Consider the following 284,414-nt stretch of genomic DNA (forward strand, 5'->3'; position numbering starts at 1 on the left):
TCAAAGCTAAAAAAATACAACTTCTTTGTGAGACTTGAGCTAATGGAGCATAACTGATTTTACAATTGTATTCAGTTTTTTAAAGGGGTGGTTCGTTGCGAACTTTAGTTAGTGTTTAATGTTGCTGCTTGAGCATAAACAGTATCTGCAAAGTTACAGTGCTGAAAGTTCAATGCAAATGGAGATATTGTCTTTAAAAGTTATGACAGTTTAATGCCTACAATTATGACTGGTTGGGACTACAACGAGCTTCTTCCCGGGTTGGTGACATCACCAACCCTCCAATTAACATAAACCCCGCCCCCGGGAAGCCAGTTAGCTAAATTCTATTTCATATTTCTTCAACAAATGCCTACAAACACCAACAAACTTCTATGTAATCACACCAGCGAACTTCTGTGGGTGTTTGTTGGTGTTGTTCATGCTATAAATTAAACAATACCTTTACAAAAATGCTACTACTAACATACTACTAAAATAACATTTACAAGTGACAACATATCTAAAGACTTTGACACAAATACAAATAGACATACTTACCATTCAGAAACGTCCTTTAAAAGCCGTGCTTGCAGAGGTTCTGCTTGACCCTCTTCATTACTGCTATCTGGGTCTGATTCGGGCTCAAATTTATACGGCAATATTGACGCCATTATTTACATTTCCACCGAAGCACATGCAACTATTGCCCCTAATGGTAAGGGGCGTGGCGTTTCCAGACAAAGTGCACTATGTGCTTCAGTGAATCACAATATTCTGGACCATTGCATATTTCAGAGGGAGTGGTATCATAGTACCAGGAAGTCAACCAGCCGTTCAAATGACAATGGAGACAGTGGTGTAGAATAAAGGTAAGCCGCTTTATAGTAAATGAAGTTGTGCTTGTAAAAAAATGAGGCACTAACACTGTTTTTCATATTTGATACTGTAAAGCTGCTTGATTTTAAGCAATCTATTGAATAAAGTGCTATATGAAGACGTGACGTGACTGGAGTGCTAATTTGCAGAGCTCGTGCTAACATACCTATGTTGTTATGATCAGACGCTTTTCTTATGCACTCTATAATAAATGCTTGCTGTTTTCTAATTTTTGTTGTGTTTATTTTATTACTGAGAAGAAGTGCACGGCACATATTTACATATTCATCTAACCGTCGCTCTCAGCAGTGTGGGCGGCGTCAGACTTTCGTTTACAGTATATCGCTGGTCACACATTTCGAACTTCGTTTTACCTAATGTTGACTCTAATGTTGAAAATACCTCTCTGCCTAATTCACAAACATTGTTCTCTATAATCTTGAATGGTGAATTTAAAAGTTTTAAAAATGAAAACTTAACACTTAAATCGAACATCTGAAAAGTTGCAATCTTAAAAGGCTTGAAGGTTACAGCGCTACAGCTATAAATGTATAAAGGAACCATCTCAGCAGGTACTGTAGGCCAGAAAGCGTTGGATATGTCCTCAAGAATAATGAAATATGCATTAGAGAAAATCATTTTCAAAATCAAAGAGTAACAAAAAAGGAGCTTGATAAGATATCAGCATGGGAAGAGGACACAAATGCCACTTTCACACAAAAGCCTGGCATGTGCCATCAGCACTAAAGTTCAAAATGACTTCAACTGTACCAAAATGAAGACATGGAGGCTGCAACACAAGCAAGGGGTTCACAGCGAGGGGTTCGCAATTACTGCAACTGGCCTGTATGAAATAAGCAACAAACTTGAATGTACTTTAAGAGAGGACCATAACTGTTTTCTTCCTGCAGTTTTCCAATGCTTTGATTGCTGATATGAAAACATTCATCTAAACTCCTTGCACTGACCCATACATTATTAGTTTGTCTACCATCACTCTGAATTTAATCAGACATTCAACACAGATCTCACCTGAAGTTGCCACTTATTGAATGTGACAATAGAGGAACATTAGCGGGCCTGCATAACACAGTCAAGCCATTGAGGACTGTGGTGACCTGCTCACTGTAAAGGAAGCAGTGTGGATAATTTCCAAGGCAAACGCTCTTCGACCTGTTCAGTGTTCTCATAGGCTGGACTGTAATGACTACAACAGGGGCCTAATTTTGTTGTCATCCCCAGGAAGTCAGAAGCCAAAAAAAAAAAAGCCAAAAAAAACAAAAAAAAAAACAACTAAGACCCTTGTCAGTGGTGAGGACACTTGGACTGCTATTATTAATAGTAGCGTTGCCATGACAGTGAACAGACCAGGCTCTTGTATAGTCGCCTTTTATTCCACAGCCCCCTCCTAAGCTTATGAAATATGCAGAATCCAAACAGAGGTGGGGTTGATGTGCTTCCACCTCTACTAACCACTACATGTCCATGGCTATTACTTATTTATAAGATGTACAGAATAAGTGCCAAAATGGGCCTTCATCTTTTCCACTCCTCTTCACACGATATAAGGCACTTCTGTAGCCCAATGTTTACATAAAACCCCTCTGCAAAAGATATAACACTGAGGAGAAAAGAGTTTAAATTAGTTAACAGAGTCCAGAGCGAGGGCACAATGACAGTGAAAAGTGTTTGGAGGAGTCTCAAGTTTCTACAGTAATTTAGTCTAGCTATTGGGAGTAAAGTGAATAATGATGATTTCCTTTCCCCACCTTAGCAACTCAAAATGTATCTAGGCTTCTGCATGTCTCACATTGGGTATGCACAAAGACAGGCTCTGTAGGAACTAATACTTAAGGTACTCTTACCCCAGTTTTACAGAAAAGGTTTAAGCCTAGTGCAAGACTAAAATGCATATTTGAGCTGTTTTAACTGAAAGCAACTTGCACTGGCATATCTTAAAATATGTCAGTGCCATTGTTTTGTCTCAAGATGCACACCAGTAATTTTTTTTTTTTTTTTTTTTTTCCTAAGGCACATTTATAAAAGCTGCTTAAATGTCCTAATTAAACTAAGGCCTAATCCTGGCTTAATCTAAGCCCTGTCTGTGAAACCAGGCCTTTAGAGTTAGTGGGTCTCATGTATGGTTTGGGCATGTTTTATGCAAATGACTAACCTTGTGCACGTGGCCGCTCATTTAGAATACTCCATATTCACTAACATAAGAATGAGATTAAGAACAAATTCATGCGTCTACGCACATGTTCTCCTGTGCGTACAAATACGAAATAATCCACAAAGTTATTAGTGAATGAGACCCAGTATTTGATAGCAAGTCAAGATATGTAATACTATAAATAAAAATAAAAAATCTTAATATAACAAAATGTAGGCACCAACATAGGCACTGTTTAAAATGGCAAACTTGATGCGAATTTGCAATCACATTCACAACATAACAGATTTAACGACTTATCTATTCTTCCGCATTGTGACGTACATTCAAATAAAATTGATAATTGAAAAAGAAAAAAGCAGGGTGGGAAGCTGGTTCTATGCATCAAATGGATACAGATCTGAATGCAAGATTCAGGTCGAATTCAAGAAAAGGGGTGGGGTTTAAGTGAACAAATTGTTTGGAGAAGTCTGGCATATAAAACCAGAAAGAAGTCTGTCATTTCACAGGAAGATCTTATGCCTTTTTGATTAAACATTACGAGTTAAAAATAAATAAATAAATAAATAAGTGAAATGCATGGATGAATTGTTAGCAATAAGATCAATATGATGCATTTAGAAAAGTGGTTCTCAACCAGGGGGCCGGGGCCCACTAGTGGGCCTCAACAAGTTTCCAAGAGGGGCACAATTGACTTAACGGTGCAGTAAGCGATTTTTGAAAAGTAAAAAAAAAAAATAATTTGTTTACTGTTAAAAAGTGGATCTGACTGAACACCAAAACACACTTGTAGCCAATCAGCAGTGAGAAGCGTGTCCACTCATGCTGGGTCAGTGCTCAGTGCACAAACTGCACAAGACAGACATTAGCAGAACGACTATAGAAAGAGAGAGATGGCAGAGAAAATAAAAAAAAAAGAAGAAAAGGCAAGGCAATATAACTTAAAAAAAAAAAAAAAAAAGAGGGTTACAATCAGGCAAGAGGTAAGATATGCTATCTTTTGCTTGAATATACTTGTGTGTCATCTTTGGTTATTTGTTCATTTGCATTATTATTATAAGCTTGGAACGTCTAAACTTCCTCCACCACCCCTTTCAAGCATCGGCTCCTAAAGTGTGTCCGAAAAGTGAGATAACATACTCCTAATCCATGCATATCATGTAAATGAATGTGGGGGTGGAGGCATCAAAATAGGGGTGTGATCCTTTTGGGTAGGGGCATGTTTGTTTTGTTGATTTCAAATATCAACAGCATTTACCAGAAATCGCTTACTGCATCTTTAAAATAATTAAAAAAACAAAACAAGCACTGAAATGAGCCAAAACAACTAAAATGCAAGATATTTCTTAGTATTAGATTATTTTTATAATGAATATACATCTTTCTAGTTATGCCAAGAAAATATCACTTCAAGTTCAAATATTGTTCAGAAATTCAGAAAATATTGTTCAGAAATTCAGAAACTTCCGAAAGAAACCTGAAAAGAAAGGCTGTGCATTGCAGTGATTTTATCTTGGGTGTTAAGCACATGAAGTAGCAACAGCAATAAGCAAAATTATAAAAGTCTGCAAACAATAAACACTAACATTTACTGTTAATAATTATTGAAATTATTCTTCCAGCAATTAATAAAATTTGCAGTTGCCAAGCAATTCAGGCAGGAACATATTAACTTGTGTGTTTGTCATTTTATTGAACAGCTCATACAATCCCAATACTGAATGCTGTTCCAGAATCAACAAAGATGATGAGTCAAGAACATGTTGCACTTGGTGAAATCAGGTTCTGCCATCCAATCAGAATTTAATGTTCATTTCAGGTCTCAGTATAGGTGTTCAAGTGCACCCCCTTTACAGCCACTTTGTGCCATTCTTCAGAGCCATATTCAGGCATTACAGTGGTTCACCACCTGGTAGTCAATGCAGCATTATGTCATCAACTTTTGAGAAGGACTGCAAGCTTTTAGTGTAGCATTTAGGACCAGGCAAAAAACTACTAAACCCATTGGGGGTTCACAATATTATCAGACAATATAAAAATTCTCACACTCCAAAAAGTCTGGGGTGTTGATGGCGCCTTGAAAAAATAAATGATCAAATACTCATACCCAAACTCATCTAAGCTAAATTGAGAGTAAGACCCAAGTACACCAAACAGGTTTGTGTCCACAAAACAAAATGTTATCTGTCTATAAAAAGAGTACATGGTAGCAAAATATCTGACTACTGTCTCCAAAGAGATGAAACTTTAACATAAGCTTTAAGAGCCATTCACACAAAGAATTAATATAAAGATAACTATAATGATAACTATATTAGCGTCCACAACAACAGAGGATAACAGTCTGTTTATTAACTGTTAGCTGCAGTTTTATTGTCTACAGTTTGAAATGCTCTAGCTCTTTAAAGTGGATTATGGTTAGTCGTCAATGGTTTTTATTGTTTATCAGCTTAAAAAAAAAAAAAAAAATCATTCAGAAAGTGATTCCAAAGTTATTGCTCCCATGAGTGATTATGATATTTGTTGTGTAGAATTCCTTATACTCATAGAATTGGAAAAAGTATTAAAACTTTATCTTTATTAAAGTCTAGTCTAGTATCATTATAGTTATCCTCCTTGGTGCAAATGTCTTTTTACTGTATTTGTGTTACTTTTACTGTGCCCTGCAATGGCATTAATAGCTGTATACACAACTGTACACTGAAATTGTTAACATTAAATGTGCAGTATGTAAGAATTCTGTCCGCTAGAGGTTGCTAGAGGCCTATTCAAAACAAAGGTGTAGCTTGATGATGCCAAGTTTGAGCGTGGAATTTTGGGACATGTGGTCTTCACCTCAATGGACGGTGCAAAAGAATTGGGATAGGACTCTGGAAGAAATCATGTTCATGGAGGCAAATATTAACATTACCATAGTATGAAGCAGAGCAGGACCGAGTGTTGTGGGAGCTGAACGAGGCCGCTGGAGCGATTGCGCTAAAACACGAGCAGCGGAACTTATATTATGCCACAGTCGCCGGTGCCGCTTCCGCTTATCTGGTCATGAGTATGAGGTAACGCAGCTCTGTTTATCATATTAGATACATTTGAGTGTGTTGAAAATGATGGTATAACGTTACTCTGTGCGTTCGCTCGGTGGCTGCTGTGAGACACTGTTGCACACTGCAGTAAGCTAGATCGATTTTAGAATATTATATTAAATGCTGGCTGGCTTGTTTTGATAAATGGCATGCAATTCATTTTAAAACGTATTGTATGATGGAAAAAGACTATTACTGTTACTAAAAATAAAGCTGCATCTAATTATGCTATATTAGCTACTTGACAAAATAGTGTTTTTCTCTGAGGCATGGTAAAGCATGGTACTCGCAAAAAAAATCAAGAAAATTAGATTTAAACAATAAGACTAAACGTGTTGAGCTATATAACAATTAGTTTTCTGTCTATAAATATATCAAAACAGTTTTTCCCTTGTCTATTAAAACGTGTAATATATTAAATCGTCTTTGGTGTTTCTATGGTTTCTACAAAATAAAACCAGAAACCAAGGATAATGCGGGTATGTTGTCATTGACAGGCGACTCCTCACATGTCCCGGTGTTACAGTTTAGTTGCAGCAGAGAGGATGCAGAATCGGACTTCAGCAATAATGGGTTTATTTAACAAGGAAACAGAACAACCAAACATGAAGCAAACATAAGAACAGACAAAGGTGTGTAGGGAAGTGAGTCCATTTAAAGGGAGTGTTGACGATGAAGTCCAGGTGCAGGGAATCTGTGATAAGCAGGAGGGTAATGAGGAAGTGAGTGCAGGTGTGAACCAGGGAGGATGATGGGAGATGGAGTACAGGAGTGACGTGAACTGTGACAGTAGCTCCCCCTCCTGGGGGTGGGTGCCCTGGAAACCTCCTGGCAGGTGAGGGTGGAGGTACAGACAGGTAAGGAGGTCTCCAAGGCACGTCCAGGGATTCTAGGTGCCATGGCGGTTCGGGAGCCTCGGGCAGCCATGGCGGTTCAGATTCTGATGCAATCAGATAAATAGACTCGACTAGGGAGAAAGAACAGGCAGGTTCAATATAACAAATTGTATCCTCGTCCAGGCCCTTCAGAAAACACGCGTTAAGTGGTGCATCTGGCCAGCCCAGCAAGCAAGAAAGCTCAGAAAATTCCTCCACGTACCTCTCCAGTGGGCGACTGTCCTGCCTAAGCCTCCACAGACGGTCCACCGCTGAGTTGGTGGTTTTGTGGACAGCTGAAGAGATCGGGATGAGAAAGATCCCCATCGTGTTGCTGATGTCCTCACTGTATAGGTCTGTTCTTCTGTTACAGTTTAGTTGCAGCAGAGAGAATGCAGAATCAGACTTCAGCAATAATGGGTTTATTTAACAAGGAAACGGAACAACCAAACATGAAGCAAACATAAGAACAGACAAAGGAGTGTAGGGAAGTGAGTCCATTTAAAGGGGGTGTTGACGATGAAGTTCAGGTGTAGGGAATCCGTGATAAGCAGGAGGGTAATGAGGAAGTGAGTGCAGGCGTGAATCAGGGATGATGATGGGAGATGGAGTCCGGGAGTGACGTGAACTGTGACACCCGAAGCCTTGGTTAAAATTGCAATTTTCTCACGATTTACAAATAGTTGGAAACATTTGGGATATTGTAAGTACTCAAGTAAACAAAATATATAACACTGGCCTAGTGGTTTTTGGATATTTTACTGCAAAATTCTTACATAAGCTTAAAAGCCAAAAGACAAAAGCTTAGCTACAGTAAACACAAAATATCCCCGCTATACATGTTATGTTGTGAGATGACAGGCATCAACTGTACAGAAAAATGCATCCAAAATATACATCTGGTGGTTTATTTTCTCATCGTGTAAATGCATGACCCTGTGAGACTGAATAATGAGCGTGAACTATCACAGCTCTGCCTTGAAACATCAAACATGGCCCAGTGCACTAAGCAGACACAGAAACGAAACAATCAATATAGGTCTTATAACCCGTTAGATAAAACATTGCAACCTGTGTGTGTCAAAGTCTCCAGAGTACTGCCCTTATTCTATTTCTAAGCAATGTGGGAGCTTGATTGTGGCCCATGTGGTACATGGTAATCACATTCCATTAATCAACATCTCTGTGGTAAACAAATCGAACAATGTTTTCCCAGTGAAGGAATCAACTAGAAAGGTTTCTGATTGACAATAGGTCACCACATAAAATCAGGGGCATAACCACTACTGAGTTTACAGCAATTTCCAGATTTGTTTCCCCCACTTTCTGAAAAATTATATTTTAAGGTGTACATTAGGGTGTCGCAATATACCAGTATTGATAATAATTGTGATATTTTAAAAAATATATATAATAATGTTGATATCATGTTAATACTACACATGATAATATTGTAAATAATACAGCGCCAGTAATCTGGTTGACACTCCAACATAGGTGGTGGTATTGCATCTCAACGCTGGTTGCCACCCATCATCAAAAATATAGATTTTTCGATACATAACAATATTGAAAATATCTGAAAAGCTTCCAATGCTCATTTTCCACAGAATAGATAGATGCCTATTTGCTCTCTTATCTCTCAGACAGTGCGTTGACACACAAACCCGCCTCCCCTCACTCACTAGTTTCATTTGCTCCAGATGAATATTGTTGGTGTTACAAGGCTTGAATTTTGGTGTAGGATTGCACGTTTTGCGTATAATTTTACTCATTCCTGCAAATTTTGTGCAAACATACAGCCGCTTCTTGGTCGTGTTTTTTTTTTTTGTTGTTGCTTATTTTGTTGCTTATTGCACATAAACAGTGAAATACACACAAAATTATGTCAAAATGCCTTAAAGTGACAGCAGCCTAATATACCTGCTGCCAAATTCTGAGATAATATTAAAAACCTCTATATGGCAGTTTTCCCCATGGTATCGGTCAAAATTGTGGCCAGTGAAAATGCTGAGTGGCTAGTAACTTTGGAAAACCACTAGCCACAGTGGCTAGAAAAAAAGTATGTTCTTTCGGAAGTAGGTTCAACAGCAAGTTCCTTTTGTGTGCTTATGTACCAATTATGGTTACAAACTCTGGTTACACTTTATTTTAAGGTGTCAGTATTACAGTGTAATTATACATTTAAGAACTGAGTAATAATAATTAACTGCATGTACTTACTATAGGTTTAGGGTTAGGATGAGGGTTTGGTTTAGGGTTAATTGCATGTAATTATGCATAATTTCTAGTTATTACTACAGTAACTACATGTAACGTGTAACAAAGACACTGTAAAATAAAGTGTTACCCAAACTCTCTCTCTGCCTCACTACACTCATATTTTGAGTGTGATTCATTGGTCAAACAACTGTTAAAAGCTGCATAACTAGTTTGTTCAATTTATGTAGTAGAAGCAGCATTTTGAAACAAATCATCTTGCCTCTGTTGCTGTTGCTTTGACATCGCGTCCTATTATCTTAAAGTTAGAATGAAATGGAAGTTGTGATTCTTACTTCCCTATTGTGATGGCTTCTCGAACAAGAAAATAATGTTGGACTGGACTTGACTTTGTCCATTGGGAATTGATTGGATCATTGTGGTCTGCTATTGCTGAGATCTCACGGGAGTGACAGGTTGTCCTGCCCTTGTGCTGGTAAACACATCATCACAGAAAAGAAGAGATGTCGTTATTAGAATGAAGGGATTCCCTCTGACATTTAAGTTATCTGTGATGTTATTTGTATTAAAATTTGTAACATCTCTGTACAATAATTACAATTAAATGAGATTCAAGATGGCGGTTGTGGCATTTGCATGAAACAATAGAGTGCGAGTCCACAGTGTGATACTCTCGGTTTTACTTAGCCAGATGAGAGGGCTGATATATGGCATTTTCATGGATGATGGTGAATATTAGAAAATATCTGTCTGTTAAATGCTGCGACTGACCAATCAGATTCAAGTATTCCAGTGAGTCGTGTAATAAAAAAATGGTTAAGCAATGATATTTGTATCAAAGACCCTTTAATCGGCTCAGAGATTCTGACAACTCCAAGTTAAATATTTTACTGCAATGTAGGTCAGCGCTTCCCTGCCACTCTCTTCGTATCTCTTTCAACATCAATCGAGTCTCTCCAACAGCCACTGATGAGTTCCAGCATTACGAGTGAGACACGCTGACAGAAGCCTTGCCAGGAAGACCTCAAACGGATAACCACTAGGCCGCAGTCCATGAGCCCCGCCACCGTCTCAATGCCAGGCCTCCCTTCCATGCCATACACAGAGCAGCTGCCCTCAAGACTGAAAGACAGGGAGGGGGCAACTCTCGTCCTCTTATCCACCATCTGTCTGCAGGAGGGCTTGGGTGGCGTCTGCCAGAGGAAGCACAGGCCACCTCGACATTTGAAAGAGCCAAGGAGCGGGCCCTTAAATCACTGTCGCAGCTTCTACCTCTGTGATTGATCAGCTTCATTTAGCAGGAGCAGCCAACACACAGGGAGGGCTTGTCCCAACGTACTTCTATCCGAATCTGGAACTCAGTACAAGGCAAACACAGAGACACTAACAGCTGCAGCAGCAATGGGGTTTCCCACTCAAACACTCATTATCACTCACTTAGATGACTTCTGGCTAAAGCAGACACAGCAACGGTTAGGATTATTGTTAAGTTTGGGCTTTTTAACAGCGGTTATGTAGGTTATTTATTTATTTTAATAAATGGGGAGAGTTGTGGATAGAGAGTCGAACTTGTAACCTGAAGGTTGCGGGTTCGAGTCTCAGTATCAGCAGGAAATGTAGGTGGGGGGAGTGAATGAACAGCACCCTCTTCCACTCTCATTACCCACAGCTGAGGTTTCAAGCAAGGCACCTAACCCCAATCAATTCCGGGCGCCACAGCAAAAAATGGCTGCCCACTGCTCCGGGTGTGTGTGCGTGTTCAATACTCACTGCTGTCTGTGCACTTGGATGGATGAAATGCAGAGCACAAAATCTGAGTATGGGACACTATACTTGGCTACATGTCACATCACTTTCACTTAATATACTTCATGCATTACATGGCTCTCTGGAAAAGTTGAGTCTAACTGATCAGTTGCAACATTCAGTTGTGTTTCATGATATGTGCTGTCCTCATCCATGGTAACATTGTATATCAATCCGCTCATTCGGGCAACTGAAACGTGATACGTTGATGACTCATGTCACCCCACAGACTTGCTCTCGTTTCATAAAACCACAACTGGCGCCATCTTGTTTCTCAGATATCCATTGTAATGAAAATAATGTCAGAGAACTAATTTTGCTGTAATGCTGCAGTGTTAGACTCAGACTCATTAGAAAAAAGTACCTGTGGGAACATTTTTGCAAAATGAAAATACGTAACGCCATGTATGTTTCGTGACAGTTTCAATGTGAAATGTCCACTGAGTGGCGCTAAAAGTGTGTTCAGTTTTTTTTATTTTTCCTTCGAAACAGATGAATGTAAATATGGTTAGTTTTATATTACGTTGGTTTTGTACGTATCACTGCAGTTCTGATTTGAAATGTCCGGTGAGTGGGGCTAAAAGCGTAATGCTCGATTACATTTTAACCCTTAAATGCATACCTCGGGTCTTTAGTGACCCGGGACGTCATTCACTACCCTCCTCCTCGTTTATTTTTTAAAGTTAGACATCAAACTTCTTGGTATTCCTCAATCAATTCATTATAAAGAAAATAACAAGAAAAAAATCATTAAATTATAAAAGAATGCCTATTTTTGTATTCATGTTTTTTAAAAATTGTATAGGGTCGCAAACGACCCGAGGTGTGTATGAGTGTACATATATTTTCTCTGTACAACAATAATTGAATCTTAGATGACAGAATAAGTGCAATTCACCTTTATTCCACAAGGTGGCAATGTCTGATACACAATGCTGAAGTGACGACTCATTTAGACAGAAAACGAAATAATAAGAGAAACATGAAATGGCTCAGCGATTTACTGCAGAGCAAGTACTGAACGCAATCAAATATGACTGTAACTGTCACTGGATGGATCTGGTGAAGCTGTTAGCGATCGAAATATTGATTTTGAAGATGTTGAAAATTATATAGTTCTGAGAATATGTTTGAGATCGCGAATGGGCTCATATTCGTGACCAGAGCTCAAACATAAAACTAGCCCATTATTTGCTGAATTTACTGGGAAATGAGCTCTGACGAGGACAGTGATGATGGCATAAAACATCTGCTCAAACAGAGCCCTTTCAAGCTCCAAAAGGTAACAAAATACGATTTATTTTATTCTTCTGTAATTGGTAACGTTACTCTAATATCAGAGGAGTTTTATATTATCACGACAGGTAGAGATCCTTCCATGTTAGATATAGATCTGGGTCAATAAGGACCCGAATATGTAAGAATGATTGGCGAAACAGTCATGCATTTAAGGGTTAAAATAACATACCATCTACACTACACAAGGAGATGTGAAAACAAGTCTTTATTAATTCATAATCTGACCCTGTAATCATAACTGTGTATGAAAACAATTAAAAGTGCTTGCTGTTTTACTGCCTCTAGTGTTAATTTCTGTTGGAAACTGCTGTGATATGTACATATTTTGTGTTTTGCAAAAATGTTCCCACAGGTACGTTTTTCACTGAGATAAGTTTGCAAAACTGTGGGTTTCAAAGTTTTGTAAGTTTACAGTTGTACAATAATATAATTTTGCGTTATTAAATACTAGATTAATAATCAGCTACAATCACTAGATTTAATAACAATCATTTTTACAGTACAAAAGTATTACAATATATTTCTTATTTATTTCTGCATGTAATTGCATCATTAATGTTTCACACATACACATTTATTTCTCGCCACAAGTGAGATCATGTCCACCAATCCACCATATTTTATGGCAAAATAAACCCTTACAGGACGATACAAGACCCTTACTTAAAGGTTAAGTTTAAATACTTTTACCACAGCATAATATGCACAGACAACAAGTCAGTCATTTACATATTAGCACAAAAAAACAGTAACACTTTACAATAAGGGTAACACTTTAGAATACTGATCCTTCATTAATGAATAACTACACAGGAACAAATGAATAATGCATTATTAACACTCTAGTAACTACTATTAACTAACAAGTAACTCTGATGAATGAATTAGTAAGTAATAGTGCTCAGTTGTAGGTGGTAGTTCACTATTAACTAATCAGTAACTACTGTTTTTTTCATACCTCCCAGAGAACTACTAAGAACTACTATATACAGGTTCATAATTAACATGAATAATGCATAATGTATAATTAATTCTAAAGTAAAGGCCTTGGTAACACACTAGTAATGACTGAAGTATTACTAAATACTTAATAAAGAATTACTAATTATTTGGATCAGTATTCTAAAGTGAAAAACATGATAACTCTCTAGTAACTACTGAAGTCATTGTAAACTTTTGATGTTTTTGTATGTTTTTGTACAGTAATTCCTTATGATATATTTGGTAACACTTAAGTAATTACTAGTGGGTTACCATGATCTTCACTTTAGAATACTGATCCAAATAATTAGTAGTTCCTTTAGAAGGATGTAGTAACACTTAAGTAATTACTAGTGGGTTACCATGATCTTCACTTTAGAATACTGATCCAAATAATTAGTAGTTCCTTTAGAAGGATGTAGTAACACTTAAGTAATTACTAGTGGGTTACCATGATCTTCACTTTAGAATACTGATCCAAATAATTAGTAGTTCCTTTAGAAGGATGTAGTAACACTTAAGTAATTACTAGTGGGTTACCATGATCTTCACTTTAGAATACTGATCCAAATAATTAGTAGTTCCTTTAGAAGGATGTAGTAACACTTAAGTAATTACTAGTGGGTTACCATGATCTTCACTTTAGAATACTGATCCAAATAATTAGTAGTTCCTTTAGAAGGATGTAGTAACACTTAAGTAATTACTAGTGGGTTACCATGATCTTCACTTTAGAATACTGATCCAAATAATTAGTAGTTCCTTTAGAAGGATGTAGTAACACTTAAGTAATTACTAGTGGGTTACCATGATCTTCACTTTAGAATACTGATCCAAATAATTAGTAGTTCCTTTAGAAGGATGTAGTAACACTTAAGTAATTACTAGTGGGTTACCATGATCTTCACTTTAGAATACTGATCCAAATAATTAGTAGTTCCTTTAGAAGGATGTAGTAACACTTGAGTAATTACTAGTGGGTTACCATGATCTTCACTTTAGAATACTGATCCAAATAATTAGTAGTTCCTTTAGAAGGATGTAGTAACACTTGAGTAATTACTAGTGGGTTACCATGATCTTCACTTTAGAATACTGATCCAAATAATTAGTAGTTCCTTTAGAAGGATGTAGTAACACTTAAGTAATTACTAGTGGGTTACCATGATCTTCACTTTAGAATACTGATCCAAATAATTAGTAGTTCCTTTAGAAGGATGTAGTAACACTTGAGTAATTACTAGTGGGTTACCATGATCTTCACTTTAGAATACTGATCCAAATAATTAGTAGTTCCTTTAGAAGGATGTAGTAACACTTGAGTAATTACTAGTGGGTTACCATGATCTTCACTTTAGAATACTGATCCAAATAATTAGTAGTTCCTTTAGAAGGATGTAGTAACACTTAAGTAATTACTAGTGGGTTACCATGATCTTCACTTTAGAATACTGATCCAAATAATTAGTAGTTCCTTTAGAAGGATGTAGTAACACTTAAGTAATTACTAGTGGGTTACCATGATCTTCACTTTAGAATACTGATCCAAATAATTAGTAGTTCCTTTAGAAGGATGTAGTAACACTTAAGTAATTACTAGTGGGTTACCATGATCTTCACTTTAGAATACTGATCCAAATAATTAGTAGTTCCTTTAGAAGGATGTAGTAACACTTAAGTAATTACTAGTGGGTTACCATGATCTTCACTTTAGAATACTGATCCAAATAATTAGTAGTTCCTTTAGAAGGATGTAGTAACACTTGAGTAATTACTAGTGGGTTACCATGATCTTCACTTTAGAATACTGATCCAAATAATTAGTAGTTCCTTTAGAAGGATGTAGTAACACTTGAGTAATTACTAGTGGGTTACTATGATCTTCACTTTAGAATACTGATCCAAAAAAGTAGTAGTTACTTTAGAGTTATATAGTAACTCTTGAGTTATTACTATCCAATACTTTACAAAAACCTCAAAAGTTTACAGTGACTTCAGTAGTTACTAGAGAGTTATCATGTTTTTCACTTTAGAATACTGATCCAAATAATTAGTAATTCCTTCTTAGGTATTTGGTAATACTTCACTCATTACTAGTGGTTTACCAAAGCCTTTACTATAGAATTAATTATACATTATGCATTATTCATGTTAATTATGAACCTGTATATAGTAGTTCTTAGTAGTTCTCTGGGAGGTATGAAAAAAACAGTAGTTACTGATTAGTTAATTGTGAACTACCACCTTCAGCTGAGCACTATTACTTACTAATTCATTCATCAGAGTTACTTGTTAGTTAATAGTAGTTACTAGAGTGTTAATAATGCATTATTCATTTGTTCCTGTGTAGTTATTCATTAATGAAGGATCAGTATTCTAAAGTGTTACCACAATAAGGTCCCATTATTTAACATTAGTTAATGCATTAAAGGATTAATTCACTTTAAAATTAAATTTACTTCAAGCTTTACTCACCCTCAAGCCATCCTAGGTGTATATGACTTTCTTTTGTCTGATGAACACATTCAGAGTTATATTAATAAATATTCCGAAGCATCCGTGATTTATAATGGCAGTGAACAGGAACCAACAAGTATGAAGCTCAAGAAAGTGCATCCATCTATTATAAACATACTCCACACGGCACTGGGGACGTTTTGAACTGCGAGAGGCGTTACACTTTCTTCGTAGGTTAAATACGGAAGGCAGTCTAGTGGAAGATAGATATATTACTTGGCTCGCATTCGCAATCTCAAACATATTCTCAAAACTATCAATTTCAAATTCTTCATAATCCATATTTTGATCACTGACCGCTTCTTCACCAGATCCACCATCAATTGACAGTAACACTAATATCTGATTGCGTTCAGTACTTGCTTTGCAGTATATCGCTGAGCCATTTCATGGTTTGCTAATGATACTTCCTATTCTTTTGTTTTCTGCCTGCAGTAACTATGAGTGAAACGTCACTTCATCATTGTGTATCAGACATTGCCACCTTGTGGAATAAAGGTGAATTGCACTTATTTAGTCATCAGAGATTCAATTATTGTTGTGCAGAAAAAAAATATACCAACACTGTTACACACCTCGGGTCGTTAGCGCCCTATACAATTTTTATAAAAAAATGAAGGGGAAAATTCTGGGCATTCTTTTATAATTGCATTTTTTCTTGTTATATTGTTTATAATGAATTGATTGAGGAATACTAAGAATGTTGATGTCTAACTTTTAAAAAAAATGAATAAGGAGGAGGGAAGTGAATGATATCCCAGGTCACTAAAGACCCGAGGTTTGCATTTAAGGGTTAACATCTTTTTCTTTCTTTTTTTTTTTTTTTTTTCGCTATTTCAAACTAGCTTAAAGTTTAATATTCTTCTTTAACCACTAAGAACAATGAACTTGTGCTAAATTCATAAAACAGAGCTCTCTTCAAATTCCTTTTGCTTTTTTGAACATCCCAGTCCCATTTCAACTCTCCTTACACTGGAAGAACAGACATAATGCAGCATTAAAACACATACAGTATATCACTTATTTCAACATTTATGACTGGCTTTTGGTCTCATTGAGTCATCGATGTGTAGAGATCACATTGGCACGCCCGATCAAGCAGGAATGAGCTCCCTAAAGAAAGTTCACGGCCGCGGGCCTCCATCCACATTTATTTTTTTTTTTTTTAGTTCTGTGTGTACAGGGAAACGTTTTGACTTCTATGTCCCCTCTTTTAACAAGCTCACGGTTATTCTTTGGGATTTACCCACAGCCATGCCTTCAGGTTTTCCGTTACCAAAAGGGGACACTAACCACATCCATAGTTTCTCATTGTAAGGCTGCTAAAGAGAAATCAGCTCTCAGGCTGCTCAGTTTCAACATGCCAAATACATGTCATTTGTGGCAATTCATCTCGTGATTTACGGTAACGTGAACAGGGTTCAATTCTGGTTTAGAGGAAAACTGGGATGAGTTAATTCCTAACAGATGAGTATAATCACAGCAAGTGAAGAAAAATAAAAGCCTTGATTAAAGAAAAAGTTATTAACATAGAAATGGCCACTGAAAACAAGACTAGCATTGCTATCTTCAATATAATTGTCATTAAATAGGGCAAGAGGGTGACTACTTATCAGCAGAGTCTTGTTCTGTCAAAAACAAAGGTGAAAATATGTAACGCAATAAATTTTACAAGAATAACTCATAAGCCTGTTTGTGCAAGTGCCTGATTAAACAGGTGGCCCAAACTTTTAATGTATCACAGCAGCATTGCTAATTATGACTGGCTTAAGTTGACAGTTCTTTTTCTAGCTGTCAGTGAAAAGTGTGTCAGTGCTTTTGAAATAGTTTTAGTCATCTCTCAGAATGTGACATGCCCATCAGGATTTGAGTTTTAGATGGTCTTCAAGTTGAATGAACGCAAACAAAGCGATGAGGAATTAGTTGATGCTAGGCAGCTCTCCAGCTAAGGTTTACGTTCTCCTTAATGCTGTCTTTAACAGATACGATTACACGAGTATGTCTCACGTGTTTGTCTAACTCCACATTTGGCTGAATGCATTTATCCATCTTGACAAGCACATAATGTGGGCACGGCTCGTTCATATGACGAATAAGCGAGAAGACAGAGAAAAGCAGAACTTCTGGAAGTTAAGACAACACTTTCAGCTGTTTTTCTTCTCTCTCTCTTACTGACAATGTACCCACCCCCCAAAGACACTGAAAGATTGTGGTAATCCTTTCAAAATTACATTAGCAACAGCCTTCATCTCTCCCCCTCTCTTTGAGTAGGTGGCATGAATATGAGCCAAATAACTGAAGACAGTGTGGTGCTGAGAACACATTGATGAAGACACAGCATTCTGAATGTAATTTAAATACGCTTCTACAAGAAATATACAGATATGGGATGCCCCTCAAGGGCTTGTAGAGAATGAGGTCCAGCTTCAATATTTAAAAAAAAAAAAAAAAAATGGTCCCACTTTATGTTAGGTGTCTTTAACTACTATGTAATAACATTTAAATTAATCAATTGATACAATGAATGGGTAACACTTTATTTTTTAGTGCCGTAGTTACACGTTTCTACATGTACTTACTATAATAATACAGTAAATTATGCATAATTACAAGTAACTAACCATAAACCTAAACCAACCCTAACTGTAACTCTATAGTATGTACATGTAGTTAATTAACAGTACTCAGTACTTATTTGAGTAATTACAATGTAACTACAGGACTGCAAACTAAAGTATAAACGAATGAATAAACTGTGCATACAGTATATGTTTTTACATTGTACTTCTATTTTAAAAAATGCATGCATATAATTACAGCTGTAACTAATTTCTATAATTACATCAATAATTATATTGTTGACCCTTCCCTTACACATTAAACTTAAACCTACACATACCCATACCCATACAACCAAACCTGTCCTTAACCTTATCTCAAGAGCAGCAAAAGTGTTTTGCAACAACATGAACACAATCACTACATTGCACTAATATATTTATTTATTTATTTATTAATTTATTTACATAGTTTTATGTACATAGTTATTTAAGTAAGTACATATTTGACAAAAAATTCAAATGGACCAGTCTCTGTTTTGTTCATATTAATGCGCTATACAGATCTTTAAAACATAACATAAAAGAAAAGTATAACAATATTGCATCTTAAAAGCCCGCTGAAGTGTCTTGGAACATGCAGCATTATTCAGTGTGTTTTCGTAATTTCAACTGAAACAGGAAGACAAGGTGGGAAAAATAATCAAAAAGCCCCGCCCCCTTTTTAACATAGCCAATAGCGTTTTGTTTATACCACAGCTCGGCCAGAGCCGTTAAACTCTGTAAAACTTCTAATCTCTAAAAGTTTCTCTTCCTAATGCCCTCTATATATCGCTTTAAAATACAGCATTCTGTGCAGAATTCAAATGGGTCCGATACCTTTTGCGGTGTAAGCCGACTCGCGGTCCGTGGATATGATCCACTCTGTGCTCTCGTGTCTCTGGACCAGAGCAGACTGTGCTCGCGCTTTGGCAGTTCACGTGACTCTAACGCGAAGACAGATTTTTCGTCAATGGAAAACATATTTACACTGTCTGAATTGTTCCCTGTTTTCTATATAGTGCACATTCACCATTCACCATGTAGAAAATAGTAAATGTGTGAACAAATGACCGATTTCAGCCACAGCTTCAGCGTCTGTTTATAGTGTAGGAGGGGGGCGGGACTTCAGATTCTAGAGTGCATGTGATTGGATAGAAGATCTGACAAGAAGTGCGATGTGATGTAATGAAAATCCGTGATCAATTTTAGCGGAAGTGAGAGAGACTGTAAGTATTGAATGCTTATATCTCCTAAATGCGAATTTTCTCATTGTTTTGGACACCAGCCTATTCATAACTTTAAGGCCAACATATTCATACTAAAAGCTAAAAAACTTACATTTTGATTTCAGGAGGACTTTAAAGAATAATTCAACAGACAAACAGTACTTATGGGTCAAGGTGAAAACTAATCTAAACTAAAATAGTGCATACACATCATTTCAGTATAGTTAAAAGTGTGACAATAATTTAATATTATATAGGTAAAGATAAATAAAGCTGAATAGAAATGTTCTTTTCAATGCAATTCAAAATGTATTAGTGTATATTTTTTTACAATAAATTTTATTTCAAAGCAGTTTAACAATTTGCTTTGACAATCCCATTTTTTAAACTTAGTTTCCACAGACCCCCTTGAATCCTCTTGTGCCCCCCTGGAGGTCTCCAGATCTCATATAGAGGTGCTAGTCATATAATTAGAATATCATGAAAAAGTTGATTTATTTCACTAATTCCATTCAAAAAGTGAAACTTATATATTATATTCATTCATTACACACAGACTGATATATTTCAAATGTTTATTTCTTTTAATTTTGATGATTATAACTGACAACTAAGGAAAATCCCAAATTCAGTATCTCCGAAAATTAGAATATTGTGAAAAGGTTCAATATTGAAGACACCTGGTGCCACACTGTAATCAGCTAATTAACTCAAAACACCTGCAAAGGCCTTTAAATGGTCTCTCAGTCTAGTTCTGTAGGCTACACAATCATGGGGAAGACTGCTGACTTGACAATTGTCCAAAAGACGACCATTGACACCTTGCACAAGGAGGGCAAGACACAAAAGGTCATTGCAAAAGAGGCTGGCTGTTCACAGAGCTCTGTGTCCAAGCACATTAATAGAGAGGCAAAGGGAAGGAAAAGATGTGGTAGAAAAAAGTGTACAAGCAATAGGGATAACCGCACCCTGGACAGGATTGTGAAACAAAACCCATTTAAAAATGTGGGGGAGATTCACAAAGAGTGGACTGCAGCTGGAGTCAGTGCTTCAAGAACCACTACGCACAGACGTATGCAAGACATGGGTTTCAGCTGTCGCATTCCTTGTGTCAAGCCACTCTTGCACAACAGACAGCGTCAGAAGCGTCTAAAGACAAAAAGTACTGGACTGATGCTGAGTGGTCCAAAGTTATGTTCTCTGATGAAAGTAAATTTTGCATTTCCTTTGGAAATCAGGGTCCCAGAGTCTGGAGGAGGAGAGGCACACAATCCACGTTGCTTGAGGTCCAGTGTAAAGTTTCCACAGTCAGTGATGGTTTGGTGTGCCATGACATCTGCTGGTGTTGGTCCACTGTGTTTTCTGAGGTCCAAGGTCAACGCAGCCATATACCAGGAAGCTTTAGAGCACTTCATGCTTCCTGCTGCTGACCAACTTTATGGAGATGCAGATTTCATTTTCCAACAGGACTTGGCACCTGCACACAGTGCCAAAGCTACCAGTACCTGGTTTAAGGACCATGGTATCCCTGTTCTTAATAGGCCAGCAAACTTGCCTGACCTTAACCCCATAGAAAATCTATGGGGTATTGTGAAGAGGAAGATGCGATACACCAGACCCAACAATGCAGAAGAGCTGAAGGCCACTATCAGAGCAACCTGGGCTCTCATAACACCTGAGCAGTGCCACAGACTGATCGACTCCATGCCACGCCACATTGCTGCAGTAATTCCTGCAAAAGGAGCCCCAACTAAGTATTGAGTGCTGTACATGCTCATACTTTTCATGTTCATACTTTTCAGTTGGCCAAGATTTCTGAAAATCCTTTCTTTGTATTGGTCTTAAGTAATATTCTAATTTTCTGAGATACTGAATTTGGGATTTTCCTTATTTGTCAGTTATAATCATCAAAATTAAACATTATATATATATATATTAATTGTAATTAATTGTAATATTTAGTGTACTTATATAGGTTTGTATAGCATAAGCATACCATCCATCTCAAACCTGAATCTATCACTGTCTTATTTTCCATCAAAAAGGCTCAAGAATCGATACAAGCAGTTTCAGAGACAGCACAACAATCTGCTGATAGCACAATTATTCATCCATCTCTTTTCTCGGTTTTTCCCAACAATTAAAAAGCTATGTGGAGCAAAGCGAAGGGCTCCCCGTGAGGCACAGTGGGAGGTGTGCTTAGTGCTGTGGCACGCGTGCATGGAAAGTTGGATACGGGTCTCAGCCGCCAACTGCGGCAGTTTGGGAGCGTTAACGAGATCTGACTGTCCTCTCAGTGGGCCTGCTCTATAACAAAGCTTTACAATAAATATTTCTTAATATTATCAATGTGAAAAACAGTTGTGTTGCTTAATATTTTTGTGAAGACACTCAACCAGTGTCTTTAAGACCATACACTGTTGAAGTTACACAATTTAAAAACTATAGGTTGTGAGGTTTATGAAACATTAACGTATGTAGAAAGGTTATGCAACATTTTTTGAATTTCAAAATCGTTCACAATTCTCAAAAGTGTTTTGTGACCTCCGAGAACATCCTCTTGAATTTCACATCCTCAGCTCTTCTCAAAACTTGGAGATGTTGGTGCTAGACATATATAACGCTTACCAGGGAAGACACTCACTGCAAAAAGGGAAAATACAATGAATTGCTGCTGTTGCCAATTGGACTGTCTAAAAATACTCATTCTAATCCATCTGACTCCCACTTGAAGCAAAAGTTCATGTCAAAATAAGCAACACACAAAGTATTACGTGGGATAGATAGCCTCTCCCCAGCAATGAGTCTGAAAATTACAGAGACAGAGAAGCAGCAAAGTGCTTATGTCTGGCCCTCTAAATGGAAGGACTGAGAGAGTGCACTGCTCAGCTGCGCAAAAAACGCTGCCAAGATGTACCGTGGACTTTTAGCAAGCCTTTTTACTTGCGCCGGAGAGAGAAAGAAAGAGAGAGAGTCAAAGAAAATGTGTGGCGCTGTAAGATGTAGCGACTTCATTTTCAAATGCTCTTTCCTCTCATCTCTATTTATAAACTGCCTGCTATAACATGCTGGACCGAAAACGATTTAAAAAAAAAAAAAAAAAAAAAAATAGTTCATTCATGTGTTCAAGAAAAGACATCTGTGGTATTGAATTCTGCAATTTCACGCCTTTTTGTCTATTGTTATCCAATCTGCTTTTCCAAGTGTCGACATTTACCATTTAAAGTAGGGGCCTACGTAAAATAAAATGACGGCAGTCAATCACTTTGTCTGCCAAGTGCTCTTTAAATCATTTTACAGAAACAGAAAATCTGTAAATCTATCACTTAGATGTTGAAATAATAACTTGTAGGATTTAGTTTAAACATATCATGAGCCAAGCCTAACAAAACATATTTTTCCTCCAAGTTGACAAAGATGATCTGTGCAGTGAGTTACATACAGACAAGAGAAGTTTTATCCTAAACAATAATTTAGCCTCAAGTTCGGTTGAGATTTACTTTACCCTGCAGTGACCCTAGTAATGAACATACCTGTGACGACAGCAGTTTTAAAATTAACCTCTTATTTTCATAAGTTTTCAATTCAAGAAGCAGATGTTACTGAAGCTTTATGTGTTTCACCACAAAGTAGACATGCGCTTTTCTGAAAAGTAACTGATATATATTTTAGTGAATCTGACCCCATAAAAACACAATGTAACCAAAGATTAGAGTTAGAAAATCATAGAATGTTCATAGACTATAAAATAACAAAATATACAAATTACATATACACTATCTTAAAAAAAAAAAGATTTTATTCAAGTGATGAATTAAATTGATCAAAAATGACAGTAAAAGAAATTTATGTTACAAAAGATTTCTATTTCAAATAAATGCTGTTCTTGTGCTTTTTTTTTTTTCATGAAATAATCCTGAAATAAAAATGTATCACACTTTCCACAAAAATATTAAGCAGCACAACTGTTTTCAACATTGCTAAGAAGAAGAAATTTTCTTGAGCTCCAAATCAGCATATTAGAATGATTTCTGAAGGATCACCTGACACTGAAGACTGGAGTAATGATGCTGAAAATTCAGCTTTACCATCACAGGAATAAAATACAAACAGGAATTGAATTGTATTTTGAATTGTAATAATATTTCACAATATTACTGTTTTACTGTATTTTTGATCAAATAAAAGCAGCCTTGATGAGCTTAAGAGACTACTTACTTTTGTTTATAAATGTACTGACTACAAATTTTAAAAAGGTAGTCTAATAGAATTTCAATTCATATTAATTATTAAAGGGTTAGTTCACCCAAAAATGAAAATTATGTCATTAATTACTCACCCTCATGTCGTTCTACACCCATAAGACCTTCGTTCATCTTTGGAACACAAATTAAGATATTTTTCATAAAATCCAATGGCTCAGTGAGGCCTGCATTGCCAGCAAGATAATTAACACTTTTCAATGTCCAGAAAGCTACTAAAGACATATTTAAAACAGTTCATGTGACTACAGTGGTTCAACCTTAATGTTATGAAGCAACGAGAATACTTTTTGTGCACCAAAAAACAAAATAACAACTTTATTCAACAATATCTAGTGAAGGGTGATTTCAAAACACTGTGTCATGAAGCTTCGAAGCTTTACAAATTGTTTGTTTCGAATCAGTGGTTCGGAGCGTGTATCTAACTGCCAAAATCACACCCCCTAGTGGTGAACTATTGAAATTTTGAAACACTTATGATGTAACAAAGCCTCGTTTACTGAAATCACGTGACTTTGGCAGTTTGATACTCGCTCCGAACCACTGATTAGAAACAAATGATTCGCAAAGCTTCATGAAGCAGTGTTTTGAAGTCGTTTTTTTTTTTTTTTTTTTTGTCGCATAAAAAGTATTCTCGTCACTTCATAACATTAAAGTTGAACCACTATAGTCACATGAACTGTTTTAAAAGTGTCTTTAGCTTTCTGGGCATTGAAAGTGTTAATTGTCTGCTGGCGATGCAGGCCTCACTGAGCCATCAGATTTTATGAAAAATATCTTAATTTGTGTTCCGAAGATGAACGAAGGTCTTACGGGTGTGGAACGACTTGAGGGTGAATAATTGATGATGGAATTTTCATTTTTGGGTGAACTAATCCTTTAATTCAATTTATTTAGTCAAGTAAATGTTATTACACACACACAGTACATACAGTAAAATGTTACTTTGTCCTTAATGGACTTAAAAACATGCAATAAGCTTTTTGTGTAGTTAAATCTGCATATTGTTTTGGGGCATACAAAACTGTATCAGCGTTCAACTACTGTGCATCTAAGTGTTTTTATCAAGTTTAGACACAGATGGATAATCAGTCTGAATCGTCATGCCAGATGTAAGGTCTGTGTTAAGTGAGGTGATATACAGGATTTGCTTTCAGTGTGACCAGAAGACAGTGAGAGAGTGTGTGGCCTCTAAATCCACTTCCCCACACACAGATAATTAGCTACCTTATCAGCATAGGACACCAGAAGCCCCCCACTGGAGTGACAGGTCAGGGAGTCCAAGCAGCTGGGGATTGGGGGAAGATAAGATTAGAAAACGAGCGAGGGAGAGAGAGAGAGATAGAGAAGGAGGGAAGAAGCCTTGTAAGCCCTGTAAGACTTAGGCAGCTTCTCTGGCCTATCAGGTCCACCAGGACCCCTCAGCCCTCATTAGCATAAATTCAAATGACAAATGTGGCCGGCGCTGGCAGAGACTAATTAATTCACAAAGGGGGGAAATCGTTGGCATTAGACATCAAATCCTCCACTGCCAGAGGACTGAACAAGTGTTAAAGCACTAGAGCAAGACTTTGCTTCTCCTTTTTTTGTTCCGTTTTTTTTTTTTTTTTTTTTTTTTTCCCATAATACATTTCAGTGTGGTTTTCCGAGAAGGAGAGAGAGAGGGAAGAAAATGACAGAGAAAGAGAGACGGTTAAAGCCAAAGTCTATATATCCAGTTAGGGATCTCGAGAGTTGACATGGCTGTTGGTATGTACATTGTGTGCTGTCATATAGCTGATCAACGTAGTGTGATGACTGAACTGTCCTCAAAACGCACATGACATCTGCACACAATCCTCACTTTCTTACCCCATCCGTCTGTGCGTTTATCTACGCCATACACAAACCCCGCTGCCCTCAGTGAAAGAATAAGGGCACCCCCTTGTGTTTGCCATGCTGAGTACATACATACAGCTCAAAATGAGTACATTTGTGATATATTTTCTGTTACAGTTAAAAGACAACAGTTCACAATATTTAAGTATTATGAAATGATGCCTGACATGCTTGGCAAGGTCAGATGTGTCAAAATGTTTACATAAAGTGATTGCTACCCTGGGGGCATTGGGAAAGATTTGGATTTTGTCTATTTTTTTTGTAGTCTAAAATAAATAAATAAATAAATAAATAAATAAAGTAACTAAAAATAAATGTAGTCAGTTAGATTCCAAATTACAAGACCAAAATAAATAAATAAATGTAGTTAGTAACACAATACATTGATTATGTTACTTTAAATTACTTTTTAGATTACTTCTAACATAACTAATTAACCACATTGATTTGAATAAGATAATCTTGTACCATACTGATATAAAAATACAAGAGAAAGAAAATATATTTCATTCTTTGTTATCAACAATAAGAAATGCATTAAACATTACATTAAGTCAGGGTTTCCCAGACTGGGGTTTGTGAGTTTAATAATAATAATAAAGCAACGAATTAAATCATAAAAATGTAAAATTAAAATAACAAAACACTTCTAAAAAAAGATTAAATATTTTACGTTTACCTGCATATCATGTGATCATTAACATAAACATCATGGAACTGTGAAATTAATTTTATCATTGACCTAACTTATTAACTTAAAATCTCAGGGGGTACTTCAAGTAAATATATTCAGTCAAAGAGGTTCAGCTGACAAGAAATTGGGGAATCTCAATAGATTTTAGTATTAAAAAGCCTTTATTAGAGGCTTAAAACAACAACAACGCACATTCTTATTGTATGACTGACTTTGGGTGGAACATATTTATATTAATGTATATTATACATTATATTAGCATTCATGTTTATTAATGCTTTATTGTTGTAATATATATATTTATTTATTTATTAAGCACTATTAAAACAACAATCCGTTAACCAAAGTTCTGTACATTTTAAGAATCACATATAAGGACAATCATCAAAAAAAAAAAAAAAAAAAAAAAAAACTAACAATAAAAACACAGATAACATAAGAAACACCAATAATATACAATAAATAAAACCCCACAGATATATACAACCATGATTACCCTGCCACATATATAAAGTCTCCTGGGGCTTAACGATTATTCATAAATATAATTTCGAAATGAAACTTTGTTTTTATGAAAGTTTCACGGTATCTACAAAATACTGCAGAATACATTGTCAAGTTATTCATCTACAAATGTTTTCTTTTATCCTCTTTGTTTTAGTGCTCATAATGAGCTTAACTGACAGCAACATCTGGATCTGATCAAATCCAGGTGTTCATGTGAAGACAGTGATTAGCTTGTGCTCCCTCTCTTTGTGCATTTGAGCGAGAGAGCAAGCAAGTGAGATGTACAGAAACTAAACCAGGTGCACTACTTATTTTAAATCTCTCATAAAAAATTCCCATAATTTCCTAAATGCTGCACAAGTGCTCTAAGTACTTTGAAGTCATTCCATGAAAAGAATTATAACGTACCCTTTCCGTGCCATTATATTGGTTTACCACAATAACATATCGTAATTCGGTAATAAATACTGCAGTGTATAACACGAACACTGAATGACAACCTGGGTGCTAAAGAATGGCAGTGACCCACTAATATGCCAGAACAACACCTGCAAAATATATTGTCCCGAGCGAGGAAGGACCACTGTGGTGGACAGTTAAGCTAATTTAAAATCCTTTGCCATAAATGACTTCTAAAGGAAGCTTTGAAACGGCACCACAACTATTACAGTCCAAAACCTTTTTATTTTCATATGAAACCATTACAGTTTCCACATCCAGTATATGTTACACCCTGTGTTTAACGGTCATAGAATAAGCTTTTGTCAGGCCCATCTTTTATTTTTACGATATTCCATAGTCTAATGGCCACATATATAGATCTTGCCATGAATTTTTTCTATATGTTTGCTTCCATGGCAATGATGTGCTCAGTAGTCTGGGCGACGAGCTGTTGTACGGTGTATTTTCAGTTGTTAAAGGTGCCCTAGAATTAAAAATTGAATATATATTGGCATAGTTAAATAACAAGAGTTCAGTACATGGAAATGACATACAGTGAGTCTTAAACACCACTGTTTCCTCCTCCTCATATAAATCTCATTTGTTTAAAAGACCTCCGAAGAACAGGCGAATCTCAACATAACACCGACTGTTACGTAACAGTCGGGATCATTAATATGTATGACCTCAATATTTGCATATGCCAGCTCATGTTCAACACTGTAAAAAATGACCGTGATTTTAACAGTAAAAGACTGTAAAAATGCTGCGGTGAAAAACTGTTGATTGGTTTACAGAAAGTTTCCGTACTATATACGGTGAATAACTGTAATAGATCTAATGGTACATTTAATGTAATTTTACGGTAAAATACCGTTAAATTCACAGTTTTTGGAAGTGAAAAATAACAATTAATTGTAAAATTTACAGTGAAAAACCGTATATTGACATTCCCACAATTCCCTGCGTGATACTTCACATTTTATATATTTTTGTTGAAATAACTCTGTTTCTTCTTAGTTTTTCTCATTTTTTTCTAATCAGTTATGTACATTAGGGTTTTATGTTACATCTAATGTTGTTAAATTAATGTTTATTGCATTTTTAAAATTTCATGCATGTTACCATGATGGTGTTTAGTGTGTGTGTGAATGACACTGTGCACCTTCTATATGTTACTGTTGTCCTTCTCAGCTTGTGGAAAAGCTGCTTGTGATGAACTTTGATTCATCATGTGACTCTCATCACCACTGTGTTTGGTGACTGTCAGTGTATATAAAGGTACAAAACAGATTTGTACTTCATTAGGTTGGTAAATTAACTTATATCAGTTAATGAAATACTTTTTTACCGTAAATTTAACAGTTTAAAATGTAAAATTCACATGTAACTCCGTAGTATGTTTACGGTTTGATGTCATTTTTACAGTATTGTTCTGGTAACCACAGCTGCCGGTATTTTTCCGTAGAAACAACGGGATTTTTTTTACAGTGAAGCATTAGACAAGGGCAGAACATCTGGATGTGCACAGCTGAATCATCAGACTAGGTAAGCAAGCAAGGACAACAGCGAAAAATGGCAGATGGAGCAATAATAACTGACATGATCCATGATAACATTTGTAAACTGTCTTTCTAAATGTTTCGTTAGCATGTTGCTAATGTACTGTTAAATGTGGTTAAAGTTACCATTGTTTCTTATTGTATTCACGGAGACAAGAGCCGTCGCTATTTTCATTTTTAAACACTTGCAGTCTGTATAATTCATAAACACAACTTCATTCTTTATAAATCTCTCCAACAGTGTGTATGTTAGCTTTAGCCACGGATCACAGCCTCAAATTCATTCAGAATCAAATGTAAACATCCAAATAAATACAATACTCACATAATCTGATGTATGCATGCAGCATGCATGACGAACACTTTGTAAAGATCCATTTTGAGGGTTATATTAGCTGTGTGAACTTTGTTTATGCACTGTTTAAGGCAAGCGCGAGCTCCGTGGGCGGGGACCGTAATCATTTAAAGGGGCCGCAACATGAATCGGCGCATTTCTAATTATGCCCCAAAATAGGCAGTTAAAAAAATGTATTAAAAAAAAATCTATGGGGTATTTTGAGCTGAAACTTCACAGACACATTCAGGGGACACCTTAGACTTATATTACATCTTGTAAAAAAACATTCGATGGCACCTTTAAAATGAAATTTCTGTCATTAAGTACTCACCTTCATGTCGTCCCAAACCCATTAGACCTTCGTTCGTCTTCGGAACACAAATTAAGATATTTTTGATGAAATCCAAGGGATTCTGAAGCACACTTAGGCGACAACATTATTGCACCTTTTGAGGTCCAGAAAGGCAGTAAAGACATTGTTAAAACCGTCGACGTGACTGCAGTGGTTCAACCTTCACACGCAGGTGTCGTGCTGCTCACGTGTACAGCGTCGGCCAATACTGAGCCAGCGTTCAGACGTAAACACGGAAGTGCTGAACTGCGTTCAGTACGTCAGCTGCGTATGACAACAGTTCAAATTGTTAAATAAAGTTATTTTTGTTTTGTTTTTGCACACAAAAGTATTCCCGTCACTTCATAACATTAAGGTTGAACCACTGTAGTCACATGGACTATTTTAACTATGTCTTTAATACCTTTCTGGACCTCAAAAGGTGCAATGATGCTGCTGCCAATATGTGCTTCAGAAACCCTTGGATTTCATCAAAAATATCTTAATTTGTGTTCCAAAGATGAACGAAGGTCTTACTTGTTTGGTACGACATGAGGGTGAGTACTTAATGACAGAAATTTCATTTTTGGGTGAACTAACCCTTTAAGGTCTATGTGCAAATGACTCTCCACACAATAAACATGATAAAACTTTTGAATAAATCAATGCAACAAATCCACTAAAAACTTCAGAAACTCTTTAAACCTTAACACGTGTTTGGCCTATTTAGCCAGATTAAACACTGTCTTTGGTAAAAGTAATAAATCTGTTGTCTCTGAAAGAGGCTGTAAATTTAAAGGTTGAGACCTGAAGGCCAGTTCTCAGAATACATGCACTCAACCTGGTCTTTTCATAGACAATAATGTCCTCAAAGTTACCTCTCTGCAGTGCAATATAACTAGTTTATTTGAAAAAATAATTTTCCAGAGATTGCAGACAATCTGTAGTTTGACCTGATATCAAGAGTTGACAACACAAACTAATATGGATGTTTACCATTGATTCACAGTGAACCAAATAAATAAAATGGTTGTGACAGGAAGCTTGCGCTGTTGTGAATTCGCTCAGGACTATTTGTCTGAATTTATTTATATATACGTTTTTAGTACCTTTATGTGAGAGTGGAAGTACCATTGCTGTCTATGTAGGCCTCGCTGAGCCATCGGATTTAATCAAAAATATCTTAATTTGTGTTCTGAAGATGAACGAAGGTCTTAAGGGTGTAGAACCACATGAGGATGAGTAATTAATGACAGCAATTTAATTTTTGGGTGAACTAACCCTTTAAGACCTCAATGTATCATCAGGAGCCGCAGGTATTAACTTTGTTAGGGTTCAATTTTTTTGGTGAACTATTACTACTATTAGACACAAAGCTAAATAGCTAAATAAACAGACTTTTCAAAACACTTTTCAAAGGTTATGTGCCCAATCAAACATTTTTCTAACAAATTCAGAACAATTTAAGGTCACCACTTGATGCTTAAATGTAAAAACCTGGGTCCTGAAGCAAAACCATGTGAGCTACAGAACTGTATCTATTGTTATGGCCCAAAATCTGCAAAAAAATTAAGGCTGGCCTTTTTTTCCTAATGCAATCTATCATAAAGAGAAATATATTTTCATTATTGATGATGCAAACAAAAGTGCAAATAAGAAAAAAAACAAAAAAAAAAAAAAAACACTTTGGTAAATCCTTTTTCAAAACTGTCAGTAACCCCATGTGCCTTCTCACCCCGATCCTTTGAGGCTTCTATTGTGGCGCGTTTCCCCGTCCTTTGTGTTGAAGATAAGCCCTTGGCTGTCTGAGTGGCAGGGCAGTGAAAGAGAGCAGGAAGAAATGGTTTCATGGCTGAAATGACGGCTTGAATTAGCGTGTCTGAAATGTGCATCATCTGCTAACACTTGGACATGGTGTTGCTGTGGCTCTGGGTAAAGCCTCGACCGCCGCCTGCACTCCCTTTACCCATGATCCTGTAGCTGGAAGCGCCAGGCTCTGTCACTTTGATGGACATCTGCCTGGGCCTTCCAGGTCTCTGTGAGCCAAAGACATGAGCCATTCTGACAGAATGTAGGGTGTCATGTGCCCATCTGGCAAAAATCTAAAACAAAGCGCCAGTCCTACTGTAACGTCTACCAGTGTAATTAATGAAACCGGACTACAGAGATTTATGGTAGTTGCACTGATATTCTGTTTTCTTCATTTATTTTTTTTAAATAATATTTCTAACAACAATGGGTGTCAATAATTTTAGTAACTCTTTGTGTACCCATCCATTCCTTTCTCCTTACCACTTATTCTCTTTAGGGTCGCTTATCCCAGCATCTTGGGCCACATGCATGGAAACACCATTGGAATCCAAATTTAAACATGAATTGGGGATGCACTGATATTACAACTTAAATAAAACTATAAAACACAGACAACGGGTGTCAGTAATTTTAGTAACTCTTTGTGTGTGTCAATATCCAATATCCATCCATTCATTTGGATGGATATCAAAAGCAGAATGCTTTATGTGAATTTAGGCAATAGTAGATTAATGTACAGTTTGAAAAATGAATATTCATATTGAGATTTAAAAAAATAAATAAATAAATAAATAAATAAATAAATAAAAAACAAAAACTAAAGTATTACCTTTGCAAGCGAAAAAAACCCAAAAAACAAACGTAATCAAAATGTAAAAATAGGGGAATTGAGCAGAAATAATTAAATATCAGTCAATATGCACCTTTTTATTTTCCTGAAAGAAATATACTTATAGCTCAAAAATCTGCCTATAAGGGGAATCATTTTATAAATAACTTCGAGAAAACATACACTACCCTTAAAAATGTTTTTGAAAAAAAGTCTCTTATGCTGAGTTATGAGTTTATGATCAAAAATAAAATTAAACAGTAATTGTTACAAATTAAAATGAAATAACTTAAAAAAAAAATTATATATATATATATATATATATATATATATATATATATATATATATATATATATATATATATATCCATGTGATGGCAAATCTGAATTACTTTTATCTTCAGTGTCACATGATCATTCAGAAATCATTCTATGGTACTTTTTTAAGATTTAATGAATAGAAAGTTCAAAAGAAAAGTATTTATTGGAAATAGAAATCTTTTGTAACATTTTAAATGTCATTAGTGCCACTTTTGATCAATTTCCATGTCCTTACTAAAATTGTTTGCTTGTGTTTTGTTCTTAGACCTAATTTTACTAAAAGGACAATGCCCATTTTAACTTTTTCAAATTGTTACCATTTATTTTTCATATTGTACTATCAATGTTTTCAAAAGTTCCTCATCTTCTGAGGACTAAGTGCAACGGCAGCGACCCACTCATCAGCCAGCAGACCACACATCTACACACTGGCCCCCCTCTTTATTGCTTCTACCATTTGAGTAATGGAAACTGCAGCCCACTGACAGAGGAAGTGAATCTGGGCCTGTGATCCACAAAAACTACCATCAGCTCCTTCCAAACACATATAAGAGCAGCAATGAAAACACTCCAGCCTGCAACCCTTCGATAAATGGGAGGAAATCCCGGACATGTCGAGCGTATTAGAGGAGTACTTGAGGTTTCTGTTAAATTTGGATCACTCCGAGCCGGAGAAATGCGATGCTATTTATTAGAGATGACCAAAGCCATATGGAAGCGATCATCGGCCTCATGCACAGAGGCAATTTGAAAGAAAAACGGCAGTGCTAATGAGGGTCGTCCTGATGGTTTTATGTTCTCAATCCCACTGTGCTTGATCTGTTACTGTATAAATGCAGACAATAATTACAATTGCTTGTATACAGCACAGTGCGTGAAGCACCCAAGAGCCTGCGTATGTGTTCGTCGCTACTCATATTTTAGACATAACAAATTGCAGGTGTAAGCTTATGTGAAAGCGCATTGTTCCTGTGTGGTTGGCCAGCTGCTAATACTTACCGCTTACAAGCTTTTTATCCCAGTACCATTCAACACTGTTGACTAGGGTGAGCGTAATGGCTGTATAAGCGCTCAAATATTAGTATTTAGCATGAAGACAAATCATGTCCTCACCTCTGCCTGCTTTGTCTTGTCTTCTAGGCACTTTTTAAACAAACTTTCACCAAGTAAGTATTGCAGTGATGATGTAACGACATTATACAACCTGTAATCCAACGGGTCTCGTCTTTAGACCTGTCAAATATTGCCGAAAATACCTGTGGCCGTGCTGTTAGCTGGAGATACGCCGTTATATTTACCATAGCCAATCAGAGCGAAGCAATAAAGCATCGTTATTTATTGGCATTGCCTCTCCTGTTCCACGCGTCTTACCGAAAGTGGATTTGAGGGGGTTTGTTTCCTGTTTATCTGCCGGCACCCTGCTGCTATCGGTCAGGTTCAGGAGACGCCTCCATGGTGAACTTGCCATCTTTTTTTCCCTGCCCATTATATCATGGTATTAATCATTAGTTCTTTGCCCCCTATCAGCTGGCTGCACAGGAATGGATGACACGTTGAATTACTCCAAAGACATGGTTCATGTTATGTAGCCGAGGTGCTGTTAAGGAGAGTATATGACACGCTTCAAATGAGGCGAGTCTATCCATTAAGAGCATATTTTTAGGGAAATTCTCAAAAATCTGAAATGTCGATTGAACGCTTGTTCTCACTTCCTGTGTGTTTCCTGCCGGAGTTCACAGTTCTGTTTTAATGAGAAGAATTGGAAGAACAAGGAGAAAAAAAAAAAAAAAAAAGAATAAAACTTTAAGGCATGTTTGTGATCAAGCCTAGGAAGATCTCACATTTGCATGCATGGTTTCTCTCCTGGGATCTCTGGTGGGCTTAATGTGGACAGGTCTTCCCTCTCATGCCCTGTCTCACCCCTGCTTCTCAGAGAGATGCCAGAGTAGTAACTCATTATTTCTACTTATGAAATTTGTCCGCTCAGGAGAAGGCAGAGCATCTGGCAGCAGAGGTTGAGCCACAGCCCCTGTGATTATGTCTAAAGAACATTTGGACCCTTGAACACCCTGACATCTTATGAACCCACCTATGTCTGACATATGGGCTACTTATAACATTTTCTTCTGTCCCATAGTTATTGTGTGTCACACAAACTATCAATATATATTTTTAAAAGAATCACAAAGTTCTGCTCTTAATCTCTGGTGGTTGTAATGTAGATGTCCAAAACAGATTCTCTATAAGAAGTTACTGACATTCACTGACTTTTTTTACTGTGACAAAAGTTAAATGTTGGCGGTAAAGAGAGACCAGGGGCAATTGTAACAGAAAATTAAAAGTAAAAGATAACTGCTCCTGTTGCTGACAGGTTCCTTAATATAATTTATCTCATATTGAGGTGGAGAGCAATTGTAACACTAATTGAAACTCTAATTATACTTGACTATTGAAGGACTGAACCATTATAATACATAATGAACATCATATTACTACAGTACAGTACATAAAGATTGGTCTTGACAGAACAGCTAATTAATATATTATAGGGGGAAAAAGGATTTTAGTAAAAATCCATTTCAAATAATAAAAGTAAAAGTTTAAGTGGGACCTATATTTTAAAGTAGGCATGAAATTAAATTATTTCGTAAATGCATGTTATCGATCTTACTGTGAACAATTCATCTGTGCACATTCCTTTTTTTTTTTTTTTTAATGTGATGTATTTCATACTACTCCAGTCATTTAGCTAGTCCCCTGAAACCTAACCAAGAAATCAATTGCCAACTCGCATTCTAGTGTTGTCAAAAGTACCGACCGCTATACCAAGTTGTGATCATTGTAGCCAATCACAGACATATCTGATGAGCGCGTGAACACAAAGGCCAATCAGAGGTGTTTACGAATCTGCTCAACCGCTGATCAAAGCATCATATTTTTAAAATTTCACTACCAACTTGGTATCGCGGTAGGTACTTTTGACAACACTATCACATTCAGATCTGCCATCCCGTTACCAATCGATGGAAAAAAAAAATTCTATCTATCTATCTATATACATACATATACATATATATACACACAGATATATTATATATATATATATATATATATATATATATATATATATATATATATATATATATATATATATATATATATATATATATATATATATATATATATATAGTACAGTCCAAAAGTTTGGAACCACTAAGATTTTTAATGTTTTTAAAAGAAGTTTCGTCTGCTCACCAAGGCTACATTTATTTAATTAAAAATACAGTAAAAAACAGTAATATTGTGAAATATTATTACAATTTAAAATAACTTTTCTATTTGAATATATTTCACAAAGTAATTTATTCCTGTGATGGCAAAGCTGAATTTTCAGCATCATTACTCCAGTCTTCAGTGTCACATGATCCTTCAGAAATCATTCTAATATGCTGATCTGCTGCTCAAGAAACATTTAATGTGTACAACTGTACAAAATATGTGTGTACAATATTTTTTTTTCAGGATTATTTGATGAATAGAAAGTTCAAAAGAAAAGAACAGTGTTTATCTAAAATCTAATCTTTTGTAACATTATAAATGTCTTTACTGCCACTTTTGATTGATTTAATGCATCCTTGCTGAATAAAAGTATTCATTTCTTTAATTTCTTTTCAAAAAAATAAAAATAAAAATTCTTACTGACCCCAAACTTTTGAACGGTAGTGTTTAATGCTACAGAAGCTTTGTATTTCAGATAAATGCTGTTCTTTTGAACTTTCTATTCATCAAGGAATCCTGAAAAAAAAAAAAGTACACAACTGTTTTCAACATTGAAAATAATCATAAATGTTTATTGAGCAGCAAATCAGCATATTAGAATGACTTCTGAAGGATCATGTGACACTGAAGACTGGAGTAACGATGCTGAAAATTCAGCTTTGCATCACAGGAATAAATTACTTTGTCAAATATATTTAAAAAGTACACAGTTATTTTAAATTGTAATAATATTTCGCAATATTACTGTTTTTTACTGTATTTTTAATTAAATAAATGTAGCCTTGGTGAGCAGACGAAACTTCTTTTAAAAACATTAAAAATCTTAGTGGTCTGTACTGTATATATATAACAATGATATATGGTGTTCCCATATTTGAGATGCACTGGGTTATGATTTGAGTATTATGGTCATGGCAGGTAAATTTGGAGATGTTTATGAAAGAATATGTAAACATAGTTCCCAGTCTCCCCTTCCCTCCGCCTGAAACTCACTGGTGCAGGCTGTGGAAACTCAAGGAAAATAAAATGCCAAATTGTTATTTAGACTCGACAGGGCATTGACCAGAGACATTTTTTAAAAAAACGAGATGTCCCAATTTCAGAAAGACACATTTCCTCATCCTGAGGGGGAAAAAAAAGAGCCATTTGGGTTGCTATGTAGCTAGACTGTACCAGACTCAAAGCAAATGTACTCTTCTTCTTTTTTTTCCCTTTTCTTTTATAAAATCTTCTAAAGAGAAAAAGGCAAATACGTACTTAAATTAGCAACTTCTTACATTCCCCTGTGTTTTTCAAATGTGAAGATTCATCCACAATAAAGCAAATATTTAATCAGACACCAAAAAGGAAGAAAAAAATAAAAAAGGTTTTGTGCTTCAGAAACAAGATGACGTGATGTCTGATGGCGACAGTAGAAATTGTATCTTGAAAGAAAAATCCCCCCTTATGGAAATCATGTCAGAAAAATCCACAAAATGAAATTGTGGGCAGCTTAAACAAACCATATTTCCTTTTTCCCTTTGTTCTTCACTCCAAGAGAGAATGACTGTTTAATCCTCAAGTCTCATTGTTCAGCTGTGTCTGGGTGGTTGAGGGAAATTACTTTTTCATGGTGATGGTATAGAGTGTGATTTGCCAGAGAATGTTTCAGAAATTATTGCCTCTGAATTGTAGGTTCATAATTAGGCTCGTCTCTTTTGTCATGCCATTTTACCTTCAGTTAACATCGTCTCCATCAACAAATACACTATAAATTTTAAGACAACACTGAGAGGGATCAGTTTTATCTGTTAAGCTGCCAAAACTTGGAAGGGCCTTGAGTCTCAGTTCACTGGGTGGTCAAATGTTAATAGTTTGGTTCAATGGCATTAATGCCCCTTGCCAATATAAATCAGATCACTAATATATTAAATGTAGACAACAAAAGCATAGAGACTAAGGACATTAAGACGCAATTTCCTGTAAATCTGCTTAAATGGATATCTCAACCAAAATTGTATCACCATTTACTCACCTTCAACTCGATTTGATCCTGTATTAGTTTTTTTTCTTCCATGGGACATAAAAGATATTTTGAGAATTTTTTTTAAAAAAATTTTTTGTCTATACAATGAAAGTCAATGGTCACTGGAGCTGCATGATTCTGGATAAATTGAGAGCCACATTATTTTTCTTTCTTTTTTTTTCAAATGGAGATCATGATTCTCCCATGATTCTGAAGAGACACCTAAACAAAATAACATGTAATTTACTAGAGGTTCTGACAAAATGTTAATTGCTGCAGTCAATTTAAAATGTTTAATTAATTTGAATGAATTATAAAAAAAAAAAAAAAAAAATCGGTTTGAATGAATGATTCAATGACTCACTCATAAATACATCACTTGTTTCATTACTGAATGAATCAGCATTTTTGAATGAATCTCTTGTGATTCAATGACAGATGACAAATAAATTTTTAAAGTCACTTGTCGCCACCTACTGTTGTAACGATATAATTGATACAATATTTATTTGAAGCGCTTCCGTAGACATCACTGTTTACATCCGAACTAGAAACTTTTATCCCAGTATCTGTAATAATTTGAATTATTGTAACACAGAAATAACAATACTGTATGATTGAAAAGAGTGTTTGTAAAGCTGTTTCAAACTTATGCATGATAAGGTGTGAATTTTGTCAAAGTTTTAACAGACATAGGCGAATCGTTGCCATTTAGGAATGAGATAACATTGGTGTTTGAATCGACATTGCGACCTTTTAACAATTAATCGTGCAGCTCTAATGGTCACCAAAACTGTGTGGCTACCAACATTTTTCAAAATATCTTCTTTTTGTGTTCCACAGAAGAAAGAAAGTCATACAGGTTTGAAAAGACATAAGGGTAAGTAAATGGTGGCAGAATTTTTTTTTTTTTTTACAACAACAGCATAAAGCAGGATCCCTCATACTCTTTTCATGACATGTTCACACTCCTAACTTCAGGAGCAAGGCTAAAGTGAATCCAGGCTAAAACCACTAGACTATGGAAGTTTCCTGTCACAAGCTGTCAGACTACTCAAATCTGCCTGACAGAAATCCTCCCGTCACCCAATACCTAACTTTCCAAATCTGCTGCTTAAACCCAAAGCTCTGTTATACCACATCAACAATCTCTGCTATGACTATTGCAGTTACCAGTGTGTATAGTGTTACTAGTGTCTGTCTACTGTCTAGCATGGTTTGCTCTATAGATTCTAGACTTGTTGCATCCTTTTTTTTTTTTATTTATTTTTTTTTTTTATATTGTCTGAGGTCTAAAAGGTCTGCTGCTGGAAGCTTTTCTCACATACCCATATGACATCTCAGTATCTCTAAACTAATTATGGGAACTGCAAGTTGGCCAGTTGAAAGTTTCCCATTTGACTGACCAAAAACAACATTTCAAAGTCTTCACTGTCTCAGCTTTCATCTCGACTTTGGAAAGAGAAATGGCATTGAGTGGTCTGTTATTCTCAATGCATTATTCTGGAAATCTCAGCAGACAGATTTGACATAATTAGTCAATCCAAATGCCGCCTTAAACCCCTTGCAGTTCTCCTTTGACATAGTGCCACATAGACTGTTGAGTAGCAGTCCAGTGCAAAATGCAATTTTTATATATTGACTATAACCCCCATTAGATGTGTTTATTATATGGACACAAAGTATGACCCTTCAATAGGTTACGTACCTAGCATATTACAAATTATATAAACAAACAATTCAGCACACTTCAGTGTATGCAAGATGTTTCTAGCTCCACATTCAAAAGTTTAGTGCTGTTAGATCAGAAATACTGTAAGTGTGCAACATCTAGTTCATGACATCCAAAAACCGTTTTTTACTACTGTCACCATTTCAAAAGTACTGAAAGACACCCGGAGCAAATACCACACCAGAGCGTGAAGTACAAAATCCAGAAAATCCAAGTCCTGGACTCTTTTAATCTCTCCACAACACCTAAAAAAAATACACCTGTGGATTAAGCATAAATAATTTGAATATTGTTCAAAGCAGATGATTTGTCTTGTGGTGTTTCAATAAATGAAGAGACAAAACTTCTCTGAGAAGGTTTTACCATGCTAACTGTTTGTAAGCTAAAGAATATCATGTAAAATGCTCTCAGAGAATTCACTTAATTGTCTCACCACCAATACTGTTAAACTAAATAGCATCAGATAATTTCTTCCTTATTGTGATACATCCAAGTGAAAAAGATTATTGAGATGGATGAAGGTAGATCTAAATGCAAACTTGAATAAAATTGTAAGAAAGGGGCAGGGGTTAAGCAGACTAAGGGTGTATCTCAATCAGCCCCCTAGTACAGTAGTCAGGGCTGTCTCAATCACAAAATCCTACCAGTGAAAAGTTTGCTCCCTAAAAAGTCCCACAATGCACTGTGAAAACCAGGGTGCATCGGTGCTCACTATCGCTGTGTCCGAAATCGAATACTTCCCTACTATATAGTATGTGAAAAACAGTATGCCAAAAGATTAGTATGTCCGAATATGCAGTATTCGAAAAACATGACCTACTACTTCCGGCCTGATTCTGAAGTGTGCATTCGATGGACACATTACTATCCCATGAGGCCACAGTAGAGGATTTATGAATGAAGGTGAAGTGACGCAACTGATGCTGGTAGGTCACATGGTAATGATAACAATACATTCATACTACACACATTCTTACTATATAGACAGCAATATAATCAACACTTTCAAGGACCAGAAAGGTACTAAAGACATCGTTCAAACTGTCGATGTGACTACAGTGGTTCAACTTTTATGAAGCTCTTCTGTGTCATTCTCATATGTTGTTTACGTCTAGCACTTCCAGGTCCACTCGCGTGTCCATGGCTGCCTGACAAATTTCGATGTTTCGCCATGAAACAGGAAGTTGTTGTAACTCAGGCATACAATGTCAGATCTGCCCCAAACTTCACATTTTATTAGAGTCCTGGCCTGAAGACATCTACATGGCAATATTCAGTTACAGTCATAGCAAAAATGTCATGTTTTAGACTGCGATTAACAAAGTCTGATGTTTCGCTATGAAAGAGGAAGCTGTTGTAACTCAGGCATACACTATCTGTCTCCCAAACTTCACATGAGTGATAAGAGTCCTGGCCTAAAGACATCTATATGCCAATATTAAGTAAGACATAGCGCCACCTGCTGGGAACAGGAAAAGGCATGTTTTACACTGTAATTCACTCCCTGAAACACATTTCAATATGCCACGAAGTACCAAACATACAGGAAACACGTTAAATCATGCAACACTTGGCTAAGTGCTAATGATTAATGCCACAAAACAGGAAGTTGTTGTAACTCAGGCATATACAATGTCTGATCTGCTCCAAACTTCACGTTTGACAATAGTCCTGGCCTGAAGAGTCATCTACATGACAATATTCAGTTACAGTCAAGGCACCACCCGTTGGCAGCAGGAAGTGTGGCACTTTGAAATGACTTTGCCATAATTGACCCTTCGCCGGGAGTTTGATTGACAAGCGATCTAACCAATCAGAATGCCGCATCCGCCATTTTGTCCGACAAAGCAGTCAGGAGTTAGAAGATTAACCTCGGTGGAGTTAAACTTGAAAAATTGTGTGTATTGACCAGTGCCCAAGGAAGTCGACCGGAAGTTGAAGTCGGCCGCGTGCCGCCATCTTGTAGCAGAACTTCACTTGCGTTAGCATCCCATTGACTCCCATTAATTTTGGCGTCACTTTGACAGTGAATAACTTTACATCTGAGGCGTTTAAAGACTCCATTTGTCCATTATTTATTTCCAAAGATACACGACAATGTATAAAGGGCTCCATTACCTTCTATGTTACATTATGGCCCCGTAGAAACAGTTTTTGTAAAAATAGGCTAACGATTGCGTCATAACCACTCGACTCTCTGTCGCACAGTAGAGAAATTACCGTACAGACAGGAGGAGAAGCTCGCAGGCAATCGGGGAGATTATCTTAATATGGCGTACTGGCGTTACATTTTAAAATACTATACAAAATAATTAATCAGAATACTTACTCCTGCTCACTCACGCCAAAGAACTCCCCACTCAAGCTCGCCGTCTCTGCAAGATTAACGATGGCAGTTTGCACGCACAGCTACTAGAAGATTTACATCTGTCAGACAGGTTGCGGACGTCATCAAGCTTAGTGTGAGTCTGCGCGTCAGAAACGGAAGTGCTAAAAATCGCTAAAAATGGGCTTCACTTGACTCAATTGAGTTCCAATGGGGTCGCTGTGTCCATTTATTTTACTGTCTATGGTATTGACGTCTTTCTGCATTTGAAACAACATTGATTCTCATGTTCATTCATGTTTATTTGACGCTATAAATGGACTAGTAGGAAGAGATGATCGAACGAGCCTCTTGAGCTGAGGCGCTACAGCAATCTGTCACGACCATGGTCACGACACATTAAAGAACCACAAAACGGTTTTTATTGTTTGAATTTCTTTCATAACTACATGGTATGAAAGCTGGGACTTTGTTTAATATCATAAGTAACCTGCTCTGTCTTGTCTGTTGACGTGTTGTCAGTGTCCTCTTTGCTCTGCGATGTATTTTTCACTGTGTGTGGCATGTCAACGCCACGGTTTGTCGGACAAAGCAACAGTAACTAAGGGGGGGCGGGTCTTTGCGTAGGATCAGTTCTCCTGTATTTACTTACTTACATGCATGTCGCCCACTGTTCACTGTTTTCCTAAGGCCAACAGATGGTGGTGAGCCTGGGTGCAAGGGACCTTTTATCGCTGCTTGCAGCTTTAATTTTGTTTTGTTTTTGCACACAAAAAGTATTCTCGTCGCTTCATAAAATTAAGGGTTGAAACACTGTAGTTACGTCGACTGTTTTAATGATGTCTTTAGTATCTTTCTGGACCTTGAAAATGTTGATTATATTGCTCTCTATGGACGAGTCATATACCTCTCGGATTTCATCAAAAATATCTTAATTTGTGTGCCGAAGATGAACGAAGGTCTTACGGGTGTGGAACGACATGAGGGCGAGTAATTAATGACAGAATTTTCATTTTTGTACACAAAAGAAAAAAAATTTGCTGTGGTAATCTTTAATCAAAATCTGAAAATTTGCTTCTGCTCTGTAATGACATCAGTTTGACGGCTTGGGTTGAATATCCTTAACCACTCCCCTCCAACTATAAGTCTGCTACAAGTAAGAGACGGAGAGGAGGTGTGCTAAAATAAAACCCCGCCCTCTATTGACAACACTGAAGTAAAGTTGGTTGCAACTTCTAGTTCACGCAGACCTAAAATATAATTAAAAAAAAAAAAAATTCAGAAAGATAATCAGTACTGTTGTTGTTCATAAATACCAGTACTGATGTCATACAATGAGGACGTTGTCATGTTGCCAGAAATAAAGTCATCAGCGTCCCAATGTGTAGTGAGCCAGTCCTTACTGTCCTTACCAGTGCTTGCATTTGTGTACACTATACAGGTGCTGGTCATATAATTAGAATATTGTGAAAAAGTTCATTTTTTTATTGTGAATTATTTTAAAAAATGAAACTTTCATTTATACTAGATTCCCTACATGTAAAGTAAAACATTTCAAAAGTTCTTTTTTTTTTTTTTTTTTAATTTGTTGATTAGAGCGTACAGCTAATGAAAGTCCAAAATCCAGTATCTCAAAATATTAGAATATTTACATTTGAGTTTCATTAAATGACCATCCCTACAGTATAAATTCCGGGTATCTCTTGTTCTTTGAAACCACACTAATGGGGAAGACTGCTGACTTGGCAGTGGTCCAGGAGACAATCATTGACACCCTCCACAAAGAGAGTAAGTCACAGAAGGTCATTACTGAATGTGGTGGCTGTTTACAGAGTGATGTATCAAAGCATATTGAATGCAAAGTTGACTAGAAGGAAGAAATTGGGTAGGCAAAGGTGCACAAGCAACAGGGATGACCACAAGCTTGAGAATACTGTCAAGTAAAGCCGATTCAGACACTTGGGAGAGCTTCACAATGAGTCAAATGAAGCCGGAGTCAGCGCATCAAGAGTCACCACACTCAGACATCTTCAGGAAAAGGACTACCAAGCCACTTCTGAAACAGAAACGACGTCAGAAGCATCTTACCTGGGCTAAGGAGAAAAAGAACTGGACAGTGAACAGTGGTCAAAAGTCCTCTTTTCAGATAAAAGTAAATTTTGCATTTCATGTTGAAATTATGGTCCCAGAGTCTGAAGGAAGACTGGAGAGGCACAGAATCCAAGCTGATTGGAGTCTAGTGGGAAGTTTCTGAAGTTAGTAATGATTTGGGGAGTTGTGACATCTGCTGGTGTTGGTCCATTGTGTTTTATCAAGTGCAAAGTCAATGCAGCCATCTTCCAGGAGATTTTGGAGCACTTTATGCTTCCATCTGCTGACAAGCTTTATGGAGATGCTGATTTCCTTTTCCAGCAGGACTTTAGCACCTGCCCACAGTGCAAAAATCACTTCCAAGTGGTTTGCTGACCATGATATTACTGTGCTTTATTGGCCAGCCAACATGCCTGACCCCTGAATCTATGGGATATTTTCAAGAGAAAGATGAGAAACAGTCGATCCAACAATATACAGATGATCTGAAGGCTCAATAGTGCCTCAGCAGTGCCACAGGCTGATCACTTCCATGCCACACTTCACTGATGCTGTAATTTGTGCTAGGAGCAAGTCATTTGCTGAAATATGTGCTGCCAACCAAGTATTGAGTGTACAAATGAACATACTTTAAAGAACTTGAACTTTTCTGTTTTGAAAATCCATTTTTGATTGATCTTAGGAAATATTCTAATATTTTGAGATACTGGATTTTGGACTTTCATGAGCTGTACGCTCTAATCATCAAATTTTAATAAAAAAAAAAACTTTTGAAACGTTTTACTTTACATGTAGGGAATCTAGAATATATGAAAGTTTCATTTTAAAAAATAATTTACAAAAAAAAAAAAACTTTTTCACGATATTCTAATTATATGACCAGCACCTGTATATTGATTCACGAGCCAGTGTTAGGGAGCTGATTGAGACGCACTCTAAATAATTGGTAAAGTGAAGTCCAGGATAGGTCACCAGAGAGAAGTCTGTTGTTTCCCCGGATTTAAAAACAAAACAAAACAACAACAACAAAAAATATTTGCATCGTTCACATTTCAACAGAATGCATTTAGAAAATAGATACATTTTCATGTCATGTCTTTAAATGACAAATAGGACAGCTCACGGTCTGTTAGACCTCAAGGACATGAGAAGGTCATGACAGATCTGAAAGACTAAAACACAAATGATTCAATGAGTATATGTATTACTTGAAGGAAGAGGTCATCACGTTGGTGCTGTTGCACTACCAAACATTAACCCACAAAACCTGCAGCAGCCAGGTCATATTAAGGCTCTGTTACCACCCTTTCGCTCTGATAATCTGCTGGTGATTGGCACTTCCCTATTCTCCCCTCACCTCGGCCCTTCCCACACGTGTCATCTTGGCTCGCCGGAGGGCAGATAGGGGCTGTCAATTAGCAGATAATGTAGGGAGCAGCTGAATGTCAAACAACGCTTCCCCGGCGGCGACTACGCATCAAATGTCCGTCTGGCTGCCTGCGGGATACAATGTCTTGTTACTGAAGTGGGGTTAGAGGGAAAAACAGCCAGCGGGAGGAGAGAAAAGTTGACGAAATCTGGCACGTTAGTTACAGGCTCTCTATCACTTTCACTAATGCAAGACGACATTATAGTTCAATTGTAGGTCCACGAAGTGACGTCTAGAACCACTTTGACATTTGTTTGGGTTTTCCTTCCCATGTTTACAGTTTCAGTTTGGCTATTTCAACTGCTAACTTTCTGGTCAATACTTTTTTCTTTTTTTTTCATGAATTTCTACATACAGTATAAACCATTCAAGAAGCCTATTGTGCTTTTCAGTTCAAAATAACTACTGTAAATAAAAATACTGCAAATCTTGACTAACTTCAATACAAACCATGTCAAATATCCACAGTATGAGAGAGGACAAAAATCAAGCCACAAGGACAAAATACTTGTAGGTCTTTTTTTCCTCCCATGTCCACCATGTAGGCTGACCAAAATCTAATCAAGTTTGTTTGTGAATAGAGCCTTTTCCCTTTTTCTCCTGGAACCTCAATCATTTCATTTGAGCCCTATCACCTTTAAAAATAACAGTAACCACCTCTTGTAGGTCAAGTCAGACAAATAGTCCCCTGGATATAATTAGCCATCTGTCAACAACCATCAGTTCACCCTGACTGAAAGCCGTGTCAAACAGTACTTTGGAATTTCAACCAGATTCATGACTGCCAAACGTATGCATTTCAAAAGACACACAGCCAGAACAAAACTTGGCCCAAAAAATATTTCAAGAGATTTGTAAGGAAATTAATGTCACATCCAATCCATCATTACTAGCCTAAGGGGATAAGGCTTGCGGTTAGTGATATGTGAGAAAATGTCAAGTTTTTAAAAAGAAGGACGTGCCAACTTATAAATTTGGAGAATTTTAAAATGGAGGGTTTGCTGCCAAACCCTCTGACTTCAGTTTGATGCTCAACTACTTCAGCGCTCTATCTCCAAAGTGACTAGAAATATGCAGGCATAACAGGGTCAATGTCTCCATCTTGTGGTCATATTACTTTAGCTCAAAGGGGCAACATTCTAATATTACAGTGAAATTCTCTCTCGACACATTGCACAACTAAAAATGACTTGAAATAATTTCAACCAACGCAGAAAGAGAAGAAAAACACAGAGACCCAAACTATACATAATTGAAAGTGAGTATATTGTTAAACAGGTGCCTGGGTATTACAACAGCTGTTGTCATGGCATTGCGAGGTATTAGTTTGTTTAATCTCCAAGAGGCACTAAATATAGGGTTGCATTTATAGCTCTGCTCATTTTGCCTGGAGTCAAGGGATTCCTGAGCAGAAACATAGTGCACATAAACTGTACAAGCTCACTTCAACTGTAGATTCATAATACATATATCCATGTCCATCACATTCACACAAACACATTCTACTCTCCTTTTTATGATACTAATTAAGTGAAAATGACATTTCAGCATTATGAAAATTACATCAAAATAGTCAAGCAGCATATTTGTAGTTTGGCAACATAAATGAGTGACTTGATGTCAGTCATTCTTATAGCCTCCCCACCGTCTCATTTCACACACTCACAGCTTCACATTTAAATACTAAAGAGGAGGCCCTTACATCAGATTAAACTAAGGCAGTGACTTACTGAGAGGGAAAGAAGCATTTGGCCTATACCACAAACTACCTACCGTCTGTCACCCACATTGACTTCTGTGCTTCAATATAAAAATTACTAATACAAATAAATCAAAATTGTGCAGTTTGCAAATAAGCACACAGCAAAGAGAACTACTTATATGGAGGCAGTGTTATGGAACTAAACCAAACAAAAATCACAGTTCAGGCATCTTTCTGTCAAGGCTAGTCATTTTCCCTGACTAATATGCTGCTGAAAGATTATGATTTTGTTTGCAAGTAATGCACTTTCAATCAAATACACAACACAATCCACTCTGAGCCTATTGAATAATAGAACGATGCTGTGTCCATGCAGTGCTACATCAATATCTCATGCAGAGACTTCCATAGAGTGTAAGTCAACAGTATGCTACTAATTCACATAAACTCCCATTTTAGCTAACAAATCGCTGTCTCTTAAATGATGATTCACCTAAAACAGATCAGATTACTGGTGATTGAAAGTGTAATTATGTCAGCTACAATGTGCCTTATTGGGATTTTGATCTGTAGACACCATTTGTAGACAAGTCTCATGATTAAACCAAATGTTTATATAATGAAATGATTTATTAAAGGTGCAGTGTGTAATTTCTGGAGGGTTAACTATTATTATAGATAACTAAAACCCATAAAAAAGAAACATTTCCATTACTAGAAATAAAATAAGCTTTAAAAAAAAACTTTTATTTTCTTTTAGTTTAACTTGATGTACTGAAAAAAAAATTAATATAGAAATAAGCTATATAGAAATGTTAAAACAGATTTTTTTTTTTTTTTTTTTTTTTTAAATATTAATAAAAACTATTATAGTATTTCATTCTCTACATAAAATAACACTGCCTCACAGCCAATTGTAAGAATTTCTGATTGCTGATTGAAACAAAATACTAACCCTTAACTTTAACCTTGGTATGTTTTAACTCTGACTGGTATTTGTCATGATATTATCTGAACTTATCATAATCATAAATCATTGTGGCGCAAATAGTTTTACTGTTAGTGTTTACTGCATATTGTTATTCTTCTAATTATTTACTTATAGCGACTAATGAATCAGAAGTCTTGCACTTTTACAAGAAATAACTTACTTTTATATTGTAGAATAGCATTGGTAGCACATCCTGATAGATAGCATTACGGTTTGTCGCAATTGGATCGATCTATGATTTTAGTGAACTCTGAAATGAATCCATGAAGTCTGACCTTTTCTTGGCAGGTGAATGCGTAATTGAGTTGACCAATGAACTTGTAGTAAATGTAAATGTAGTAAGATAGCGATAGTAAAAGACAAAATTCAGTATACGCCTTACTGATGATGCATACTATGTACAGTAGCAGATGAACTCAGAATATAAATGCGTTTTCCCAGAGAAAACCATTATTAAAAAAAAAAACACAGACCCATTTAGTGCTTTGCATTAATGTTCTGGGCTCATCTGCTCGCCTGTATATAGTATACATCATCAACAAGGTGAATACTGAATTTGATCTTTTAATATCACTCTTTTAGTACATTAAGGCACTTTACTGTAAGTATTTTTTATGTTAACCGTTTTAGAATGTCCTGCTGTTTTTAGAGATTGAAATTCTGCAGCAAGCGCTGTATATAGAAGTTGCCAAAACTTGCATTTCGTTAACATTTTTTTTTTTTTTTCAGACCTGTAATCTATGAATATTTGCCCTCCAGGTCTCTACACCAGTGACATGACTGAAAACTATGAATTGGGCTGCTGAAAATGACACGTATCCACAGTGATTGCACTTTGTTGTTTTTTTGTTTTTGTTTTTTTTTAGCTTTTTTTAGTAGTCTTATAAGATGTATATTATATATTAATCTGGGATATACGAAAAATACTTTAATGTTGAAAATTACACACAGCACCTCTAAACTATGGCAATATCTACTACTCTTTTTTTAATGCTTTGTTGGATATTATGTAGGATATTTCCCTCATTATTTTGAAACATAATCAACACAAATACTATTATCAAACTGTATATCATTAGCACACTGTATTGCTGTTTTCACTGTGCTCAATATTGAGGTCTGCAATGATGTATGTTGTTGCATAGCAGTCTGTATCATAACTACTAGCAGGCACTTCTTGAGTTGGAGGCTCGAAGTGCCAGGCTGGCAATAGACTTCACCACGCAGGTGGAGGCTCGGTGGCAGGCGCCGGCACTAGCCATGTAGTTGGAGGCTAACCGGTGTAGCCGTTTGCTCCCAAAAGTGTTATAATGGCCAGGCATAACCAGGTCAATCTCCTCTTTATCGACCATCTCTACCAGCCTTTCGCAGCTACGGATGTAGTCGCTGATCCTGCTGTAGGGAAGCCAATCAATCATGGAACCATCATAGACCACGTCTCCACTGAACAGCATCTTGTTCTCCTTGTCATGGAGACAAATGCTGCCTCTGGAATGGCCCGGCATGTGGAGAACAGTAAGTTGCCGGTCCCCAAGGTTGATAACGTCACCTGGGAACATAAGGAGGAGGAAGAAAGGAAATGTGGAATGCGGGAACTGGATATTGTCACTGCATTGCAGCACTGACACAGCAGAAGCTGTATCGACTTATGCACAAGTTATGAAACAGAGAGGCATTTGTAACATATGTTATGAACGCGTAATGATTAGGCCTAGTTTATTATTACTAAAGCTAAGATATCTTGGTCCAAAAATGTTGAGTTACACAAGCGTTAGAGCAAATATGTGTGTGGATATGAGTGGATATAGTAACACACAGTGACATATCTGCATAAAGTATGCTTCTAAACATCCTACAAAATAGGGTTAAAGGAACATGGTATGTTTATTATAAATAATTCAGGATTCACACAATTTTTTGTACTGAATTTTCATTACTTTTACAGTCAATTATTGGATATAAATTGTTATTTCTACTGCACTCACAAAGAGCATTTTCTTACTGATGAAATATTTTCAGCTGAGCATAACTATATAAAAAAGTCACTAATAAATAAATAAATGCATGCATACATTACAATGCAATACTGACTATAGACCTAAAAATTACACTTTTTAAAGGTTTTCCAGGACCATGGGAACCCTGACTCTAGCTATACAGTCTATGGGTCACCTCAACATCTGAAGATACACTGTGAAAGAATAATTTTTTCACTGACAAACATCTATTCATCTGCAGTACAACTCACTGCATAGTAGTCCATTCACTGAGAATAATGGGGAGGAGGTCATGTGTGGTTTGCTCAGGGCTTTACTCTGATTCTGCTGGGTTTCCGCCAATGGTCCACTATAATGGTGTATCTCCACCATCAGGGAAATTATAAAGCCACATTAGACAGTGAGCTTGGTTTTCACTAACCACTGACATATCTCTGGTGAGTCTATCTGATTTGCTTCGATCTTTCTCTAGCTCTTCAAATATATTAAGCATGGTTGCCCAGAATGAAGTCATGCAATGCAGCACATTTTTTTCTACTGTCTTTTTATGTATGTGTGTGTGTGTGTGTGTTATATATATATATATATATATATATATATATATATATATATATATATATATATATATATATATATATATATATATATATATATATATATATATTAGGGCTGCACAATTAATCGCATGCTATTCTCACGCGCATTTCGTCAGTAAAGCCGGTTCCCTGATTACCGCTAAATCGCCATCACCTGTTTTTAAACGGAGCGCCTTTTAATAGACGGAGCCGTAGTTCACGGACAAGCCACGCAATATCGCGTTCATTATCGCAGCCGATTCATCTGCGATATGAACGCGATATTGCGTGGCTTTTCAGTGACCTACGGCTCTGTCTATTAAATGCCGCTTCATTTGAAAGCAGGTGATGGCGATTTAGCGGTAATCGCGATTAATCGCATACAAAATAAAAGTTTGAGTTTGTCTAATATATGTGGGTGTACTGTGCATAATTATTATGTATATATAAATACAAACACATTCATGTATATATTTGAGAAATATGTACAAATATTTGTATTTATTTATATTTTATACAATTTTATAAATAAATAAAAATAATTTTGTACATTACATATTTCTCTTAAATATATACATGTGTGTGTATTTATATATACATATTAATTACACACTGTACTCACATATATCATGCAAAAAACTTTTATTTTGTATGTGATTAATCGCGATTAAACGTATTACATCCCTAATATATACACACACGATAGATAGATAGATAGATAGATAGATAGATAGATAGATAGATAGATAGATAGATAGATAGATAGATAGATAGATAGATAGATAGATAGATAGATAGATAGATAGATAGATAGATAGATAGATAGATAGATAGATAGATAGATAGATAGATAGATAGATAGATAGATAGATAGATAGATAGATAGATAGATAGATAGATAGATAGATAGATAGATAGATAGATAGATAGATAGATAGATTCCCACCTTCTTGTAATATATGGGTTGGCGTTACCGCCTTCACTCTGTACTGTCTTGCTCGCCATCCAGGCGCTGGATCCTCCACGATCTCGCGGTCAGATAACCATGTCACGGTCTCAAAGTTGTCACCGTTGGCCAGAGCATCCACCTCCGCCTTGTGCACGCCCACCTGTTGAAACTGATGCAGCCCACCCGAATGATCAAAATGCACATGCGTGCCGATGGCTAACAGCGGGTTCTTGCGCTTCGAATCGTCCCCTAGCAGCCCTTTGCTATGGATGTATTCAGGTAGACTCCGTAAACCCAGTCCGGTATCTATGACGACGTCCTGATGGGACCCGCGTATGAGCCAGATATTCGCCCTGTTCCCCGATTCATAAAAACGCTCCTGGATCCAAAACACCCCATTTTCCAGCGACTTATGCGCGTACCAGTCAGTCGCAGACATCCCCAATACATTCAAGAGGTTATTATTGCATACAAGGACAAATGTATGGCTGTTAACCTATAATTTTGGTTTTAAATCTAGCTGCTTCAGCCGCAGAAAAGACGCTGACACCCTGTTCCGCAAGCGCAGCACGTCACCGAGCGTATTCATATGACGCTCCGGAGTCGGAATACCATTGGTCAAAGCGGAAATAGGCGCCACCCAAGTAATACATAGTAATAATATAAAGCAAGTGCCTCATTTATGTTCGTCTAAATGCTGAACAAGGTAAGCAGCCAGTTGCCCCCTAAATAATTGTTCCTGCAATGCGACCGCACGCGCAGTGGTGTAGTTTTAAAGAAATAGTGCATGTTGTCATCATTTACTCACCCACAACTCGTTTTCTTTCTTGCGCAAAGGGGAGATTAACGAGCACCTCTCCAAACAATTAAAGTGGATCTTCATTTTAAACGCCATGCTCCAAAAACACACACCCAAAACATAATCCATTCGATAAAATTCCAACTTCTTTGGAGTTATATTATAGCTTTGAGTAATAAACAGACTAATTGTCCAAAGATAATCTTCCCTCAGTGCAGTTTACTATTAAAACATAAGTAGCAATGGCGTTCAATTAAAAATGGAGCGTTTTAGGCTCGTCAATGACGCCAAAAGCCATTGGTTTTCGCGTGTCATGTGACTTATCGCGACGCAAATTTGTTTGAAACGGCAGCGGGATTTCTAAGAACGACGTCAAAATTATTATTTTTTGCCCAACTAATATTTGATCAGATCCTCATACACCCAAACAATTTTAGGAATATTTGACTGACCAAAATGGCAGGAAAGGGCAGAGGTATCGCAGCATTCACCTTTAACATTGAGGCCCTGGGCCTCACCAGAGGGTCCATGCCTGAAACCCAGGGAGGGCCGACTCCACTCTTCCCAGTGAGTTATTCTGAACCTTTTTGTTTTCTTCTTAAATAGATATTGTTTTCCACTGACATTTAAAATGTGCTTCAGTAATATTAGATCATTACCCAGAACATCCTGACTTTTTTTTTTTTTTTTTTCAGTTTTAAAGACATGCATCACACCAACTATGACATAACAGTATCTTTTACAGAACATTGAATATAAACCAGGGCCTTTGAAAGCTGGAGAAGATGAAGACTACATGAGAGCTTTGAAACAAGAGATGAGAGGACGAATGAAAGACCTCCCTTTTAACATAAAACCCCACTCAGGAAAGGGAGGTGAGTGGTAGCCTTTATTTAATTTTAGTAACATATAATACCTAATGCTTCCTACTAGGTGTCTTATGATTTCTGAGATAATCATATTGTAAAAGTAGATGAGCACTGGGGCAATATTGTGTTTTAACACTGACCAAGACATTAAATCTATTTAACCCTAAGTTTAAGTGAAATACTATAACTGATTAGGGATATTTTAACCTTTAAAGTTATTATTGTATTTTAACTGTTTTGATTCAAGTAAGAAATGTCAGAACATTTTAGAGGTTAAATGAATTTTATCTACTATTTTAAAGTGTTTGCCAGTGTGCTCACCAGTATAATTCACAGATGTGGAGAGGTACAAGGAAAAATACACAAAGGAAATTAACAAAATTGAAGATGAAGATTGGAAACCAGGTATTACAGGAATCACTTATGAGTACAATTTAAATTGGTTGATTTCAGATAAATTATAGACTTGATTTGTAGATTGGAACCGTCTACCAAAGGAGCTGAAGCCACAGAAGAAGACAATTAAGAAGAAAAAAGGTAATTTCAAGAAATGCAGAATCTCTCTTTAAACAAACTACAATTTGTGAATGACCTGTAGACAACTTGAATATGTACAGATTATAAGAAATTCCCAAAGATCTCAAGTAAGGACAAGAAGGAAGTGCTGAGTAAACTGGATGTGAGTTCATGCTATATTCATTACATTAAACTGCTTCACTATTCTTATTTTTCATCTTGTTTCGCTGCAAACAGATATATTTGGATTGAGCTGTTGTTTCACTTGTGCTTGTTTCTCAGGAACTTGAGAAGAAGGGAGACGTAAAATCAGATGAGGATGAGGAGAAGGGAGAGAAGAAAGATGGTGAGGAAGGGGAGGAGGAAGAAGAAATTGAAGGAGACTATGATGATGAAGAGCTTGAAGAGGTAAAAGATTTTACTAATAACAATATTCCAGGTTAAATAAATTTTCATCAACAGCATCTGTAGCATGTTGTACATCACCACAGAAATTAATTTAAACTTCAGTATAACTTTGACACTTAAATATTGCTTGCTTAAGAATGAGACTGGTGTGATATTATCACTATAGACATCCTCACAGTTACGTCACTTGCAGCTGCGCGTGCATTGTGGCAGAAAAATAGCGGTAACAAGTGGAGGAAAATGTGCAAAATCCACAGAATAAGAGAAAAATGTTTTGTTGTGCAAAAAAATATATAGTCTTAATTTTTATAGAATACCGTCATTGAAGGCACCCTTTGAAGCTAAATGGAGAAGGTTATGCTGAAAGTCACAGCCTGGACTGATGAAATTAGAGATTAGTCTACCATTAAAGCATAAATTTGATGTAAACAGTAAGTGTACATAATATTCACATATCCAGTTCATAGGGGACATATAGCAGTTATAGCATGAAATATTTAAACCTATAGCATTTTATTACTTTTAAACAGGCTATAACATTTTTATTTCACAATTGACTTTTTTTCTTACATTTGCATGTTTATATCTCCCTGTTCAGACTTTATAATTCACAATTGTGAGTTTTTATCATAATTCTGAGGGGGAAAAAGTCAGAGTTGCGGGATAAACTTGCAATTCTGAGGAAAAAAGACAGAATAACGACTATATCATTTTTCCTTCAAAGAAATGTGATATAAACTCAGATTTGCCAGTCAGAATTGAAGATTTGAGATATAGATTAACTTTTTTTTATTCTTTTATTCTGTGGCTTCCATAGACTGCTACTGCAGAACTGTCATTTTCTGCCACCACAAAAAACATCATCTCTGTTCGCAAACACAAAATTGGTCTATTAAATTTGTCTGTGCAAAGAGATCTGGAAATGTTGTAAAACTTCTTTGTGCATGATTTTTTCTTTGTCTTGTTCATCAGTTTCTAAAAGTAAAAACAGTTCTAAAAACAGTCTGTACTAAATGTTCTTATTTGTTAATATTTGTGTCCTAAGCACCTTCCAGCAACAATTCAGGTGTTTTTTGTTTGTTCTGTGGTAAACAGCAGCATAATATAAATGCTGTTTATAGAGCTTATGGTTGCTTTTAACCAAAGTCCCTTTCAATATCTATAGTCTTTGTTTTAACCTAAAACATGTCATCAGTAAAGTGAAGACTCCAGTACCTGGCTGCTGGCATATATTTAACATGGTTTCAGTAACTAAGAAAACTATTTTGGTGCTACTGTTCTGACACATGTCTGAATTAAATAATCAATAGTGAATATGCTTACATGCTCTTGCCACTCAACTAAATTCCAGAATACTAAAAGCACTCAGTGATTGGACTTTCTTTCTTTTTTTTTTCTCCCCCACAGGAAAACGATTACATAGCAAATTACTTTGAAGATGGTGATGATTATGGGGGAGGAAGTGATGACAACATGGATGAAGCCACTTACTAGCAATAATAATAATAAAAAAATAGCACTCATTAAAAAAGTATCATAAAAGATAATTAAAGTGTATTAATATACACATACTATATAAAAACACAAATTTAGCTGATACACTTCATGTCTTCCAAGAGCACGGTGCTTTGTAGGAATAAAAATGAGATTCACTGAGTTATATAGATAAATGTCTAAACTGGTATAATTTAAGCTAAATGTTAATAAAATTAAAACGCTAAAAATAATTAGGAGATTCAGATACTAAAATATAATTCCTTTATTTTCAACCTGCATCTACAGTCTACAGGATGAAGGCACAAACTGTTCAAAAGTCAATCACTGAACTCCATGTTTCATAGAAATGTTCACATCTTTGCTACTTGAATGGAATTGAGCACATGCGCGAATATTTTACAAATCATCCCTGTGCTCTTGCTAGAAGAAAACCAGGAAGCCATTATGGTTCCATTTAAGTTGTTTTTCTTTACAAGCAAAGTTTAAAAATTAAAACCAGCAACTTCATTATCATCAGTTGCAATACTGAATCTGGATTCTACATTTTCTAAAATAAATTAATGTGTTTATTTCCCTGACAACCAGACAGTGGCAGCAAATGTCTTAATGTATCATCTGTTTGCCATCAAGGCAAACTATGAGCTTAATAGAGGTACAGAGCTATACACTGGCTCATGAGTGACAGAAAAAAAAACAACAAAACCAGCATCCAACTGTGCAAAATGCATCAAGGAAATGTGTGGATAGGATTGGAATCATTTCTTGATTATATGATCCTTTTTTTTGTTTTCTCGATTAAATGAGGTTTCGCTTATACCATCCATAAATGCCTCCAAACTAATTCCCCGGTGATCTAAGTGCCCCTTCACGTTTCCTTTTTGTGCTTCACAAAATGTTGCTGTTCAATAACAGGCTGTAGGTGCGAGTCTTGGTGATAGGCAGCATTGGCCCGTGGTAACCCAAGAGGCTCAGCGACGGCTGGCTGTGTTGGTCCAGGCCTGATAGAGTCTATGGTTGTGTGGTGGCTAACATCTGCTTTCATCAAAACTTCATAGTACAACAGGTAAAAAACAGGTGTAACAATGCCCACAACCAACATGATGGCCACTGCGGTCCACCATCTCATTCCCCAGTCAGCCCCATAATACGGGTCTTTCTTTTGGGCCGGTCTGCGCTCAGGGTCTCCCAACAGCGGCTGCTCCAGCGAGGACACCACCTCGCTCAGGCTGCTCCTGGAAGGGGCAGATGACTTGACGAGAAGTTGAATGTCCTTGTCCTTCTCCTGCAAGAAGCACTCCACGCTGTCCACAGATGAGGAAGAGGATGAAGAGTCCAAGGAAGCTCCAGAAATCGGTATTTCTGTGATTCTGCGAGTGCTGCAGGGTGAGCTGCTTTTGTGGGGAGTGGTGTTGTGAGTTTCTGTGAATGAGCTGAACTTTCTCACAGGAATCCTTATAGACCGCAGCGCAAAGAAGTCCTGCTCAGTTAGAAGATTGTTGGCCCGCTTTATGTCTGCAACCTGAGAACAAACAAGAAATTAATTCAGTACATTATAGACCTTATTTACCAGAGAAACAAGCGCGCCGCCATCTTTATAAAATTGTCTTTGAACTTCCGTTTTGCGGTAGCTCTGTTCATTTCTATGGCATCACTGTCAAAGAATAATTATTTGTTTAAGTGGATTTACTTGTTGTAGAGTTAATGAAAGTTATCATGAGCATTGTTATGTTTAAAGCAGATGTCTTAACAAATGTCAGTAGATCGGGAAGATTTTAAAATGAGCAGTTCATTCATAAATGTAATATCGCTGTGGAAATACAAACCGGAAGTCAAAAGACAACGAGCGCAACGCTGAAAAGGGGCGGGGCTACATAAAGGTCTATATTTGGGCAGCTATTAGGGGGCAAGACTGATTTACATTTTACATGTCAGAACATTTAAGAAACATGGAGTAATGTAAAAATACAGAGTGTCCCCAAAAAAGATTAGATACTAATTTTACACCATATACTAATGTGGCTCATCCAATCAGAATTTAGAGTTGGAAACATCCATCATGTAATATTAATTTTGTTTTAAGACTTTACACTTAAGTTTAGCATGCTTTCGGAACAATCATTTTCATTTTGGTCTATCTAGTTCTAGTTTTTTTTTTAATTTTTTTTTTTTATTATAATTATAAAATAGATATAACCATTTGATTATTAAAGTCATGATGAAATGGAAGTATTGTCAGTAGATCTTTCGTATTGTAATGGACATACAAGTTTAGCAGATTGTTGAAAGAAAAGAGAAGGGCCAGGACATCCATTGGTTGTTGATTAGCTAGTAAAATGTGGATGTCACACTTAAAAGTGGAGGAAAATTAATGCAAAACTTACAGAGGGAGGGTTTAAGAAAACTAAACAATTGGAGAAGTCAGGCATATGTAAAACGAGAGAAGTTATGACCTTTTGAAACATAAGGTGAAAAAAAAAAAAAAAGTAAAAATGAAATTGAGAAATGAGAATTGTTCACAATAAGACCTATGACATGCATTTAGACAATTTTATTTCATGCCAACTTAAAATAAAACTATTATTTATAAGATTGTCATAATAGTGATTTTACTGTAAACATACTGAAAGAAAAAAAGGAAGGGCACAACAACAAGAGAACCCTGACTTACCGTACAGAAATACTGCAGAGAAATACTGATAAGCGTATCTCCCTCTTTTATGTCCCTTATCAAGTATACAATATCGTCCTTGCGATCTGTAGATGTGCTGCTCCTGCGATGCCTCTCCCTTCCTCTGGAACGCAGCTCAAAAGTCTCTCCATCCTCCTCTGAGTATTCAGTCTCTGAGTTGTTCCCAAAAGCGGACGTGTAACCACCTGTGGGTGGCTGCACTGTGGTTGCAAACTGGAAACCATTGTACTGGTTCCTTCCAGTCATTTTTCACTGTGTAAAGAACAAAAGGCTGATGAGTGTTACTGTTGGACATAGGTGTGCGTTACAAAATGTACTGTTTGTTTGATGGCTCTGAGGTCACTGGATTCCTTTTACTGTGGCAGATTTAAAAAAAAAAAAAAAAAAAAACAGATAACGTTAGTTGAGGTGTAAAAAAAAAAAAAAAAATAGATGTGGGTGGATATCTAGTAGACTACTGTAAACGCACAAAATGTGCTATGCCTTCTACAACAGCTGCTGATAAGACAAAATTCAACCTTGGCCAATGTTGACACAAGCTATTTTGGGGATTTTCCTTGTCTTGAAAGTGCAAAAATATTAACTAGTGTCTCCTGTGAACTGTATTTCTTACGTGGCCTGGCACCCGCAGGTAACGTTAGCGCTAACTAGCAGCTACACATCTATTAGCATGTAACGTAAACATGACTTCACAAGACAAGAAAATTTTTATTCAATAGACAAACAAACAATGACACCTGACCAAACAGCGTTTAGTCACATGAAACAAACGCTAAATGGTTGTTTATCGAATAAAGCCACTTAATACAGTTTATACATGTAGTAGCTAAGTAACGTTAGCATAGTTTAGCCAATGCTACGCAAAACATCAACTACAATATCGCCATCTGGAAAATAATCTTTTAGAATACAGAACTCTATAGCAGTTTCTGTTAGCATATATCAATTTTTATTGTAATAATATGTAATATGTTGAAATCCTCATTGGTATACAGGGTCAATGGTCTCGTGCTACTGATGCTAACCAAACTTTACATCAACAAACGGTGATTTGCTATCTAGCTCGATTTCAGATAATAAAACAACAGCGCTAATTAAAGCTTCTGTTTATCGATTTGCTGAAGTTTACCTGTGAAACGAGTATGGTCCGCTTGACTTTTAGTGGTTAGGCCATTCTCCAGTTTCGTCTATGTGCCTCATTACTTCTGCTGCTGGATTACTGGAGACACAGACGCCACGTCAACACAGAGACAGCGTGAGCACGCACTGACATCATCGACATCTCTCCCTGTCTCGATTACATCATTAGCAGTAAAAAAAAAATCATTAGCAGTTCAGAATTCTTTATTATTATCATCCATCCATCTGTTTTCCATCTATATAACATTGGTGCTCATGTCCCCACTGTCGCCGTTGTTATGTCCTGGGCCTTTTACATGCATAACTCGCAGCCAGGTTTCAGTAAGGTAGTTTTTCCTGGTGCAGTTTCAGGTGGATGTCTGTAAAACGGGAATATAAGGTGTCCATAAAGTATGTATAATTAGTAACGGAATGAATAATACGTGTGTTCTGTTTCCACGTCATCTTGTGTGCAGTAGGCATGAGCCCCTCACTGCAGAACACCTCGAGATCTAGGGGGCGGAGTTGGGTAGGTTAAAGTGGGAGTTGGATCTAGATCCCCCTGGATCTTGTGTTCTGCAGTGAGGACCAAAATGTGAAAACGCTCTCCATCGTTTAGTGGACTTAGATATCCTAGGTACAACCAGAAGCCAGAGTTTTGTGATCTTAAAGAGCGTGAAGGATTGTAGGGCAATAGAAGATTGGTTAAGTACACAGGAGCTAAACCATTTACAGCCTTATAGGTCAGTAGCAATACTTTATAGTCGATACGGAACTTAATAGGTAACCAGCGTAGAGATGATAAAATTGGTGTTAGCCTATATGACCATATTTTCTTGACCTGGTAAGAAGTTTAGCAGTTGCATTTTGGACTAATTGTAGCTTGTTTATTGAGGATGCAGGACAACCTGCTAGTAATGCATTACAGTAACCTAATCTAGACGTCATGAATGCATGAACCAGAAACAGATAACATGTTCCATAGCTTAGTAATGTTTCTGAGGTGGAAGAAGGCTGTTTTTGTAATATATGAAATATGATTTTAGATTGACAAGTTACTGTCTAATATAACACCCAGGTCTTTAACTGTTGAGGATGGAGTAACAGTACATCCTTCTTAATGCAAATTGTAGTCTAAGAGATTCTGTGTACAGGTTTTTGGTCCAATAAGTAATACTTCATTCTTATCTGAAATTAATAGAAGAAAATTACTGGTCAATGTTTTACTTCTTTAACACACTCTGTCAGTTTGGATAATTTAGAGATTTCATCTGGTCATGATGAAATATATAACTGAATATCATCAGCATAGCAATGGAAAATGATTCCATGTTTTCTTATGATATTGCCAAGTGGCAGCATATATATTAAAAATAACAGAGGGCCTAACACAGATCCTTGCGGCACTCCATGATTTACTGACGTTATCTTAGGTTTTTCCCCGTTTAAAGGGTTAGTTCACCCAAAAATGAAAATTCTGTCATTTATTACTCACCCTCATGCCGTTCCACACCCGTAAGACCTTTGTTCATCTTCAGAACACAAATTAAGATATTTTAGTTGAAATCCGATAGCTCCGTGAGGCCTCCATAGGGAGCAATGGACACTTCATCTCTCAAGATCCTTAAAGGTACTAAAAACATATTTAAATCGGTTCATGTGAGTACAGTGGTTCAATATTAATATTATAAAGCGACAAGAATATTTTTGGAGCGCCAAAAAAAAAAAGCGGAGCATAAATGAATCAGTGTGTCGAATCATGATTCAGATCGCGTGTCAAACTGCCAACGGCTGAAATCACGTGACTTTGCCGCTCCGAACAGCAGATTCGACACAATGGGAAAGTGCCCAAGCAACATCGCTCAGCAAAACTGCCCAGCAACATTGCTCAAAAAGTTGCCCTGTGTATCATTACCTTGAGAGGGCTTCTTTGATCTGTTAGGGCTTTGTGAATATTTTATTGGGACAATTGCTTTACACAAAAAATGGGGAAAAAAGTGCTGTTATATATACTGTACACAGTTACCTTCATAAGGTTATTATCTTTGTAAGCAAATGAGTCACTTTCCTTTCTAAAGGTGTAAGCATTGTATTAAGTAATGCAGAAAGTAGTATGGATTTTATAAATATTTTATTTTGTGACTGACCATTACACCAACCGGGACTTTAATAACATCACATTCTAAATACATTAATATTGAGTTGGTCCCCCCTTTGCTATAACAGTTTCCACTCTTCTGGGAAGGCTTTCTACAAGATTTTCTCTGAGAATTTTTGCCCATTCATCAGAGCATTTGTGAGGTCATTCACTGATGTTGGACAAGAAGGCCTGGCTTTCAATCTCTGTTCCAATTCATCCCAAAGGTGTTCGATGGGGTTGAGGTCAGGGCTCAAACTCATCCAACCATGTCTTATGGACCTTGATTTGTGCATTGGGGCAGTCATGCTGGAATAGAAAATGGCCTTTCCCAAACTGTTCCCACAAAGTAGGAAGCATAGCACTGTCCAAAATGCTGAAGCATTAAGATTTCACCTCACTGGAAGTATATGGTGCCTAGACCAACCCCTGAAAAACAGCCCCATATATGATTATTCCTCCTTCACCAAACTTTACAAGTGGCACAATGCAGTCAGGCAGGTAACGTTCTCCTGGCATTCACCAAACCTAGACTCACTGCCAAACAGAGAAGCGTGATTCATCACTCTTCAGAACACGTTTCCACTGCTCCAGAGTCCAGTGGCTGAGTGCTTTACACCACTCCATCTGACATTTGGCATTGTATTTGGTGATGTGAGGCTTTACAGCTGCTCGACCATGGAAACCCATTCCATAATTCTCCCACCACACAGTTTTTGTAATGATATATTACTGCCAGTGGAAGTTTTGAACTCTTCAGCTATGGAATCAGCCGAGCATTGGTGACTTTTACGCACCATATGCTTCAGCACTCTGTGACCCCGCTCTGTGGCTGAGTTGCTGCTGTTCCCAAAACTTCCACTTTCCAATAATACCACTTACAGTTGACAGTGGAATATCTAGCAGGGATGAAATGTCACAAACTGACTTATTGCAAAGGTGGCATCCTTTTACAGTATACAATGCTTGAATTCACTGAGCTATTCACTGAGCCCCCCCCCCCTTTTTTATTTTTCTTTCTTTTCTTTTCAATGTTTGTCAATGCAGACTGCATGGCTAGATGCTTAATTTCATAAACCTGTGGCAATGGGTCTGATTGAAAAACCTGAATTTACAAATTAAGAGGTGTGTCCCAATACCTTTGTCCATAGTGTATGTTAGGATATCATTAGGATATTTTATTACATCTATTTAGTTAAATTATAAGGCTCTATCTGCATTCTGAGCAGTTTTTGGGTATTGAGCTTCAAAGTTTTTGCATTCCATACTCCTTTGTAGACAGAACCTTTTTGTTTTCTAAAAAATAAAAAAATGTACACAACTTAAAAAACAACAACATCACAATGTAAATAAGTTATAGACAGAATAAGAATATGCGAATAACTCAATTTTGACAAAAATGTCAGATATAACCTTATAATTCCAAGGTAGCCTAAATATTAGTGATGATTGATTAAAGTTTAGAATAATCAAGTTTTTTTTATGTTTTTAAAAATAAGTCTATTAAGCTCACAAAGGCTGAATTAATTTGATGAAAAAATACAGTAAAACATTAATAATAATGTGAAGTATTTTTACAATTAAATTGAAAATCATTCTATGAGGCTAAGAGTTCAGTCTGTCTTAAAATACACCAACCACTGTAAAAAAAAAAAAAAAAAGAAAAAAAAAAAATTATATATATTTATATATATATATATATATATATATATATATATATATATATATATATATATATATATATATATATATATATATATATATATATCATTTTTTTAAATTTGTTAAATCAACTTAAATGATTAATGTGGTTCAGATAACATAATATTGTGAGTTTCTGTTGATTAAACCAATTGTCTACATTGCCTTAAAATTAAAGTTAATACAATCAGGTAACCTACTTTTTTAAGTTAAACCAACAATTCTTTTTTACAGTTAGTAAATCAAGTCTGATTTATTAAAATGGCACGTGAAAGTCCTGTTTAATCATGGGTGCTTTGCATTTGAATCGTTTGTGGGAATCATCACAGAGCAGCAGTGTAGCGGTGCGCCACAGGTTGATTTTAGAATCGTCATTTGCCATCCTCCACAAATAGCCTCTCCGCCTGAGGAAGACAGATCGCTGGGTGGAGCTGTTCCCTATGTCTCTCAAACCCGGAGGTTAATGAGATTAGCACATCCCTGCTCAGACAAGACAAGGCTCTACCCAAGTCCACTAGTTCAGACGGGACAAGCGCTTAAACGGACTGCATGGCAGCGCATGTCGAGATTCACGCGCATACACACTCACCTCGCATGGACTGGAGAATCAACCCAGCGTCCTGTAAGAAAACCCACTCTTACCCAAACTGATTGAGCTGTTCAAGAACAACTTCTGTGCAGGAACAGTGGAAGCGCAGCGCGATTGTCACGATGTATTTATCATCCCATTGACGGACACAGCGCTGACCGGTTCAATTTACCCCGGACCTTTTGTCGTTTGCCTTGAAGTGTTAGCCTACAACAAAGTGTTAGGTAAGTAACATATATGTCACATTACATGTACGGCATTTGTTTTGTGGCACAATTTAGTGAAATTGCCCGGACACAAGCGCTTCAACGGTCAGTTTATTACAGCAAGCTGCGCGAGATATTTGATTTGTAAATTCGCTGTTTTTCCTCATTTTTTGAACCTGGTGTACGTTTAATAAGCTAACTCTTCATTTCAGTATGGCAGAAACATGAAATATCAAGAGTTTACACACTTTAAAATGTTAGTTTGCTTGTGTCACGTTTGGCTTTAACGGACTGCTGTTTAAACTCTAGCGTACAATCACTTGCATCCACAGGCAATTTTGACAGATTTTTGTTGGTAGTTTTGTTCTTCTTCTCGTAATAATAAACACATCAGATATAATCGTTTGCAAACATTTTAGCATTAAATCAATTCATCGTTTGTGGATGAGAGGCCATTCTCCTGCGCTTCCATGGTTACTGTGAGGGTCTTCAGCGCGCTTTGTGTCTCTTTCCTCCCGCTCCCATTGAGATAAAACAACAGTCGGCGGGGCTCCTCCCCACACAGGGGCTTTGAGATGGGACGCGCTCGCGAAGCCCCCTGTCATCCAAAACTCAAACGGTGATCTCACTCATCTTTACGCACATCAGTTTAGGTGATGTGAGGGTCCCTTCAGGGTAACACCCTCATATGGGTTAGTCATGATGTCTGCAGTGTTGGCTGATTACTTCTGAAATGTTATCTGGTACTGATTTCACATGATATGACTGTAATTGTAATCAGTAACATTATCTTTTTAATGACATTTTAGGAAATCTAATCTGTTAAATATGTGTGTATTATTTATTCGCATGCAGATTGAGCTTGTACTATTTTTTTGGCAAAATTAAATAATAATAACAACAATTAATTAAGATAACAATATGAACCAATAAAAAGAAGCTGTAATCTGATTATGCATATGTAAGTTCAACTAATAGAGGCATAACTTGTGCTGAGTATTAATACATGTAGGCTAATCTGGAAAATTAAGTACTTGTAATTAGATTATAATTATGTTTTAAAATACTCTTAGATTACAGTTACTTCTTTAATGATTACATGTTTACATATTAACAGAATGGCATTCATTACATATTGATTCTCCGTAATTCTTCTTTTTCATGTTTTAAATCGTCCTTTCTAAATAAAATCATATTTTTATTCTTTATTCTGCTGTATTTTTTTATACTAAATGTTTTCTAGTTTTGTGAAACTACACAACATTGCAACATTACACAACATTTTCTCAACATTGCAACATCACATTCTAATCAACTGATTAACACATTAATTATTATTTTAATTAGGCAGTCATTTAAAAATATATTGCTATGTCTTTGGAAGGCTTTTGTCTTTTTTGTAAATTTTTATTATTATAAAATTATTTATTTATATTTTTTAATGATTTATTTAATTATTAGCTTTTCATTAAACGCTCAACCAGTTCCATCACGAACACTAGTTTGGGAAACCCCGACACCATGTTTAATGCACTTCATGTTTTTGATAACAAATATTGGAATATATTTTCTTTCTCTTAGTATATCAGTGTCAATTCAATTCAAACTCAATAAACAAGTTTGGTCAAAAGTAATCTATAAAGTAATTAAAAAGCAGTTACCTAAAATGTGTAATGGATTACATTTCTAACTTTTTGTCATGCAATTTTATAAGTTATCCACTCAGCACTGCTTGTAAATTACAAAATGTCATGTACTTTCTTACCAGTCATGCAACATTAGGCCTATACGTATTGTAAACTGGACACATTCGACATGGATTTTATCCAGTCCTTCTACTGTTTTAGTGAATCAGCTGGCATCTTTGGTAGTCTGTTTTATACTGTTTCGTGTTTAATTCATTAGGGGCACCCTTTATCTACTGAATAGATGCACTGTGACTCAATGGATTGAATGATCTTCTTGCACCCCCTTATACAGCTTCAGTTGAGCATCATTCAGTGCGTGTGATTCACGGCTGGATGTAACATTTGCAGTGGTCGCCCCTGTTTTTGTACCTCCCCTTAAATAGGGCCTTACATGTTGAGAAAACAGAGAGGATGTAACATAAACACTAAATCCTCTGAGATGTGCGAAGCACTGCTCACAGATGGAGCGCACTGTGATTGATGTCACAAGGAAACAGACCACACAGGGTCCAGCGTGACAAGACAGGTGGAATTAAGACAAAAGAATAAACATTAAAGCTGGAGGGCTAAGCTACATCCCTTACAACACATGCCTATCTAATGCATCATGGGGAATTGCTAGAATTGTTCGAATTCTGTGCTGCGGTAGAGAAACATGTTTTAGTTTGAGTGTTTTTCCTTAAATAGACTTGTTGTCCTAATTCTTTTCCCAGTGGCTCTTTCCTACTGCACTCTCCCTTTGTACTTCACCAGCTGAGTCTGTTCATTGACAACAGTAGCTGCCTCTTCCATATGTCTAAAGGACAATTGTGTAGAGCAGATTTTTTTGAGACCATGTTTTATTGCAAACAGGTTGCCACTGGTCAATTTTTATCTAAATATAGTGTGCATTTGAGTCCCCAATAACATGGATTGATTCATGTAGTGTTGAATTACCGGGAACCCCTGTCATTACGCCCTTAAACGTACTCCAAAGGGACCATATGTGCTTTGTAAGCACATAATATTCCTAAAATTACAGTTAAAAAAACAAAAAAAAACCTCAAGACAGATTAGGTGTCAAATGCACTAGAGAACAATGAAAATACATTGAAAAAATAACTCTGAACCTGAAAGGAAAGAAGTAAATATATAAACATAACCAAAGTATTGCTAGAGCATTTGCTAGTGCAATTGACTTAAAAAATATATGTTTTCTAGATATGTATTATGCACAGTTGTGTAACAACATCTACTAATCAGGGGTGCGTTTCCCTAAAGCATTGTTAGCCAACTATCATTGCAAGTTCTGTGGTTACTTACATAGTTCAACGATTTGGTGTTTCCCGAAACCATAGTTCAAGCTAACATTCGCAAACTGCATCGCAAACTTGTGTGTTGGAACGACAGCTCTCGAGCTGTGGTTAGAAGCATAGTTTCTTGTTTTTATGTGGACTTAATGAATCATAATCTTGAGTAAAATAAGCAAGCTGATATTAAGTACAATGTATATCCTTTATTTTGAATATATACAAATGTCATTTACATATATTAGTTTGTCAAGAGATTTTAAGCACCGTTTTTGAAAAGTGCGCATGTGTACGTGCTCTAGTATGTCAGAACGAGCCTATGATTGTATCTTGAAATAAAGCAAAATAACTGAGGAAAATGAGAATTAGTCCTTAGATGCCATGTCCGTAATTTATAGCAAAAAAATCTAGCATTAATTCGATCTCAGACGGATTCATTTAAAGTAGTTTAAGTACTCCACCACCTGCGTGACTTCATTGACAAACGTGGCTGAACGACAGGTTTGTGACAATACGGTTTCGGAAGACAGTCGTGAGTAGCTAGCTGATTTCTTCAATGATGCATCGTACTATAGTAATGAAGCAGCAAGTTACGTCGTTGTATGGGAAATGCACCCTTAGGCTGTTATATGTTCATAAAAGCATTGCTTTCAGCAGCTAAATTGTTGATTCAGAGATTAATCTTGCAGTAAAATCACATCACGTCAGCAGAGACAAAACTACCTGAAGATGCTGCAGTATGTGTTGTATTTTTAAAGAGTCTTGTCAAAGTATGTGCTAAAAATGATGGTAGTGATGTATGAAGCAGTCAGTATACAAAATAGTTTTCTAAGAACTTGATACCTGACTAAGTAAAACTGTAACTGGACACTGAGTGAAGTGCTGATTTAAAAGTTAACTGTAATTTCACTCTCATTGAAGTAAAACTTTCTCATTTTAATGAAAGCCTTGGAATACCCCTGAAAATCATTAAAGTATTTCTCTATTGTGATAACAGTTGAAGGTTGAAAGTATTAACAGTTTTTGGTTTTATTAGTGTTTTTGTTTTTTCATATGTCAATTTAAGTGGATAAATCAGTATGCTTTCTTTTTGTGTCTATTTAACACCTGTCCTGATCATTTAATGTCAGTTTGAATGTCTATTTGGAAACCAACCATGGGTGAAATGGTAGCATTTTTTCAAGTTTACATCACTTTTAATCAGTTTTATAATTTCACACCTTCTTAGCAAAATTAGCAGGGTTCCCACCAGCCTGGGGCCTCTGCTAAAACAAAATCCCCACGCATGTCACCGAGCATGTGGAGAAACTCAATTCACTTCTGTAAATGCCACACAAAGACCCCAGACCCAAAGCAGTAAAAAACACAGTGGGAGTATGTCACTGGGTTTCGACGAGTGGGTTGGTAGTTCATACGCAGACAGGGCTAAATTCAAATTGAATTTTGATAAATGTGGACCGTTTGACTCATAACAATCCGTCACTGTCATTCCTGTAAAAGTTTTAATATAAAGAATCCTACATAGCCTAATGCTGTTCTCAGTGAGAAACCATTCATCTCCGATTCATGTCTTTTGTTTTGTGGCTCTTGTTTAAACCCCACCTAACCAAGCATTTTGTTTAGTATTATGCATAATTTGATCATTAAAAAACTGTTTATTTATTTCTTTTCTTTTCTTTATTAAAACGTATATGGTTATGTTATGTTTAAGTTTTGTATCAGGTTATGTTAAGATTATTTTCATTGTTTTGATTATTTCAATTAAATTCCATTTTGATATTATTATTACTTTTCTTCTTTCTTGTGACATCATAGTATTATCCAGATATTTTTATTTGTGATCATGACTTGAATTGCTTTAGTTCTAAGTGAAACATATAGGATTATGTCATTTCGCAGTGTGTGCAGTATGAATTACTGAGTTTATGTTACATTACATGATTCAGTTCATGTTATATAAAGAGGAGACATTGACATTTTTTGCGGTATGTTAATCTCGGTGCATCTTCAGCAGTGTGCTGACATATTGCACACAGTATTTCAGTATCTGTTTATTCTGGAGCTGAAAATGGAAGTATGGCAGGATATTCTGAAGCAATAGTCAAATCCAGCAGCAATCTTGAGGTCTCTTTATTTGTCATGGTCTGCCACAATTGTGCCATGGAGTTTGCTCAAGAGTTTGTCTTTGGTCAACATACCATTCACTTCTTTTTGGAATATAATATGTACTTGTACTGCTCTACATATGGCTTTTTCTGTCCCTTTTTTTTTCTTTGTGTCACAAACTTCTTTTTTTTAAACCCTGTCTTCTTAAAATATGAGTCTCTTTAAATTTTTTATTTTATTTTGTTTTGCTTTGTTTTGTTTTGTTTTGTTTTGTTTTGTTTTATTATTTTATTTTATTTTGTTATTTTATTTTATTTTGTTTTGTTTTGTTTTGTTTTGTTTTGTTTTGTTTTGTTTTGTTTTGTTTTGTTTTGTTTTGTTTTGTTTTGTTTTGTTTTGCTTTGTTTTGTTTTGTTTTATTATTCTATTTTTTTTTTTTATTATTTTATTTTATTATTTTGTTTTGTTTTGTTTTGTTTTATTATTCCATTGTGGTATAAGTAAGCTTGTTCTGAAATATTTTTTTCTCCAAAATATATTTTCCACGTTGCGTCACTAATATAATTCCTATTTGTAATCAACAGCGTAAAAAACCTAATTCGCTCTGTAACTCTTGCATACATTCTCTCTATTGAATGCGGTTCTATAGAACAACTTTAAGCATCAAAAGAGAAGCTTTATCCTTTTTTTTCTGTGGGGTATTGAACTTGAACTGTGACCTTCACTGTTGGTCCTTAAAACCCGTTTCATGGTGTGGAGTCACGCTGTGCCCTCTAACGCATGAACACTGTGTTCTCCCCGCAGGGCTCGATCGCTCGCTTCTTTTTAAATGTGATTTATTCAACACGGATACATGTGGCATTGATCCATACCACAAGCTATTCTGTAGACCTTTTCCAAGATTTCTGGCTTGATGAATGATCTCTAGATGAGTTCGGTCCAATTGTCCACATAGCAGATAGTGTTACATTTGTTACATAAATGGCTAAAATAAACAGAAATGATCTGACACATCCAAGGTTTAATGTTGATTGATTTGTGGTGGTCATATGAGACCCTTAAGAGGGTTGAGACCGTTCCAAAAAGTCTGATGGTGTAATCAGTCACAACTGGGCTTTAAAAAGTTGCCCATGCCTTCACTCTTTCTCTTTTTAAATGAAAACTAAATCTGTACTTCTCCCTACATACATTTTTAATGATGTTTGTGAAAAACGTGGTTGGTCTAAAGATAAATGAGCAGAATTGGCATTTAATAATTGTGTATAATAAAAGTGTAAATCTCTAGGGTATTGTTATGTAAAGTTGTGGTAATGATAATTTGTAGAGAATTCTTAACAGAAATACTTTTTTTTCCCCCCTGACTAAACTACTTCCTATTTCCTCTTGAGACATTCATTTATTGATACTTCATCAGGGACGCACTGACCTGTGGTTTGGGCAATAAGGACCCTCCTCCTGGCTGTTTATCTCCTTTAGTGTTTATCCTAATACCCAGGGGGCAACAAATCTATAGAGCCCTGTCTCTCTTCCTTGAGCTTCCCCTCTTAAGTTGTTATTGCTTGGTGAAAGAGCTTGCCTGACACAATGCAGGCTGGTCAGGGATCGTTTTCAGTTGCCGAAGTCTACTCATCCATACCCAGCCGATTTCACAGAATCCATCGTGCATAAATGTAGGGCATTTTGTACATAAAGCGGTTTGTTGATTCACAAGAGTGAAAGCAGTTTGAAGGCTGGACGTCTGTTATCTTCGGTGGGCCCTGAGGCGAGATGTCCTGCTGACCCTCACTCCCCCGTCTTCCCCCATGCCCCCTCCAGTTCCCTCACTCCAGACTCTCGCCTGCTTTCTCTCTCCCATTGCTTGCAAGTATTTACCCCATTGTGGTTCGTCATGGTGAAGGAATTTCTGAAGTGGAGGAATTGAGCAAACTGGGATTGTGTCTGTCTCCCTCCTCCCACCTGTTGATCAGGATCTATACTAGTGTGTACAGAGGATTTTTAGACTAGTGTCTTACTTCGTGTTCAGAGTATAAATAGATTAAAAAAGGTTTATTTAAAGGTGCCCAAGAATGCTTTTTCACAAGATGTAATATAAGTCTAAGGTGTCCCCTGAATCTGTCTGTGAAGTTTCAGCTCAAAATACCCCATAGATTTAAAAAAAAAAAAAAAAAAAAATTTAACTGCCTATTTTGGGGCATCATTAACTATGCACTGATTTTTTCAGCGCGCCGCCCCTTTAATTCGCGTGCTCCCTGCCACACGAGCTCTCGATTATATTACAGCACATTTATAAAGTTCACACAGCTAATATAACCCTCAAATGGATCTTTACAAGATGTTCGTCATGCATGCTGTATGCATGCTTCGAATTATATACTTCGAATTACACTGTTGGAGAGATTTATAAAGAATGAAGTTGTGTTTATGAATTATACAGACTGCAAGTGTTTAAAAATGAAAATAGCGACGGCTCTTGTCTCCGTGAATTCAGTAAGAAACGATGGTAACTTTAACCTCATTTAACAGTACATTAGCAACATGTTAACGAAACATTTAGAAATACAATTTACAAATATCACTAAAAATATCATGCTATCATGGATCATGTCAGTTATTATTGCTCCATCTGCCATTTTCGCTGTTGTTCTTGCTTACCTAGTCTGTTGATTCACCTCTGCAGATCCAGACGTTACTGGCTTCCCTTGTCTAATGCCTTTCATAATGTTGGGAACATGGGCTGGCATATGCAAATATTGGGGCGTACACCCCGACTGTTACGTAACAGTTGGTGTTATGTTGAGATCCGCGTGTTTTCCGGAAGTCTTTTAAACAAATGAGATTTACATAAGAAAGAGAAAGCAATGGAGTTTGAAACTCAATGTATGTCTTTTCCATGTACTGAACTCTTGTTATTCAACTATGCCGAGGTAAATTCAAATTTTGAATCTAGGGCACCTTTAAAAAAAAAAAAAAAGCTTGATTAATTGATTGATTGAGTTTTGACTTTTAACATGGTATGGTTAGTATCATTAGCCATCAAAATGTGAAACAACATTAATTTCTCTGCACATTCTAGTATTATTGCTATCTAAAGGCATTTTCATGTTTACCGTAGGTGGGTTACCATGTAACATGTTTCTAAAACTATTAACTGATAAATTAATGCATTTACACTCTATGATATTATTGCATCCTGTTAATGTACAAAAATACTGAGGTGCAAATATTATCTGCCAATATAAAGTATAGACAGCATCTATTTACTGTTTACTCCTAATGCAAAGAACTGATACTATTACATGGTGTAAATATGATCTATCACTATTTTCACCTTGTGTAAATAGCATATCGCTAAGAAAATGCTGCTATTGCCACTTAGTGTAAATAGAATATATTGATATTTTCACTTGGTTTAAATAGCATCTATCAGTAAGAAAATATGCTATTTTCACTTTGTGTAAATAGAAAATAGCATCTATCGGTAAGAAAATATGCTATTTGCACTTTGTGTAAATAGCATCTATCTGTAAGAAAATATGCTATATTCACTTTGTGTAAATCGCATCTAGTCCTTTTTTTTAAATTTCAGTTTATGAAAATGTTTTGATACAGTTTTCGTTTTAGCTTTTTTTAACTGTAACAGACGGAAAGCATATAATTCTTGTAGCAATAGTATCGCAAAACAGAATTGCAAAAGTAGTAACTGTTTTCAAACAGGTTTCCTGACCACTTCCTCATTTGCCATTCATCATAAAAACACAGAGCCCCGCCTCAAACCTACACGATTGTTTGAGCCAGTGTTGCTGTGCTGGATTGGTTGGGATGCTCAAACAAAGTATTTGCATTTACACTTTTTTGAGGGAGAAATGAACATAAAACTGCCTTATTTACACCTATCGTTGAATTTAAAGTAGTAAAATTTGACACTTTGGACAATAATGTGGGCACCCAAACTTTACTGCCGACTCTGTGGGTCCGCAGCCACTGATTCAGAGTCAGTGAGGGAGCTACACTTGATCAGGGATTTGCTCTGTCCTCAATCCAGCCATCTGTCCTGTGGCTGCCAAACTCAGCAGATTGAAGAGGCCGGGACAGAAATTTCCCACATCTCTCGCTCGTTAAATGAGGTATGGGAGGGAAAACTGAGGGAGAAAGAGAACTATCTGTCTGAATGGGGGCTTGATTCGGTCTACTGGAAGGCTGAAGTACCCGCGTTTTGAAAAAGAGTGGGAAAAGAAGAAAAAGTAGAGAAAACAATGTTGCAAAAAAAAAAAAAAAGAAAAAAAAAAAAAGAGTACAACACTGAGCCTCCTAAAATCTTCAGTGTGTGTGCGTCTGTCTGTGAATCGTGAGTGCCCTGCCTTTCTCAAGCACACACACCCCCGATTCAGTGTGTGACGCTGAAAAGAAAGGCAATTAGCATTTCAGCCAAGGTCCGACTGGCTACATACGATGAAGCAATAAGCTTTATAATTTGCTTTTCTTCTCTTCGCTGCCATTGAGAGGCTTTTCCTTGTTTAATCCCTTGAAAGTGCATTTCTCTTCACTCTCATCCATTGTTTGCTGCAGTAGCCCATCGGTCATGGAGTTCTGCGGCCTCGGGAACGTTCACCATGTGAAATTCAATGGGATCTTTTCTCTGGTCCTTTACCCATATATTGAGAGTGGAAAAAAGTCATTGTGTTTTTTGGAACAAGGACGCAGGATGCCGTTGGCTCAAGTTGAAAGGGTCAGACGACGGCCTGAGGACAATACCTTTGAGAGATTTTCTTTTTTTCCTCTTTTCTCTCCGGCCAGCATAGACTTGATTGACATATAGTTCCTCGACTAGAAGCTAATGTTGGGTTTAAAAGTAACATATGACAATACGGAAACAGAGCTTTTGATATTTCTTGTTATTCCAAGCGGATATTTTCTTATTCTCTGCTTTCATTCCTCAGAAGGAATGGCATCTCCTCGTACTCTACCCTCTCAGCACCCACTCACATGCACACTTTCGTGCACTAATTCTAGGTTCCCTGTATCTTTCAAAATAAACAGAAACATTTTGGGCACCGTTAAAAAAAGAGTGTCTCGCCAATGAAAAGCTGTGGTCTTAAGATACTCTCTTCAGATGTAATGATGTATGTTTTACTAGACTCAGTTATTAAATGTTTTTAGTTTCCCAACCTCGAGATGTTCAGGATATCGGCCTGTCTAAAAATACTTGAGGGGCTTCAACACAAGTGGCAATTATTGGGTTTTGAGCTCTCCATATATGGGAGCCCTGAAAGTTCCCAGAACTTTCTGAATGAGGTCGGTTTCTGAGGTAACAGAGCATGTTGTCTAATTTCTGCTGCTTCATGTGTGTGTTTTGCTGTTACTACATATCAGTGTGTAATACTGAAAACTCATGTGGTTTACTTCAGTTTATTATTCACATATGAGCCTATTCACCAAAACGGATGAGCTATGTTAAGAGTCTGGTTGTCATTGTGCTTTTTTTTCAGCTGATCAAATACGTAATTTGGTCAGTGTCAGATGGGTGAGGATCTGTATCCTTCATCAGTTTTTAAAGTATAATGAAGCAGTGACTGATCTTTTGGTGTTACCGCTACAGGAAAGTCAGTCTGCCAAGTTGCTGAGTCATAATTGATCAGCTTTGACCAGTATAACCCCAAATGACCCTGAGCCAGTCTTAAAGGGATAGTTCACCCAAAAATGAAAATTTGATGTTTATCTGCTTACCCCTAGGACATTCAAGATGTAGGTGACTTTGTTTCTTCAGTAGAACACAAATGATGATTTTTAACTCCAACCGTTGCCGTCTGTCAGTCGTATAATGCATGTCAATGGCAACACAATATATAAGAGTCAAAAAAACATGCACAGACAAATCCAAATTAAACCCTGTGGCTCGTGATGACACATTGATGTACTAAGACACGAAACGATCGGTTTGTGCAAGAAACCGAACAGTATTTATATAATTTTTTACCTCTAAAGAAACAAAGTCACCTACATCTTGGATGCCCTGGGGGTAAGCAGATAATATCAAATTTTCATTTTTGGGTGAACTATACCTTTAAGATAGACATACACTGTACATTGCAGTAACGTAACCTACAAATTAAAGGTGCCCTAGAATTTAAAATTTAATTTACCATGGCACAGTTGAATAACAAGAGTTCAGTACATGGAAATTACATACAGTGAGTCTCAAACACTACTGTTTCCTCCTCCTTATGTAAATCTCATTTGTTTAAAAGACCTCAGAAGAACAGGTGAATCTCAACATAACACTGTTACGTAACAGTTGGGATCATTAATATGTACGCCCCCAATATATGTATATACCAGCCCATGTTCAAGGCATTAGACAAGGGCAACCAGTATTAACGTCTGGATGTGCACAGCTGAATAATCAGACTAGGTAAGCAAGCAAGGACAATAGCGAAAAATGGCAGATGGAGCGATAATAACTGACATGATACATGATATCATGATATTTTTAGTGATATTTTTGTAAATTGTCTTTCTAAATGTTTCGTTAGCATGTTGCTAATGTACTGTTAAATGTGGTTAAAGTTACCATCATTTATTACTATATTCACGGAGACAAGAGACTATTTTCATTATTAAACACTTGCAGCCTGTATAATGCATAAACACATCTTCATTCTTTATAAATCTCTCCAACAGTGTGTAATGTTAGCTTTAGCCACAGAGCACTATCAAACTCATTCAGAATCAAATGTAAACATCCAAATAAATACTGTACTCACATGATCCGAAGCATGACGAACATTTTGTAAAGATCCATTTGAGGGTTATATTAGCTGTGTGAACTTTGTTTATGCACTGTTTTATAGTCGAGAGCTCGGGGGAGGGAGCGCGTGATTTAAAGGGGTCGTTTAATTAAATTAATTTAAAAAAAATATATGGGGTATTTTGAGCTGAAACTTCACAGACACATTCAGGGGACACCTTAGACTTATATTACATCTTGTGAAAAAACGTTCTAGGGATTTGGAACAATCAGGCAGCAACTCAGATATAATAAAAACACTCCTTGGAGTTGCTAAGCTAACAATGAAATTCTAAAATACAGGGGTTTTCAAAAGTTTTGATGCCAAGTACCACCGAATACAAGGATCTTCTTGCGAGGGAGCCTCTTTTTAAAATATAAAGGCTATATGTTTGTATATTTTATGTAAAATATTAAGTGTGATTGTTAAATCATCATGTTTTTTTCTCATCATAATAGTTTCTCATCATTGTCTACTCATATTTCTTCCTTGTTAATTGTACACTGTAAAGCGTCCTTGAGCTCTGGAAAGGTGCTATATAAATAAAACTTAATATTTTTCTTAAATTAAATATTTGGCTTTTATATTGTGAAGGAGGGCACAAGAGGATCCAATGGGGGAACTATTTGGGAAGAGAGAAAAACACTTGTTTATGCATGTACATTTTAGTACAGAACAGTGGTTCTCAACCTTTCTGAATTGCAGGCCCCACATGTCAATATTAATGCCCCATACATAAGCTATAATATTTCCACTGGTATGTTCTGCTGCAATTATGACAAAGCTGCTTGTTTTCAAACTTGTAACAGAAGGTGGGAGTGGGAGTGGGTTAATACATTACATTTAACCAATACAATTTTTTTTTTTTTTAATTCAAGAAGTTTCATATGTTCTTCATATGTTCACATGTAATTTATTAACATTAGAACTACCAAGGCAGTCATTTTGACCATTTTTATTTTTTGCAGTATAATAACTTTGTTGAAATAAAACCCATATAGCTATTATACCCTGACTTTTCCTAAATGTTTGTATATTTTGTTCTAATATTGTTATTTTATTAAAATTACAAAACACAAAAGAGTTCTCAGTATTTCTACCTAGAATGGCCATAATGGTCAAATTGACTGTAAGCATTACAGATGGCGTATGCCGCTTATTATTTCAGTGTTTGCTATCTTCGTTCGCTTGGTGCACGGTGCTCCATTTAATCCACATTGTTCGATTTTATTAAAATTGAGGATTTTGTTTGAGGAATTTGACACTTTTTTTTTTTTTAGGGTGATGCCATCATAAAATATGACAGACATATAAAGCGTCATTCTACAACCTCAATTGAAGCTTCGAATTGTAAATATGACAAAAATGACATTCGGTGCAGTCTAGTATGAACTACGGCCATTATTTAGTGAATTCCGGTAGTTCTAGTGTTAAAGCAATAGTTTTTGTAATGTAATATAACAATCAGTTTACACATTGATTTTATGAGCTAATTAAGTTTGATTATTTTAACACAACTTAATTTCATTCATTTTAAGTTATCCTCTATTATTGCCACCTCTGTGCAGAATACAGTACATGCATTGCTGGCTTAGAATAAAGGGGAAAAAAGGCATTATATTGAAATGTTGTTAAAATTTATTGCCTTTAAATGCTGCTTGCGTATATTATGCTAGACATTTAACATACCATTTGTAATGTTACCGGTGTTTATGATATTTTCAAAATTGTTCAAAAGCTGTGTGTTTATCTGTGGGTTTCTAATTTTGACTTTCTTAATTTATACTGTAGTGCACTAGGCTGGCAAAGTATCAAATGAAAGCCTTTACTAGTTGAGACTGTTGATGCAATGATCGTGACTTTAGCTTTTGTTGGCTAACTTGGCTTACAAGAGATACATGAGACATGTAATGGGTTTACTTTTACTAACATGTCATGTGCTGTGATAAATATGACTGCACATTACCAAAGCTTACCAAAGTCTCATCAGACAGGTTGTTATAGAAGTAGACAGACCATTAGATTAAGTCAAGCCTGCAATTTGGATTCAGCGCATGCTGTTATTATTTTGAGCTCCAAGCAAAAGTGGCCAAAGTATAGGAAACTTTAGAGTATTCCTTCTTGGAAATAGTAATTAGGAATGTTACGAGAAAGTTTGAAAACATTGCATGTAGTACACCACATTGACTTGGTCGCACTAGTCACATGGAGTCAAGGTGTGTGACCTCACTGAAGGCTCAATGTATTGCATAACACACGCACACACACCGCTCTCCTTGTTGCTTAGTACTGGCTGTGAAGTCTTGCTGATTGAATAATTGATGTTAAGATTATGGATCCTGCTGCCGGGCAGGGGTAACACTAGAGGCGGCTGCTGGGCCAGCAGCGTAGACCCGTAACCGTACACTTTATCACATCCTCAGCCAGGCGATCCAGTGTAATTGCTGAAGTCTCAGTTACAATAAGAGGCATGGCTGCCATGTGAACCCGTTGCATGAGGTGATGGGGTCAAACTCTCCTTGGGGTTCACTGATCTAAATATTAAATGGATAATTTCAATTAAAAGTGCCCCTATTATGGCTTTTGAAATGTTCCTATTTTTGTTTTGGAAGTCCCCAATAACAGTTTTACAAGCATGCAAGGTCAAAAAATACGTTCATTGTCTTATAATATGCATTTATTTTTACCCCATTTCTTCAATGACTCCCAAATGATTCGCTCAACGATTCATTTTTCCATTTTTGCAGTTGTACACCAACGTATTGCTCTATCTTTATCATAACTCCACGTAATAACAACGACAAACATTTGACACTTTTCTAGACAATTGCAAACGAACACATATTGCTGTTAGCTGGTTAGCCGGAGACCTACAAGCTGTGAGGAGTGTATACAACACACACACACACACACACAACTAAATACGTATTGTGCCTGCTATAGAGAACATAACAGCAACAATTATTAATCATACTTACGGGTTGTAATTCAGAGGAGAAAGAAGATGTCCAAATAAATATGTGTATATATATATGTGTGTGTTTGTGTGTGTGTGTGTGTGTGTGTGTGTGTGTGTGTGTGTGTGTGTGTGTGTGTGTGTGTGTGTGTGTGTGTGTGTGTGTGTGTGTGTGCTTCACAGAAGAAAGAAAATCATACAGTTTTGGAACAACATGATGGTGAGTAAATAATGACAGATTTTCATTTTGGGGGAAACTATCCCTTTAAAGAGACCAAGTATAATAAATAAATGAATCCCCCAGAGTTACACAGAGTGGGCAAATATCCCACATGCTAATCTGCTAATCTGACTGAATTAAGTAGCTTACTCAGCATCAACGATGAATTACAGATGCCATTGTAATCAAGTTTCCTGGCATGGGCAGGCATGCATTTTTATTGTAATGAGTAATTCCAGAATGCTATCGGTGAAAACCACCGAGAAGATATAAATCACCTCAAGCACTTTGTTTTTAAAAGTAGAGGAGGTGAAGTATGCTAAAGGATTTGGTTGACGGAACAGAGATAACCATGTCGAATGAGAGAGAGACTACCTGAGGCGCCGTATTGACTTAACAGCACACTTGCAGAGTGCAAAAAGTCATCTGTATCTCCCACTGCAGGGGAGCAGCTTTCTGTTGAATATTCACCCAAAATTCATGCCCTCTTCCATCCTTTTTTTTTTTTTTTTTTTTTTTTTGGCATTTGGACCATCTCTGATATGCACTGAATGGCAAAGGGCTTCTGCTGTGGGCCTCCTGTGCGCCTGAGGGAAAAAAAGAGTAGCTTGACTTCGAAAACCATCTTCATTTTGTCTTTGAAAATGAGACATCTCCACAATAGACTGTCCTGGGGTCAGCCTAAGAGCCAAACCACCAGTGTCTTGGCGGCTCAGTGGCCTCCTGGTCATTGATAAATCGTTTGATGTTCTTCAGGCCAGCATGTCCTGTGGTGATCTGGCAAAGGGTGTGTAGCGTCTCTCAGTGTCTGTCTTTATCAATGTCAGGAGATGTGGCCAAAGAGCCCGTGGTAACCTCTTGGTTGACTGATGGCCTGAACATCTCCTTGAATTGCTTGAACCTCCAGAGGAACAAATACGCAAAGATGCTTTATCAGTAAGTCAAGCCGTGTTAGTCAAGTCAAGTACGTTTATTTATCAGTGGCCAAAAATACAGCATGATATCATGGACTTTAAAGGCATTTGTTTGTTAACTTTTATATTGCCCATCCATCCATCCAATCTTAACATCCCATTTCAACTGAAAAAATGGTAAACTATTTCATATTTCAGTATGACAATTTGATCCATAAACAATATGTCCTTGATCCGTAAACACAACTGCTGTGGTGTAAAGTATTTGAGTAAATGTAATTAGTTACTGTACTTAAAGGGTTAGTTCACCCAAAAATGAAAATAATGTCATTTATTACTCACCTTCATGCCGTTCCACACCCGTAAAACCTTTGTTAATCTTCGGAACACAAATTAAGATATTTTAGTTGAAATCCGATGGCTCCGTGAGGCCTTCATAGGGAGCAATGACACTTCCTCTCTCAAGATCCATAAAGGTACTAAAAACATATTTAAATCGGTTCATGTGAGTACAGTGGTTTAATATTAATATCATAAAGCGACGAGAATATTTTTGGAGCCCCAAAAAAAACAAAGTAACGACTTATTTAATGATGGCCGATTTCAAAACACTGCTTCAGGAAGATTCGGAGCACAGATGAATCAGTGTGTCGAATCTGCTGTTCGGAGCGCCAAAGTCATGTGATTTCAGCCGTTGGCAGTTTGACACGCGATCTGAATCATGATTCGACACACTGATTCATTTGTGCTCCGATGCTTCATGAAGCAGTGTTTTGAAATCGGCCATCACTAAATAAGTCGTTATTTTGTTTTTTTGGCGCAAAAATATTCTCGTCGCTTTATAATATTAATATTGAACCACTGCACTCACATGAACCGATTTAAATAAGTTTTTAGTACTGGCTATGGAGGCCTCACGGAGCCATCGGATTTCAAATAAAATGAAATATAATCAAATCTTATCTAATATAATCAAATAAAATCTTAATTTGTGTTCCGAAGATTAACGAAGGTCTTACGGTTGTGGAACGGCATGAGGGTAAGTAATAAATGACAGAATTTTCATTTTTAGGTGAACTAACGCTTTAAGTATATTTGTGGCTACTTTGTAGTTTTGCTGAGTATCAAAAATATTAGCAACTTTTAATCTGTACTTGACTACATAAGTATATGTTGTCTTTACTCCAATACATTTGTAATGAGTACACTGCAAAAAATGCTGTTCTTACTTAGAATTTTTGTCTTGTTTCTAGTCAAAATATCTTAAAGTTCTTAAATCAAGAAGCATTTTCTTGACAAGAACAAATTATTTTCTTGTTTTCAGGAAAAATAAATCAAAATTAAGCACGTTTTTCCTTAAAACAAGCAAAATAATCTGCCAGTGGGGTAAGCATAATAATCTTAGTCCAAACTGAAAACAAGATTATATAGCTTATTCTTGGTTTGAAATAAGATTATTTTGCTTACCCCATTGGCAGATTATTTTGCTTGTTTTAAGGAAAAATTTACTTAATTGTGACTTATTTTTTCCTGAAAACAAGAAAATGCTTCTTGATTTAAGAACTTTAAGATATTTTGACTAGAAACAAGACAAAAACTCTAATTAAGAACAGCATTTTTTGCAATGTAATGCAATTACTTGTTACATTTTGCATGGCACCTAACTTTTAATGCAGCAGTTTATTTCTATCGCCATCTACAGGGCAAGCTCACCCCAGCTTGTCAACATGGCTACATTTTACACAACTGCATTAGCAGGTAGTTGCTGAATCCAGTGCTGCCAATTTAGTGTTTTTGTCGCTAGATTTAGTGACTTCCCCACCCATTTTGAGACCTTTTTTCAAATGTCTAGCAATAAATCTAGCAACTTCTTGGACAAACCTTATCTAGATTCCGTGACTCGCCCACTGATCTATATTTATATTAATATAGATCAGTGGACTCTCCAGTATGACGTCATCTAGCGACATTTAGCGACCATTTTTAGCTACTTTCAACTGAAAGCAATTGCCAACACTGGCTGAATTACAGGTGTTTCATATACAAGATCACGTCCAGTGCAAGTAGGCTTTGACTATTTAATTTTACTTCATGTTATTTTATCCGTTATCAGTTATATTGAAGAGTCCTTTCTGAAGGATATTGGTTTATGTATGCCCTTTTTGTGCACTTGAGCTTAACTGTTTAAGAGGCTGTTGTGTCCACCTTGATTTATTGCAATATTGTGGTGTTCAGTTTTATTTTGATTTTAGAAAATAAACATGCGATTGCTTTCCTCACAAATGAACTGTTTCTTGTTTTTCACTTAAGTGTTGAGTAGTGCGTCGTTGAGCCTATTCAATATGAGTAAAATACGACACTTAAGTACTGTTAAAATCAGATACCCTAAGACCTTTACTCAAGACGTATTGGAATTGTTGATTTGTAACTTGTCATTTTCGCTGTAAGGTATCTGTACTTTTACACAAGTATGGTTTTCAGGTACTCTTTACACCTTTACATTACTGGATAGAACCATATCATATGGTGATTGTAAGAGAATATTGTAAGAGAATTAGAGTTGAAATTGATCACAAAATTGCTCACAATGAGAGTATGGTTTTAACAGAATTTGAAGTATAATTTGCAGAATTGTTATTATTTACAGCTTGTAATATGGTTTATGAATTTATTTGTGCTATCCTAAACCTAATTATTATTAGCAGAAATTTGGTATTATGGTAGCATATTATAATGTAAACAAAAAAGTAAATAAATAAGAGAGAGGTGCTGGTGCAGTTGTGTGTATGTTGTGTATTGAGTCTGAACAAGTCAGGAAGTTCCCAGCTCTGGGGGAGAAGCAGGGCTGAATACCAGGCTTTCCCCTCTACTGTCCCGGCTTTGTACCCTCACCCCAGGCGTCAGCTCGCCAGCAGCCGCTAATCCAGTTTTGATAGCATTCACGGCCCCCCTTCCGTGCTGTCCCGCCTGCCTGCCTGCCCGCCTCTTGTCATCAAGGCACAACACACACACACATACACACTCACAGGCACTTGCCGATGATTTAGATGCGCACCCATGCATACATACGCCGTTGGTGGAATGAAATTGTACCAAAATGCCTATGGTTGCATTTCTGCCCCTCAAACTTTTATCCTTTCTAACTCAATAGAAAGAACCCCTCAGTAATCTGAAATGGCACCTTGATTGATGAAAGCCGTCTGCTCCCAGCAACCTTGTGGCTCAAGAATAACCGCATGATGTAGCAGAAGTGGAACATATGAAGAACTGAATTTAACCAATGTCCAACTTTCCTTGGTAATTGACTTTACTAAGAAAAAAAGGGAAAAACAAGATGACTTCATTCAAAGCTTGTGTATTTACCATGTAATTTAATGCAAATATAAAAAGTGTGTGTGCTTCAAAGCAACAGAAGACTAAATAGATGGCCAGACGTTGTTTTGAAACATTAATGTTTTATGTTTTATGTTTTGTTAGCCATGACAACTGTCTTAAAGGAAAAAAAAAGGAGACTGATATTGTCTGAAGCCTGCAGTAAAACGTAATAGTCTCTTTCTCTTCAAAAGAGATGACCACAATAAATGCCTGTCTAAATTGTGTCTAATTGTAGGTGACATTAACTGGAATCTGACCTTCAAGGTCAAGAACCTTAAAGGAAAATGGTCATATTCTCTTGATTTTCAAGGTCTTAAAGGGACAGTTCAACCAAAAAACTATTAAAGGGTTAGTTCACCCAAAAATGAAAATTATGTCATTAATGACTCGCCCTCATGTCATTCCAAACCCGTAAGACTTCGGAACACAGTTTAAGATATTTTAGATTTAGTCCGACAGCTTTCTGTCCCTCCATTGAAAGTGTAGGTACAGTGCACTGTCCATGTCCAGAAAGGTAATAAAAACATCATCAAAGTAGTCCATGTGACATCAGTGGGTTAGTTAGAAGTTTTTGAAGCATCTAAAATACATTTTGGTCCAAAAATAACAAAAAATACGACTTTATTCAGCATTGTCTTCTCTTCCGGGTCTGTGTATATCCACAGTGACGGTGCTTCTGTTACGGTATGCTGGTAGAGAGATGAGGCAGATACGGATTTCCACAATAAGGACACCACTTTAATAAACACAGGCAAGGAGACACCGAACATACGCTTAACACAAACAGAGAACGGACGAGGAGTGAAGGGAGTGAGTGCAATATATAGGGAGTGCTGACAATAGAGTCCAGGTGCAGGTGATGAGTAATGATGAGGAACTGACGAGGGAAGTGAGTGCAGGTGTGGAAACAGGAGGATCTTGGGATATGGAGTCCAGGGAAACAAGGGTTCTGTGACATTACCCCCCCCTCCCGGTAGGCGCGTCCTCGCGCCATAGATGAAACAACCGGGAGGGGGGCGGGCGCCCTGGAGACCTCAAGCTGGTGCAGGGGGAGGAGCAGACTGGAGTGGAGGTCTCCAGGGCAGGTTCAAAAGCCATGGCGGGTCAGGGGCTGAAGGCAGCCATGGCGGGTCAGGTGCAGCGGGCAGCCATGGCGGGTCAGGTGCAGCGGGCAGACATGCAGCGGGCATACATGGCGGGTCAGGTGCAGCGGGCAGCCATGGCGGGTCAGGAGCCGAAGCCTTCGAGGCGTTGAGCCCAGGCGTCGCTGAAGGACTGGCGGGTGATGGCGGAAGCGAAGGCGCAGCCGGAGCTCCAGAAGGCCGCAGTGGCAGCAGGAGGACAGCCAACAAAACGAACACCGGGGGGAGTGAGGAGGCCAACTGAATCCGAGGGACGGAGTGACGGAGCGGAGACGGAGGAGTGCAGTCCAGAGGGGAGGGCAGGCTGATGAATGACCAAGGTGTGAGTGGAGGCAGGATGGAGACTGGTGAAGCTGGAGGACTGATGGGCAACGGTGGAGCAGAAGGAGGTTGGAGCCGGGGTGAAGGTAATCGCCCAGAGGTCCGAGGTGGAGATCTGGGCGAGGGGGCTTGAGGTGAAGGTTCAGTGAAGACACACATGGGAGGCGAGAGAGGGAGGCAGGGAGGGAAAACAGTCTTTACAAAGTTCATAATAAAGAGCTCGGTGGTGGCAGGAGCGGCTGGCTCAGCGGCGGCGGCTGGAGCGACTGGCTCGGCGGCGGCGGCTGGAGCGGCAGGCTCGGCGGCGGCGGCTGGAGCTGAGGGCTCGGCGGCGGCGGCTGGAGCTGAGGGCTCGGCGGCGGCGGCTGGAGCTGAGGGCTCGGAGCTGAGGGCTCGGAGAGGGTTGGAGCGGCAGGCTCGGAGAGGGTTGGAGCGGCAGGCTCGGAGAGGGTTGGAGCGGCAGGCTCGGAGAGGGTTGGAGCGGCAGGCTCGGAGAGGGTTGGAGCCGAGGGCTCGGCGGCGGCTGGAGCTGCTTGCTCGGCGGAGACTGGAGCGGCTTGCTCGGCGGAGACTGGAGCGGCTTGCTCGGCGGAGACTGGAGCGGCTTGCTCGGCGGAGACTGGAGCGGCTTGCTCGGCGGAGACTGGAGCGGCTTGCTCGGCGGAGACTGGAGCGGCTTGCTCGGCGGAGACTGGAGCGGCTTGCTCGGCGGAGACTGGAGCGGCTTGCTCGGCGGAGACTGGAGCGGCTTGCTCGGCGGAGACTGGAGCGGCTTGCTCGGCGGAGACTGGAGCGGCTTGCTCGGCGGAGACTGGAGCGGCTTGCTCGGCGGAGACTGGAGCGCTTGGCTCGGCGGAGACTGGAGAGCTTGGCTCGGCGGAGACTGGAGAACTTGGCTCGGCGGAGACTGGAGAACTTGGCTCTGTCCAAAAGTCTATAAGCCAGGCCACCTCACTAGGTGGCTCGCACAGGGTTGGAGCAGGCTCTGGAGACACTGGAGCGGGCTCTGGAGACACTGGAGCGGGCTCTGGAGAGACTGGAGCCTCTTTCTTCCTCCTCCTCCGCTTACTGGGCCCAGTAGAGGAATGTGGGTCCAGCATGGGGCAGGCAGGGAGTTCGCTGGAGGGGTATGCGGAGGAAGCCGGAGGTTGACTGACTGGCCCGGCCAACCGTGTTTCTGGATGGACTGGACGACAACACTTATCCCGAACCCTATCCACGTAGAATTTGGAGCCATTTAACCACAAAATTAAATTGATAGTTTCGCTTAAGGAGAAACAAAAAACAGGTTCATCAAAACGGATAGTGTCGTCATCCAATCCATCCAAAAACAGGGAGATCAAAACTGCTTCAGGCCAGTCAGACAAATAAGCGAGCTCAACGAACTCCTCCACATACCTCTCCAGCGAACGACCCACCTGCAGAAGCCCGATAAGGTGATCGCTGGCTGTCAGGGTGAGAGGCGTTGGAGGAGCTGGATCCAGGGAGCCGGTGAAAGACTCCATTTTCTTTTCTGTGGAAAATCCGGTAGTTTTAGGTCCGTTCTTCTGTTACGGTATGCTGGTAGAGAGATGAGGCAGATACGGATTTCCACAATAAGGACACCACTTTAATAAACACAGGCAAGGAGACACCGAACATACGCTTAACACAAACAGAGAACGGACGAGGAGTGAAGGGAGTGAGTGCAATATATAGGGAGTGCTGACAATAGAGTCCAGGTGCAGGTGATGAGTAATGATGAGGAACTGACGAGGGAAGTGAGTGCAGGTGTGGAAACAGGAGGATCTTGGGATATGGAGTCCAGGGAAACAAGGGTTCTGTGACAGCTTCTTCTTCTTCTACGGTGGTTGGCATCCAGCTTATTGGTGCATTACCGCCCCCTTCTGCTCCAGACTGTGACGCGATTAGGACATCCGCGACATGCACACCTACGCACCATTTTAAAAAATATAGCAATACCAAAATACAAACAATGTAGAATAGCTTGAATACAGCGTGCGTCTCCCTCAGACTGTAAACGAAGCTCGGGCGCACTAGATAACATGTCATCAGCGTCGCTGTCTGGAGCAGAAGGGGGCGGTAATGCACCAATAAGCTGGATGCCAACCGCCGTAGAAGAAGAAGAAGCAGCGTCACTGTGGATAAAGTCGTATTTTTTGTTATTTTTGGACCAAAATGTATTTTAGATGCTTCAAAAACTTCTATCTAACCCACTGATGTCACATGGACTACTTTGATGATGTTTTTATTACCTTTCTGGACAGTGCACCGTACATACACTTTCAATGGAGGGACAGAAAGCTGTCGGACTAAATCTAAAATATCTTAAACTGTGTTCCGAAGATGAACGGAGGTCTTACGGGTTTGGAACGACATGAGGGTGAGTCATTAATGACATAATTTTCATTTTTGGGTGAACTAACCCTTTAACTCATGTCACTCAAAACCTGTATGCTGTTATGTTTGTTCGTGAAACACAAAAGATCATTTTTTAGGAATTTTCATACAGATCTTGATACAATGACAGCTCCAAAAAGAACAAAAAACATAGTCTGTCTATATACAAAAAGTCTGGTTCTGCAAGACTACAATCTTAAAGGGTTAGTTCACTCAAAAATGAATATTCTGTTAAGTACTCACCCTCATGTCGTTCTACACCTGTAAGACCTTTGTTCATCTTTGGAACACAAAGTAAGATATTTTTGATGAAATTCGAGAGGTATATGACTCCTCCATAGACAGCAATTTAAACACCACTTTCAGTGCCCAGAAAGGTAAAGACATTGTTAAAAAAGTCGCTGTGACTACAGTGGTTCAACCTTAATATTATGAAGTGACAAGAATACTTTTTGTGCGCAAAAACACAAAAATAACGACTTTATTCAACAATGGGCACGTACACACTACAGCTAAATTCGGTTGTCAGTTCACCTTTTAGTGCTTAATCGCGTTCTGTACACACACAGTTCAGTAAAATACGAGAGTGACAACCGCATTCTACAACCGTATTAACTCCCGAAAAATACAGGTAGTGACAACCGCATTTACAGAAATTCTATGCAGTGTGTACGGAACCGAACTGAACAACTAGTTGTTAATGACGGTTACGTGCACCGGTAACGTGTGTCTCTTGTGTATGTCGCGAGCTGTCTGAAACAGGCTGTCCAAGCATAAAACAAGACGCCTCCATCGACAGTGTTAGTGTGTTTAAATTGCTGAAAATAACGAATGTTTTGTCACTTTAATATTACTTTGGTCACGATAACGGATACCAAACATGAGAGACGCCAGAACGTCGTTATGGTTTCCAAGTTGTCAATCATTGCAGTTTCAAGAGTGAGTTGTGTTCTGTACACACACGTAACGATAATTTAGGGGATTCAGTCCCGCATTTAAATGCGGTTGTCACTCCTGAAACTTGCAGTGTGTACGTGGCCAATATCTTCTCTTCTGTGTCATTCTCGTATGCTGTTTATGCTTAGCACTTCAAGGTTCTATGTCAGAACGGCAGCTTAGTATTGGCCAGCTCTTGCGTCGTGCTGCTCACGTGAACAGCCTCTGCCAATACAGAGTCGGCGTTCTGATGTAGAACCTTGAAACTTAAAGGGTTCTGTGAGGTGCTTCATACTGTATATTGAAACTTTTTAGGGGTTCCCATCATGGGATCATTTTATGGATGAAGAATTAATGTTGTTTTAATTTTAATTTTATTAATTGAACATATCGTAAACAAACTTGATCACTAGAAAAAAAAAAACTGAAATAACCTATTAAACATGAAAGTATTATGCAATCATTTAAGACATTTCTAATTATATAAAACCTTTTAGCATAAAGAGTTCTTTAAAATTCAGGCAGGAACCCTAGGGTTCGATATAGAGGACCATTGAAACCTTTTTCTAAGAGTGAGCTAATTCTCCTAAAAACACTTGCCTTGAAAGTGTGAAATCTTTGTTCAGGTACCATAACAGTAACCATTATGCACCACCCTGTTAGATCTTCTGTGAGTGAAAGAAGGACAGTATCAGAGGCTTGTAATTGTATATTGAATTGGCTTAATTTATATTTATGCAGAAATATTCTCCATCCAGATGAATGGTCACTGAACTGTATATGTTCTTTCTCTCTTCAGGAATGCCAGCTGTTCTTGCTCTAGCTGGCCTGGTTCTGATGCTGCTCACCACAAGTGTCAGGTCCCAGTCGGCAGAGCTGAGGTTCCAGGGCCAGACTCAGTTTGTTGTGAATGAGAGCAGCAGGGCCATAGTGCGTCTTGTGGTGGAACGAGTTGGAGATCCAGTTAATGTCACGGCTCTCGTTCTAGTAAGTTTTGAAGAGCAATCTGCATGAGTGGTTAATCCTTGTTACTATCAGTTTGTGTGTCTGTCAGTTGTTTCGGGTTTGTAAAGTATGTAGCAAACCTAGTGGTTTTATCAAAATAAATATAAAATGTAATTAAATTAAACTGTATTATGCTGCTCAAAATGTTGCTATTTTGGTGCTATTTCGTGCTTTAAAAGAGTTTTTGGTAACACTTTTATTTTAGTGTCTTTGTTTACATGTACTTTTTGTAGTAAAATGAGTAAATTATGAATAATTACATGCAACTAACCCTAAAACAAACCATATTCCTAACCCCAACCCTGTAGTTATACATATTGTATATTAACATTGCTATGTACTTAAATGTGTAACACTGTAACACAGACACCTTAAAGGTGCCCTAGAACGTTTTTTTAAAAAGATGTAATATAAGTCTAAGGTGTCTCCTGAATGTGTCTGTGAAGTTTCAGCTCAAAATACCCCATAGATTTTTTTTAATTCATTTTTTTAACTGCCTATTTTGGGGCATAATTATAAATGAGCCGATTCAGGGCTACTGGCCCTTTAATTCTCGTGCTCCACGCCCACGGAGCTCGCGCTTGCCTTGAACAGTGCATAAACAAAGTTTACACAGCTAATATAACCCTCAAATGGATCTTTACAAAGTGTTCGTCATGCATGCGGCGTGCATGCGTCGGATTATGTGAGTATTGTATACTGTTATATTGTTTACATTTGATTCTGAATGAATTTGAGGCTGTGCTCCGTGGCTAACAGCTAATGCTACACTATTGGAGAGATTTATAAAGAATGAAGTTGTGTTTATGCATTATACAGACTGCAAGTGTTTAATAATGAAAATAGCGACGGCTCTTGTCTCCGTGAATACAGTAAGAAACGATGGTAACTTTAACCACATTTAACAGTACATTAGCAACATGCTAACGAAACATTTATAAAGACAATTTACAAATATCACTAAAAATATCATGTTATCATGGATCATGTCAGTTATTATTGCTCCATCTGCCATTTTTCGCTATTGTTCTTGCTTGCTTACCTAGTCTGATGATTCACCTGTGCAGATCCAGACGTTACTGGCTGCCCTTGTCTAATGCCTTTCATAATGTTGGGAACATGGGCTGGCATATGCAAATACTGGGGCGTACACCCCGACTGTTACGTAACAGTCGGTGTTATGTTGAGATTCGCCTGTTCTTCAGAGGTCTTTTAAACAAATGAGATTTATATAAGAAGGAGGAAACAATGGAGTTTGAGACTCACTGTATGTCATTTCCATGTACTGAACTCTTGTTATTTGACTATGCCAAGATAAATTCAATTTTTCATTCGAGGGCACCTTTAAAATAAAGTGTAGCCCTTTTTTTATTGGAAAGAACTGCCGGTAAATTAACATAGTTTCTTTGTGCCTTTTAATAAATGTAACAATGTAACAATGTAAAAAAAGAATTGTTCTTTTAATTGTATCAGTAGTAAGTCATAGGGACACACTAATGGCACATAATACAAGCATGGTGAGAAAGAAATAGTCATAGGAAGCAGAATGACATTTTGTACTGTACATTTGATTTAGGCTCCACAGTCCTCTGTACTGCCTGATGTGTTAATGCCTTAACAGCTGGTTGTGTCTCAACACCCAAACATCTGTGTGGCAAATCATAGCATAGCACATATGGCCATAATTAGCATAGAAACACAAATATGCCTACTGTCAACACAGGCAGTGCCTGTTTAGCACTCATGGTAAGTGGGCAAGTGTTGCCGGTTCATTGAATGGCTTCCATAAATTCACAGCAAAGGAAGGATCTAAGAGCCCGTTTTGTAGCGGCTTACAGTGGGTGGCATCAAAGCATTTGCTAGAGGTGGCAGTTGTCAACCAGATGGTGCCAGTTGAGTTTAAGAGAGGTCAGGGATTTCCCGTCACAAACTTTGAGATGTTTTATAAAGAACCGTTTTCTCACAATGCAAGTCTTAGATTTTGTTCAGCATGTTCCGAAAGAAAGAAAGAAAGAAAGAAAGAAAGAAAGAACATTTATGCTTTAAAATAATTGTTCCCAAAACTAAAACTCCATGTTCTTGTTTTCCATGCATTATCTTGTGCTTGTCCAGCTTCAGGGAGAGGATACTGGTGACTTTGAGGCCACAACTGCAGCTGCTTTTCTCCTGTCCTCTGAAAGCAGTAAAACTATCTTCATTGCTGTGAGGGATGATGACATACCTGAGGCTGATGAGACCTTTGTGTTCAACCTCCGCCTGCAGGTAATACTTGAATCGGGGAACTCTGACTCTCTGGAGGTAGAGCCCAGTGGTTAAAGATCTATGCATGTAATTAAAAGGGTTTAGCTTCAAATCCAGTAAAAGCTGACCGAAAGTGCCTGTGACCAAGACACTTAATTTTTGGGTTGTTTAAGGGGGTCTTGTTTTCTAGTAAAATAAAAATAAATAAATCTTTATATCTAAGCATCCATAAAACAATTTATATAAGCAGCAAAATTATGTAAGATAATAAGGCTTGTTTTCAGAGAATATATTTTAGTATTATAGTTTTGTTTTTCTTACCCCATTACCAAATTGCTAGGGTTTTGTTTTGTTTTGTTTGCTTTTTTCACTTTTGTTTTGTTTGTTTTCATTTTGTTTTATTCGTTTTTGTTAGCTTTCATTTTTATACTTTTTCTTTTTAATTTTAGTTTTAATAATTTTGTTTTGTGGTTGTCTTTTTATTCTTATTTTGTATTTAGCTTTAATTTATTTTTATTTCAGTTTACTTTCAGTAATTTTAGTACTTTTTAAAACTTTTTTGAATTTTATTTTTTAGATGTAAGTTTTTCATACAATTATTATATTTATTTTCTTTTAGCTTCATTTCAATTAATGAAAATTATCTGTTTTACTTAACTACATTGGTTTTATGAGATCAATGCTTAAAACAATAAAACATTTGCCAGTGCAGATGAAAAATAAACTTGAATAAATAAAATTAACTTAAAAGATATATTCTCAAAAAGAAGTTTAAATATTGTTAGCTGAAAAAATGAGAACAATTCTGATTGAGAAGAAAAGAAACTTCTTACTGTGTCACTTAAATTTGCTTCAGGTGCAAATATTGGAGTGTTAACTTTTAATGCACACATTTTTGCTGTTTTTTCATCACCTCTAATAAATGAGTTTCAAATGTGTCTGTGTATGTGTGACAGAGACAGAAGTCTCTTCCTTTACCTCTATATTTCCTCTTCCCATTTTTAAGAGTAATCCATCTCAAAAGTGGGAATCCCAGAGTGGTTGAAGTTCTTGCTTGAGTGGACAACACTGAAAGCTTGTCAACTGTTCAGCCACAGCTCAACGGCCCATAAGCCCTTGCATGTTCTTTGATGGGTTCCACTAGCTTTTTATAAGGGTTAAGTAATGGCACTGCAATAGCAACCCTACGTTAGAAGTCACCTTCAAGCGAAATAACCAACTGTGACAGCCACAACTGTCAGTGCCGTAAGATTAAAGAGCCGTTATGCGAAGCTAATCACTATAAGAAAAGCACAAGCCTGGAAATAAGCTTCCTATAACACGCAAAGGAGGAGAATTTCCTAGCAGCTTAATTTACGTACCTTTAGTGGCTACAAATGGAACTGCAGAAATAACACCTGTTTCCAAAAGGTTTTCCACAGGTTTTATGCAATTAGTTGATTCAGAATATCATATGACCAGATACTTGGTTTGTTTTTTTACTAATATTTCTGTGTATATTTTGTATTTAGATGCACAGGAGAACTTCTCACCAAAAAATAAAAAAATAAATAAATAATCAACACGTGCATGGACACATGATTTTGGTTTAACCTCGTTCTAATGTTACACTGCGTTCCAAATGATTATGCAATTGACATATCAGTAAGATTTCAGTACAAAAAACATTCAGATTTTAGTTTTTCTAAGAAAAAGTTTGTTTGTTTATTTATCCATGTCTTTTTAGATAACTGGTATCAATCTCAGACAAAATAATTTGCCAGATCTATATGGGAACCCTACTTAGAGGTTGTTCCACATTATTAAGCAAGTCACAGTTCTCATGCAATATGGGGAGGAAGAAAGATCTTTCTGAAGATGAAAGCATGAAATGGTGCAATGTTGTGCAAAAGGCATGAAAACAACTAGTATTGTGTGAAACTGAATGGAGATTATCAAATTATCATAAGATTTGTGAGTGATTTAGAGCATAGCAGAACTCGGTCAGATAAAGGCTTATTAATGAAAGTTCCTATAAAAAAAATAATTGTATTAAAAGGGCAGCTATAAAAAAAGCCAGTGTTGAGCAGCAAACAGGTATTTGAAGCTGCTGGTGTCTCTGGAATCTTGAGAACCTCACCATGCAGGCTGGCAGTTGTGCGTAAAGATGCATTTTAGACACCACTAACCAAACCTAACAAAGAAAAACATTTACAGTGGGTGTAGAAATACATTTTCAAATAGTTTTATTGCTGTGGTGTTTTTTTACAGCATGGGATAGTGCATAGTGCATTGTACAATAGTGCATTGTACTATGCACTATCCTCCTTTTTATACCATAGCTGAAAATGGCCAGTTATGAGCTCCACATATCTTGCAAAAGTCATTTTAATACCCTCCATCTCACTTCCCAGTATTCCAGCCCAAATCATCACCCGCCAGCTCCTTGCTGACGTCGCAGTCTTGTTGGAACATGGTGGCCGTTCACCAACCATCCAGAAATCCATCCATTTAGACCATCCATTGTAGTACGGCATTAGTCAGTGAATAAAACTATTTAAAAATTAGTCGTCATGTATTTCTAAACCCACTGTAAATGTTTCTCTTTGTTAGGTTTGGTTAGTGGTGTCTAAAATGCATCTTTACGCACAACTGCCAGCCTGCATGGTGAGGTTCTCAAGACTCCAGAGACACCAGCAGCTTCAAATACCTGTTTGCTGCTCAACACTGGCTTTTTTTTATAGCTGCTCTTTTAATACAATTCATTTTTTTGATAGGAACTTTCATTAATAAGCCTTTATCTGACCGAGTTCTGCTGTGCTCTAAATCACTCACAAATCTTATGATAATTCGATAATCTCCATTCAGTTTCACACAGTATTAGTTGTTTTCATGCCTTTTGCACAACATTGCACCATTTCATGCTTTTCATCTTCAGAAAGATCTTTCTTCCTCCCCATATTGCATGAGAACTGTGACGTGCTTAATAATGTGGAACAACCTCTAAGAAGGGTTTCCATAGACCTGGCAAATTATTTTGTCTGAGATTGATACCAGTTATCTAAAAAGACATGGATAAATAAATGAACAAACATTTTCTTAGAAAAACTAAAATCTGAATGTTTATTGTACAGAAAACTTACTGATTTGTCTCTTGCATAATAATTTGGAACGCAGTGTAATGAGCAACCACATGCAAAAAGCTAGTAATTTGCATAAACACACCCAAGCTACCATATAAGGGCTTTTCATACAGCCTTTCGTCACTCTCTGCTCTCTAAAGACGAACCTTGAGAAGTGTCATGTGTGTTATCCTCAAAACCAGTTCAAACACAATAAGCACCTTTATTATGTTATTTTGTAACTTGCAAGTAAGCTATTTTCCATGAGTGCGAGACTTCCGATTCATTAGCCACTATAGATAAATAACTAGAAGAATATAAAAGTGCAGTAAACGGTAAAACTATTTGTGCTAGGAACCAGTGATTATTTTTATGATAATAAATTAAAATTATATAATGACAAATACCAGTTTGTAATGTCAAACAGCATAATGAACTGTTTTTGTACAGCTAAAATAATTTCATTGTCTGACTCTGGAAGCCTCACATATTCGTCTTGTTCAGCAAATGGCTAAAACCGTTAAAAATAAGGTGGATAGACCCAGATTACATAGACCTCTCATTAGCATACTTATTTCTAATTTGTTCATGAAAAGTTTTGTATGCAGACGTCATGCACAAATTTGTGTGTACACATGGTTGGTGAATGAGACCCACTGTTTAGAAATTTAGAACAATTGGCTTACTTTTAGTCATCTCATTAAACTGAGATGGAGGATTTTTTACATAAAAAATGACATTCATCACATTTGTGTTGTCTAAGGACGTGTTTCTTATAGCAGAGTCTCATTTGAGGGCCTCTCTTTACTGTGTTGTCCCTGTATGTTGACAGTGAGTGATTAATGACAACAGGTCGCGGCTCCACTGTCTACTTGTCCGCTGTTTAACAAATGAACCTCAGGCTGGCAGAATGGGGAAACTTAGGGTTGACAAAAGACCACTGGCATGAAATGAAACCCTAGCTGAAGGCACTAAAAGGAACCCAAGACAGTCCTTAAGAGTAATTTACATGAAACATATGCTAATTATTGAAAGAAGAAAAAAAACATAATGGGGAAAAGAAAACTGTTGTTCTGTATTCCCCACACTCCATTATCTCGCTTATCATTTTTTAATGAAAATGTTTGCAAGCAAGTCTAATAAATGTCTGTTACTGAAGTATCTCTATAGATGTTTTTATACTCTGCACTGGGACAAGGAGGGAGGGCATTTGTGCGTTGTAGTACCGAGCTGGACCTCTGTCACAGTGAGCAGGGAATTGTCTGAGCGTGTGTATTCCATGTCTGTGTTTCCACTGCAACAAGAGTGAAAGAAATCTCTGTTACAGCTGGGAAAAACTCATTTTAGTGGTGTGCTCAAAAGAGGGTTTATGTTCTTACATGGTCATGCTCTTTTTATCTCTTTTTGTACTCTGTATCACAGACACTCATACACAATTAAAAAATATGCATTCAATATGTTTAATCTGAAATTCACAATTTCTGCATATACAGGTGTGGAAGTATGTGTGTGTATTTATTTCTGTAATATGTATTTCTACATACATTGGTTATAGATTTTGGTTTGATTTGCACAGCAACAGACAATCAGTCACAATAAAGTGAAAAGAAAAGAAAAAAGAAAGAATACAGTGAACTTGATTTCATCAAGTACAACATGTTCCTGAAACAACATCTTTGTTGATCCTGGAATAACATTCCAATCAACAAATCAGATTTGAGGGACAGATTACAGTTTGTCAAGTTTAGACTTACAACCAGGGTTAGTTGCTTCTACATCAGTGGTATTCGTCTATCATTTCCCTCTGATTTTAGGGATAACTTATAGGGCTAGGCTAGGTTTAGGGGTAGGGATAGGGTTAGGATTACATTTTGGATAGAAATGTTGTTCCAGGATCAACAAAATATGGCATGGTTACCATATACAGTACAGTCCAAAAGTTTGGAACCACTAAGATTGTTAATGTTTTTAAAAGAAGTTTCGTCTGCTCACCAAGGCTACATTTATTTAATTAAAAATAAAGTAAAAAACAGTAATATTGTGAAATAGTATTACAATTTAAAATAACTGTTTTCTATTTGAATATATTTCACAAAGTAATTTATTCCTGTGATGGCAAAGCTGAATTTTCAGCATCATTACTCCAGTCTTCAGTGTCACATGATCCTTCAGAAATCATTCTAATATGCTGATCTGCTGCTCAAGAAACATTTAATGTGTACAATTGTACAAAATATTTGTGTACAATATTTTTTTTCAGGATTATTTGATGAATAGAAAGTTCAAAAGAACAGTGTTTATCTGAAATCTAATCTTTTGTAACATTATAAATGTCTTTACTGCCACTTTTGATTGATTTAATGCATCCTTGCTGAATAAAAGTATTAATTTCTTTAATTTCTTTTCAAAAATAAATATAAAAATTCGTACTGACCCCAAACTTTTGAACGGTAGTGTATAATGCTACAGAAGCTTTGTATTTCAGATAAATGCTGTTCTTTTGAACTTTCTATTCATCAAGGAATCCTGAAAAAAAAAGTACACAACTGTTTTCAACATTGAAAATAATCATAAATGTTTACTTGAGCAGCAGATCAGCATATTAGAATGATTTCTGAAGGATCATGTGACACTGAAGACTGGAGTAACGATGCTGAAAATTCAGCTTTGCATCACAGGAATAAATTACTTTTTCAAATATATTTAAATAGTACACAGTTATTTTAAATTGTAATAATATTTCACAATATTACTGGTTTTTTACTGTATTTTTAATTAAATAAATGTAGCCTTGGTGAGCAGACGAAACTTCTTTTAAAAACATTAAAAATCTTCCAAACTTTTGGACTGTACTGTACATTTTTTTTTTTTCTCAGTTAAATTATTTACTTTTTCAGAGCTCATCAAATGGTGTGAGGGTGGGAACTCCAAATACTGCCACCATCACCATCCTGTCTAATGACAATGCCTTTGGGATAATTTCCTTCAACTCAGTAAGTTTCTTTTTATTTCCTCAATGAACAGCAGGAAGAAACTGTTCAGAGCATGCTGGGGAGGGGTGACTGTAACTTAGCATGATCTGTGTGGGGGGTAATTAAACTCTAGAGAGTTGTGGAGGGGTCGATGGATGGGAAAGTGAGAGTGAGGGAGTGGTATGGGTCAGATGCCTGAGAGGAAAGGTTGTTGAGATGGGAGTCCAGGGAGACTACTGAGTGGCTGAGAATTTTAAGAAAAAAAGGCAAGCAATTTACTGAATGGATTAGCTTGTTAATAATGTATATTTCAATGTTGTCATGGAAACTGACTTCTTATATTATCACATTGACATAATTGATTCTTTATGTTCTTTTACTAAAAATCAGTGTGCCTTGATTGTTTTAACTAGATTTTAACTCATTCTGAATCTACTTGGCCATTGTTTCACAACATATTTTATAATAATAGTAGTGCGAATTTCTGAAGAGAGTAGTTGTGAATGTCAGTGAAATGATATAAGGACACCGCAAGCTACAATATAGAACATATTTTTTAAACACTTGCATAGTACATTTATTATTCAAAGGAAGTACCCACTCAGAGAATATGCCATGCCGGACACAACCTAGTAATCCTGAAGACTTAGATTAGCTATAGTTCAGGTTGTAGATAAACTCTGCAGGAACTTGGCCCTCCAGGACCAGGACTGGACATCCGTGTCATGGGACCTCTTCTCTTGATCTGTTAAAGCAGTTCCTGATATCCCTAATTTCTAATTCTGTCAGTCCATAGATGAACCAGTGATTGAAGTTTGCTTTTTGTTTAGACCTCCCTCATTACTGTGGAGGAGCCAAGAGGTAGAAGCCAGTATGTGCCTCTCACTCTTCTCCGAGAGAAGGGAACCTATGGAACTGTGACCGTCAACTTTGAGGTGAGCATTGCCAGACAGTTTGTGACTCTGCAGAGGAAAAAAAAAAAACCTTGTGGTTGTTGATTATATTGCATATTCTCTATCTGTATTTTTTTTATTAATTCACAGATTTTTGGAGGTCCAAACCCTGCCAGTGAAGATCTCAGTCCAGACATGGGGAACATCACTATTCCTCCTGGTCGTGCTGTTGTAATTTTCAGCATCATGATACAAGATGACAAGGTACTGTTTTTTTTTTTTTTTTTTTTAATAAACAGCTTAAAGTTAATGTGAAACCCATTTGCAACACTTTTTTTTTTTTCTGAAATGTGCGCATTTCTGAGAGAATTTGTCTTTTTAATGAGAAAAACGTGCAGGCTGAGACTTGATTTCATCCATTCACAGTTGATTGAATTCTAAGAAGTGGGTTATATTTCCAGACTGTTTGGAGAAGAGGGGCCAAGAATGTGCATTTTGACTATATTTATTATATTTCTCAATTTGCGTGTATGCTGTGGAAGCTTGTTTCCACCACTGAATAATAATAATAATAAAAAAGAGGTAATTGCCTTTTTTTTTTTTTTTTTTTATCTCACAATTCTGACTTTTTTTCTCAGAATTGCATGATATAAACTTGTTGTAAAGTCAGAATTCTGAGAAAAGTCAGTCTTTTTTTATTCAGAATTGGACTTTATAACTCGCAATTGCGAGTTTATATCTTGCAATTTTAAGAAAATAAATCAGAATTGCGAGATATAAACTCACAATTGTGAGAAAAAAGTAGGAATTGTGAGATATAAACTCGCCATTGCGAGGAAAAAAAAGTCAGAAATGCGAGAAAAGGTCTGAATTGTGAGAAATTGCAAGAAAAGTCTTTTTTTTCCCCTCAGATTTGGACTTTATAACTCTCAATTGTCTATTTTTTGTTTCTTTTTGACCTTAATAAAACGTCACATCAACAGTTAGATGTTCTGCATAAGTCTTAATCATAATATGTGTTGATTTTTATCTCAAATCTCCTTTAGCTTCCAGAAGATGATGAAACCTTCACAGTGCGTTTGACAGAAGCAGCTGGCGGAGCGTTACTCAATCCTAACAGAAGCAGTGTGCAGATCAAGATCTCCCGTAATGATGCTCCCATCCGCTTCTCCAAGCCCACACTGGTTGTGCCGGAGAATGTCGGTGTCATTTCTCTTACCGTTACACGTGGTAGAACTGAGGATGGTCTTCTGATCGGTTCTGATGACAGAACAGTATCTGTGGCCTATGCAGTAGTTACGGGCAGTGGGGCGGCCAGTGCTACACTGTTGGCAGACTTTGTGGATCTACAGACAGAGAGGATGGTTGTTTTCCCTCCAGGGGTCCATGAAACAGAACTCCGCTTCAGCATCAGAGATGACAACATTCCGGAGATTGCAGAGTCTTTCCAGGTGGTTCTTCTGGAAGAGACCCTATTGGGGGACGCGGTGCTGATGACTCCAAGTATGGCACTTGTGACCATCGAACCCAATGATAAGCCTTATGGAGTCCTGTCAATCAGTCCTTCCCCAATACAACCACACATCATCAATGAAGACCTGAACCCGATGTAAGTAGAATATTGTTTACAGTGTAAAGATACTTGCATTAAAGGGTTAGTTCACCCAAAAATGAAAATTCTGTCATTAATTACTCATGTCGTTCCACACCCGTAAGACCTTCGTTCATTTTCAGAACACAAATGAAGATATTTTTGATGAAATAAAGAGCTTTCTGACTCCTCCATAGACAGCAATTTAACCACCACTTTCAAGGTCCAGAAAGGTATTAAAGACATAAAATAGTCGACGTGAATGCAGTGGTTAATGTTATGAAGCGACGAGAATACTTATTGTGCACAAAAACAAAACAAAAAAAATTACGACTTCATAAATTATAATTATAAATCATACACTGATAAAGTTTCTCTGTCTCAGATACAAAGGCATCATCATTGTGCGTAATGGAGGAACTCATGGAGCTGTTTCAGTTCAATGGAATATTACGAGAAACTCCACAGATAGGACTCCAGTCTCTGCCGACCTTAACCCTGTGTCGGGTACCCTGAGGTTTGCTGAGGGCCAGATGAATGCTGTACTGCCTTTAAACATCACTCAGGACAACCTTCCTGAAGAAGCAGAGGCCTTCCTCCTCAGATTGATCCCAGGATCTGTACAAGGAGGGGCTGAAGTGGATGAGCCTATGGAAGTGAGTGCTTGGCATGTGTTTGGTCTTTAGCTAATGCGTTTAGAGAATCTGTTTGGATTGCAGATCATAGATCGGTGGTTGCTCAATTCTGAGGTGGATTTAGTTATGAAAAACTAAAGTGCGAGTTGACGTTGATGACAACTTAAAGCACTCTTTTTCATTTTTGGAAGGAGAATATTATTATTCATAGTGTACCCGGGCACTGGTTGTCTTACATGTTGAAATGTCACCCTCTTTGATGATATTCTAGACCTTTATGCTTCATTTCAGACAGCCATGGTAGCAGATCCCTCTTGGACCTCACTGGGAGGTTTGTGGTGAGACATCCAGGGAGGTTGTTGTCTTACTCTGGCTCAGACCCCTTGTCAAAGAGGAAGTTCCTGGATCAGAGCTGGTTCTTAGTTACCATCTGGGCAGCACTTAGTCCGTTTAAGCGGATGTGGTGTAAAATGAGACACATGTGTCTCTCTGGCACAGCAGCATCACAGACTGCTGGTTACACTGAGTGTCACTTGGGTGTTCCCTTCATGTGGTCCCAGCACAAAATAGCCCACAGCAGAGCCTGTGGGAGGCTGTGTGTTCTCTTTATAACTTGTCTGTTGCAACTTTGATTATGTGTGAAAGGAGTGGATAAATCCAACCCGTGTTTATGTATAAACCCATCAGTTACCCATAAGTGTAAGCAGGAGTTTGATGGCTGAATTGGCTTTGCAGGATGTGAAAACTAAGTGTGAGGAGCCTATTCATGTCAACTGTCTGTAAATTCACTGAAAAAAAAATCCCCAAATTGCAGTACTACAAATATTTAGAGAGGTCTTGTGCCTTGGTCTGATGAGGCTTGGGTAAATGACAGAGTAATAAACTAGCCATGAATGCTATTTTTACACTCTCGTGATGTCTAATGAAAGAGAAGGGCTTTCTAAGATTAGTTCGCTGTGAGTTTTACACAGATAGTCTGATGTTACATTCACTGTAATGAATGGTGACAGTTGTTTATTGCTGTGTGTTACAGGTTTTTATATAGAGAGGAAAATATCAGGTTATGATAGAGGAAACTAAACTTTAAAGCAATGATTTAGTTGCAATTTCTGACATTGTGAATTACTACAGATGATATTGAGTCTTTCTTTAGGTATGATTGGAGTTAAAAAACTGAAATCATATTTATAGTAATTTGTTTCCATTGGAAATCTTTGGGGCAAGACACATCGGAGGGTTTAAAACCAGAAAAGTACAAATGTTTTGCACTTTTCAAGAAAATTTGCACTTTTACAATGTGCTTGTATATTTGTTAAAGTGTTTGTTTATATACATTTTAAATTGCGTTATTTGAGCTATGTGAGCTTTGCACATAACCAGACATGCTGTGACATGAGATAAAAAGGTATATTTACCATGTCAATAAGAGTTTTTGTTTTCCACCATGGCATAACAAGCGACAGGGGATTCTATTTTTGAAGTTGTTTATTTCTGCAACATTGTGGATGACAGCTATAAGTATCTGTTTTTTTTTTTTTTTTAACCACTATTTAAATTGTTTAATTTGAGTTGAATATCATTTTTTGCATTACTTCAATAGCCACAATGAAAGCGACAATGGATAATGGATTCAAATGGATTAAAAACAAGAAATGGATTCAAATTTTGAAAATTAAGGAAACAAGAACATTCAAATTTTGTATTTCATGTCTTTTTAATGAAATTGATTTTGTACTTATCCATTTCATTTTGATTGGGAGACAGCAGTGTACTTGCAGAGAGAGATGGACACACACTCTTGTGAATGGTTGTGATTCATGGTATAAACAGAAAAATTGCCTGTTGCTGGAATCTTATAAAATCGTGTTTAGTTAGGACACAGTGTTATGTGGTTGTTTTTTTGTTTTTTGTTTATTTTTGGCTTTGGGGCAACTGTTTTAGGATGAACCTCTGGTTGTGCATTACCAATGGAAATCCTGTGGGTTCTTTTTTTCTCTATATCTCCTTTTGGTATATACATTTGATATTTTGAATAGAACATGACAAAGACAAGAATAGTAAGTAATGTTGCATATAATGTAATGTCATCATTTACTCACCCTCATGTCTTTCCAAGCCTGTATGACTCTCTTTTAGAGAAATGCCTAGTGGTTTTTTTATTTGTTTTTTGTTTCGTATCATTTTGTTTTGTTTTGTTTTTTGTCATACATTGGAAGTCAATGGTCATTACAATAGTCATTAATATTTTTTGTGTCCCACATTTTTAGATCCAATGGGCGTTAATGTTTATTCTGGAGTAATGTTTTTTTGATCCATAGACTAAGTGAATTACTGTATTTTTGCTTGTTGGAACAAACTAAAGTTTGAGTGATTGAAATGATTGTCTATAGTAATTGTCTATTACTAAGCTTAACTATGGAAGACGGAACATTCCTGTAATGAAACGGAACTATTGTTCTTCTTTCACAGATGCTATTCTTCATTCAAGATAGTGATGATGTTTATGGTCAATTTGGCTTTCATCCAAGAAAGAATCAAAGTATTCAGAGTCAGCCAGAGGGACGCTTCCTGTCACTTAGCTTCCTCCGAGAAGGGGGGACCATGGGAGAGGTACGACTTACCCTAACTGCCCTCTACATACCTGCCAGACCATTGGACCCCTCCCGAGCCAGGGATGGGGTGCTGAATGGTACCAGTGTCAACAGTGTGCTGTTCAGTTCCGGTCAGTCACAAGCTCAACTCATCTTGCCCATTCGAAATGATGCCTTTCTGCAGAATGGGGCTCATTTCCTCATACAGGTAGGATATGTCATTTAAAGACCTTTTAACAATGTCAACATATGCATATACTGTTAAAATGTATAGCTTGAATTCTTTGTGGTTAAAAGCATCTGTATAAATATAAATTACTTTAATTATGAAGCTGTTTATTTCATTTATTTATTTATTTATATACCTAAAAGCATCAACTGTTTGTTGTTCATTAATTAGCAATATTGTGAGGACGTGCACTACTGATTTTTTTTTTTTTTTTTTTTTTTTTTTAGAAATTAATGCTTTTATTTAGCAAGGCTGTGTTAAATTGATCAAAAGTGAGCAAAAATGATCAAAAGTGAGCAAGATTTATAATTCAAATAAATGCTGTTCTTTTGAAATTTATATTCATCAATGAATCCTATTTTTTTATCATAGTTTCTACAAAAAAAAAAAAAAAAGTGTTTCTTGAGCTTTAAATCAGCATATTAGAATGATTGCTGAAGGATAGTGTGGCACTGAAGTGAAGTAATGGCTGCTGAAACTTCAGCCTTGCCACCACAGGATAATATTTCATTTAAAATATATACAATATAAAACAGTTACATTTTAATACTTTGATACTATATCTTTTAATACTAAAAAGTTCAATTGCAATCTCACAATATGACTGTTTTACTGTATTTTTGATCAAATAAATGCAGCCTTTGTGAGCATAAGAGACTTCTTTCAAAAACCTTTTAAAAAATCTTACAGACACAAAACGTTTTAACAGTAGTGTGGCTTCTGGCTTGTTGCCTTGGAATTAGTGTTGACTTGTTGATTATGTAGAGAAGCAATACAAGAGCCCTTGAAAGAGAGAAAAAATGCTCAGAAGAGGATGACCAAGCATGTGAAGTGCTTGTTTGACAGGTTATTCGTAACAGTATGACAATAAAAGAGAATTAAACATTTCCAATTGACATTTGTTGCAAAAAATCATTCAAATTCATTTTTTTTTTTTTTTTTTTTTTTTTTTTTTCATTTAAAAAATATATACATATTACATTTACTAAAATAAGTTTCTGGTCTCTCCTTAGTTGGACAGTGTGCAGTTGGAGAACATCACCCCACCAATCCCATCTGTGAGTCCTCGTTTTGTAGGAGCTTTGAACATCTCCCTGATCATCACACCTGATATTGCTAACGGAGAGATTGGCTTTACCAGTAATCAGACAGTGGTGGCGCTGGAACCAGAAGCTTCAAACACCAGCTTGGTATACAAGACTCTCATGGACGATATTATTTCTTTTTTTTTTTTTTTTTCTTCTTTTTTCAAAATCCTGTTTTAATGCAGAAATATAATCACAGATTTTTGATGTGGTCTCAGACATTTTGACCCTACTGTATACTTGGATGGAGAAAATATGGAAAAAGGTATTCTCTCTGATTTTAGATAACTCTTCAGCTGAGGCGAGATGGGACTGATGGTCAGGCAGTGGTCTTCTGGAGTCTGCGGCCCACTGGCGAGAACAGAGATGATGTCACTGAGGGTGACATTTCACCTTTCACTGGATCAGTCATGTTCCTCTCAGGACAAAGTGAAGCAGCGATTAACATCAGTGTAAATGCTGACAACATCCCAGAGATCAATGAGACCATCATTCTTACATTAGACAGGTCTGTTTTACTTGTCATAATGACATCTAGACATTTTAAGGTGTGATTTAAGTGTCCTAATACTTTTTGGATCCACTATAGGCTACACACATATAGTATGTGCAGTTTTAATTTAATCAAAGTGTTTGTTTATTTTGTACTCATTATGCCGGTACTGTCTTTGTCCACCCCCACTTTTCTTTCGTAGGGTAGAAACCGCTCGTTTTGTAGTGTACTTTGGGTAAGTGTGTACTAGAGAGACTGTGCCTTATTGTGTGCTGTGAATCAACTCTTTATGTGGAAAAGTATCCACTCTGAACTTTCAGGGGCTTTGTCTTAATGTTTCGATGGGGGATGTCTCTTTTATTTGGGTGTGTGAAATGAATAGCAAGAGTGTGTTTGTATATGTTGGGGGTTACTGCACTTGGATGCAGGCAAACGTTGCTTGTACTCATTTAGCACCTCATTTACCAAGTTCCTTTATTCTGTCCTGTAAAAACATCGGTGTTTGTATGCATGCAGCACATCCTCTGAATGCGTTTGTTTGGAACACTTCTCCTGCAAGCTCTTTGTCAGCCATTTTACTAATTATCTGGAGCCTTCAGTGCTCAGACCAAGCCAAGCTCAGTTTATGCACAAGACCCCCGCTGAGGAGGGAAGATAGTGGGTTACGCTAAAACATGACTTGTTAAATCAGCATAACCAAGAGGCCTTAGGTCAAGCATATTTAAGACACTTTCAAATTCCAGTGAACACACTCATACACATCCAAAATACAAATCTGTCAAAAAGTTTGTTACAGAATGGTATATTATAATACACAATCATGTTCTGTTTTAAGCAGTATGGGCATATTTATAAGACACATAAAATGCATAATATATTACAGTACATTTTTACAACTTTCTAAAAATATTACATTACAGTGTCACTGATGATCACCATATTGTTGTACAGGACGAATGTGGACAATCAGATCCTGAAACCAGGTTTCACCAGCCGAGAAATTGTCATTTTGGAGAACGATGACCCTGGAGGAATATTTGAGTTTTCACAAGTCTCTAAAGGACCTTGGTTGATCAATGTAAGGCATTCATTCATTCATTCATTCATTCATTCATTCATTCATTCATTCATTCATTCATTTGATTCATTCACCCACTCACTCACTCACTCACTCACTCACCCACTCATCCACCCACCCACCCACCGACTCACTCACTCACCCACTCACTCACTGACTCACTCATCCACCCCCTCACTCACACACTCATTCACTCACCTCCTCACTCACTCACACACTCATCCACCCCCTCACTCACACACTCACCCACCCACCCACCGACTCACTCACTGATTACTCACTCACACACTCACTCATCCACCCACCCACTCACTCACTGACTCACTCACTCACTCACTGACTCACTCACTCACCCACTCACTCACTCATCCACCCACTGACTCACTCACTCACTGATTACTCACTGACTTACTCACTCATCCACCCCCCACTCACTCACTCACTCACCCTCCATCCCTCCACTCACTCACTCACTCATCCACCCCCCCACTCACTCACCCACTAATTCACTCACTCACTCACTCACTCATCCACTCACTAACCCTCCACCCCCCACTCACACACTCACTCATCCACTCACTCACCCTCCATCCCCCCACTCACTCACTCACTCACTCACTCACTCACTCACTCACGCACTCACTCATACACCCCCTCACTCACGCACTCATCCACTCACTCACTCACTGAGTCACTCACTGACTCACTCACTCACTCACCCACCCACCCACCGACTCACTCACTCACTGATTACTCACTCACTCATTCATCCACTCACTCACCCTCCATCCCCCCACTCACACACTCACTCACTCATCCACCCCCTCACTCACGCACTCACTGAGTCACTCACTGACTGACTCACTCACCCTACCACCCACCCACCCACCGACTCACTCACTCACTGATTACTCACTCACTCACTCACACACCCTCCATCCCCCACTCACTCATCCACCCCCTCACTCACTCACTCACTCACTCATCCACCCCCCCACTCACTCACCCACTAATTCACTCACTCACTCACTCATCCACTCACTCACCCTCCACCCCCCACTCACACACTCACTCATCCACTCACTCACCCTCCATCCCCCCACTCACTCACACACTCACTCATCCACCCCCTCACTCACGCACTCTCTCATCCACTCACTCACTCACTCACTGAGTCACTCACTGACTCACTCACTCACTCACCCACCCACCCACCGACTCACTCACTCACTGATTACTCACTCACTCACTCACTTATCCACTCACTCACCCTCCACCCCCCCACTCTCACTCACTCACCCTCCATCCCTCCACTCACTCACGCACTCACTCATCCACCCCCTCACCCATCCACTTACTCACTCACTCACTGAGTCACTCACTGACTCACTCACTCACCCACCCACCCACCGACTCACTCACTCACTGATTACTCACTCACTCACTCATCCACTCACTCATCCTCCATCCCCCCCACTCACACACTCACTCATCCACTCACTCACCCTCCATCCCCCCACTCACTCACTCACTCACTCACTCACTCACTCATCCACCCCCCCACTAATTCACTCACTCACTCACTCACTCATCCACTCACTCACCCTCTACCCCCCACTCACACACTCACTCATCCACTCACTCACCCTCCATCCCCCCACTCACTCACTCACTCACTCACTCATCCACCCCCCACTCACTCACCCACTAATTCACTCACTCACTCACTCACTCATCCACTCACTCACCCTCCACCCCCCCACTCACACACTCACTCATCCACTCACTCACCCTCCATCCCTCCACTCACTCACTCACTCACTCACTCACTCACTCACTCACTCACTCACGCACTCACTCATCCACCCCCTCACTCACACACTCACTCATCCACTCACTCACTCACTCACTCACTGAGTCACTCACTGACTCACTCACTCACCCACCCACCCACCGACTCACTCACTCACTGATTACTCACTCACTCACTCACTCACTCACTCACTTACTCACTCACCCACTCACTCACTCACTCACTCACTCACTCACACACCCTCCATCCCCCCACTCACTCATCCACACCCTCACTCACTCACTCACTCACTCACTCACTCACTCACTCACTCACTCACTCACTCACTCACTCACTCACCTTCCATCCCCCCACTCACTCATCCACCCTCTCACTCACTCACTCACTCACTCACTAACTCACTCACTCACTCACTCACTCACTCACTCACTCACTCACTCACCCACTAATTCACTCACTCACTCACTCACTCAGTCACTCACTCAGTCACTCACTCACCCACTAATTCACTCACTCACTCACCACCCACTCAACACTTACTATATAATAGCAAAATTCTAAATAGTTTCAGACGGAGTTTAGCATATAACATTGCACGTCAGTTTCCGAAAGTAGCCTATTTCTTGGCAAGTACTTGTATATCTACTAATTGTATTATTCAACTATAATTTTGATCCTAACTTTTTTTTTTTTTTTTGTGATTACTTGGAAATTACACACAAATGTGACTTGATCGATGATTTGTTGGCTGTGCAGGAGGGGGAGACAGTTGAACTGAGGGTGATCAGAGAACAGGGCCAGTTACTCAACCAACTCATAAGATATACAGTGATTCCTTCTGGAAATGCTCAGTTTTATGGTGCCACAGGGATCCTAGAGTTCCAGCCAGGGGAGAGGGAAGTGATGGTGGCCCTAGTAGCCAAGCCTGATGGGATACCAGAGGTAAGTCTTCAGGACTAATGATTAGTGGTGACTAATGTTTATCATAATAATATACTGTAACTGACCTTGTATTACGTCAGATGATCTACAAACTTCCTTACATTTCCCTTAATGTTAAGATGTAACACTTCACATATTTTTGTCTGTTTTGTCTTCAGCTAGATGAGACATTCTCAGTGGTCCTTAGCAGCCACAGCACGCCAGCTAGTCGCCTTGGTAACCGAAGGCAGGTCAACATTACCGTGCGTAAAAGTGATGACCCATTTGGGGTCATTGAGTTCATTCAACCTGACCTAGTCTTCACCATCAATGAGAGTAAAGCCATGGATGTTCAGTCAGGTACAGAGATCTTTAAGCTACAGTTTTGGGTCACTTCACTTTCTTATCTTTTAGTTTCAGTTGTTTGTCATTTTAAAATAACATCTCATTATGATCTCTGATAGCATCCTTCCCCATTGGGAGAAGCAGGGGTAGGTTTGGGAACGTGTCAGTCTTGTGGATTCTTGAGCCGACCCATTCAGGAGACATTAACCCAGTGCAGGGTGAGATCATCTTTGCTGAAGGGGAGTACCTGAAGAACCTGACCCTATTTTCTGTGCCAGATGAGGTAAGCTTCAGCAGTTGTCGATAATACTGTTTCTTGACGACAAACTATATTTATATTACAAATTGATCATTTGTTTGATGCAGATCCCAGAGAAAATTGAAAATTTCACCATCACCCTTCTGAATACAACGGGTGGAGCAAGACTAGGAAGCAATCTCAGTGCAAGGTTAAGCATTCGTGAGAATGATGATCCAATATATTTTGCCGGTATGTTTGGGATTCATTATAATATAAATATTTATTTGAAGACAAAAATGTTACACATGAGGCCCCTGCTGAAAAATCCAGCATTGCTGCTTACCACATAAAGTATATTTTGGTTGCTGGTTTTCTGGTCACCAGCGCTGGAAGCGGGAATGCTAGTAGAGCAGCTACACTAGCTCAGTTTTGCTTGAGATCAGAATGATTATGCTGGTTCACCAGCTAGACAAACACTATACCAGATTCAACCATCATAAACCTGCCTGGACCTTCCTGCTGGTTTTATGCTGGACTTTTCAGCAGGGCACTCAGAGTCAAAAAAAAATTGTGAGATAATGTTTGAAATAACTAATAAAGATACATTGTGGCATGTAAATTCATTGTGTGGGAAATGAAGCAACAATTTTGAGAAGTTTAAATACAGTATATAAACAAATGCATACTTTTATTTAGCAAGGATGCATTAAAGGGGTAGTTCACCCAAAAATGAAAATTATCCCATAATTTACTCACCCTCTAGCCAACCTAGATGTATATGACTTTCTTTTTTCAGCCAAACACAATCAGGGTTATATTACAAAAATATCCAGGATCTTCCAAGCTTTATAATATGAGTGAATGGTGCCATTTTTTGAACCCCAAAAAAGCACATCCATACATCATAAAAGTAATCCATATGGCTCCAGGAGGTTACTAATGCCCCTCTGGAGCCATATGGCGAAGCGATGTAAGAAAAATATCCATTATTATAACTTTATAAACTGTAATCACTAGCTTCTGGTAATGGCCGTCCACGCATTCATGAGAGAGTCGAGTTCTGGTGTATGATGTAAGATGTAGGAGTAGCATACTGTAAGCTTAGGTGAGTCTAGACTCCTCTCGTGGTTCAAACAAATAAGGCTGGCAACAAACTCAAGCTCCTTCAAAATTTCTCTTAAAAAAAAAATCTAATTTTTGACTGGTGCTTTGTTTTGCTCTATCTTTTGTGTTTCCACGTTCTTCAATATGTCTTGCGTCAGGTTAGAGGTCACTCTTTGACCGGAACTAGACTTGTGTACAGCCAGTTATTACAGTTTATAAAGTCATAAATATGGATATTTTTCCTACAAAAACACATAGCTTCGCTTCAGACCACCTTTATTAAAGGGATAGTTCACCCAAAAATGAAAATTTGATGTTTATCTGCTTACCCCCAGCGCATCCAAGATGTAGGTGACTTTGTTTCTTCAGTAGAACACAAATTATGATTTTTAACTGCAACCGCTGCCGTCTGTCAGTGGTATAATGCAAGTCAGCGGGAACTTGGACTATAAGAGTAAATAAAACACGACAGACAAATCCAAATTAAACCCTGCGGCTCGTGATGACACATTGATGTCTTTCATTCATCACTCGATTCGTTTGGTCTGATCGCGCTCTGACAGCGGCAGTGATGTCTCGCGCATATACTTCAATGAGTGCTAGACATCACTGCCGTTGTCAGAGCGCAATCAGACCAAACGAATCGAGTAATGAATGCAGTTGGACATAGTGGTGTATTAGAGGTAAAAAATTATATAAATACTGTTCGGTTTCTCGCACAAACCGATCGTTTCGTGTCTTGAGACATCACTGTGTCGTCACGAGCCGCAGGGTTTAATTTGGACTTGTCTAAGCAAGTTTTATTTACTGTTATTGTAGAAGTTCCCATCCACTAGCATTATTTGACTGACAGACAGCAACGGTTGGAGTTAAAAATCATAATTTGTGTTCTACTGAAGAAACAAAGACACCTACATCTTGGATGCTCTGGGGGTAAGCAGATAAACATCAAATTTTCATTTTTGGGTGAACTATCCCTTTAACCACCTGAAGCCGTATGGGTTATTTTTATGATGGATTGATGCATTTTTTTTTTTTTTTTTTTTTTTTTTTTTTTTTGAGCTTCAAAATATTTTACCCTTCACTCCCATTACAAAGCTTGGAAGAGCCAGGATATGTTTTTAATATAACTCTGATTGTGTTTGGCTGAAAGAAAAAAAAAAAAAAAAAATGATGTATACAAAATGGCTTGAGGGTGAGTAAATTATGGGATAATTTTCATTTTGGGTTAACTAATTAACTGACCAAAAGTGACAAATGAATCAACTTTTTTTCGCCAAAGAAAAAAATGTATTAGTTTCCACAAAAAGTAATAAACAGCACAAGTTTCAACATTTATAATAAGTAAGGGTTTTTTTTTTTTTTTTTTTTTTTTTTTTGAGCTCCAAATCAGCATATTAGAATGATTTCTAAAGGATCATGTGACACTGAAGACTGGAGAAATGGCAGCTGAAAATTTGCAGGAATAAATTACATTTTAAAGTACATTAAAAAAGTTATTTATCCAACAGTTAAATTATAATATTATTTCACAATATTACTGTTTGTACTGTATATTGATCAAATAAATGCATCTTTAGTGAGCATAAGAAACTTCTTTCAATAACTAAAAAAAAAAAAATATTCTGAATGAAACTTACTGAACTTAAACTTTTAAACAGTTTTTTTTTTATATATATACTCCGAGGTGGAAACTGTCTTCCATAATAGACCCCTTTGCCAGTCCTGGTCATTGTTGTGGTATGTTATATTTGCTCACTGTATCAATATAAAATGCATTTTGTTCTCGTTTGTAATGTGTTTTCTAGAGCCTGTGGTTCAGAGAGTACAAGAAGGGGGCGTGGCCAATTTCACCATTCTGCGAGCTGGTCTGGCTAATTTTATCACCACAGTGAAGTATCGTTTTGAGTACGGTGCCACATCACCAGGTGACTTCACTCCACTGAGTAACGACTCAATGCTGGTCTTTGATTTTGGAGAATGGATGAAGAACATATCGGTTGCTGTGGTAGAGGACGACCTACCAGAGACAGATGAACCATTCTACATAGTTCTCTTCAACGCCACGGGTTTGTCACATCCTCTTCAATAAGTTTTAATTAAACAGATATCCAGTGCATTCTATTTTACAAACGTTTGGTCCATTTCAACTTGCGTTGACATTTGGTTTGTGATACATTATTTTGGGTGCCAGTCCTACAAATCTCCATGTTTTAAGTGCACTGTCTATATTACCCAATTAGCTTCATTAAATTCCCACTCTGAGAGACAAATCCTCAACTCTTCAACTGTTCTGCAGAGCTAATAAATCCACCCCATTAAACATTTGTTTTGATTCACACAAAGCACTGTTGATTGGCCTTGACTTTCAAAAGCCCTCTCTAATCCCTGTATTGTGGCACACACACACACACACACACACACACACACACACACACACACACACACACACACACACAAACATTGAAGGAAAAGGGTTGGGTGACTGTATAAAGTTAATTAAAGAACCACTTGCCTGAGGGACTGTGTTCAGATGCATGCTGGGCGTTATCAAGAGTTTTGAGTTTAATATGATTGATGTGGTTAGCTTGTACCAATTACAACAGTGTCTCATGTAGACTGATCATAAGAATAAATTACTTAAAAAAATAGCTTTTTAATGACTTGCCCTGCTAATGCTTAAGGAAAAAGAGTTGCCTTGCTGCCTATAAATAAAAGAAAGTATAAGAGTAATAATGTACTTGTATCCTATATTCATGTGTGTTTGTATATGGATCTTATCAGGTGATGCAGTGGTATATGGTCGACACACTGCTACAGTGGTGATTGAGGCCAATGATGATGCCAATGGAATATTCTCTCTGGATTCCACTCAGAAACCAGTGGAGGAGGGAAGAACCAATAACTTTTAGTGAGTCTCCAGTTCTCTACAACCTCTAATATACAGTTGAACTGGATGTAAATTTAACAGCACAGATTGATTTTGATTTAACATTGTCTTTTAGTATTAGAATAATACTAAAAAATAGAAAGCAATCATGCTCTACTCTCTGCGAACTTATGTTTCCATTTTTGTGTCTCCAGTGTTCTTCGAGACAGAGGACACTTTGGCAATGTCACAATATACTGGCAGCTGTTTGCCAATGACACCCCCCTTGAACCTCACCAGGAGTTTCTGAACACATCTGGTTCTATAGTATTTCACACAGGGGAGAAGACAAAACCTATTGTTCTTGAAGCCATTTCTGACAAGCTCCCAGAGTTTAATGAGTTTTATGAGCTCAGACTTATGAACATCTCAGGTAAAGTCATTGTCTTGATATCATTGTCTTGACTTATAAAAAGCAATCCATATGCTAGTCTACAGTCTTTCTCTTCTAGAATCAAAAGGACCAAAAATATTGATGAATTATCCTGCACTACACATATTTTTGTCCAATTAAATGCTCTCTAGATTGAGAATGTCCCTCCCCATAATACCACCTGAAACAAATAACTGGTTTTAGTTACATGACAGTCTTAAACCACAGACTCTCAGGAAACTAAGTAGCACAATGCGGTTCAAGACTGTGACGTAACTAACTAATTAACGTAACTAAAACCTGTCAGTTATTTAAAAAAGTTGGGGATGATCCTTTTGAAAAGTCCTGCCTAATGCACTTGCTCCATGAGGTTAAGTTTTAAGTTTGTGCTAATATATTACATTAGTTACATCCCTGCTGAAAACTCCAGCATAAACCAGCATGAATTCCATGTTGGTCCAGGCTGATTTATGCTGGTTAGAGCTGGTATAGTACTGGTCTTGCTGGTGGACCAGCATAGTTTTGCAATTCTTAAAGGGTTAGTTCACCCAAAATTGAAAATTCTGTCATTGATTACTCACCCTCATGTCGTTCCAAACCCGTGAGACTTTTGTTCATCTTCGGAACACAAATGAAGATCTTTTTAAAATGAAATCTGAGAGCTTTCTGTCCCTCCATTCACAGCCTACGCAACTACGAACTTTCAAGCCCCAGAAAGGTATTAAAGACATCATAAAAATAATCCATGTGACTCCAGTGGTTTAACTTAAATTTTATGAAGCATCACAAGTGCTTTGTTAGCTCAAAAACATAATTTACCATTTTATTTAGAAATGATTAATCTTCAACGTGCATGAAAACAGAATTTTCATTTTTGGGTGAACTAACCCTTTAAGGAAAACTGAGCTAGTGCAGCTGGTTCAACCAGAAAACCAGCAACCAGCATCCCAGCATGCAAAATATACCTAATGCTGGTGACCAACATCAAACAATGTTGTCTGTAGGTGGCTATCCTGGTGAAGGTGGAAAACTGGCAAAGAAAGACCTCAATGCATCCGTTCTCATTCCCTTCAATGATGACCCATTTGGAGTTTTCGCAATTGCCCCTGAGAGCCTGGAGCGTGAGGTAGCAGAGGATGTCTTATCAGTCAGTGACATGTTAGATGTCACATCCTTCACCATACTTCGACAGCAAGGCACCTTCGGAGATGTGCGTGTGGCCTGGGAAATCCTGTCAGGATCTTTTCCACATGGTCTGCCACCCATGGAAGACCTGATATTGATGGCCTCATTTCCTCAGGCTGTAGAGCTCCGTCCACATGCCAGGAGACGCCATGCAGGCACCGATGCATTCTTCTTCTCTGGACTTCCAGGAGCTTATGGGTCCATCAGTCCAGAAACCCATCTGCAGGTTCCACAGAACCTGGCTAACTTCACTCTGTCAGTCTGGCTGATGCCCAGGCCCAATACAGATGGGTTTATTGTTTCTAAAGGCAATGGGAATGGAACTATATATTATGGAGTTCAGGTCCAGACCAATGAGTCCCACGTTACCATTATGCTTCATTACACAACCATAGGATCTAACAGCACACAGGTGGCACGAGCTACTTCAACTAAATTTGTAGAGGATAACACATGGGTTCATATCATCATTGCTGTGGAAGATGGAATCATTGAGTTTTATCTGGATGGGAGCCCAATCCCTGGGGGGATTAAGAGTCTAAAAGGAGAAGCCATTATAAATGGTGAGTAAAAATTTTATTTATTTATTTATTCATTACAAATTAGGAAACCACCTCTGCCATATTTGCTTCATTCAGAGTTCCTCTCAAAGAGAAATTCATCATGCTTGTGTTGGTCAAGCAATGAGATGTTGTTCTTTATCCACTCTTGTGGCCCATATCTGGTAAGAGCCTGGTGTGAGAGCCCTGTGCCATTGTTTAGTGTTTCACAGGAAGATATGCTTGACTGAACGCTGGGCCACTTGTGGACATTGTTAACAGCACATAAAGGCAGCCGGCATGCTGTCTCTAACTGAAAACAAAAGAGCCCCCACCAAGACTTTCTTGACATCTCTTATGCCATCGTCAGTCAAGTGAATGTACACATAAACTATGAGGAAATTTGAGATCGTCTCAGATTGTTAGCTTAACCGGTGATTACGGCCTTTGTTCAACGTTCTTGTTTGGGCTCTATGAAGCGTATTTCCTCAATTTGTACAGTTGTGTGCCTTTGAATGTCTCTCTGGTGGTCAGGAGGTTACTGCTTGAAGCTGGTGTAACCAATAAGGATGAACTCTACCCTTTTTATTCCAATTTCACCGCTGTCACATCATAGAAAGCGTTCCTCTTAACCACCTGCTTATATAATGAATTATTTCAGCCCAGTAGGAAGGCTATGCCAATGGTGATTGGAAGGGACACATTTCACTATGTTTTGTTAGCTGGGCCAGAAACTGTGTTTGCTTGAATACACTGCTTTAAATACAGTGCTGTTCCTTGGCATGTTCTTTTTTTAATCCTGCAACATAGATTATGTGCATTTATGATGCTACATGATTTTGTTTGGTTCATGCATTCTTATTAGTAATGCATACTGCTCATTCTAACCTTCTTAAGTATTAAACTTTGGCAGATAACTCGTCCAGCACTGGTTATGCTACACATAAGAGTGATTCATCAAATTCTGCATCTTATCGAGGAGAGGTGTGCTGTCACTGTTCTAAGTAATCAAACTTATGGTTTTCATTGGTGAAATAAAAGAAGAAAAAGTCCCATAGACTTACATTAAAGGAACCCAGGGACCAAGCTTTTTGGACTTTGACCTAGCAAACTATGTAACACACCGTTGCATAGAAACACCTTAAAACCACTCAGAATATCTTACATATATCTTACATAGCACTCTGGCAACCACCAGCAGCCCCTTAGCATCATGGTCAGTGAGAAGCACAATCTAAGGACAAGAATACTCTAAATCATTTATTTTTAAATGTTATTTTATTTTTTAAATAATTTTTTTATTTATTCTTATAATAAAATGTACTTTATTTTATATTTTAATTTCACTGTGGTACTTGTTCTTATTTTATTATTATTATTATTATTATTATTATTATTATCATTATTATTATTATTATTACTTATTACATTTCTTATTGAGGAAAGGTGTCAAAGTACTTATGAGTAAACAAACTTAAATTTGTTGCCTTTTAAAATGAAAAAAGACTTACTTTAAAGTAGAACCCTGAGCCATATTTAGGGACCAAACTTTTTTGACTTTGACCTGTAAGCGGTTACCTAGCACTCAGAACACCTTAGCTACCACATATTAACGCCAACCACTTACAGCCCTTTAGCATCATAGTCTGTGACAAGCATCTTCAGGAATCCACCCACCTGAAGCAGCCTGGTAACATTCAAGCACAAGATATTCTGGGGTTTAAACAAACCATTCTGGTTGCAAGCCCAGATCTTTACCCACAAAGCCACACCACCCATTCTAACTCCTTACATTTAACTTCCTCCGTACAGATTCTGCACCTATTAGGATCGGTTCCAACCCAGATGGTGAACAGCGCTTCACTGGTCTTCTACAAGACCTCCGGCTGTACTCCAGCTGGCTCAACCGCTCTGAGATTCACGAGCTACACAACCAACCAGCCAAGACCGACCTCCACAACGTGTCAGGGTACCTGACATACAGACAGGAGGAGAAACTGAAGTCATTTTTAGTCGAAGTACGGGACGATCAAGAAGAGGAGGGTGAGGAGGTTTTCTACCTACAGCTGGTGGCTGTTCAAGGTGGAGCCCGTCTGCCCATGCCCAGACCTACCTCCGTTCTCAGAGTCATGAAGAGTGATAATGCCAATGGACTTTTTGGCTTTACCGGTTCCTGTATACCAGATGTAGGTGAAAAATAAGTCTTTCATATCATTATCCAGCTAATTTATGGTTATAATAAATATATAATATTAATAATATAATATAATATAATATAATATAATATACAAAACCGATTCCAAAAAAAGTTGGGACACTGTACAAATTGTGAATAAACACAGAATGCAATGATGTGGAAGTTTAAAATTTCAATATTTTATTCAGAATACAACATACATGACATATCAAATGTTTAAACTGAGAAAATTTATCATTTTAAGGGAAAAATAAGTTGATTTTAAATTTCATGGCATCAACACATCTCAAAAAAGTTGGGACAAGGCCATGTTTACCACTGTGTGGCATCCCCTCTTCTTTTTATAACAGTCTGCAAACGTCTGGGGACTGAGGAGACAAGTTGCTCAAGTTTAGGAATAGGAATTTTGTCCCATTCTTGTCTAATACAGGCTTCTAGTTGCTCAGCTATCTTAGGTCTTCTTTGTCACATCTTCCTCTTTATGATGTGCCAAATGTTTTCTGTGGGTGAAAGATCTGGACTGCAGGCTGGCCATTTCAGTACCCAGATCCTTATTCTACACAGCCATGATGTTGTAATTGATGCAGTATGTGGTCTGGCATTGTCATGTTGGAAAATGCAAGGTCTTCCCTGAATGAGACGACTTCTGGATGGGAGCATATGTTGTTCTAGAACTTGGATATACCTTTCAGCATTGATGGTGCCTTTCCAGACGTGTAAGCTGCCCATGCCACACGCACTCATGCAACCCCATACCATCAGAGATGCAGGCTTCTGAACTGAGCGCTGATGACAATTGGGTTGTCCTTGTCCTCTTTAGTCCGGATGGCATGGCGTCCCAGTTTTCCAAAAAGAACTTCAAATTTTGATTTGTCTGACCACAGAACAGTTTTCCACTTTGCCACAGTCCATTTTAAATGAGCCCTTGGCCCAGAGAAAACGCCTGCGCTTCTGGATCATGTTTAGATATGGCTTCTTTTTTGACCTATAGAGTTTTAGCTGGCAACGGCGAATGGCACGGTGGATTGTGTTCACCGACATTGTTTTCTGGAAGTATTCCTGAGCCCATGTTGTGATTTCCATTACAGTAGCATTCCTGTATGTGATGCAGTGCCGTCTAAGGGCCCGAAGATCACGGGCATCCAGTATGATTTTCCGGCCTTGACCCTTACGCACAGAGATTGTTCCAGATTCTCTGAATCTTTGGATGATATTATGCACTGTAGATGATGATAACTTCAAACTCTTTACAATTTTTCTCTGAGAAACTCCTTTCTGATATTGCTCCACTATTTTTCGCCGCAGCATTGGGGAATTGGTGATCCTCTGCCCATCTTGACTTCTGAGAGACACTGCCACTCTGAGAGACTCTTTTTATACCCAATCATGTTGCCAATTGACCTAATAAGTTGCAAATTGGTCCTCCAGCTGTTCCTTATATGTAACTTTTCCGGCCTCTTATTGCTACCTGTCCCAACTTTTTTGGAATGTGTAGCTCTAATGAAATCCAAAATGAGCCAATATTTGGCATGACATTTCAAAATGTCTCGCTTTCAACATTTGCTATGTTATCTATATTCTATTGTGAATAAAATATAAGTTTATGAGATTTGTAAATTATTGCATTCCTTTTTTATTCACAATTTGTAAAGTGTCCCAACTGTTTTAGAATCGGGTTTGTAATGTAATGTAATGTAATATAATAATGAACACACTAACTAATTCTGAAAAAATAGACATTCAACGGTGACATTCAATGAGAAATGTGGCTAAACAGATAGGCCTCTGACCAGCACAATTAAGGTCTAATGAGTTAACATCTAACTGTATTATTTGATTAAGTACCCAAGTTGCTTCTTTGTCAGTGTTTGGTTTACCTCCCCTCCGAAAGCACGTAACATGACCCCTAGTTGTGAGACCATGTCTTTATGTATATTTAATTTATCTTCACGCCTGGATGGATGGCGCGTGCATTCTTCTCTTCAAGGAGATTGGATGCATGGCATCTCCAATGGCTTGTCCGATTAATAAGACAGATGGTCAGTGAATTCCTTTAGAGGAAGACCTCTCAATTAGTGACAGAAGAGACATAGTAGCATGTGCTTTCTCTTATGCGCTCAACAAATAGAAACATAACTAAGCTGAAAAAGGAATGCGAACATTTAGCGACTTAAGTGAAATGTGAATTCTTGTACAATGTTTAATGACCATGTAACTCAAGGTTACACTGAATTACTCTTTTATCCTGTCAAAATTGAGTCTGTTTCTCAGTCCGAGTTTATAACATTTTAACTTAACAACAACTAATTCAATTCTGAATGGTTAAAATAATTCTGGTAAAAGGTCCTGGAGTTCATTTTGTTCTGCTGTACTTGGCTTACAATGACCTTTATCCTTTCTTTATCAGATATCTGAGGAGGGCTCTATGATCTCCTGTGTAGTGGAGCGCACACGTGGTGCTCTGGACCATGTCTATGTAAGCTACACCGTTACTCAGGTTGATTCTCCCGCAGACTTGTCAAATACCTCCGACTTTGCCAATTCTACAGGCTCCATCCATTTCCTGCCGGGCCAGCGCTCTGAGGTAACAGGATTGACCTGTCAAGCAGTTATTATTAATGACCACAGGACCACTAATTAAAATTGTAAGAGTATTATTGATGCATAATGCCTGGGCTACATCTGTTCAAATGACAATTGTGTATAAAATTATATTGAAAATACAAATATACATTAACCACCAGTAACCATGTAGTATCAATTAAAAAGAAATATCGTCATCATCATAAAAATTAGATAATGAAAATGATGTTAATCAATGCAGTTGATTTATCATTAGGAAATTCTGATGCACCTGCAGCTCTCCAGCTTTCCACAGATCTGAGAATAGATATTTGTGAATGTTGATCCAAATTGTTAATTATGGCTCCATCTAGTGGTGGTTTTAGTCACTTATGTTTAACTGACAATGTAAATGCATTGACTCTCACACATAATTGACTTCATATTTGATGTCTCACAGGTTTTAAACTTGCTGGTTCTAAATGATGACCTGCCTGAAGTCGATGAGCACTTCAGGGTTAAGCTGGTGTCGGCTGAATCAGGTGATGGGAAACCAGGTTCCACTCCCACCAGTGGAGCCAGCGTTGACCCAAACAAAGCCATCAATAATATTACTGTCAAAGCAAGCGATCATCCATATGGTACGTTGGTATATACATATACATACATACACACACACACACACACACACATACATACTTCAATCATGACAACTCTCTGAAGATTTTTAGCATGGTAATGGATATGACAGTGTTAATGTATTTGGTCTTGGCGGAATAGATCTGCTACGCTGCGGATGATTATTGCTGCTGCTGATTATGGAGTACAGGAACTTGCTACTGCCAATACATACACCAATACACTGCTGCGAGTAAGACATAGTGCTGCTGCACAAATAGCATTATCAATAACCCATAGCAGATCTATACAGGTGGAGCTGGGGAAGGTGGAGGGTTTTAGAGGAACTCTGAAATTCACTGCAAACTGCTATAGTGAATGTAGCCAGCCATTTAAATGTGTGAGTAACAAGCTCATTGGCTGCAGAAGTGACATGGAACAATCAGCTTGTGCCAAGTAGTTAACGCTATAATTATCATCAGCTTGCATTAAGGACCTATCAGCCTACGCCATCTAGAGTTTCATGACTGAACTATATATATATATATATATATATATATATATATATATATATATATATATATATATATATATATATATATATATAGTATAGTAGCATTTTAGCTATATTCTTCCATTTAAACATATCAAAAATGACTGCTTATTATTATAATTTCAGGCCTGCTGCAGTTTCAAACTACCCCAGTGCCCGTGGGCATGATCAGACCCTCACTGGAGGAGGCACATGTGACTGTTCAAGAGGAGGTTGGTGTGGTCCGTCTGCTGGTGGCCAGAGCACAAGGACTGCTGGGAAGGGTGATGGTGGGCTATCGTACGTCTCCATTCACAGCTGCTGGTTCAGAGGACTATGAGGTATCAGCAACTTTTTTTAATACTTTATACTTATCTTCAGCAAGGATGCATTAAATCAAAAGTAACAGTAAAGACATTTATAATGTTTAAAAAGAATTCTGTTTTAAATAAATGCTGCTCTATTGAACTTTCTATTCATCAGAGAATCTTGAAAATGAAAATGCATCATGGTTTCCACAAGAAAAGTATTTTCAACATTGATAATAATAAGAAATGTTTTCTTGGGCACCAAATCAGCATGTTAGAATGATTTCTGAAGGATCATATTACACTGAAGACGGTGTAAGAAAATTCAGACTGCGGAAAATTAAGCTTTACAATCATAGGAATAAATTACACTTTAAAGTGTATTAAAATAATTAAAAAAAAAAAACTGTTTGTAATACTATTTTAAAATATTACTGTTTTTACTGTATTTTTGATCAAATAAATGCAGCCTTGGTGAGATTAAAAGACTTCTTAAAGTCAATAAAGGATCTTTACTTTTGAACAATAGTATGTATGTTGTTAGTCTTTGCTCTATTAAACAGTCCAACAAAAAGAGTCATTTTCCATTACCAAGACTGCCTACTGAAATTCCTTTTTATATTAAAATGGCACAATTCCTTACCATTTTCTGACAGGACACAGAGGGATTTCTAGACTTCTTGCCTGGCGAAAGATTTAAGTACATCAATGTGACTATTATAGACAACTTGGTGCCAGAGTTGGACAAAGTCTTCAGAGTGGAGCTGTATAATCCAAATGGAGGAGGTAAGAAAACTTGTGTCAGTTAAAAACTTGCTTTTTAGATTGATTCTCTGTCCTCTCTTTTACCTCCGTGATTTTCTCCGCATGCAATGTCTCCTTTGGGCTCCATTCATGGTGTTCGGGCATGATTATGGAATATTCAGTTTGATTTTAATATGTACTCTGTGTGATTCCTGTCATCTCTGGTATGAATCCTGTGTGCTCCTGTCTGGCTACTGTGTGCTCCTTTAGTGGATCCGTTTTTTGCTAGCGAAGGCAGCGGAAGTGGCGAGAGTGACACTGACCTCTTTCTTCCATCCTTTCACTATCATTATGGTAAGAATCTTGAGCCTGCATGCATTTTTGTGTTTCGGTGTTTACTCTTCCTTCATTCCCAATACTCACTGTAATACCAGACTGGATCATGTGAGAAAATCAGAAATATCAGCTTGACTTTAAATCTACAGTGCCTCTTAATATTGTCAAAGTTCCCTTTAGTTTGAGAAGAAGAGGTTTTATTTGTTTTATTATTTCCTAACTACTTGAATAGCTCCTGCTTTTGTATTTCAGAGGCACTCCATGCTCCATTATCTGTCATTTGGCCCTTGGCAGAGGTTTTCAACAGAACTTCTTTTAACCAATGCTAATTCACTGCTTACTGTGCTTTTTGTTTTTCTTTCTTTTGTTGATTTATTGTGTAATTGAGGTCACCCCTTACACAAGCTTCATTCTGTAAGTCCTAGATTAAAAGTTGTAAAGTTTAAGAGCTGCCCATAACAGTCAAATCCCCAGACTCCGGATTGTTGACCCTGATTTCTGCCAAGCTGTTTACATAGTTCTAAGGCCTGTGAGCAATACCACTAGAGACGTGGGAAAAGCAAATAGCCTTCATGTTTAAGGGAGGCCAGAAGGGGTATATTATGTTTTGAAAATGTCAAGTTTTTCACCTGTTACACATCCTGTTGTTTAGAAGTGTTTAAAAGTAGTAGTAAAAAGTATGAGTCCACTTATAATAGGTGAAGAGTTTTATTTTTTTTTTTCTTATTTTATATCATGACTTGTATAATAACAATATTCCATGTTTGCTCTGAAGCTAACCTGGGTGCTGCTGCTCGTATCATCGTGACCATCGCTGCCTCTGACGAGGCTCATGGCATCTTCCAGTTTAGCGCTGACTCTCTGACTGTGAACGGCACAGAGCCTGAGGAGGGCAGGAGTACTGTAGTGCTGCAGGTCTGTCCTAGTTATTAAAAATATTAATAACTACACAACTATTGTGTCTGCATTCAGAAATGTGTAAAACTGCACATATGTTTTCATATGTTGCAATAAACATGCAGACATGACAATATAGACAAGAATTTGTAAAAAAAAAAAAAAACACAATGTACACCACCATTCAAAGTTTTGTGTCTCTTAAAAAACTCTCTTATGCTTACCAAGGCTGCATTTATTTGTTTAAAAATACAGTATAAAAAGTAATGTTAAGTAATAAATAACTGTTTCTATTTTAAAGGTGCCCTAGAATCAAAAATTTAATTTATCTTGGCATAGTTAAATAACAAGAGTTCAGAACATGGAAAAGACATACAGTGAGTCTCAAACACCATTGTTTCCTCCTTTTTATATCAATCTAATTTGTTTAAAAGACCTCCGATGAACAGGCGAATCTCAATATAACACCAGCTGTTACGTAACAGTCGGGATCATTAATATGTACGTCCCCAATATTTGCATATGCCAGCTCATGTTCAAGGCATTAGACAAGGGCAGGACGTCTGGATGTGCACAGCTGAATAATCAGACTAGGTAAGCAAGCAAGGACAATAGCGAAAAATGGCAGATGGAGCAATAACAACTGACATGATCCATGATATCATGATATTTTTAGTGATATTTGTAAATTGTCTTTCTAAATGTTTCGTTAGCATGTTGCTAATGTACTGTTAAATGTGGTTAAAGTAACCATCGTTTATTACTGTATTCACGGAGACAAGAGTCTATTTTCATTATTAAACAGTTGCAGTCTGTAAAATTCATAAACACAACTTCATTCTTTATAAATCTCTCCAACAGTGTGTAATGTTAGCTTTAGCCACAGAGCACTATCAAAATCATTCAGAATCAAATGTAAACATCCAAATAAATACCATACTTACGCGATTAGACATGTCGCATGACGAACACTTTGTAAAGATCCATTTGAGGGTTATATTAGCTCTGTGAACTTTGTTTATGCTGTTAAAGGCAAACGCGAGCTCCGTGGGCGGGGAGCGTGAGCATTTAAAGGGGCCGCAGCCTAAATCGGCTCATATTTAATGATGCCCAAAAATAGGCAGTTAAAAAAATTAATAAAAAAAAAAAAATCTATTGGGTATTTTTAGCTGAAACTTCACAGACACATTCAGGGGACACCTTAGACTTATATTACATCTTTTAAAAAGACGTTCTACGGCACTTTTAATATATTTTAAAATGCAATTTATTCCTGTAATGGCAAAGCTGCATTTTCAACATCATTACTCCAGTATTCAGTGTCACATGACCCTTCAGAAATCATTCTAATATGCTGATTTGGTGCTCAAGAAACATGTTGAAAATAGTTGTGCTGCTTAATATTTTAGCATAAACCGTGATGCATTTTTTTTCAAGATTCTTTGGTGAGTAGAACGTTTTTTTCAGCATTTAAAACTCATAAATATAAATCATTTTTAGAGTCATTAAATAAAAATGAAAAAAAAAAAATCCATATGAAACCATCATGAAAAAAAACTAGTACAGATGAGAGAATTGTTAATGCTTAATATGAGTATGTTTCCTGTTTTTCACAGGTGATTCGTACCTTTGGCGCTCTGTCCAATGTGACTGTGTTCTGGGAGGCAGATGCTAATTCAGAGGGAGAACTTGTTTATAGATCTGGCAACGTGACCTTTGAGGTGGGCCAGACTGTTAGAAGCATCTACCTACTGATTTCCCAAGATGACATTCCAGAACTCGACAAAAGCTTCAGAGTCCGCCTCACTAATGTTTCTCATGGTCGACTTGGGAAGGAAACTACTGCCACGCTGACTGTATTGGCCAGTGATGACCCTTATGGACTTTTTGTATTCTCTGACAACAGCAGGCCAGTCCGTGTGGCAGAAGCAAATGCTGTCATCACCCTGACCATACAGAGGAGAAAAGGGTTAATGGGAAGAGTGCGAGTGACATACCGAACATTGAGGGACACTGATGCAGCTCCATATAGCACACCAGGAGTGGGTCGGGCCAGTGCAGGGAATGACTTTGTGGCTATTGTGGAGTCGGTGATATTCTCAGCTAATCAAAGTGAAGTTAATGTGACCCTGAGGGTACTTGATGATGAGGAACCAGAAGGGCGGAGTCTGTGTTTTTGGAAATTGTCAATGTCACTTTGGTTGAAGGGCTGCAACTCAGAACAGGTAAAAGTCACTTGGAAAAGAAGTCTTGAATTATCATCTTGAAATGCACAAAGCAATACTACATTTAAAACAAAAAGTCAGGATGTATACTAAGAATAACTGTTGGTATTCCAGTTGCACTTTCCCCTCGACTCGGCCCCGGAACGCCACAGTTGCTCAGGTCATTATAGAGGCCAGCGATGATGCTTTTGGGGTGCTACAACTGTCTTCCTCAGCAGTGAGCGTGCCCGAGTACTACACCGGACCTATAATAAATGTAACACGTGTTGGAGGGATTTTTGCTGATGTGTCTGTCAAGTTTAGAGCAGTGCCAATGACCGCTAGAGTGGGTGAGTTTTTATGAAAATGTTTTTCAGCTCATTAGAACCTATAAATTTAATAGATTATAATAGATTATATTTAGTAGATTATATTTATTAATCTTAATAAAGTATATTTTAAATTTTTTTTTTTTTTTTTTTTTTTTTTTTATATTTTATAATGTTACTGTTTTACTGTATTTCTATAGTAAATGCAGAACTGCATGTTTCTTCATTTTAAATATAATAGAATGTTTATGGAATTAATGGAATGTTAATTTCAAAATTTATAATGCCATATTGTAAACATTGAGTTATTTAAATATCCTTATTCTGTGACAACTTATTTACATTATGTGATGTTTTTTTTTTTTTTTTTTTTGTTATGTACATTTTGGGACTTAATATATATATATATATATATATATATATATATATATATATATATATATATATATATATATATATATATATATATATAAAGTAATAAGGTGCAAGAGGCTGTGCTTTATCGTAAATAAGTCACAGCCTCCCACTTTGCGTCGTGCCTAACAACGCCCTTCAGCCATGACTTATTTATGATACAGCACTAGCCTCGAGTACCTTATTGCTTTTATAAAACGGTTACCAAAGAAAACAAATATAAGCCAAAAATATGTATCAATGCAACTTTCATGAATTTCTATAACTTTCACCAAAAGCCTTCCTTCCGCCCGAAAAAAATAGTCCCTGACCGCAAACAGCAACAGAAGTTACATTATTACGCCATTAGATGGTGGCAAAGACTGTCTTTATGAGTGTGTCAGTCAGTAGCGAAGACTTTTTACATTGAAAAGACTGAACTGTTGTGAACACGGAACAAGACGAAACTGACGAATGCTTTGATTAGTGCTGTCAGTCACAGGAAAACCCCTTAACTGTTAAAAGGACAAGATAATACACTGGGCATTTAAAAAGATGTTTTATTAGGACTGACCTGAAGGAAAATGCTAAATCTAAATGCAGGTAATAAACTCACTCAATCGATCTCTTTCTCACAATACTCTTCTCCATAATACAGTAAGCTTCAATAAACAATATCAATTGAGAACACACTGTTTACGTTGCTAAGAGTGGTTGCTTAGGGTGTTGCGTTGGGTGAAGCGGTCGTAGCTGTGTTTTATCGTGAATAAAACACAGCTATTGACCAATCAGAATCAAGGACAGGAACTAACCGTTTTATAAATATTGATATATCATATGTTTCTGATTGTGATATAGGTGAGGACTACAGTGTGGCCTCTTCTGATGTGGTTTTGTTGGAGGGAGAGAGTAGCAAGCCTGTCCCCATCCTCATCATCAATGATGTGGTGCCTGAGCTGGAAGAGACCTTCCGAATTGAGCTTCTCAACCAGACCACCGGGGGCGCTCTCTTGGGGGACCTCACACAGGCCATCATTACCATCCTACCCTCAGATGATCCATTTGGATCTTTTGGTTAGTTTCTTATGAATAGCATTCTTGTAATGGATGTTTAGTAAAGTATTGTACATATTGCTAATGTGTTGACACATAATTGAAGAGATGTAATATATTTTTGATTGTTAGTTTTTCAGGCTGCGCCCATCACAGTTGAGGAGCCAGCAGTAAATGCATTTGAGGTCTCCCTACCCATAATAAGAAACGCTGGAACCATGGGCGAAGTCGTTGTCCAGTGGAGAGCCACAGTCAATGGGAGACCTGCCACTGGTGATCTCCGACCTTTGTCTGGTGAGGTCAAGTTTGATCCTGGGGAAACATTAAAGACACTGAAAGTGGAGGTTTTGGCTGATGATGTACCAGAAATTGAAGAGGTAAGTCTTGTTTTTTAAGCTTCATAAGGTTGTATGAAAACTGTATTACTTAAATGTATCTGTTTAATTTAGGTTATAAAGGTTCAACTTGTAAGTGCCACTAATGGTGGGAACATTGGGCCTGAGAAAGAGGTTGATATTATAGTTCCTGCCAACGACAACCCTCACGGAACCGTGTACTTTGAGCAAGCAGTATACCGCATCCAGGAGCCACTGGAAGGGTACTCTATTGCTAACATTACAGTTCGAAGAAGGTAATGTACCTTTGTTTTTCATGTTTTTAAACTAATTTTGTTTTGGACTGTACATTTATGTTGTTGTTTTTTTCGTGTGTGTGTGTGTGTTTTCACTGCAGTGGTGGAACTTTTGGCATGCTGGAGATTGTTTACAGCACCTCTGAGGTTGATATTGTAAGCAATGCTCAAAGGGAAGGCCGGGATTTCCTGGTTTACTATGATTCTTCATTGGCTGGAGCGCCATCTAATGCCCTCCGCAGACCCATCAACATCACCACAGACACAAACATCTTGAATTTCTGTGCAGCGTTCTGCCTTAGAGAGAGAGCTTGCCAAGCTTTCAGCTACATCAACACCCCCAGAGCGAGTTGCTTCTGGGTAACATCTGGGGCCAGGCAGTTGAGTTCTTCCCCACAAACCTTCACCTATTTAAAAAACACCACAGCGGCCGCCTCGCTGTTTAGCTCACAGGCTGTTGCTGGGAGTGACTACATAACCATGGCGGCTCAGACCGCAACCATGCTGGACAGATCGGGAGTCGCTAACCTCACTGTTCCCATTTTGACTGACTCTTTGCCAGAGGTGGATGAGAGTTTCATGATTAAAATCCTGAAGGTTAGCTTGGTCAACATGACCGCAACTGCCAAGAACTTGCCAATGATCCAGCAGCCGGATGTAGCTTTGGTGACTATAGGGATGAATGGAGATGCATTTGGAATATTTCTGCTCTACAGCATTAACCCTAATGCCACTCAAGATGGGCTGTATCTGGAAGTGAGGGAGGAACCCAGAACTACAGTTCTGCTGGTCATTGAGAGGAGAGGAGGCAGTATGGGACAGGTTACAGTCGAGTGGAAGTATGTTGGTGGCAGTGCCGCACCCAATGCTGACTTCAATGGGACGGGGGAGACCCTCATCTTTGCAGAGGGTTAGTCTTGTTTACTTTGTGTTTTTGATGGAAAACACTAGCTATGACAAGTCAGCAGAGTTACTAGCAATATGTGCTTTTGTCATATGGTCTTTTCACACTTGAAAGTTTTAAAAAAGAGGACATTTTTACTTTGTTTCACATTGGTCATACTTAGTGCTTAGTGTTTCTTTGTGTTAGTCTTTTTAAAGGATTAAAAGAGTTGATAATATAGTTTTTTTTTTTTTTTTTTTTTTTTTTGTCTGAGGCTGTGAATGGCAAATTCTGCATATATATGCATATATATTACTACACTGAACAGTTTGGGGGGAAATTTAAAGGTGCCCTCGAATGAAAAATTGAGTTCAGTACATGGAAATGACATACAGTGAGTCTCAAACTCCATTGTTTCCTCCTTCTTATATAAATCTCATATGTTTAAAAGACCTCCGAAGAACAGGCGAATCTCAACATAACACAGACTGTTACGTAAAAGTAAATAAATAAAATATAAATATAAATAAATAAAAGTGTGAAAAGCCTAACTGAAGTATATTCTTCATTTCAGCAATTTTTTAGTAGATGAATGACCTCCTGTATATTCCTTTAAGGTGATGTAAAGAAGACCCTTGAGTTTTTCATCACGGATGACATTGAACCTGAAGACAATGAGACTTTACAGATTGGGTTAGTGAGTACTGAGGGTGGTAGCCGTATCCTTCCCAGTTCGGACACCGTCACCATCCTCATCCTGGCCAATGACAATGCAGCAGGGGTTGTGGGTTTCCACACAGCCTCACGATCGGTCATCATCAGAGAGGGTCAGTTTTCTTTAACTTCTAATATTTAAGACCAAGAATTAGAATTATAACTATATTTAGCATCCACACCAGTGAACAATAACATTCTGTCTATTATAAGATAAGGCTGCAGTTACTGTATGTTGTCTGCTGCTTTAAATGCTCAAGCTCTTTAAAGTCAGGTGGATTCTGATTGGCTGTAAATGTTTTTTTTTAATCATTCATCAGCTGAATTCTGAAAGTATTTGCAATGATATAGTTATAGCTGTAGTATAATTAGAATGATTATTAAAATGTTATAGTTAGCTTTACAGTTTGTATATTTGGTGTGAACAGCCCTTTAGTTAATCCACTGTAGGTAAGCAGAACAGACTTGATCATAGGTCATCATGATGTATTTATTTATGTGATTTCCCATCAGACAGAAGTGGGTTTAAGAGTAAGATCATTTATTTAACTTCTATTAGTGGTATGTGCAGGTGTGGAGGCATTTGAAACATGTTGTAAATGGATAATTAGGCATTAGTTTGTGCCCCATAGTAACTAGTAATAGTATCGAGATGAGATGAGTGAAGAGAGATCTGCAACAGCTGCTACATTGGGGGAAATGGTTTCATCATGCATGCATGACAGGACACGTGAATTCTATCCCCATATATACAGTTGTCTTTGCAACTCTAGAGTAGTTAATCTAGTCAGCAAGGAAGAGGAAGTCTTATATTCACACATCTCAGGCTAATATGAGCTTCTAAAATATCAGTTAAGGGCTAAAAAGTTTGCAAACCAGTGCACTCATCGCATATTGCCTTCAAATTACATTAGAGTGAAGTCTGTTGAGGCTATATTGAACCTCATAAAAACAATATCAGCACCTTATTACACCAAGAAAATGGTTAATGGCTAAGGTTAGATGTTCATTGTATTCAACAGGTGATAGTTTGTCTCTGCTGGTGGAGAGAACAGCTCCTGCTATTGGAAATGTCACAGTGGAATGGAGAATTGAAGGCCCTCGAGTCTCAATGACTTTTGCAGACACCACAGGAACTCTCTTTTTCTCTGAGGTAATGTAGAAAAACATGCTGTTTGACCAGATCATTTGAGCATTTATTTTAAACCATCAAACCCATGTATTAGTTTACTATTGAAATCAATTGACAATGTTCTATTAATGTTCTGCCTCATTTTCTGTTTCAGGGAATGCTAAATAATACTATAGTGATAAAGCTACTTGAGGATACCACACCAGAAGAAAGAGAGGAGTACAGAGTTATCCTGTCAAATATACAAACCAAAGGTATTTTTCAGAAACGCACACAGGAAGGAGTTCCTTGAAAGTTTAATGTATGCTTTACACTTTACACTTTAGGTTGTACTTATTCTATTCTATCCTTTATTCTATTTTCATTAAATAATAATCATATATAATTCTCTCAGGGGTTACCAAGACAGGGATGGCAGCTCTGAGTGCTCAGGGTCGTGAAGCAGTGGTGAGCGTGGAAGCTAGTGACGAGCCGTTTGGTTTGCTCAGCATCGCCCCCTCATCCTTAAAAATTACCACAGATGAGAAAGACACCACCATCCGGATTTACATAAACAGAGAGTTTGGTGCATCAGGTTAGTTACGCTAAAAAATCAAACGGTGTTGTCCTGAAGTATTGGGATGTAAATATTGCTGCTTCCCCCAACAGGTGCTGTAAATATAAGCTATGAGACCGTGCAAGGCTCTTTGCAGGATCTCAGACAGACTGAGGGAGCTCTAGCCCAACCAGACCAGGACTTCAGATACGTCTCCAGCTCTGTGATCATGCAGGATGGACAGACATCTGTGTCCATCCCCATCACCATCATAGACGTATGATGCTGCTGTTTTGACAGTAGCCCCTTTCACACATACAGTTTTACTGGTAAATTACTGGTAAATTACCGTTTACAAATCATGTGTTAACATGACCATTTCATAAATATCGGTAAATCAGTTCAGCAATTTTCTGGTATTACAAGTGCGTGAACAAATCAAATCAACGTCAAATAGGATTACCACATGAGAACATGTGAGGTCAGAACGTGCTGATGTAAAAAGTTTGCTTTGGGCTAAACATAAAGCTCTGTCGGAGCTGTTTACAGTAAGCTCTGTTGCTTTTATTTTATTTTATTTTTTTCTATGTAAACATGCACTAGAAAGACATCTGACTGTTCTTTTCCATTCATCAGCACCGCAGCTTTGCAGTTAATATTGCACAATATAGTAACCGCAATACTATAGTAACTGTGACATATTCCTTGTTGTTAAGAGCAAAAACAAATTCTGTGTGATCATCCCCTTGTTGGTTTTAGATCGATTTTAGAATATCATATTAATAAATGCTGTGGCTTGTGTTGATAAATGGCATGCAATTATTTTTAAAACATGTTGTATGATGGAGAAAATGCTGTATTACTTAGCTACTTGACAAAATAGTGTTTTTCTCTGAGGCACGGTAAAAGCATGGTACTCTCAAAAAATCAAGAAAACTAGATTTGAACAATAAGACTAAACGTGTTGAGCTATATAACAATAATTAGTTTTCTGTCTATAAATGTAACCAAACAGTTGTTCCCTTGTCTAATAAAACATGTAATATATTAAAGCGTCTTTAGTGTTTCCATGGTTTCTACAAAATTAAAACCGGAAACTGAGGGTAACACAGATATGACGCCATTGACCGACGACTCCCGGACACGTCCCGAATCCTTGGTTAAAATTGCGATTTTCTCACGATTTACAAATAGTTGGAAACATTTGGGATATTGTAAGTACTCAACTGCATGAAATATATAACACTGGCCTAGTGTTATTTGGATATTTTACTGCAAAAATCCTACATATTGTGCCTTTAAGTCATTTCATCTTTATTTATATAGTGCTTTATACAATACAGATTGTTTCAAATCAGCTTTAAAACAGAATCAGTGCAATGCAAACAGAATATAATTCTGTTGTGTTGATTCAGTTCAGTTTAATAACTGTATTAAGTTAATCAGTTATGAAATTAGTTAAGACATTAGCGCCGTTATTCACTTTGAGTCAGTTCAATGTGTGAATGGTATCTAACCAGTAAAAAAAAACAAAAAAACAACAACACTGTTGCTTTTGTGAACAGCACATTTGTGTATTCATCTGAAAAGTCAATCTCACAGTAATTTTACAGTAAATTACTGGGTTTAATGTGTGAAAGGGTCTAGTAGCTACATTTGAACAGTATTCATTTTATTGTTAATAAATAATGATTTTTAGATGCTAAATCAGTCCAAAACATGTTTTAGCATGTTTGAATTAATCAAGAAACATTTTTTTTCTTTAACAGGATGACATCCCTGAGCTGCAAGAGTTTTTCTTAGTCAATATAACATCAGCTGTCCTTATAACCACCCTTCCAACTGCCCCTAAACTAAGTAAGATGATTAAGAAGATAATTATGCAGATTGAACCTATTAAATAATGTTTTATATTCTGTAATTATTCTCTTTGCTTTTTTGAATGTGCCACATTTAATTAGGTTTTAGGTTCTTCTTTCAATTATACTTTCATCTTGAACTTCAATCTTGTCTCACATCCTTTCCTAGGGATTTACTATACATTGAAAGGTAATGGATACCCACACCTGTGCTTGATATGCTGTAGTGTTTTTTTTTTTTTTTTTTTTTTTTTTTTTTCAGACTTATTGTCAGTGGCATTTTTATATATTTAACTACCAACATATATCCAACATAAATTGACAACTCACAGTAGTCTGAGCTCTATCATTCCCAAAGACAGCCCACTCTCCTCGCTTATAATCAGTGATTTGTGTAGAGTATGTGGTAGATGTCTATTAGATTTATTTATTTTTTACAACGTATTGGTAGATGACTGTTATTGTAGTAATAGAGGACGATTAATAATGTGACACATGTCCTTGTTTTGATTTGTGCTTTTCCTGAATGTGCGCTTTTTGAGAAACCCAAAGCATGCTGCCATTGCCCATAATCCTATCCCTTAAAGTCAGACCATCCATTTATTAATTAATTAATTCATTCATTCATGTCTATCTTTCCAGATACCGAAGGCCTTGTAGCAGAGATCAGCATCAATGCTAATGATGGAATCCAAGGGATCATTGGCTGGCAAAACATAGAGTATGAACTTCCCTTCAGTCTTTTTCAACCATTGTGAACTATGGTATCTCTCAGAGAGGCATTAATGTTAAAAAAATAAATATTTTTAATGTAAAAAATGTTTCAGTAATGTATGCATTTCTTTTTCTTCAGCTACGTGGTAAATGAGACGATTGGCGTGTTAAATCTGGTGGCCTACCGTGATGCCGGGACGTATGGAAATGTGTCCCTGTTCTTTTATGCCCAGAATCTAGAGGCTCAGTTGGGTCTGGATTTCAATGCCACTCCATCAGTAAGTCACAAACATTCTTTCTTGTTTCTTAATAGCATTAACTTTTCAGCCTTTGTTTATATTTATTGAGCACATACTGTAAATTGCACAGATGATCCACTTTGTGGATGGAGAACGGCACAAGTTTATCGAAGTCCAGATTTTAGATGATGCCATTCCTGAAGGCGATGAGACATTCCAGTTAATTCTAACAAACCCGTCGGCGGGGCTGGAGCTGGGAGAGAACACTACAGGTCTGTTATGCTGGGAGACACTAAACATTCATGACTTTCCCTGACCTTACAGTACTGTGTAATCTCTATCTCATGTGTTTCCATAGCTACCGTGACTATTCTGGCCAATGATGATGGTCATGGAATCATATCCTTCAATAACAGTGAGCACTTCCTGTTAAGGGAGCCGACCTCTATGTCAGGTCTGGGGGAGAGTGTGGCCACCCTCTACATCATACGAGACCCTCCTCAGGGCACATTTGGCGCAGTAACGGTCCAGTTCACCATCACTGATGCCAATGGATCCCTGTACACTGATGATCTCACACCTTCCTCTGGATTTGTTGTGCTTGAGGATGGAGTCAGATTCAAGGTATATGAAGCTCTTATTGACCAGTTGACCAAAGTATTTAGATTTCTTTTTTTTTTTTAAGTTTCTTATTATTATTATTTTTTTTACTAGATTATTTTTTCATTTAAAAAAAAATGAAACTGAAATTTTTATATCATGGTGGCTTTAGATTTTTAAATTCTCCTAATTTGTGTAATAGTTAAGTAAGCATATATTATAACACATTTTACAGCACAAGTTGAGAAAATACAGTACAGTCCAAAAGTTTGGAAACACTAAGATTTTTAATGTTTTTAAAATAAGTTTCGTCTGCTCACCAAGGCTACATTTATTTAATTAAAAATACAGTAAAAAACAGTAATATTGTGAAATATTATTACAATTTAAAATAACTGTTTTCTATTTGAATATATTTCACAAAGTAATTTATTCCTGTGATGCAAAGCTGAATTTTCAGCATCATTACTCCAGTCTTAAGTGTCACATGATCCTTCAGAAATCATTCTAATATGCTGATCTGCTGCTCAAGAAACATTTAATGTGTACAATTGTACAAAATATTTGTGTACAATATTTTTTTTCAGGATTATTTGATGAATAGAAAGTTCAAAAGAACAGTGTTTATCTGAAATCTAATCTTTTGTAACATTATAAATGTCTTTACTGCCACTTTTGATTGATTTAATGCATCCTTGCTGAATAAAAGTTTTCATTTCTTTAATTTCTTTTCAAAAAAATAAAAATAAAAAATCTTACTTTGTTTTCTAGACATTAGAGATCTGGGCTGTTCTGGATGCGGAACCAGAGATGAATGAGACATTCACAGTGACTCTGTCCAACCCAACTGGAGGTGCTCGGCTGGGAGATTCACTGCAGACTTATATCACCGTATTGCAGAACCAGGCTCCTCTAGGGCTGTTCAGAATATCACCATCATTTAATAGGTACATTCACAGTCAGCTCAACAGATGTCAAGCTTTTGTTACCACACACAGACCCACAACTCCTGCTTCAACTGTATGTGTGTGTTCTCCAGGACTCTGGACACCATGACAGTGGAGGAGCGTGCCGGTACGGTGTACCTGACTATATCTCGCAGTAATGGGCTGGAGTCAGCTGTCAGTGTGGAATGGGAGACGCGGTCAGGAACAGCATTTGGAATGAGTAAGAAATTGCACTAGTAAGTTTAATTCAGTGGACTCGCAAACTGTGTAACCAAAGATTGTTTAATGTATTTGTAGGGGGAGAGCAGCCAATGCTGGCTGTGTATCAGTCAATCAGGGACAGCTTGGCGTCAGTCTGGTGTGCAGTGCCAAGTGAAGACTCTGCTCTCGTTCTGAGGCTGCTCAGAGGTCCAGCTCAGAACCAGGCTGTGCTCTACAAGTGGCAAGGCATGTTAGTGCCTGTGGAGGTATGTTTTGAATTCAGTTTTGATTTTGGGGTGGGGGGCGGGAACTTTCTGAAACATAGTTGTGCCAGTGCATACCGGCCCACCTCGAGTACTGCTTTTGGTAGAAGGAACTGCATTCAATGCATTTTGATGATTGCTTACAACAAAATTGTATACACATATTATTTTAATTAATTTAATAATAAGTTAATTTTCTTTTATTTATTTTATTCATTAAGTTATCTTTATCTTAACAAGTATTTCTTATTATTTATTTCTTTTTATTTCTATTTTTATTTCAATTTTTCACTTTTACTTCTTTATTCCTTTTCTCTCTTTCTTACTCTGTTTCTCATAGTTTGTCAGCATCCAGAATCCCAGCTCTTGTGTGAGTTTTACAGTAAATGGCTCCAGCTATGTGGCAGTTTCCCATGCAAACAGCACCATGTCATTAACTGCCACAATCAGTTTATTTCGCCTTCAGGCTGACCTCAACCTTACTCAAGTGAGTATGCCGCCGATTTTTTCTTTTCCTTAGTTGCTATCAACAATAGCTGCAATTGACCCTTCGCAAAGACCAGCCCCCCTTAGTTACTGTTGCTTTGTCCGACAAGCCATGACTCTGTCACACCACATGCAGTGAAAAATACATCGACAGAGCAGGTTATTTATTATATTAAACAAAGTCTCAGCTTTAAAAAAGTGTGTAATTTTTTAAGAAATTCAAACAATAAAAACAGTTTTGTGGCTCTTTAATGTGTCATGACAGATTGCTGTAGCGCCTCAGCTCAAGCAGCTCGTGAACCGATCATCTCTTCTTACTAGTTAATTTATAGCATCAAATAAACATGAATGAACACGAGAAGGAAAGTTGTTTCAAACGCGGAAAGAAGTCAGTACACACCATTTTTCAAGTTCAAGTCCACCGAGGTTAATCTTCTAACGCCTGACTGCTTTGTTGGACAAAATGGCGGATTCGGCGTTATGATTGGTTAGATCGCCTGTCAATCAAACTCCCGGCGAAGGGTCAATTGTGCTTTTCATGCGATAATTGTAAACTGATTTATCTCACTATGGTCAGATTTGTATTGTCTAATATGGTGCTTTTCTACATTGTTCAATGTTGTCCCCTTCTGTAGGAGCAGACTCTTACTGTGAGCAGTTTCAGTGTTAAACATTTCTCCACTGAGCTCCAGCATTATTTGATAGCTTCTAGTGAGGTAAACTCAAACTGACATCGAATTTTGGAGTACTACATGGAATATGCATAGCATAGTAATTGAAAGTAATACAATATTAAGATTATTTCCTCTATGTCCTAAGATCTTTGTGTGGACTGGAGGCTCATTCTCCCTCCATCAAAGTCTGGGGTTACAGGACATCACCACAGCCGTACCCTTCAGGCGAGGCAGCAGCAACCTACAGCACCTGGCCGTGTGCAGGAACAGAACATCATCGACATGTCTCATCTACCAGTGGAATAATGGACGTTTCCAAAACCCTCAACCCTTAGCAGTCAATACTCGAGTCAAGCAAGTGGAATCATTTCAGATGGGTGGAGATACGTTTCTCCTCATTGTTACTGAAGGTAACAATCATATGCAGTCTGTAGTACTATAGTAGTTTAATAGCACTCTGGATTTGAAGATGTTTTGATACTGTTTGTGTGATCTTGAAAATGAGCATTTTTTATCAGTATCTAATGTTCACATTGTCTTTATTATTCACCAAAAGGTTTAAGCCCAAGATGTGAAGTGTTTATGTGGGGTTCTCAGCAAAGCTTCTTTCAGCAGACACAGTCCATCCCATTTCCCGGCCTCTTTTCAGTCCTCCCCTTCACCCCTCCTTCGGGAATATGTGAGTTGCCAGACAATATAGTGCAGTCTGTTTAAATAATAACACATTTAGTGTGTTTCCACTAACATTAAGCATACTTTTACCCATATTTCAGATTTACCAAAATTATATGGCTTAGTGTATTGGTATTTTAATTTACATGTAATAATAAAAGTGCTTGCAAGGCAGAATTGTATTGATATTCCTCAAACATGTTTGGGGTCGGGTTAGGAGTTTGTTCTAAACACTTAACCCTATGTATCGAACTTCTGCAACTATATCAGACTGAAACTTAATTTAAGCTCTGTTCAAACATTAATGTTTAAAACTTTTTGACTTACAATTATTAAATGTGTTGCATTCAAAATGATTATGTAATCCGTAATATTTGTAACATTATATTTGCATCTTCTTTCTTGTATCCACACTACCATTCATAAGTTTAGGGTCTGAACAAAAGTATCATGGTTTCCACAAAAGATTATGAAGCACAATGGTTATGTTTGTTTCTTGAGCACCAAATCAGCATGTACAAATTATTTCTGAATAATCATGTGACACTTAAGACTGGCATAATGGCTGCTGAAAACTCAGCACTGCCATCACGGGAATAAATTACATTTAAAGAGTGATTTAAAGAGTGTTAAAATAGAAAAATGTTATTTTAAATTGTAATAATATTTCACAATTACAGTAAAAAATAGTAATATTTTGATAAAGTATATGCAGCCTTGGTGAGCATAAGAGACTTCTTTCTAAAACATTAAACATCTTAGATACCCAAACTTTTGAATTGATGTGTATTTGCATAATGCATATTTGATTTATGTTGTCTCGTTTGAATATAGTTTAACCATTTGTTTGCCTTGCAAGTAAATCTGTTGAGTAGGTTTCATGTCATTTACAGTATCACTCACAGCAAAACCATCAGTGTTGAGAAATAATACTGACAAGCTTATTTGTTTCTTAGCTCACCTGTTGCTTGCAGGTCTAAATGGTTCAGCCCTGCACTCATGGAGGTCAGATCTGAGGCAGTTTGCTGAAGTGCTCAAGTCTCCGTCTGCACAAGAGTTCCTGTATCTTCCTGTTCCATCTCTCAATTCTACCAAGAGTCTCATCATAGCCACTGGAGAATCAAACTCTGTCATATATGAGCTGACTTCAGTGTCCAATCAATCTGACTTCATCCCCAAGTATGTGACTTTTGTTAAGTAAACCATAGGAACAAAGAAAAATGTTTTAAATTCCTCTTTGTTATGTTATACTGTACATCTTTTTCTAGCTCTGTCTAATACCGATGTTCGTTGATATTTCCATCTCTTATTCTCAGTTCAGGAGAGCTTTTTTTTCAGCCTGGGGTGCGTGAGCTAGACATAGCAGTGAATATAATTGATGATGATGTTCCTGAGGAAGAAGAACATTTTCGTGTCAGCCTCAAGAACCCCAAAGGAGGGGCAGAAATTGGCTTTCGTGGTCAAGTGACCTTGTTCATTCCGGCAAACGATGATGCTTATGGGATTGTAGGCTTTGCACAGGTATCAAGATTAAAGTATATTACCGATGCTGTTATCTGAAAACATAATTCCCAAAGTGCTCCTAAATAATATAGCCAAGGCAAGACGCCCCAGGTGAAAAGTAACTAATAGATATAACCATACTTCCCCAGCTGATTAATTACATTAAGAATTGCAAATCTTTTTTTTATATTGCAAGTTTTCTGAAATGGTATGTTTAAAAATGCAAATGAGGCATTATCTAAATAAATATGCATTAATATGCATACATTTTTTAAAACAGAAATCTGAACATTGGAATTTATAGGAATAAAACGGTGAAGTTTGGTGTATGTAAGTGCAATTGAAGACATTTTGAACTGGACTGGAAATTTTTGGCTCAGTGCAGGAGAAAAAAAAATCATTTTGAGAAAACTGCCTTTACATATTTATATTGCAATTGTAATCTACAGACACAAATAGTTAAAGTGCAATAAAATAAACATTCAAATGTGTATTTTGGATGTTTTCTTTCTACTACTCTGAAACAACAACATGAAAAGCCAAATAGCCCAAAATTGACCAGTGCATGAAAAAAACTATGTTTTTACCTGAAGTGTCTTTTCTTAATACTTTAAATATAAAGTAGCGTCCATTTCACAGAGCTGTTATCTTTCAAAGACTGAACATTTTATTTACTGAACCTATTTGTGCACAGAGTTGATAATATATTTTATAAACATATTTGTATGTAGAACTCTTTAACGAGGGAGGTGGATGAGCTGGAGGATGATAACCCTGTTTCTCTGAGCATCGAGAGGAGGAGAGGCAGGTTTGGCAGACTAACAGTACACTGGAGCACCTATGGTAGTCTGGATGACATTTTTCCCACTTCGGGAGTGGTGAGAGCTGCTTGCATACCATGTATTGTCTGTTTTCAGTTGTTTTAGTAATGCTATCTGACTGAATTGCATATTTTAAATAGTATATTGTGAACTGCAGACTATCATTCTAGTCTAAAATCACAGCTCTAACTATGAGCTGCCATTTTTAGCAGTTATACTTGTGACTGAAATATGCAAGCAACCATTTTTAAAAACAATTTACTATTTAAAGAACCAATTTCGCAGTCTTATGTAAGGGATAATCCATGGCTAGCTGTGCATTAAACTATTTTAATGCACAACATGGTGGCAAAGAACCTCCATGCATTCAAAGCATTGCACAGCTTGCTGTAGATTATCCCACTTATACCATGGCCATTTGCCAGCATTGACAAGTTAAAGCTGTTATTGATGTTTGCAGCGCAATATTTGACCAGAAGGGTAAAAACAATTTTTTTTTTTTTTTTTTTTTTTCCAGTTATGGCTTGTTAAATGTCAAAAAATAAACATACAGTAAAGCACAAAGAATTACACCCTCTTCATCTGTTCTCCATGTAGGTGACATTTTCTGAGAGCCAGGCTGTTGCTACCATATCACTGAATGTATTAGCTGATGACATTCCAGAGTTAGCAGAAAAAGTCACCATTGTCCTGACCAAGGTCACAACAATTGGAATAACTGATCCATCCAGAGGAGCCATGATTGACCATCAGCGAGCCCAAGCAAACCTTACCATTAAAGCCAATGGTTCACCCTATGGAGTGATTGGCTGGCATCTGGATTCCCAGTACTTCATCATGCCAGAACCTCAAAGTAATTCATCTGTGTTCAACTTTGTCTCATTTGAACTTCTGCACAATAATATAATGAACTGTGTATGAATGGCTAAGATAGGCAATTAACATTGCTGTGGTTTACCACTAAAAAGTTTAAGTCAACATTTCCTGTAATTCAAATTACAGAGGAGAAATATGTACATATTTTCTAGTCATACACTTAGTTTTAGAATAGTTAAGAGGAATTCAGGAGAGGAATTCATTTGTCAGTGTTTTTATAAATAATTGCCATATTCATTACAATATGAAAATATAAAATGTTTGCTCTTGAAAAACACTGATGTATTTTTTTTTTTTTTTTTTTCTCTTTTTATTCCTTTCACTTCAGAGAGCCCAAGCAATATTACACTAAGTATTGTGAGAGATCAAGGAGCATCAAGGGATGTATTAGTCTATTACACCACCAAAGCAGCCCTTCACCTGCCACCTGTCAATCAGGCTAGTGAGGGGACTGACTATGTAGCCAAAGAGGCCACAGTTGTCATGATGGAGAATGCTACTGTTGTTTTGGTGTCCATTACCATCCTGCCGGTAAGTCCCACAACTTCACTGGGATGCCATATAATAACAAAGACCCTCAGAATGATAAAATGATTCCTAAGCATAGGGATGCTGTGGTGTAGTGGTTGGAAATCTGGTCTGATAATTTAAAAGTTGTAGGTTTAAACCTTAATTACTTAATTTACTGACTATTTACATTTGTGGCTACATATTTATCATGCTGTTAGAAGCCAAACATAAAAACTGAATAAATGACTACTCATAAATGCTGTGAATATTTCACATTTTTTTAATTTGACTTTAAAAAAAGAAAAAAGAAAAAAAGAAGAAGAAATAATTAATACTTTAATTAACAAAGACACATTTCTAGATTTCTGTTTCAATTGAATGCTGTTCTTTTAAGCTTTCATCAAATAATCCTGAAAACATTTTTCAGTTTCCTTTCAAGGGCACTGAATGCCCTTGAATTGAATTGCCCTGATTGGGCAAGGTGTATGCAGCCCTGCACACCATGGCGGTGTTGCAGACTTACCAGGACCATCTTAAAGGGTCATGAAACCCCCCTGTTTTACCCTGGTCGTTCACACCTCTGAGTTTCAAAAAGTCTGTGAAAATGGGCGTGAAAAGTGGGAGTGTAGAGGGGGGGAAGAGGGGAGAGAACAACCAATGAAGCACAGACATAGAACACACTCATTATACAGAATAATGAATATTAATATATGAGCACGGAGAGAATGACAACAAACTCCCAAGCACAAGGGAGAAATGTGAAAGAATATTTAATAGGGCTAATAATAGGCTACTTTGATTACATTTACGAGCACTGCAGTCTCAAAATCAGTCTTTTAGAATAATCGTGTCGTCACGTTCAGATAGGCTACACCACTGTATCAGTGTCCAGTTTGCACATATAATTCATTTGAAGAAGACTTGAAATATGTGTGCATAACTACACCGTGCTGGTTAATGTTTGGTGCAGGAGAATGTGTGAAATAAAAACTTTAAACACGGATACTTTATTCTGTATGAGCTATGTGCCACGTGGCTAGTGTTATTAAACTCATCGCGGAGCTCCGCGCTGAAACCGATCATATGCGCACTCCGCCTGTATATCATAAAAACAATCGTATTTTTCATGTGTTCGTATTCAAACTCCAGTTCTGACCGCATCGCGAACAAAATACAAACAACACACGTGCTGTGCTGAGGGAAACAGCCTACGGCTTGCGTATTTGAACGCAGCTAGAGCAGGCAGAGGAGAATGAGCCGCACTTTTGGGACATTTGAATTCTCCGCTGTAATGCGATCTCACGCGAACATATTTTCCATTTGTGCTGGTAGATTACAGCAAAACAATCCACATGCACACAAACCTCTGCTCTGGTCGCATCGCAGGAAAACACATTGTGTTGTAGCACTGAGGAAACGAACACCAACGATATGTCTCTGAATGACAACAGACCTCGGCAAGAGAAGTGATACTTCCTCATGCATAATACTGCAATTATAATCGTATGCATACTACAGTGCAGTGATTGGATTGAATGAGCTTTATGTCATGAATATATATGTCGAGAATCTACGTCAGCATGTTCGAAAGTACACAATGACGTCAGATTTTGTGACGTTGCTCCGACTCAGCTTTTCAAACAGGAAGACAGAAATCGCTCTGAAAAATGCAAAAATAACTATTTTTCACTTATGAATAACATTAATGAGTACCATTAGTGTTTTCAATGATGTGCAGCCTATACATATCTGTTTACATCTCAAAAAAAGTGTTTTGGGGTTTCATGACCCTTTAAGGACCTGGATCAGGGTGAGGGATTGTCCTGGAATTGTCCCTCTGACCCACTGTCAGGGACTAGTTCCTGGCAGGCGGGTCAGAAAGCAAGTGTTGCAGCCTTTGCTCCCCCTCCAATGAGTCGGGGATCGAGGGAGCATGCCCGGACGAGGTCTTAACAGGGAGGTTGTTTCGGCTTTCAGGTCTGAGGACCTGAAACTGTGAGGTCCTGCATTAGGTCTCCTCTGGTAGGGGAGTGAGCAAGCCTGAGGAAAAAAAAGAGAAAGAGAGAAGGGGTAAACAAGGCTTTGAGATAATTAAGGTGGTCAAAAATTGCTGATTGTGATCCACTGTCTTGCCTGTTTTACCTAGTGTTCAGATGCACATGGTGCATCCCAGAGGGGTAGTGAGTGTTGGACAAGGACTCCTGGAGATGCATTTAAGAGGCAAAAAAGTGGCTAGTTGAGCAGAGATAGAGTGGGACGCTCCCTTGCCCGAAGCCCCCTCTACAGCACGAGAGCTGGAGATGGTTTTGGCTTCCCATTAGATCAGTTTGAGCATGCACTTTCCTATGAAGAAGTCAAGTGGCAGATTAACGAATGGGTCGGTGCGGCATTGTTGTGACCTGTGAGTTAATCACCCTCTTCAGCTTGAGAAGGCTTGGAGACTAAAAAATAGACATAAACAATGTCTGTTCAATTCTCTAGGGAAATGCCATTTGTTAAATACATCCTGCTAAGCCAGGAGCTTAAGTCTGGGGAATGGGTACATTGGAACCCTTCTATAATTCATTTGGAGACGATGTGAACACTCTTCCCTGATGCAGGGGAGCGATATGGGCAGCATTGACAGAGCAGAAGATGGATTGTATTGCCATTTGCATCCCACTTCTCTGTCCCCCAATCCAGTTCGTTATCATATGGAGACCAGAGGTATATCAACCTGCTTCCCTAAAGATCTGAAAGGAAGGGGCAGAGTACAAAGTGGACTGTATCACTATTAGAGTTCAACTTTTTTATCTGTTGTCCCCTCCAGCCTTTTTGCTTGAGAGCCCTCTGGAGGAAAATAAGTAGCAAGTAGCAACCATCAACCTAGGGCTAAGAGCTTTAAAGGGGGTAATTGGACTAAGTTTATTTTATGTGACCCACTGTCTCTGTGGCTTCCTCCAGTTTATGTAATCAGAAGTAGAAGCGAGGCAATGTGCCTTCCCTGTGAATTGGCAGTAAGATTCTCTCAGATAAAGTCAACTCATCCTGTTTAGAGTACGAGTGTAGTCAGAGGGTCCCTGGAGTTCCAAGGAATAGTGGCTTGGTTGTAGTGGTCAAGTTGCTGTAGGCCTCCGACTCCCTAGTATGAGGAAGAGATTATCTGTAGAGATTTTTACTGTCCTCATTACTGACCTCCTACTGCCTAGAGCACATCCTCAGAAGGAGGATCCGCGTCGACAACTGACAGTGTAGAGGAGATGGACTATATCTCTATGGCGTCCCACTCCCTAACCTGTCACCCTCCCCTTATTTATTAACTAGAAGTTAAAGTGCATGTAACCCAGTTTCCTGAGAAGGGAAAAAATCAGCAAATATATATCAGCATATTAGAATAATTTATGATTGTATGGCTGCTGAATATTCAGCTTTCCCATTACAGAAATAAATTACATTTCAAAATATATTAGAATAGACAGCAGTTAAAATCATTATTTAAAAAAGTTATTTTAAATCATATTAATATTACACCATATTACATATTTGCTGTATTTATGATTAAATAATTGCAGCCTTGGTGAGCATAAGAGACTTCTTTTAAAACCATGATAAAAAAATCACCACCTTCACTTCCCCTTAAACTTCACAGTTAGTCTCAGGTCACTCAGCCTGAGGACACACTGTGCTGAAGCTGACGAAGAGACAGACTGACCTCCTACTGCCTAGAGCACAAGCCAACAGCCAGTTACTATCATCACCACAAAACCCCCACTTTTTTTTTTCAGTTTGCTACTGGAATAGCTCATGCTCTGCAAATTGCAGTGGTCGTTAGATATTTTTGCCTGTTGTTCAGCCTCAAAAACCACATGTTGGATTTGTTTGGGCTGAAATACTACTAACATAAATCAGCATGTTGTTAGAAATTAATTGTACAGAAGCTGTTTAGAATCCTCTGGAGAAATGATCCCTGATGTTGGCATGCATAGGATGTCTAATGAAGTATGTGACTTGCATGTAGACATGTAGATAGTATAGGATAGAAAAGGACTTTATTAATCCCTGAATGGTATATGTGTGTTTGCTCTTAGGATGATATTCCTGAACTGGCTGAGACATTCCTTGTAAACATCACCAGAGTTGAACTCTTGGGTGGAGACACAGGAGCAGGACAGCCGAGTGTGAAAAGACCTGGTTTGGAGATAGCCGAGGTCACCATCCAAGAGAACGATGATCCAAGAGGAGTTCTCAGTTTCAATGTCTCAAAAGTTGGTTTACTAATTATTACTAATTTTCTAATTATATTTTTATACCAAATTTATTGGCTTTTTATACAACATTTACTGTATTGCGATTTATTATTTGTTTATTATTCATTTAGTCTTTATTAATAATGAAGAACAAACATACTTCTACAATCCCTTGTCCTTTAGGATGTCTCTGGGGCAGTGCTGGCATTTGAGGTACCATCACCTGGAAATGTCTTTCGCCTGGCCGTCACGCGAATGGCCGGTAGATCTGGTAGACTGGTGCTATACTGGGAGGCACAAGCAGTCACAGCCAGCACTGAAGACTTTAGTCCATCCTCTGGAAACCTCACATTTCAAGAGGGACAGGTAAAGATTAACATAAGTGAATTTTTTATTGACTAAAGAGGGGAAGAGAAGAAGCATTAGGTAGAACGTTCCTCCATGGGTGCTTCTCAATTCTCAAATGGATGCTTCCTTGGTTCCTCATACCTCTGTTCTCCAGCCTGCAACCCTGTTCAAAGTTAGCCATCTCAAAGGACATCTCAAATCATATTGCACCGCAAGGAGGTAAGGAACGAGGAGTGAGGAAGCTTCCACAGGAGCTTTGAGCTAGGATGCACAGGTGTATCCCATGCGGAAGTCTTTCTTGTCAAAAAACCTGACACGTACAAATTCTCATCCCTCTTTACATGTAACAATAATTTCAATTGATGTTTTATCTTTGTGGTGTAAATAAATCGTACATCTCAAATATGCCAACAAGGCATCTTGCTTTATTAATATTTATTATGAACATAAGAGCAGATCCCTTGAGCACAGCTGATGACGTTTTGAAGTGATGCTTGAGGCAAGGCAAGGCAATTTTATTTGTATAGCACATTTCATACACAATGGTAATTCAAAGTGCTTTACATAAAGAAGAAGAATAAAAATAAAACATAAGGAATAGAAATAACAGTAAAAACAGAATTTTGCTATCTGGATGGATGAGCTAGGAAGTCTTAGGGAGTTTTTTGAGTGATCAAGAATATTCCAAAGTACAAATAAGCTTTCCTTCGATTTTCATCCTCATTTTCATTCCTTGCATCCTTTCCTTGCATCCTAAAGGGGATGGAGTTAGGAAGTGAGGATGCACAAATAATAATAAGAAGCACCCCCTGTAGAGAACGAGTCACTTCCTACCTTATGCTTCCTCTCTTCCCCTTTAGGGCCGACTAGTGGCTTATGACTATAGAGCGCCCCCTAACGATAGGGTTTAATGTACCAGAAAAGGCTACTGGAACTAATGTGACAGTAAAACTGCTACAGTTTTACTTTTATGTAACTAGATATTTTGAATTAGCTGTTTCAGCAAATTATGGGGATTTTGCTAGAAATGTGAAGCAAAAACTGTAAAACTCTAAAAAGACTGTGGATATGAAATATAGAATAAGAATGATTGTCATTATAATGTGAACCTTTATTTATTTATTTTCCAGACAGTGGCTTATATTGAGATCACCATTATTGATGACACAATTGTGGAGTCCACAGAGACGTTTATAGTCAAACTGGTTCGAGTCATCGGGGGTGCCAGGTTGGGGGACGAGACGTCTGTGGTAGTCAGCATCCCGGCCAATGATTCACCTTTTGGTCGGTTTGGGTTTGAGGAGCTAATGGTAAATTTACTAATAATATCTATCAATATTAGTCCAACATTAGCATTTTTTGTCTTTGTCATGATATTTGCATGAACTTACATATTATAATTATATTTTTTCTGAAATGCTTTCTGAATCTCTGGGGTATTACTGTAATAATGGCAAAGTAAATTGTATACTATATAATATATGTATTTATATATTATATGTATATAATAATTTATATGTATATAAAGTAGGTTATTCTTTGTTTGATAAGATGTAACCTTGTACTTACGTAGTTTAACTTCTCAATTGTCACTATTGACAGAAAAATAATTTGCTTGGATACCTTTGTTCTTATTTTATCAAAGTCATAATCATCTTGATTGAAAAGATTTTTATCTTTTCTCAGGTCTCTGTGTCTGAGCCTCAGTTCCTAAATGACCCTGCTTCCATAGCTACACTGGCTGTTGTGCGTAGCTCAGGAGGCGAGGGAGTGGTGCATTTGATCTGGCTTCTGCAGGAAGAGGGCAGAAATGACCTAAGCCCTTACAATGGAACTTTCACTTTTAATGGGGTAGGTATGGCTGGTAAATATGAATATGAGTATTGCCTTTAATTAATTAAACAGCACTTTCACTTGTGCCACGGTGAGATACTCACAGTTGTTAAATGGTTTTATCGTTCCTAGACTGAGTCAAAGAAGACTCTGGTGATTCAGGCTTTGGCTGATGCCGTCCTGGAAGGAGAGGAGAGATTCACCATCCAGCTTATTTCTCCAAAGAATGAGCCAGTAATTGATCCAGTTAGAGGTTTGACAATATATTACCATTATCAAGTATACTGTATATCATGTGTCTACATTTTTGACAGGTAGTGTTCAAAGTCATAATTTATGTGCTTTTCTTTCCATCAGGTGTTGCTACAGTTGTTATTCAAGCTGATGTGGGTGCCCTGGGAACTGTTGGAATAGCTGATTCCAGCAGGAACATACTGATTGGTGAACCAAGAGACATTTACAATGGAACAGCTCTGGTCAGGTAAAATTCTTCTCCAACCAAAAGAGGTTACTGGATTTTTAATTGATGCACTATTAGTGTGACTAAACAGAAATGGCAAACAAAAAAAGCAAAACAGATTTTCCAAACACCCCATCTGAAGACAGATTGTGCCCTATCAATTGCAGTCTTGTAAGAGGTCCTGGCATCTTTGGTGAGATTGAGATCTTCTGGAACATCAGCGCAGCTGCAGATACAGAGTTTGAGAAGACCTCTGGCAAAGTTATTATGAAAGACCGCCAATCTGCTGCTACAATTCAGCTGAAGGTAAAACTGCTGAGTAATATACACTAAGATTTTTAATGTTTTTGAAAGAAGTCTCTTATGCTCATCAATGCTATATTTATTTGAACAAAAATACAATGGAAACAGTAATATTGTGAAATATTATTACAATTTAAAATAACTGTTTTCTATGTTAATATATTTTAAAATAACATTCATTTAACCAAGCTGAATTTTCAGCATCATTACTCCAATCTTCACTGTCACTTCAGAAATCATTCTAATATGCTTATTTGGTGCTCAAGAAACGTGTTATTATTATCAATGTTCAAAACAGTTGTGCTGCTTAACATTTTTTGTGGAAAACAATTATTATTATTTTTTTTTTTTTTCAGGATTCTTTGAATAGAACGTTTTTTTGTTTTTGTTTTTTTTTTAAAGCATTTTTATGAAATATAAATCTTTTGTAACATTACAAACACCTTTACTGACACGTTTGATCTATTTAATGCATCCTTGTTGAATAAAAGTACTAATTTCTTAAAAACAATAATAAAAAATTTCACTGACCCTTACCTTTGAACAGTAGTATAGATACACTACTGGGGCCACTTTGCACAGTCTTGATATTTAAATAACCTCCAGACATGTCAGAATACAATTACATATTAATTTTAAAATGTATATTTTAAGTGCAGCATATCCCCTGGATCACTGTCTTGAGCCAGCTTAACATTTCCCCTGTAAACTGTAAAAATGTAAACCATCTTGACACTCAAAATAAAATTGATTCCCATTTCCTGTTTCTATAGGCGCTAGATGATGAGATCCCGGAAGAAAGACATGTATATCAGCTAAGACTGAGCTCTCTAACCCCGGGCTCAGCAATTAACCCTGACAGACAGCTTGCCACCATCACCATGGCTGCCAGTGACCTTCCCCATGGGCTCTTCTCCTTCTCTCAAGCCTCTTTGCGTGCCACTGAGGAGGACAGAGCTGTGAGACCCCTTACATGACATTACCACTGCTGAGATACAAACCGCAACCAGGGGACTATGTGCTCCTGCCTGTTCCCCTTGACTGGGAAAGTCATTGAAAATGTTTTTAAACTTCCATAAAGCAATAGCCTAGCAACCATTGATCCAAAAAACACTGGAAAGTTTTCTTTATGAAAGACTTATGTTTTTAGTGCTTATTGAGTATAATTGAGCAGTTCAGAGGTAATGAAGATATCTGTGAAGCCATACTCAAAGGTAGTTTCTCCAACAGTGTCTTGTCTCTTACCAGGTAAATGTGACCATTGTTCGTTCAATGGGTCTGTTTGATAGTGTGTGGGTTAGTTACCACACGGAAGGCAGAACTGCAATCAGCGGACAAGATTTTGGACAGTCCTCTGGTCGGCTGCTATTCAGGCCTGGGGAGAGTTCAAAGGTCATCACACTGACTATACTTGATGATGACCTTCCAGAAGGACCAGAGGAGTTTTTCCTCAACATTACTCTAGTAGAGCTACTAAATGCCAGGTAGAGTTCAGCCTGCTATGTGAAACCCAAATCATGCAATAGCTTGGAATAGTACTAGCTATATACTTTTATGTACAGTATGCTGAAAATCTATTTTTTTTCCCTCTTATTTTCAGTTCAATGGATTTTACGGTGAGAGAGTATGGCCTACAGATTGACCAGCCTCCAGCTATTGGCAATCTGTCCTCCCTCATGGTGATTATCCAGAAAAATGACAACGCTGAGGGGATTCTGGAGTTTGACCCCAAATATGTCAACATCACTGGTACTTTTATTCCTCTCTCTCTCTTTTTTAAGCTGTTTTGTGATTTACTATTTTTTTATTACCTTTTTTATTGAAGAGAAAGTTCCTGTGCTTATAAATTTACAGGTAAACTTCTGGCCATTATTTTCATGATATGGACATTAATGATAAATGGCCAATATTAAATCATTAATAATAGTAAAAAAAAAATTTAACAAGAAATAAAATTAATAGTTTTTAATGTTACAAGTGAATTTAGGCATCACTATCGAGTACAGTATGAAAGACAGATGTTTATTTTGCGAAATAGTTTACTTTAAAGTTGTCTCTTCATATTAAGATAGAAAATAGAAATAATTTTAACATCTAAAGAATTACATTACACCTTCAAATAATCTTAATTACAATGCATATTGATGTGTATGTGATAGTGTTGTTATTGTTAACTAAACATATAATATGTGACCCGATCTGGCGAAATGAGTCGGAAGTCGCAACGTTCTATTTTAAGATATGGGCCGATAATGTGGAAAAACAATGAAAAAATCAATTTTTTTTTTTAAGCTAATTTCAAAGAACAGACTTTCAAAAATAATCTCCCAAAGTTTCGTAGTCCAGATAATTGAGTAAAGGTATTTAAATGGCTATTAAATTTGACATGGTTTTACTAAATTCGCTGGAAATGAACTTCTCAACTCCTCTCGTCACTTATGAGCATTTCCCAGTATCCCCTGAAACGTCATTATCTCTGCTCTACAAATATGGTGTTACACGTTGTATAGAACCAATCAAAAAGCTTAGAAATGTAAACATACTGACCTAAATGCTGATTTTTAACAATGGGAAGCCCCGTTTCGACTGACAGGCACGCGATCGGTCCAGCCATCCTCCTGTCAGACTAGCGCGCCTTATAAAATAAAACTCCCATTTGCGTGTCTCTCTTTAAAAGCCAATAAAAATTGAATCCATATAGGTAGCACAAAAATTCTTTTTGCATACAAAACCAAAGACTTTAAACTTTCATATCAAGCCTCCAACATGCTTCTGTTGTTGTTTTCACCCTCTAATGAGTCTGAGTAATATGCGTTTACAACAAAAATAGCACAGCAGCTAACTGAATACAAGTATGTATATTTCACATGCTCATAACTTCATGAAAAATGCACAGATCATAAAAATGGCACATCAATATTTAAAGCAGACTCTCAAGATTAAAACGAATCCAAAATCAATATAATATATTGCGTTGATCACAAGATATTACTCACGAAATTATTTAACATACTTGGCTAAAAACATGTCTCTCATCTCTCCGGGATGCAGTGTGTATCCAATGTTCCCGGACCCATCCATGTTTGTTTTCCAACGTGGAATAACACATAATAGATATCATTTTAAAGCTTAGAATCTCATCTTTTTAATGCATCTAACCATTTTGAAAAACTCCTAAGGAGTGCTGAGAAGCACCTCTAAACCGGAGTTTACCGCCCGTTGGCGCCACCTGGCTGCGGAAAAAATGAACAACAGTTTTTCAAACTATTCTTTATGCTATCACCAAGAAATTTGAACCAGATGCAGCACACATATAGGAGAGCATCACCAAAAAAAGAATTTTTTAGCGATCTTATTGTGTTCCTGAGTTATTCCATGTCAAATAAAAAAAAGAAAAATTATTTTAAAAAAAGTATATATATTTGTGTCTTTTATCAGCTGTTTCTCAGCAAGACAATTTCCAAATGTAATGTAATTTATATTTTCTTAAAATTTAAAATGTTTTCTATCAAATGATACCTACCTTTTGACTCTCCTTGCTAGAGTTTTGGAGTTATGAGTCTTTACTTTTGTGTGTGTCGCTCAGGAAAAAAAAAAAAACAAAACAAACAAAAAAAAAAAACTAAAAAAGCCTTCAGGTCTTAAAGTGTTAATTCAAATAAATACTTTCAAATAATTTGAGCTTCAGCCTGGTTTAGCATTTATATATATAAAAATGTCTTTGGTCATATTAAGCTGTAAAATAAATAGTTTATCCCTTTTAATGCAATGGATTTTGAAAGATATCAACAAAAAAAAAAAAAACGGGCAAAAAACTTTAAAAGCGTTTTTCTCAGGTTTTCAATTTGAAAAAGAGGGCAGACGACCATAATTCAAATGGGTATATCTTTAAAACTATTCAAGGTATGACTTTGACTAGGATATCATTTTAAAGCTTATTGTCTCATCTTTCCACTGATACCAAAATCTCAATTTTGAAATTTGGGTCACTGTGACTCATTTTGCTGGATCAGGTCACATATAAATTATATAAATTAAAGCAAAATAGAAATATGTAAAAAAAAAAAAAAGAAAAATCTGTGAGCAGCAATTAACTAGGTTCAAGCGCTTTAAGGCCTTTAAGCATATACGTAAAAAGGTATTATGTTTTATTTAGCAAGTCTGTAACCACCTAGATCATGGACCATTTACAGCCAAAACAGGCAATTTACTATGGAAATGGTTTAAAGCTTTTTAACAGTTATCGAGGTTGAGCCAAAAACCTAGGATTAGTTTGTGAAAGTAGGTTTTTGAAATAATCTCCAATATTTAAAAAACGATTCAATTGACAGCGGCCTAGAGGCAAAGTTGCCGATTTGTTTCGAATTTCTCACAGACCTCTAGGGCCATGAGTCAAACAGGTCCAGCGAGTTTTGTTCCGATCTGCCTCCGTTAACCTTGTCTAACAGCCGCTCTAAAGTTATTGGTCGACGCCGGCCGTGTTTTTTTGAGATACGTGAATGTCCTCATATACAATCGCGGCAACTTGGACAAAGACACCGCATGCCAGTTTTCAAGTCCATCGGACTAACTGTTGCGTAGCTATAGCCATTTTCATGTTTTTTTGTTTTTTGTTTTTTTTTTCATTTTATAGCATCATTAAGTGGCTAGTCGCTGCGTCCTTATTCTCGCGACCACAGACTGAGCCCGTACATAGGTGTACGGAATTATCTCATTCTGTTCAAGAGGGATAGCCATTTTAGTAAAAGTGGCCATGCCCACTTTGCACGTTTTGGAATCCCGTTGCAGGTGTGAATTCAAATTCAAAAAAACCTAGGGCTTGTTCGTAAAAGTAGGTTTCTCAAAAAATTACCCAAAAATGATATATGACACTTGAGTCTGCAAGAATTGATGAACAGTTTAAGCCGAGGACACACTTAATGATTGTAAGGCCGATTATGAATGTAAATTGATACTTATGACTGATCACACTCAAATGTGTCCAGTCAGAGCCAGTTGCGTTCAGTCTGCGATTACAGTTCAAGTTCAAATCTTGTGTCTAAGTATAAATCTGCTTCAGTCGCAGGAAACAGTCATTGTGTGTTGAGCAATGAGAATGTTTTAGCTAGTCGTTAAATGTGTGCCCGGCTTTAGGAGATATGAACCATTACATACTTTTGACTGCTGTAGCGCCACCATCAGGCTGATTGGGGCGAGCCTTGGTGACGTTGTAGATGGTGTGGGTACTACCATCCCTCAAAGTTTTCAAGATCACTTTTGTGGGAGACTGCTTATCCTTGGAATTTTTAACAATTACAGTAAGGTTTCAGTGCTATGTGCTTGAACACCTAATGACAAAACAAAGAACTTTAACCTTTTAAAAATAAACTAAAATTTAGCCAAAATTAAAATGAATTAATAAATACTGTAATAGTATATAAATAATATCAAATTACAATGGTATGCAAATGTGTATGATACACATAAATATTTGTTGTCAGTCTTTCCAATTGTTTCCAATTGTCACAGTTGAGGAAGATGTAGGAATTCTGTCCATCCCTGTACTGAGGCGTATTGGATCCTATGGGCAGATCACAGCAGAGTTTATCTCCAAAGGTTTGACTGCTCAACCTGATTCAGATTACATTCTGCTCAATGGCTCCATCACCTTTCAGCATGGCCAAACCATCAGATATATCAATGTCTCCATTGTGGACGACACAGAGAGGTAAGGATGGGGTTATTAACTTTCATTGGTATTTGTGCTTTCATTGGATTTGTTAAAAATTTTATTATCAATGAGTGTATGTTTTGTGAACTATCATGTTTCATTTAATTATGTTTATTTTTATTTATTTTTTTATTTTTTCTTCCCACAGTGAAGTTAATGAGATATTTGAGATGCAACTCACTGGTGCCACAGGAGGTGCCATACTTGGAGCTCAACTAATTGCACGAGTTACAATTGCCAAAAGTGACTCGCCAAATGGTGTGGTACGATTCATCAACCAAAGCGCCATCACCATTCCAAACCCCAACAGTACCCTCAGACTGACCCTGTTTGTAGAGAGAGCAGACGGGCTGCTGGGAAATGCCACGGTGAGCCCCGTCTAGACTATGATCTCACACTTCTGATTCCATATCCATAAAATATCTGTTTTTTTATATGCGGGGAAGCACTTAGAGGACAGACAGACCCTGAACTGGTTGTTTCTATTGATTTGTATGTAATTAATATTGTGGTAAATGAGGATAGTAGAATATTTTGGTGGATCAATACTTTGAACATGTTTTTTTTTTTTTATGTTCAATTTGTGTTACTTTAATGTAGATTTTTATTAAAGATTTTTTAAGAGTTAAACAGTGCAATTTAATTAAATTTAATGAAAATAAGTGACAAGTCTCAAAACAGTATTTTACAATATTTATAAATGACAGTAGGCAAGATTATTTTAATGATATTTACATGCTTTCTGTACTGTTTTAAAGGAATCACCACATATTCAAAGGGTTCCTCTGATATGTGCTTGTTTTATTTCTATTCTTCAGGTATTATGGCAGATTTTAGGTCCAAACTCAAATGAGGTTTTACCATTAGTAAACACAGACATTGGTGAACCAGTGAACGGGACATTCAGTTTCAGAGATGGGGAAGGGGGTGTACAGAGCATTGAGCTGAAGATCCTGCCTCACGGTGAGGTGGAGGTCACAGAGAAATTTATTGTCCTGCTTAGTATCCTCTCTGGAGAGATGGGCATTGACCCCAGAGCTGGATCTGTCACACTCACGGTACGTCCTGCTCAGCACCCAAGAGTGATAACCTTTAAAAAAAAAAAAAAACAGAGGATAAAACTGTAAAAACAGCAATTTTAGCAATTGTGTATAATGTGTTCATTTTCCAGATTGAGAAGTTTGGAGACCCCAATGGCATAGTACAGTTCACAGAACAGGACCTGAAAGAGCGCATTTACAGTGAGCCTTCTGACAGCGAAGGGCCGCTCAAAATATCACTCCTTATCACACGTAGAGAGGGTGTTATGGGAAACATCACAGTAAGAAAAAAAAAATTATATATATATATATATATATATATATATATATATATATATATATATATATATATATATATATATATATATAAGCATAACATAAAGCATAATATATACAAACACTACCGTTTGAAAGTTTGGGGTCAGTAAGAGTTTTTTTTTTAACCATCTGTAACACTGGGTTAGAGGTAGAGCTGGATCCATAGGCAAAAGAATTTAATAACAAAGTAAACATAATAGCAAAACCACAACAGCACCAAACGTACATCTGTGTAGGACAATACTCGACAAGGAACACAAGATGAGTAATAGGCAAGCAAGACAGACCTGTGAATGATCACAGAACTAATCAGCTAGAAAAACTACAAAGGACAAAAATGGCACACAGGACAGAAAACAGGAACAGAAACAAGGTAAAATAAAAGTCCAATTAACAAAACAGATGAAACACAAAGCCAGGGAATATGTAACACCATCACAGGAATAAATTACATAAAATATATTAAAATAGAAAACAGTTACTTTAAATTGTGTTAATATTTCACAATATTACAGTTTTTCAGAATTTTTGAACAAATAAATGCAGCTTTAGTGAGCATAAGAGACTTCTTTCAAAAACATTTTAAAAATCTCTCCAACCCCAAACTTTTGAACAGAAGTGTAGTAGTATTGTAATTGTTTATGTATTATTCTATATGTTATTCTATTCTATGTTAATATAATGATTTCAAGCCCCATAATTGTTTGTTCCCCCAGGTTTTCTGGGAAATCCTCAGTGATGCAGACACATCAGGAGACTTTGCTGCCCTGCAGGGTTCTGTCACTATCCTGGCAGGACAGCGTGTGACAGAGATAGTCCTCACCCTGCTCCCCGACTCTGTGCCTGAGTTGGAGGAAACGTATGTCCTCCGACTAATCTCTGTGGAGGGTGGCGCAGAGTTGGATAAAAACCGCAGCAGTACCCGTTTAAAAGTCCGCGCCAATGACGAACCCCACGGGGTGTTTGTCCTTTATTCTCAAAACCAGTCAGTGGTTGTTAACGTGGCGGACCGAAGTAGACAACTCATTATCAGTGTTAACAGGCTGGCAGGAGCATTTGGCAATGCCAGTGTGGGATACAGAATCAGATTTACCACGCCTGGGCAGAGTTTTACAGAGGACACGCTCACTGGGAACATACTGGTGAAGGACGGAGAACGAGAGGCCAGCGTTAGAGTGCCATTTAGTAGCCAGGTGTGTGATTTATTGTCTTTATTGAATTTGGTATAAGATTTTAAATGACTTTAAGAAGCTTGTCAACCTTAATAAGGTCTATATTGATGTTTTGAATGTGTCCACTACAGGTGTTCTTTGTGACAGGCTTTAACTTCAGCGTTGAGCTGACGGATGTGACTCTAATTGGTCCCCTGCTCAGTTCACCTCCCAGAATTCAACTGGAATCAAAGCTGGCTGTTGTTTCTGTTCCTGAAGTGGCAGCTAATGCTGAGGTTGAATATTGCATAAAACACTGTTCTAATATTACCACCAAATGGCACACAAGTAATTAAAGGCACAATATGTAGGATTTTTGTATTCAGATATCCAAAAAACCACTAGAACACAGTTATATATGTTTTGTTGACTTGTGTACTTACATTATCCCAGATGTTTCCAAGAATGTTTAAATCCAGAGAAAAAAAGTCATTTTACATAGGACACGGACCATGTCCGGCGCATCGCCTATTAATGACATCATACCTGCGTTACCCTCGATTTCCTGTTTTATTCTATAATAACCATGGAAACACCTTATATATTTTATTAGATAAAGGAACAACTTTTTGTATATATTTATAGACAGAAAACATAATTTTTATCAGATGTTCTTATCATCTAAATCTCGCTTTCTTGATTTACTGCGAGTACCATGTTTTACCATGACTAATTTCTTACTGCAGTGTGCAACAAGTGTCTCATAGTAGCTGCCGAGCAAACAGCCCTGCTCTGTTTCATACTACATTAACGTTAATAATCTCATCCATGAACATGATTTCTGCCCGAGTCCAGTCCCGATTCTTTTCCACCGGCTGTGAGGTGAAGACGACATCTCCCAAGAATCCACGCTCAATCTCTGTGTCATCAGGCTACACCTTTGTTTTGAATAGGCAACCTCTAGTGGAGAAAAACTACATAGTGTGCCTCTAATAAGCTGAATTGGTGGTTTGCCAATATTGTCTTATCCAGATATTACATCAGTTGTAGTTGTGGCTATATATAATGTATATATACTATTTTGGTGTCTGCAATGATACCACTTAAAAGCTATAAAAAATAAATAAATAAAACATGGTATGGTCATGTTAAAGTTTTTTACAGTGTTTTAAAGACAAAATACTGAAGAAATTAGTATATATTCAACTAAGAAAATAAGCATACATTAAAACCAGTACAATTAATACTACCCTACTTTTTCACAATATAATGACAAAAATTTGTGGATTATGAAAATAATGCCACAATGCAAAATCTTTTAATGCATCATTATAGTAGACATAATCTAATGTAAATTATTTATCACTGTTTGTACTGAAACTTAATCTTTTTGCTGTTTCTCTTCCTGTGCTGTAGGTTGGATTTGCCTCTGTGGCACTTCGAGTCTCAGATATAGAGAGTGGCCAGTGTGAGGCGCTGGTGACACGAACAGGCTTATATGGGAACGTAACCGTCCAATGGAGCTCTGGGTTCCCTCCTGGCCAAACTCCACCAGGCTACCAGCCAGGAGACATTTCACCAAGATCAGGTTTGGCTTAGAGAGAGAAATGACTTAATATATATATCTAAATCCAGAAATTATGAACTAACACAATATTTGTCTGAATCTGATGTTCTTCTTTTTCTCTTTATCTGAAGGCACAGTAATGCTTGCCCATGGTCAGAGGAGTGAAGTGATCTCTCTTAGTGCTGTTAATAACATGTCAGTTGTCTCAGCACATGCCATTTACCTGACCTCTGTAGAGTCGGAGTCACCTGGTGGAGCCCGTCTCAGGTAAAAAAAAAAAAAAGAAAAAAAAAACCCTTTCTCTTTATTCTCATTGGTATCTGGATGGTTTGATGTATATGTGGTGTGTTTAGGATTGGTTACACAGTAGCTGAGGTGGAGCCATTAGGATTGTATCAGTTTCATCCTGATTCTCGGCAGCTGGTAATTGAGGAGGACGTGCAGACCATCACCCTCTACGTCCAGCGCCTCTACGGCTTTCGCAGCAACCGCTCCAGCATCTCCTACAAGACATGGCCTGGCACTGCCCAACCCGATAAGGACTTTGCACCGGTAGCAGACGGGCAGCTTCTGTTTGATTCCCGCCAAACATCAGCTGCCATTCGACTGTCCATTCTAGATGATTCCCTAACTGAACCAGATGAGAATTTTTATGTGAACTTAACCAGCGTGCTTGTTCTCAGCACCAGTTTGCCTTCGATCGCAGCTCAGCCTCGCATTGTGTCTCAGTATAGTGTTGCTACAGTTACCATTCGTGGTAACGATGTTGTTAGTGGATTTCTGAGCATAGGACCAGCGATAATAAGTATTTCTGAAGACAGTCAGGAAGGTGCGCCCCAACAGAAGCTTGCCTTAAGAGTACGTAGGTCGGTAGGGTTTACAGGAGTGGTGAGTGCCAAAATCAGGGCTTATTCAGGACTCAGAACCTCAGAAGGGGATGCAGCCCAGTTTCATCAGGAGCATAATGGCACATGGGCCTTGGAGGGGGAGGACTTTGCCTTGGAGACCCAAACTGTCACGTTGTTGGAGGGACAGAACGAGGTGGAGGTCAGTGTCCTCATACTGAATGATCAGGAGCCTGAGGGGCAGGAGGCCTTCTTTATCTACCTCAGCGAGGCAGAAGGTGGAGCACAGATTGTCAGTGTGCCAGATGAACTGGGGTTCACTTCCTTTGCCAAAATCATTATTCTGGGTGAGAACCTTACTGTCATTACAGATTTTGTTTTTTTTGTTTTTTTTCTGCCTTAGTGTTTTTTACTTTTCCTGCCAAAAGTTTCACTGACTCCACCACCAAACGTATAAACTTATTTTTTTAGAATTTCTGTATGCGTGTGAAGAAAACAAAAAAACAAAAAAACAAAAAAAATGCTATATTGTGCAAAATGGATAATTTTAGTTTGTTCTAATTGATGCTTTTGAGACAAATCATTCTTTCAGATTTTACAAAGCCTTGTCTATTTTAGCAGGCTAGGTAATGTTACTTTGGTTACCTATTTAAATCAGCCAAATACACAATAACATTTTTCAGTACATCATTGGAAACTGTATACATTTGAAAGGAAACGCATGTACAGTACATGATCAAGAAACGTTAAACATAAACATAATATGTATGGACTGCGGCACTGGCCCGATGAGCAAGCGATTGACACTTTAAACTGGCCATACTTATTGTTGAGCCCTTGATTTTGATATTTTTTTTCTTTAATACTGTACATTACTGTTCAAAATTTTGGGGACTGTAAAATCTTTTATTATTTTTTTTTTTTTTACGTGTTTAAAGGTATCTTATGCTTACCAAGTCTGCATTTATTTAATCAAAAATACAGTAATATTGTGAAATATTGTGACAATTTTAATATATTTTAATAGGTAATTTTTCCTGTGATGCAAAGCTGAATTCTCAGCATCATTACTCCAGTCTTCAGTGTCACATGATCCTTCAGAAATCATTCTAATACGCTGATTTGGTGCTCTAGAAACATGTATTATTATTATTAATGTTGAAAACAGTTGTGCTGCTTGATATGTTTGTGGAAATCGTGATTTTAAAAAAAAATTATTTGATGAATAGACAATTCAAAAGAACAGCATTTATTTGAAATACAAATCTTTTGTTATGTTGTAAATGTTTGTACGGACACTTTTAATCAATTTAATGCATCCTTGCTGAAAAACAGTATTTTCTTAAAAAAAAAAATGAAAGAAAGAAAAAAGACAGACTCCAATCTTTTGAATGGTAGTGTATATTTGAGCTCAGCTACTAATGTTTCTCTGCTACAGGGAGTGACCTTCAGAATGGTATAGTTGGCTTCAGTTTGAGCTCTCAGTCGGGTCAGATCTTGGATGAGGACTCAGTGAAACAGGACAGCAACACTCTTTCTGCAAAGACAGGAAAACAGGTATCATCAATGTTTAAGATTATATTGTGTTTTCAATACTGCAAATCAGTGTTAATCAGTATTTATGCATGGAAAAAAAAAAAAAAAATCCCCATGTTTCCAGAGCATTTGAAGATGTGTTGGTGTTTTGGCGGGTCACATTCAGCACTACAGTTCACTCAGTGGTCAGTCATGGAGTGAATCTGACCAGAGAGCTGCAGCAGACCTCGGGCACATCTGTCTGCAGGAAAGGAGAAGTTATCTGTGCCCTCAAGCTGGAAGTCCGGCCAGACAAGGTATATTTAAATCATATTTTACTGCTGCACATTTTTAGAAGTGTTTCTTACCAGACCTTGGCATGACATTTTTCAGGTTTTGTTTTGTTTTGTCTTGTTTTGTTTTGTTTTGTTTTGTTTTGTTTTGTTTTGTTTTGTTTTGTTTTGTTTTTCATCAATGTTTTGTTTTGATTTCCTTTGGTCTTTGTTTTTATCCTTTGTTTTGTTTTTGGTTGTGGTTTTGTTTTGTGTTTTTTTTTTTTTCCTGTTTTATTTTGATTTTTTCTTTTTCTTATTCAGAACTTCCTGTCCATTTTGAATATGCTTGTTTTTATGTGGCAATTAAAAGGAATCCACCTTAACAGCTTCTCTGATCATCTTGCTCCTTGTCGTTTGGTCTGTGTACTGCAGGACCCAGAGTATGAGGTGTGGTTTCTGGTGGAGGTCTATAAAGTGGGTGAGGGTGCCACCATAAACCAAACTGCCCGTTTTGCCAATGTCACCATGCTAGAGAGTGATGACCCACGGGGGCTGGTGTACTTTGCCCAAGGCTCCAGACTACCTGTGGTCACCCTCAAAGCCACAAGTGTCAGTCTTCAGGTCTACAGGGATGCCAGTACAGCATCAGCTATATCTGTGAAGTACCGCATGCAGGTGAGATTCATTTTAAAATGGCAGCTTCTCTTAAAATACCAATAAATATGTGTTACAACCCCTGGCTCTAAGGGAAGCAACAAAAAGGGCACACAGGACCATAATTAAGTCAAGAAGGAAAAAGCTTTATTAAATCAAATTAATTCGCAAAAATAAGAAAAAATGTTTATTTAACCATCAGTTTAATCAGTGCGTAAAGCAAGGTGTCTGAATGAATCTGTAATGTAATGTTGTGATGTTGAAAGATGTAAAAACAAAACAACATGGGTATCAAAGAAAAAGCAAAACCCAAATAACAAAGCAAAGACAGAACCAAACAAAGGAAAACTCAAACAAAGCTTCCAAAACCCAAATTCCCATCCTAGCACTGCCAACAGTCTCTTTTTAAAGAAACGCCACAGCAGCAACTGCAGGTGCACCCAATGAAACGCCTATCAAGTTGAGTCAGGGCAACCAAGTAACACGTCCCGAACGACAGTGCCGGGATCGTCACATATGCAATAAGCACAATAACATGCAGGATCTAGAGGCAAGGAGGCATAGAGAATGCATATACAGTACTTCCTCCATTTTGTGTGTTCTACCAAAATATTACATTACAAACTCGTATGCTGTGTTACTTGTTACACTTGTTTTTTTTTTTTGCTGAAAATTCAGTTACTCTTACTAATTGCTTGTTGGCTGTAATCAAAGAGCAGCTACATGTCCAACTACCCAGGCTATGCCCCTCTCTGACCCTATTACATAATGTGACCTCATTAGTGATGAGAGGCCTGAGATGATGTCAAATTCATGAGCTAAGATGATGAATGTAGAGAAGATAAGAGCTCTGAGCAATTAGGCCACTGAGTTCCCAGAAGATACTTCAAAGGCAATATATATGGTTGCATAGTGGATCTGGAAAAGTAGGATTTGACATGTCGAATATAGTTTTACGCCCAAAATACATCAGTCTGTGGGAATGCTTTCTCATGCCAGCTTTTTTGCTCTTTTTGTCCATCTGGCACACCCTTTCCTTTCCTCCATTTTTCAGTTTTTATTGCCTACTGTTTCACATTTAGGCACAAGGAAATGCTTTTAATTTCAGTATGTTACATACTTCAAAGGAAAAAAACAACATGTAATCATATCTCTGCAGATTTAAAATTAAAAAAGTTTTTAATCGCATCCTCTGTCAACCTCTGCCCATGTGTCCAGCTACTTTGAAGGTTCTCAGAAAAGTGACTATTAATGTATTCATTGTGTAATGTGTGCCATCTACTCTCACAGGAGCTTCAGAAAGCAGAATCTATTGGACCCAATCTGATTTGGCCTGCCGTGGCAGGACAGGACTTCGTCATGGCAGAGGGCACCCTGACTTTTGAGATTGGACAAAGAAGTGCCGGTCTGGACGTGGCCCTTACGCCAAGGACCGGTTCCTCCAACCCAACACCCAAGCGGTTTCGCGTGGTTCTTTCTGATGCCACCGGTGGTGCACGGGTTCACCCAGAATTTGGGCTGGCTAATGTCACCCTGGTTTCGGACTCGGAGGCTCAGGCAATATGGGCCCTGCTGGACCAGTTACATCAGCCTCTGGATGAGACCATCATCAATCGGGTTCTGCAGGGACTTATCAATAAAGTTAGTAAGGACATCACTCCAGAGCAACTAACAGCAGTGTTAGATGCACTAAGCAAGGTAAGCATATGAGGGAAGTGTGTGTGTTTGACCTAAACCTTAAGGGTCAAAATTTCAGGAAAAAAAAAAAAAAGTCTCCAAAAGTTAGCTATATAATTCAGCTTTACCATCAAAGGCATACATTATACATTACAGTACATTACAAATATATTAAATTAGAAAACAGCTATTCTACATTGTAATAATATTTCAGAATTTTACTGTTTTAACTGTATTTTAATCAAATAAATGCAGCCTTGGTGAGCATAAGAAACTTCTCTCAAAAACATAAAATCTTACAGACCAAAAACTTTTGAACAGTAGTGTATAGATTTATACAATGAATTATAAACATGTTTATCTGGATTTATAGATGTGAGAATTATCATCTTATCAAGTCAGCTGGATCTTGAGAATTTTTTTTTTTTTTTTTTTTTTTTTTTAATACAGCAGTTCAGGAAATCCAGCTGGTCTGCTTTCGGTCTAAAGAACAATGCGGGGCCACATATTGGCCCCCAGAGATCAATTAAGACAGCTTTCACAATGCTTTTTGTTCCTTAGTTCGTAGTTCATAGAAATCTTGGGAGTACAATGCTTGTATGTGCAGCCACATGGCTCCACTGTGTAAAACAATCTCTATTCTTGGCAACAAGGCTTTGTCTTTCAGGTAATCTGTATTATTTCATTACTGGGAAAAACATTTGAACATTTAAGCAGCTTGTTTGCTTGAAGTTCTCTATTCACATTAAATGTTGTGGTGGATAACTAAAATTAAAATTATTTTGTCTGGCTAATGATAAAATAAGCAATAAAATCCCATTTTGAATTAAGCAATTGACAAGAATATCCTAACAACCTCCCAGAATACCCTAGCAACCACTTAGCAATGCACTGGCAATCACCGATAATACCCAAGCATTTGATTTCTAAAAAATTATGTTGCATTTTATTGAATGTAAAGTTAATGTAAAGTATATAAATAATCTTAAAGTTTTCAAACTTTTTAATTATCCTAACCTTACTTCACAGATTCTAAATGACGCTGAGCAGACTCCTCTAAAAGAAAGCAGCCGCGGCTTGACCTATGACCTCCTGTGTGCCATGGCAAACCCCAGCAGAGCGGACACTCGAGGACTGAGCCAGCTCGCTGAAGTGGCAGAGCGTTTTGCCTTCAGCCTACTCACGGACACTGAGTGTGGGACAAAGGAAAAGAGGTTAGATCTATTTATTGCCATTTAATAGGCTTTTTTCTGTTTGTTTTTACCTGAGCTCATTGTTGTATGCATTGATTTCCTCTATACTCCATTCAGAGGCACAACCATACTGGATACTTGCCCGTATTTCACCATAGCTGCTCACCACTGGTACCCCACTCAGATCAATGGCCACACATTTACAGGCAAAAACACAGACACGTTCACTCTGCCTGAGACCCTGCTGGAGGTGCCAGCCCTTCCTGCCGACAGCATGGCCCCATCCGCTTGCCGTAAAGTGCACTTCACAGAATACAGTACTGAGCACTGGTTCCTCACCAACACAAAAGCCAGCGCATTAAATGACAAGGTGAAAGAGTGTTTCACTGTATCCCTGAATACATCAACACTGTATTATTTTTGTATTTGTTTGATTAAACAAAAGTGAATGTAGCTTTTGACAAGTAGGCTCAAGCAAGTGTCCAGCAGATGACACTGTTGAGTTGGAAATTTTAAGTTGTCTCCCTTTCTTTTTCAATGTGTCATTATGATTTTAGACAGTTTGTGTGTCTTTACAAATCATCTATGTGGTTTCCTTATAGATATAACATTTATAGTGATTATAGAGATTTTATTTTCACTTGGAATTGGGAAACTGAATACAACTCTCAGTTTTTTTTATAGGTAATCCATTTTGAATAATCTATATGCATGTTTGTTGCAGGTTTTCTCAGTCAGTCTTAATGGCAGAGGCTCTAAACCTCTCGCTGATGGTCAAGAGGTTGTTTACCGCATACACACTCCAGATCGACGTGGAAAACCTCGCCAATCTCTGTGCCTGCTTTGGAATCAGGCTGCCGAGAGGTAATTATGAAACATAAATACATGCATATTGTTATAATTAAGTTCTGCATGACACAACTTAATATTTTTAAAAAAGTTAAGAGCCCTTTTAGTATTTACAAACGTGCGACACACATCACATACAGCAATGATACATAAACCACCTCTTCATCCATACTTGAAAACACATATGAGATTACATGCCTATTTACTAAGAAATTCCTCATCCAAATGAACTTGACAGACCATCTGGCAATAAAGCTCTGACCTTGTCCATGTATTTCACACTTATTGGTGAGACAGACAGTGTGTACAGTGGAGTTTTTAAGGGTCAGGGTTTGTGACCTACCATGACGAAGTCTTTTAAGGCCTGTCTCTATCATTCTTTAGGACATGCTTGTGTGTGTGTGTGACTGAGAAAGTTCTGTGCATTCTACAGGGTGTGTTCTTCGCCAGGAAGTCATTGTAGAGGGCATTTCACAGCTTTTAGGCAAGACTATTAGCTGTACAATTTGTCCCTGTATTCTCTCCAGGTTTGGGTTGATGTAAAACAGATTGCTCTCACAATTATGTTTTAGATAACAGATGTTTCAAATATTATGTGTTCTATTAACTTTGGGACCTTTTCTCAACTTCATAACCATTTATTATGCAATTGTGATTCCTTGTGATGTAAATGACATCCTAGAGCGACTAATCGATTCCTTCAGTTAACTTATCTTAGTGACAGCTTAATAGCTGGCAGTTTGTTGAGAGTTTGTTTGGAATGATAAGTTGGTGTGTTGCATAAGTTTAATTTAGATTAACAGACAGCCAAATCCAATTTAACAGCTTTCTGTTTGCTCACAGAAAAAAAAAAAAAAAAAAAAAAAAATCTGTTGCACTGAACTTAATCTTAAAGGATTAGTTCACTTTCCTAACCCTATATTCCTAACCCTGTTATCCAAGATGTTCACGTCTTTCTTTCTTCAGTCGAAAAGAAATTAAAGGTGCCCTAGATTCAAAAATTGAATTTACCTCGGCATAGTTAAATAACAAGAGTTCAGTACATGGAAATGACATACAGTGAGTCTCAAACTCCATTGTTTCCTCCGTCTTATATAAATCTCATTTGTTTAAAAGACCTCCGAAGAACAGGCGAATCTCAACATAACACCGACTGTTACGTAACAGTCGGGGTGTGCACCCCCAATATTTGCATATGCCAGCCCATGATTGAGGCATTACACAAGGGCAGCCAGTATTAACGTCTGGATGAAAGTCATTAGACAAGGGCAGAACGTCTGGATCTGTGCACAGCTGAATCATCAGACTAGGTAAGCAAGCAAGGACAATAGCGAAAAATGGCAGATGGAGCAATAATAACTGACATGATCCATGATAACATGATATTTTTAGTGATATTTGTGAATTGTCTTTCTAAATGTTTCGTTAGCATGTTGCTAATGTACTGTTAAATGTGGTTAAAGTTACCATCGTTTATTACTGTATTCACAGAGACAAGAGCCATCGCTATTTTCATTTTTAAACACTTGCAGTCTGTATAATGCATAAACACAACTTCATTCTTTATAAATCTCTCCAACAATGTAGCATTAGCCGTTAGCCACAGAGCATATAGCCTCAAATTCACTCTGAATAAAACGTTAACATCCAAATAAATACTTTACTCACATAATTCGAAGCATGCATACAGCATGCATGACGAACATCTTGTAAAGATCCATTTGAGGGTTATATTAGCTGTGTGAACTTTGTAAATGCACTGTAATATAGTCAACAGCTCGTTTGGCAGGGAGCGTGAGCATTTAAAGGGGCGGCGTTGAGTGTAAATCAGTGCATAGTTAATGATGCCCCAAAATAGGCAGTTAAAAAAATGAATTAAAAAAAATCTATGGGGTATTTTGAGCTGAAACTTCACAGACACGTTCATGAGACACCTTAGATTTATATTACATCTTGTGAAAAAGCATTCTTGGGCACCTTTAAGGCAAGCGCGAGCTCTTGGGGCGTGGAGCACGAGAATTTAAAGGGCCACACACCCTGAATCGGCTCATTTCTAATTATGCCCCAAAATAGGCAGTTAAAAAAATGAATTTAAAAAAAATCTATGGGGTATTTTGAGCTGAAACTTCACAGACACATTCAGGGGACACCTTAGACTTATATTACATCTTTTAAAAAAAAGTTCTAGGGCACCTTTAAGGTTTTTGATGAAAAAATTCCAGGATTATTCTCCTTATAGTGGACTTAAATGGCCTCCAAACGGTTGAAGGTCAAAATTATAGTTTCAGTGCAGCTTCAAAGGGCTTTAAACGATACCAGACGAGGAATAAGGGTCTTATCTAGAGAAACGATTGGTCATTTTGAGAAAAAATGTAAATGTATATGCTTTATATAAACAAATGATCGCCTTCCATGTGCTTCCGCCAAAACCGCACTTTCGTATTCTTCTAAAAGCTTACGCTCTATATCCTATGCCTTCCCTATTCTACTTACGGAAAAAATGGAACTGGCGCTGCATTTGTTCCGTAAGTAGAATAGGAAGTTTGATGATTATTGGAGAACAATTATTAAGATTTTTAGTGTCACTAGTGGCATAGAAATTACATACTTCACCTTTAAACAAAACAAAAAACAAAACTCAAAAAAAAAAAAAAAGTCTGTTTTTGGTTTACAAGTTTAAATCTGGCATTATAAGTAGCTTGTCATGATCATTTTGGTATGATTTCTCTTGTCCAGCTGGCTGTCTGATGGTCAGTTCTGTCGTGTGGTGGACGACAGTCAGAATTTTGTCGAGTGTGCCTGTACGCATCTGTCCGTCTACACAGCATATGCAGAGACAGGAAGTTTTGCTTCATTCAACGAGGCCTTCTATGCTGCTGGTTTCATTTGTATCTCAGGTAAACTCACTATAGTCCTGTCTACATACTTGAGGGGATACAAAACCCACTGTAATGTGACAAGAAATCATGCATTGCTTGTGTCCTCAAGACTTTGTCCAGTATTTGTCTGTCTCTTTCACCCACAGGGTTTGCCTTGGCCGTTGTGTCTCATGTACTGTGCTCTCGATTCCTCATGTTCGCTGCCAAACTCCTCACACACATGATGATGGCCTGCTTAGGGACTCAGGTAAGACCTAACTTATCTAGTAATTTGGGCAGCCAGATTTACCTGCTAAGTTTCAATGGTAAACAGCATGCCTATTCTAGTCAATCAGCTAGACCGACACCAAACCTGAATATAAATGCTTGCTGGTATAAGATGGTTTAACTGTCCACTGTATCTCCATGTTGTTCCTGTAATATATAAATAAACTGGTCCGGAGTGTGTGTTGCGTCAATACAGTACAGTAACTGATAATGTGATGGTGAGGCTGAACTCCACTTATAATTTGTGCTTGGGAATCAGTATCAGGATCTAGGACGCTGCTCCAAAGAAATGTGATACAGCTGTGACGTCAACATGACGCTTTTTGCTGCGTAATGTGGCCTAGTTTACCGTGAAGATGTTAAGTTGTCTTTGAGCCAGTTTAAGGTACAATATAATGTTGCAGAGTCCCAAGAGTTGTGTTAAACTTAGTAAAAGCTCCAAATGGATGTTTTGTTTGTGCTTTGAATAACATGTCGAGGTGGTCGTGCAAATGCATGAGCATTAAAGGGCTTTCCTCTGACTGTGCATCAGTGACATTGTACTGTAACCTGAATTCACAAAGACGGTATCAAAAAGTACTGCACAAGTCACGTCTATTGAAAACAGTGATTTAAAGTAGATAAGTCTGGTTCAGGTTAGTTTTGCGTGAATGGACAGGTGTTGAAGGTGTCTTTTTGCACGTATCCCTTTCAGATCAAGCACGTTGGGAAACCCAAGAACTTTAGCAAGCCTTTAGATTCAAATGCACACAGCTTGTAGATTTGGTGAGGGGGGGACAGATAACATTTTCTAAGAAATGTGTCATTGCAGCTTGGACGAACACATCCAAATGGGCTAGTGTGTTAAGCCCTGACAACCGAACTATCCCTGTGCACCCATCCTTCTACAAAGAAGAGGGAGGTCATTTAGTCAGTGGTCTGATACCTGTGGATCGGAGTGGGAATTTTCCACTGGTCCTGCTCACTTATACAAAAAGAAAAAAACAAACATGGCTCTACTTAACGGGGCTTTGAAAAACCCGGTCGCATTCTGTCATCCGTTAATTGTTTTGCTTTTCTTTACCTCAACGGTGTTGAATGGAAAATTCCAGTCTGGCCATCCCGAGAAGTCATGCGTCATGCAGGTTCGGTACTGGCAACAGCTGGGCTCATGTTTTGTCAAAGGATGTTAAAAGGTTAAAAGATAAATATCCTCTAGACTTGGAAAAGGAGTTGATCTAAGTCGATTCCGGACTTCCCAGTAAGCACATGTGTGTCACTGAGATGTGTGTGAAGGGTGCATCATCTGGAAATCAAAGTGTTCTTTTTAAAGTGCTATTTGTGTACAAACATTTAATAAACATCTTTGTAAAGAGTGTATTTACCCACATAAATCTAAATCTGAAATGTCACAAAAACATCCATATGTCATTTTAACATCTGGATTTTGCAACATTTTACAGATACTGTAAGTAAACACTTTAAAAATAAATGACTTCTCATAGATGAAAATGCTCATGTTAAATGGTTACTCACCCTCGTTCCAAAACTTTATGATTTTTAAAGAAGATATTATGATTATTATTTTCTTTCTTTTTTTCTCTCCATACAATAAAAGTCAATGGTTCCAAATGCTGTTTTGGCTCCCATTGTTCTTCAGAATATTTTCTTTTATGTTTATACAGTTTTGGAACAACATGTGGATGACAGAATTCAGATTTTTGGGTGGACTATTCCTTTAAATCAATATTTTGGTGACACAATGTGGTCCAAAAGTCTGAGACCACTTGTAAAAATGCTTCTGTTTTGCATGTTTCTAATTTAATATAATTATTAAATAATATAATATAATTAGATTAATTGCATTAATTATATTGTCAGCATAACAATTTGAGTAAAAAGTTGAATTTAATTTATACATTTAATGTAATTTGTGAAAATGAAAAATGCCCTAGACATTTCAGTCGACAATGTTTCTATAGATTTAACTTCTAATTTGTAATCACTGATCTGACTTCAGAATTCACCTGCTGTATAGAAGTTTTAATCTACGATGCAAAAAATACAGAATAAGAAAATGTATTGTGATCCCATCTTAAAACATTTCACACCTTCAGCCATAGAGAACAAACAATATTTCTCTTCAAATAGCCTGCCTCTTCTTGACTACCTGAGTGTGTGACAGCATGTAGGTAAGATAGGACGACAACTCAGGACTGTAGTTAGTGGAAATTTACCCAGACTAGCTCGACTGGCCCAATATGTCAGTGCAGATAGGACTGTTCTTATGAGCTGCAATAACACACATTAGTAAGGGTAATCAGCTAGCGAGCCGCTGCAATAAAAGGCTTTTTGGGAAGGCGACCTTTAGATTCACATGCATGCAGCTCATGTGTGAGATGTACACAAACACATATGGAGACACTAACACACATGGCCACCATTGCAGTAGAAATATTGTCACAAAAAGACAATTTAGAAGATACATTTTTTTCCATATCAAATGAACCCCCCCCCCCCCCCTTAATTATGTGCTGAATTGAATGTCCCAGAATGAAGTGATATAGGTCAGGATGTCCAAAAATCAGTTACACTCATTTGGGCTCAGCTCTGAGAATTAAGATCCACCAGAATCTTATTTATCTGAAGGTTAGAATATTAGGTTCACTTAATGTACCCCATGTCATGTGCAGCATGCAGTGACTTTCTAAAGCCCTTCTTCGCAAAACAGTGTGTCGTTTGTGTGATTGGGATTGCTTTAGCTTTAAAGTACTGATTGATACAACCGAGTCTTAAAAGTCAATGCTGTAGAGATAGTTGACATTTCATATGGTTTATATATATATAAACATTTATTAACAAGGTCACATGTTGAGTTCTGAGAAGATTAGATGATTAGTGAAAAATCAGTTCTTGTAGTCAATGTGTTGGATGCAGCAGAAATGGGCAGAGACTTTGGCAAGGGCCAAATTGTTATGGCCAGGTGACTAGGTCAGAGCATCTCTGAAAGGGCAAGATCCTGGTCAGCAGTGGTGAGAACCTATGTCCGAGGAGTGACAAACCACAAATCTATGACAGAGGTTGGGCATCTAAAGGCAGGAACACACAAAGCAGACGCCGACGAACTAATGGCGACAAAAGCAGACTGCGGGGTTGGCTCACGTCGGCAGCGTCTGGGTCCAAAGTTGCCCTGACACACCAAACGCTCGACAGCCAACGGCCAAGTAGCATGTCCGTTCTGCGCCTGCTTAAGATGAAATGCCTTTCCATACCAGCAGGTGGCAGTAGCTGAACAGCCAGTCAGAATGATCAGATGGCCCAGCGGACCGACGAGCTCCGACGCCGATTCAACATGTCGAATCAGCCGGAAAAAAGACGACGAGGACCAACTTTAGCCGATGGTGCGTAACACACTGAGAAAACTTAGTTGGCCGATCAGCTTGGTGTGTTCCTGCCTTAAGGCTTGCTTGATGCACAAAGGCAACAAAGGCTATCCCGCCTGGTCCAAACTGATAGAAGGTCTACTGTAGCACAAGTCACATTTCACATTTCACATTTGAGGAAGGAATGTGTCACAACATGCAGTACTGCTACATAGGGGTCTAAGCAGCCGCAGACCAGGCCATGATATCCACTATCGAAGCTCCTACAATGGGAACACAAACATCAGAACTGGACCTTAGAGCTCATCTGGTCCAATGAGTCCTGTTTTACTTTACATCATGTGGATAGCCTTGTACTGTACATGTGTGCCATTTACCTGGAGAAGTGATGGCATCAGGATGCACTGTGGGACGACACCCTAGCGGAGCGAGTTTGATGCACTATACAATGTTTTGCTTGGAATCTCTGGGTCCGGCCATTCATGTGGATATCAGTTTAACACATGCCACCTACCTAAACATTGGCGTAAATCAGGAACACCCCTTAATGGCATGGTATTCCCTGATGCCAGTGACCTCTTTCAGCAGGATAATGCACCCTCCAACACTGCATACTTTATTCAGGAATGGTTTGAAAAACAAGATGAAGAGTTCAAGGTGTTGCCCTGGCCTACAAATTCCTCAAATATCAATCTGATTGAGCATCTTTGGAATGTGCTGGACCAACATGTTTGATCCATGGCGGCTCCACCTCGTAACCAACAGGACTGAAAGGACATGCTGCTAACGTCTTGGTGCCAGATACCAGAGGACACCCTCAGGGGTCTTGTAGGGTCCATGCCTTGGTGGGTCTGAGATGTTTGGTGGATGACCAAGGATGGCCAACAGAATATTAGGCAGGTGGTCATAATGTTTTGGCACATCAGTGTATATAACCAATGCAAATTTTGTTTTCCACCCTCTCTCTTACCCTTAGAAATAAGCAAGCTGTTTTGTTGCCATACCTTTTAAACTTCCATGTAAACACCTCCTTTTCTTGTGGAATACAAATATCTTCTAATTGTAGACCCATAATGATGTATATAGCTCAAAATAAAATGTTCCTGTGATATGCCCGATGTTTTTTACACAAAAGGAACAGAGATTTTTCTTTTGACATTTTGTTTTGATCAAATTTGTTCAGAGATACATGGCAAAAGACTGAAGTGAGTTGAGTGTGTCACGAATTACGTAAGTTAAGAGGCATTGGCAATAATTGTTGGAGATGCATTAATGGCTACATAATAGCAGGCTAATGATGAGATAATGCTGTGAAATTCCTGGGAAGCCTTTTTAGAGCAATTTGTTTTGTTATGTGAATCCAGGTGGACAAAATGATTCATGACTCATGACATTGTTTTTTGGTAGTACTATTTTATTGACCCTGACGTATAGTATTTTATTGATGGCTGACGTGTAGTTCAATCCACAGCATCCACGTTGAATTAGGAAATGAGGAAACTTTGGTTTGTGTATGCTTTCGGTTCACCTTGTGCTGTGATTGCCTCAACATGTTATATGTACTGTATTTTTGAAAGATATCATTTAAAAAGCTAACAGACAAACACTCAAATGCAAATCATGAGTTAGACATGTTCCTGGGTCAACATATTTTGTTGATCCTGGAACAACATTCCTGTTAATCCTAACCCTATCCCTACCCAAAAACCTAACCCTGCCCATAAGTTATCCCTGAAATCATAGGGAAATGATTTGTGAATAACACTGATGTAAAAGCAGCTAACCCTGGTTGTAAGCCTAAACTTGACATAACCTTTAAATTTGTCCCTCAAATCTGATTGGTCCATTGGAATGTTGTTCCAGGATCAACAAAGATGTTGGTCCAGGAACATATTGCACTTAGTAAAATCAGGTTCTGCTTCAAAGCACACAATACCATTCATGTATACAGGTGCTGGTCATATAATTAGAATATCATGAAAAAGTTCATTTTTTTATTGTAAATTATTTTTAAAATGAAACTTTCATATATTCTAGATTTCCTACATGTAAAGTAAAACATTTCAAAAGTTTTTTTTTTATATATTTTTTTTATTTTATTTTGATGATTAGAACGTACAGCTCATGAAAGTCCAAAAAGAATATTTCCTAAGATCAATCAAAAAATGGATTTTCAAAACAGAAAAGTTCAAGTTCTTTAAAGTATGTTCATTTGTACACTCAATACTTGGTCGGCAGCACATATTACAGCAAATGACTTGCTCCTAGCACAAATTACAGCATCAGTGAAGTGTGGCATGGAAGTGATCAGCCTGTGGCACTGCTGAGGCACTATTGAGTCTTCAGATCTTATGTATATTGTTGGATCGACTGTTTCTCATCTTTCTCTTGAAAATATCCCATAGATTCAGGGGTCAGGCATGTTGGCTGGCCAATAAAGCACAGTAATATCATGGTCAGCAAACCACTTGGAAGTGGTTTTTGCACTGTGGGCAGGTACTAAAGTCCTGCTGGAAAAGGAAATCAGCATCTCCATAAAGCTTGTCAGCAGATGGAAGCATAAAGTGCTCCAAAATCCCCTAGAAGATGGCTGCATTGACTTTGCACTTGATAAAACACAATGGACCAACACCAGCAGACGTCACGGCCCCCCAAATCATTACTAACTTCAGAAACTTCCCACTAGACTTCAAGCAGCTTGGATTATGTGCCTCTCTAGTCTTCCTTCAGACTCTGGGACCATGATTTCAACATGAAATGCAAAATTTACTTTTATCTGACAAGAGGACTTTCGACCACTGTTCACTGTCCAGTTCTTTTTCTCCTTAGCCCAGGTAAGATGCTTCTGATGTTGTTTCTGTTTCAGAAGTGTAGTCCTTGTAGACTTGGTAGTCCTTTTCCTGAAGATGTCTAAGTGTGGTGACTCTTGATGCGCTGATTCCGGCTTCACTCTACTCATTGTGAAGCTCTCCCAAGTGTTTGAATCGGCTTTACTTGACAGTATTCTCAAGCTTGTGGTCATCCCTGTTGCTTGTGCACCTTTGCCTACCCAATTTCTTCCTTCTAGTCAACTTTGCATTTAATATGCTTTGATACATCACTCTGTAAACAGCCACCACATTTAGTAATGACCATCTGTGACTTACTCTCTTTGTGGAGGGTGTCAATGATTGTCTCCTGGACCATTGCCAAGTCAGCAGTCTTCCCCATCAGCGTGGTTTCAAAGAACAAGAGATACCCGACATTTATACTGTAGGGATGGTCATTTAATGAAACTCAAATGTAAATATTCTAATATTTTGAGATACTGGATTTTGGACTTTCATGAGCTGTACGCTCTAATCATCAAAATAAAAAAAATAAAAACTTTTGAAATGTTTTAGTTTACATGTAGGGAATCTAGAATATATGAAAGTTTCATTTTTAAAAATAATTTACAATAAAAAAATGAAAATTTTCATGATATTCTAATTATATGACCAGCACCTGTATATACTTTCTATTCATATATATATATATATATATATATATATATATATATATATATATATATATATATATATATTTCTATTCATATATACTTTCTATTTATATATATTTATATATATATATATATATATATATATATATATATATTAGGGGTGTGACGAGATCTCGTGTCACGAGATCTCGCGAGACTAAAGTGTGAAGAGATTTCTCGTCGAGGCGAAAAGTAGTTTCGTGATGTTGCCATGAGTGTTAGGATGATTAGGAAAGAATATGCCACTGCTACATTTACATTACGCCTCCACTGTCCTTTTGCTTTATGTTTAAATAAAAAACATTTAATTAAGTTGGATAACGGTCGCCGCCGCTCCATATTTAAAGAGTTACGTGCGATCGCTGAAAGTGAAAGTAAACGCGCGTCCGCGTATTCAAACGAGATTTCAATACCCCGCATTTTTAAAGCGGCTCCCTGATGAATGCAAATATCTCTCAATATGAAAACTATTTTAGGCTGGGCAGTGTAGTTGTAACCATCTCTTAGCTCTGTATCAAAGAAAAAGTTGGTCTTATTTGCACTTTGAATATTGAGAGAGTGCGATTATGGTTTCAACTTGTAAAGTGTTACGATAAAAATGAATAACAGTTTTCTCTTAATCTTATTAAGAACAAACAGTAAGGTTTCATTTGTTAACATTAGTTAATGCACTGTGAACTATCATGAACTAACAATGAATGACTATTTTTATTAACTAACATAAACAAAGATGAATAAATACTGTAGCATTGTTAGTTGATGTTGGTTAATTAATTTTAATAAATGAGATCTTGTTGTAAAGTGTTACCATTTTTATTTATTCTGTTTTTATTTCTATGATCAGTTTGTGGAAAGGAGTTCAGTTAGGAGGTCAAAAGTTGTAGAAGCTCATAAATCATGTACAGTAAGGTCTGAAGAGACTGAAATCATACAGAAGAGAAGTCAGTCAGTTGAGTTAGTGGCAAAACCTTTTACAGTACTTGAGTATTGTTGTCTTTTACTGCATATGATAATTCATACTCAGAAAGTAGAACTGAATGACATTCATTATAAGATGATTAGTTAAAACATTTCAAATACACCTGCAGAATATTTTTTCTAGTCATGTTCTTCGCCATTGAGGATTTCTTAAAAATAGTGTGTAAAAATCTTGTCTCGTCTCGTCTCGTGACCTCAATCTCTCGTCTCGTCTCGTCTCGTGAGATACCCGTCTCGTCACACCCCTAATATATATATTCCCATCTGTGTTAGACTGTGTCTGTTGTTTATAATTATCATGTGGCTGGTAATGGAGACTGGATGCAAATGATTATAAACTTCTTAATGAACACGGTCCGTGTACTTTTGCGTCCATTCCTTTTTCGTTTTTTAACCCCGTTGAAAAAAAAAAAAAAAAAACGAACGGTTGATTTATTTTTAAATGCTATGGTGAATACCAAAATTTAAATTAAAACCGAATACACAAATTTCATGTGCACAAAATAAATATTGACTTCTTTTTAGATTTTTGTTTATTACATTTTGCATCTTTATAAACCAATGAATGATTAGCGTCGCACACCTGTAGGTGATAGATAGTATACTGTAGGGATGGTCATTTAATGAAACTCAAATGTAAATATTCTAATATTTTGAGATACTGGATTTTGGACTTTCATGAGCTGTACACTCTAATCATCAAAATAAAAAAATTAAAAAATAAAAACTTTTGAAATGTTTTAGTTTACATGTAGGGAATCTAGAATATATGAAAGTTTCATTTTTAAAAATAATTTACAATAAAAAAATTAAATTTTTCATGATATTCTAATTATATGACCAGCACCTGTATATACTTTCTATTCATATATATATATATATATATATATATATATATATATATATATATATATATATATATATATATATATATATATATATATATACTTTATTATCATCAGGCATCATGCCTGATGAAGATCTTACGATCGAAACGTTGCTAATAAAGTGTCTTTCTTATTGTTTTGCAAGTTGATAGTGTGCAGGATTCATTTTTTTGTTTTTGCATCTTTATAAACCAAAATTAAAAAAGGACAGAAAGTCGAAGAAATGTCAATTTACAAGTTTTCTTTTGTAAAATTGTTGTTTCTCCCACACTTTCGAGAGCCATGTCTCTGAAAGATGATAATACTTGACTTGATTTCCACCCCATTCTCACTAACGAGGGGTCCAATACTGCCGCATGTCCAAGAGAATGTTATACTGGCAGCAAACGCGTCCAGCGAAGCGGGACATTCGTGCTTAACATAAAAAATAAGCGCTTAATGTACTAGTGAATTTGCTCCTTCAATATCACTACACCGTATAAGCAGCTCACTATGAACACAATTAATAACACGTTAAGCATTTTCCTAGAAAATAAAACGGTTATGAAGAAAACGCTTGCATTAAGACACTGATATTAAATGACCAAAAAAGATATGCAGACAAGCAGGTCAGGCCGAATATGAAGGCAACGCGCTTTCAATGTTCAGCATTTTCCACTTAAAAAAAAACTTTAGAAACGCTAACATAAAAATATTGTCCTTCCACTTTGTTTACGTTGCCGTTGTCTTAGCAGATGCTGTTGATGACAAGAAAATGTGCGAGAAAATAGTTTCTCCCTGGTTGCTGTTTTAGTAGGATTAAGCCGTGTAAAGCGTTAATGTCCCAGCGACGCGGCCATAAGGCATTGCTTTCAATGAGAATTGAGAAATGTCTCATGTCATGGGAATTTTGTCTTCACGAAATCACATATTGGGGTATAATTTTATCATCATAACAGGTGTTGGTATATTTTCAATTTGAACAGCATAGCATAGCTATAAAGTGACTCCTAATCCCAAACAATTTCTCAATATAAAACAATAAAACACCTAACAGAGCCAGACGAAAAAGTCACAGTAATTTAGATGTCATTTTGGCCTTTATTCATACAAAAGAGAGTAAAAAGCAAAATGACGGGATTTAGACCACAAGCGTGAACTTGATAATGTTAGAGCGCTAAACAAGAGGCTATAAGGTTTAGAAATTTAATGTTTAGGTTAAAATATAAATGTAAAAATAATAATAATATTAAAGGTGCTCTAAGCGATCCTGAGTGGAGTAATTTCCTGTTGACGTTCGAAGTGTTGTCAAACAAAACAGAGGCTAGCTAGACCCTCCTTCCTCCTCCTCCTCCCCTTCCCCTCCATGCTTCCTGAAACAGTCATGAACGCGCATTTAATATGGAAGTAGCTTGCGTATTGACGCTGCTGTGGTAACGATGGCTCAACCAACTACTTCACGCTCATTGTGAGTAAATTGATGTACTTTTAAATAAAAAAGTATGTTTTAATTAGAAGTCTAGATAAATGATAAAATATTTTGTTGATAGTAACACATTCTTTAATGTAAATCATTTAGTAATGGAAAAAAAACTGTGTTCGTTTAGTCTCCATTACTAACGCATTCTACAGTGTGAATCCTTTAGTAATGGAGAATAAACTAACAGTTTTTTTTTTTTTTCCATTACTAAATTATTAACATTAAAGAATGCATTACTATCAACAAACTATTGTATAATTCATCAAGACTTCAAATTAAAATGTCAAACATAACCCCAAAACTCCACCCCCAAATCATTCTTGTCGGTTATTGGCTGGAGCATGTTTATTATGTTTCGTGGTCCAGACTGCACCAGTTTGTTTTTGTTGCTGTTTTTGGAGCTTGTGGCGACTACAGAGACCGCGTTTTTTTTACAGTGTGTTCAGGGGACAGGCAGCTAGCGGATAGTGAGGAGATGTTTGCTGTATGTGACAAAAAATGTTTTGGCCTAAAAACGCGTGACATCGCTTAGAGCACTTTTTATTTAACAAATGAAAATTAATCAATGTCACTAGATGGTGCTTTAGCGTCTGTGTGTATGACACAAAACACTGTAAATTAAATTTAGCATTTTTACATATTAAAAAACGAGTTGTATATCATTTATATTATTTTTAATTAAAAAATAATCTTGCATAAAGAAAATTGGCTTGTTTCTGCTAATTCTATTCATCAGTGTTAAAATAAAAAACAAAGAAACCGCATTTTCCATATTTCATTTCTGGCTTTAAAAAGGAAAAACAAATGGACGCAAAAGTACACGGACCGAACACAGTGAGATTATTGTTAATGTAACTGATGAATGTTTTAAGACTTCAAGACTTTTCTTTCAGCTGGTCATGGGAGCTGAATTTGAGACAGGGAATGTCCATTCATCGTAAGCGGGAAAGTGACGCTCATGGTTTGTCTGACGTCAAAAAGTCTGGGAGAGCACAACAATGCCTGTGAGAAAGTCAGGCGAAAGGAAGCAAATCTCTAGACCTCTCAAACTTCCCCTTTGCCCTCTTCCTGTAGCGATTTAGGTGTGTGTGTGTGTGTGTGTGTGTGTGTGTGTGTGTGTGTGTGTGTGTGTGTGTGTGTGTGTGGTACTTCTTCCAAGCACTGAAATACACACAGAATTATAAACACACACACTCGCACTACTTAGTGAATCTAAACAGTCTGATGGTCCCACGATGAAATGTGATTACAAAAGATGGCAGAATGGTGTGTTTGAGAGGCCAGAGTTCTCCCTCTCTAATTAAATTTTGCCCATGTCTATTAATTTACTCGAATGACAAGGAAGGACATGCTTATTCAGATCAACAGTGCACCTCTTTCAGAAAGTCTGGCTCAAACTGGACTGAGGTCTGTACGTGGGCCCGTGGAGAACAAGTTAAATTGGATGCGTGCAGTACTCTTTTTGCAGAGTTACATGACTGCTGGGTAATTTCTATTAAACTTTAGTATATCAATGATATCTCAAATAGTCCAGCTTGTTGAGGAGTGTACTATTACTTCTCTACACGATCAGACTCACAATATTTTTCTGGAAACAATAAAACAAGTGAAAAAAGCTCAATTCTGTCATTTCAACATAAACTCAGCAAAAATAAGCTTCTCCACAAATTTCTGCAGTACTGCCGTAGTCTGCCCAGACTCTGTTGATAATTTAATTTAATTGCATTGGTATTTTATTTATGCAGAAGCAAAGCCTGAAAAACAAAGTTTACCTAAAACTTTAACACCATTATTTTGCTGCCTTGCCAGCACTGCTGCTTCCTTCAGGACATACAAACCTACTTATTTCTGACTATTGATTGTGCATATTTGAGCTGTTATTTCAGTTTTTTTTTTTTTTTTGGTGATCTTAAGACTGACACAGATTTACTCTTGTGACTGCTTTCCATATTGTTTTTCCCGAGAGCATTTTGTTTTTAGAGCAAATACTGCATGTTTTGGGATGTCTTCATCTCTTGTGTAGTTTGATTAGTGTGTGTGCAGTTTGATTAGTGTGTGTGCTTAGACTATGTCCTCCTGGAAACTCCGGCCAATGGCACTTTTTTTCCCCAGTACGGGGTTTAGCTACCCAGTGATGAACCCCAAATGACCCACACCAGGCCTTGAACACCTTATTTCCTACCAAAATAAGCACTGTAAACAGAGGCAGAGAGTTGGCTTGACCTTTAGCACAGTTCTCAACAGCATTTATGCAGACTGCACACTAATGTAGCATTTTGGCCCACCAGACCATATATATATATATATATATATATATATATATATATATATATATATATATATATATATATATATATATATTATTTTTAATTTTTTCACATAATTATGCATATACAAATATATAAAAAAATATATATATTCTGAATGACGAAATATTTCGTAAATGTGATACCAGACAATGAACTGAGGAAACGTCTAGGTTACTAGTGTAACCCCCATTCCCAGAAGGAGGGAACGGAGACGTTATGTCGATACTGACGTAATGGGGTCTCGCTAGGGAGCCCAATCACCTCCAAGGATACAAAACAAGCCAATGGGAATTGGCCTGTGAGATTTACATGCCGGGCCCCTCCCCCGGCATCCGGGTATAAATAGGGCCGGCATACTCACCTTCATTCATATTTTTGCTGAGGAGCCGAGACAGATAGCTGGCCGCTCAGCAGTGACTCAAAGCTATGGCAGGGGAACGTAACGTCTCCGTTCCCTCCTTCTGGGAACGGGGGTTACACTAGTAACCTAGACGTTCCCATTCAGTCAGTCACGTTCGACGTTACGTCGATACTGACGTAATGGGGTCCCGTGGAAAGCGCCATAGCAACTGAACCACGTTACGAGTGTTAGGGAGGCAGGTGCTGGCAGGCTGAGGCGTGCCAAATGCAAATGCGGCCCATACTCGCAACCCTCCAGCGCCCAGAGCAAGCCCAGGAATGTCTTCCATACCGGTGGGATGGAGAGGACAGGGCGTTACCGTGGAGAAGTTGAAGCTGCTGTTCCTACCCCACGGGGAAGAGTGCTTCGGAACTCAATCCCTCGTTTTTCAGCAACGACAAAAACGCCAGGAAAGCGTTCCCCGAGGAGGGGAAAGCTACGGAGACCACACCCTGCCCGAAGGGAGGTAACGTGTGGAAGACACATATGGACTGGTCAGAGAACAGTAACGCATATGGAAGATCTCTGATGTAGGTCCTACCTTCCGGGAGGAACGACTAGCAATCAGAGACGGGGCAAAGCGAAGCCGCCCAGGGAAAGACACGGGTTTACCGTCAGGGAAACCTTACCGTGGATAAACACATATGGGATTACCCGAGGGGAATCACAGCATATGGGCATCTAGCCCAGTACAAGGGCAGACCAACCGGGCATACACACGAGTACTGGACCTAGCGCCGGACGCCTCCGCCACGTCTGGCCGTCGCAGGATGCAGGAGGAACTCCACAGGGTTCGCCGTTACGGGGAACTGAACTGAGGAGCGGGAAAAGTGCTCGCATTCCCTCTCCCGAGGGAAATGGCACAGCAAGCGAACACCCACGGCTATCTATGAGTAGAAAGCACACGGGTGGACACCGGTTCCACTCGGAGGTTATAATACCTCGCGAATGTATTCGGTGTCGCCCAGCCTGCAGCTCTGCAAATGTCTGCAACAGAGGCGCCGTGCACCAACGCCCAGGAGGAAGCAACATCCCGAGTGGAGTGAGCCTGGTACGCCAAGGCGATGGCATCCACTATCCAGTGGGCCAACCTCTGTTTGGAGACAGCCTTTCCCTTCTGCTGACCTCCAAAACAGACAAAGAGCTGCTCAGAGCTTCTGAAGCTCTGCGTGCGGTCCACGTAAACGCGCAGAGCACGAACGGGACACAGCAACGCAAGGGCTGGGTCTGCCTCCTCCGGGGGCAGTGCTTGCAGGTTCACCACCTGGTCCCTGAAGGGAGTGGTGGGAACCTTGGGCACATATCCAGGCCAGGGTCTCAAGATCACGTGAGAGTAGTCCGGCCCGAATTCCAGGCACGAATCGCTGACCGAAAATGCTTGCAGGTCCCCAACTCTCTTGAAGGAGGCGAGCGCGGTCAGGAGCACTGTCTTGAGAGACAGTTTTTTCAGCTCGGCTGACTCAAGGGGCTCGAAGGGAGCTCTCTGGAGGCCCGAGAGGGCAACAGAGAGGTCCCAGGAGGGAATGAGGCGAGGCCTAGGAGGATTTAACCTCCTGGTGCCTCTGAGGAACCTGATGATCAGGTCGTGCTTTCCTAGTGACTTGCCATCAAGCACATCGTGATGTGCTGCGATGGCGGCCACATAGACCTTCAGGGTGGAAGGGGACAGCCTCCGTTCCAAACCCTCTTGAAGGAAGGAAAGCACAACACCGATCGGGCATTTCCGGGGGTCCTCCCGGCGGGAGGAACACCACTCAACGAACAGACTCCACTTCATGGCATAGGCGTGCCTCGTAGAGGGGGCTCTGGCCGAAGTGATGGTGTCGACTACCGCGGACGGTAGGCCACTCAAGTCTGCCGCGTCCCGTCCAGGAACCACACGTGGAGGTTCCACAGATCGGGACACGGGTGCCATATGGTGCCCTGCCCCTGAGAAAGGAGGTCCTTCCTCAGGGGGATGCGCCAGGGATGGGCTGTCGCGAGGAGCATGAGTTCCGGGAACCAGGTCTGGTTGGGCCAGTATGGCGCAACTAGCAAGACCTGCTCCTCGTCCTCCCTGACCTTGCACAGTGTCTGTGCAAGGAGGCTCACTGGGGGAAACGCATATTTGCGTAGGCCCCGGGGCCAGCTGTGTGCCAGTGCATCCGTGCCGAGGGTCCCCTCGGTCAGCGAATAGAACAACTGGCAATGGGCGGATTCCCAAGAAGCGAACAGGTCCACCTGTGCTTCCCCGAACCGGCTCCAAATCAGCTGGACCGCCTGGGGGTGGAGTCTCCATTCCCCCGGGAGCATGAGCTGTCGTGAGAGCGCGTCGGCCGCACGATTGAGCTTGCCCGGGGTGTAGGAGGCGCGCAGCGACCTGAGTCGGCGCTGACTCCACAGGAGGAGATGGTGGGCGAGTTGCGACATGCGACGGGAGCGTAGACCACCCTGGTGGTTGATGTACGCTACCGTCGATGTGTTGTCCGTCCGGACCAGTACATGCTTGCCCTGCAGCAGCGGTCGAAACCGGCGCAGCGCAAGGAGTACTGCCAGCAACTCGAGGCAGTTGATATGCCAATGGCGATGGGGTCCTGTCCAGGAGCCTGACGCCGACTGACCACTGCATATGGCACCCCAGCCGGTGGTGGAGGCATCTGTTGTGACAACAACATGCCTGGACACTTGTCCTAGGGGCACCCCGGCCCGTAGAAAAGCAAGGTCCGACCAGGCGCTGAACGTGCGGCGACAATCCGGTGTGATAACCACACGGAGTGAGCCACGGTGCCATGCCCACCTCGGGACTCGGTCGTGAAGCCAGTGCTGAAGCGGTCTCATATGGAGCAATCCGAGCGGTGTGACCGCAGCTGCGGATGCCATATGCCCCAGGAGCCTCTGAAATTGTTTCAGTGGGACCGCTGTTTTCCGCGAGAACGATTTCAGGCAGTTCAGCACCAACTGTGCACGCTCGTTGGTGAGACGTGCTGTCATGTTGACCGAGTCCAGCTCCACACCGAGAAAAGAGATGCTCTGCACGGGGCAGAGCTTGCTCTTTTCCCAGTTGACCCGAAGCCCCAACTGGCTGAGGTGACTGAGCACCAGGTCCCTGTGTTCGCACAACTGCTCTCGGGACTGGGCCAGAATGAGCCAGTCGTCGAGGTAGTTGAGGATGCGAACGCCCACTTCCCTGAGCGGGGCAAGGGCCCCCTCTACGACTTTGGTAAAGACGCGAGGAGACAGGGACAGCCCGAAGGGTAGGACCTTGTACTGATATGCCCGCCCCTCGAACGCAAACCGTAGGAACGGTCTGTGTCGAGGAAGGATCGAGACATGAAAGTACGCGTCCTTCAGGTCGATGGCTGCAAACCAATCCTGGGCGTGAACGCACGTGAGAATGCGTTTCACCGTGAGCATCTTGAACGGGAGCTTGTGAAGGGCCCGATTCAAGACAAGTACGTCCAGGATTGGTCGTAACCCCCCACCTTTCTTGGGTACTATGAAGTAAGGGCTGTAAAACCCAGACTCCATCTCGGCTTGAGGGACAGGCTCTATTGCGTCCTTCGCCAAAAGAACCGCAATCTCCGCCCGCAGGACAGAGACGTTGGGACCTGTCACCAAGGTGAACAGAACGCCGCTGAACCTGGGGGGACGCCTGGCGAACTGAATCGCGTAGCCGAGTCTGATTGTCCGAATGAGCCAACGGGACGGGTTGGGAAGGCGTAGCCAGCGGCGGAACAGAAAGAAAACACAACACAGGATTCTCCCCCGGGCCCTCTCCCGGGGGAAGGAGCGGTGCGGTCACCGTCTCCCGAGCAGCTTCCAAAACCTCCGGGTCTCCCGTCTCAGGGCCGCTTCTTGGCCTTCTTCCTTTTCTTGGAAGGAGGCTTGGCGGGCTGGGCGGGGGGCGTGGCCTTCCTGCGGGTGGCTCGAGGAGGATGGGAAGATTCTGATCTCACGGGAGCCTGAGCCGCAGGAGCCGCAGAAACCAGTCATCCAACCGCGAGCGCTCGGGACACGGTGGAGGGTTCCACTCGAGACCGATGCCCGCGGCGGCCCGGGCAAGCATGGCTGTTAGTTCAGAGTCCGCCTCCGACTGAGCAGCCACCCCGGAGGGCGGGAGCTCGGAGTCGTCGTCGCTCCCTGAACCGTTCAGCCCACTCCCCGATGCAGCGATCGACATCCGATCCTCCTCCGGAGCGCCGAAAGTGACGTGGGGCACCCCCGAGGAGGGCCCCGCGACAGCAGGCGGCAGCTCGACGGCACATGGTGTTGTGGAGGAGTGGGAGGTTCGTGGGGACGGACCCGACGAAGTGGCTCCCACCGTGATCCTCAGATCTCCCAGAGCACCGCTACAGCCGCCGGCACTGGGGTAGTGGCAGAGGGGACCCTCGCTTCTGTGTTAAAGAAGGAGAGTCGCGATCTCAACACCAACATGGACATGCCCTCGCAGTGAGGGCATGTACCATCCACGAGCACTGACTCAGCGTGCGGTCTACCCAGACACGTGAGACAGTGGTTGTGGCCGTCAGAGGAGGTCAGGAAACGACCGCATCCAGAAACACACGGACGAAAAGACATCTTGAAAAAGACGCCGATCGCCCGTGCTTGCTCTTTCAGAAAACCTCACCAGCCGAAGCACCCAGGGATGGGTGTAGCACCGTCCTGTGGGCAGCGCGTCGTCACCCCCACGCTGAACGTGCCTTCCCACCAGCTGGAGAGACTCGGCAGGCCACCGGAACGAGCGAACAATAGCAATAAAAATTGCTGTTTGCAGGAGAAACCTGTAGCAATTATAATTGCTGTTGCTCTCTTTTAGAGAAATTCACTCTTTCTTTCCTTTTCCTTGAAGTGAAGTACGATCGATCTGATCGGCTCCGAAGCAAAAGTATGAATGAAGGTGAGTATGCCGGCCCTATTTATACCCGGATGCCGGGGGAGGGGCCCGGCATGTAAATCTCACAGGCCAATTCCCATTGGCTTGTTTTGTATCCTTGGAGGTGATTGGGCTCCCTAGCGAGACCCCATTACGTCAGTATCGATGTAACGTCGAACGTGACTGACTGAATGGGAACTAAGGGCTTAAATACAGAGGGAGACATAATGATTGACAGGTGAACATAATCAGTAACCAATTGAACAAAGTAGGGACTAATCGGGACTAAACTGCGAACAAAAAGACAACTAAACTCAACATTATCCTGACATTATGCCACCTGACCTCCCACCCCTGGGAAGGCACGTCCTCGTGCCATAAAAGTCCAACTGAAAAGGGAGGGCGGGGGGCTCTGGAGGAGGATGCAGAGCAGGTGAATTACATAAAACCAGGTGAGATGACAGAGGGAGAGACCAGGGTGGTGATGACAGTGGGAGGAGCCAGGCGCAGGAGTAGCCATGCAGAGACCCAGAGAGCAGCCAGGACAATGGCCCACGAGGGAGGGAGGAGCCATGGTGGAGACTTGACTGACGAAGCCAGGGGGACGAATGATGGAGATGAATCTGATGGAGGTGGATACCCAAGAAAAGCTGATAAGTCCAAGTGAGATCGATGGCTCTGAAGACCTAGGCAGAGCCTCAGGTACAAGCTTCCGAGGTGGAGCCAGGTTACCGGAGGACTGAGGCGAAGCCAGTGTGACTGAGGACCAAGGTAGAGCCAGAGGGAAGGCAGAGCCTGACGGAGCCAAAGGGGTGTAGGGACGAAGCGCAGCTGAAGGTCTTGAAGTCTGTGGTGCAGGCAGAGAGACAACAGGCCAAGGTAAAGCTGGAGGGATTAGGGAGCCCAGTAGAGCCGTAAGGATGATGGTCCCATGAAGAGCTGAGGGAGGGAAGAGCTAAAGCAGAGCCAACAGATTGACGAGCCGAGATGGCTCAGTGGCTGGAGGTGGTGCCAGGGGATTCTCTTTCCAAGGTGGAGCTTGTGATTGGAAGATCTGAGGCGCATCCATGCAGTATATTGGAGTAAACAATGGATGAACTGAGGAGCTGACGGGAACCAGCATAGGCGGGGCCAATGGACAGGTTAGCTTTGGAAGAGGAGGTGGGAGAGGGAGACTGGGTGGGATCTCTGGAGACACAGGAAACTTTGAACTTGGCGGAACTAGCAGGGATGGGAGAGTCAAAGTAATATCCTCTTCAACTTTCTCAAGATAAAATGCAGAGGCCATCTGCAGCTTACTCTCAGCTACTGGAGTGTGGGCAGGGCTTTCCTCCATGCCCTCAAACTCCATGAGCAGTCCCACAGTGATGCACAGTGTTGCTGGCTCACTTACATGGTCACACCTTCCTCTGGCTCAGGCTCCAGGAAGAAGGTTGGCTCAGTCTTTAGCTCCATGCAGTGTGTGGCGGGAGACTGGCTGGGCTCTGGTTCTAAAGCAGGGCTGGTGATGTCCTCCTCAGTGGGGAAGATAGTTTGGGATCCCACAGTTCACCAGCACCCACTCCACAAACTCTCTACAAGGACCAACAGCAGGTAGGCATGCCTGTGTATGCTTGTTCAAGCTGGTTCTAAAACATACCCACAATGGGCGGTCTGGAAAGTTTGTTAGGCATGCTAATTGTGGAAATTTCCTGGAGTGGTCCTTGAGAGATTGCTACTACTGCTCCATGCAGAGCAGCTAGATGACCGGTAAGTCCATTCTGTTTCCGGTCTGGTATTCTGTCACATACTGGTGGTTGTTGTAATTGCACGGTGATTCCAAACAAACACTTCTTTATTAATCCACAAAAATACACACAGGGGATCACAGGTGAAAACTAACACACAACCACATGATATAAAGACGATACCAGACAATGAACTGAGGAAACTAAGGGCTGAAATGCACAGAGAGACATAATGATTGACAGATGAGCGTAATCAATAACCAAAGGAACAAACTTAGGGACTAATCAGGACTAAACTGAACCACCAGAAACAAACAAATAGACAACTAAACACATTATCCTGACAAGATAAACATGATAGTGTTTTTTTTGTTGTTGTTGTTTGTTTGTTTTTTTGTTTTTTTTTGTTTTTGTTTTTTTTTGGGGGGGGGGGGGGGTGCCATGTTACATATTAGTCATTCAGTAATATGGTACTGTATATATCAAAGAACCATATTATTGCCATGATACTATTATTGTATTATAGTACTGTAAGAAACTCTTACATAAATCAATATTTATTGCATGATCATAAAAGTGTCACATTCATATGTGAGTGAAATATATTATTACTTTATTATTATTGTGGCTGCTTTTTGCATACCACACTATGTTCGTTTAAAATGCAATTTAAAAGTTTGACTTTTAAAAATGTCAAGTAAATGCTTTTATCTGACTGGATTTGTCAAGGGTCCATTGGACTAACAGACCTAGATAATGTGACTGAAGCTGGTCTTCATCCAGCATGTTTACATCTAACTACAGTTGACCTCACAAAAAAAAAAAAAAAAAAAAAAAAAATAAAAAAAAACATACAAAAACCAACATTGTATGTACTTACAGTGGCTAATTAGAATTTTCTCTCCTACCAGCTTTACTTATCGTCCATAGACTCCGCTTCATCATTAGTGTTTAAACCCTGTCTGTCAAATCAGTACTTAATATGGTTCAGGTTTGGCGGCCGACCATTACAGTCCTATCAGTGCAGGTCTGTCAGCATGTTTCCTGGATAACCTCTGGACTCTGAGTGCATGGATGCTCTATTTTTGGACACCTGGGAAGCATGAATAGTTCATTTGGTCTGAACTTTGGAGGGTGAGACAGGGCAATGCTTTGCCTGATGAGCTGCCTCTTTGTTTGTTTATTGACTTTGGAAAGAATGAGGGTCAGCGCTGGCAGAGCTAGTCGCTAGTCTCTTGCTAAATTTTATTGTATAGCTTCGTCGCATGAGCAGGTATTAGTTTTGAAGCTCATTTTGAGAATGACTTAGGTGTGAACCTTGAGGGATCAACACGTATGATGTGCTACATCCAAACTGGATGTTGACCGTGGTCTAGTTTAGCATTTCCACACAGTGAAACGTGTGTACACATTACAAGGACAGAACCCAGAGCACTGCAAGAAACAGCCAAAGGCCATTGTGCATGTTCCAGAATAGATAGAGGGACCAGGCTTCTGTCAGATTTCCAAGAAGCTTCAGGATGTGCCATTAGATAAGCGAGGAAGGAAATCATCAACAGCCATTTAATTAAACTTTGGGCCTATTTTAGGTCTTTTGTTAGTGCGTGACTTTGTGCAGTCTGCATGGTGATGTGGCCAAAACAAACTGTCAACAGTCTTTATCCTTATGATAAACTATCTAAACATTCATGTTTACTCATATTTATCAATGCAGGACTGTAAAGCACTGGTCTTCATAGAAGTTGTATTGTTGTATGGCTGTAGGGGGCACTATAGCTCCATTCTCAAACCAAAGCATATTGTTTCTACAGTATATTATTTTCCACCTACTTAACCCTGGGGTCATTTATAATATGTTTAACCTAATGTAAATGTATGTAAATATGTATTGTGTGCTCCACTTTTCACATAATCATATTTGTTAGAATATGAGCAAGCAAAAGGTGGAAAAACAACCTATACACAAAACAATGTCAAACTGTTGATGATATTGTGACGGGTCAGTAAGATTTTTTTAAATGTTTTTTTAAAGAAGGCTCTTATCCACAGCAAGGCTGCATTTGTTTGATCAAAGATGCAGTAAAACAGTAACATTATGAAATATTATTAAAATTTAAAAGAACTGTTTTCATTCTAATCAGTTTAAATCATTTTAATATGTTGATTTGGTGCTCAAGAAACATTTATTGTTCTTTTTTTCAGGATTCTTTGAATGTAAAGTTCAAAAGAACAGCAGAAATAATTACATTGTCACTTAAAACTAAGTGATAAAAAAGTAAAGTATTAATTTTGTATTAAAAAAAAAACATTTGAATGGTAGTGTATATTTCATATACCTATTGCTCTGAAGCAGTTTCAACATGAAATATTGCATTACAACCCCAGGTAAGCTCAGTGGCAATCCTCAAGATAATTCAGAAAGGAAGAAGAAACCTTGGAATGATCTGAGAAAGTGTGACTCCACAGACTTGCACCATTTAAGCCATTTTATTCAAAGCATACAAATAGTATCTCACAGAAGTGAGTACACCTCGCACATTTTTGTAAATATGACAATAAATATGACTTTTCATGTGACAATACTGAAGAAATGACACTTTGCTACAATGTAAAGTAGTGAGTGTACCGCTTGTATAACAGTGTAAATTTGCTGTCCCCTCAAAATAACTCAACACACAGCCATTAATGTCTAAACTGCTGGCCACAAAAGTGAGTACACCCCTAAGTGAAAATGTCCAAATTGGGCCCAATTAGCCATTTTCTCTCTCCAGTGTCATGTGACTCGTTAGTGTTACAAGGCCTCAAGTGTGAATTGGGAGCAGGTGTGTTAAATTTGGTGTTATCGCTCTCACTCTCTCATACTGGTCACTGGAAGTTCAACATGGCACCTCATGGCAAAGAACTCCCTGAGGATCTGAAAAACAGAATTGTTGCTCTACATAAAGATGGCGTAGGCTATAAGAAGATTGCCAAGACCCTGAAACTGAGCTGCACCATGGTGGCCAAGACCATACAGCGGTTTAACAGGACAGGTTCCACTCAGAACAGGCCTCACCAAGGTCGACCACAGAAGTTGAGTGCACATGCTCAGCATCATATGCAGAGGTTGTGTTTGGGAAATAGACGTATGAGTGCTGCCAGCATTGCTGCAGAGATTGAAGGGGTGGGGGGGTCGACCTGTCAGTGCTCAGACCACACTGCATCAGATTGTTCTGCATGGTTGTCATCCCAGAAGGAAGCCTCTTCTAAAGATGATGCACAAGAAAGCCCGCAAACAGTTTGCTGAAGACAAGCAGACTAAGGAACCATGTCCTGTGGTCTGATGAGACCAAGATAAACTTATTTGGTTCAGATGGTGTCAAGCGTGTGTTGCGGCAACCAGGTGAGGAGTACAAAGACAAGTGTGTCTTGCCTACAGTCAAGCATGGTGGTGGGAGTGTCATGGTCTGGGGCTGCATGAGTGCTGCCGGCACTGGGGAGCTACAGTTCATTGAGGGAACCATGAATGAGCAGAGCATGATCCCCTCCCTTCGGAGACTGGGCCGCAGGGCAGTATTCCAACATGATAACGACCCCAAACACACCTCCAAGACGACTACTGACTTGCTAAAGAAGCTGAGGCTAAAGGTGATGGACTGGCCAAGCATGTCTCCAGACCTAAACCCTATTGAGCATCTGTGGGGCATCCACAAACAGAAGGTGGAGGAGCGCAAGGTCTCTAACATCCACCAGCTCCGTGATGTCATCATGTAGGAATGGAAGAGGACTCCAGTGGCAACCTGTGAAGCTCTGGTGAACTCCATGCCCAAGAGGGTTAAGGCAGTGCTGGAAAATAATGGTGGCCACACAAAATATTGACACTTTGGGCCCAATTTGAACATTTTCACTTATGGGTGTACTCACTTTTGTGGCCAGCGGTTTAGACATTAATGGCTGTGTGTTGAGTTATTTTGACGGGATAGCAAATTTGCTTATACTAGCTGTACACTTACTACTTTACATTGTAGCAAAGTGTCATTTCTTCAGTATTGTCACATGAAAAGATATAATAAAATATTTACAAAAATGTGAGGAGTGTACTCACGTCTGTAAGATAATGTACATAAATGATAATATAATGTGAATCTAGGCATGATAGGAGCAAGTAAACCTCAGGAAGGGCATCTCAAAGTGAGATTTTCATAATTTTAGTCATAATATATGCGTGATGTGTACTGTGTCTCTCTGCTTGTCAAGTCACTGCTTGTCTCAAGGTGAGTTACAAAGCCATTAAAAACTCAAGTGCTTCTCAATGAATCTCCCAGTTGGAGATTAAAGCGAACATTATGAGATCATTAATTAATATCCTGCTGTATTGGATGTATCTACTTTCTAACTTTAACTGTGTCACTTCCAAGCAATATTAATTTATTAAATGATGTGTCAATCATCATTGTTTAATAATAGTTCTTTTAAAGGATTTGTCTCATAAACACAGTGAATGAACTATTTTCAAATTTTTTATTCAGCCATCATTGTTGTTCTGAATGTTTGTTTAATGACTGTGTTCCCATGGTCACTTTTATTTTGGCTGGATGGTGATGTCCGCATTGACCTGAAGCGTGTCAGTGCGATAGCCAGCATTGAGGCCAGCTCTTCTGTTCACCAGAGTCTGGCATGAGACAAATGATAGCATGTGTTGTTTTGAAGAGGAGAGAGCGGTAGTGGTATCAGGTAGCTAGGAGATTTGTGACAACAGCAACACAAAGTCTGTGAGTTTAGACATGAAGGACCAAAGCTTGTTTGGTTTCATCACACTCAGGCACTTCAAGGAGGTTTTCTAAGAAAGATAAAGCAGACTTTGAAGTCACTGCTGCTGTGTTATTCAGATCATGCTGGCTTGAAGAGAATGACTGAAGTTCCTGTCAGTCACCACTTTCCAAATTAATTTCAACATGTTGATCTTTAGTAACCATTTTGTTTTGTCTTAATGAACATTAAACATTAAGGGCCCTATAATACACCCGGCGCAATGTGACGCAAGGCGCAGCGCAAGTGTGTTTGCTAGTTTGTGTCCGGCGCCGTTCACGTGTTCCCGTTCAGCGCCACGTCTTTAAATTAGTAAATGCATTTGCGCCAGTTATTGCGCCCATGGGCGTGCTGGTCTAAAAAAGAGGTGTGTTCAGGCGCATTGCCGGCGCATTGCTATTTTAAGGAGCTGAAAATAGACCATAGACCAACTCAAACCTGGTCTAAAGTCAATGGCGCAATTTTTTTTTTTGTTAGAGCGCGTTGGTAGAAACTGTGCCTCTGGGCGCGTCCACAGTGCGCGTTGACTTTGCTTATTACACACAGGGATGCGCATCACACAAACATGCCAAATATTAAAAACAAAAGGATTACAGTGTAAAAGAATATTATTGTGTAGGCTACATAAATATAAAAATGTAACTTTGTTTAACTTCTAACTAAACATTTAACTTCACGTACGAGCAGATCAGTTTCTTCACTTGAAAAGCGTTCAGCTTTTCCGCCAACAAATTCCGCCATGTAAATAGCAATCCGCCATGGCGCGAGCGCATCTCGCTCTTAAAGGGAATGGGAGATGACACTCTGATTGGTTTATTGAACGTTACGCCCATTACTCATTAAGAGAATAGGGACAACCCATTTCAAAAATGCACCCCGGCGCACGGACCGTTTTTCCGTCGTTAAAATAGCAAAAGTGGATTTGGACCTGAAAGTACATTCGCCCTGAATGTACCTGTGCCGTGCGCTTTACACTTTGCATTTAGATCGTTAAAATAGGGCCCTAAAAATGTATTTATTTTTATTTTTTTATAATGCAGTGCTTGAAAAGTGCTTGTGCTGTATTTAAATGCCACTTGAGTTGATATTTTGTTATATTATAACAAATAATGCAATGGCATTTATACCAAGTGTGCCTAAAGAATCAAAATATGCAACCTTTTTTTTTTTTTTTAAAGAAAAAGTTTGGGGTCAGTAAGATTTTTTAATAAAATTAATATTTTTATTCAGCAAGGATGCATTCAATTGATCAAAAGTGACAGTAAAGACATTTGTAATTTGTAATGCTGTTTATTTTAACTTTCTATTCATAAAAGAATCATGAAAAATAATCAGTTCTCCATCACAGGAATACATTTTAAAATATATTAAAATACAAAATTTGTTAAATTATAATATTTCACAACATATTTACATTTTTACTGTATTTTTGATTAAATAAATGCAGTCTTGATGAGACTGTTCAAAATATTACAAAAATCTTAGCGACCCAAAACTTTTGAACTTGTACATTTGTTGACACTGTTTTCTTATATACAGGTATCAACAGTGTGATTCTCCTGAAGTCTTCTATTTGTCACAGTTGCAGGGTTGTGCAAATCCAAATTTGTTTTTATGCCTTTCTTCAATTTACTATGAGAAAAAAGTTCACAACTTGACTGTAGATGTCATCAAAAACAATAGATTTCACTGTCCCTGCTGAAAGCAAGCTTGGATAAGGGGTGAAATGTAATGAACAAAAGAAAAAAGGGGACAGGTCAAACGAACTAGTGCCAAGGGTGCAATAATACCCCACTGAACGTCAATGGTCTGTGTGTATGTGTGTGTTTGTCAGTCTGAACGCTGATATAGAGTGTTCGTAAGTCAAACATCTAATGGGAGTTACGTGTTTCATAACAAAATATCATTGCATAAACATTGCATTGGATTATTTGGACCAATTTACAATTGCAATAACAATGTTAAAGCTCATTTCACATTACTTTTCTTTTTCAATTAACACAAATGCCTAATTAGCTTAACTGTCCTAATTAGAATGACTTAATTACACTGAGATTATTTAATGTTTTATCAGTCATAAAACTTCCTTTAGGTTCAGCGAGGATCTGAGACTTAAAATTGCTGAAATAATAATTAAACATTTATAAACTGACTTTTTCATCATCTCACATAAACAATTTTTTTTATGTTCAAAGTCTTGACAAATTTCCTTCGAAAATACTTTTAGAAGAATTTCTTCATGGCTGAGCATGCATATGAGTGCAGCCTTCCCACTCTGACCCACTAACCACGTCCCACACCTATTAGCTCATGACACCTTTTCTTGAGAAGTTCCATCATGAGACAGTGTATATTCACGTAGCGCATGCCCGAGGCGCATACCCGTGACCGCATTGGCTGATGAAAGTCTATGCAAAAAAAATTCCCATCAGACCTGACAGTTTGGGGAAAGCCCAGTCATGAGCAATGAGGGATCTTTGCCAGATGAAAACGAAGGAAAAAAGAAGGAATTATAGCAGAAATTAAGGTGGATGTTTGTGAGATGTTCGTGCCTTTGGCTTCCACTGAACAAAAGCAGCTAAGGAAACACCCACAATGCTGCTGAGTCTGGAACCAGCTAGTTTAGACCGGTAGCTGTTAGTGGATGGGGGTGGGAAAGGAAGTGGTGGTGCGGGGGGGGGGGGGTGGGAGTGAAAGAAAAGGGGCAATTGAGAACAAGGATGGTGCTATGAATGACACATTGAATATTCGGACCGTCTGGTTGACGTGACTCATCTCTCACGCTCTGTTGGTGATGTAATCTTTTTGGACAGTGCTATTATTAGCGCCCTGTGCCAAGTCAACATCAGCAGCAGATCACTGAGAGGAGCATATTGACCCTTCCTTAATGATCATTCAAACTGAGCTTTTCTTTCTGAAGATCTAGAGTCTGGGGGGAATAGTGTGCTTGTCCTTTGGCAGTCATGATTCTAATAAAAAACAACAACAACAAAACACAGATATACCCAGAGTAATTTTCTGTAAGGGTTTTCATTAAATATATATACTGTATAAGGGTAGTGATCAATGGTAGTAATAATAATAATAAAATATTATTATTATACTATGCTATTTTGTTGGACCAGTGTTGGGTAGCATTTTTTAAATGGTTTAGTTTTGTGTTTTTTGTTTTGTTTTGGTTTGGTTTGGTTTGGTTTGGTTTGGTTTGTTTGTTTGTTTGTTTGTTTTGTTTTGTTTTGTTTTGTTTTGTTTTGTTTTGTTTTGTTTTGTTTTGTTTTGTTTTGTTTTGTTTTGTTTTGTTTTGTTTTGTTTTGTTTTGTTTTGTTTTGTTTTGTTTTGCAATTCCGATTGACTTTAAGACAGAAATTCAGTGTTTTGTTGTTCTGCTTGTTGGAAAAAATATGAATGAATCATGGAAATATAGCCATGGCATTATTGTGCTTACCATGTCTGAAAAAACATGGTAATAAAATGATACTTTTTGTGCAGACAACAATTTAACTCTAGTATATGGAAACTTGTCATCATCCAAACATCTACCTTCAATGGAGCAGATATTGATTTATTCCTCAAGACAGTGACTAATACCACACCTTGAGCCAAATATATATCTTACTTGTTGCTTGATGACAAACACATATGCATCCTCCAGGCAGGAAACAGCCTAGCCGACTCTCCCTTCTGAGGGGGAAGGTAGACCGATCTTTGCTATATTATTACCCTGCAATTCTTTCCCTTGACTTCATCCTGCATGTACAAATTTCCATCAGCTAGTGATTATAGTTGTTTGAGTGACTTGCACATAGGTCTACTCTAGATTCTATCATTAGTCTACTCTAGATTATTTTCACATATGTTTTTGTTTCACACACAGTATGTATGCCCAAGGGGCTGGTGCTGAGGTTTACCTGCCTGACTGATGTGCGTGGAAATTAGCTTGAGGCCACAGACTGCTTGACTCCTTTATAGTACACTCTGGAAAAGGGGGGAGGTGCATCTGTGACTAACACGGTATCTATATATAGTAGCACTCAAAGGCACACAGATGGAATACAGGACTGGTGTGGTTCTGAGTACAGCAGACTATAAAGATGAATGCATTTACCTGCTTCTCTTTAAAAAAAAAAAAAAAAAAAAAAAAAATGTGTGGGCTCATTGGGAATATGGAGTAAAATAACTTGTAAACCCACTGCACATTAAATATTTTACAGAAGATTTTATGTTTTAAAAAGGTTACAGAGATCCATCCAATATTATTATTATTATAATAATAATAATTTATTATTATTATTATTATTATTATTATTATTATTATTATTATTTCCCTTCACAATACCCTGCATGATTTCAACAAAACAAAAGGTAACAAAAGCCATTTTTAAAGTTAATATATACTGCTGAAAGATGGCCGAGCAAATTAGATTTTACTTTGATCAGGGACTCACTGCAGCTAATATAGCTCTGCGTCTTTCACTGACAGACTTCTTACGTCTGAGCATCAGACACTTGAGAAGGAGTCAACAAGTTTATTGTCACACACACTCTAGTGACATGTGGTCAATTCCATTCCCTGCCAATTTACGTGACGGGATGTCTGCATGGTTGACGGATGCCATTAAATGCTTTGCATCTGAACAGAGAAGTTATGCGTGGCCTACCGTACTTTTTTTCTTTTCTTTTTTTTTTTTTTTTTTTTTTTTTTTGTAAGAAAAAACTACTTTTGTTATGTTGAGATCACAAGAATATTAAGTTGTGATCATGAAGAAACACAACTTTGGGATTATGTAAAAGATGTGCCAAGGCCAATGACATAACATAAAGCAAATGTATGGGTCACAGAACCACTAGTGTTGTTTTATATTGATTTGTCCTCTATTTGATGCTTTTTAACCTAAGCAACTGTTGATGTATAGCTTTTACTCTCCTGCTTCTGGCTGGGCTGCCATTCTCATTTAATATGCCTGCTCCCCAGTCATTTGCCTGTCAGTCAAGACATAATGTTTTTAATGCATGGTGTATGGCTATTTTAAGCTCAGTATCTTCCTCCGGATAGGGCATATCCATAGAGACTCCAAGTCAGCTGTGAATTAGCTCCAAAAAAAAAAAAAAAAAAAAAATTCCTTTACATTTCCAGCTGCTTTCTCACCATAGCAACTCACAAAAAAAGGTTGGATATTTTGTGTCAAGTATTGGAATGGGTAGCATGATATATTTGAAAAGAGTAAGATATTTGTCCTGGTCTATAGATCTAGTGAGGGTAAATGGCTATATAATTTGATGCAAATGAAAATTAGACTATGAGAATTGATTTTTTCCCCCTCATTTATTTCAGATCACAGCCATCATGCAACCAAATTAAGAACTAAACAAATAACAATAGCTAATTTCTGTCTGCTTGGGCATTTGTTCAGATAAGGCAATGGGATATAGGACTCTCTGGCACTAATTCAGCATTGTCATTAGAAAGCTGATAATACTGCGAGTGACTCATCTCGCAGTCTCCATAATGACAGGCCTCTCTGAGACGATGTTTCTCTGTCTCATCAGGAACCAATTGACCTTAGAGAACATTGTGACATTTTTTCATGTAGTTTTTCCTTTTGACCTGCTGTTATATAGTGCTGTTTTTAATGCTGAAAATTGTATTCTGCTTTCTTTATGGCATTCAATATTCCTGAAGCATTTTAAAGTGCCATTGCAAAAGATTCACGGCAAATTCATGAGTTTTTGTTTAAGTAACTAAAAACCTATGAACACTTTTTTAAAGCATCACTTATAGTATTATCTATTTATAACCAATTATGTATTTAAAGAGGACATATTATGCTGTTTTAAATTTTCTTTAGTGTGTAATGTTGCGATTTGAGCAAAGTTACAAAGCACAAAGTCCACTACAACGGGACTTACTCTGTATATCAGTAAGCACTGTTTCTGAACTCCCTGAAATGCCTTGACTGTAATCTTGAGTTTTTTTTCCATACATGTCACAATTTTCCTCATTTAAATAATTCCCACAAAAATCATACGCATAAAAAGGGGGTGAGGCCTGGTTGAGTTGCGTTAGTGGTGTTGAAAATCATGGTTATGGTAAGGTGCTTGACATTTCCAAAACACACTTGAAGCTCTTGACCAATCACAACACTCTGTTCCAGCCAACCAATCAGAGCACATTGTGTTTTTTGGAAGGAGTGGCTTCATAGAAACAAGAACTAAACAGAATGTTACTGACAGACTGGGAAAAGAGGTACTGCAACAATGTAAAGTATGTGAAAAATAATGAACATTCAAGCATGAAGACCTGTTCTAGTAGACCCCAAAACTTAGTAAAACTTTATAAAAGAGCATAATATAGCTTTAATAAATAAATTAAATATTTCATCTTTATCATTACTACAAATTATTTGGTTTTAATGATTTATAATAGAAATTTTGCCCTATTAATGTAAATGTATTTTTGTGTTTACACTGGAATTTTTTTTTTTTTTTTTTTTTTCATTTGTTAAATATAAAACTTGCTAAAAAGGTTTTGTACAGGTGGGGGTTTAATTTTTAACTCATGATGGTATTAGCTGATCTGCACACATGTACTGTTTACACCCATATTGTTTATGGTACAGTGCAGTACAGTACATCCGTCCTATAAACACAGCACGTATCAGATTGAATGGTCTATTTTCAACCACTCCCTGTTTTGGGCTTAAATGACTATACTGACAGGATAAGTAGGTCCACATTATCAAGAGTATCAGGTCCTGAGGACTGACTCCTAGCCAGACAGGTCCTAGACACAGGGCCCTTTAATCTCCACTGTGGCTCTCTATCACCCTTCTCCAATCTCAAGCCCCTGAATGAAACCCGATCCCCCATCCAGTTTTAGTTATGTCATCGGAGGCCATGCGTTTCGCATGACGGGGGTGCTCGATTTCTTATTATTCAGGAACTGTTAAGTCAGAGCCATGTTGCCTGTGTTTATACTCATTACTGCAGGATAAATGATTGGCTAGCAGCCAGTGATAAGCCCGATGTAGTCTGATGTATGATTGTTTGTGATGAACTGACCTACAGCTGCTACTTTTAGCTTATGTTCAGAAGTCTTTCTGAATGTGTATTTTGTTACATAAGGCAACGGGATCAATCGTGGGCCAGAGAACCATCCAGAAAGGTTATTAGGGGAGGGGGGATGGTGCTCCTGCCATCAGCATCTAGTGTTACCGATGTGATCGTGTGAGTGGGTGTGTGTGAGCAGATCATATTGAATGGAAACGTGATCAGATCTCCTCCCTGTTTACTCACCCGGGTGTGTGCCTAGGGACGACTACAGGAACAAAAACATGGGCTTTGCCTCAGCGTGCATTAATGAAGGTGGCACTGTAGAGTCTGAAATGAGTTTCTGGTTTGAATGTGATTTCGCGTTTGTACTGTGACATAAGAAGACCTGTGAACAATTGACCCTTTGCTAAGTCGGCCGGGTGTGTGCCTAGGGACGACTACAGGAACAAAAACATGGGCTTTGCCTCAGCGTGCATTAATGAAGGTGGCACTGTAGAGTCTGAAATGACTTTTTCTGGTTTTAATGTGATTTCGCATTTGTACTGTGACATAAGAAGACCTGTGAACAATTGACCCTTTGCTAAGTCGGCCGGGTGTGTGCCTAGGGACGACTACAGGAACAAAAACATGGGCTTTGCCTCAGCGTGCATTAATGAAGGTGGCACTGTCGAGTCTGAAATGACTTTTTCTGGTTTGAATGTGATTTCGCATTTGTACTGTGACATAAGAAGACCTGTGAACAATTGACCCTTTGCTAAGTCGGCCGGCAATCCTAGCAACTGTGGCCATAAACAATTTTCTCAAGCTTTTTCTTTTTCTTACTGTATTCTTTTTTGGTAACGTAAGGCTATGAAGGATATGTGTGACAGTTTTTAACACAGTCAGGTGAAATTTATATGATATCGTTGCCAGGTAACATATAGTGACATTCACAGGTACCATATTGAATGAGCTATAGAACAGTTAAGTTAGGAACAGTTCTGTTCCCTCACAGTAATGTGTATAAGGATCAGTGGCTATAAGGATCAGTGTCACATGATTCTTCAGAAATCATTCTAATATGCTGATTTGTTGACAACATTTCAAGACAACATTTCTTTTCATTATCAATGTTGAAAACAGTTGTGCTGCTTAATATTTTTTGAAAACAGTGATCCATTGTGTTCAGTATTCTTAAAGGATTAGTTCACTTCAGGATTAAAATTTTCTGATAATTTACTCACCCCCATGTCATCCAAGATGTTCATGTCTTTCTCTCTTCAGTCGAAAAGAAATTAAGGTTTTTGAGGAAAACATTCCAGGATTTTTCTCCATATAGTGGACTTCACTGGAGTTCAACGGATTGAAGGTCCAAATTGCAGTTTCATTGCAGCTTCAAAGGGCTCTACGTGATCCCAGCTGAGGAATAAGGGTCTTATCTAGCAAAAAAAGTCAATTTCTACAAAAAATAAAAATTTCTATACTTTTTAACCACAAATGCACGTCTTGCACTGCTCTGCAATCCGCCACGCATTATGTTAGAAAGATCACATGTGACGTAGGTGTAAGTACCGCGGTAGGGTAAAAAACTCCATCTAATTTTCTCCTCCAACTTCAAAATTGTCCGATATTGTTGTTTAACCTTTTTTTACGTAAAGGGCATTTGGCTTAATCTTTGCACGTTCACTTTGTAGACACTGGATCTGTACTTCCGCCTACATCACGCGTGACCTTTGTAACGTGATTACGTCACGAGTGGTGCATCGCAGAGCAGTGCAAGTTGAGCATTTGTGGTTAAAAAGTATATAAATTTTGTATTTTTTGAAGAAAATATAGATAAGACCCTTATTCCTCGTCTGGGATCGCGTAGAGCCCTTTGAAGCTGCACTGAAACTGCAATTTGAACCTTCAACCCATTGAAACCCAGTGAAGTCCACTATGTTGAGAAAAATCCTGGAATGTTTTCATCAAAAACCTAAATTTATTTTCGAATGAGGAAATAAAGACATGAACATCTTAACTGAAGACATCTTAAACAGTATATTATCAGGAAATTTTCTTTCAGAAGTGAACTAATCCTTTAAATGAATAGAAAGTTAATCTATTTGAGTATTAAGTATAAGTATAAATATGTTTGATTTCAAAGAAAGAAAGAAAGAAATCTTACTTACTCCAAAGGTTTGAATGGTAATGTTGAGTTTTGCATTAGTTTTGCTATATTGCTTGAGTTTTGCTATATTTTCTTATATTTCAGAAAATATAAAAATCTTATTTTGTTTAAGTTCTGTTCAATAACAAGTGCAAATATCACACAAACCCAAAAACTGTTTGCATTAACCTAAAAAAATAACCTTTAATATTTGTGTTCTGCAAATTCTCATATTGTATGTCAACAATCTTTGTCACTCGTTTTTATACAAACCAAATGTAGGTTACAAAATTAAATGATAATAGACGGTGAATGAATACGAATGTCAGAATGAGCAAGGTTTCATTTGAGCTTATTTGTTTATGAGATGACCTTGCTAACTAACACACATACACAGCTTTTTTGGCAGTATTACTGCATTTCCACGCCAGCCCACGACTACCCAGAATCACGCTTCCCAGCATGCACCCGATGGACATTGCACACTATGGACATCCCAGCTCTCTTTTCCTTCCTGCACTGACACATCCCTTTCACACCACTCACTGCCCTCCTGACTTTTTCCCCAGCCGTACCTTATTTAATGCCATACCGGCTATAATGACTCCAGATTTCCCTTCACTCAGCAGCCAGGATAGGTTTTCCACAGACACAGTTTCCCCTTAATTTGGGTTTCCCAACAGGGACTCTCAGTTTAGTTGAAAAACAGTGTGTTGTTTGCATTGAAAGGGTTACACTGTTTATGGACCTAGTGCCCTCCACATGAGAGATGGCTGCCAGTTTTTTTATGTGTCTGCAAATGCAGTTATGAGAGGTCGCAGACAAGGTGAAACTACCCAGTTGTTTTTGTTTGATAAGGTTTTGCACTGTTCATCGGAATTTGTAATATCAAAAAAGCCCTAGTTGGTTAACTATAAATAAGAAAACTAGATTCAGAAGTAAAGCTGTCAGAATATAGAATATATGTAGAATATATATAGTGTCCAAATGTTTTCTTTTCTCATATATTTTTTTTGAAGACATTCTGGTCAAGATGACAGTGTCCTGACAGTGTCATTTCTTCAAATATGCATCAAAAATATTATAATTATAAATGATTTAGGAACAGTCTTGGACTTTTGAGATGCTCTTGGGTCTCAGGAGTAGATTCATTCATTTTGAATGTGTGTATTCTGCTGAGTGTGTACAGGGTGTATGAGGACCCCAGGGCCTCTGCTGATGTATCTGTCACTCTGTGTTTCTCAGATTTGTTTCCTGGTGTCCGCATTCCGGGGGCGTATGTTCTCAGAGGAAAGTTGCGCTACTCTTGGCCTCTTCTTCCATTACTTCCACCTCAGCCAGTTCAGCTGGATGCTCATACAGGTAAAACTTTATTTTCATCATCTACTTGTGTGGTCGGTGGAGCGAGTTTTGGCATTGACCACACCAAAATCAAAGATAAAAATTGTGTCAAAATGTAATCAACCTCATGTTGTTTCAAACCAGTATGACAAAAAAGCACTGAGACAATATATTATTTTGTGTTAAACTGAAGAAAGAAAGTCGTACCATTTTAGAATGACATATGGGTGAATAAATGTTGACAGACTCTTAATTTTTGGGTAAACTATCCTTTTAACCAACTGAAGTTTTCAGAGTTAGGTTTTTACTACATGTCATTTGAAGGTGTGGCACAAACTTTCTTTTAAACAATGAGCTTACTTATGGAGAGAAAAAAAAAATACATTTCACAATTCTAAGTTGTGTTATTTCCTTAAACACACACACTCATTGCCATTGTTTGGTAGAGTTTGATATAACTTGCCCTCAGACAACAGACTACCTAAAAAAGTTTTACCCTCAAGAAAGAAAATAAAAAAAACAACAACCCCAAACCCCAAAAGTAAATCTAAAATCTAGTTTTCGGGTTCTACTTTTCTCTCTGATGTGTATTTGTAAGTATGATTAGGACATAATCTCATAAGAGCTTTTGCGAATCCAGCAAATATCAAAACGCCTTTAGTATTTGACTTGTTGATCAAGAGGAGGGAATGTTTGCACATAAAAATAACACCATGAAAAATATGACCAGAAAGCTTGTATCAAAAGGCAAATTACTAAGGCAAGCATCTTTTTTATATCTGTATGTGTACGAAGAACAACACTCTGCAAAATTTCTGCTGTTAAAATTCTTTACTTTAATGTTTGATCATCATAACTTTCCATTGTCAGCTCAGGAATGGGTCTAATTACTACACACAGTTCAGTCTGTTAGGAAACACATGATTTTACTTTACGTGCTGCATGACATGTTCCAGCACGCCTGCAATAGCTGTTCAGAGACCTTTCGAAAATCCATCATATAACTCTTGCTGGACCTTTTACCCTTTTGCCTACTCTATGCTTCTTTTCCTTTGTGCGGTAATCCCTTCTAAGCACAGAAACCTGTCTCTGGAAGTCAATTCACTCATAGCTGTGAAGGTCGTCTTGTTCTCCAGAAGCAAAAACAGGATTTGTTCTGAATATGCTTAGTGAAATGAAAAAAGAACATGGTTTTTAATCCCCCAAAGACCCACACAGAACACAAACATCTGGGCTCATGTGGCAATTGAAAAGGTTGAAAAGACATAGGACCGAGCACTGACCCTGGAGGAACCTCTCACCTAAATTGAACTTGTTGAAATCAAAGGCTGTTTTGCTCACATAGTGGGATTATCTTGTTTTCCTCAATGACGCTGAAAACACCAGGGGCTTAGCAGTTTACATAGAGCATGTAATCTCTATTGGCACTTGATGAACTGGTGTTGAAAGATTATGCAAGAGAACATGAAATAAACTAACTGGCTAGTTACAAGGTTTTAGGTGGATGGGACCATAAATTGTAGAAGGGCCAAAAGTGTAAAGGCCAGTATGTATGACACTATGTTTATGTAAGTGTGTTGATGTGCCGAAGTGGGCGTGAGTTTATGAAAACACACATGGAATAAATCACACACAAGTTGTCTTTGGTGGGAAAGGTAAATCATGATTCAGACTGGAAAGTATTTGCATCCTGGAGAGAATGATTTGAACATGTGCTTGTCTTTATCTCAAAATGGTCTCAAAACAGCTGGCACAACAGCTTGTAATACAACTCCACTTTATGTGATGTGTCATAATTAGACATGAAATAATTGTTTATTTTGCACTTTTCTCATTATCGTTAAATTCATCTGATCCATATTTCAGCATTAAAAAACTGCGTCTTACTCAGTAACCACCCACAATCCAGTTTAACATATGGGATTTTTGTTTCCGTGCCCCTGAGGCCCCTTTTACACTAGTGTGTTTTCGTTTTAAAACGCACAAGTTTTACTACGGTTATGCCTGTCGTTTACACTTCGTCAGTGTTTTCGAACCTCAAAAATGGAGACTTTTGAAAACGCTGCAGACCCAGTTTTAGTTCGAAAACGCCGGAGTTGCGTTTTAGTGTAAAAGCACTAAAACGAACCGACCTGCAAGATGGGGAATTGCGCCATACAAATTGCATTCAGCACAAAATTTGTGGGTGTGCTGGTACCTATTTTGCCAAATCCATTGAGAGAATCTGGGTATAAAACAAGTTTTGTCTTTGTTTGCTCAAGGCAATACTAGACACTATACACTACACAACTTTTAAAATCTGAACAGATTTGAAGGAATGCTAAAATGCTAGGTGTCCTACACTTGCTGAGTTTTTAAATGGTTACAGAGAAAAACTGGGAATCATACACTAAACGACTGAGGATCACACACTACCAGACTTTCAAGTCATTCCAAACACAACAAACTCACACAGAAACGCACACCTCATTGCTAGAAGATGCTTGACAAATTAAAACAATATTAGTTCTAAAATTGGCTCAGTATCAGCAAAGACTATAGGATAACACAAGACGTGTCACTCGTACTGTTTTGAATGGGAGAAAGTGCAACGCACAATATGGCGGAATAAGTCCCGCCTTTTAAATAAGAGCCAATCACTGATTGGTAAAGTCATCACGTCACTTCAGCGGCCGTTAGAAGCTCCGGTTCCTATAGAAACAGTCAGACGCACGCCTCCGAAATATGAAATTTAATCAAAAGCTTGGTAAACAGCTTTGGAGAATTTGATGTTTCCCCATTCAAAGAGATAGAAGCTGCACTTGAATGACCGAGAGGCATTTCAAAGATGGCCGCCGAGTGAAATGACTTGTCTTAAAGGGACTTTGGTATCAGACCAGATAGAATCATAGTCTGAAGATAAAACAATCAGTGTCCATCATACACTACATGATTTGTCAACTCCGACTGCCCAGAATCTGCAGACTGGTTCTCACTTTTGGAAAACTAGCATTGACTCTTCCAGACTGCAAATCTGGGTCGAAAGTCATGTAGTGTATTCCATCCTTCAATAGAAAGTGCAGTTATCCCACGCCTACTTTAAAAGGCCACTGAAAAACACTTTATCAATGAAAACTATTGATCTAAGAGTTTCTTTCTATGCACAGGGACTCTTTTTTCAGCCTGTGCTAAATAGTCATCTAGTAGATCCCAGAGGTTCCATGTACTGCCACGGTTGAAGCGCTGGATCAATGGAAGTTGCAAGACAGGCCAATCTCAATGGCGTAGTGCCAACCTCTTCCATAATTACAAAGGGGCTGGAGAGGGATTGCAGTGTGTTAGGACACCCAAAATCTACAACGTCCTGCCAGCTTCTCTTTTCTCTTCATCTCTTATCCAAGTTCCCAGCACAGCAAAACAGAGCTGCCGCAGTTCCTATCCATTTATGGGGCTAATACTGATGGATGAAGGTGCCACCTCAGGACTTCATTTTAATGTTGATTTTGAACTCTTTGCTGAGGTACCTCAGTGCATAAAGTGAAGTAGGCTAACTGAACGAGCAGTCAGAGTAGTTACTGAAATGAAATACCACATCATATCACCAACAGATGTGCTTTTTGTAATTAGCTCTTGGTGCCTAGTCTTATCAGAACATTAATCAACCGTCCTTTTTTTATGAATCAGGATTGTTTGTAACCTGTTTCCATTTATTAATTTAGTAACATTTCTGTTGTCTTTTCCAGGCCATAAACTTCTGGCAGATATTGGTGATGAATGATGAGCACACAGAGAGACGCTATCTTCTCTACTTCCTGCTCAGCTGGGGACTTCCTGCTCTGGTCATCATCATTCTGGTTGTGGTCCTGCTGGGAGGTTTTGGATGGAGCATACATAGTGTGTATGGCCTGGTGCAAGGAGATCTGTGAGTTTGTGAATATCTGCTCTCTCTTTTTCTCTCTCACTCACACACAACTAAATGAGGACATACTATACAGCAATACATTTATTTATAATTATTAATGCTGTAGAGTAGGGGATGTCAAATGAACTGGCACCAAATTAGGACATCCCTAAATGACACTAAAGGGCAGGTAACAAATTTGTCATCATACTCTCTAGTACATATTCACTGGTAAAATGGAAGTTACTATATGTATAAGTTCTCTTACTAACAAGGTTTAATTTTTTTCGTAAGCACTTCATGCGTCCACAAACGTGAATGCTCACATTTTTGTCACTTCGGACTCATAGTTACTCATTTCCTGAGTTAATGTATCATAAGCAATTTTCTGCCACACACACACTCTTCTTTGCCCAGTTTACATTAATTGATTGTGTGTGGTCAGAGTCTGTTATTGGTAAGTCGGAAAGAGCTGCTATTTTTAGCCCTTCTGTGTTTATGAGATCACAAGCTGTGACTATACATATGTTCGGTTTCACCCCAGCCAAGCCTGTAGTGATAACAGTGGACTAAGGACACTCCTCTCCACCCTGTCTCAAAGAAGCTCTTAGCAAGTAAACTCCCAGATGACTCATGAAAGCCAAACATCTCTCTTTCCAAGAACAAACAAATGATGTCACCTCACCCCACAGGCCACCGCAGTTCTCGCCTTTTCCCGTACCATAGGGCTTCAGCGGCCCAGGAGGAGTCAAATGCTTGCTTGTAGTAATAGGAGAACATTAGTTTAAAGGTCAGATTTAAATGCAAATTAAACCTCTCCATATGTATAAATATAAATTGGTCACATCACTATTGGCACCATTTAGAATGACAAGGTTTCTTAAAGAGGAATGTTATTTATATACTGTAATAGTATTTATTAATATTTTGAATTAGCTTTTATTTTTATAGTTTCAATTTTCATTTAAATTTTAATATTTTTGTTATGTGCTTTTGCTATAATTTTTTTTTTTTTTTTTTTTTTTTTGCTTGTTTGTTTAGGTTTTTCATCTAATATTTATTTATTTTTATTGTATTTCAGCTTTCTTTCAATTTAAAAAGACTTTTATTAGTTTTAGATTTAGTAAATACTAACAGCACTGGAGGGAAAGAGGGAGCAAAACTACATTTTGAGTGTTTTTTTTTTTTTTTTTTTGTGCAAGAAACCTTTACTAACCATTTAAAATATATATAATGTAAATGATAATAAGGCTATGCTAAGACTTTTGTAAGTGACTGTTTACACAGAACACTTTTTTGTATTTCACTGCTCTTATTTTGTCCCGTTATTGTAAGTAAACTAGACAGCACTAGACAGAAGTGTTTGACTGTTGTTCTTGCATCTCTTGTCTTTTACAGTGTCCTGTGCATGATGCGTTCTAAGGTTTAAAAATGGCGTTTTAAAATGAAAACGATCCTCGTCTACACCGGCGTTTCCACGGCGTTTCAGAAACGATCTCCGAAAACGCATGTCACATAACCATTCATGCACACTGGCCGTGCGTGTAGAAGTGTAAACGGTTGTCTCTTGCGCATGTAGGTAGCTGCAGTATTAAAAAAATGCAGAGTTTAACTGCACAATGGCTGCTAAAAATGACAACAAAGCCAGCGTAGATTGCAGTTCATTCTCCATGTTATTGTTTACACAGTCGTCAAGGATACACAGAGCGAACGTGGGCAGCCACGGCCACGCCATCATTTTCAAAAGTCTCCGTTTTGGTCTGTTTACACTGAAAAGAATTCCCGGCGTTTTCAAACTAAAACGGACTCTGCAGCATAGTAGTGGAGTAGTGTAAACAACAGGCATAACCATAGCAAAAGTTATTTCGTTTTAAAACGAAAACGCACTAGTGTAAACGGGGCCTAAATCTGTAGATCTTCCGGGGTTTTTTCATTCCACTGCCCTGTGTTGCTAGCTAGCTAGCTAACTAAATAAATAAACAAAAGTTATTATTTATTTATTTATTTTGCATGTAAACTGAACTACATGTTTATTTCTTATTACAAAAATGTGTGTTGTTTTCTGTGTGGCATGTATGTGAACATGCAGGCATATAACATTAAACCAGGCCATTGTTTCAAAATTCTAATCAGATAAAGTCTAGTGAAAAATGGCCAGTTTATTTTCCTACGGGCATTTCAGATGCTTTAAATTCTATTATGGCTACATTGTGCCATTTCTGCTGTATGAAATGAGTACGGACTGTGTTTGTCCATTCTGTCTGGACAGGGAGATGCCAGGCCTGTGAACAGAATGCAACTGCTGCTTATTTTGATACATATCACGTCATAACAAGATTACTCTGGATTGAGTTTCCCAAAGCTTTCCCATTCCAAATACCAGCCAGAGACTTCATAACTGCATACAGGACAAAAACAAATGCAGACTGGAAGAAATTCCTTAGATAGAAGAAAAGGAGTCAGAGAAAGACGAAAAGAGAGAATCTCAGGAGATTCACATCTTTAGTTTGTGTATTTGTGGTCCAGAAGTAAGGACTCATAAGGACGCCCATCATGTTGTTTCAAACCCATTGTACTTTCTGTATTTCTTTCGTGGAACACTAAACACACAACCGTAACCCTGACAATGTATATACGTACCAATCAAAAGTTTTGTCTTTCTTGTCATCTTTGTAGATGCTTCATCCCAAATGTATATGCTGCTCTCTGTACGGCCGCCTTGGTTCCTCTCATTTGTTTGGTGGGGGTGCTGGTGATCTTCATCCATGCGTATCAGGTCACTCAGCAGTGGAAGGCTTATGATGACATCTACCGAGGCCGAACAAACAGCTCAGGTGTGTAAGCTTGTTTTCTTTTTACATCAAATTTTACAAGTTGGGTAATAAACAGCCTCAAGGTATCCCACCATTTCATCAGGGCAAGAATCTGGCACCGCAATGAACATGTTACAAGAAACCTGTCCTTTAAAAGTAAATAACTGATGATAATCAGAGAAACTGAAAGTGAACTAAGAGAAGGTGCTTTCCTTTGGAAAGTGTCTTATTGTTAAGCAATCATCAGATTACTCTGGGTTGTGCTTCCAGGAATATTGCGCTGCCTTCCAAATTATGTTTTACTTCTATTGTGGTTTGTTAGTCTTTCCTTTCATTTAAAAGTGCTTTCAGCAGTTTTGAGTAGGTTGTAGATCATTGGATTAAATCTAGTGTAACTCGCTTCTCCACTGCTGAGTAAATATGTATGTTGTCAGTCTTGTTTTTATACTCAATTACAATCTCAACTGGATGATTATCTATTTAGTGTTCACAGCCTCCACCTTCATGTTTAGTCTCAAAATTACCACTGTTTAAAAGTGTAATATCAGCACCTTCCAACTAATGTTTGTACAATTAGCATGTTAAACACTGCCTTTCACTTGTTAATCCACCGTGATGGTTTCATTGTTTACCCGTAACTGCTGGCTTTAAATGGTGGTATTGTACAGTGTGCGTGTGGGTGGTCAGCAAGGGTTGCCATGTGCAATGTTAGCTTTCCTCTTTGTGCACAAGCATGCTCACAGCACAGCGGGCTAATCCTAAACCACTCAACTTTATTACAGAGGGCTGCACCGTCAGCCCACCCTTTGCTCGCAAACACAATGACCTCCCTGTAGAACTCCAACTCATGCTTTTTCATATTGCAGGACACATAGACATAAGCAAATACTTTATGCTGCAGATTTGCTCCTTCATGCCGGATGTGTTTAACGACTCTCTAAGAAGCACAGTCAGATAAATATGTGTCTAGTAAACTCGCTCTTTCCTGTTAACACTCAGCAGCTCTTAGATGTTGATTCTGCCAGGGTGTGTTACTGCATGATTACACATCAAATCAAACATTCAGCTCGGGACAGGGATGGACTGGCCACAACGAACAAAAGAACTTTTCCCGGTGGGCTGGTCGACTTTTTGGAAACTAAATTTAGATTATATATAGTAAGTATAAAATATTAATATTAATATTTATATTAAATATAGAAAGATTTTAAAAGATTTATAGTAATATAAAAGTTCTGACATCAGCTTATTGCCTAATGCCACAGCCACCACATCCCATTTCAGCTTCTGTATGTCCTCACAAATGCCTGGCAGAAGAAGGATGCAAGTTTAGTTCTGTCCAGGTCAACTTAATCGTCTAAATCAAGGAATTAACGTCTAAATGACAAAATAAATGCATAAATGTGTCTTTAATTTCTAGTTTATTTAAAATAAATTCAATTATGCGTGGTTTTAAAGGATTAGTTCACATCAGAATTAAAATTTCCTGATAATTTACTCACCCCCATGTCATCCATGATGTTTATGTCTGTCTTTCTTCAGTAAAAAAGAAATTATGGTTTTTGAGGAAAACATTCCAGAATTTTTCTACATATAGTGGACGTCAACGCCTACCAAAGGGTTAAAGGGCCAAATTGCAGTTTAAATGCAGCTTTAAAGGGCTCTACACGATCCCAGCCGAGGAATAACAATTGGTCATTTTCTAAAGGAAAATAAAAAGTTATATACTTTTTAACCATAAATGCTTGTCTTGCACTGCTCTGCAATGCGCCACGCATTACATAATCACATTGGAAAGGTCACCTAGGCAGAAGTACCGTGGACGAAAAACTTTTCTTCCTCCAACTTCAACATCGACCGACATCATTGTTTCATTTTTTTATTTTTTTTGTAAAGGCCGTTTGACTTAGTCTTTACACATTCGCTTTGTAAACACTTACTTCCGCCTACATTATGCATGACCTTTCCAACACGATTACGTAATGTGTGGCGCATTGCAGAGCTAATGCAAGATGAGCATTTGTGGTTAAAAAGTATAACATTTTTATTTATTTATTTTTTTAGAAAATGACTGATCGCTAGATAAGACCCTTATTCCTCGGCTGGGATCGTGTAGAGCCCTTTGAAGCTGCATTTAAACTGCAATTTGGACCTTCAACCCGTTGGTAGACGTTGAAGTCCACTATATGGAGAAAAATCCTATAATGTTTTCCTCAAAAATCTTAATTTCTTTTCAACTGAAGAAAGAAAGACGTAAACATCTTGGATGACATGGGGATGAGTAAATTATCAGGACATTTCTGAACTAATCCTTTAACATGGGTTCTGTGATCGCATTGCATGTATTACTTATATTTTTAGACATATAAAACTGTGAAAATCAATATACTATGTAAAATGACCACTTGCATCTCTAAACTGGTAGGTAAATCTGACTGTGACTTGCCTTTGAGATATTCTGATGTTTGGAGGGTTTTTCAGCCTCAGAAGAACCACATTAGTGCCAAGATATTAAAGAATCAACCTTTAGCCACTAGGCAGAGGTGTTCTTTCCGAAACCTGTTGGGAGATAATTACCACAACCCTATTTAAAGATTTAATTTGGCTTTTGCAGTTGTTCAATACGATCTTTAGAGAAGTAGTGCTTTTTCACAATGCAGTAATTCGCAGAAAAGCCTTATTGGCTCAGGATTAATCCTTCAGCTCTTTTAATGAGGCGTGTTTATGTGGTGTAGTATGAGTGCAACAGCTCACTGATTGTACGCTGTGGGAGTTTTGAGGAATACAATATGAATACATATGAACCAAAACTGAAAAATACTTCTAAAGCATTTATTAAGCTTACTTTGTGTATTTCAAGTGCTGTCAATCGATTAAAAAAATTAACTTGATTAATCACACATTTTTTTTCTGTGATTAATCGTGATTAATCGCAATTAAAAACACTTTGCAACTAAAAACACAAGTTTTTATACGTTTTTAATATATTTTATAATGTAATAATTTCACCGTTAATCTCCAAATTAAAACAACATAAAGAAACAACATAAAGTATATTTTAAATACTTGTTTAATGGCATCTCTTTATGAATGAAGGCCAGTATCACTGATACTAATACTGCTACTGATGTCTTGATTAAATTGATTTTTCCCCCAATTTTTAACATGAATTATAGCCATTCAACATTACAGTGTTACTGAAAGCTGTCAATTTTTTTTTTTTTTTTTTTTTTTTTTTTTAGGCTTCAAAAATATAACATCTTTTCATTTAAGTGAACATAGAACAATCCTCACATAAACCCATAATACATGTCATATTTAGGCTACCTGTGCCCTTACCTGTCTAATGGTGCGTTCACACCGGACGCGAATGAAGCGGTAAGCGCGAGTGATTTACATGTTAAGTCAATGCAAAGACGCTAATTGACATCCTGCGGCGCGATTTGCGCGAATGAAGCGGCGCGAATGACGCATGAAGCGAGTAAACTCAAAATGTTCAAGCGTCCAACTACGCGCGACTGGTGTGAACGCAGCATAACAGATATTGAAAAATACAGAAATTGAATAAAGTTACCAAGCAGTCTGCACTGCATAATTTATAGCCTAAATTAAATATAGATTAATCATTATTAAAGCTACAAAAGTTCTTTAGTCAAGAGCAGTGAGTAATTTTCTCTGTTACCTTTGTTCTTTCATTATCTTCAATGACTTTGGTTGCTGTCACTTTAAGAGCTGCCGCTGCTGCACAAGATGTGGATCTCCCGCTTCCTCACAACTCTTTACTTTCGTTTTATTTAGAGATGTTCCGATACCCTTTTTCCATTCCCGATACCGATTCCGATACCTGAGCTCAGGGTATCGGCCGATACCGAGTACCGATCCGATACCTGGGTGTGTATCTGTATATATATATATATATATATATATATATATATATATATATACTACTAGCCCTGTATGATTTGATAGAATTATTTATGGTGTGCTTCAGACTTATCCCTTAATAAAACAAGAAGAAAAACATACAGTGAACTAGAGTATTTTTATTATCTGACATACATTTGTCAGTTATATTATTTATTTATTTTAAGTGAAAAAGAACTTCAAATGCAGCCTCAAATCTAACACTGTAAACTGAAAAAGGTATATTAGTTTTACAATATAACTATAAAAACAGTGCAACAAATAAATCTAGGAATATAATTAGGCTATATAAGAAAATAATCTCTTTAAAACTTGAAGTCCAGAAACAATTTTGTTAAATAAAAATCTCACGTTTTCGACGACTGACAGCAGCTGGTCATCCAGAACAATAAACCCGACAATTTTGTCGGTTATCTTTATTTGTCTTTTGAAAACTTTTCTCTTTGTTTGAATGAAGCTGGCACGCCTCATCCTTCTCCATCTTAAGCGTGTCAAACGCCCGAATCGCTCAATTTGCACCGCGTTATTCACGCGAATCGCGCCGCAGGGAGTCAATTCGCGTCTTTGCATTGACTTAACATAAATCACTCGCGCTTATCGCTTCATTCGCGTCTGGTGTGAACGGAGCATTAGCCTTTATGTAACCATCGTGTTGCGCGGGGTGACGCGTCTTCAAATGCTTTATTAAGTTATTTGTGTTAAAGTTGCCAATACTTGTGCCACTCAAAATTGCAGCATTGCATATGAGACATGTCGCTGTTTTACTGGTCTGAAATACTGCCAAACAGCAGACATACTGCTAGCGCGTTTTCACTTCTCCGCAGCTCTAAACAGTGGTTGCTTGTGGCAACACAGCACAACTTCCTGTGTTTGCATTCTGAGCCGCGAAGAAGAATTGATTTCCGATTTGCTGCGTTAAGCAAAGATAGCGGGCACAACTAGGTATTGTTTAAGAAAATGGTATCGGATCGGTACGTGAGTTTAAATACTCGCCGATACCGATGCCAGAAATTTTTGTGGTATCGGTGGTATTTCCGATACTAGTATCGGAATCGGAACAACCCTAGTTTTATTTAACTCATTCAAGACTGTTCTAATGAGGATACTCAACAAAACGGATATTTTTGCCATTATTGTGCGTGTTATTGTTCATTAAAGTGTGACAGAGAACTTAATTCTGGTGCGCCGTCCATGCTCACGATACTGGCGCGTGTCTTTCTGTGCTTCGTGTGTGTGTGTGTGTGACAGGACATTCACGTTCCTTTTTGGCGCACTTTAATGGTTTAAAAGCATTTGCATGAATAAGAGCGTGATATATTGTAATGCTAGCCAAAGGATGACGGAAAAAACGGATGCTGCGTTAATTGCGTTAATATTTTTAATGAGTAATGCCGCATTCCAGAAAACCCGTAACCCGTGTTTTTCCAACCTTCTACCCGTGAAAGTGCATCGGAACAGCAGTCAAACCCGTGATTTCCCACCATGAACTCGTACTAGATCGATGTACTCCCAGTTACACGTTCTGACGTCACATAGCCCGCGAAACAACAATGGCAGCCCCTACGGATGCAGTGTTTATGCAAGTGGTAAAATAACGTAAAATAAAAGGTTTAACAGCTTCTCTTGCCTTATGCGCCATTTTCCTCCTCCGTTTCCCTCAAATAAGCACATAGTAAGCACCTTTGGCAATAGAAATAATTGTTAATGAGCATAAGCCCCATACGGTCCGCCATGCTGGTTTGTTTACACTTTTACGCAGTTTGGTGTGACTTTCCTGGAATGCTACAAAGTCGTAAGTTGTGACTTACGGACTCAAAAACCTGCCTGGAATGCAGCATTAAACCAGAAAAAAATTAATCGCATGCGTTAACGCGTTAACGTTGACAGCACTAATTTCAACATTTAATTGACCTGAGCTAACATGAATGAAGATGAATAAATGCTGTAACAAATGCATTGTTCGTTGTTAATGCATTAACTTACCTTAACTAATAGGACCTTATTATAAAGTATTGCTGCTTTTTCAGTGCTAATGTCATTCCTGTGGCCAGCTTTGTAAACTGCTAGTCTTAAAAGTAAGTCATCTAATTTTTTCTTCAAGACAGCTCATAACTTTTTAAAATCAGTTGCCTAAAAAGGTACACTCTAAAAAATGCTGGGTTAAAAACAACCCAAGTTGGGTTGAAAATGGACAAACCCAGCGTTTGGGTTGTTTTAACCCAGCGGTTGGGTTAAATGTTTGCCCAGTGTGCTGGGTAATTTTATTTAACTCAACTATTTTTTTAAATTGACTATATGGATGGCTTGAAATGAACCCAAAATCAGACACATAATTACTAGAGCCAACAATAATAATCAAAAGGTGAACATTTATTTATAATCAATTTAAAAAATCTGTATTGTTTAATTATTGTTCATTAAACCTGTTAATAAATGTTCATTACTATACATATTAATAAATGTTAATTTCCAACATACTTTGGGTTCATTTTAAGCAAGCAATTTTTTCATTTTTAAACAATAGTTGAGTTAAATAAATATTTAACCATCATTTAACCCAACCACTGTATTAAAACAACCCAATCGCTGGGTTTGTCCATTTTAAACCCAATTTGGGTTGTTTTTAACCCAGCATTTTTTAGAGTGTATATTGCTATAATTTGACTTGGAAAAGTAAGAATGATTACCCCTTGGTTAACTGCTAGTGTGCCAAACTAATTCTTAAGAGACAGTCTTAACCTAGTGGCTAAGTTTATGCAACTGGCCCCTGGTCTGAAATATGTTCACTTTGGTGAACGTTTGAAAAGCTGTATTTGCTGTTTAGCTATAGCCCAGCCTATTTACACCCAATTAGGTTTAAGGTTGTTTGAAATTTTTTGATAACGATATGATGTTCTAAGTCAAATTAATTGCTTCTTACAATCTACTGTTGTGACTGATTGCCATACTAGATGTACTTTGTGATAAGGGACCAAGTTTTGATAGTAAACAGCCTTTCACGTAGTTGTACTGTAAACCAGATTTTTTATTTTTTATTTTTTTTCTTTCTGAAAGAGTATCCATATGCTTTCAGTGTTCAGACTCTCTATATTTTCTCTGTATTTGCTTAGTAATGACTTGCAGTACAGACACTTGATCCCTGGGTCATGCATAATATTCCCCACAATTTCATGATTGCATAATACGTTTACAGCCCATAGAGTCATAGAGGCAGTAGAGTCTAAATCGCTGTTTATCACTATCATATTTCAGCTGCTTCTAAATGATGTCCATTTCACCCTTCTGCATCTCATATCTTTATGACCTTGCTTAACTGCTTATATCACCAACGCTATACTCCTGTTACATAACATTCTCAGGGTTTAACCCAAAGTCTAGTGTCTGGATCCATGTGTTTTGATGAAAACAATCATCATAAATTATCCTATTAAGTCTAAATACATGCATTTTGTTTGGAAACTGAGCTAAGATATCTAAACTGTTGAAAATGACCAGCGTTTTTTACATACTTTTCATTTTAATGTTGAAAAAATACTTTATAATATGAATATGAATTGATTACTGTAATTCATAGCATCTTATTGCTTTATTTAATGTATTGTTTTTTTATATATATTTTTTTAATATTCAAATTATTTTGTTTATAGAATTTTCTTAAATACAGGCAAATCTGATTTTTATTTTATATTTTATTATTTATATATATTTATTTGTGATCTCACCACTGTTTTAATGGTAACATTGGAACTGCTGTAGAGTCTATCCATCCTCTTTTTTTATGCCAAACACTATTAGTTTTCCCTAGAGAGGTCTCAGTTCTCTGAGAACATGCTGTATGGAACGTCTGGTCAGAACGTTGGCGTGAGGCCAGACACGCTCCCCACACCCACAGTTCAGAGGAAGGAGCAGGATGTCCAAATGTCACCCACAAGCACACGTACACACACACACACACACACACACACACAAAGGTTTGGTTCCAGAAAGCGTGTTGATCTTGTATGTACTTCCATCTTGAGCCTTTGTTTACTTCTTTCAAAATTGTTGGACACCTCTTCTGTTCCAGCAGGTTTACTGGAAGATCTCAGCTCTTCCCACTTTCTTTTTCTTTTTCTTTCATCTTTTTTTACCAAGATCCTCTTCTTCAACCACCCATGTCTCTTCCAGTTGAAACGCTTTGTGTTTTTTTTTTTTTTTTTTCTTATCATTGAAGCTGTTGGCCAGGCAGATGTTAGCTCACTCGAGAGGGAGACAAAGGAAGGTCTTTCATCCTCTGAGTCGAACCACAGCTGAGTGTTGTGACAGCTGCTTTGGCATCTTAAACAGGAGCCAGAGTTCTGTCTCACATTTGGGCCCTGCTGTCTTTCCCCAGTGGGCCTCAGTGCTTGTCTTCTCATGCTGAGAGTCTTCTCCTCCTAAGAAACAAGGAGAACTTTTTAAACTCTGGAATAACTATATAGTCGTCTGTGTTAATTATACAGTCTGTTTGTCCATTGTAATCGATGAAGACCTCAGCACCACTAAAATTATTTTCATGACTTCCTCCTTAATGCCCTGTGTTATTTTTCTCTCGGACCACTATCAGAATATTTAACAGAGATTTAATCTAGATTCTGATTGGTTGATATGTTCCAGTGGATTTTTATTATTATTATTATTATTATTATTTATTTATATATTTGTACTTGCACAACTAGGAACGAAGCAGTTTCCTGATTGTTTAGTGCATTACAGTTTTATATCACATTGCCACATTCTCATCATGTTGTAGATTAAGATATAATTCTTAGATATATTAAGATACAATTTAAAGAAATTAATACTTTCATTTAGCTTGGATGCATTGAATTGACAGTAACAGTAGAGACATTTATAATGTAAAAAAAAAAAAAAACTATTTCAAATAAATTAAATTATTCTGAACTTTCTATTTATCAAAGAATCCTGAAAAAATGTATTATGTTTCCACAAAAATATTAAGCAGCACAGCTGTTTTCAACATTGATAATAATAAGAAATGTTTGTTGAGCACTAAAACAGCATATTCGAATAATTACTGAAGTAACGACTGCTGGAAATTCAGCTCCGCCATCACAGGAATAAATTAAATTATAAAATATGTTAAAATAGAAAATGTAACACAATATTACTGTTTTTACTTTGTTTTTGAATAGTATATATTATGTAAAAACACACAAAAAACTATTTAAAAACATATATTATGTTTATAAACCCTTAGAAATTACTTTTGGGTAACACTTTATTTTACAATGCCGTAGTTACACGTTACTACATGTACTTACTATAGTAATAACAGTAAATTATGCATAATTACAAGTAACTAACCCTAAACCAAACCCTAATCCTAACTGTAACTCTATAGTAAGTACAAGTATTTAATTAATAGTACTCCGTATTTATTTGAGTAATTACAATGTAACTACAGCACTGTAAAATAATGTGTAACCTACTTTTGTTGATGTAACCTGATGTAGTGAGTATGATTCTGTCAAATACTTATGACTCCACTTTGATTTCACAATGTTTTATCTAAAAGTGGCTGCATTGGAGTCACTTAAGTTGTGAAATATGAGTGGAAACATTAAAGGTATTGTTCAGCACTTTGTGTTTAAGGCATGGCCTCATGAGAGCCTGGTTTTTATTGAGAGAGGAAGTGCTCTAGCCAATTCCATTCCAGCAGAGAGATGGTTCCTTAGAGTTTGGGAACCTGCTGCTTCAGAGGCACACAGACCACAGCCTGGAATGTGCTTACAGAGATGGAACGCAAAGGCAGTCAGGGAGAGGAGGGAGGGAAGGACATGGAGAGAGAACAACATGTTCAAAGATGAGACTGATATGCAGAACAATAAACAGGGAGAAGAGGGAAGAACAGAGAAATATAAAGACATTGGATGTTATTGATTTGTGGAAGAACTTGCATATGAGGAAAAAGCAAAGGAAACGTCTTACATGTAAATAAATACAATTAGTTATAGCAGTAATACAGGGTGTGTTTGAGTAATATGAAATTGGTTGGCAAATCAAATAATTTTAAACAGCATTTTGCTATTTTTTATAATTATGCATACATATAATTGCTTTAATAACCCTATTAATTGAAATATTATATGTGATATTAGTACTTTTAAATATGCGTACTGTTAGAAATATAACATACTTTTTAATTTGTCATTATTAAATAAACTAGTGAAGACAAAAAGGTGAATTAAAGAAATGATAAAAGTTACAGGATCTACACCTTCTCTTGGGTGCTTTCACACCTGAGCATTTGTTTCGGAACCTGGCGCGCTTTCTCCCTTGGTTTATTTAGGCATATGTGAACACAGCAATTGCACTCAGATCTGCACCAAAACAAATGCTCCGAGACGCCTAAACTAGGTGATCTTGGCCCGATTGCAAACGAACTCTGGAGTGGTTTGCTTAAAGAATAGTGTCAGTGCAGGCAGATCAAAGCACTGTTGAATATCAAATGTCAAGTCAAATGTCAAGTGTCCCCAACTAAGCAAGCCAAAGGCGACAGCGGCAAGGAACCCAAACTCCAACAGGTGACATCAGGTGGCAAACAAGTGGCAAATAGGTGTTAAAATGGAGAAAAAAACCTTGGGAGGAACCAGGCTTAGTCGGGGGGCCAGTTCTCCTCTGGCAAACAGTGCTTTGTTACGAATCAGGTTGCTATCATAAATCTGATAGGATCGCAACATTCAAAGTATTTATTTCAATTCCATCCAGTTGAGGATCGTATTCATCACGCCGGTATGGGCGGTTTGTTGAGGAACTGTGCTACTGGCTGTCGTGTCGATGAGGCCTTCACAGTGGATGATCTAGTCGACTCGATCTCTGCTGATACTTCAGGGCTGCGTTGTGGTCGTGTCCAGTTGAGGATCGTATTCATCACGCCGGTATGGGACGGTTTGTTGAGGAACTGTGCTACTGGCTGTCGTGTCGATGAGGCCTTCACAATGGATGATCTAGTTTACTTGATATCTTCTGATACTTCAGGGCTGCGTTGTGGTCGTGTCCAGTTGAGGATCGTATTCATCACGCCGGTATGGGCGGTTTGTTGAGGAACTGTGCTACTGGCTGTCGTGTCGATGAGGCCTTCACAGTGGATGATCTAGTCGACTCGATCTCTGCTGATACTTCAGGGCTGCGTTGTGGTCGTGTCCAGTTGAGGATCGTATTCATCACGCCGGTACGGGACGGTTTGTTGAGGAACTGTGCTACTGGCTGTCGTGTCGATGAGGCCTTCACAATGGATGATCTAGTTTACTTGATATCTTCTGATACTTCAGGGCTGCGTTGTGGTCGTGTCCAGTTGAGGACCGTATTCATCACGCCGGTATGGACGGTCTGTTGAGGAACTGTGCTACTGGCTGTCGTGTCGATGAGGCCTTCACAATGGATGATCTAGTTTACTTGATATCTTCTGATACTTCAGGGCTGCGTTGTGGTCGTGTCCAGTTGAGTCGTGTCATCACGCCGGTATGGGACGGTTTGTTGAGGAACTGTGGCAGTTTGTTAAGTCACTTTTTCAGAACAAAGCAAATGATCTACAGGTCTGAAAATGCCCTTAGGGTGCTTTCACACTGGCAGTTTAGTTTGAAACTAGGCACGGTTCGCATGAAAAATTGGTAATGTGAAAGCTGTCATGCGAACTCGTTTCCGAACCCAAAACTACTTGTAGGAGGTGGTCTGAGGTGGAACTGTGGCACGATTTGCAAGAATGTGAAAGCAACACAGACACAGGTGCTCAGTTGTTCAGGAAGTAACGTAACCTGTGCATGTATTTTAGCTGACGATGATGTGATTAGTAACAAAACACATGTAAGGGATGACAGTGACGATGATTTACCTTGAATATGAGCATAAGTGAGCGTGCAGTGTAATTGCGCTTAGTTAATGCAATCAGAGTGGCAAATGAATGCCAGCAACCTGCTGTCTCTTTCTCCTGCAAGCAGCAGAAATCTTCCTTCATGTGACGCACATATAGTAAACTCAAGTGTTGTTCACTCTGCTGCTCATAATAGCAACAAAATAATAATAAAAACACAATATATTGACCCACGTCCTTTTTTCTGTCATGCATTGAGAACGTTTATGATGACATAAGACAATGCAAAAGCACCAGAGTTTGATAGAATCAAATTTAGTGTGAAACAAGACCAATCGGCCCTCGGATCCCAGCAAACACGGCTGGTGTGAAAGCCCCTTTATACATTCATATACATTTTATATCATTTAAATGTTAAATATAAAGTACATGTTGTTCATTTGAAATATTTGGAGGCGTCCTTCTCTTTTGTCTTATGTGGTTACACTATGGTTACACTGTAACATGAACACTGTAAAATGTTACCAAAGTATCTACGGCAGCAGCATCAGTAAAAGTAAACAGCAACCAGAACATCATGAAAGTAAATGTAAGACTGTCAAGACAAACGCAAACAGCTAGTAAAATAAGACAGGTGGAAGGAATGACCATGGCTTTTTTTTTTCTGCTAACCTGGTGTTAGACTTTGGCCCTGTGCCATGTGTTATCTATCAGCTAAAGAATGTGTAGCCTACTTTTCATTGCCAAGTCTTTCATAATGTTTGCCTGCTTCTGCTGGCAGGTCTTCCACTGGCTCACCCCAGAGACGTGTCAGTCATGCATGGCCTATGACTCTGTTTGTCTTTGCACTCATGGTGTCATCAGAGCCATATTAACATCAAAGCACCAGCAGAACAGATGTTAATTCTTGTGCATTAGTTCTGCTGGTGAAACGCACTGGGACGGCACACACATCGAAGGCACAGGACGCAGTGTTCTCAAACAACAAGTCTTGTCCCTAAAGGAAGTTGGATATTGGGTTGGACTGATTCTCTTCACCTTCATTCAGTCTAATGAAAGCCAATTATAATCTCATTTGCTGTTTTTTGTCATGCATGCATGCATATCAGCAATGGCGCTTGGAGAATTTGAGGATTATTTGAAATCTCTCTTGAACTTGCTCTGTGTTTGCTTGACTTAATTTGATTAGACGCCGGCATGCAGAAACAAGGCTGCAGGTGCATTTGTGATTGTTTTTCGTCATCAGGGATGCAGTAAGCGTGCCCAGGGAAGCGTCATGTTGTGGAGGTTAAACCGATGAATATTCTTTTTCCCTAGATGTGGGTTCTGCACATCTGCTGCTGCATCTAATGACCTTCAATCATGTGCTAGAACAAACTGAGCTAATATATTGTTCAATTTCAGCCTATAATTGTCCGAACAATTGCAGGCATCAAAGAAAGAGGCTAATATTCTAATATCCAGCTTGTTCACTCAATTTCCAGGTCGTTTCATATGTGAAGTGAATCTAAATCAAATAGACTCTGAAAGCGCTTGGGGAAAAAAAAAGAATACAGGTCTTCTGCTATTGTTTGGAGCACCCAGAGTGCCCGGCCGAGCTCACATCCATGTTTATGTAATGAAAGGAGAGCATGATGGATGAGTCAGCCTGTTCTCCATTCTGGAGCCGTACTTGTTTGTTCCCTCATTAAATGTACGAATTAAAAAACAGGGTTCTCAGGAGGTCGTGGAGGTGAGTGGATGCAAATAAGGCCTGCTGAAAGAAACAATGACACAGAATGTCTCTCCTCTCGCTAATTATCAGCTACAGCTTTGCCTGGATGTGTACTTTGGCCAATATAGTCATCACAAATGCACTGCCAGTGGGCGAGAGGTGTTAGCGTAACCAAAGGAAGTCGTATTAGGTAACATACGAGAAGTGTAATGATTTATTAGAAGGTGGGTGATGGTAATTAATGGTCATGAAAACACAAAATTGCATTTATTTATTTATTTGTTTGTTTGTTTGTTTGTTTGTTATCAGGCTTTAAACTGATTAATGCTGGGTACACACTGCACGATTTTCAAAGTTGTTGGATCGCTGTTCTTCTCACACTACACAATTGACGGGGGTACCATGTGTGTGCACATTACATGATGGATCAGAGACAGGGGTCACACATTACAATAGGAATAATCTCCGACAACTCTGTCTGGTGCACACACACACTCGGAGCAGTGGGCAGCCATTTTTTTCTGTGGCACTCAGGGAGTGATTGGGGGTTAGGTGCCTTGCTCAAGGGCACCTCAGCTGTGGATAATGAGAGTGGAAGAGAGAGCTGTTCATTCACTCCTCCCACCTACATCTACATGAGACTCGAACCCGCAACCATTAGTCCACAACTGCCCCCAAACTATGGCTGCATCCGAAAACTTAGGAAGCTGACTTGTTGCCTCACTGCCTTATCAGGCAATGACTTTGCAGGCAGCATTTGTGCGCGAAGGTACCTCATGAATCTGATTTTGGACAGACTTCTTAGGCAGCGTAACGGCTTCATGATCTACAGCAAAATAGAGCGAGCTTTGGTGATAACTAAGCAAATATTTAATTACTACAATAGTAATTTATCATCAGAAATGACATTAGAAGTGGAAAATGTTGGTCAAAAACGTACAATTACACACAAACTGACTGCAAACTGCAATTTTCAGATGCCATCTTTACTTTTTTAGCTCAACTGTCAGAGAATGGAAAGCACAGGATTGTGGGATATCAATGGCAGCGAAGGATACATCTCTGCTGCCTTTAAAAAACGATTAATTGAAGGTATTTCAGTAGACAGGAAGTAAAGCTTGGATTTGAAAGTTCCTTGATGTCTTCCTACCTTTGAATGCATCCTCTGAAGGCAGCATTTTTAAAGGTCCCGTTTTTCGTGGTTTTTTGAAGCTTTGATTGTGTTTATAGTGTGCAATATAACATGTGTTCATGTTTCGCGTGTAAAAAAACACAGTATTTTTCACATAATTTACTTATCTGTATACCGCTGTTTCCACTGTCATAAAAACGGGCTGATGACTTCCTTGTTCTATGAAGTCCCTCCTTCAGAAACACGTAACGAGTTCTGATTGTGCCAGCGATTCCTGTGTTGTGATTCGACAGCAGCTTAGCGCACCTTGCCCGGAAAGGTCACGCCTCTTACCATAACGTGGAGATGCACGAGCTCAGTGTTATTGTAAACATGTCTTTAATTTGACCCTATCAATTTGAGCCGGAATCAGACCCGGTGATTGGACTGCGGGATGAAAATAACAGCGTTTCGACGACATGGCGACAAACACACTCTACAAACGCAACTCTTGTGTATTCCTGTGGGCGGAGGTTAGTCAAAAAACTGTCTTAGTGACGTCATTAAAGAAGGAAGTAGGGATGTAGTCCAAACTGGCCATTCGATGTAGGCGACTTCTGTTAAATAAAATATCTCGCTTGGCATTGAACTTTGAGCTTTAAAATTTTACAGATTTTATTTATACTCTAACAACAACATTACACACTAACTAAAGTTTGAAACATGGGATCACGAAGAACGGGACCTTTAAGCTTTTGGATGCAGCCTACATTTCTCAAACACATGCCAGAATTGATACAGGAAATAAAGTAAGGCCACATCCACACGAAGCCAGCTTTCCCTATCTGATCTCTTTTTTTTTTTTCCTCGTCTCGAGAAATATCGGCATACACACGAAACCACTGAAACCGACTTAAAACGGTGTAGTATACATGCCAGATCAGTATGTGGTGCTGTAATTCTGCCACAGAGATACACTAAAAACGTAGAATAAGACTTGGAGCATGCGCATAAACCTTGCACGCTGTATACAAACTTTAGTAAAGCTTAGAAATAAAGCATTAAATTAGTAAATTTAGTACACAAGCATGTAGTCCACTATTGTTGTTGTTGCTGTTACATGATGTAGCGGTCGAGACATGGGGTGATGACATCATCGAATCACAAAATATACAAATTGGCTGTACACATGAAAATGCTAGGATGTCGTTTTTAGATTTCCACTCTTGGACCCGGTTTCAAAAAATAGCGGTTTCAGGCTCCCAAAACGCCAGATCCATCTGGACGAATCACCTATATGATACAAAATATTTGCGTATACAGCTAAATGCGTCTAGGTGTGGATGGGCTCTAAGATCACGTGAGACAGGAGTTCTCGAGCGAGACTTAATTTTTGTCTGTGCGCCAATTTGCAGTGAAAAAGAAAAGAAGAATATGAAGGAGATAATAGTTTCTTGTAGAAGCCATGCTTGCTGATGTTCTGTTGCAGGTCTATGACTCCACCCCCTGAACTTTCCATTGCCCTGTATCTTGCTCTCTCATTGGCTGTATGTCATCACCGATGTAATTTCCAGTCAAAACACATTTCACACTACATGACTCTGAGTCGCAGACAGGTCAGGATACAATATTTGGCATGCTTAATATTTTACGTGCATCGGCGACACATCAGCACTTCTTTTGGATCAGTTCTTTGATCGTAAACACTACGTGATTGCCACTGAATGAGCACCGATTTGCCGCTGATTTTGGGCATTTGTCGAGGATTTCCACAAAACTGTCGGCGAGTGAATCTGGGCTGAAATCATGCACTGCATAAATGATCAAAATGCAAACCCTTAGCGCTTATGTTCAAATGACTTTGAGTAAGTGATTACTTTCTGTTGTTGCCAGAATGTCAGGTTTTGAACTACAGAGTGCTTGCAACACATATTTTTCTTCCCACCTTCTCAAGATGAGTGAATGTTTGAGCAATTAAACCCATAACCGTTGTTAAAGTAAAACACTCAGCCTGGTTAAAGTCCTTGTGCCAGTACGCTTGAGTGACTCTTGGCACTGGATTGTTTACCCACATGAAGAACACTCTTGGGCCAAGCACTTTGCGCCCATGGCTGTCCTCATTCCCCCCAGAACAGTCTCTGTGACATGCTTAATTATATTTATTCCCCCTCTTTTGTCGTTTTGGTTTGTTTGTTTTCGCTGGCAGCCATCTTGGACTCCTGCCCCAGGTCAATAAACGTGCCCACATGGCTCTTATACCAGAGCAAAAGCTGTTCAAAGGGCTCTAGCTGCATGTGAAAAGCTTGTCTGAACTATGGAAAAACTGAAGCATGCCTGGCCAGCTTGCTCTATAACTGAAAACAGCACCCTGGCTGCTGGCATCGGTGCATGCAGCAGAGACAAAATAGCACACTCAGCATCCATGCATCTGAAAACTGATGAGCAAAAGCTCTTGTGATTTTTCTAGAAATATATTAACTTCAAATGTTGCCATCTTGCACCTTAGGAAATGTCTTTTTTCAAATTAACCTATTTGATCATGCAAACTCAATTGAAGGTTAACTCAATTTCTCGCTGTTTGTTCTTCAGAGGTGCCCATGATGTTGTATCTGTTTGCTCTGGTGACTCTGGTCTGTCTTTGGGCTGGATTGCACATGGCCTACAGATACCTGTGGATGCTGATCCTCCTTGTTATCTTCAATATCTTTCTGGTAAGAACATACACACACAATATTTTGTAACTCTTGCTTTTATTTAAAAGCTCTTTTCCTTTTTAAAGCTCATTCATGCATATATTTTTGGTATAGTTCATACAACCTAGTACATTTTTGTCAATAACCCATGACACTGTATAATAAATATCATATTTAAAAAAAAAAAAAAAAAAAGGATATTATCGACCACTTTCCATTTATTGTGCTTGCATGTATCTTTATTTATTTTATTTATAGTTCGAAAGTTCAGTGCTTTTTTTTTTTTTTTTTTTTAAATTAATTTATTCAGCACAGATGCATTAAATTGATCAAAAGTGACAATTATAATGTTAAAAAGATTTATATTTCATATAAATGCTGTTTTTTAAACTTTGTATTCAAAGAATAGTAAGGTTTCCACAAAAATATTAAGCAGCACAACTGTTTTCAACATTGATAATAATAACAAATGTTTCTTGAGGATCAAATCAGCATATTAGAATGATTTCTGAAGGATCATGACACTGGAGTAATGATGCTAAAAATTCAGCTTTGCCATACAGGAATAAATGACATTTTAAAATACATTAAAGGGTTAGTTCACCCAAAAATTAAAATTCTGTCATTAATTACTCACCTTCATGTCATTTGATGACCTTTGTTCATCTTTTTAAGACCTTTGTTCATCTTCAGAACATAAATTAAAGGATTAGTTCACTTTGAAATGAATTTTAGCTTAAGCTTTACTCACCATCAAGCCATCCTATGTGTATATGACTTTCTTCTTTCTGATGAACATAATCGCAGAAATATTAATAAATATCCAGACGCATCTGAGCTTTATGATGGCTTTATGATGTGCAAAACGATGTGTTTGTGTAAATATATATATATAATACCCAAAACTTTTGAACGGTAGTGTAATATATATATATATAATATATAACAAGTTGTGAAGTAAAATATCTCACTTCCACGTGAGCCGCCTTCTGTAAACTCTGTAAAACTCTTGCAGTTCACAAAGCTTACGCTATGTCATGTTCCTTCCCTATTCGACGTACGGTAAAGGTGTAACTGATGTGACGCCAGTTTACACTTTCTTTGTAACTTCAATAGTGTTGTAGTAATAGTAGTTTTTTTTTTTTGTTTGTTTGTTTTTTCTTACAGGGATGTGGTTATAGAATTTCTCAAAACAGAGCAAGTTGTGACTGCTGTTAAATCATCTGTATGTGTAATCTAATCTTATCTCTGAAGTATTTTGTCTTTGAACTGTGAAAGTGATAAAGTTCTGACCCACAGAATCACATTTAGTTAGACTTAATGGTCCACAGCTTGAGTGCACTAGATAAGTCCTAATCCTGAAAATAGATCGATATAGGTAATCCTCGCATTTGAGAGCCCAGTGATCTCTTCGCATTTAGTGTAAGACCTGCAAACAGCCATCTTATCTCTGAATATTGATGTATTACTCTCACAATCACTTCTCTATCACTACAAAACTGCCCAGTCTTCTAATCTGTCGTATAGTTTCTACCCACTCTATAGATAGAAAAAAAATAGATACTGCAGTTTTACAGCCTATTGATTTCTAAAGGCCCTGCATCTATTGCATAACATCTTGAAGATACTGGCCAGACTCTTCAGAGTGGGTGGACTATGTTCAGTCATTATATGATGAAGAGAGTTTGCTTATCTGTTGACTTGCAACCACTGCAGTCAATAGAGCAGTGCTGGACTTGACCAACTGCAAAGGATCGTTTCTCTTAATAACTCTTTTATCATCAGGATTGTGAAAGAAAAAGAAGAAAGTTTCAACTTTTCACTCAATATTTCATAAATTAAAATGTTACATAACTATTAAGGTGCGGTCAAAAACAAGTCACTTTCATACCTTCATTTTCATTTTCATACTTTCATTTCATATAAGCAGCTTTCTGTTGGTCAATGTGTTGAATTTGTGTGAACAACTTAAACGCAAGCGAAATCTTCCAAACGTCCCAGTTACTGATGTGACCCTCAATCCATTAAAGAGGGAATGGAGACGTTACATCAATAATGACGTATTGGGGTCTCACTTGGAAGCCCAATCACCTCTGAATATAGTAATAGACGGGCCATTGAATATTGGCGAGTGAGATTTGCATGTCTAGCCACTCCTACCCCGACATATGGGTATATAAGTCCAGCTAGCACTTACTCATTCAGGTTTTGCTGAGGAGCCTAGACAGGGATCCCGGCCATTCAACGGTGGTTCAGGGTTGTGGCAGGATGGACATAACATCTCTGTTATCTCCTTCGGGAATGAGGGTTACATCAGTAAACGAGGCATTCCCATTCAGTCAGTCACGTTACTGATATACAATACTGATATATTGGGGTCCCTATGAAAAGCGCCACAGCCACTGAACTGTTTTAGGAGTGTCAGAGATGCAAATGCTGGCAAGCTGTAGCGTACCCTTTTGGCAACTGCCCTCACACAGTCATAACCTACCCATTTGTTACCACGGGAAGAGTGTTTCGGTTCTCAATACCCTTTTTTTCAGCCACGACCAGTGTTTGTTAATGCTGGTGAAGTTCAATGGAGGGGGGCGCTACGGAGGCCACATCCTACCCGTAGGGAGGGAACACGTGGAATACACATATGGACTGACCCGTGGGGCAGTGCTACATATGGAAAAAGATCTGTGGTATGGAACTACTACCTCTCTATACTGCCTAGGCTCTTCATGCACTTCCGGGAAGAAAGGCTCTGAGACTGGGCGAGGCGGTCTTCGCGTTATGGTCCGAGCCCAGAAACCAATCATCCAGCCGCGAGTGTTCGAGTCCGATGCACACGACGACCCGGGCAAGCATGGCTGTCAACCCTGAATCCGATTCAGCATGCGCAAACACCCCCGAAGAGGGAAGCTCCACATCATCTTCCTCTCCAAAGGACAATAGCCCTCTCTCCAATGCAGCTATCAACATCTGATCCTCATCCAGAGCACCGAATGACGCACTGGGTTGGCGTGATAGGGACCCACGCTATCATTCAGTGTCAACATGGTCATGTTCTAACAATGAGAACATGAACCATCCACGAATGGTGTCTCAGCATGCTTATGGCAAATGAGACAGAGATCGTTTCCGTCAGTTGAAGACAAGAAACGACCGCATCCAGGAATGCATGAACTTTAAAAAGATGCTCTCCGCCCATGCTTTCTTTTTTAGGGAAATCTGCTCTTTTGCGCCGAAGCGCTGCGGGGACAATCGCTGCACGCAACTGTGCAAAAGCTCTTTTATAAATGGTGAAACACAGCTGAATGTGCCCTTTCATTGGCAAGAGAGACCTCCTCTTGTAGGCAAGCTTTTTAAGATCAGGAAGCATGTTCTTTTGATCAGGAACAATGCTCTTGTAGGGCGAAGCAAAAATCTTAATGAATGAGTGCTAGCCGGCCTTATATACCCATATGTCCGGGTAGGAGTAGCTTGGCATGCAAACCCTTACTCGCCAATATTTATTGGCCCGTTTTTTTACTCAGAGGTGATTGGGGCTCCCAAGTGAAACCCCAATACGTCAGTATCGGTATAACGTTGAACATGACTGACTGAATGGGAACAGCATCGTATAGAAGTGCGTATTTATCATATAAAGGTGCAATGGACTGATTGATATAGTCAAATACAGCATAACAAGCAAAACATGGCTTTTGGCCGCTGAGTTTGACATGGGCGTGTTGTTCAGATGGCCTCTTGTGGCTGTTGCCCCACACAAAGTTCGAGTAACAAGTAACTTTTTAACAGAAAAGACCAAAATCCCTTACCAACAGCAGAAAAGATAAAAACCATCCATAGCAGGGCTTCTTGTCCTCAATATTTCCTCACTGTTACAGCTAGTGTAAACAACAAATATACACACAGTTGAGAATATTTGTTCTGCTTCTGTGTTGCTTGTCCTACATTACAGACTGACTAATAGCAGGTCAGAGAAGCTGTTATTGTTTCTGACACAGCCAAAACAAGACTGGGTTGAACATGATGCCCTTCACCTAGAAAGAGCATAAATGGCACCAAAATTTTGTTTTGACTCCCTTTGAGTCAAACTCGAAATGCCTACATAGATGTGAACAGTGCCTACAACAAAACATGACCTCCTCCTCTGGAAAATATTCACAAACATGTGGGAGGCCCGTGCAGACATTTGTGGCTGTGTTGATACAATTTGTTTTTGATTCTCATAGGGATTCTTCAGCAATCACTAACACTGTATGTATATGTGATATTTTACAGCTTTTACTGTTCACTGCACATGCCCCTTATTTCCTGCAAACGTTTCAGTCTGTTTTCAATAATCAAGCCCTGAGCATCTGTTTTCATGGGTGCTGTTTTTTTTTTTTTTTCTATGATGCTAATTTTCCATCATCCTTTTATATTCTCAGTGGCTGTTGCTGTAAATGTAATTAAACTACAGTAATGTCATTTAAATGGTGCTAGTCTTGCCTGATTGGGAAGCCTGTAAACAGCTTCATATTAACCTCAGCTGATTTCCGGATGTGAGGATGTATAATAGAGAAAGTGAAAAAGATATCAAGGCATTCTTCAGTCACCAAAAGTATTTATCTTGCTACACTTCCTTTCAAAAATGTCGTCGGTAATATATTTTTTAAAAGAAATTTATACTTTTATTCAGTAAGGATGCATTAAATTGATCAAAAATAAAGACTTACATTGTTACAAAAAATCATATTTCACAGTATTACTGTTTTACTGTATTTGTATCAAATAAATGCAGAATTGTTGAGCATAAAGAGACTTCTTTCAAAAACATTAACCCTTTCACAAATAGAGGTCACTACAGTTGACAGCTAATTAAAAGCCATTTTATTGTGTATGCATGGGTTTTGATTGCATAGTTGCACATCAACCACTACAGTGGACACTAGATCCGCAAGATCCACCAAGTGGCAAGCCTCTTGGTGTGGAATTTTTGTTTTCTCTAAACCAAGATGACTCCAGGTTAAATATCCATTCATTCCTTCTATCCTGGGAGACTCTTGCAGATTAAAAAAAAAAAAAAGGTTGTAACATCAAGTAAGATCTAAGGAGTCATTTCATTGTTAAATTTTCCAATTATTGATTTTAGATTGGTAGGAATTTCTACATCCAGTTGTCCAATATAGTGGACATATTAATCATATGTCCACTGAATTGGACAACATGCATTCTTGAAAATACTTCATTTGCAGTATTTTTGGGGGGCTGTAAATAAATGTATTTTAGCATTTACATCAAAAAGTAATCTGATTACGTAATGCATGTTACTTGTGATGCATTACTTGTAACATCAAAAAAGTAATCTGATTACATAATGCACGTTACTTGCAATGCGTTACTTAACTAGTTACATCAAAAAAGTAATCTGATTACGTAATGTACATTACTTGTAATGCATTACTCCCGACACTGCTGATTTCAGATTTGAAAACATCTGTTAGTTTTTCCACAACATCAATAGATCAATGTAGATTTCATTCTGAGGTTTTCTCAGAGAGGAGAGCTAAATTTGTCCATTTTGAGCATAATCAGAATTATCAGCTAATAAGGGTAAATACTGGAGAGTTGTGTATTGATCTTTGATGGAATCACATCCTCATGTTCTTAAATTAAAGACATGCTATTAAAGACATGTGACATTGTATGAAGTTCTTTGCTGGTCGAACGAGAACAAACTCAATTGCATAATTGAAGCTGTATTTTATATATATATATATATATATATATATATATATATACACTCACACACAGGTGTAAAGTATTTGAGTAAATGTAATTAGTTACTGTACTTAAGTATCCTTTTGGCTACTTTATAATTGTACTGAGTATCAAAGATATTAGCAACTTTTACTCTCTACTTGACTACATTTTTGAACAAGTAAATGTACTTTTTACTCCACTACATTTATAATGAGTTTTGAAGTTACACATTACATTTTTCATGGCAATGAACTTTTTCTGCATCAGTTTGTTTCTGATATAGAGAAGCGATATTGCCATCTAAGGGCATTGAATGTTCTATATCTTGTGCATTTTGCCTTTATATTTGTCAGCAAGGCTATTTTACGAGAATGCGAGTGCATTAGCAAGTGGTTTTTGCAGGTGTTTGATTTAGGAGATGAGTTCATGACTGCAGGCCAAAACCAGCACATCCAGTGCAAGTAGACTTTGACTATTTAATTTTACTTAACATTGTTTTATTTATCTGCTGTATTGACAAGACCTTGAGAGTTTGCATATGTTTAAGAAGCTGTTGTGTCGGCCTTGGTTTATTGCAATATTGAGGTGTTCAGTTTCATTTTGATTTTAGAAATTAAACGTGATTTCTCATCTCACAAATCTTATTTTCACTGGCATGTCTCTCAGTTTTGCATCTTTGAACCTACATTCAGTAAGAATAAAATACTTAAGTACTGTTAAAATCAGATACTTTAAGACTTTTACTCAAGTCGTATTAGAATTGGCGACTTGTAACTTGTAATGGAGTTATTTTTTTAACAGCAAGGTATCTGTACTTTTACTCAAGTATAGTTTTTAGGTACTCTTTACACCTCTGTATGTGTGTATATATGAAGACTTCAGATGCAAAAGCCTCTAAGTGCCATCTAAAATGTTCTTATAAAATGAGCATTTTTATTAAGCTTGTATGTTTAGGTTCAGCAATTTCACTTTAATGACAATTAATAGGTCCTTTTCATTGCCATTAAAGTGAAATAACTGAACATAAACATACAAGCTTAATAAAAATGCTCATTTTATAAGAAAATTTTAGATGGCACTTAGAGGCTTTTGCATCTGAAGTCTTCATATAGTTTTCGATATGTGGATGAGTACATTTAGGTGGACGATTCCTGTAAAGGTTATTCCTTTAACTTGTCTCGGTCTGTTTCTTCCACACCATTTCTCACAAGGTGCATCATGTCAGCTTCATTTCCTTTATATCTGAGGTAGTAAAAACCACACCTGTCTGTTCTGAACTGAGAACAGTTATGTAACTTGCAGAAGTAATTGAGCATGCTGCTCTGGCCTCTGGACATTTGTGTGTCTTTCAGGTAGCAGTGATAAAGCTGTTCAGTGGAGCACAGGCTGCCCACTTATAGTCTATAAATGAGCCCTAAAATCAATACTCTATTTTTGAGAGGGGTATGTGTGCGTGCGTACTTATATCCACTATTTACTTTACCTGCCATTGGTGCTGAGCTTCAGTGGTTTCAGTGAGGTCTACATTATGTTTACCTTTCATTTGGATGCAATTCAGTTTGAAAGAAAGTTTTGATCAAGTTCAAAGGAATATACACACACGAAATCTAAACATATCAAAACAATATTTTAATAATATTAATATTTAATTGTCTTCTTCAATTTTCACACATCATCTCAAAATCACTCCCTGTTATTTCTTTGAAACAAAATTGTTTTGAAAGTTAGATGACCATGGACATGATTAAAACATTGATTTGAAAAATTATTCTCTTTTCTCACAAATTATATTCCCCATATTATTCAAATCATTAATTGAATGCAAAAGCTCATATCCCATTATTAACCACCATCCCATTATTCTCAGAAACGTTCTCTACATTTCCATCTTATATTACCAAAAGCTCAGCACTTTTCCACACTCATTTTAGTTTCACTGCAGTCTGTCACCCATATGCCACATTTGTTACAACATTTCTAGTGTTCATGAGATATTTGGCAAGAGTGTGTGTCCAGCAATATTCAATTGGGTGCTGCTGACCATTATCATTCACGGTTGGCCAGACCCTCATTGACAATGACATCAGAGGGAGGGAAATGATGTCATGCTGTTACAAAATGTCATCTGGAATTTGAGACTGAGTTTGTTCTTTTTAGTTGCACAAACACATTTGGATTTTTTGAATAATTGTGGTCCTAAATGCTGATACAAAGTACAGTTCCAAAAAAATCATGTAAACTAGGATATGATGATCCTGCATTACTTCCCTCTTCAGAATAGAGAAAATAACTAAATTCATCTGATGTGAGTGTGCTGAGCTCTTCTAACTTGTGATTCATCTTTTTCCAGGGTCTGTATGTGTTTTCCGTGTACTTCATCATGCATAGTCAGCTCTTCTGGCCAGCTAAGGCAACCTACACCGTGGAGATGAATGGTCACGGCAGCCCAGACTCCATGTATCAGAGCACCGGTGTCGCTACCGTCGGTGGAGGAGAAATCAGCAAGTCCACGCAGAACCTCATCAGTGCCATGGAAGAGGTGCGTCTGAGGGTTTCGATAAATGTTTCTCATGATCGTTTGTTGCACAAGCTTTATTTGGCAGTGGCATCTGACAGCATTTCAAACCACACGTATACTTGTAGCATAACATCTGTAGCGTTTAGATTTATGTGTGTTTGCATAACCACCTATTTATCATCCTCAGGCAGAGGCAGAGGATTCATCAGAACTGTGTTTGTTCATCAAGTCTGCTCACGCACACACAGACTGTGAAAGTGTTATGTAATAAAGAGGCCTGGTGTAGAAGCTCACATTCCTCTGAGCCCTCAATGTAAACTTTTCACAGATCCGGGAAAGAGGGTGTACAAGAGGTTAGGAGGAGAGAGACGGGACTTTGGAGAGAGCACAAGCTGCATGGGAAATATCGGCAGAGATCAAGAAAGGCTTTTAGAGGAGATATTTCTAAAGAAAATATCCCAGTTTCCTGTATTCTGAGCTGTTCTCATGACTCTACACTTTTATTAGTGAGATTGAAATGAGATTGAGCAAACAATCTCATTATAACCTTTTCTGATGTATTATGAGCATTAGTCATCATACTATCATGAGGTTCACAAAACATTTCATACAATAGTTAGAGCGTGAATATTTTTTAATAGCCTAATAGAAGCTGTGCCATAATGCTCACATGATACATACATATGTTACCCTTCCCATGGTTTCTAGCTTGAGCAGTTTATGGTTATTATAGGTTATTTATGGTTATTAGCCAGTCCAAGCTTATTTAGATGATGGATCATCTTGACTACCAGCTGATGGTGATGAGAATGAGCAGACTGGCCACATTGAACCAGTAACCAGTACCATGGTCCAAAAAAACAATTCAAGGCTAATTCACACTGCACTGGCATAGGCCAACCAACGACAACAGATGCGTTCGTCGGGTTTTGTCGGGTCAGTGTGTTACCCCTGTCTGCGTTGGTTGGCGCTTGTTTTTCCAGGTCGTGGAATGTCTGAGAGGTGACATAGTGTAATATAGTGATTGTTGGCATTGGCCGCAATCTGTCTTTGCAGTGTGAATTAGCTTTTAAGGAGATATCACATATATTGAAACATATTTCCCCAAACTCATTTTCCCAACCTTAAAGAATTAAGAAAAAAAAACTTTTTCTTAGTTTTTCTTTTCTTTTTTCTTTTTTTTTTTTTTCTAATTACAGCAAAATATTTCTATGAATAAATACCACTGTCCCACTTTATCTGAAAAAATAAGCATAAAAAAAGTTTCAAAATGGAAAAATAGGCCTAACTGTGTTGAAAGGTCTATAATTAACATTATATTAATTATTAGTTTGGTACATTTACATTTATGAGAGTTGTGGGATCATAATAAAACTCAAAGGCTAACACCGTGTCCTAACCAGACTCGCCGCGACACGTGATAAAAGGTATCTTTTCCATCTTTTCCAATCGGAGTTTTTGTCCTAACCAGCCGTGACGGCGACGCGCGAATATTCTATTTTAGAAACGGTTTCTATTTCTCCACGACGTCGTGGCTGAAACAGCAACACAAAGTATGGCAATGATAATATCAGGTACTGTTTATGTGCTTTATTTAATGTTAAAAGCGTCTAATGTGAGTTTGAATATCATTCTGTGTTCCCAGCTTTTTAGCTGTAATGAAAACAACACTGGCTAATTCACCTCAGATCTTGAAAATAAATAAATGGGCACAATAACGTTCAAACTGTCAACTCAATGCGAACAAACAAGTGTATTCTATGACAAAGATTGGTTCAGTCACTCTGTATGTACTTTAAATAATGTTTAAATGGTGTAATATTTTTGAATTTTAACATGTACTTGCCCATTTCATTGTGTCTGCTGTGCTCTTGCCGAGAGAGCCCGCCCACGCTCTCTTCTGATTGGCTGCTGATTTTATCGCTTCTCATTTTCGCGTCGCGTCTAGTGTGGACAGTCAAATTGCTCGTCGCTGGAATGTTATCGCATCGCTTCTGGTTAGGACAAGGTGTAAGAGTAAAAGCTTTTATCGGTGCTCCATTCAACTTTTACATAGTTCACCCTACTTTTGGTACTTTTTCGTTTGTGCTGTCAGTACTACACTCACTGTAAAACATCAATAGATTTATCATCACATTTTTTTTCTTTTGTCAAATCAACTTCAATAATTAATGTGGTTCAAATACATCATATTTTGAGTTTCTGTTGAAACCAATTGCCTTCATTTATTGTATTAAATCAATTTTTATAATTTCAATGAACTCAAAATTTTAAGGCAACCAGGTAACTTACTTTTTTTAAGTTAAACCAACAATTCTTTTTTACAGTGTAGGGTTTGCCTTTTCAGTGTGTGGGTGCAAATGAAGAGGTCTGGGTAGAGTTGTCAAAAGTACCAACTTCGGTTAGTCTGGGTAAACCCAGCCTGATCTGCCGCGATTTGATTTTGCTCGGCAACTCAGTCTGGAAACCTGTGCATTCATTTCTACTGCTCTCTGTTACACTTTTGCGGGAACCAATCACAGACTGGCTTATCCACCTTGCTCTCTATTGGCGGGTATAACACGATGACGATAGAGAAGCGACGGCAAGCAGCTTTCAAACTCTATCTGATCTACCCGTCTCTCGCACGACCGTCACTCCAAAATAACAATGCACAATCACAGTGACGCCGATTGTGTTAAGCATTTACCCTATCTGAGAGAAATGTAGCAGAGCGTTGATCCGACAGTCTCTTCATAGGAAGATTACAAACGGCGATTAATGACACAAAATGATTCTCTGCTGTTATTTTGGTGGTTTGCTTCACGATGTGAGTACAGGACTCTTTTACTTCAATACCCCAGACAATATTTTTATTATTTGCTCTATATGTTTCGTCTCCCTGCTTCTGGAATCTCGCGCCGCCTGAGCTGACTGGAAATCTTTTTGGTTGTCATGACAATGACGTAGTTTAGGGCGGCTATATTCCGCGTTCATTTACACTGAACCAGAACAGTATCAGAGTCGCCTTTTAACCTCTCGACGATGCTGAATGACTTCTTTAGTTAGCAAACAAATTGCTCGAGTGGGTGTAAATACCGGTCACTTTCATGTTTTTTTGCACAACCTGCAAAAATCGCTCGATGCCATTGCTGCTTCTGCAAACCGCGGATCAATGCTACAAACCAATACAAACTAACCCTGCGTCTCAATCAGCTCCCTAGTTCCCTAGGTCGTGAATCAGTATATCATGAAAGTGAATGCGGCTGATTCCCTGATCAGTGCCCTGACTACTGAACTAGGGAGCTGATTGAGACACACAGTAAAACTGTCTGGAGTTTTCGCATCGCTCTGCAAAGTACGTCACCCGGATCGTTGATCTGATTGGTTGAAGGACTATCCAATTGCGTGACTAATGCTCGTTGATCACGCCTCTTGTGCAGTAGGAAATACATAGCAAACTCCCCAGACCAATGTTCAATTTTAAATTGAGCTTGGTCTGGTGATAGCCAGACTAAACTTCGGTACCAATCCGTAGTGAAATTTTAAAATGTGACTCTTTGAGCGCTGTTGAGCGGATTCGTAAACACCTCTGATTAGCCATCGTGTTCTCAGCTCATCAGACATGTCTGTGATTGGCTACAATGAAGTGTCTGAATTTGAAAGTGTTTTGAATGCGGGAGCATTTGAAAGCAGGCATCTATCAGAGGACCGGTCCGCGATAGACGCCTGTTTTCAAACGCTCCCATGTGTGTCTGAGTAAATGCTCGGTGGAGAGTGTCACTGATGCCTATTTAAACATGTTTTTGAAGCATTGATCATTGTAGCCAATCATAGACATATCTGATGAGCCGTGAACACAATGGCCAACCAGAGGTGTTTACAAATCCACTCAACAGCACTCAAAGCGTCACATTTTTTAAATTTCAATACCAAAGTCGGTACTTTTGACAACTCTAGGTCTGGGTTAAGTTCATTCTCAGGAAATTGGATAAAGCTTATATTATAAAGAGAAATCGATGCAAAAAGGCTTGAAATTGTAATTATATTTATTTATTCAACTGAAGTCAATGTATTCCCAAAACCTTGTCTGCTTAGTTGAATCCATTGATGCTATAGTTTACCATCCATACCGAATTTTGATTCAGCATGAGTGGACAAATCAATACTATTTTGGCAAGACTATAGTTTTTGACTTTTAGTGCAGACTGAAGTAATCCTGTTTTGTTCATGAGAGCACTGACTTCTGGCTTAAAGCAGCTCGTAGTGTCACATGTGGCCTCGAGACAAGAGAATTTTGGGTGGGGAGGAGGTGACCGGTGGAGAGAGGAAAGGAAACAGCACACTGGAGGGGTGGCCGTCTCCTCAGGCTCTTCAAACAGAAATGAGTAGGTGCCTGGTGGTGCTCGGTTCACCCAGCGTACATTCTGTTCTGATTACTGGACTGTTGATGTGCTATTGTACCAGAATGAGGTGCCTGGGACATGAGGGACTGGAGTGGCCTCTCCCTCCATCCTCCTGGGAAAAGTACCCAGCCAAAGGAAATGAAGCCATTGCCATTAGGAAGGACATTAAAGGGAGTGCAGGCCAGATGTACTGGTTCACAGTGTTGTGTTTAATGAGGCTAATTGTTTTTTTGTTTGTTTGTTTTTTTGCTTTGATGATTAAAATGAGTGAAAGAGTAGATTTATGTCACAAGATGAAGTCAGAAGGGTAGTGTGATGGATCACTGCCTTCTCGAGATAAACATCAACAGTCTTAAATTTTATATAATTTTATGACATTATACATTTCCCTCATATATTAAAATCTCATCCTCAGCTATACCAGAATTCGTTACAAAACATCTGAATGCTTGTGAACTCTGACTCACCCCTCAAACCCATCCTATAGTAAAACTTCGTAACCTCTGAATGACCCCTGTACCAGACACTCCAGTGAATTCATGGCTGATTTGTGCGGGTCATTTAAGCTCATACTGGGTACACAAACTAGAAGAACTACAAAAGTCATTTTAATTTGGTGAAGCTTTGAAAAAAATGGTAGTTGTTTGCTTTTTCTGACATCTAAAGACCCTTTTTGTTGTGTTTTGCAGATCTCTGCAGACTGGGAGAGAGCTTCACTGAGGCCCAGCAGTCAACCCAGCAGTGTTTTCAAACAGAGTCCTCAGGACGAGACCTACATCACAGAAGGAGGGTTCATCAACACTAATTTGGTGCAGGACGAGGAGTCACAGGAGTTTGATGACCTCATATTTGCCTTAAAAACTGGTAAGTCTTTTTCTCTCTAAAAAAAAAAAAAAAAAAAGTCCTTACAGATCTTTAGCGATTATAATAGTTACTTTGGTGAATACTAGTTATGTTTCTTTGGAAGAGACCCAAAATTTTGGTTTACCTGCACACAGGTTCTGGCCTTAACGTGAGTGACAACGAGTCAATCCACGGCAGTCATGATGGAGGTAGTGTGGCTAACTCTCAGATCGTAGAGCTGCGGCGGATTCCAATCGCAGACACACATCTCTAACCTCACTATTTTTTTGTACTGAAAATTGTAAAATAAAAACAATAGTTTTTGTTTTTTTTACTGTCTCTGCCTTTGCACTAAATATTGTTAGTTTTTAAGTTGTCTTTTTTTATATGTGGAAATCAAAATTGTTTTTTTTAAGTATATACATTTGTGAATATAATTATCACTAAATTAATTTGTGAAGGTTTAGTATTGGTTTGACTGGAAAAATCATATAGATTGATTGGAGGTCTGGCCAGTGCGCCCCATAATTCTGCTGCTTGATTTGTGTAACACCAATAATAAATGATTCAACCACCATTCAGTCTGCGTTTCCCTCAAATGGATCTTTATCCAACAGATCTACTTAAAGGTGCCCAAGAATGCTTTTTCACAAGATGTAATATAAGTCTAAGGTGTCTCCTGAATGTGTCTGTGAAGTTTCAGCTCAAAATACCCCATAGATTTTTTTTTAATTAATTTTTTTAACTGCCTATTTTGGGGCATCATTAATAATGCACTGATTTACACTCGGCGCCGCCCCCTTAAATCGCGTGCTCCCTGCCACATGAGCTGTTGACTATATTACAGCGCATTTACAAAGTTCACACAGCTAATATAACCCTCAAATGGATCTTTACAAGATGTTCGTCATGCATGCTGTATGCATACTTCGAATTATGTGAGTAAAGTATTTATTTGGATGTTAAAGTTTTATTCTGAGTGAATTTGAGGCTGTCCTCCGTGGCTAACGGCTAATGCTACACTGTTGGAGAGATTTATAAAGAATGAAGTTGTGTTTATGCATTATACAGACTGCAAAATGTTATGCTAAAGAAACATTTAGAAAGACAATTTACAAATATCAGTAAAAATATCATGCTATCATGGATTATGTCAGTTATTATTGCTCCATCTGCCTTTTTTCGCTGTTGTTCTTGCTTACCTAGTCTGATGATTCGGCTGTGTGCAGCACCAGACGTTACTGGCTGCCCTTGTCTAATCCCTTTCATAATGTTTGGAACATGGGTGGCATTATGCAAATATTGGGGCATACACCCCGACTGTTACGTAACAGTCGGTGTTATGTTGAGATTCGCCTGTTCTTCGGAGGTCGTTTAAACAAATGAGATTTATATAAGGAGGAAACAATGGGGTTTGAGACTCACTGTATGCCTTTTCCATGTACTGAACTCTTGTTATTTAACTATGCCAAGGTAAATTCAATTTTTGAATCTAGGGCACCTTTAAGAATGAACAATTAAAATATCTTACAGTAAAATAATAGTACACTTGTCAGAACTGATATATCAGGACACAAATTTGTATAATGACATGGATATGACATAGGTATTACAAGGAGAGGGTGACTTATGACGACATTAACCCATGTCCCCATTTTTCAAAAGGCTTATAAATCATACAGAATGAGTTTTTTTGAGAAAGTAAAAATGTGCACAGTTTCCTGTGATGGGTAGGTTTAGGGGTAGGGGTAGTGTAGGGGGATAGAAAATACGATTTGTACAGTATAAAAACCATTACGCCTATGGAATGTCCCCACAATTCACAAAAACAAACGTGTGTTTGCACATACCACTTCAGTATCGACATTAACAAACCAGTTCTACAGGTACATACTTTGCCACAAAAGGAGTTTGTGTGGGAAACAACCTGTTAGACCCTGAATAGAAGCACATCAGCGGCACATATGAACAGACCAGCAAATGTTTTATATTCAGTCTCAATGTGACAACTACTCAGTTTCATTTCCTTCACCAAGTTTCACACTGGCCTGAGGGGACAAGAGGAAAAACTGAATTGATGACCTACTGAATATATTGCTCTTATGTTTCTGGAGAGAGTTCAGACATGTCGAAAACTTTAAATTGTGTGTGTGTGTGAGTATGTGTTGGACTGAAATGGGCAGTGAAGGAAACCAATGTGGACTGGAGAGGTTTGTGGTCTGACCTTGGATGATACAAGGGTGGCACACCCAAGAATAAAGTGCTGCCGTCTGCTACATGGATCCACGGCTCTGTCAGAACTAAAACATCTAAACGGTATTTTTAGGAAAATAATTTTACAATTCTTCCATCATCAGAAGCAGACATAACGCACCATACGAATGGAAAGAAATACTTTAAGATTAGTTAAGGTTACTGTTCAGCTTTACCAAACTGAGGTGAAGGTGACCTCTGCAGAAGAACGACAACAACAACGAAAAACATTAAGTCCAAAGGTAACAGTTACAGTAGCTCCACTCAGTCAATTATGTTAATATTTGAAATGAAATGGACTGTAAGTTAATGATAAGATGAGCCCTAGCAGCTCTGCTCATTTAGACTTGACCTTATGGGTCAGTGAGGCTCAACTAATGATCTGAACATGTCTTAAGGCCTTTGTCTATCCATTAGATGCTGTCTGATGAGTTTTTGTGAAAATTTCTCTTTCTTTCTTTCTTTGCTCTGCTCAATTTATCTTGCCCTCTACTCTCTCTAAAGGGCGATTACACAGTTTTGTTTATACTTTGCTCTTAATCAGAGTAGCTAAATGTACATTTTGAGCATTATTGATATTATTTCCTCTCCATCTGAAACAATCATTAGTTGCTGATACACCTCAAGGCAAATCTGTATTTTTAGATGTATTTTGTAACAAAAAAAGTTGGATGGGAGATTTCAATACAATCTGTGTCAAGGCCGAATGCATCACAGTGGTGTGAAGAAGGCTGTCCCATTATAAAGGCTCCTTCAATGTGTCCTTCATTTCCTGGACTGTGAATGATAGAATGATTGGATCCTCCGCAGTCTAGCTTATCTCAAGGTTCACCAGTGACAACTGGATTTTTTTTTTTTTTTTTTTTTTTTTTTTTGAGAGAGAAAATGCCAGATTACACTTTTAAATGTAAGTAATAGGTTTTATCTTACTTGAATATCTAACAATACAAATGTTAAAAAAAGAAGAAAAAAAGAAAGTTGTTAAAATGTTGACATCTATATCTTACTAAGCTGCGATTTTATAGATTGTTTATACTCATCATTATGTACAGTGCACGGCATAAATGAGTACACCCCCTCTGAACAAATACAAAAGTTGTATTTTCTTTATGATCACTAATACAATTCATGGAAAGATGGCAAAACTAAAATGTATTAAACATATACATAATAAAAACTGAGAAATATATGTCATTAATAGCTATAAAATAAGTAAATTAGCCAATTTTGTTTAAATTAAGGATTGCAGAAATGAGTACACCCTAGATTTAATTCAACAAATGTATAATATTCTAGTACTTAGTATGCCCTCCATAATTTTGAATATACTGCTCTGACTCTTCTTGGCACGGAGTGAACAAGTTCATGACAAATTGTCACATCTGTCTTGTTTAACTCCTGGATGATGAGCTCCTTAAATGCCCTGATCTTTAATGGGGAGTGTTGCTCAACTCGTCTCTACAGAATCCACCACAGCTGCTCAAGAGTGTTAAGATTGAGTGCAATACATGTCCACAGAAGGTTTTTCACCTTGGGAGAATGCATATCCTCATTGTCATGTTGAAAAAATGCCCAACAATGCAAGGAAAGAGGAAAGGGTAACATATTCTGTTTCGAGTTTGTGTATTAAATTACAAACCCGATTCCAAAAAAGTTGGGACCTTTCCAGATGTGTAAGCTGCCCATGCCACACGCACTCATGCAACCCCATACCATCAGAGATGCAGGCTTTTGAACTGAGCGCTGATAACAACTTGGGTTGTCCTTGTCCTCTTTAGTCCGGATGACATGGCGTCCCAGTTTTCCAAAAAGAACTTCAAATTTTGATTCGCCTGACCACAGAACAGTTTTCCACTTTGCCACAGTCCATTTTAAATGAGCCTTGGCCCAGAGAAAACACCTGCACTTCTGAATCATGTTTAGATATGGCTTCTTTTTTGACCTATAGAGTTTTAGCTGGCAATGGCGAATGGCACGGTGGATTGTGTTCACCGACAATGTTTTCTGGAAGTATTCCTGAGCCCATGTTGTGATTTTCATTACAGTAGCATTCCTGTATGTGATGCAGTGCCGTCTAAGGGCCCGAAGATCACGGGCATCCAGTATGGTTTTCCGGCCTTGACCGTTACACACAGAGATTGTTCCAGATTCTCTGAATCTTTGGATGATATTATGCACTATAGATGATGATAACTTCAAACTCTTTGCAATTTTTCTCTGAGAAACTCCTTTCTGATATTGCTCTACTATTTTTTTTGCCGCAGCATTGGGGGAATTGGTGATCCTCTGCCCATTTTGACTTCTGAGAGACACTGCCACTCTGAGAGGCTCTTTTTATACCCAATCATGTTGCCAATTGACCTAATAAGTTGCAAATTGGTCCTCCAGCTGTTCCTTATATATACATTTAACTTTTCCAGCCTCTTACTGCTATCTGTCCCAACTTTATTGGAATGTGTAGCTCTCATGAAATCCAAAATGAGCCAATATTTGGCATGACATTTCAAAATGTCTCACTTTCAACATTTGCTATGTTATCTATATTCTATTGTGAATAAAATATAAGTTTATGAGATTTGTAAATTATTGCATTACTTTTTTATTCACAATTTATACAGTGTCCCAACTTTTTTGGAATTGGGTTTGTACACCGTGGTGTGGGAATTCATGACAGCATTGATAAAGCACAACTCCCTCACACCTTTAGCACTCATACATCCCTATATAAGAGCTTTACTACCACTGAACTTTACTGTGGTAACCAGGCACTTCTCACTGTACTCCTCCTCTAGCAACACCATAACATTTTGGATGCTGTTAGATCCGAAATAATTGATTTGGTCTCATGAGACCAGAGTATTGATTCCCAGAATCTACATTTTGTAAATATGGGCTTTGGAAATGGATAACTGACTTTATTGTGCTTTGGCTACTGTAGGTAGTTCCAGTGAGAACAACAACCATGCATGTCATTTCTGTAGGCTGCATCTTACTCTGTGAGATAAACACTCACTCTTTTCATAGCTTTTGCTGGCTCTGAGACACTCGCTTGGTATTTCTCCTGCTCTTTATCTAGCAAAAAAATCCCTCATCACTAAATGAAAACTTAAAATGAAGGCCTGATTATTTCAGTGGCCTTGTCACAAGTCCGTTGTTTTTGAATCTCTGTGTTACTTTTGCTATATTTTCACACTTAAAACAATGAATTGCTAATCCTCTTGTACCACTGTCCTCTTTTGTGCTAAGAAATAAGTTTCCTGACAGTTCTCTCCCAAGTGGTTCCATTGTTGTCAGCATTAAGTCTGAGAATGATTCGGTGGGCTATATAACACTTTTAGTTGTCAAGATATTACTTCTCTTTTAATGTTTTGGTTCAACATACTTACCTGTTGATCAAATATTGTCTTAAACTTACACCAGAAAAATTTATTTCATTTTATTTAGTAACTTTTAGGAGGGTGTACTCATTTTTGCTACACAACATTTTATCACCTCGATAAGAAAATCTTATTTTCCTGAATAATTTTGACATGCTTCTTTGGTAATTGATTAAGCAAATTTGCTGGAACATTATATCTCTAAAGAACCTTAACATGTCTTCTAAGTAATTAAGTAATTGCTGACTTTCAGAAGTTTAAGAGGGGGTGTACTCATTTATGCTTTGCACTATACATAAATGGACCAATGTGAACATATTTAGGCAGGTTGTGAACCCTGTTTTGCTTCCAGAAGTTTGAATATAACTTTCTAAAAACTCCAGTACAAACATTACTACAGCTCGTCAACAGCAGCTGTCACAGTTGCTAGGTGAAAAGAGCAATCCTCCGTAGGCTAGACTGCCCAATATAACAACACTCATTTTGACCTCTGCGGACTTCGAAGGAGTGGCCTTTGAAGTCCTTGTCCTTAGAAGGATGCAGCATCTGAACTGGGACACAGCTATCGTTTGCTGTTAGCATGTCGCTAAGGCCCATTTACACTAGATCCTTGTCTACACTGGTGTTTCAGAAACGATCTCCATCACGACCAAAAATGCATGTCACATGACCGTTCATGCACATTGGGCATGTGTATACAAGTGTAAACACGTGCCTCGTGTGCATGTAGTTAGCAGCAGTATTTCAAAAAATGCAGAGTTTAACTGCACAATGGCTGCTAAAAATGACAGCAAAGATTGCAGTTCAGTCTCCATGTTATTGTCACACAGTCGTCAAGGATACGCAGAGCGAACGTGGACAGCCATGGCCACGCCATCATTTTCTGAAGTCTCCGTTTCGGTAAAAACCTTATGCGTTTTAAAACGAAAACGCACTAGTGTAAACGGGGCCTAAACTAACAGAATAGAGTGCAACAGTCGGGTTCTAGAAATAAAAATCTCTTTCATTTTCTCAAATTGCACCAAGAGATCACTCTTTAGCACCCGCCCACTCCCATGAAGCACTGCGAGTCAGTCTCCCTATGCTCTCAAACTTCAAAGATTTTCTTTAAAAATCATTTTATGGGGAAAAATAAATGGGGAAAAATTCGTCCAGAACCAAGGCCCTCCTGCTGAAAAAAGTGGATGGGCACTCTATACTTAAATATAAATACAGAGAATACACAATTATTCTTTTAAATTGACTATTTAATTGGACTGAAAACTATTTTAACAATGATTTTGTTGTACTGAAGAGAAAAGTATATTTTTAGGATAATTAATGTTTCTCTTGCCTCATCCTCCGTCATTTTCTTTTCTTTCTCTGAGCTTGTCACCGTGCCATTCTGGGATTGCTTTCTCCACAAAAAATACATGCGTTGCTGCCTTATAATTTGGCCAAAAGAATGGATCTTAGAACGCAGAGTAATTATGCTGCTTTCCTTCTGAACCAGCATTTGCGTAGGAGCTTGTCTATGATGCTTTAAAAATGCGGCCTACGTAGGAAGCACACTATAGGTTTTGGAACTGAGCGATTAAGTAGCCTCTTCCTGTTTCTTCCTCTTAAAGAAGTCTTTCCTCTGTAAATCACGCAACCCCTTTATGGACCCGTATCGTTCATCCATCTCCTCCAGCTAAAGAAAACACATTCCCAGGGCTGATGCAACACCCCCAAAACAAACAGATAATCTTTGAGGTCAGAGGGCTGTAACCTCTCAGATTATGCGCGGTCGGAGCCGGATCAGTTCCAGATGAGTGTACTCCAGTCAGCGGGGAGACGAATAAACTTCACCATATGGTCTGTCTTACCATCTGATTTACATCTGCTTGTGACACAGTATGAGTAGCTCGGCATAAGCGTTAACCTGCGCAGCACTGCTGGAATGCGGAGCGCGCTTGAGGGAGCCTTGGCCCAAAAGTAGCATCTGAGACTTCAGATGTTGTTTTCAAGCTTTATAACTCTTATTACTAAAATATATGTTCATAATCCTATTGGTCTTGGTTCCAATTTTATTTATAGGGATTACAGTGAATTATAGTTCACCTAAAAATGATAATCTTTTACTCACCCTCATGTTGTTCTAACCCCGAATGACTTTCTTTCTTCTGTGGAACATAAAAGAAGATATTTTGAAGAATGTTTTTGTACATATAATGAAAACAACATTGAACCATATTTACTTTCATTGTCTGGACAAAACCAAAATTTAATTTTTCTGTGCTCCACATGTGTGATTACTTTTACAGTGTGTTTGTGTAGGATGTTCTCAGTACGACTGCGGCCATATTTGATATTCTTGTTGGGCTTATGGCATTTGAAAGCAGATGGGCTGTCTAAATAAACTGTCTCCGGAGGCTTGAGAGTAAGTATGTGTTGTGTGGATTCCTATGTGCGCTAACAAGCGCTCTGATCATAACTATAAGTGAACACCAAGTACATTCTGTATTTATTCTTTCTTCCAGATTTGGGTAAACAAGAAGTCTTAAAGTAAAATATGCGTGGACAGGAGACTGTTATGAAACAGACCTCTAGTGTAAGAAATTAAAGAGTGAGAAATTAAAATGGTAATAGTAAAGAGTAAAGATGAGATATCATGGGTCAATCTACTATGTAATCATGTCTCTGTAATGCTGCAGTCAGGAACTTCGACTTTTCAGTTCTGGTGATCGTTTGATGTCAAGAAGGATACTGACACTGTTTTCAAGTGGTTCTTGCCAAGACGTCTGGATTTCCAGACCTTGGGCACTTAGACCAAGGTATGACAGTTTCCAACAATAACATACGTCATGGTGGTGGGTGAACATGTAGTCTGAGAAACATGGCCTTGGTCTGGTCTGAAATCTTATGGACCACACTCTACATCCAGTGCACTAAAGACATTTGCCTCAACCACAGGCTGGTATTATATCCTATTCATTATAGGGAATTCCCAAGAATTCCATAACAGCATCCCATGACGCTATGAACTTCTTAACCGCTGTATAAATTGGAAATAAATTCAGCATTTTCTCTATTTCAGTTCATTATAGTGAATAGAGCTTAGCCTTGATGTGTCATGGAATGGATCTTCGGTGGGCTGGCCATGTAGAAATCATGTTAATGCTGCACAGAACTGCTGCTATGTCAGATAGTCTGGATAGCCGATGTGTTGCATGCTGAGGTCAAGAACATTTGTGTTCTGTTCATATATTTAGCATCTCTTCAAAGAATAAATAGATTCAGGACTTGTAGTCAGTCTTTCTATTTTGTTCCTGATATTGACCTCAATTAGTGAAAGTCAATCACTGAGACTGAAATCACTCTGGCGTTCTGTTCAGCACTCTCTGGAATCTCCTCTATATTTAGCTTATGTTTTAGCGTAGCCTGTGCAACACACTATATATCTCAGACCTTTTGCACAGTTGGCACATCAATATTGCTAAATCTGCAGTGCAACAACAGGCTGCAAAAGCTGTCATTGTAAATATGATCATGTAAATTATTAAGTGGCTTTAATTAAATCCAATGAATTTGGCCGAACCTTCAAAGCTTGCTAATATCTTAGCTATTCCAGTCTTTTAAGTAGCCTTTAAGTAGCTTTCTATGTGATGGTAGAAGATAAAATGCAACAGCTCTGATAAGGCATTTGAGCTCTAGTTTTGGTATGAAGCCAACAGTCAATCCTGCATCATAGACTGAGATATATCATCCCCTTGCCTGTTTTTTATTTTCATCATTTTAGATTTCTTTCTCTCTCAATCTGCCACTCCCAAACAGGTTGCTTTATCATTTTCTCTCCTCTGTAGATCTTGCGTGACTCATGTGAAGTCAACATTACTTTCAGAAACAATTCAACTCAATATTAAAAAGGTCTTGTCCAATATAAAAGAGACCTAAATGGTTATATGACTGGTCACATTGGGTCACCATAAAAGATGTTTTATTAACAAAGTCCGGGAGGAGCAACGTTCAAATGATCTACCCAATCAACATAAGAGGAGGCCTATAAATATGTAGCTGACTCACCAATGATCTTCAACTGTTTTTTCTGCATCACCACCCCGTCTCCTCACACTCACCTGGTTACTATCCTAACCAAAGATACAGGGGGAGTACTCTGGCTTCAGGCCAAATACCGAGCTCGGAGCCCTCTCCTCGGACAGCGTGCCAAATATGCATTCTTTTACTCTATCTGATTATTTGTAAGTGTGAACTCATGAAATGGCCCATGCATGCTAGATTCACTCCATAGTGTGCTGTGAGCCATTGGTTCACAAACTTTTTCATGCTAGGACCCACATAGGTATTTCTGTCATCATGACAGATCTCAGAGAGTTTGGCATGGTACTGAGCGACAATGTTAATGTGTTTGATCTTGGCAAAATAGATCTGTTATAGTATGCTACTACTACTACTACTGCTGCTGCTTTTATTGCTGATGTTGTTTATTATTGCTGCTGCAGAGCAAGTACAGAACTTGCCACTGTCAATAAACATAACATGCTGCTATGAGCAAGCAAGACATGCTGCTGCTGTACAAGCATGAATCACCCCTGTAGCAGATCTATACAGGTGGAACTGGATTTCTGGAAGTGTGCTGCAAACTGCTACAGCAAACAATAGGCAAGAATTTGAATGTTGAGCAGAAAGTATTGGCTACCAAAACACGCAGGAACCAATCAGCTGTGCCCTATAGAGAATGATGTAAATTGCAAGCAGATTGGGGGGAATTTTTTTGTGTATTTTATTGTGTATGACTTTATAAATTTCTTTGCAGTACCATAAGGCTTACAATTACAGGACAATGATGTACTAAAAACAGAAAAGTTTTTCCTTTGCATTTTTTGCATACATACGACAACATTGTCAAAATGATCCTCGTTCACACGGATACACAAAAATGATTTTAAATGCTGTAGGCCAGTAGTTTGTGATGTCACTTTGTAAAGAAAAACAACGTGCCTATAGAGTACCTCAGAGATGACGTGTTTTTGTAGGCTAACACGGAAGTTAGCGGCACACGGGTTCCCTCGATCGAAAGCCTATGCATTTTTCCCATAGACTTTTGGAAAATTGCAAAAAATAAGCTCTGTGTTTAACAAAGGGTTATGACACTTACACGTTTTATCTATCAAGATAATTTTTACAAGTTAACACAACATTTATACATTTTGAAGCCTAAATAAAGTCGTCAGATGTACAAAGCTAACAGTAGACTATAAACGTAGACTACAGCACGCCATGGTTGCGGATCAACGTCACCACCACCAAGCTTCCTCAAACTTTATTTAAAAAACAACTTTATTAAAAACATGCACACTGATTACGATCTGTGCTGTGGAGAAATGCTGTCCAAATGTCCTGTTTGTCATGATGACGTCTAAAGTCCCCACCAAACGAAGTAGTTCCTTTTAACAACTTGTTAGCAACCGCCGTTTTTAAGACACAATAATGGTTTAAAAAATCACAAGCGGGTTATAACTGGTGTGTTTTATGTCATAGATCAAAACGTGAAAATATTTAGAGGCTTTGTTAACCACAGACCTTATTTCAGGTGATTTAGCAAAAACCCATTAAAAAAACGGTTTTGCATACAAAAACACGTCATCTCTGAGGTACTCTATAGACCAGGGGTGGCAAACTCCGGTCCTGAAGAGCCACAGTCCTGCAGAGTTCAGCTCCAACCCTAAAAAAAACTCAACTGCCTGTAGCTTTCTAGTAACCCTTCAGACCTTGCTGAAGCAAAACTCTCCAGGACCATTGTTCGCCACCCCTGCTATAGACTAAACATGTATTACGCATGCTCATGACGTCACTGTTTTTTTTTAAAAAAATGCTGTTTTGTAGTTTACACAGAGATAACGGTATCATTTTTTTTCAAAAGTTGCATTTTCGGGCCCACGAAAAGCCAATAAATATAAATGAATGGCCAAAACGCATAAAAAGTGTTCCATTTTTAGTTGAAAACAATGTCATGTAAACAGCCCCTCAGTGAGTTCATTCAGTAAAGAATTTGTCATAATGACTCAAACTTGTAACTCCTCATCAGTAGGCGTGATATGGTCTACATAATTTTGTCCATGGGTTCCTTGTTGGCCCTATCTGAATTAGCCCATAATTCAAAAAGGCCCAACATGGATCCCATGGACAAAAAAACCCATGTAGGACCCATACCTCAAGCCCATATCACACCTACATTGGCCCCACCATAACATGTTGTCTGGGTTGTTTGAGAATTGCTGCTGTGCATGCTACGGTGATGAAATTCACTCTCAAGATGGTCGTTACATGATAAACACTGCAGTTAAGGAAAGGTATGAAGATCAGGGATGCCTGACATCAAATTATATTTTTGGCAAAGTTCCTCATACACACAGCATAAGTTATTAGTCAAGCCAAGAGTGTTGGCTAGTGTGTGATTACATGGTTTGAAGGAGCTGCCCTTTGCTCTCTTATCTTCTTCAAGTGGGTCAGATCTTTAAGTGAGCAAGACACTGGTAGAGTATGTTGGTCCTGTATTGACTGCTGCTGCAGGAGTTAAGTGGTATGCTGTGGAGGAGACCCCGGTTGCAATGATGGTAGAATGAGCTTGACCTTCTGAAAAAATCATTACATATTATAGTTTTATATAATACATCGCTGACTGTTTTCAAAAAACAAGCATTTGAAGGTCAATGATTAAACCATATCATGACCAAATGTTAGTTATTTTCCTTGCATGACTGGTCATTATTTCAACATCTGGCATTAGATTGCATATTTCCAATAATAATTTACCAATCGATGCTTTACAGTGTAGTGCTAAACTAAACATTTTGTCGAGTCTGTTTTAAGTGTTAAAGGAATACAGAAAGACTTCCAGTAAAGGCTGTCCCTGGAATTGTTTGTCACTTTCGGCTTTACCCAGTGGCATCTTTTAATACACCTCATACCAGCTGGGTCAGACCATTTGTAATAGAGCATGCACCTGTTGTCTCATTGTACAGCACTTCACAACAGAGAGTGAGCAGTGTATAGACACTAAACCATGCGGACATATATGAAAACTGATTTATTTTTTTCTATGTAAGACTCTGCAGCAAGAATGCATGCATATGAAATGCATACAGTAGTGGCCAAAAGTAATGTCCATGAAATGTAAAAATTGTTAAAGATTTTGTAATCATATAGTTGTGCTTGGAGTCAATTGTTTTATTTGTAATATTGCAATGAAAAATTGTGCGGACATAATTTTTGACCAGGCTGTCATACAAAGAAATTCTGAACACATGCAAAAACAAGAGAAAACCAACTAAAAATTAATGTTTTAATATGTGTTAATATCAGTGCATGCTTTTTCCTGTGTTCATGGCAGCAACTCAATGCATTTAGGCATGTAGACATGGTCAAGACGATCTGCTGAAGTTCAAACTGAGCATCAGAATAGGGAAGAAAGGTTATTTAAGTGACTTTGAACGTGGCATGGTTGTTGGTGCCAGATGGGCTGGTTTGAAACTGCTTTTTTAAGAAACTGCTGGGATTTTCAAGCATTCAACCATCTCTAGGGTTTACAGAGAATGGTCCGAAAAAGAGAAAATATCCAGTGAACAGCAGTTCTGTGGGAGAAAATGCCTTGTTGATGTCAAAGGTCAGAGGAGAATGGCCAGACTGGTTTGAGCTGATAGAAAGGCAACAGTAACTTGAATAACTACTCGTTTCAACCGAGGTCTGCAGAGGAGCACCTCTGAACGCACAACATGTCAAACCTTGAAGCAGATGGGCTACAGCACACTGTAAAAAAAATCCCAGTAAAATTTACGGTAAAAAAACGGCAGCTGTGGTTGCCAGAACTTTACAGTAAAAAATACAGTAGCAACGTAAAAAAAAATAACGTATTTCATTAACTGATATAATGTTAATTTACCAACCTAATGAAGTACTAATATCTGTTTTATACCTTTATAATACACTGACAGTCACCAAACACAGTGGTGATAAGAGTCACATGATGAATCAAAGTTCATCACAAGCAGCTTTTCCACAAGCTGAGGAGGACAATACTAATATATAGAAGGTGCACACAGTGTCATTCACACACACACTAAACACCATCATGGTAACATGCATGAAATTTGAAAAATGCAATAAACATTAATTTAACAACATTAGATGTAACATAAAACCCTAATGTACATAACTGATTAGAAAAAAATGAGAAAAACTAAGAAGAAACAGAGTTATTTCAACGAAAATATATCAAATGTGAAGTGTCACGCAGGGAATTGTGGGAATGTCAATTTACGTTTTTTCACTGTAAATTTTACAATGAATTGTGATTTTTCACTTCTAAAAACTGTGAATTTAACAGTATTTTACCGTAAAATTACATTAAATGTACCGTTAGATCTATTACAGTTATTCACTGTATATAGTACGGAAACTTTCTGTAAACCAATTGACAGTTTTTCACCGCAGCATTTTTCCAGTCTTTTACTGTTAAAAACACGGTAATTTTTTACAGTGCAGCAAAGACCACACTGGGTACCACTCCTCAGCTAAGAACAGGAAACTTTATGTTTGGACACATTGGACACACTCTTTTAAAATGTGCCTTTTTTTGCCATGTATCCATTGTGAGTTAAAAGGTTTAAGGCAAAACCTAGAATATGAATAGTACCTAGAACATGGAGAATTGTGTACTAAAGAAAAAGCTCTGTAATTTCAAATTGGAAAGGATGAGAAGTTTAGTGTGCTGGCATACAGTTTGGGGAAGTCCATAACTGAGAGTAACAGCCATGTGTGTAATACATTCCTTTCACACAACTCTCTGTGCTGACTCAACCTGTTGCAATCGCTCTCTGACTCGCAGGATGTGAGAGACTGAGCTTCACACTGTGAACGAGGAGCCTTTTTTCATTTGGCAGCACATACAGAGGCTGATTTTAAAGAAATGAGTCAATGAATCACCAGTCTCATTGCTGAATGACCCTGAATGATGTCCGATAGAGTAAGAAATAACTGAAGCTGAAGGGAGGAACAATACAATCACTGAAAGAAAAATAAATAAGTAATGATTTAATAAGAAGAATTATGGTCTTAAACAACATGCTGGAATAAAATAAACCTGAGGTTAAAACCAGTGTTATTTTCATCATTAAAATAGTTTTTGTTCATATATTGAATTATATTTCATTTTTTATATTTTCTGTTGTCATTTGAATTTTTGTTAAAGTTTTAGAAATTTTGTGTTTGTTTTTTTGTTGTAATTTTTCATAGTTTTTAAAGGATTAGTTCACTTTAATATGAAAATTACCCCAATATTTACTTACCCTCAAGCCATCCTAGGTGTATATGACTTTCTTCTTTCTGATGAACACAATCGGAGATATATTAATAAATATACTGACGCGTCCAAGCTTTATAATGGCAATGAACATGGGTAACAAGTATGAACCTGAAGAAAGTGCATCCATCCATCATAAATGTACTCCACACTGCTCCAGGGGATTAATAAAGGCCTTCTGAAGCGAAGAGATGCATTTGGGTAAGAAAAATATCCATATTTAACAAGTTATAAAGTAAAATATCTAGCTTCCACCAGACCACCTTCCGTATTCAACTTACGAAATAAGTTTAACTGACGCAACGTCAGTTACGTTTTTTTTTGTAAGTTGAATACAGAAGGCGTAGGACGTAAGCATTTTGAACTGCAAGAGGCATTACATTTTCTTCATAAGTTGAATATGGAACGAAACTAGATATTTTAAGATATGTTAAATATGGATATTTTTCTTACACAAATGCTTTGCTTCGCTTCAGAAGGACTTTATTAACCCCCCGGAGCCGTGTGGAGTACGTTTATGATGGATGGATGCACTTTCTTGAGTTTCATACTTGTTGGTCCCGTTCACTGCCATTATAAAGCTTGCACGCATCAGGATATTTATTAATATAACTCAGATTGTGTTCATCAGAAAGAAGAAAGTCATACACGGATGGCTTGAGGGTGAGTAAATCTTGGGGTAATTTTCATTTTAAAGTGAACTACTCCTTTAATATGTCTTTATAGTTTTTATTAAGTTTTAGTTTTTATTATTTTAGTACTTTAACTTCAGAAATGTTTCCTTGAGAAACAAGGAATTATTTTATTTTATTTTATTTTATTTTATTTTATTTTATTTTATTTTATTAATATTTTATTTCCATTTTTTTCCAAAGTAATGAAGACATTCGGTAACATTTTACAATAAGGTTTTATTAGTTAACATTAGTTAACTACTTTAGTTAACATGACCTAAGAATAAACAATGCTTCTACAGCATTTATTAGTCTTAAAGGGTTTAAGACTAATAAATGCTAATAAAACAGCATTTATTAGTCTTAAAGTTCACAAAAAAATTAAACTTCTGTCATTAATTACTCACACTCATGTCGTTCCACACCTGTAAGACCTTCCTTCATCTTCAGAACACAAATTAAGATATTTTTCGATGGCTCAGTGAGGCCTATATTGCCAGCAAGATAATTAACACTTTTCAATGCCCAGAAAGCTACTAAAGACATATTTAAAACAGTTCATGTGACTACAGTGGTTCAACCTTAATGTTATGAAGTGATGAGAATACTTTTTGTGCACCCAAAAAATAAATAAATAAATAAATAACGACTTTACGAATCTTTTGTTTCGAATCAGTGGTTCGGAGCACATATCAAACAGCCAAAGATGAACAATGGTCTTGCGGGTGTGGAATGACATGAGGGTGAGTAATTAATGAAGAATTTTCATTTTTGGGTGAACTAACCCTATAATTAATGTTCATTTCAACATTTACTAATACATTATTAAAATTACAAAAATTGTATTTGTAATAGTATTAGTAATGCACTGTGAACTAACTTGAACAAACAATAAACAGCTGTACTTTTATTTACTAACATTAATAAAGATTAATAAATACTGTAACAAATGTATTGCTTATTGTTAATTCATGTTAGTTAATACATTGACTAATGTTAACAAATGAGACCTTATTGTAAAGTCTTAGTTAATGATAATAACCCTGGATAAAACTATTTGAAAACTGATGACAACTATGAGGGATGATGAACAGATATGCTTTAGTGATACATTAGTGATGGATGTATGGTTTGAGATGGACAGGAAATGCTTGTTTTCTCAGAGACTAGAAGGGGGGCCAGCTAGGGATGGCGGGTGGGATCATGTAGGTGTGTCTACTGATCCGGCTGCTCATTGGTCGGATCGGGGGGCATAGTATTATTGCGTAGCAATGACTGCTGGATTCAGTGCTGAATCATGTTACAGCCGCGGGAGAGAAAATGAAGAAGGAGAAGGAGCTGGAAAGAAAAGGGTGGGGGACAGATCTTTTGGAGCTGGAGTACGGTTACATTGTTTTAAGACTCAGAGCTCCCTGCTTGTTCACCATGCATGTTTATAAGCTATATATCCCTACATAACTAGATTTAATTAACTTAAAAGTTCTCCTGGCATCTCTCTCATTCACTGCCTCTCTCTTTGTGTCAATCAAAATCAAAAATAGAGTCAAAACATTGCATTTGCTGTATTTTCAGAGCACATGTTAAGTTTAGGATAGGTGTAAATGTGTACCAGGACATTATGTATGCAATGCAGGGATGTTACGCAGAGCCATTCCACCATTTCCACACTTGCAGAGCTTAATTTCAGCATTCACAATGTGGATATTGATTGTGCTGTTACTATCTGGCACCTGTACAGCTGTTATATCTTTAGAGCCCTGGAGGATTGTGGGTGGGGGCTGTTGGCAGCGTAGCAAGTACTAAATTCACACATTTAACTAATGATTTAAGGGGGTCAGATAATGAGGAATCACATTTTCCTCTATCTTTTGAGATGAGAGGTCCTTGTGCAATATAAAGGTACTGTAACACTTTGGTATGGGGAACACACATTCAACTTTTGTCTCAATAAACTCTTAATTTACTGCTTATTATTAGTTGGTAAGGTAGTTGTAGCGTTTAGGTTTAGCTATAGAGTAGGATTTAGGGATGTAGAATATGGTCATGCAGAATAAAAGCGAGAAAAAAGTGAGAATTGTTCCTCATATTAAAGTGTTACCATTGTAACTCTCTGAATTAAAAAAAAGTTTATGAAAACTAACTGTAGGATGTAGAAGGATGAAAATGAGATTGTTTACAATGGCAAAAAAAACCAAAAGTTTAATTTTAACGGTCAAAGAAAAAGTGGAAATTGTCTTTAAAAAATTAATTATTACTTATAATAATAATAAATTGAAGGTTTAAATTAAATATAATAAAAATTGTTAATATTATAATCATAAATATAGTAAATATAATATTAGAAATCAATAATAATAATAAATCATAATAACAACAACAATAATAATAATAATAATTATTATTATTATTATTATTATTATTATTGTTACTAAAATTTAGATTTAAAATTATGAAAAATGTACGAAATGGCCTATTTAATTAAAAAAAAAAAAAAATTAAATTAAAATAAAGTCACATTTTCGGGGATTAGAAAATGCTCTCTCTCTCTCTCTCTCTCTCTCTCTCTCTCTCTCTCTCAAATCACCTCAACACACACAACTCTGCTTGTGGTCCTCTCTGGGGCACAAATAGATCCGAATATAGAGCCTCTATATTTCTGGGAAGTTAAGGTGATGGACTTATTGAGCTGTCCACTATTATAGCTCAGCTGAGGGAGGTGGAGGTGGACAAATGCAGTTCTGGAGTGCAAATGGCCTCTCCATCACATAACCACCAATTGTTATGATAGGAATCTCCCCAGATCCTTGTCAAATCAACTTAGATAATTAATGTAGTTCAGATAACATAATATTTTGAGTTTCTGTTGATTAAATCAATCACCTTTATTGTATTAACTAAAATTTTTTATTTAAATGAACTCAAGATTGTAAGGCAACCAGGTAACTTACTTTTTTAAGTTAAACCAACAATTACTATTTACAGTACCATTACTCAAGTATGTCTTCATCAGCATTTAGCATGATGCGGTAACACGCTTGCAAGCTAAACTCAAACAGCTTATCAGCTAATATCCACCAATAGAGTATGTTAATTTTCTCACATCTCATATTAATTGTCTCATATCATATCAGGAGCTATTTGAGGTTGCTGGGCAGAGATGTTTGTTGGACTCAAGACTTAGATGCTTACTCAGGGTAACAGACGTTGTGGAAAATTAATCAAGCCAAAATGTGTTCATTTTTTCATCAAAGCAGGAAAATGATACTTGGGCATGTGTGTATATGAAGTTCAAAAACAAAAATAACAATTTGTTTGCATGCACTGGAATAAATGGGAATTGATGGGCAAATTCACTTTTTTGTTCCTATTTATGAATCTTATCTTGCACTTTCTTGGATTTTATCCTTTCTTTACTTAGAACATCAGTGCAGTGTAGCCTATTAGAATCGTTGCAGTAACTGAAATAAAGCTTGAAGAAAAGAAAATATAAACATTCAGTGAAAAATCTGAACAAAAATTAGTAATGTTGCCTTGGCAAATATCTGAAATAAAAAGTTTCAAAATATCAAGTATTCAATAGAAATAATACAAAAGTTTTTTTTTTTTTTTTTTTTTTTAAATCATATATTTTCAGATGTCAGGGTATAGCATTAAGGGATTTCTGCTGTACCATGTAGTTAGCTAAACGCTTTGCCCCAACAGATCATGAACAAAGAGTCAATGTTAGCAGTTGACAAGGTTTGGTCCAAATCATCCAGTGCTGTAGGGAACTTACGCAATGGGATTTACAAGATCTAGTACTTGACAATAAAAGAACATGAAATATGTTGGACAGCTATTTGACGTTGAATGTGAGAATATTCAGAACAAAGCATAAATCAACACAACAAAGCCTGGGGATGATAAAAAATGAGTCACTTCAACTTGACTCAAGCTTCTCCTCTGATGCAACATTTACATTATGATACTAAGATTGTATGAATCTCCCCAGTCTTTGTTTTCCCCATGAACAATGTGTGGAGGACACATTACAATGGCTTAAGCCAGTATTTGGCACAGGGCTCAAGATTAAAAAGTGAATTCAGTTGGGATTCTTAAAGTAAAACTTACTGACTTATTAATAAGTTTTCTGAGAAAACTTATTGGCCCATTTAAGTGCCTGGGTGCAAAAATGAAAGGAAAACAAGGGAATTATTAAAGGTGTGGTGTGTAATGTCTGTGCCACTATCAGCACCAAATGAAACTGCAAAAATAACACATTTCATGCAGCGTAACTGCAGCAACACACAATGTGCTTTCACACCAACAGCATCTGCTGTTTCAAATATTAAATGCTAAGTACATACCTTTCACTAGGCCAGGAATATTCAGCGGGGTGAACTAAAGGAACTGGGTTAGTGGTTCATGTGAGTCATTTCACCCTGGCAGCACTGACCTCTTGCTCGCCCTTCTCTGCATTTTTTAGCACATGCATTCAGAATACAACATATTGCACATTTTAACTTTTATCTCTGGTTTGAAAAAGCAGTTAAATGGACATGTGCAGCCTGAGGCACTAAAATGTGAGTGTTTGTGCATGCATGTTTTCAGATGGTAGAGGGGGGAATTCTCCGAGCTGTCGGCTCCTGCTCCACCTGCTGTTTTGCAGTTCAGAGGCACAGGAGGGGTCAAGGCTCATCATGACTCAGGAACAGAGGAGAAATGGAGGGTATGTGAGTCAGCCTGTTGCCTAAAAAAGGAAACTGGCTGGTGCTGGAAGGAGAAGGGTGAAAATTATCGCTCACTCCACCTGCAGAGAGAGAGAGAACTCACTTCCCCTAATGAAAGTGTAGGCCCTATATTTGGTGTGATATACACTAAAGGAAGAAGAGCCACTCAATGTTAATGGCTTCAAACAGTTCATGAGTAGTTGAAAAATGTCTCCCAGTTCGTTTGAGATTAATGTGAGACCAAATATTCATTATAGGGTTTAAATCTGGACTCTGACCAAGGCCAAAATATGAGCCTCATGGATTTGTTCTCACTTCTTGGTTGTCTTTGCAATTTGAGCAGGAGCATTGTCTTATATATAAAAAAATCATTCCTCTTTAGAAAAAAACGTTTTATTTGTGGGAAATAAGTCATTCTGCAATATTCTCCTGTGCTCCAAAGCTTTAAATGACTTTTCAGAGTGAAGTAGCTCACCAATACCAGCAGATAAAAAGCCTCCCCACACAATGACACCTCTTCCTCCATGCGTCACTGTAGTAGAGATGCATTTATTATTACATTTCTCAGCAGATTTTCAAAGATACTGGTCTGGAGAATCACCATGCAACTCGTGTTTCATTGTGATTCATCACTCCACACACAACTTCCCATATTCTGCCAAAAACTTAATTTTGTCTTTGATGTTTTTCTAAAACAGCAATAGCTTTGTAAGAAGTGGATTTGCTATTTTCCAACATACACTGGCAAACCTCTGCAACTGATCCAGAATGTGGCAGTGAGGGTCTTTAACGAGCAGAAGAGAGCATGTCACACCTCTTGTCATCAATTTGAACTGGTTGCCAATAGCTGGTCACATCAAATTCAAGGCACTGATGTTTGCCTATAGAACAACCTAGCCCCAACCCTAACCCCTATACCTAAACTCACAACTTCAGACTTATGTGCCTCCAGAAGCTTGCATTCTGCAAATGAATGGCGCTTTGTGGTGCCATCCCACTGACCTTTACCTTGACTGTTCCCTGCTGGTGGAATGACCTGCCTAATTCAACCAGAGCAGCTGAGTCTTTAGCCATTTTTAAGAAACAGCTAAAGACGCATCTTTTTCGTCAACACTTGACCCATTAATACTAACTCTTTCTATTCTATTAAAAAAAGAGAAAACTTTGTGTGCTGTGCTAGACTAACTAGGACTTCTCTCGGCACTTGCATATTGTTGCCCTTTGTTGGTTTAACCGCTTCTATTCCCCTCATTTGTAAATCGATTTGGGTAAAAGTGTCTGCTAAATTATTAAATGTAAATGTAAAAGTACAGTTTGCAATTTAGGCTGCATTATAGGTGAAACTAACTGCAAAAATAATGACCAAAAAGTTTTCCCAAACACTTCCCCCATCTGCCATTGTTTAGACAAACAGATCACATACTCATGCCATAGCTTGAGCCAATGAGCAGGTCAAAGAGACACAAAGTTTACATTTTAGAGGAGGAATCAAACTAAAAATAGATTACTAAGCGGGGGATATAAATAAAATACACCACTTCAAACATAAGGTCAAGTTTAAATTGACTATATGGTTCTACCATATCCATATCTACCAAAAATTGAAAGACTTAAGCAATTTAAGCAAACAATGAAGCAGCAATTTTATTACTCGTTTGATTCTATGCTATTGTTATCTGTTTGTTTTTCAAGATTACAGTTAGTTTCATTCCTCGACTCTGCAGGTACAAGTGACTGTCTTAGGAGTAAGTCATTGATTAATTCATTCAACCAATTCGTCCACAAATGCTGGATTGTGTTTTATGAATGAGTCATTGAATCATTCACTCAGTCTATTTGTTAAAAAATGAATGAATATGGTTTAATAATAATAAAAATGGCATACACTATATATATATATATATATATATATATATATATATATATATATATATATATATATATATATATATATATAAACAATTTTAAAGCATATAAGGTAAGCTCTTCAGGAGCTCTTCAGGCCTATAGATGTTCCTCACCGCTAAAGCTGCAATGCGTTCTTCCTTTACCCCATACACAAACCTCTGCAGTCACATACTCCATTTAGGGTCCTATTAATCATCCACTGACATAACAGCTGTATATGTGCCACAGTGTGAATTGTCAACCCTTAGCAGAGCACAGCCACAGTCTCCAAATCATGAATAATGCATGACACCACCCCTGAGTTTTCAATACTGATAATCTACAAGAGCTCAAAGGATTCTTTAAAGCATCACTGAGGGAGAAAGAAGGAAGGAAAACTGGTGGATGATTTAAAGTGGTAAAAACTATTTTACAGTCCCAAAGCTGTCTGTATATGACAAACAAACAAACAAACATAAATAAATAATCTTTATCAAAATTACCTACATAAGGCAGAATCTGTAAAAAGAAGCATTAAACACAGAATCTATTTGTATATGTGTGCTTTTACTGCTGTTATACAAAAAAATAATGCTGCTTACTATCCTGACACAAATTCAAGTAATGACATTGCACTTAACCGTCAGGAACTTGAACCTTTGCCCATATAGTGTAGACAGGCCCAAAGTTATGCAGTCTATCCTGGGACCCATAAACTCAGGGACCTCAACTAGCTTGAGAAATCTCATACTATCAAATTCCCTCCTCCTTATCCACAGCCATGCTGCAAAACAAGCTGAAGCAAATGACTTCTGCATGTCAATAGCTCTGAGAGCTCTCGCAGCTGTTCCCTTCACTAGTTGTGTTTGCTTTGTTGCCATGATCACAGATGGGTGTGAATGTTTGGGTTTTTATGGTAGCCTTTATTTTACAGTGAGACATGTTTGGATTGAAAACTGAGCAGTTTCATGTAGATTGCCTATTATATGTTGTAGTATTAAAAACAGAAAAATTGTAAACAGCATGTTCCACTTCAAAGGCATCAAAAGGTGAAATGGTGCTCTAAATGTAGAATTGTTAAAAACCCTTGAATAATCTCTTGCTATAGGCCTACTGTGGAAATATCCCAGTAATACCTGCATCGTGTACTGCACTTTCCACTTACTATATACAAATGTACAACAATATTTTGATAGACAAAGTAGGAGTAGCAAAGCTCTGTCAAGCTTGCTTCCCAGTGATGCTCCAGGTCAATGTCCTCCTCTTCTGCTCTTGATGGGAACATTGTGAAGATGTTCAATCATCTCTCTAGCACTGATCATTCTGAAAAACCGGCTCTTTTAAAAGGTACAGAACATTAGGGATGCGACGGGCAAAGCAAAACAAAATGGAAAAAGAGCTGACAGAGACTGAAACTAGATGCAATGAACGATAAACCGTAGATACAAGGAAATTGCGTCAGGAGCTTTTTTCACAATTTCTCACAAACTGGTCTCTTTACAGTTAAAATAACAGACCAAATCTCTTACATCACACAGTGCATTATCATTTTTACTGTTATACTGTGTATATAACTACAAGATATTAAGCACTCTAAAACAAGATAGTTAAGTTATGGGCACATGACCATATCCTTCTAGAAGCTTCATCTGTACGTTCCCCTTTGAGCGTGAGGCTCCTGGCGAGGAGGTACGGCAGTAGGATTTAGTAGTTATTGGAAAAAGCTCAGACCTGTGTAGCATCAGCATGGACTAAATCAGCAGCTGCCACTGCTAGTAATCCCACCTCTCTTTTTGTTGGGGCCCGGGGTCAGCACCGTACAAAGGGCCTGACCTGCAAGAGTCAGTAGAGCAGAGGCCTAGCAGGACAGAATAAAGTACTTGGTCAAAGCTGACTCATCAGAGATCCTAGAAGCAGCACTCAACTGCCTGTAGAGAAGACAATACTGTTGTAGACTTATGTAACACACCCGCTAGCTGCAACCTGCTTAGCTGTGTGAGGAAATCATTTCACATTTCATTGCCTCATGCTATCTTGTCCTCATTTTCAGTTGGCAAAACAGCATCTACTAGGTTGAAAAATAAGATTGTTCATCTTTCAGCATGATATACATACCGTTCAGCATGATATACTACCGTTCAAAAGATTGGGGTCAGCAAGATTTTTTTTTTTTTTTTTTTTTTTAGAAATCTCTTATGATCACCAAGGCTGCATTTATTTGAAAAACAGTAATATTGTAAAATATTATTACAATTTAAAATAAATGCTTTCTATTTTTATATATTTTAAAATGTAATTTATTCCTGTAATGGCAAAGCTGAATTATCAGCATCATTACTCCAGTCTTCAGTGTCACATGATCCTTCAGAAATCATTCTAATATGGAGAAAACAAAATAAATAATAAAAACTCAATTGTCTAACAATGGCAGCTGAGAAGGTCATTCTTTGTGTTCTTTTTGAAGAAATTTCAGAGCCTGATGAAATCGGTATGCAGTTAAAGAGACACCCAGAGAGAGGAGAAGAGAGAGTGTTTCTTACTTTATATTCCTGACTCCTTATGCTCTATCCTGTGCGTGCGAGTCTACATCCTAAAACCCAATCAATAAACAACTCATGAATGACGCAACTACAATGGATTTTCTAAATATGTCACACTGAGTAGCAAATCAATAATCAGTTTGTGGTCAAAATGAATATGTAACCTTACACTTCACCTCAGGCAATGCAAATACCCATTTAAAAATAAGCATAGATCAAAATTTAATAATTTGCTCAGTTTCAAAGGCAAGGCTTAAGCCTAGTCCCAGACTTATATGCATGTTTGAACTGAAATCAACTTCCACTGACATATCTTAAAATATGTCAGTGCCATCATTTTGTCTAAAGATACACACCTGTAATGGGGTTTTCTAAGGCACATTTATAAAAAGTGACTTAAATGTCCTAATTTAAGACCTGTTCCTGGCTTATTCTAAGCCCTGTCTGTGATACCAGGCAATTTAATGTTAAATAAACCTTCTGAGCGATAAGTGAGTAAAAAGGCATTTTAATGATTATGAAAGTTCAAATCCATTGGAAGAAAATGTGGTAAAGAACAGAATTCATTATGTGACTATAATTAAAAACGACAGCCATAGTTTCCTTATTGTAGCATGGCTTAGAATCGGGTGTAACAGTTTCCTATGTTTTTGGCCAGTTCTAAGATAAGCCTTAGTTTATGTGTTAGTATTTACAACCAACCCCGCTGGCCAAAGTTTGTGACCTCACTTGGCCCCGAAAGTCACTTCTTGACCCTAGTGCCACCTGATAAGCTGAGGTCAGAAGGTTAGCCCTATAAACCAAGCTGGCGTCTTGGAGTCTAACACCTTAAAGAAGTTTCAACCTTATCTCGAAATGATCTGCATCTTGAAGCAACAGCAATGCAAAGGACTAAATGTAAAAAAGAAAATTATTCTTATGGTGCACTAAGTTAGATGATCAGTTATTACAAAATATTCCACAAAATATTTTATATACAAAATATTTCACAGACAAGGCTTAAATAAATTTCCAGACTAAATTGCATGTTTGAGCTCTTTTAACTGAAAGCAACTTGCACAGGCATATCTTAAAATATGTTTATTGTTTTGTCTCAAGATGCACACCAGTAATGTTTTTTTTTTTTTTTTTTTTTTTTCTAAAGCATGTAAGTTACTTAAATATCCTAATTGAACTAAGACCTAATCCTGGCTTAATTTAAGCCCTGCCTGTGAAACCAGGCCATTATAAAAATTAGTTTGAGTTAAACCATGTGTTTTTTTGATTATGTGCACACTAAATTAATGAAAACTCAATTTGTGTAACTGCTAGAATGGCCTGTGGGGGCGTTGTTGCTAATGAAGATACAGCACTGAAGTTTTAAATGTGTCCGGATGTGATTTTTCCCCCAAAACAGTTCAGCAGAAGCTCTGCCTTAGGGTTAGGGATTAGTGTTTGGTGTAGGTGATCAGCACTGTGATTGACATGACCAATGAAATCTTTAGAATCGGCTGCAAGGTGGTTTCCGCTGAACTGGTTTGAAGAAAAAAAAAAATATGCAAAGTGTCCATATTTCATACAAGTGGACTTTCTGATGTTTTAAGTTCTGATCAGCAGCCTGTTTGCTTTGATGCACTAATTTCAGCATAGTAGATAGTGAAAATGAAATCATCATTAAATAAAGCAAAAGTACAACAGAAGTTGAATGGATTTTTAGGTTTATTTATTTCCAAGGAAGAACTAAGACAAAAGTTAAAACCATTACGAACATACATTTCAGTCATTATCTAATGTTCATAATGATCTCTGAAATGAAATCACAATGAAATAAGACAAAATATACCACTGAGACAAAATAAACTCAAGAAATATTGCACTTAATTTCTAAAACATACCATATTTCCATTAAAAGGTTATTCTTGACAGAGTCAAGAGTTTAGCTTTAACACTGGACTACACGGAAGGCCAAGCGTTAGACTATAGTATTGACCGACCACAAAAAGAAGCACTTTTCTTTTTGTGTTTAAGCTTATTCTTTCATTAGTAGCCAATTTTGGTTTGGTTTGAACTATAAAACACAAGAGAGAAGCGGATCATTTTCTTCTTATAATCATCTCTTCAGTTTTTGGATGACCCATTTCTCTAAGGTGTGCTACAGCTATTGTTCCCATAATAACTGAGACGAGAGGATCTGTATAAGATCGTTTGTCTGAAAAACAAACACTGAATGCCCAACAGTATTCAACAGGACCCATAACTGAAAACCGAAACCCATTCAAATCAAAAGTGGCATGATCAATGCTCGCTTTGAAGGACTTCCTGGTTTTCCCTTTTTGTCCTTAAAACTAAACCACAATCTGTAGAACTAAAAGGATAACAAATAGGATGTTAGCATGTTAAGATCAGTACTTCATCAAGGCCACTATGTTAAGACCACTTTATTTTGCTCCAAAAACTGCTGATTCATGACCCCCCCAACCTCAACACCCACCCCCATAACCTATAACACACACAATGTGTATGCACACAAATTCTGACTAATTCTATAAACCCAAACTATTTAAGTTGCTAAATAGTCGAATGCCAACATTTCTCCAGACCTCAACCAGACATGAGCAGATCTATGGTTTCAATTCAGTAAAAAAGTGCTCAAAATGTAGGCCAAGCATGATCAGAGCCTAAACTACTTTTGTAGTCGAATGAGTTTTAAAAACAAATGTACAACTCATTTCAACTGGATTCGGATATCTCTGGATAGGATCCAGAGTCCTCGTTTGCTTTACAACTTGGCTTTTTAAGCATTTGTGCCTTTCTTTGGGTCATATCTGGCTTCACCAGTCTGAAGAAACATTACGTCAAATGTAAGTCTTCTGGTGCAGAAGGACAAAAAGGGAATGTCGTAAGTCTTTGAAAGCTGCCTTGCATCTTTGTGCATATCTCTTCTCTTTATTGAATCGGTTTTTCAGTACTGAATCTGAATTTCCTTCTATAGTCTCCTTCCTTGAACTGAAACAGTGCAACTGAAACATAATCTACACCATTTTTTTTTCATCATTTGGCAAGTGAGATCACCTGAGACTGAGTGCTTTTTTTTCAGGCAGTGCAATCTCGAAGCCTGCACCGCTACACACTACAAACAGAAAGGCAACTAACTTTTCAGGCATCCTGCCCAGACCCCACCCTGTTTTATCTCTCTGCTCCGATCGCACACATGAACACCAAGTCCCGGACTTTTGCTCCTCTACCAAACAACACGTGCAGCAAATTTAACACCAAGCAAACCACGTTTGGCTTAAAGGCATTCTACATTTAGAGCCAAAAATAAAAGTCCATTTGAACAGGAAAAAATAAAGCAAAAGCCACACTTGGGTTATGAGTCGGTGAGGCAACGTTGCAAAAGCTTTCAGACAGCATGTTACCGAGAGCAGATTATCGACTGAGGAAACACAATCAATGAAAACTACAGACCTCAAAAGAGCTTAAACAAGATCAGTGCATTATGTCAGTCCATTCAGTCTGTTATTCCTCAGAATCTGTTCTTTGTGTTGTTTGTAATTTGTGCGGCTCAAGCGAAACTGTTATAAGCCTATAATCTCTTAGTCCAAGAGGCCGAAAACTGAAATAAAACAATCAGTGATTTTAAAACTCAAGTGAGGAAAACAAACATGTGCAAACAGAAATCAAAAACTGAGGCAAGAGAATGACGCGTTTCTCTCAGATGTACTGCGAATGGCTGCGGTCGTAGTGTTTTCTTGCATTTCTCTTCAGATCTCGGACAAGGTCTGCATGTTCTTTGTCAACATTTTCTTGAAAAGCATGAGAAAAATGACTACTTTGACAAAGCTCTGCAGGCTTAGTCCGGTGGGGCATGTCCCATCCACGGGGGGGGGGGCCGAATCTCTGGGTCGGGTAATTTGCCAGTGACTTCCTGCACCCTTACATATGGATTTCTCCATGGAGGAGGTTTGTTTTCTCTTGGTGGTGACAGCAAAGCGAACAATCGCTGTCATCGGGAGATAAACAAACGTGAAAGCTCCTAAAGCCCAACCGCTTTGGACTCATTCCATGCATTTCTCAACGTGATGGGCAGGTGTCGAGTCTCTGCTCCGCGGTCGATGTGGCTTGATCTGGATGTGGATCAATCTGATGGAGACGGGAACAGAAAAACAGCTGCCGTGAGTCGAAAGCATGTAAACATGGCTGAAATCTGCCTCCTGAGAGAAATATCAACATTTTCAAAAACACTAAAAGCTTACCTCAGAGTAGGGTGGAGGGGGTCGGAAGCGGAACTCCTGGATGTAGGCCAATAACGGGGCTTCAAAGTTCTCCCGCCCTGACGACACTTCCAGACAGCTCTGCCTCTGGTCTTCTGTGACCACCTCTGCATAGGCTGGAGGAGCTGCATACAGAAAAAGTAAATGTTAATACTGTCACTATGCCAACCATGATATCTATTTCTTCTCTGCGTACAATGTTATCTCCACTTCCTCTTTTGGTGTCTTATTTGAAGGAACACTAAGCAACAAGTTCTTTCTCTGTAATCTGAGAAAAGTCAGATCTAAATCACATGAATTCCATATGTACCAAATCCTGACTCTCATTATATTGCAAACATGCCTCGAAAAGGAAAAGTTCCTTACCTTCAGGCCTCTCAGGGAGGGCCATGCCTAACCAGCTCATGGTCATGCTGCACTGACTGCTCACAGAAGATGTACGGCTACCAAATGGATGGAGGGGGATGGTGCCAATCACCAGGGGCAGGTTTAAAGACAGGTTCATGGCTCCTGGGATATCTACATACACCTGCAGATAATAATAATGGGATTTTAGGTTACAAATTTCACAAATACCTTGATTTGTAAATATGACCATCCGGTTGTTAAGTCTGACGCCAATGCGTCACCATTTCCAGGTCTAAATGCTTCTTTGTATCCAAAAAGCAAACAAATGGTGCTTATATACACTCATGGTGTGCAGTACTATCAATAAAAAAAAAATCATGATCCTAACCTTACCATCCATACCAAAATTTCTGTTGGCCAGACAGTGCTTTATCTTTTTTGAATTGATAAAGTACTGGTGTCCAGGACACTGTGAGCTCAGAGACTGCAATGTAAACCGTCAGGTTTTAGAGTGCTAGGCTCATAAACGGCTAAATGGAATAGAGACTTGGACCCTGAAATGGTATTTGATGAGTCATGATTTAACAAGAATCCTGCTTTAAAAAAGTAGGGATGACCCAATCATTGTGCCAGAGTATTTTCAATCACTTTAGATAAAAAGCTTCTGCCAAAAGGCAAGAAACTAAAGAATTTGAAGGAGGCAAAAAATATAACAGCATTATTTATGTATTCACAGCCTATCAACAATGTATCTTCAGAGCTGGGTGATGAACTGAAATGGTAAACTCTAATATTCGGATATGAGCAATGACAGATTAGTTTATGGGGTTAATAGGCCATTAACACTCAATGGCCTGAATTTCATTAGATATTTTAGGCTGATCTTCTTATCAGTATGTGCTGGGAGTACTTGGCATAATCTTCTTATCATTCATTGTGCTGCATGTGTGGAAGAGCAAGAGGGGCTTTCAAGAAACTGATCATTTTGCTGCTTGAAATTGACATTAAAAGCTCTGAAATTACTTATTTACATTTTAAGCTATAGAAAATGCCGGGACTTGTAGAGATGATCGGTAATCACATAAAAACTAAAATCAATACAAACTAAAAAAGCACTTGACATACCATGAGTGAGTACTCCACTCTAATGATACTGCAGTCGAGGATGGAGGGTGATACAGGAGGGATTTTCAACATTTTTCCATTCCATGTCTCCGTCTTGCCAGAAGAAAGAGACTCCCCTCGGATGTTGGCCACCAATTGCTTGATCTCCTTCATCTTCCCTTTGGCAAAGAAGGTCTGCGTTTGGTAAATGGCGGCCTTTGGCACAACCATACGCGAGGAGCAGTTTTCAATTTCTGCAAAGATCTGAATGGACTCTCCTGTGTGAAGAAATGATGTATTGTAAATGGTACCAAAAAGTATCAAGAGGCATCATGTAGGGCTGCAACAATTAAATCGATAACATTGCTAAAATAATTTATAACAAATTTCATTAACGATTAAATATGCCACTTTACAGTAAAGAATAAATATACATGATTATAAAATATTTGCTTATATTAGTAGTAATTGTGGTTTTAATGAGAGCAGTAGCAGTCAATTGACTATTGTAATGGAATACAAATATGTTCAGATGAGTGAATGCGTTACTCTTTTGGTTTTCTTTATTACCATTTTTAATTTAGTGATTTTAAGTTTTGCTTTTAAATGGTAAGCAATCCATTTAAATGTTAACCCCCTTTTTTGCACATTGTTTAATTGCACATAGCTTACATAGATACATTTACTATAGGCCTATTTGTTTCTATGGTCTTCAGCTTGCACATTGTTTGAAGGACAACATTGGGCAGTATGTGGTATAACAATTTTGTAAATAATGGATTTTTTTTTAATTATTAATTTTTCAATTTTTTTTTTTTTTTTCATTTTTGGATTAATGTAAGAAATAATTGACAGAATAATTGAAAATAATCATTAGTTGCAGCCCTTGTATCATGTAAAAATACAGTGGGGTCCAAATGTCTAACTGTCAGATGATTTACCTGGAGTATAACCCTTCCGTTCAATTTTGGCACTTAAGGAGATTGGACCTGAGGTGCAAAACCAGCAGCATAGCGTCTTTTCTTTAGTTCCTGCCTGGGGAGACTGTGCAAAGCAGAATAACAAAACTTTAGAATGCAAGAACCTTTAATGGTTAATCTTCACCATTGCATTGATGAATCAGGAACGAATAGAGTGATGCAAATGATGCAAACACTCACCAGCAGGAGAGGAGTGTTGATGTCGATGTGTTCAAAGACAGTGAACTCTTTCTTGGTCTTCATAGGCAGAAGCCATGGCCTGTGCAGCTCAGCCTTCACCCAGTAGCGCACACTGCCATGCTTCCCTTCGAACGAGGTAGCCAGAGGTCTGCATGTGCATGACACAAAGAAAATAAGAGTTATAACATACAGTACAGATGAATATTATAAGGTTGGGTGCCACATTTGATCAAAACTCACGTTTGTGGAAGCTCAAAGCTGAATGCATACTCATGTCTTCCTGAATGAATAGTGGTGAGTCCCTCCTCAGAGTTATCATCATCTGAAACAGAAGAGAATAATATTCCAAATATACCTTACCTGCCAAAGCATTGATCATCTTCTTGTTTGTTACATGATCTAATTTATTCAAACACATAAGCATACTTCTGCTAAATGCTTAAACGTAAACATAAGCACACTTCATAAACCCCATATGCATCACTATTAAATTTTACCCATGAATTCTGAGTGTTTATTGCACTTGAAACACAGGTGTATTCAGCTTCAGTATTTATTGTGAATGGGATAAATACTCGTAAGATCCACTGCAGTTCACATGAAACATAAGGTAAATATGAAACAAAATTCCAACGTTAAATAATGTTTGTGTAACACACCAAAAAGCACCGGTGGCTTTCGTTTTGCCAGCTCAGCACTCAGCTTAGCGGAGCTATGGTAAACAAGCACGGAGCTGTCAATCAAGGGCAGACTCCAGCAAGAGAAGACCGGCCTAAACCGGAGCCAACTGCTTCACTGTGCAGGAGCGCTCATTACGTATTCAGTGTGCGGCGGCGGGCGCGTGCGTGTTCGCGCGCGTACACACAGTGCCCGGACTACGCGTGTGCTGCGGCGTGGACCTCAGGAGTGATCTCCCATTCAGCAAAACACGTGCGAGAAATATGACCCAAAAAATTAATTAAAAAACACCAGCAATCACAAACGACAGAAAACCGACCAGTTTCCATAATAAATCGACCTTTATTGTAAATCAATCATACAGAAACAGCAAATTAAAACAATTAAACACGTTATTTAGATTAGAACTTTACAGAAGAATTAATTTCTTTGAAATTACAATACGTATGCAATTAACAAAGCCATAACATGCACTACTTGATTGATACAAAGGGTTTCAACATTCAAACACTGACTTGCACGTTCTGAACCAGAAGCAGCTCAGGTTAACAAAAACTTTACAGCGAATGAATATGGAAAAAGTTATAATACAATTTTGGTGTATTCTTGAGGTCACATTTCCTCCTGGGTAAAGCAACGTTTCACACTTGCAATTTAGTAACGCTGTGTTTTGAAGTTCTGCTTATAGTGCCAAATGTACAGTATGTAACAATGCAGCGGTAGAACGTTACATCAAGTTGTTTGGCAACAGACGACCAATGAGCTGCCTCGGTGCTTACCTCATTAAATATTCTGAACAGTTGCAGAAACTGTGGAAGGTGCTGAGAGAAAACTGAAAATGTCGAACAGCTAACGGCGTTCAAAACAAACGTTTTAGGTGGCCTAAACAGCCAGAGCGGACAAACTCACAGGTCGTGAGCCGCTGCATTTGTCAAATAAAAGTTTTCGACCTCATGAATATGCAAATGAGGGTTTTATAAATATACAGTGTGAAACCAGATTACCCAGGAATATGATTACTCTGGCCAATTTCAGGTATGAAAAGTCCAATAAGTTCATGCAATAACATTATGCAGAGAGGTTGTCAGTCAGCATTGACATTTTATGGAATAATGGACCACTGAATGCATTTAAATTTAACAGCCACAACTGTATATGTGCAAGGTTGCATATTACAGCCACTGGTGCAAAGTTGCTGTTTTTCTCACTTTCCGCAAAAGCATGATGTCATAGAAGACACGTTGGCGCCTCCACCAATCAGAGACAAGAACGGCTAGACACTGCATCAAAACAGGATTGAACCGCTTCTAACAATGGGTGGAAACTTAAGACATTATGCCGAAAGATCTGTCATTACGCTGACATTATATGCAATTTATGGTCGTTGTTTTTTCCAAAAGAATGTATAGTGGTAGAGCACCGAAGACGAATCTCGTTTTTCACAAGGCTGTAGCATGAGATGAGCAAACTGTGTGGCCACCATTCATTCATTCAAGCTGTCACTGACACCTGAAAGAATGTTGAAGTGTAGTCCAGAATAAAAAAAAATAAATAAAAAAAAATACTTAATATCACGTATGTAGACGCTCTAAATTGGATAGTGAAAATTGTGTTTTGCCGAATCATTATTTTTTTTGAATGGCTGATGATGTTCCATGTATAGTGTATTATTGTCCATTAATAAGCCAATCAAACCCAACAAATGAATACATAAATCGATAAAGAAAAGAAAGATATATGCATGTCTACAGATCCACCGGTCAACAAGTACTGTGCAGCATCCAAAGTATGTCATGTCATCCTGGACCACTGAGCATCCCACCAGTACATTCAACTGCTCCTTTCTGAACAAATCTACACTGAGAGCATGTTTGATCTGCATTCTTACCTCTTTCATGGCCAATAAGGATGTCTCTGTGATTCAGATATTCCACTTCTTCTGTATAATTTTGAGTGTAGGCAGTGTTGGATCCAGCATTTCGTGATTCTGTCCAACGAACTTTTGCGAATCCTTTTGCATGTATTTTAAGTGACTTTACACGAATCTCCCCGGTGACTTCAATAATAACTCTTCCTGAGACGGAGTCCCCGCTTGAGAAAACAGGGACATTGCTGTCATTTAGACAGTCGTAGCTTACAATGAAGCTCTTTACCTTTCCTAGCACCATGGTGGCAAGAAAATAATGTACAAACTTTTGTAGACAAAAAAATCACACGGCAAAGTCTATGAAAATAATCTCTTATGAAAAAAAGCGAGAGTTAACACTGGATAGTGTCATTGAGATGCGAGAGCTGAATAACAGCAAAAGATGCTGTTATCGCGTCTCGGTGAAGGCTTGATGGTCTGCAATGAAAGACGGCGAAATTTCGCCACCGGCTCACTTTAAGCGCTGCTCTTGTGAAAAACAAGTTAGTGCGCATGCGCGGGGTTCTTATCCGTCCCCCTTCTTCCGCTTTTTGTGCAGTTCTTTGACCGGGACTCGGGAGACAAATAACAGCGAACAGCTGAGCAGTGTATTAAAAGAATACGTGGAAGTCTGAACGTTTTTCACACGTTTAGGTAGAGCTCCACATTAATATTTGAACAGTTTGGTTATAGAGTAACATGTTATAGTCTGATAAGTGAATTTAGCTCTGTTTACACAATGGAAACGCACAACAGGAACATACAATGCCTTGGCCAATTTGTTATTTTCCAACATAGTATGACTTGTTTTTATCCAAAATATTTATTTTACTTAAAATTTTACCGCTTGTCTCTGAATGCAGAAATCAGATATTGATATTGATAAAGACATTTACCTAGAGGTCAGTGGCACTTTCACATCATGCTGCCAGTCTGTGTTTAGATAAAGAAGGTGAATTGATGCCAACTGGTACCAGCTTTAAACCATAATATATGTCAACTGAGTTTGCTGAATTTTTTTATATTTATTTCCAGATATTGGGCCAAGCCACACAGGAATGCCTATCCTTCTCTCTCCCACATTTTTAATATTTCTGTATTCTTAAAAGCACTTGTGTAAACTTTGTGCCACTACTCATTTCCATGGAATACAAGCTTCAGTATCGCCTTTGTAAAGATGGCATAAGGAGAAAAAGTAGCCTAATACTGAAATCATTATTATAGATGAGGTTGATTTTCATAATTTCACTTGCAGATTTATCTGCTGTGTAGACCTACAGTACATGTTGCTTCAAGCTGTGAAAACTGATGCTCCACCCTGCAGCTGCAGAAACTCTTGCTTTCTGCTGTGTCTTGCTTTAATCGCTTGTGTGTGAACGAATTACGATGGGTTCTGCTGCCCTCTAGTGTTTTTTCTGGAGAACAGTAATTCGAAACCAATTTCCCCCAAAAAGTTATAAACAATAGCATATAGTTATAATTTTCCTGGTTGGAGCTTAACATATTGTTTACATTAATTTATTTGTTTTTCTAAGAAGATGGTTTCGTTTCAGTGTGACTTATATAATTAAGTCACATATAACAAATACAGGTTCCTGAGAAATGTAATTTGCTAAAAATGTAAACATTAAACATTTTAGAAACTTTAGCAACTAACATTAATGTTCGTGATAAGTAGACCTAAAGTGTCTTTAGACTCTGAAAATGTTTGCCTGGTGTTGGGCAACACAACACGATTTTCAAAAATGAACTGTAAGACATTGTTGAAATGGTCAGTAGAGAAAAGTAAACATGGGTTGGGCTGATCTGTCAGAGACTGTTGACATCAAGGAAGTTTTACTTTGTGTGCAAGTGTGTTGGGGGATGGGGATGTATGATCAAAATCTCATTTGAATTAGCATGGTGATATATGCATAATTGCAACATAGAACTAAAATGTAAGACATTTTGAGTTTATTCAGAGTTTAGTATCTGCTTTTTTTGATGATCAAATTCTTTTGATATCTTCATTTTAAGATGCTTGAAAGTTCCAAGTGCAGTGTGTGTTTTAATAATAATAATAATAAATCCAATAACAAACTCAGGAGATAACAACCAAATCAAACACAAACAATACCAGACAATGAACTGATGAAATACAGATAGAGTAATCAACAGAAAACAGAACAGATGTGTGGAACTAATTAACAACCAAGAAAACGAACTTGGGAACGCAGGCAAACTCAGGTAGACAGGAACGGGGAAAACAGAACCAAAACACACTAAACACGTGACAATAACTTTGTAAAGACACATGGCAAATATGTAAAAGTTTACAGTTCATAGATCATTTTATCATGATCCAGAGGTCAAAAAGTGAAAATTTAGAACTAAAAAAGCTGCAATATGTTCTAAAAAGAACAACATGCAGTACTATCAGATTCAACTAAAGAAGTTGAAGTAATCAGGGATAAAGGTTTTTTTTTTTTTTTTTTTTTTTTTTTTTTAATAAACTGCAGCTACATTCCCTGTAAAATGAAAAAAAAAAAAAAAAAAAAATTAGAAAAGTCACTGATAGACACTGAGCTTAATTCATGCAGATAAAACCATGAAGTTATAATTGACACATCATAAGTGGTGGTCAGAGGTTTGTCTGGTGAAGGAGACTAATAAGACACATTAGGGGAGGATTCTTTAGTGCTTTGATTTGGATCATAAACTGGTGCAGATGGAGTCGGATGGAAACCAGGCAGCTCTGCATTTGGATCTGGATAAAGCCCTGCAGCAGCTCCTGGATGGGGTAGAGCTGTAGGGTCATATAAGTTGGGGTAAAGTTCTGCATATGGAGGTGGTTGTCCAGCAGGATAGGGCACAAGGTTAGGCTGAGGTGGTGGATATGACTGGAATCCTGCAGGTAGGCCTTGCCAGTCAGCTGGAAGAATAACCACAGGGAATCTGACTGCTGGATCTGAGGCGAAAGACACATCCAGAGACACCTAAAAGACAATCATGTACAGAATAGTTTAAGAGAACTGTGACACTATGTGTTGAAGTTACAAAGGAGAGAAAACAAATCAATTATACATTTTTGCTTTACTCTTTGTTAGAAAGTCTTGTCTGTGCTGTAAAATCAATGTTTTTATAGACTCTTTTAGTACAGAAATTAAAAAGCATTTGAGAAATTTGTGAAAATTAAAGGAATAATTGCCTAATTTCTTTCATTTACTCACTATTATGTTGTTTCAAACCTGTATGACCTTCTTTCTTCTGCAGGACACAAATGAAGATATTCTGAAATTTAAATTATGTTTCAACTGTTTCAATTATTATTATTATTATTATTATTATTATTTAGTACTCCAAAGAAGAAAGAAAGTCGTACAGGTTTGAAATGACATGAGGGTGAGTAAATTTTAATTTTGGGGTGAACTGTCACTTTAAATATGGCAATACTAAGGAAGACGAAGTAGCACCTTGAGTTCATACTGCACTTTTATAATTCTGCAGTTTTCAATGGTGACAGTCAGGTCACGTGGAAGGTTCATGTCCACTATGAATTTTGCCTTTTCTCCAGATGGGATGCGATCTTTAGTTTCTTTGACTATAACCTTAAATCCTTTATTAGTGCTCCCTTCAGCCTTGAACGTCTGTTTCTGCTTGAGGCTGTACTTTAGCTTGACGTCACGAGATGAAGAGTTGTCAACATCAACAGAAACTCGGATTGTTTCACCTGCAGCAATTACAAGGAATTATAAGGATTTAGAGACAACATTTATCAATAATGGGGAAAAAACACAAGTGCTTTTCCATCCAAGTTGTAAATTTAATGTATGTAAAATCTATTCACAGATAAAGCAGTGTTTCCATTCAGTGTGTTCAGGAGAACAAAGCAGTCACATTCAGAAAAACTGTATTTAAAAATCAATGGAAATGGAAGTAAAAAAAAAAAATGTTGTCAGTCTTTCACTTCAGTATTTCAGAATGACTATTTTTTAGAGATTTATGATACTATGCAAAGTAATTGCTCTACTGTTGTCTGAATTATGTAGTCCCATGACTTTTTTGATGCATAAAGGAATTCAGTAAATGTGTTTCCGTCATAGTTTATGCCCGTCTTTTAATGTAATAAAAAAATGTACCCTCAAGTGACCGTATATGTTTTTATGCAAATTTGGGGAATTGTATTTGCATTTGTTGTTTACATCCAGGATTTTTATGCAATGTCTCAAAATGTGCATAAAACTATGTTGATGGAAACCCGTCTACTGGCATTACAGGCTAGTGTCTTCAGTTTAGGCAGCTTTGACTGAGGTGTTTGAGAGATACACAGGTGATCACCTTGCAAATAGCCAGTTTTGTCTGTTGTTACTGTCATTGACATTTTCCCTGAGCCAAAGTGTTTCATCTTCTTGTCTTCTGTGCCAGATTGTGGTTGCTGCATAACAACATATTGAAATGAGTGAACTAAAATCACATTAAATTTCCTCTGAGCTCTTGGTCAAAGCAAATGGTTTAAATCACAATTCTGATGAGTGTATACACAGTTACATAATCTCTCTATTTATCAATAGATGAGTGCCAAAGAGAGTCAAACATGGTATTATAATTCATACCAGTAAATGATCATTAATCCCATCATTCCTGGGTAAAAAGGTTAATTCTGTACATGTAGTAGATGTTGGCCTCCACGGCCTCTTCAGCTTTACGGTCATGACATACTTAACTGAGCCATAATATCCTTTAAAAGATGAAGGCATATTTCTGAAATGAAGGTGAAATAAAAATATTTAGCTTCTCACATATATATATATATATATTTCACTAATTCCATATAACTGACAACTAAGAAAAATCCCAAATTCAGTATCTCAGAAAATTAGAATATTACTTAAGACCAATACAGTAGCTACTGACTCTGCAGAAAGTTGGTGACCGTGCACCTCAGCATATGCTGACCCCGCTCTGTGATTTTACGTGGCCTACCACTTCGTGGCTGAGATGCTGTTGTTCTCAATTGCTTCCACATTGTTATGATGCACTAACAGTTGACCGTGGAAATTTAGTAGTGAGGAAATTTCACGAAGGGACTTATTGCACAGGTGGCAACCTATCACGGTACCACGCTTGAATTCACTGAGCTCCTGAGAGCGACCCATTCTTTTTCAAATGTTTGTAGAAGCAGTCTGCATGCCTGGAACACCTGAATTCAATAATTTGGAGGGGCAAGCCATTTTGGTATCAAGCCATTTTGGTATCAAGCCATTTTGGCAAAGATGATCATGCCTTCGGTACAGAGACTGAAGCTTGATGATCAGTGGACTTTCCTGCAGGACAGCTGTCCCAAAGTATACATCCAAATCTACTTAAGCTTTATTCAGGGATCATCGTAGAATGTTCTTCAGTGGCCTGTACAGTCTTCAGATTGAAATCTCATTGAAAATATTTGGTGGAATTTGTAGAAAGCAGTGGTAACATGAAACCAAAGACTATCAGTGATCTGGAAGCTTTTCAAGCAAGGAATGGGCCAAGATTGCAGTAGAGAGGCGACAGAAGCTTCTAAGCACTTACAGGCAGCATTTATTAGAGGTTATAAAGAATAAAGGATTCTGCACAAAATTTGACTTTTGGGGGTTGAATAATTTTGTACATGTATGTTTAGAGCCAGTTTGATTTTTTTTTTTTTTTTTCATTTTTCATATATATGAATTGGAAGAAGTAGGATGCAGCAAATGGAGTTTCCCCATCGCGTCAGCTTTGACACAATGTCTCGTTCCCTACTCTCGGGAATCCACGGTAACATGAGTAACTCTTGGTTATTCACCCATTTGTTCTCTATATTGTGTTTATGGGCTGTGAATCACACCTGCCGAACATTGTTATTTTTTCAGTGTGCACATATTTAAAAAATAAAGAACAACTACTATTGAAGTACCATTGAAGACTGTATTTTATCACTCACTGTTGAGGCAGCTGAAATCTGAATGGAAAAACATAACTTCCTGGTCTAATCACTGGTCCATCTGAGAAACATAATTGTTTGTATGGGTTAAAAGAGGGTTGTGTTCCCTTTTCAACAAGCATAATTGGTCTACTGTCAGCAAACAATCTTTTCAGTTTTCAGGCAAGATTTTATGTAATTTATTTTTATGCAATTTATTTAATTTTATGTAATTTATTTATTAGTGCAAGGTATAAATGAAAACCCGTCACTTACAAGTCTCTCCACTTACAAGAGTGGTATTCTTTTCACTTTGGCCTGTAGAAATCACAGTAAGAAATACAAGGAGTCAGTTAGTATTTCCCAATCTTACACACACACACACACACACACACACACAAACCAACAACAACAACAACAACTACTACTACTACTACTTCTCTTTTTTTCAGTCACATCTGTTCCTAATTTGACTTGTAAATTCACTATGAGCATTTATTTTACATATGTAGTACATGTGTATATTATTTAATTATATTAAAATATAGTAAACTACTTAATAATCATTTACTATTTTGTGCAACTTACCTTTTTTCGAGCTCTCTTGAATGAAGTATTGCTTTATTTTGAAGTATCTCTCATGGTCGCTGTAGGTTGTTTCATTGTCGCCTGATCCTTCAGACCAGCTCACGTTTGCGTCTCCCGTGAGCTTCACAAAAAAACTATCCACCTTTATTTCTTTGGTCACTTCCAAAATAACTCGCCCCTCCACAATGTCCCCACTAGTAAAAATATTGCTATCGTTAATGGGGTCATAGTGGACAATAAACTCTTTGATAGATCGTGACATTTTATGTATGTATGTATGTATGTACACTATAGCTACACATTTTAAGCATGTATGTAGGCTACACTACAGCTACACAGCACACAGGCTCTGCTCGTTCTCGTAGATGAAGAGGGACTGACATTCTTTTGACATAAAGCACTTGTTGAGGATGTGACGCTTCCTCCAATTGCCTGGTTAGTAATTAGATTGCATAACTATATCCGACACAGGGTTTTGTTCAGTGCAGTCTGATGGTTTATTTATTTATTTTAAATTGAAGATAGGATAAATAAAGGACACAGCATAGCATAAAATGCTAATGATTTTGTTTTTTAACAATTTTAGAGAAGACATAAAACAATCAAATTCCACTATAAACACTTTAAACATTGGGGATGAATTTAAGCAATATATATATATATATATATATGTGGTGATGTTATCCCCCACTTTTCGTTAATTAGAGCAAAATGGTACATTCCATCTGTATAAAAAAAAGGATGAGTCTGACATCTAGGGCACGTCATTTGGGGTCTCGGTGCTGACGTCATTTCTGGTGCGCCGTGTTGATGTCCTGAAGGTAAGCGTTGCTGGTGGCAGCTGCAGTCTTGCATATGTTTGGACGGGGTAATTTGACACCCATGTATTTCAGTGTGGCTGAGGAGTATGGTAGACGCGTTGAGCAACTTTATTTCTGCGAACCTTGTGGCTTGCACGCCATTGAGTGTGCGGGGTGGTGCGAGTCTTTATTTGCAGGTATGTGCATTTCATGTTTGGGTTAATGGGATGGTAATTTCTATTTTTTTTAATGCCATGTCTTATATTTTATTAGTGACACGGGAGCCAGGAGGTGTTGCAGCAGGCTTTGTGGGCGCGGTTAAGCATCGTAATTCCTCTTGTTGAACAACACGATTTATATCATCTCTTAGCTGTAATGAATGCATGAACTGGAACGTTTTCGGACGGCTGGATGGTTTCTTTCTCTCTCCGCGTTGGTTTCTTCGACCGTTCTTCTGCTGTATACTGGATGATGTCATTGCTGCGGCTTTGCAGGTAACCCTAATTCACGTCGTCACCTTGACGACCGGACCAACAGCGCGTTGCCGGCCATCGGTGGCGCATCCAGCCAAATTCAAGAGACTTTAATTTCCGCGATCTGTGGATTTAAAGGGGGTAATTGGGGGCGAAACGCTACGTGTTTGTCACTACTATTGTGTCGTTTTGTGTATGCTGTTATTTTGACTTTATTTTTATTCTGGAACCAGTGTTTGTGTTTCACCTGTTTGTTTATCTGATGCATATTTATGGTATGATCCTGTGCTCTTAACAATTAATGAACATCAGCTAGGACGATCACTATTGATTTGTGACATTTGATCCCTTTAACAGCATGTGCTACGTATTTTTGGTCAAACCATAAGGTGGAAAGTGTTACTGTATGTGTGCGCTTGTGTCTCATCCTGTTCTCTTTTTCCCTTCAGAATTGGGGTACCAGTATTAGCCAGTGTCCTCTGTGTGTGGTGGTGGTTCGGCTGTCGGCTTGCAGTGTTCACAACGGGTGTTGTTGGTGCTGTGTTGTGAGAGCACGAGTGTTTGCTGTGTTTATCCGATAGGCAAGACGAATTCCCCAGTTCTGAAGCGGTAAACTCATGTCTGTATGGATGTGCAAGAAGTTTTATGAGTGATCGTACTCCTCTTTTAACTTTTATACATTAAAGAGAATGGTCTTGTATTTTTCTGATGTTTATTAAATAAAAGTTTGTGTAATGTACATTGTCGTCTGATACCTGTCCAGCCACTGCTTATCTGTGTGTGTGTGGTACTTTGTGTACCCGTGGGTCCCCGGCCCATTTCCGGGGTGGCGTAGTCGAGCTGTTGCCATATTTGGCTTAATTGTGTAAAGCTGTTAATAGCAGAA

The 284,414-nt window shown here is 38.1% G+C and overlaps 6 protein-coding genes and 1 long non-coding RNA gene across 11 annotated transcripts; 3 read left to right on the plus strand and 4 right to left on the minus strand.

Annotated features, from left to right (window-relative positions):
- Positions 1 to 46,714: 46,714 nt before the first annotated feature.
- On the minus strand, positions 46,715 to 52,625 carry mblac2 (metallo-beta-lactamase domain containing 2). Of its 2 annotated transcripts, XM_048189158.1 has the most exons (3): positions 52,494 to 52,625; positions 51,683 to 51,854; positions 46,715 to 49,713 (listed from the first exon to the last, which is right to left on the minus strand). In XM_048189158.1, the coding sequence occupies exons 1-3, from the start codon at positions 52,611 to 52,613 to the stop codon at positions 49,328 to 49,330; spliced, it is 678 nt and encodes a 225-aa protein (XP_048045115.1). In that variant the 5' UTR covers positions 52,614 to 52,625; the 3' UTR covers positions 46,715 to 49,327. The 2 variants fall into 2 exon arrangements, with proteins under 2 accessions (XP_048045115.1, XP_048045114.1); XM_048189157.1 differs by lacking the exon at positions 52,494 to 52,625 and having other exon boundaries at positions 51,683 to 52,270.
- Positions 52,315 to 55,941, plus strand: polr3g (polymerase (RNA) III (DNA directed) polypeptide G). 2 transcript variants are annotated; one of them, XM_048189159.1, is made up of 8 exons: positions 52,315 to 52,391; positions 52,922 to 53,051; positions 53,218 to 53,359; positions 53,690 to 53,758; positions 53,831 to 53,890; positions 53,971 to 54,032; positions 54,152 to 54,277; positions 55,685 to 55,941. In XM_048189159.1, exons 2-8 carry the CDS (start codon positions 52,941 to 52,943, stop codon positions 55,769 to 55,771), a joined length of 657 nt encoding a protein of 218 aa, XP_048045116.1. In that variant the 5' UTR covers positions 52,315 to 52,391; positions 52,922 to 52,940; the 3' UTR covers positions 55,772 to 55,941. The 2 variants fall into 2 exon arrangements, with proteins under 2 accessions (XP_048045116.1, XP_048045117.1); XM_048189160.1 differs by lacking the exon at positions 52,315 to 52,391 and having other exon boundaries at positions 52,927 to 53,051; positions 53,230 to 53,359.
- A 77-nt stretch (positions 55,942 to 56,018) lies between these two features.
- Positions 56,019 to 59,980, minus strand: lysmd3 (LysM, putative peptidoglycan-binding, domain containing 3). Its single transcript, XM_048189156.1, has 3 exons — positions 59,593 to 59,980; positions 58,443 to 58,715; positions 56,019 to 57,293 (listed from the first exon to the last, which is right to left on the minus strand). Exons 2-3 carry the CDS (start codon positions 58,707 to 58,709, stop codon positions 56,640 to 56,642), a joined length of 921 nt encoding a protein of 306 aa, XP_048045113.1. The 5' UTR covers positions 58,710 to 58,715; positions 59,593 to 59,980; the 3' UTR covers positions 56,019 to 56,639.
- A 3,815-nt stretch (positions 59,981 to 63,795) lies between these two features.
- Positions 63,796 to 242,098, plus strand: adgrv1 (adhesion G protein-coupled receptor V1). Its single transcript, XM_048189162.1, is given in 93 exon segments — positions 63,796 to 64,233; positions 89,147 to 89,334; positions 91,465 to 91,614; positions 97,592 to 97,687; positions 98,497 to 98,601; positions 98,710 to 98,823; positions 99,606 to 100,168; positions 100,536 to 100,806; positions 103,255 to 103,584; positions 104,619 to 104,795; positions 104,975 to 105,198; positions 106,135 to 106,261; positions 108,831 to 109,016; positions 109,175 to 109,355; positions 109,460 to 109,623; positions 109,707 to 109,830; positions 112,494 to 112,754; positions 113,470 to 113,596; positions 113,770 to 113,987; positions 114,992 to 115,735; positions 117,524 to 117,897; positions 120,316 to 120,492; positions 120,931 to 121,111; positions 121,768 to 121,961; positions 122,585 to 122,714; positions 122,943 to 123,026; positions 123,784 to 123,923; positions 125,522 to 126,059; positions 126,062 to 126,130; positions 126,245 to 126,268; positions 126,271 to 126,459; positions 127,690 to 127,905; positions 128,017 to 128,261; positions 128,334 to 128,515; positions 128,617 to 129,425; positions 130,016 to 130,225; positions 131,135 to 131,265; positions 131,399 to 131,498; positions 131,639 to 131,818; positions 131,893 to 132,056; positions 133,549 to 133,636; positions 134,281 to 134,359; positions 134,492 to 134,630; positions 134,722 to 134,863; positions 134,950 to 135,215; positions 135,963 to 136,138; positions 136,231 to 136,358; positions 136,436 to 136,605; positions 136,943 to 137,089; positions 137,724 to 137,804; positions 137,908 to 138,172; positions 138,319 to 138,441; positions 139,391 to 139,613; positions 139,751 to 139,955; positions 140,669 to 140,815; positions 141,356 to 141,611; positions 141,963 to 142,165; positions 146,212 to 146,388; positions 146,554 to 146,736; positions 147,849 to 148,028; positions 148,405 to 148,569; positions 148,684 to 148,804; positions 148,909 to 149,032; positions 149,179 to 149,317; positions 150,088 to 150,273; positions 150,563 to 150,798; positions 150,915 to 151,063; positions 154,823 to 155,021; positions 155,173 to 155,392; positions 155,843 to 156,082; positions 156,196 to 156,345; positions 157,099 to 157,575; positions 157,686 to 157,829; positions 158,950 to 159,121; positions 159,232 to 159,367; positions 159,454 to 160,292; positions 161,384 to 161,460; positions 161,462 to 161,502; positions 161,606 to 161,777; positions 162,168 to 162,410; positions 163,680 to 164,087; positions 165,096 to 165,280; positions 165,377 to 165,629; positions 165,984 to 166,123; positions 168,845 to 169,005; positions 169,134 to 169,234; positions 203,960 to 204,076; positions 207,778 to 207,956; positions 210,612 to 210,769; positions 227,939 to 228,060; positions 236,126 to 236,314; positions 241,368 to 241,542; positions 241,677 to 242,098. Coding segments are annotated over 92 exon segments (18,600 nt in total). The 5' UTR covers positions 63,796 to 64,233; positions 89,147 to 89,148; the 3' UTR covers positions 241,796 to 242,098.
- A 25,883-nt stretch (positions 242,099 to 267,981) lies between these two features.
- On the minus strand, positions 267,982 to 276,213 carry arrdc3a (arrestin domain containing 3a). The gene is made up of 8 exons (XM_048189163.1): positions 275,733 to 276,213; positions 273,407 to 273,488; positions 273,167 to 273,314; positions 272,948 to 273,050; positions 272,028 to 272,284; positions 270,921 to 271,083; positions 270,537 to 270,679; positions 267,982 to 270,423 (listed from the first exon to the last, which is right to left on the minus strand). Exons 1-8 carry the CDS (start codon positions 276,010 to 276,012, stop codon positions 270,355 to 270,357), a joined length of 1,245 nt encoding a protein of 414 aa, XP_048045120.1. The 5' UTR covers positions 276,013 to 276,213; the 3' UTR covers positions 267,982 to 270,354.
- A 1,296-nt stretch (positions 276,214 to 277,509) lies between these two features.
- Positions 277,510 to 282,641, minus strand: LOC125267482 (arrestin domain-containing protein 3-like). Its single transcript, XM_048189164.1, has 7 exons — positions 282,256 to 282,641; positions 281,944 to 281,985; positions 281,689 to 281,749; positions 280,343 to 280,490; positions 280,068 to 280,164; positions 279,203 to 279,459; positions 277,510 to 278,725 (listed from the first exon to the last, which is right to left on the minus strand). Exons 1-7 carry the CDS (start codon positions 282,515 to 282,517, stop codon positions 278,396 to 278,398), a joined length of 1,197 nt encoding a protein of 398 aa, XP_048045121.1. The 5' UTR covers positions 282,518 to 282,641; the 3' UTR covers positions 277,510 to 278,395.
- A 294-nt stretch (positions 282,642 to 282,935) lies between these two features.
- On the plus strand, positions 282,936 to 284,267 carry LOC125267485. 3 transcript variants are annotated; one of them, XR_007184682.1, is made up of 3 exons: positions 282,958 to 283,076; positions 283,149 to 283,252; positions 283,329 to 284,267. It is a non-coding gene; the product is annotated as an uncharacterized LOC125267485 (long non-coding RNA). The 3 variants fall into 3 exon arrangements; XR_007184681.1 differs by having other exon boundaries at positions 283,017 to 283,252; positions 283,329 to 283,549; positions 283,978 to 284,267; XR_007184680.1 differs by having other exon boundaries at positions 282,936 to 283,252.
- The last annotated feature ends 147 nt before the right edge of the window (positions 284,268 to 284,414 follow it).

Source organism: Megalobrama amblycephala, linkage group LG4 (assembly GCF_018812025.1).
Source record: "Megalobrama amblycephala isolate DHTTF-2021 linkage group LG4, ASM1881202v1, whole genome shotgun sequence".
NCBI classification, from domain to species: Eukaryota; Metazoa; Chordata; class Actinopteri; order Cypriniformes; family Xenocyprididae; genus Megalobrama; species Megalobrama amblycephala.

Coding starts and splice junctions, on each gene's coding strand:
- mblac2 (XM_048189157.1), bottom strand. CDS start 52,124: ATGTCTGCGACTGACTGGTACGCGCATAAGTCGCTGGAAAATGGGGTG. Junction 49,714..51,682: donor AACCCATATATTACAAGAAG/GTGGGAATCTAT, acceptor TTATGTTCCCAG/GTGACGTTATCAACCTTGGG.
- polr3g (XM_048189159.1), top strand. CDS start 52,941: ATGGCAGGAAAGGGCAGAGGTATCGCAGCATTCACCTTTAACATTGAG. Junction 53,052..53,217: donor GGCCGACTCCACTCTTCCCA/GTGAGTTATTCT, acceptor ATGACATAACAG/TATCTTTTACAGAACATTGA. Junction 53,360..53,689: donor ACCCCACTCAGGAAAGGGAG/GTGAGTGGTAGC, acceptor TATAATTCACAG/ATGTGGAGAGGTACAAGGAA.
- lysmd3 (XM_048189156.1), bottom strand. CDS start 58,709: ATGACTGGAAGGAACCAGTACAATGGTTTCCAGTTTGCAACCACAGTG. Junction 57,294..58,442: donor CTCTGCAGTATTTCTGTACG/GTAAGTCAGGGT, acceptor GTTTGTTCTCAG/GTTGCAGACATAAAGCGGGC.
- arrdc3a (XM_048189163.1), bottom strand. CDS start 276,012: ATGGTGCTAGGAAAGGTAAAGAGCTTCATTGTAAGCTACGACTGTCTA. Junction 273,489..275,732: donor CCTTATTGGCCATGAAAGAG/GTAAGAATGCAG, acceptor CTTCTGTTTCAG/ATGATGATAACTCTGAGGAG. Junction 271,084..272,027: donor GAGTGGAGTACTCACTCATG/GTATGTCAAGTG, acceptor TATTATCTGCAG/GTGTATGTAGATATCCCAGG.
- LOC125267482 (XM_048189164.1), bottom strand. CDS start 282,517: ATGTCACGATCTATCAAAGAGTTTATTGTCCACTATGACCCCATTAAC. Junction 280,491..281,688: donor AGATTTCAGCTGCCTCAACA/GTGAGTGATAAA, acceptor CCTTCATTTCAG/AAATATGCCTTCATCTTTTA. Junction 279,460..280,067: donor CAAAACTGGCTATTTGCAAG/GTGATCACCTGT, acceptor TAATTGCTGCAG/GTGAAACAATCCGAGTTTCT.